Source organism: Microcaecilia unicolor, chromosome 5 (genome assembly GCF_901765095.1).
Source record: "Microcaecilia unicolor chromosome 5, aMicUni1.1, whole genome shotgun sequence".
Lineage (NCBI taxonomy): Eukaryota > Metazoa > Chordata > Amphibia > Gymnophiona > Siphonopidae > Microcaecilia > Microcaecilia unicolor.
The window spans coordinates 52,889,207-53,177,564 of NC_044035.1; the positions used below are offsets into that span (position 1 = coordinate 52,889,207).

At 42.9% G+C, this 288,358-nt stretch overlaps 1 protein-coding gene across 1 annotated transcript; it reads left to right on the top strand.

Annotated features, from left to right (window-relative positions):
• Positions 1-2,222: 2,222 nt before the first annotated feature.
• LOC115470035 (zinc finger matrin-type protein 4-like) lies at positions 2,223-242,043 on the top strand. The gene is made up of 7 exons (XM_030202900.1): positions 2,223-2,327; positions 15,829-15,921; positions 67,458-67,617; positions 85,505-85,738; positions 196,834-196,930; positions 232,256-232,371; positions 241,805-242,043. Exons 1-7 carry the CDS (start codon positions 2,223-2,225, stop codon positions 241,942-241,944), a joined length of 945 nt encoding a protein of 314 aa, XP_030058760.1. The 3' UTR covers positions 241,945-242,043.
• The last annotated feature ends 46,315 nt before the right edge of the window (positions 242,044-288,358 follow it).

Below are 288,358 nucleotides of genomic sequence, written 5' to 3' on the forward strand. Positions count from 1 at the left end.
GTAATTAGTTGCTTGGTATCTGGAACAGATGCTATTGTACCATTGTTAATCAGCTTCAGTGTGAATTTGTGCATAGTGAGCTCCTGCTTGAATAATGTCATAGCACCCCCTTCCCCAAACCAGGAATCTATGTCTTCAGCACATGTGTGGTATGCTTTTAAAAAGAGGTTAAGTTTGTGGGTCATGTGCATTTCTGCCTGGGGATAACTCCTGCAGCTGTCCCACTCCAGGGTCCCTCTGATGTTTTCCCTTTGCGGACTGTAGCGGCACTGCATCAATTAAATCAGCCTGCCTTGGGGCTTAGGGTCTTCCATGTGACAGGTCCCGCCCTCGCGGACGCAAGAAGTTGCATCAGTGAGGGCTAAATTTTCAACAGACAGTGAATTTGCAACATGAGAGAGTTTCTCTTCTCCTACACCCCTGCAGGGTACTCTTTAGATTCCTCCAGCTCTCAAATTTTCCTCAGGGCAACATTTCCAATGCGTCAGTTTTGGGCATGATGTAGGTTTTCCTAGCTGCTCTTGTAAGACTTTAGCCTGGCAGTGGGAGGCGAGGTTCTTATGTGCTACGAGGTGGACAGGGCTAATGTACTGATGCATTGAAGAAAAGTGGTGGAAGGCAGCACAGAAACTTTAAAAAGCAAGCAATTGCTGTGTTGTGCCTCCTGAAACTGAAAGGCTGGAGGATCTCAGAAAAACTTTGCTTAGGTACCTCTCATTTGAACCTATGGCACTGTTTTTGATCCATCCTCATACTTTATCTATCTATATATCTATCTATATATTAGCTGTAATTATGGTTTGTGGTCTTTTTAGGGGGTGGGGGAAGGGAATGGGACTTATATATCACCTTTCTGTGGGTTTTCCAACTACATTCAAAGTGGTTTACATATTATATACAGGTACTTATTTGTACCTGGGACAATGGAGGGTTAAGCACACCCACACAACCCCTGTGGGACACACCTAGCCGGTCAGGTTTTCAGGATACCCACAATGAATATGCATGAGATAATTTTGCATGCACTTCCTCCATTGTGTGCAAATTTATCTCATGCATATTCATTGTGGGTCTCCTGAAAACTTGACAGGCTAAGAGTGTCCCAAGGATTGGATTGAGAATCCTTGGTTTAAAGTATGATGTCAAGGATCCTTCTGCTGAGGCGGTACTAATATGGAGTTTTGGTCATATGATCAGATTTGATCCAATCACTGTTATAATACCTTTGCATCACTCCATGGTGTGACCGCATCTCAAATACTATGTGCAGTTCTGGTTAATGCATCTCAAAAAAGATATAGTGGAATTAGAAAAGGCGATGAAAATGATAATGGGGATGGAACGACTTCCCTATGAGGAAAGGCTAAAGTGGCTAGGGATCTTCAGCTTGGAGAAGAGACGGCTGAGGGGAGATATGATAGAGGTTTATAAAATACTGAGTGGAGTGGAACAGGTAGATGTGAATCGCTTGTTTACTCTTTCCAAAAATAGTAGGACTATGGGGCACACAAAGAAGCTAGTAAGTAGTAAACTTAAAACAAATTGAAGAAAATATTTCTTTACTCAACAAATAATTAAACTCTGGAATTTGTTGCCAGAGAACGTGGTAAAAGCAGTTAGCTTAGCAGGGTTTAAAAAAAAGTTTGGTTAGCTTCCTAAAAGTTCATAAGGCATTATTAAGATTGACTTTGGAAAATCCATTGCATATTCTAGGATAAGCAGCATAAAATCTGTTTTGCTATTCTGGGATCTTGCCAGGTACTTGTGACCTGGATTGGCCACTGTTGGAAACAGAATACTGGGCTCGATGGACCTTCAGTCTGTCCCAGTATGGCAGTGCTTATGCTTTTATGTTTCAGTGTTCAGCAGTGTAAAATCAGGGGTAAAAATGGAAAAAAAGCAAGTTATGTTAACCACTCCTATATTCAGTTTACTCTTGTTTCCTTCCCTACCCTTTCTATATTTCTCTTTTTCCTCCTCCTTTCCCTTGGGGCTTTGGTATTTGTAATCTTCATTGGAGCCTTTTAATTGATCTTTAAGCTTCCTCTAGGATGCAATTGCTATCAAAGTTTGCCTGGAGTTCATTTTGATTTTCTTCTTTCTTACCCTTCCTTTCTCTCTTTCTAATTCGGTGCTTTCACTTCATCTTTGCTAATCTCTCCTATCTTCTGCTCTGCTCCTATTGCATTTTCTGTCTGTCTGTCTTTCTCTTGTTACTGCAGATGAAATCAGCAGGACTGGAGGATGGAGCTTTATTTACTGACAGCTACTGTAACATCTGCAATGCACAGCTGATCTCCAAATCTCAGAGAATTGCACATTATGAGGTGAGCTACATTTTTATACAAGGATTATGCCCTGACTCGTGCAGTGCACTTTAACCCAAGGCTCACAATCATTGCTTAAAGAAGAGACCCCCATGTACTTGGTTACTACTACTTACTACTACTACTACTTAACATTTCTAGAGCGCTACTAGGGTTACGCAGCGCTGTACAAATTAACAAAGAAGGACGGTCCCTGCTCAAAGGAGCTTACAATCTAAAGGACGAAATGTCAAGTTGGGGCAGTCTAGATTTCCTGAGTAGAGGTGTAGTGGTTAGGTGCCAAAGGCAACATTGAAGAGGTGGGATTTGAGCAATGATTTGAAGATGGGCAGGGAGGGGGCCTGGCGTATGGGCTCAGGGAGTTTGTTCCAAGCATGGGGTGAGGCGAGGCAGAAAGGGCGGAGCCTGGAGTTGGCGGTGGTGGAGAAGGGTACTGAAAGGAGGGATTTGTCTTGAGAGTGGAGGTTATGGGTAGGAACATAAGGGGAGATGAGGGTAGAGAGGTAAGGAGGGGCTGCAGATCGAGTGCATTTGCCTGGTTCTCATGTTGAGATTATCTCTGAGATTATTCACCAGGCTAGTGCCTTTGAATGCACATCTCAGAGCTTGCAAACCATTTTCCAGAGGTTCCCTGTCCTTTATTTCTCTCCCTCTTCATATGGATGTGTTAATCATTTCATGTTAAATACCGAGAGGATATGAAGAGCTCAGTTTGCAACTGTCATGAAAGCATGTTCTCCTGATCTTGGAGGGAGATGATCAGAAGCCCCGCGCTGTTCCAAACAGCGCTCTAAAAATAGTACCGAAACAGTGCTGGACTATACCGCCCCTATGATCAGAGCTAATAGCATGCAAATATAGGCACGGTATCAGCTCTGAGCACAGGGGAAAAGTGCAGGAGGATTGTGCCTGAGCATGTGCTCAAGCACAATCTTCCCGCACTAGTTTGACAGGTCTGGGCTGTCAAAAGCCTGGATGTGTCAAACAAGGAGATGGAGGTCCGTGGGGCATCCAGACCTCCTCCTCCCATGGCCTAGTGCCACCCCAAGTCCCCCCCACCCCAGACAGCAACACGGGGCTGGAGGTTGTGGACCTCCAGTCCCCGACCCCTCCCGACACACAGTACCCACAGAGCTGGTTCCTAAGCCTTAAGCTCTGAACATCGACTTAAGTGGCCATGTGTTAGCCAGCACTGCATAAATGGGATGTTCAGAGCCAAAGCCTGGACATGGCCCAGTTTTGAAAATCCAGGAATAATGCAGGTGGCGGTCAGCAAAACACTCACTGCCACTGACTGAATATTTACCCCTTTATTCTTACAGAAACAGCAGTGTCATTAAGAGTGCACCCTCTTTGCATATAATTGTTGTTATGGGAACGGTCTCATAAGAGTGTGTCCTCTTTGCAGATAGTTGTTGTTACAGAAGTAATGTCATTAAGAGTGCACCCTCTTTGCATATAGTCGTTATGGGAATGGTGTCATTAAGAGTGTGTCCTCTTTGCATATAGTTGTTGTTACAGGAGTAATGTCATTAAGAGTGCACCCTCTTTGCATATAATTGTTGTTATGGGAACGGTGTCATAAGAGTGTGTCCTCTTTGCAGATAGTTGTTGTTACAGGAGTAATGTCATTAAGAGTGCACCCTCTTTGCATATAGTCGTTATGGGAACGGTGTCATTAAGAGTGTGTCCTCTTTGCATATAGTTGTTGTTACAGAAGTAATGTCATTAAGAGTGCACCCTCTTTGCATATAGTGCACACTATTTTCAATGAAGGCACATTCTTTTGGAAAGAGTGCACACTGCTGCTCCTTTCTTAGCTTTCCGGACATATCTCCAGAGCTCTATTGGGCAGATACCCTCCCGTCTCAATGCGTACTCCAATCTGCCGGCTGCCTCGGACCTGCTGCAATTAAATCGCATTTGATATTAGACGGAGTGCTGGATGACAGCTCAACCAGCCAGAGCCCTTTCACCACTTGATCTCTACATGGTTCCCAGTTCAGCAATTTTTCTTCCCCCCACAACATTGGTGCTCTCTGTGATTTGGTGGAGGAGTGGCCTAGTGGTTAGGGTGGTGGACTTTGGTCCTGAGGAACTGAGTTCAATTCCCAGCACAGGCAGCTCCTTGTGACTCTGGGCAAGTCACTTAACCCTCCATGGCTTACCGCATTGAGCCTGCCATGAGTTGGAAAGCACAGGGTACAAATGTAACTAAAATAAAAAAATGCCTAGTTTTAATGGAAGTATTGGCCTTGCAAAGAGAAGTGTGAATACTCCAGGAGAATTGCTAAGCATGCACAAAAATAGTTTTATTTTTTATTTAGTAAACATTTATCTTCTGCTAATCCAAGTAAAACTTTTCCTTAGCTAGTTACAATTTAAAAATAAAATTACCTGTTTCATTTAGAAGCTCTCTTTTGTCTGTAATAATACCAGTTTTATAGACCTCTATCTCTCATGGTCTGTATTTCAGCTGCATTCGGACCACATATTTGATACTGAACATCCATGCAAATAAAATAATCTTAAATAAGTTTTAAACACATTTTTGCAAATTTAGACAGAGTATACAGATTTGTCTCATCTGTTTAAGAATTCATTTGAGCTACCACAATTCATTGTAGTCCTAATTAAAAGGTACATATCAGAATCTGTTGACAGTTTTCTAATTTATTTCCCTGTATATGTGTGTAACATGCAGATTCAGAAACATTTTCCTTTTGAGTTTCTGAAATGTCACAATTCATTTCCTGTTACCTTCTCATTAAAATGCTCACCAAAGCTCTTATTTTGGTCGCAGGTTAGAATTGTATGAATTGTGGTTTTAAGCCATTTTGTTGATTTTTAATCACAAACAATGAATTTACTACTCAGTAGGATGACAGCGGTATAAATTAGACCTCAAGTGTATGTGGAAAAAAGTGCAAATTCTTCCTTAATGCTATGCCGGAAATATTGTACTTAAAGGTCTTGTAATTTCATTATACTTACATTGATTTTACAATGTTTACTAGATCTTTTAATCAGATAAACCTACTTTTAGATCTATAAGTCTGTTTCTATTAACAGACAGATATGAAAGCCTCCAGGATCCAGAGAATGACAGAATTTCAGCACATATTTGTGCTGGGTCAGATGTAATTCTTTAGATTTAGAGAACCTTGTAATAGCTTTAATGACCATGTTGCTTGATTCTGTGTTACCGCTTGTTAAGATAATGGGATTGATATTCAAAAGGGTTTAACGGGGCAGGAGAGGCTCCTGCACAAATAAACCCTGCTGAGTTAGTCATCCATCAATATTCAGCAGTACTTAAGAGGGTAGTGCTGCTGAATATTGTCTGTGACTGCCCAGACACTGGTTAGTACTAGGGCAATCTGGAGAAGGAGCTTTGGCAGAGCCTGCACTTTAATTGGCTAGTGGTGATATTTAGTTCACTAACCTGTTAAATAAATGGATAAAGTTAGGACAGCAAAAAGACTGTCCTAACTTTATCTGCCGGTCTGAATATTGGGTGGTACACAGCTTCTGATCCAGGCTGTGTCTGGCAGCCTACTGTTCTTTGTGCAAACAAACTCACTCAAATGCCCAGATCAGTTATAATTATATACTTAGCTTTTTATTATTCACAGGTGATAGGTCAAGCAAGGTAGATAATCACAGCAATCTGGTGCAGCTGTTCACAGAGAACACTCAGGGATACACAGGAACAGCTTGAGGGAATTACAAGAGCAGCAGCAGATCACAGATGCAGGAATCTGAAAACCCAAGACCCCCATCTCTGAACATAATCTTGATGCCAGTGTCTGTATGCAAATGTCCAAAACAGAAAGTGTATCCCCCCAAAAGAACATACAATAAGCATTATACTCTCAACATTCAGGAGGCTCTGGCTGCTGTAGCCAATCAATAATAGAGGCTGACTGGAATAACCAAAACCAATCCCAAATCATTTTTGTGTCTGGTTTTAGTTTCAGCTGAAAGGTTATTTTAAATTTTTGGCCATGTTTTCAATTTCAGCCAAAAATGACCATGTATTTTCAATGGAAGCTGGAACTCTGTGCTTTGCCCATTTGTATCCCTCCCTCCCCCTCCTCCTGGATCCCCCCCGAGGGCCTCCCCCTTCTACCCATAGGCCCTCTGGGACAATCCCTGGTGGTCTAGGGGTATAATAGGGGCAGGAGTGGTACCCAGTTACTTCTGTTTATTCTGGCTCTGCTCTCAAAATGGCTGCTGTGACTGGGGCATCACTCCTGCTCTGACTACACTACTAGACCACCAGGGATTGTAACGTAGGCAGGGGGGAGGAGGAACTCTGTATTCTTTTTTTTGTACTATAATTGCAAATAATGCAGCTATGATCTAGTACATGTGTTTATATGTTATATGTTTAATGGAGTGCTCCAAGTAAATTCATTTGATACATTTTTACAAAAATTTAAGTCTGTAAATTTGGGATGATAAACTTCTTAGAAATTAGCCTCACTGTGGAGTTATGACATCAGCTGTCACTCCAAGTGTGGCACAAAGTCATCCATTGTAAAAGAATCATGGTTTTTAGTTTCAGTTTTCATTAGCTGTGGTCCATGTGTGTGGAGGCTATATTGCTTAGAGGTAAAATATAGTCCTTCATTATTTAAATTATTATTTTCTGACTTAGATACTGTGGGTTTAGCAGCAGGATACAGACTGCAAGCAATCCCCACCAGCCCTCACTGGTTCACATTCACACAACCAAACGTGAGTTTTTGGTTTCAGTTTTGGCTTTGGCCAAAACCTGGTGATGAGTTTTGGATGCAGTTTTGGTTTCAGCTGAAACTGTAAAAAGCAGTTTTGGTTGGCCTCTAATCAAGAAGTGCAAAAAAATATGAAAAAACATGTTTACCACAGGTACGCAAGTTGGATATGTTCTCTCCTCTGTGTCTACCTGTGGCTGTTTGTTCTCTACTGATAAGAAAAATACGAAAGAAAAATATGTTTTTCTCATACCAGTCTGGGAAATTTCCTTCTAAAGCAGAACATATACAAAGAGAAGGAAAGGATAAACCCTCCCCAGTAAAGTCAGACTAAAAGTTAGTTTAGGCCCCAAGCCTAACTTTCACTAAAATAGCCATGACTTTTCCAGCCTGCATCAGCTTCTGGGTGATCACTGTAACCTGGATATGGTTCAGCATTGTACATCTGTGCTGGCTCTAAGCTTAAAAACTGCTGACCACCGCAGGCTGAATATAACCCCAATCTTTCTGGGATTTGCAGTGATCAGTGCTACTCTGCTCAGGTCTAGATTAGTAGCCCTTTCAGCTTCTGATCAGTATTATGCTGGCATTCAGCAGCATTAGGGCTTTGCATAGCAGCTATGTAAACTACTGGCTGCTTAGGGAAACCCTGGCCTGGGTTATGGGAAAAGGCTGCTACAAGGAAACGTAGGGGGCCTTTTACTGTAGTGCTATAAACATTTAATGCATGGTAACAGTTAATGATGGCTTAATCATGTGTTAAGGGAAAGGGAAATGGGGCTTATATACCACCTTTCTGAGGTTTTTGCAACTATATTCAAAGCAGTTTACATATATTCAGGTACTTATTTTGTACCAGGGGCAATGGAGGGTTAAGGGACTTGCCCAGAGTTACAAGGAGCTGCAGTGGGAATCGCACTCAGTTCCCCAGGATCAAAGTCCACTGCACTAACCACTAGGCTACTCCTCCACTAGCAACATTCCATGTAGAAGCCTGCCCTTGCAGATCAGCAATGCGGCCACACAGGCTTCTGTTTCTGTGAGTTCCATGTAGAATCTCAATAGTAGCAACCTTCCATCTCGAATCTCCAATAATAGCAACATTCCATGTAGAATCTCAAGTAGGGAAAGGGAAATGGGACTTGATATACTGCCTTTCTGTGATATTTTGCAACTACATTCAAAGCAATTTACATATATTTAGGTACTTATTTTGTACCAGGGGCAATGGAGGGTTAAGTGACTTGCCCAGAGTCACAAGGAGCTGCAGTGGGAATTGAACTCAGTTCCCCAGGATCAATGTCCACTGCACTAACCACTAGGCTACTCCTCCACTCCTGCCTGTCATGGATTAACTACATAGTGTGGAATGGGGAGGAGAATGGGCATGGACTGTGTTTTGCAGTTAAGCACAAGTTAGTTTAGTTTAAAGCAAACTAAACTAACTTGTGCTTAACTGCAAAACACAGTCCATGCCCATTTAAAAAAAAAAAACAAAAAACCCCAACACCTTGTTATACCACCTTTCACACTTTAGGTGGCATTAAGTTGGCATGAGTACTTATGACAGATGATGAAGAAAAAGTAGGCTATAGCTGGACATGTCATAAGTACATAAGTACATAAGTAGTGCCATACTGGGAAAGACCAAAGGTCCATCTAGCCCAGCATCCTGTCACCGACAGTGGCCAATCCAGGTCAAGGGCACCTGGCACGCTCCCCAAACGTAAAAACATTCCAGACAAGTTATACCTAAAAATGCGGAATTTTTCCAAGTCCATTTAATAGCGGTCTATGGACTTGTCCTTTAGGAATCTATCTAACCCCTTTTTAAACTCCGTCAAGCTAACCGCCCATACCACGTTCTCCGGCAACGAATTCCAGAGTCTAATTACACGTTGGGTGAAGAAAAATTTTCTCCGATTCGTTTTAAATTTACCACACTGTAGCTTCAACTCATGCCCTCTAGTCCTAGTATTTTTGGATAGCGTGAACAGTCGCTTCACATCCACCCGATCCATTCCACTCATTATTTTATACACTTCTATCATATCTCCCCTCAGCCGTCTCTTCTCCAAGCTGAAAAGCCCTAGCCTTCTCAGCCTCTCTTCATAGGAAAGTCGTCCCATCCCCACTATCATTTTCGTCGCCCTTCGCTGTACCTTTTCCAATTCTACTATATCTTTTTTGAGATACGGAGACCAGTACTGAACACAATACTCCAGGTGCGGTCGCACCATGGAGCGATACAACGGCATTATAACATCCGCACACCTGGACTCCATACCCTTCCTAATAACACCCAACATTCTATTCGCTTTCCTAGCCGCAGCAGCACACTGAGCAGAAGGTTTCAGCGTATCATCGACGACGACACCCAGATCCCTTTCTTGATCCGTAACTCCTAACGCGGAACCTTGCAAGACGTAGCTATAATTCGGGTTCCTCTTACCCACATGCATCACTTTGCACTTGTCAACATTGAACTTCATCTGCCACTTGCACGCCCAATCTCCCAGTCTCGCAAGGTCCTCCTGTAATCGTTCACATTCCTCCTGCGACTTGACGACCCTGAATAATTTTGTGTCATCGGCGAATTTAATTACCTCACTAGTTATTCCCATCTCTAGGTCATTTATAAATACATTAAAAAGCAACGGACCCAGCACAGACCCCTGCGGGACCCCACTAACTACCCTCCTCCACTGAGAATACTGGCCACGCAATCCTACTCTCTGCTTCCTATCTTTCAACCAGTTCTTAATCCATAATAATACCCTACCTCCGATTCCATGACTCTGCAATTTCTTCAGGAGTCTTTCGTGCGGCACTTTGTCAAACGCCTTCTGAAAATCCAGATATACAATATCAACCGGCTCCCCATTGTCCACATGTTTGCTTACCCCCTCAAAAAAATGCATTAGATTGGTGAGGCAAGACTTCCCTTCACTAAATCCGTGTCCTCTGAAATTTTCCACAAGCAGTATTGTCTTCATCAGTACCCTTGAAACATTAGAAAAAAAATGTCACGGCCTTGCAGTTTTGTATAGAATAGCTGTTTTTAGAAGACCTCGTGAAGTTCACTTTGTTCCTTTGTCAGCAGAAGTTAGCATGTACCTGGAACTTGAGCATTTCCAAGCATTATGTGCTGTATAGTGCAGAAAACCAAGCTGATGCCACACACAGGCCCAGGCAGATTATTTAGGCAGGAGTGACCTTATCTTGAAGACTTAGGTGATTAAAAATTTTATAGAATGAACTATGGGGGCAATTCAGTAAAGAGTGCCTAACGGGGAATCACAAAATTAGTTCCAAAAATCATGATGTGAATGTGAAGCGGTATTCTGTACAGGCACTTACGCAGGTAAGTGTCATTATAGAATACAGGAATAAGGTGCTATTCATGCACAAACATGTAGCTGCAATCACTTTATCATAATTGAGTACAGGATGTGGAAGTGCACAATCGTCAGATCTAAACTAAAAATTGCTTCCACGTGATGAAAATGCAACTATATACATTCTAATATAAATTAGTGCATCTAACAAAGGAAAAAAGGCCTCACAAAGCTCCTAGATCAACACAATCTAATAGAGCTAAAACGGATCTTAAATAATCCTCTGTTCATCATCGACCCAAAAAAACCTTTGATCTTGATGTCTAGTCGCTAGTTGCTGCTATAGCCTCTATTGCTACACAATTCTAATTTCAATGCTGCTGCATCAGATATTACTACTACTACTACTACTTAACATTTCTAAAGCGCTACTAGGATTACGCAGCGCTGTACAGTTTTACAAATAAGGATAGTCCCTGCTCAAAGGAGCTTACAATCTAAAGGACGAAATGTCAAGTTGGGGAAGTCTAGATTTCCTGAATAGAGGTATAATGGTTAGGTGCCAAATGCGACATTGAAGAGGTGGGTTTTGAGTAGGGATTTGAAGATGGGTAGGGAGGGGGCTTGGCGTATGGGCTCAGGGAGTTTATTCCAAGCATAGGGAGAGGCGAGGCAGAAAGGGCGGAGCCTGGAGTTGGCGGTGGTGGAGAAGGGTACCGAGAGGAGGGATTTGTCCTGTGAGCGGAGGTTTCGGGTAGGAACGTAAGGGGAGATGAGGGTAGAGAGGTAAGGAGGGGCTGCAGATCGAGTGCATTTGTAGGTTAGTAGGAGAAGCTTGAACTGTATGCGGTACCTGATCGGGAGCCAGTGAAGTGATTTGAGGAGATATTTCAACAACTATGACTAGAAAAAAAAATTGGTAATTCAAAACTGAATGGAAACTTATCTTTCAGTCGCTCTTGCTACCGGCATTAGTAACTTCTTTTGCTGGAGCTAGTTCCTTCTCCCCCTCGCCACTAGCCGACGATGGCCAGCGTTTCGTGCCACTGCTTCAGGGTCTAAGTGGCGGGGCTGTTTTTGAAACTGGCTCTAGTTGCTTCTTCCGTGCCTCTCTTAGATGCACTAATTTATATTAGAGTGTATATAGCTGGCACAAGGTTTCATGGCTATGTGGCACCACATTCATGTGTAACTTACAGTATCCTGTAAGGGGCCTTTTTACCATGTTGTGGTAAAAAGGGCCCTGCGCTAGCAGTAGGGGCCATTTTTACCGCAGTGAGTAAAAAGGCCGAAAAAGAAATGGCCACGCGGTAAGATTTCACTTACTGCGTGGCCATGCGGGAGGGAGCACTTGCCGACCTGAACATGTATACCTTGGCGGAAAGATGAAACAAGGGTGACAAGATACAGCCATTCAAATATTTGAAAGGTATTAATCCACAAACAAACCTGTGCCAGAGACGGGAAGGCGGTAGAACTAGAGGACACGGATTGAGGTTGAAGGGGGGCAGACTCAGGAGTAATGTCAGGAAGTGTGTTTTCACGGAGAGGGTGCTGGATACATGGAATGCCTTTCCGTAGGAGGTAGAGGAGATGAAAATGGTAATGGAATTCAAGCATGCGTGGGATAGACACAAAGGAATCCTGTTTAGAAGGAATGGATCCACGGAATCTTAGTGAAGACAAGCAACAAAGCCCGTTTTGTAAAAAATGAAATGGGCCCTAGGAAGGCTCTTGTCTAAGCAATTTCTCCTCTCTCCCCTGCCCTCCCCTCCATGTCCAGCGATTCTTCCCTCCCCTCCCATCCCCTCCGTGTCCCATGATTCTGACCTCCCCTCCTTGTCCAGCGATTCTCCTCTGCCCTGCCGCCCCTCCGTATCCTGCGATTCTGGCCTCCCCTCCATTTCCAGCAATTCTCCTCTGCCCTGCCGTTCCCTCCATGTCCCGCAATTCTGGCCCCCCCTCCATGTCCAGCGATTCTCCTCTGCCCTGCCCGCCCCTCTGTGTCCCATGATTCTGGACTCCCCTCCATGTCCAGCGATTCTCTTCTGCCCTGCCCTCCCATCCAGGTCCCGCGATTCTCCCCTCGCCTCCCATCCCCTCCATGTCCAGCGATTCTCCTCTGCCCTGCCCTCCCATCTCATCCATGTCCAGCGATTCTCCTCTTCCCTGCTCTCCCCTCCGTGTCCCGCGATTTTGGCCTCCCCTCCATGTCCAGCGATTCTCCTCTGCCCTGCCCTCCCCTCTCATCTGTGTCCCGCGATTTTCCCCTCGCTTCCCATCCCATTGATATCCAGCGATTCGCTTCTGCCCTGCACTTCCATCCCATCCATGTCCAGTGATTCTCCCATCCCATCTATGTCCAGCAATTCTCCTGTGCCCTGCCCTCCCCTCCATGTCCAGCGATTCTCCTGTGCCCTGCCCTCCCCTCCCCTCCCATCCATGTCCTGCGATTCTCCACTCGCCTCCCATCCCATCGATATCCAGCAATTCGCTTCTGCCCTGCCCTCCCATCCCATCCATGTCCAGCGATTCTCCCATCCATGTCCAGCGATTCTCCTGTGTCCTGCTCTCCCCTCCCCTCTGTGTCCCTTGATTTTGGCCTCCCCTCCAAGTCCAGCGATTCTCCTCTGCCCTGCCTTCCCCTTCCATCCGTTTCCCGCGATTCTCCCCTCGCCGCCGTTCATCTTACCTGAGGTCGCAGTGGTGGCAGGCTGGGCTCGCGTTGCCTGCAGCCTTCCCTTGCCTTCCCTCTCAGTGTCCCGCCCTCCTCTGATATCATTTCGTCTTTACGTGAGGGCGGGACACTGAGAGGAAAGGGAACGCTGGAGGCGAGCTGATGTCAGCATGCTGTTACGAACCCAGATAGCCAGCCATCCAGAGAAGCAGAGGTACAAATTATTATATAGATTGGGTGGGAACACCGGTAATTGGGAAGCAAAACCAGTGCTGGGCAGACTTCTAAGGTCTGTGCCCTGATTGTGACTGAATAGATATGGTTGGGCTGGAGTGTAAATTTTAAGGGGCTTTAATGTTAACTTAAAATTTTTTAGTACAAGAACAGTGCTGAGCAGACTTCTACGTCTGTGCCCTGAAAATGGCAAGGACAAATCAAACTCGAGTATACATATAGAGTATCACATCCCTGGTATGGGATTTGCGTTACAAGACATATGAGGAGAGACTTGCTGACCTGAACATGTATAACCTGGAGGAAAGGAGAAACAGGGGTGATATGATACAGACATTCAAATATTTGAAAGGTATTAATCCGCAAACAAACCTTTTCCGTAGATGGGAAGGCAGTAGAACTAGAGGACATGAAATGAGATTGAAGGGGGGCAGACTCAAGAAAAATGTCAGGAAGTATTTTTTCACAGAGAGAGTGGTAGATACTTGGAATGCCTTCCCGCGGGAGGTGGTGGAGATGAAAACGGTAACAGAATTCAAACATGTGTGGGATAAACATAAAGGAATCCTGTTCAGAAGGAATGGATCCTCAGAAGCTTAGCCGAGATTGGGTGGAGGGAGGCGGGGCTGGTTGGGAGGCGGGGCTAGTGCTGGGCAGACTTCTACGGTCTGTGCCCTGAAAATGACAGATACAAATCAAGGTAAGGTATGCACAAAAAGTAGCACATATGAGTTTATCTTGTTGGGCAGACTGGATTGACTGTGCAGGTCTTTTTCTGCCGTCATCTACTATGTTACTACCGTGTTTCCCCGAAAATAAGACACTGTCTTATATTAATTTTTGCCCCCAAAAATGCGCTAGGTCTTATTTTCAGGGGCTGTCTTATTTTTCGGGGAAACATCAGGGTTGGATCGGGGTTGGCCCACCCGCCCTCCATCACTTCTGGAACTAACCTTAAATGCCTCCTTTCACCTTTACAGCAAGCAGCAGCAGGGCAGGCCACTCCTTCCTTCCATCTCCCGCCCTCGCCTGATGTAACGTCCGCGAGGGCGGGGCATTGAAGGAAGGAGAGGTCTGCCCTGCTGCTGCTTGCTGCGAAGGTGAAAGGAGGCGTTTAAGGTTAGTTCCGGCGAGCTCGGGTGGGGGGGGGGGCGGCCCGGGGGCGGCCTTGTCCGGCTCTCGGCAGCCCTGCTTTCAAACAAAAATTTGGGTAGACTGAATGGACCATACAGGCATTTATCTGCCATCATTTACTGCATTACTATGTTACCGCCACCCATTGAGGTGTGGTAAGGGCTCCTATGCTAACCTGGCGGTAACTGGGTAGTTCATGGTGCTGCCTGATTACTACTGGGTTAGCGTCTGTGGAAATATTTTTTGAATATTTCTGCTAGTGCTGGAAATACCGCACGGTGGGACAGAACTACCACCGTCACCTTCATTGGGCTGGAGGTAGCTCCGGATTGGTGCATGGTAAGCCTGCAGTGGGCTTACCGCCACTTAGTAAAAGGGGCCCTAAATTACCTGTTTATCTGGTAGAGCTGCCCATTACCTGCCCATGTTCCACTCATGTGAACAAGAAAACAACAAGACAAACGATCTGCAAACTCCAAGATGGAAAAATAACAAAGCAGATCAGTAAAGAAAAATATTTATTAAATGGCAACCAAATATTCAAAACAGCCCGACACTGGCCGTGTTTCGCCCAACAGGGCTGCGTCAGGGGCTACACAATGTTCCTTTAAGATCAAGGTTAATATTCATATTGATGTAAAAAATGGACGTTGGTCTTAAATCTTCAAAAATGTGGTAAAAAAACAGCATAACCAAATAATCTTAAAAGGTAGTGACGTGAGTAACGTCCTGCACCCTCACAACTCAGCATTTCAGAGTTGTGAGAGTGCAGGATGTTATTCACGTCACTACCTTTTATGATTATTTGGTTATGCTGTTTTTAAGGCACAGGCGGGGGGGGGGGGGGGGGGGGGGGGGCTGGTCTGACAGAGTGTGCAACACATGCACCTTGAATAAATACACCACTGATCTCTGATCATTTCCCATCAACCCTTCTGTCTGCATTTTGTCACCATCAGCTACACTAGCAAGCTATGCTAGGCATATACCACCTTCTCAGTGAAGACACATTTCCTCTTGGCCTCCCCCTTTTTTATTTGATATGACTTCTTTCCCTTCAATATGATCTTTGTGCCATAATTGTATAGACAGGATGTGCTTATGGAATAAGCATTTCTGCACAGAAGAGGAAATCACATTTTGGATGTGTTCAAATGGAGTCCATCAGTCCCATGCCCATAAAGGCTACTGTAATCACGACACCACTGGAATTAGGGTCAGTGAGATCAGCAGAACAAGGTAAAATCAATAGTAGTAGTGAATAAGTGGCAGCGTCAGTGCTTGGAATCAGGTTAATTAGGTCTCTTGTCCACATGTAATGTGGTTGCTGCCCTGTCTGTAGGATTTTGCTTTGATATTTGTTGCCTTTCATCTTTCAGAGCAAGAAGCATGCCAACAAAGTCCGACTTTACTACATGCTGCACCCTGAAGATGGAGGTCCCCCCTCAAAAAAACTCCGACCTGATGACCCAGTAAGTGCTTGTTGACTTTTTTTTTTGTTACATTTGTACCCCGTGCTTTCCCACTCATGGCAGGCTCAATGCGGCTTACTACCTTCTCAACTTTCCTATGTTTCTTCATTTAATATTTTCTTACTTTCTCCTTCTTTTTCTCTTCTGCCCATTCTCTGTCACTTTAGTACTTTAATCTGCCAAAGAAATAAGACTAAAACATAGAAATACAGAGCATGATGGAAGATAAAGACCAAATGACTCACTGAGTTTTCTCATCTATACTTCTGTCACAGCTGGGTCAAACACGATGAAGAACACCATGAACCCTGGCCCTGTGTTATGTGTTTTCACCTATAACAGCACCCTTCCCCTTTAGGTTGAGACTCTACTAGTCAGGTGATGGTAGAATGTAGCGTACAAGTCCAAAATGTTCTTAGGGGACTAGTTTGTGCAAAGTGGATGTGAAGTTGAGGAGTGGCCTAGTGGTTAGAGCACCTCTTGCAATCCAGAGGTGGCCGGTTCAAATCCTGCTGCTGCTCCTTGTGATCTTGCGCAAGTCACTTAACCCTCGATTGCCTCAAGTACAAACTTAGGTTGTGAGCCCTCCTGGGACAGAGAAATATCCAGTGTACCTGAATGTAACTCACCTTGAGCTACTACTGAAAAAGGTACGAGCAAAATCTAAATAATAATTTTATCAAATACATGTGTACACACATGGGGTGAATTCTATATATGGTGCCAAAAAAAGCGTTATTCTATAAACACGCTTAAAGTTAGGTGCAGTTTATAGAAGAGCGCTTATGCCCAGGAATCATGCCTAACTGTAGGTGCGGCCATTTGCACCAACTGAAATGTGGTGCAAATGTACACTCCTAAATTAGGCGCATTTCCCCCTTATTCTATAACTACGTGTGTTAATTTGAGGAATGCCCCTATCCTGCCCATGACTCTCCTGTTTCCACGCCCCCTTTTTAAACTTACATGTAAAATTTAGGCACAGATCCCGCACCTAAGGTAATGTGCGTATTTTCCAATTACAAGTAATTAGTGCCAACATCTCTTGAACTATTAATAGTGTCAGATAGCGCAATCACAAACTTAATCTGCTCAAATTAACATCAAATGCTTACCTCATGACAATCATGGAGTAGAGAGATCCCAAGACCAACGATGGTCAGCGTTTTGCTTTGCTGCATCAGGGTCAAAAAATATTTTAATAGTGCCGAGAAACAAGCAGCCGTGTTTCTTGGTGCTATTAAAAGAATCCCAGATGTTTAGACCCTGAAGCAACAAAGCGAATGCTGGCCATCGTTGGTCCTGGGATCGCTCTACTTGGATGTGTTGATGGAGGCTCGAAGACACCATGACTGTCATGAGAAAGGTGCTTGATATTAAACTATATTTGAGCAGTCGCAAACAATCTGACAATCGTTAAAGAGATGTTGTTGGAAGGTTTTTTCTGCAAGTGATGAAAAGTACAGTTCTAGAGGTTATTATACCTGGAGCTTTTTGAGGCTTTTACCTTCCACCATTTCTTTCATCTCTTGGTGCTATTTTGTGATGATTATTTTGGAATTTGATGTTCATACCAGGGAGGTGACTTCTTTATGCATTTTGTGAGCGGACAGATTTATTTTTTGTAAGTGATCGTTTTTTCGTCCACATCCCACTTATAGATTAGTGCCAATAACTGCTTGTTAACAAGTCAATTATTGGCGCTGTTATTCAGTTAAATTGTGCACACAAACTGGACGTGCACCCAAATTTACTCACGCAGTTTTTAGCAACTTTTATAGAATTTGGGATATAGGAGTTAATTTTATAACAGGGAACATAGGATAAGAAGGTAAAAAGCCACCTAAACTATTTTATAAAGACAAAAATGTCCAAAAAGCGGCACAAAGTGGTATTTGCATGTTTTATTTGCCAAAATGTCCAAATCGCTATTTTCAAAAGCCATTTTAAGACATTTTTCTATGCAGTCTGTCGGCAGTACGTCCAAATCACGAGGGAACATGTTGGAGGTGGGATTAGGGCTTTCCTAACACTTGGACATTTTTCTACCTTAATGGAACAAAATAAAAATGTCCAGAGCTACAATTTAGACATTTTGGTCTAGACCTGTTGTTATCATGACTAAGTCACAAAAAGGTGCCCTAAATGACCAGATGACCACTGGATAGATTAAGGCATGACCCTCCCCATACTCCCCCAGTGGTCACTGACCCCCCTGTCACCCCCCACAGATGTGAAAGAAACAGTACATACCGGCCTCTATGACAGCTTCAGATCCTATGGCCAGTTCTATTTGAACAGCAAGCAGGTCCCTGGAGTAGCCTAGTGGTCAGTGCTGTGCATTGTAGAGAAGGGAACCCAAGCCCATAGCCCACTCTGTTACACTTGTGGTGGAAAGTGTGAGCCCTCCAAAACCTACTGTACCCACATATACCTGACACCTTCAGCCATAAGGTCTATTGTAGTGGTGTACAATTGGGTACAGTAAGTTTTGATAGGTTTTGGAGGACTCCCCATACAATTTAAGGGGGTAACAGTGAGATGTGTACCTGGGACCATTTATGTGAAGTCCACTGCGGTGCCCTCTAGGGTGCCCCCCTGTTCTGTTGGGATGTCTATGTGGCCAGTCTACTAAGAATGTTGGCTCCTCCTACATTCCCAAAACTTGATTTTGTGCATTTTTCACTTGGACTTTTTTTTTAAAATGGTCCAAAAAAATAGACGCATTAAGCACAGCAACAACTAGCAAGTGGCCATTAAAAAAAAAGATAGACATATTTCAGGTTCAAAAATGGCCGTGTTCGCTACTAGATTTTTGAACATTTTCTGCAAAACATCCAAAGCTGGATTTAGACATATCAAAAATGCCCCTCCAAGTGTCTTTATAAAATACTAGCGTAATGATACATTAGAGCAGGTGTAAATGCCCATGCCTAGATTATTTAAGTACATACCTAAATTAGCATATTTTATAATCTACACACATGCAAACTCTGCCCAATTTTCTTCCAGACGCCATCCCTGTTCATGCTTATCAGACAATAGCAGGGCATTTACATGCATATATGGCCACAAGATTACTCTCAGAGTATACCCACAAATTTGCATCTCTTTTTAGAGCAGATGTAAATTTCTGCATTGGCATTTGTTGGGGTTGAATCTGGGAGCCTATTTTCTCACCTAGGAGTACTATTACAAAATTACCTTCAATGTGTGCCAAATATAAGTACACCTTAGTTCTATCAAATACTAAAGTTACTTACACATTATGGACTAGATTCTATAAATGACAACTAAAAATTCAGCGCCAAAATGAAATTTGCTTAGGCGTATTCTGTACAGTATAATTTAATTTAGGCATACTTTAAAGAATAAGCCTAAATTTCTGCATGATTTATAGAATATGCCAAGTTCCAGTCCAAGTGACTAAATTTAGTTGCAGTCAATTACGCCAACTAAAACCTGGTGTAATTCCCAATGCCTAAATTAGGCGCAGAGCGAGTATATACTATAACCATGCACATAGATTTTAGAAACGCCCAGGATCCGACCATTCCTTGCCTATAACCACACCCACTTTTCAACTGTGACATATTTACACACACCATGTTACAGAATATACTTAGCAAGTAGTGCGTGTAAATTCTAATTAATGCCAATTAGTGCTGATAATTGGTTAACATCCAATTATCAACACTGATTAGCTTGTTAACTAATTAGGCCATGCACATCGTTATGGAATACGCTTTGATTTCCATGTGGAAAGCTCAGTGTGATAGATAGAATCCCGGGGTATGGACTAGATTCAGTAAATGGTGCTCAAAATTCAGCACCGATTCTCATTCCTAACTACAGGCACCAGACTTAGGCTTGCTGAAACCTGGTGTAAATGCTGGTGCCCAAGTTAGGTGCGCTGCAGGTCATATTCTATAATTCTGCATGCAATGTTTTGGAACGCCTCTGCCACAGACCCTTTTGAGTTACGTGCTAGTAGAGTTAGGTGCCATGCCTTATAGAAAAGCAAGCAGCTAGATGCATGTGCAAATGTTAATGAGTGCTGATTAACCTCGATAATTGGTTGTTAGCACCCAATATTAATTGGCTCATTACTCAATTACTTTGCATGCGCACAAATTTGGCGCGCAATTCTGGGCGCCATATATAGAATCTGGGGGTATGAGAATAAGTAAACTAGTGAGAAAAAGCAGTAGTAAAAAAAAGCATTTTGCACATGATGTCAGTGTCTTGCACTGAGTTTGATTGCTAATCCTCATTATATTGGGAAAATGATGGAACATGGGGGTTTGCTATTTCTTTCTCAAGGGTGAACCTTGAAGTTAGAGGCAGCCATCTTATGTTATGTAATGGATAATTCACAATATGAAATTGAATAGTCTCTCAGAGTGCATAATTTAACTACATTTATTAGGCTAATGAGCGTTGCGTAAGTTCATACCAGTGAAAGGAACATTTATAAAGTTCAGGCATCATAGTTGATAAATGGCTATGCCTTCAGGGGGTGAAATGCTCTGCTATGCCCACTCATCAATAAGATGCATGCCTACTGGGGCAGCTTTAACCTTTCTGTGTGGTTTGTATTCAGTGTTGTGCTATCAATTGCTCACAGAGGTACTCTGGCTAGCTCTGCTGCACTCCATGATACACCCTGTTTTATCCTATGCTAATTTAACAGGAAGTTTCTCAGAGTCCCCTCCATTGCCTACTTGCTAATCTTTTCTCCCTGACATCATGGTTTCCAGTCTTGCATGGAAAAATAACTTATTCTCCACAAGAACACTATTCATACTTATTTTTGTTTGATGTTAAACATATTTTGGATACAGCTGAAAGAAGCTTAGAAGGAGAAAGAGCAAGTAATTACATTGCTTATACAGGGGCTATGCACCTTCTTCAGAGCTTTCACAGAAATAGCAAGTTATTATTGATGTGCAATAATGGCCACTCCTTTTTTTCCTCTAATTTTCTTTAGCTCTATTTTCATTTCATTTAATGGATTTATTTAACTTTTCTTGAAGTCTGTCCCTCTGTCCCCGAGGACACCCAAAGCAATAAATAACAATAAAAAATGGAAATCATTATAAGATACACAAACTTTGAAAAAAGTTATAAAATCATTAAACCACATTAAAACAAAATTTACTTTTCCTTTTGAAGGAAGACCTCACTTAAGACCCCCATTCCCTGCAGCAGCTTGGAGTAGATTCAGCAACATGGTTTTCTTTCTTTTCCACTGATTTTGTGGTCTATTAGCATTAATTTGCATATCTTTGGAGACAACTGAAAATAGTTATTTAAAATATTCTAACTTTTAATTATATTTCTTTGTTTTAAAGAATAAATCATTTTCTACTGTTTGTTTACATGCCTCTGGGTATTTTCTTTTTTTCTACTTACTTTTATAATTTCAAAACTTTCCTTCTCCTTTTTCTTTTACTTTATATTCATTGACTTTCCTTTTGTTCTTCTCTTGTACTAATGTCTTATCTCCTCTCCCTTACCTGGTATCTCTTTCCCTCCTTTATTTGCTCCTTTTCTTATCCTTAAGTTACACACTTGAAACTCCCTTCTTCACTTGCACACTCTTTTGTCCTAAAGGGGTTGGACGGTTTCCTAAAGAACAAGTCCATAAACCGCTACTAAACGGACTTGGAAAAATCCAAAATCCCAGGAATAACATGTATAGAATGTTTGTACGTTTGGGAAGCTTGCCAGGTGCCCTTGGCCTGGATTGGCCGCTGTCGTGGACAAGATGCTGGGCTCGATGGACCCTTGGTCTTTTCCCAGTATGGCATTACTTATGTACTTATTATCCCAGCTCTCTCTCTCCCCCCCCCTCCAGTGCCTCATGAACAAACATTGGTGGGGAGAGTAAGAAAGGAGGGAAGGAAAGGGCTCTGGTTCCATGAGCGATGCCAGCATTAATGGCTTTCTATTCCAGTGATAAATTAATTCTTTCCATTAGTGATTGAGTTTGGAATCTGGGCATTATTTTTATCAGAAATTATCAGTAGACCCCCAAGTTCATTCAATTGATCTCTTATGATTTGCACAATTGCACCTAATTTGTTAGTTAGGTTTCTTTTTGACTCTGGACCAACGGATAAAGGTAAGTAAGGAGCTAATTTTGACAAGAGTAGATTACTGCAATAAACTGCTGGTGAGACAGCCCAAGAAATATTTGCTTTTAATGAAGTATATATAAAACATGGCTGCACGCGTGGATACAAATAATAATTACAGAGAAGGAATGAGACTTGTGATATATTGTCTTCATTACCTCCCAGTTGAGTTTATGATTTTATTTATGATGCTGTGTCTAAATGATGAAGGCTAATGTTATATGAATGAACATATTTGGCTCCGTTTTCTAAACTGCTCTCTCAGATCCCCACAGGGTTCTTTCCTGGCTCCCTTCTCACTAAAAGAAGCACAATTAACCTCATCTCAAATGTTCACCTTCACTTGTATTAACCCTAACTGCCATCAGAAAGTCAGGTATCTAAAAGTTATCTTAGATTCTGAAAACTAGTACATACTTGGTTATTTAATAAGGTCTTTAAAGAGAAGAATGAGCTTTTAATTGTTTTTGGAATGTTAGGGGCCCTTTTACAAAGGCGCGCTGAAAAATGCCCTGCGGTAGTGTAGACGCATGTTTTGGGTGCGCGCAGAATCATTTTTCAGTGCACCTGTAAAAAATGCCTTTTAAAATTTTTTTCCGAAAATGAACGTGCGGCAAAATGAAAATTGCCGTAGGTCCATTTTGGGTCTGAGACCTTACTGCCAGCCATTGACCTAGTGGTAAAATCTCGCGTGGTAACTGGGTGGTAATGACCTATGCGCATCAAATGCCACTTGGCGTGCACCCAATACGCACATCCGAAAATAAAAATTGCGGTAACTCCATTTTGGCGTGCTTTGGTTGCTCGTAGACGCTTACGCAGCTTAGTAAAAGGGTCCCTTAGGTAGTTGTTCATTCCTTTTAAGTCTTTCAGTAGAGAGTTCCAGGATTTGGTGTATATGTATGTGAAACTGGTTATGAATATAGATTTCTATCTTAGGCCTTGGCATTTGGGATAGTGAAGAGTTAGATAGGATCTTGCATTCTTGTTTGTGTTGTGTGATGGTGGTGTTGGTGCTATTTATGCTCTGGTCTAAGTGTATTGGAGTTGGCTATACATGTGTGCGAGATGAAATCCAAGAGGTTAGTTTGAGCTGTTTTCCAGTTTCCTGGAAGCCTGTAAAATAATATGCAGCATAGGTGGTTGTGTAGGGTACTGTTGGTGATTCTAATCAATGCTATTTCTAGTTGTGGTGTTGTGGATTCCGCAGTTGCTTCCACTGTTAAAAAAAGATCTGTAGATCAGAGCGATGCCACCACCTTTCTTTCCATTTCTGGTCCAATACAGGATTTTTTAACCGGGAGGACAGAGGACCAGGATTATGGAGTCTTCTTTGTCATGGATCCATAGTTTGTTGAAGAATACCAGGCCAACGTCTTCATCCAATATCCAGTCTTTTATTATTTCTGTTTTGTTTACAGACTGCTGTGGCACTACCCGGATAGTGTCACTGAATATCTTTACAGACTGTTGTGGCACTATCTGAATTCAATGTAACAATTGTTACAGGTTACTTCCTGTTCTGGGGCAGAGGGAGGGAGCTGCAGCGAACGAGAGAATTTAGCGAGCATAGCGAACTGGGAGTAGACAGGCGCGGGCTGCGGCACCCCCCAGTGGCGTGCACCCGGGGGGGGGGGGGCGCATCGGCGATCTGCCCTGGGTGCCGTCGAGGGTAGGAACGTCACTGCTTGGATTTGTTCGTTTTTGAAATGGACGCCTTCGGTTTCCATTATCGCTAAAAACCGATAGCGCCCAGCTCACAAACGCCCAAATCCTAGGCATTTGCCCCGCACAACCCGTATTATTGAAAAAAAGATGGGCAGCCATCTTTTTCTGAAAATGCGGTTTGTCCCGCCCTTTTGTATGGCCGCCCACGGAGATGGGCGTTCGCGTTTGATTATGCCCCTCCACGTCTTTCACCTTAAGACGTTCTCCAAATTTTCAATTTTCTTATGTAGCGGCTCATTCCCTTTAATTAACATACCACCCTTTTTACTAAGCCATGCTAGTGGCTGCTGTGGGGCAATGCCAACACAGCCCATTCAAAGTAAAAGGGTTGTGTCAGCATTGGCGCATGGCAGCCACTAGCACGGCTTTGTAAGCAGGGCAGTAAGTTTGAGTTTCTGTAGTTTCCTTAATCTCTTTATCCAGCATCATTAGCTTGTTTTCCATAGGACTAACTTTATGTTCCAAAGTGTTTAGTCTGCCCAAGTCATCATTAAGTATCAAGTTTTTGAATAAGAGAGTTTTCCATTTTTACCATTAACTCCCAAAGAGAGGATAAAGTAATCAGTTTTGGCTTCTGAATAATATCCAACATACAAGGCTCTGCAGGTACAGGGGGGGACACTCAACTGCTGCAGAACTGCTTGAAGAGAGCTTAATTATGTCATGATTAGAAACCAATAAATTAAAATTCAGCTGCAATAAAACACAAGAAAAAATTTTTTCTAGACAAGATGTTGTCTCTCTGTCTGGGCAAATTTAATGTCTAATGCATCAATATCTCTCTCAGGTCCGCTTAAAATATTGGGAGTAATATTAGATCCTAACCTTACATTTCACTTCAGCTATTATTAGTAAATGCTTCTTTAAGCTTAGATTGATTCGGTCAATCAGCAAACTATTGGATGCAAAAGCAATAAGAACGCTGGCCCATGCATTAGTTATCTCTCACCTTCACTATTGTAATAGCTTACTTCAAAGGATTTGTGCGACAGGCGTCAGGCGTATGCAATTAATCCATAATACCGCTGTTAAACTAATTACTGGCGCTTCAAAATTTGATCATGTCACTCCTCTTCTTCAGGCAGAACACTGGCTACCAATAGCCTATAGATTTCCATTTAAAATCGTGATGATGGTCTATAAAATATTATATTTTGGCGATCCATCATATCTATTCTGGTATGTGATCCCTTATATTCCCATCTCGTATGTTGAAATCATTACAGCAAAGGTTATTGATTATTCCTTCTTTCAGAGCTATTAGTCTGGATACCATTTAACGTTGTTGCTCCTATGTTCTGAAGTAATCTACCATTATACCTTAGATTGGAGCCCTCCCTTCAGAAATTTAAAGCAGGTCTAAAAACACTCCTTTTTGAGAAAGCTTTAGAAGTGTAGTTAATCATATAATACATAGGAGGAGAGCCTGTGAAATGACCAGGCCTTTGGAGATAAAGCAATGATATTTTAATAATATTAACAATTAGTAATGATTAATAATAGAATATGTTACCATTTATTTTATCCTTTTTCTTTCTGTTTTAATTCTCTCATACGTCTTTCTTTTTAATAATTGCAACTTCTTTTCACTTAAGTTATTTTATAGGTTTTGGTTGGTTTTTTACATTTTTTTTTACAATTTTATTCTTATTTATTAATGCTACTATCATAACCCTTAGATGGGCCTCTTTTACCAAGCTGTGCTAACATTTCCTGCCGGCAATGCCGACGGAGCCCATTCAAAGTGAATGGGCTTTGTTGGCATTACTGCACCGGGATAAAGGAGGCCCTATAGGTGGTATACCAAATAAAGTTGAAACTTTGAAAACTTATTTAAAATTTCATAAAGTTGTAGACATGACTTTCCTCTCACTTAAAATTAGGTGCAGTTTATAGAATAGCGCTTACGTCCAGGTGTCGTGTGTAAATTTATAGTTTATAGGGTGGTTGGTGGTATTTTATTTGATAGCTGCCAGATATTCATGATTTACATTGAAATGTTCAGAACAATACTTAGCCTGCAGTGGCCAGTGTGTTTTGAAATGCTGGCCACTGCATGCATTTTCTACCTGCGTATTCAGCTTTAGGCCATCCCTAGTACCAGCACTGAATATTTAGGGATTGGGCAGCCACCAGCACTTACCTAGGTACTGGCTATATTCAGACTGGTACCCAGATTCTTCAGGAGCAGCTACTTCTGTGCAATGCCTTTTTGCTGTCCCAACGTTATCCAGCAGTTACCCTGTTAGTGGACTGAAAATCACCTCTAAATGGATGACTCCCAGCTTCACCCAGACTCTGCCTTTGGACTACCTCAGCACTAACTGGATAGTGGCAAGATGGTCTGAGTAGATGTTCATCAGCTCTGGTCGGTTAAGCATGGGCGTAGTTTGACTGTTTCATTTGGGGGGGGGGGCAAAGGATGGGGTGGAGCATATTAGCATATTAATTTGCATATATATATATATATATATATATATATATATATATATATATATATATATATTCAATTGAATATGCTAATATGGAGGAAGGAAGGAAGGAAGGGAAAAAGAGCTGGCTTTTTTGTGGAATAACCATAATGAATATGTATGAGATATCAAGCCAGCTCTTTCTCCCTTCCTTCCTTCCTTCTTTCCTCCTTACCCAGCACTCCTTCTTCCTCTCCAGTAGTATTTCCCCACCCCCCTTTCCCATACCATGCCAGTGTTGACCTTAGAAACGCATAGGCTCTATATGTAGATCCTTCAAGAGGTAATGTGTCATGATTTAGGCTCTACACCCTTTCTAATGTTTTGGTGCCACCTCAGTAAGGCCAACACACAATCTCTCCACTGCAAAACGCAATACACAAACTTGTGCAAAAACACACTCATATCCTTACTAAACCATAACAGCACTAATTCCAAGGACAGGACGAGCTACAACCTTATGCGTGAAAAGGCAGAACTGTAATTACACCAGGCAGGCTCTAAAACACCAATACACTACCTCGTGAAAAAAAGCAAAACAAAAAGGACTGCAAATACTACACGCTAGCAGAATACTGCACCTTGATCACACATGAAAAACACAAGACACAAGGAACTAGAAATCAAAAAATATGAAGGCAAAATACTGGAAAGTTAACTGAAGAAGTCAGACTCAGCATGCAGCAATACTAGAAAAATTGAAACTTACATGCAAAATATCACAGATGCACATTTCAAAAAGCTGACATATTCCAATTAATAAATTCTGAATAAAATACTTTTTTCTACCTTTGTTGTCTGATCATTTAGTTTTTCTATTTGCAAATGATATGTATGCTTAATTTGCAGTTCCCTCTCTTTCAAGCATCCCCTCCTCTGCAGTTTGGCAGCTGGCCTCTCTCTCAACTGTCCTCCTATTGTCCAGCAGCTCACCCTTCTCCCTCTCACCTCCTGATTCTGCAGGCCTTCTCTCTCTCAACCCCCCCCCCCAGCCTTGTGATTCAGCTCATTCAACCTCCCTAGTCCAACAGCTTCTCCCCTTTCACCCCCCCCCCCCCACTGATCTGGCAGCTTCCCTCTCTCTGACCCGCTCCAATTCGACAGTTCTGCTCTCTCTCAACCCCCCAGGTGCCTGTAATCCAGCATCTCCCCCTATGTCAATCACTCCCAGCCTGTGCGATCCAGCAGTTCCCCCTCTCTTAACCCCTCCTGCCCCTGTGATTCAGTAGCTCCCTTTCTCAAACAACCCCCCATTCCAATAACTCTCCTCTCTCTCAAGTCTCCCCACCCCAGCACTTGCAATCCAGCATCTCTCTCTCTCTCTCAAATACTCCATCCATCCAGCAGCTTCCCTCTCTCTCATCCGCACCAATACGGCAGCTCTCCTCTCTCTGAACCACTCTCTCAGACACTGTAACCCAGCATCTTCTCCTCCTCTCTTAACCCCCTCCCCAGGGTCCCAGCAGATTTCCCCCCTCTCACCACCTACCAATCAGGCAACAGCCTCTCTCTCAAGCTCCCCCCATAGGGCAGGGCAGCCCCTCTCTCTCTGTTCCCCCCCATATCCTCCATGGTTCTGCAGCTCCACCCCCCCATCTACTTTTAAATAAATGCTTCTCTTCTCTAGCAGCGGTGAACGGGCTAGCGTAAAAGCAGCAAGCAAGCGCTGCCAGGCTCAAGTACTCCGTCCTTTGCTTTCTGAATCCTGTCCTCTCTGCGTCCCGCCTTCCTCTGATGTCATTTCCTTTCGGGCAGGACGCTGAGAGGGCAGGATTCAGAAAGCGAAGGACGGAGTACTTGAGCCTGGCTGCGTTTGCTTGCTGCTTTTACGCTTGCCCGTTCGCCGCTGCGGGAAAGAAGATTAAGTTGTTTTCGTCGTCTTTGTTGTTTGGGGGGGGCATTGCCCCCCCTCGCCCCCCCGGTCTATGCCCATGCGGTTAAGTACTGCTGAATGTTTGGCATGACTCAGTCAACTTGAGTCAACGTGAAGAGCTGCTCCTACCTGGTTACCATGCTGGATATCAACCTTTTTTTTATTTTTAGCTTGAATATCCTCAATTATTATCATTTTCCACTTTGTTATTTATTCAGTTTTATTAGTGGGGTGAGCTGGATTTTGATGGGTGATGCATAAAGGATGGTTCAATACTTGAAGGCTGATTTTAATTTGGTATAATAAGTTTAATTGTTTCATTTGCTTCCCATTACTAAGTTCCTCTTCTACCATGCTTTTTCTGGGTGAAAGTGTTGCATACATTTGGATGGGATTGTACAGTTTTGGTTGGTTTTCCAGTACCATGTTATTTTGGGCAGGGCAGTCATTGGGCAGAATGACACCAAGGATGAGGATTTCTTTTGGCACTGTGTCTCCATCTTAGCTTGCCTGCTCACAGATTCCAAGACTGACTGTAAAGGGAAGCAAGGAAGAACCTCACCAAGGTTCTTTTCGCACTCATCCCTTGTGACAGCTCTGACCGTAGCGGGCTGGGGGTGAAGGGAACAGAGGAAATTTTGTATTACCTAATCCAGTTTTTCTTGACTTCTGTATTTTTCTGGTTTGACTGTTTTGTCTGGGGTAAAAGAGGGGATTTAGTTTAGTTTTGTTACATTCTACATATTAAAAGGTAAAGTCATATTCTAATATGTAACTGTAATGGAGAAAGCTAATCAGCTAGCTGAAAGTCTTGGACTAACCGAATTCAAAGCCACTGTTGGATGGTTGGAAAGATGGAAAGAGAGGAACAACATAAAATTCAAGAAACAGCATGGTGAGGAACAAGACACTGATGACTTTGGTGCTGAAAATTGGGTTGTTTCAGTTCTTCCTACCATCTTGAACGAGTTTGCACCTCGTGACATTTTCAATGCTAACGAAAACTGTCTCTATTGGCGAGCGATTCCTGATGGAACACTTGCATTCAAACAAGCCGAAACTACAGGAGGTAAAACGTCGAAGGACCGACTGACGGTCCTCCTTTGCTGCAATATGGATGGGAGTGAGAAGTTGGAACCACTCGTCATTGGAAAGAGCAAACAGCCCCGTTGCTTCAAGAATGTTAAGTGACTTCCTGTGTCATATGAGGCTAATGCAAATTCATGGATGACTGGGGAAATTTGGAAGCAGTGGCTAAAGAAGTTAGACACTAGAATGCAGGCACAAAAGCGTCAGATTTTGTTGCTTTGTGCTAATTGTGCTGCACACAGTGATGATGTCAGGCTGTCTAACTTCAAGGTGGTCTTCCTGCCACCAAACACTACCTCTCTGATCCAATCTATGGATCAGGGCATAATAGCCAATTTCAAACAACATTATCGGGCTCTTGTGCTATGTCGTCTGATGAGCGTTATGGATGACCAGACTGGCAAGGATAAACATACTGTTGAACGGGCTCATAATCTATCACCGTTGGATTCCCTACATATGCAGAAAGAAGCTTGGAATCATGTTACACCGGCAACCATTGTGAACTGCTACAAGCGGGCAAGCTTTTGTTAGGGATGTGGAGAGGGACGAAACAGATGCAGCTGTTGCAAATGCTTCAGATGAACAGGTTATTGACATCCCAGCCGGTGTTACTGAAGAGGAGTTTCATCACTATGTAGCTGTTGATTACGATCTACAAACAACTGACAACAGCACTGATGTCCAGATATGCGCTTACACGCAGGCAATGGCTGGTGATGAAACAGATGATGAAATGAGCAGTGAGGCACATCCTGACAAAATTCAACAACCTCCTCCTGCCACTTTTACAAGAGCGCTGGAGAGTCTCAACACCGTGCGGGCCTATCTGGAGGCCACTGGATGTCAGTGCTATGACAGTTTTTACCGTCTGGCAGTCTATGAAACTCACAGACACAAAAGTGTACAGAGGACTTTGACTGATTACTTCAAGTAAGCCTAATGTCAATTAACGGAGACTGTATACTGTACGTATAATAAACAGTACTGTACATATATTTATCAGATGTCAAGCTTCTTTGGGTCACAATGGTTAAGTGCACGCTCTGGTTAACTGCATGTATTTCTTTGGTCCCAGACCCTTGCACTTAAGCGGATTAGAGAGAGAGAGAGAGAGAACAGCTGCCAACCAGCTTATGCCTAGGATACCTATTAAGTGTGAAGGTCCATAAGGAAACTAAGAGACTGTGTTATTACATTTTGCTACTTTGAATCTGCATGTAAATAGTTGCCTTGAGCTTTGTCTCAATTTTCCTAACACATTCAAGTTTACGTAAAGTCTTTTCATTCAGAGCTGCAACTTCTAGCCTGGTCTGACTTGTTGGATAAAAAGAGAGTGCTGAGTGAATTCATTATTTGCACCTTTTGCCTCCCAGATTTAGCTAGTCCCAGTCCTGACCTCTCTACAAACTAAAGAAGTTTCATAAAAATAACTTGCCTGATGCTCACAGCCTAAAATGGGGTTATCCCTATTTTTATTAATCTAGCCCCATTATATGGATTAATCTCTGTCTTGATATTTGTTCTGAATCCAAAACTTAAGTTTTCAGAAAAAAAAGGATACAGCTCTATTTTACTAAAGCTTTATAAGATACCCAGTTATGCGTGTTTCTGATTTATTTCAGTGCTTAATGAAGCATTAGAAAACTGTTGTCACACTTACTGCTATTTCATCTTTGATTTAATATCTGAGATGTCTGTTAATTGTAGTTGTAATTGTATATTTTATACTGTTTGTAATCTGCCATGAGCAAGTATTCAGGGTGGACAGGGCTGGGAATCTGGTATACAGACCTTGGGAATTCTGCAGTAGGGGTGTCTGCAGTAAATTCCACAAGGCCCTACCAGAAGCAATGAAATTTGGATTTTGCAGTGACATCACTAGTTGCTTGGATTGAATTTACCAGCACTAAACAGATTCTGAAAGGTAGGAATCGGGATGGGCATTCGTTTGCAACGATACAGGAAATGTCAATGACATATCCCGTGTTGTTGTATGACTTTATCAAACAAAATGGGCTGGAAAAAACCCCACAAAAATTCCTGTTTATTGTTTGCTGATAATAGTGTGCATTCTTTTGAGAGAGTGCGTATTTTTTCAATGAATGTTGCGTATGTGCGAAGTCTGTGCCCTGAAAATGACAGATACAAATCAAGGGGCTGGTGGTTGGGAGGCGGGGCTAGTGCTGGGCAGACTTATACGGTCTGTGCCCTGAAAAAGACAGATATAAATCAAGGTAAGGTGTAGACAAAAAGCAGCACATATGAGTTATCTTGTTGGGCAGACTGGATGGACTGTGAAGGTCTTTTTCTGCCGTCATCTACTATGTTACTACGTATCAAGCATGCGCAAACCACTCTTTCTGAAATAGTGCACGCTGTTTGCATATCGTGAGCACACTTAGGGCTAGATTCTGTATATCATGCCTAAAATATCAGCGCCAAAAACAAATATGTCTAGGAATATTCTATAAAATATGCCTAAGTTTATGCATACTCTTTAGACTATCTCCTAAGCTATAAATTTCAATATGCTGTTATAAAGGAGGAAAAAAGCCTCAACAGACTCCTGAAACTTAGCTCTATGGCTATCAATTCATAGGAGCTCTATCTGTCATCACTGGCTTAAAAAACCTCCTCCTCCCTGTAATTTATTGAAAGCCAAAACTCGCACTTATCTTAGCTTTGACTAGACGTTGCTCTCATTAACGCTCAGTCTTTCTATGCCATGGCCTTTATAGCTTAGGAGATATTTAGAGATATACTGAGTAACTGATGCTAGGCAATGCTATATTTTGAGTAAGTCGGTGTTTCTAATACTCTTTAGAATATGCTAAAATTTGCATGCGGTTTATAGAATTCGCTGAGCGCCCATCCATGCGTCTAAATGTAATTGTGGGCAGTTACGCCATGTACAGGGCCGTGCCTAGGGTCTCTGGTGCCCCCCTGCAGACTATCAGTTGGCGCCCCCCCCCCCCCCTCCATCTAGCAGAGCAGGAACAGAAGGAAGCAGGCAAGTAAGCCGGACCTCAGGAAAAAATAGCACTGTATGTATCCCTCATTGATAAGTCTCTGAGTCTAAAGTTTAGCAATTTCATTAAAGCAACATGTATTTTCATAACACTTCAAAGATTTCCAACTCAAAATCGGAATGCTAATTCAAAATGTGAGCAAAGTCCTCTTAGTTTCCAAAGATTATTTTTTTAATCTCCTTTGCACCAAAGGATATAATTCAGATCAAACATTTGTCTCTGATCAACTATCTCAGATCAAATATTTATTTCAGATCAAATATTAAGGTTTCCTTGCTTACAGTCACTTAAATCTACCTAGCCTTTATATAGCTTATAGGATTTAAACACTCTTAAACTGAAATTCACCCTTTTCTATTCTTCATAAACTTCAAGTAATCCTGAAATATTCAGATCCTTTTCTCACTAGAGAAACTTCAATCTCCACCAACCTCTTTTCATTCATATTTTCTCATTTACCACATAATCAGGCACTCTTTTATAATTTCAGTCAACACACACAGGAACTCACAGCTGCATGTCTCTCTTGGCCAAACCCACGGTCAGTTGCTGTCTCACTCTCTTCCCTTCCCGGCAGATTTCTAACAGAAGCTGATCATCCAATCAGAGAGCTCTATTTGAATGCAGATTAACATACAGACACTCATGGGAATTTTTAGTGAAAAACACTAGATAAACCCTTCGTTTTTGGATCAAACTCCACACTTTTGATCAGAGCTATGACCTAACATTAAGGCTGTAAACATTCCATCATTTTTTATCCATAAATATGCAAATGAGAACCTCCCCAAAACGGACTAATTTGCATATGATTTAAACAAATCTGAGCATATGACAACCAAGTACAGACTCCCAGCACCTGAATTCTGCAATTAGATTGAATGCAAATACTTTTAAAACTTATTTTTTGCACTTTTAAAATTTCAGGTTCTCTTTAATTTGAATTCTGTTCAAGTTCTGAAGTTCACCCTGAGTGAGGAGTTATCTCCAAACCAAAGCATATATAGCAATCTGGTTGCATTCTCTCAAATAACTTGAAGAGCCTGCCTGCCTCAGTGAATACTGCTGCGTTGTTTTCACTTCCATGAAAAGGTGGGCAGGGGAGATAGGAGAATTGCAACTTCAGGTAAAAGATTTTGCAAGTGAGCGGCGCCCCTCGAAGGAAGGTGCCCCCCTGCCTTGCTTACCACGCTCACTGCATTGGCACGGCCCTGGCCATGTAAAATGGTGTAAATGCCAACACCTAAATTAGGTGCGGACTGGATGTATTCTAAAACAACGCACATAGATTCTAGCCATGCCCCCTTTTCAACTATGCGACTTGGATTTTGCGCATATCACGTTACAAAATACGCTTAGAGAGTTGTACATGTATATTCTAATTAATGCCAGTTAGTGTCAATAATTGCTTGTTAAATGGCAGTTATCAGCGCTGATTGGCTTGTTAACTAATTAATTTGTGCACGCAAATCCAGAATATGACTGGATTTGTGCCTGCTATACAGAATCCGGGGGTTAATGATTTTGCTCCTATGAGGAAAAAATGGTCAAATGAAAACAAATAAATCAAACATTCCCAGAAACGATATGGGGAATGACAAACATTTTCTGTCCGCTCATCCCTAGGTAGGAGTGTCCCTTGTGTCTAGTATTCTAATCAGAGGAGGAGATCAGTACTGGAGGGAACTGCTCAGGAATATGCAACCCTGTGCAAATTTCAAATCCTTGTCTTGGGTCCACATCCCTGCCTCTGACCACTTTTGTGAAGGGATAGCCTTCCAGCCTACAGCACTAGTCAATTAAGTCCATATAGTTCTAGTAGTAGAGACATCTGATTACCCTTCTCAGAACAGTCTATAAAAGGAAGTCTAGGAGCAGATACAGTAATCAGAAACCGCTTAGGTTCTTTACTGTACTTGGGACAGAAAAATATCCAGTGTACCTGAATGTAACTCACCTTGAGCTACTACTGAAAAAGGTGTGAGCAAAATCTAAATAAATAAATAAAATAAATTTCATCTGGGCACCCAGGACTTTTCAATCCTATACTGAGGGTGCTGAAACATCCGGGGCTGAGGGAAATACAGGAGCCACTTACAGCAACCAGCTTCTTGGGGACACCACATCCATCCATCCAGGACTAACTCATCATTTAACTTGCTTCAGAGCTTCAAGAACCCTGAGACTCCTAGCCAGTGCATTTTTTTCTAGCAAAAAAGGTGCAGGAGCTCAAATGACAGGCCACCTTGCAGGGGTGGGGTGATCACTGAGAGACCAACCCCACAATACCCAGGCCCCCTGCATCCAGTCACAGAATCTATGACAAGGCAGAATTGGTGTGTAGAGCCTGAGCTTTTTCATTAAAACTTGGGGACCATGGGCCAATTTTAGCAGACAATGGAAAAGGTGCCGGTACTCAGTACCCCCAAGTACCCCCCTCAAAAAAAGCCCTGCTCCTAGCACAGCTAGTCTCAAAGAATATAAGTAACAATTCCCTTTGATACCTAATTGAAGCTGACTGACATAACACTTGAAAGACATTTAGTCGGGGGTAATTTCTCCAGGTGGGTTAGTTTTGTGCATTGAAGCTCTAAATATAATACATTTTGGGCTTTTTGTGAACTTTTTAGTTTTGTGCATACCATGAGAGGAATGAACCTCACTTCTAAGACAGAGAATGTGAAGTATGATCTCAGTCTCTTATATTTACTGCTAACACTCGCCGTAGTACTTGCATTGTGCCAAAGAGCTTCTTTCTGGAGTTCATAAGATGTAACATGTATAGGCGATTTATCCAGGTGCGCTTGGAAGATCTTTTTGATCAAGCCTGTGACACCCAAAATGATGAGAAATATTTCTGTATCTTTTCTCTTAGTCTTGGACTGCATTTTTTGGTACTTGAGGATCTTCCCTCTCTCCACGCAATTCACCACGTAATCGCTCGGGACTGACATCTCTAGAAACAATGCCGTTCTGGTGTTTTTCTCTTTAATATTTAACAGAAGGAGAAATAATACTTTGTCAATTGTTTTGTCTAATATCTCTGCCAAAGTATCCATGACCATGTATCCATGGATCCATGACCAAAAGGACCCTATAATCCTAGACCTGTGCCTTCCAGGATACAAAATCACACACTGGACCAGAAAAGAAAAGAGAGGCGGAGGCATAGCACAATCTATCGGTTCCACTTTACCACCGAAACCACTGCGGAGTCCATAACACCTCAACTTGAAATTGCCTCAATCAGAATCCACAACAAAACTCTACGCAATCGTGTGAATTGTGTCCTGTTTTACAGACCTCCAGGTAATTGGAACGAAGGCCAGACCAACTTCATGGACTTCATTTCAAACATATGTGTAACCAGCTCCAATACATTAGTACTAGGAGACGTCAACCTTCACTTAGAAGACCCGAACTCTATCAATGCACAAGAATGTAAGGAATTTCTCCGTTTATGCAATCTCAAATGGCCACAAATGCAAGCAACCCACGTCAAAGGGCACACACTTGATCTCATCTCACACAAACTCTCAACAGACCAGAACCTAACAATAACAGATACGAAATGGACAGAGACACCCTGGACTGACCACCACAAACTAAACTTAACCCTACATTGGCGGAAGAAGAGTATACAATGAATACTAGAACACACATCCTACAGCATAAGAGGTCAAGTAGACACAAAACATTCTGGCAACTAATATACAATAACGAATGGGCAACACAAACAGACTCCATATACTACCTCATAGAATGGGACAAAAGATGCAAAAGCATACTAGATGAAATTGCGCCCTTACGAACAAAAACCCCACGCAAACATAACTCGACACCATGGTTCAACGATGAACTGAAAAAGTTAAAAACACAAACCAGGAAACTCGGAGCATGGAATAAAACAAACGATAAGTACATATAAGTACATAAGTAATGCCACACTGGGAAAAGACCAAGGGTCCATCGAGCCCAGCATCCTGTCCATGACAGCGGCCAATCCAGGCCAAGTGCACCTGGCAAGCTTCCCAAATGTACAAACATTCTATACATGTTGTTCCTGGAATTGTGGATTTTTCCCAAGTCAATTTAGAAGTGATTTATGGACTTGTCCTTTAGGAAACCGTCTAACCCCTTTTTAAACTTTGCTAAGCTAACCGCCTTCACCATGTTCTCTGGCAATGAATTCCAGAGTTTAATTATGCATTGGGAGAAGAAAATGTTTCTCCGATTTGTTTTAAATTTACTACACTGTAGTTTCATCGCATGCCCCCTAGTCCCTAGTATTTTTGGAAAGCGTGAACAGACGCTTCACATCCATCTGTTCCACTCCACTCATTATTTTATATACCTCTATCATGTCTCCCCTCAGCTGTCTCTTCTCCAAGCTGAAAAGCCCTAGCCTCCTTAGTGTTTCTTCATAGGGAAGTCGTCCCATCCCCACTATCATTTTAGTCGCCCTTCGCTTTACATACACTCAACACATGGAAACAAATTCAAAGAAAATACAAATACGCAATAAGACAGGCCAAAAGATCACACTATAAAACCAAAATAGGGACAGATTACAAAGACATGAAGAAATTATACCAACTCGTGAACAAACTCCTAGACACCAACTTGGCCACTACCACGAATACAGACATCTCATCTGCAGATAAACTTGCGAAGTACTTCAATGAAAATATTGTAAACCTACGCAACACGCTACCTCAGAACAACACCGACATTGAAAACTTCCTTAATGAATTGGACCCGACCATTGGAGAATACCCGGCAGATCGGACCTGGTTAAACTTCGCCCTCCTTACCGTCGAAACAGTTACCCAGGCGATTAGTAGGTTTTCCAACACTCACTGTAAACTAGATACCTGTCCCAGCTACCTAATGAAATCCCCCCCCCTGACCGCTTCATAGCAACTCACATCCCACCTAAAGTACATGCTTCAGTAAGGCCTCTTCCCTAAGGAAAATGGCAATATCCTACTCACCCCAATACCAAAAGATACCGAGAAAAAAACAAACAAAATCACTAACTACCATCCAGTAGAATCTATCCCATTGGTGGTCAAATTGATGGAAAGCATGGTAACCAAACAACTTACAGATTACATAAACAAATTCTCAATATTACACGAATCACAGTCAGGCTTTCGCCCCCTCCACAGAACAGAAATAGTATTACTCACTCTTCTAGCCAAATTCAAGCAGGAAATAGCAACAGGCAAAAACATCCTTCTCCTCCAATTCGACATGTCTAGTGCATTCGACATGGTAAACCATAATATATTAATAAGATTACTAGATAAATTTTGGATTGGTGGAAACATACTTAACTGGATCAAGGGCTTCCTAACCACAAGAACATATCAAGTAAAATCAAACTCAAACATATCATCACAGTGGAAAGCAGACTGTGGAGTACCACAAGGATCACTGCTATCACTGATCCTATTCAACTTAATGATGACCCCACTTGCCAAGTCCTTATCCAACCATGGCCTTAACCCTTTCATATATGCAGACGATGTCACAATATACATTCCTTACAAAACCAAACTGACAGAAATCACCAATAAAATCAAGCTCGGCCTGAACATCATGGATTCATGGGCAAATGCATTTCAACTAAAACTCAATAAAGAAAAAAACTCATTGTCTCATCCTCTCATCCCAACACAGCGCAGACATCCCCACAAGTATCAACACCCTAGATCACACCCTTCCTATCTCAGACAGCTTGAAAATCTTCGGCATTACAATGGACCATAACTTAACACTAGAGAGCCAAGTGGCATCCACAACAAAGAAAATGTTCCACTCAATGTGGAAACTCAAACGCGTGAAGCAATTATTCCCAAGGGAAACATTTCGCAACCTGATACAATCAATGGTACTAAGCCACTTAGATTACTGCAATGGAATTTATGCGGGATGTAAAGAACAAACCTTAAAGAAACTTTAGATCGCTCAAAACATGGCAGTGAGGCTTATATTTGGTAAAACGCGATTTGAAAGCGCAAAACCCCTCCACGAAAAACTAAACTGGATCCCAATCAAAGAACGCATCGCCTTCAAAATCTGCACCCTGGTTCACAAAATCATCTACAGAGAAGGCACGAGTTACATGACAGATTTGATCGATTTAACAATTAGAAATACACCCGAATCAACATGATCTTATCTAAATCTGCCCTACCCAAGCTGCAAAGGACTTAACTACAAAACAACTTACGCATCTAGTTTTTCCTACATAAGCACACAACTGTGGAACGCATTACCAAAAGCCTTGAAAATGACGTAAGACCACCTAAACTTCCGGAAATCACTAAAAACCAACCTGTTTAAAAAGGCATACCCTACCGATCTAACTTAAATGCCTAATCTCTGCAACACAACCAAACTAAAGCACGTAATGGACATAACACAACTCTTCCGTTCTCCGATTCCCTAATGTGGCTGTGCCACATGAACTTGATCTTACCACAACATCATCCTGTATTTGTTCACACCGGAGCCTGCAAAGGCCTCTCTGGTAAGCCACATTGAGCCTACATATAGGTGGGAAAATGTGGGATACAAATGTAATAAATAAATAAATAAAAAGGTAACTATTACTGTTGTTTTTGTGTCACATTTACTATTGCCTAATAACTTCTATTAAGCAAGTTGGTTCAGAATCCAGCTACTACTGAAAAAGGTGTGAGCAAAATCCAAATCCAAATAAATAAAATTTACTATAGTGGTCTGACTTATTGAGAGAGAGAGAGAGAGAGAAGTGTGGTAATTACATCTGGCCTCCTGGTGCATGCCAGTCCCGGGCCATGATCCCAACAAGCAGAAATCATATTTATGGGGTTTGCACTGATCCCAGGCACATATTAGGCTGCTCCCTATGTGAACTCTAAATATCCCTTGTCACACTTGTAAAGAAAATCATATACCCACAATCCAGCGGGGTATCTCCAGAAGATGTACCAGTCTAATAAGGGAAGCCTTGCTTTCTTCATCCATGTTGCCGAGTTACTGAGTGTGCAGAACATACAGTCCCAAAAAGGATTAAGTAACTTTTAGAAAGAGAGAGGTCTGCAGCAGAGACATTAATAATGGAAGCGGACATTGGTTTCCTGTTTTGTTGGCTAAGCAGCTACTCCTGTGAAATGTGATCTCATTTTGGCAGCAGGAGAGAAAGGCCTTTTGCAGTTCTTGCTGCCTGAGAAAGCGTGATTCAGCACGTCTGAGGGAACAATTTGTGGTGGGCTGATGGCTGTATGAAGGAACTTGAAAGAAACACAACCCTTGCCTATTCAGCAAACTGGTAGGGTATGAGGGTCACTTTGTAGCATCAGATGGACAAGATGTGACCTGAGTGTTAACTGTTGTAGGAGTCAGAGAAGAGCGTGTATATACTACTACTACTAAACATTTCTAGAGCGCTACTAGGGTTACGCAGCGCTGTACAATTTAACAAAGAAGGACAGTTCCCTGCTCAAAGGAGCTTACAATCTAAAGGACGAAATGTCAAGTTGGGGCAGTCTAGATTTCCTGAATAGTGGTATAGTGGTTAGGTGCCAAAGGTGACATTGAAGAGGTGGGCTTTGAGCAAGGATTTGAAGATGGGCAGGGAGGGGGCCTGGCGTATGGGCTCAGGGAGTTTATTCCAAGCATGGGGTGAGGCGAGGCAGAAAGGGCGGAGCCTGGAGTTGGCGGTGGTGGAGAAGGGTACTGAAAGGAGGGATTTGTCTTGAGAGCGGAGGTTACGGGTGAGAACGTAAGGGGAGATGAGGGTAGAGAGGTAAGGAGGGGCTGCAGATTGGGTGCAGTTGTCCTTTCCCTTCTGATTCTCTACTCCTCCTAACTCCCAGTCCATTTGATCCTCTCCACTTTTTCATTACTCTAGCAGCAGCAATGGTAGCAGTGCAGGGACCAAAGACCTTCATCATAGGAGGCTTGGGGAGGCTAAGCCTTCCAAAAACCCAGGATAGGAGACAGGAACAGAAATCCTAGGGTTGTCAACTAGATCCAGATTCACCTGACAGGGTTGATCCAATCCTGGGCTTTACCCTAATGCATGCAGGGACTTCTAGCCTTGCTTTTCGTAGGGAATCTAATGGCGAAATCAGAACTACAAGTCCCTGCATGCAATGGGGTAAGCCCAGGACTGGATCAACCCTGTCAGGTGAATCTGGATCTAAGCAGGAGCTGGATCATACAGTGCTGATATAGTTTCGGCTGAGAACAGGGCAGACACTAGGATGGTGGCCAAGACAGGCTCTTTGCTTTTCAGTTACAAATTCCGCCCCTCCCCTTGCCTCTTATTGGTCCTAGACAGCAGAATGAAATCAATCAACAGCCAAAGGTGGGGAAACACTTTCTCCATCTCCTGCAGTGGCCAGGGAAGGGATCATAGGACATGGAAAGGAAAGTGGAGGGGAGGCAGTAGGAGGAGAAAGTGAGAGAACGAGGGTGGTAACAGAGAGAGGAGAAAGCTCCTATGAATCTGAGAATTTCAAAAGGAGGGATGTTGAAGGAAAAGAGAAAAATTATGCAGTCCTCTCTTTACTCCTCTGCTTTAGCCTCCCCAAACAAGCGAGTCACTGGCTGCCTATGGTGGGGCCACTAAAAAAACTGCACTCATGTCTTCTGTCTCCACGGTAAAGACTTCCTTTGTAACATAAAGTACGCACTGTGGGAAGTATAGAAAGGGGCTACTGCTGGCCTAGGACAGTGAGTGCAGCATTTTTACTGTCCCTCTGCTGCATCTGTGATTATGTCAGTGCTGCTTTCTCCTCTGACTCTTCATTTGGTCAACAGTGCAGGCTTTTGCTACAGCTGTTAATTTATTCTGATTTTACCAAATGGCTCATTATTATAATCTCACTGTTTTCCTACTTCCTGATTGCTGTCACCTCTAACCTTTAGTTGTACTACAGCATGGTTACCTTTAGTTTGTTAGAGCATGATTCCTGAGCACCAGCTACATTTAGTATATCTTTATTTCTAACTCTAAAACCTGGTGCCAGAAGTTTCTGAACCTGCACTGTTTTCCCAGCTATGACAGAGAGAGAGTCTGCAGAGTGTAATAGGTTGCAGAACAGTGAGTGCACAGCAAAGGAACAGAACAAGAGTCACCAGGATTTCAGAACTTTTCACTTTTCCTTCTCTAAAAAATATGAGAAGAGCTAGACTAATTGATATTCTTTTTTCATATCAGGCAGTTCGTTTAAGGATATCTTAATGTCTGAAATCTCTTATAACCAATTCCGCAAACAGATTTAAACTTACCTATTTAGAAAATTTGTGCTAAATAATGTTAAATAGAGTATGTAGCTCAGGGATGTTCTAGTTTTGTTAGGTTATGTTTTGTTATTCCTGGAAATGTTCAGTCTTCTTTGATGTGTGATCTGCATTGAACCGAAATGTATATGGCGGAATATAAATTTATTGTTAATGTTAAAAAGCGTGTAGCAATATCGATCAGCCCTAAGGTTTCACATGATGCAGAAGCATAAAAACATTACAGCATCATGCAGCTGCTAACAGCCGGAAGGTGTGAAGGTTAGTGGTGACTTAAGTGGCAAGTGGAAACCGCTTAAGTGGAAATTTTAGAGTAGAATTTGAAGACTACTGTCTTGCAATAGGAGGAGCGGCCTAATGTTTAGTGCAGTGGGCTGAGAACCTGGGAAACCGGGTTCTATTCCCACTGTGGTTCCTTGCAACCCTGGGCAAGTCACCTAACCCTTCATTGCCCCAGGTACAAAACATTGATTGTGAGCCCACTAGGGACAGAGAAAAGTACCTGCATATAAAGAAAATGTAAACTGCTTTAGTTGTACCACAGAATGGCAGTATATCAAATCCATGGCCCTTGAACCTTTACGCGAGAAGCTAGCTGAAGTGCAGGCAGCTATGCTGAGAAGGGTGATGGGTGTTGAATACTGCAATGTTCGTAAGCACAATTTGAGTATTGCAGAGGAAGGATGCTAAAGTTATCCTGGATGTATTAGAAGCCTATTTGAAACCCAGCAAGAATGCAATATATGAAAGGTATATGTTTGGTAGTTGCAAAACAAGGGAAGGGTGAATTCATTGACAACTTTGTCACATGTTTGAGAGAGAAGGCAGCAACATGGGAATATAGCCCACTGACAAATTTATTCAGGATAAAATAGCTCTTGGCAGTCAATGAGTACATGCATCACCATCTCTTAAGGGAATGTGATTTGAATCTAAATACAGCCATTGAAATATCATACGGCAGAACTCATTGACTTGCAACTGAGAACTACAGAACGGGATTGGCAGGCTGACTGTGTTAATGCAACAGGCAAGCATTTGCAAGGCATAAATAGCTACCACAACAAAATCTGCAGCGTGTAAAGTACAATGTCAATGCGTATACAAGAACGAAAGAACATTGTCCAGCACATGGGAAAAAATATTTGCTACATCATGTGCTGGCCCAAGTTATTTTGCAAGGGAATACCTATCAAGCAAGAAGCAAAACACAACATAAGTTGGAAGAGATATCAGATCAGATTATGCAGATTTGCTCTGCACTGATGCAATTTTCTCAAAAAAAGTGCCCTGGCACTATGCAAAGGAAAGGAAATATTTTTTGTGACTTTCAGATTGAATGACAACATGGCACAACCTTGTCAGCTGGATTCTAGGGCAACGACATATGTCTGAAAGACAAAATGAGGTTGGCACCGAGAGCACCAATGCAGCCAACTGGCACAAACTGAAGCAATATTCAGGGGAGCTCATGTCATCTGTGGGACTTATTCAAATCCAATGCAGCATATGTGGACATACTCATAAACTTGCATATGAGATAGGGAAAGCAAATCAGAAACCTTTGCCATCTGGTTCAACAGGTGAACGTCTTAGGCTGATGCAGTTCACCATTCCTGTAGACCTGAACCACATAGAACATCAGTGCAGTGCACCCAATCACTGTCAAGACATCAGCTGGTTAGTACCTATGATGACATCTTTCATTGCCCATGTTCCAGAAGTCCATATTGAACTCAGTCCCAGTGTTTTACCAGTACAGTGTGCTCACACAATGTACAAGTTGCCATTCAGCCAGAGGTTTGCAAGCCCATTTAGAAAAGCATATTGTACCTGTCAGTAAACCGACTGATAAGATCATCAATATGGTTATAGTAAAAAAGCTTGAGAAGCTGAGAATTTGTATCAATCTAAACATTGCACTGATCAGATCTCACTATATCATGCCAACTCTCAAAGATACAGCACCGTCCCGAGGGCTGTGCAGTGGTGCAGACACATGGGATACAAGGTCATGGTGCACAAAAATTGCTCCTCATCTACCATCTCCCCTGCAATAGCCATGATGCAGAGGACAGGGAGAGGAGCAGGGGGGGGGGGGAGTCACATAGGGTGTGATTCTGGTTCAGGACCCTCTTGTGAAGATATGTTATACAGCTGCCCAAAGTCCATAAGAACATTAGTATTGCCATACTGGGACAGACTAAAGGTCCATCAAGTCCTGTATCCTGTTTCCAATGGTGGCCAATCCAGGTTACAAGTACCTGGCAAGATCCCAGAAAAGTAAAACAGATTTTATTCTGTTTATCCTAGAAATAAGCAGTGGATTTTCCCAAGTCTATCTTAATAATGACTTATGGACTTTTCTTTTAGGAAATTAGCCACATCTTTTTTAAACCCTGCTGAGCTAACTGCTTTTACCACATTCTCTGGAAATGAATTCCAGGTTTTTTAAAAAATATTTCAATATTTTTATTGATGACAAAATGCAAAGGCAAGAGACCATACAATAACAAATTTAAACAACGCGGTAATAACCTCTCATGCATCAGGGTTAATGGAAATACAAATCAGCCATCAAATTTGTGGTTTAATAACTTTTCTCCCAACCCCCTTTACCCACCATCCCCCCCTTCTCAAATATGTTATGCTTCCACAGATACATAGTGATATTAGCATACATCATCCAGATACTTCCTTGTATCAGAAGATAACACCATGGGACATATTGAAAAATGGATAATATAGTCAATATGAAATCCTTATTAACAGAACCAGAACTTGTCCTTAAACTCCCTAACCCAAAGCTCTTCTTCCCTATCTCCCAGAACCTCCCCCCTCCCCTCCCCCAAGCATTGCTCAAATTCAGATTCCCTTCACTGATTCCAAGGAAGCCTATTCAAAATATGACTTTTCGCCTTTGGAGAGATAGTGTTTATGTATGCCCCCCATACTGCTAGGAACCTCCGCTGCCTTCCCGGTGACAGACCCACCCCTCTAGATTCCCACGTCAACAATTCATGGAGTCGATTCCTCCAATGCCAGAAGGAGGGCGGGCAATCACTAGTCCAATGAAGGAGAATGCATTTTTTCACCAATATACAGGTCTTTCCAAGGAACAATTTCTCCCCCTTTGTGGGCGCGCTAAATACAGCTCTTTCAAGAGTTAAAGTTATTGTGCGCCCCAGCACTTTGGTCAAGTATTTGCCAATCGCCGACCAGAATAGTGATATTGACCTACATTGCCAGATCCCATGAAAGAAATTTGCCTCCAACCTGTGGCCCTTCCTGCAATGCTGTATGGTCGACACTCCTGCCCTAAAAGCTTGTCTCTGAGAGAAATATGCTCGATGAATACTGCGAAAGTGACACTCCTGTAGTTCTGCACTGTGTAATTGTACATTGAGTGAAGAAATATTTTCTCTGATTTGTTTTAAAATTTACTACTTAGTAGCTTCATTGCATTCCCCCTAGTCCTAGTATTTTTGGAAAGAGTAATCAAGCGATTCACGTCCACCCATTCCATTCCACTCAGTATTTTATACACTTATTTCCCCTTAGCTGTCTTTTCTACAAGCTGAAGAGCTCTAGCCGCTTTAGCCTGTCCTCATAGGGAAGTTGTCCCATCCCTTTTATAATTTGTTGCCCTTCTCTGTACCTTTTCTAATTCTATATCTTTTTTGAGATGCGGTGACCAGAATTGCACGCAGTATTTACACTTGTTGATGTACGTGATCCCTTCCTGCCATGTAAGTTAGATGAGAAAAACAGCTTCACGCCTACTATGCTGGACCTCATGGAACAGAAAAAGCTGACAACCATTTGGAATTTCAGTAACACCACAGGTGAATCAATGGAACCAGCATGAACTTGTAGCTGGGCTTAGTGGCATCGAGTCAATAGAAGATGATTATCCTGATCATCGGCTGCGATGACTCTGATGAGGAGGCAGAGCATGACCATGAGAATAAGCTCTCGGCCCTAATGGATTGCTGCAGGCAAGTGAAGCTATGGCTCAGCGTGAAGAAATTACAATTCAAGGTGAAAAGAAATCCGCTTCCATAGACATATCCTGTCTTCACAGGGCCTTAAAGCAGACCCCAAGAAGGTTAAAACCATACAGGATATGCCACTGTCTGAAAATGTAAAATCAGTGCAGTGCTTCATTGGGTTTCTAATTTACTTAGCAAAATTCATGCCATGTCTGTTTGAGATATCTGAGCCCTTGAGAAGACTTCTGGATAAATATGCAGTTTGCCGCCAGCTTTCAAAGCATGACCAGGCAGTGTGGGAATGAAGTATTGCGATACAATGATGTCACCAAACCCTTTGAGATTCAGATTGATTCTAGCAAAAATGGGCCTGGCTGCTGTTTAATGCAAGAGGGTCGGCCAGTAGCTTTTGCATCCAAGGTGCTTACCCACCCAGCAAAACAAAATTATGCAAAGTTTAAAGCTTTCATCATTACCTCTATAGCCAAGATATAATTACAGCAAAATCTGGTCACAAGCCCCTGACAGTAATCTTCAGAAAGCCCCTATTATGTGTACCCAAGTGACTTCAGAGGACGTTGCTGACATTGCAACATTGCATCCTCAGTGTTTATAAGCTGGATCATGAGATGTTTATTAGTGATACACTTAGCAGAGCCACTGAAAATAACCATCAGCAGTTTAGCGCTGATACTGAACACTTCGGGTTTGTTGGGTGCAGCAAGGACAAACTGACATTGCACAAGTCAATCAGACAGATTATCTGAATGTCACAGACTAGAGGCTTCATCAGATCATACAGCACAGCACAAGAGAGGAGACCTTGCAAGTACAGAAGTCTATTGTCCTGGCTGAATGGTCTGACTTAAAGGAGAAAACACCAGCTGAAATTAGGGAATACTGGTCAGACAGGGATGAAATCAGCATGCAAAGTGACATTCTATACAGGGTTTCACCCAAATCACAGCCATCAGAAATGCTAACATGTATAAGTTTATGTTTATTAAGATTTAATATACTGCTTATACTAACTGGCAGACAATAATAGTATAAAATCAAAAAAGGATGGAAAGGAACTTCATTATAAAATAGGAAATATACTCAGCATTCATTCCATTTGAGCAAAGAGAACTCAACAATTATACTATACTAGTAAAACAGGCCCGTTTCTTACACAAATGAAACGGGCACTAGCAAGGTTTTCCTCGGAGTGTGTATGTTTGAGAGAGAGAGAGAGAGAGAGAGAGAGAGAGAGAGAGAGAGAGTGTGTGTGAGAGATGGAGTGTGTGTGTGAGTGAGAGAGAGAGAGAGAGAGAGAGAGAAACAGACAGACAGAGTGTGTGTGTGTTTGTGTCAGAGAGAGAGAGTGTGTGTGAGAGACAGAGTGTATGTGTGTGTGAGAGTGAGTGTGTGTGAGAGAGAGTGTATTTGAGAGACAGAGAGTGAGTGTGTGTGTGGGGGGCTCCAAGTTCCATGACCCCCTCCTTCCTCCCTCCCTCCCTCTCCCTCTCTCTCCTCTCCTCCCTCCCTCTCTCTCCTCCCCTCTGAGTTCTTGGCCCCCCTTCCCTCCGAGTTCCATGCCCCTCCCTCTCCTCCCCAGCGTGTTTCATGCCCCCCTTTCCTCGGAGTGTGTATGTTTGAGAGAGAGAGAGAGAGAGAGAGTGTGTGGGTGAGAGATGGAGTGTATATGTGAAAGAGAATGAGTGAGAGAGAGACACACACACAGACAGAGTGTGTGTGTGTGTGTGTGTTTGTCAGAGAGAGAGAGAGTGTGTGAGAGACAGAGCTTGTGTGTGAGAGTGTGTGAGCGAGAGTGTATGTGAGAGACAGAGAGTGAGTGTGTGTGTGTGTGAGAAAGTGAAGCCTTCAAGCCTTGAAGCATTCGTGCGCTCTGTAAGGCTCCATCTGCTCAATTGATGACATGTAGTTCCGGAACGTTGCAGGAATGCTTCAAGACTTGAAGGCTTCACTTTCTCGGCTTCAGAATGTTGGAGGTGCGTTTTATTATATAGGATAAGGGTAGCATAAAAGAGGTAAATAAATAGGGACAAAAAAGTAAGGGATACAAAGGGAAAAGGGGAAGGGAAGGATAGGAAAACAGTGATAACCCAATGAGTGCACCCAAACTCAGGACGTTGTATTGTAGGCCTGATGAAAAAGGCAGGTTTTTATTGCAGTCTTGAATTTTTTGAAAGATGATTCAGCCCTGACAGAAATAGGGAGGGAGTTCCAGGAGAAAGGAGCAGTGAAGAAAAAAAGCACAGTGATGAGTGGAGTCAAGTTGGGCAAGTTTTGGGCCTGGGAGGACCAGTTAAACATCATGTATAGAATGTTTGTACGTTTGGGAAGCTTGCCAGGTGCGCCTGGATTGGCCGCTGTCGTGGACAGGATGCTGGGCTTGATGGACCCTTGGTCTTTTCCCAGTATGGCATTACTTATGTACTTATGTACTTATCATTGATCGAGTGCAGTAAACGAACCAGGGAATAAGGAATAGTTAAAGAAGCTAAGTAATCAGGCAGACCAAATCTAAAAGCTCTGAAAGTAAGTATAACAAGTTTATAGACAATTCGCTGGTCTAAGGGAAGCCAATGGAATTTTTGTAAAAGGGGAGTGACATGATCAAACTTCTTTGAATGACAGATCAATTTAATATCGGTGTTCTGGATTGTTTGGAGTTTCTATAAATTAGCACGGATGCAGCCAAGGTAAATAATAATAATAATCTAGCCTTGAAACTAGAAGGGATAGGGCTAGAGAATGGAGATTGTTCTGGTCGAAATAATGGTGTATAGTGTGTAGCTGAAGTATAAAAAAACAGGTCTTAGATAGATAAGATATTCGAGGAGAGAAAGTCAAATGGGAGTCTAAAATAAGCCCTAAATAACAAAATGACTCAACTGGTGAAATAGGTGTACCAAACAGATTCAGGGTAGAAGTGGGAATAGTCAGGCCACCTGCAAACCAGAAGGCCACTGTTTTTGCTTTATTTAGTACCTATTTATGATCCAATATCCAATTAGAAACTAAATCAAGACAGTTTTGCAATGGTCCCAGTGAGGGATTGGAGGAATTTGTAGGGAAAAGTAGTAGAATGTTGTCTACATAGAAATGAAAGAAAATTCCTGTAGATTGGATGAGAGCAGCAAGTGAACTCAAAAATAAATTGAAGAGGAGGGGTGACAGTATTGATCCTTAGGGAACACCACAAGGAAGTGAATATGGTGAATCAGAAGACGTAGAAATTATGACCCTATAAGACTGGTTAGACAGAAGATTGGAACCAGGAGAAAACCACCCCAGGAATACCAAGAGAAGAGAGTTGTGAGAGTAATAGATTGTGATCAACCAGTCAAAAGAAGCAGCCAGATCTAGAGAAATAGCTCGGACAACCTTGTGCTTATCCAGATAAGAATATATTTCAGAATGATGCAATAACAGTTCTATGATGAGCCCGAAAACCGGACTATCTAGGGTGTAAAGAGAAAGTTTTATCAGAGAAAGAAGATAATTGCTGATAAAGAAAGAAAGCATAAATTGGAAACAGGTCGATAATTTGCAGGGATTAAGGGATCAAGAGTTGGTTTCTTTAAAAGAAGACACACTGTAGCTGATTTCCAAAAGTTGGTATCTGCCCGGATGATAAACTAGCATTTATTGTTAGGACCTTTAGTAGCAGTTGAAGTTCATGGAACTTTAATCAAGACAAAAGGAATGGGGTAAGTGAACAGAAGGTAGGTCTCATAGAAGAGGTGGTCTTGGTCAATGAAAGAAGAGAAAATAACTGAAAAGATGACCAAGAAGAGAATCAGATAGCAGGTAGCAGGTTTGGACCGGAGAGCATTGAGCTTACTGAGATTAAGTTCTGTGAAGCTGGCAAAGAGGAGGAGGAGGGTAAGACTACAGACAGTGATTTCCTGAGATCATGAACCTTAATGGAGAAATACTGAGAGAGAGATTGGGCAGGTGGAACTAGTGGACTCCTTACAGAGGAATTTCACGGCAAAGTCAATGATTGGAAAATAGAATAAAGTTCCTTGGAGGGATTGGGTGCCGTTTTAAGGCGACTTTTAAAATAAAGAGACTTGGCATTCCTTAGGTGACAATTATAGTTTTTAAACTTGGGTTTAAAAGTAAGGAGACTGACTTCAGATTTATGTTTTGACCATTTTTGTTCAGCCCTATGGAGAGCTCTTTTGAGTGTACGTAAATCATTATGATACCAGAGCTTTTTTGTAGACGAGGTAGACATCTTAGACTGTCTCAGGGGAGCAATCTGATCTAATGTAGATGAAAATGTTGAATGAAGACAAAGAGCTTGATCGTCAAGATCATGATTATCAAAGTCAGAGGGAAAAGAAAAGAGAGAGGAGGAAATGGAGCCAGGATCAATACCTGCTAGATGTCTAGACCAAACAGTCAAGTCACATCTGTGGTGAAACATGTTATCGGCTGACCTGTGATACCCTTTACAGGCCTAACATGCATGGTGAGATGAAAGAATTTGTGAATACTTGTTCCACCAGCAGCGAATATGCATATGAGAAGCAGAAGGAAACCACATCACCTCATCCAAGAGGTGCTGTGAGAGGACTTCCGGAGCAGGACAGAACTTCATAGGTAAGTTATTTGCTGGGAAATTGCTTTTAAACTTGGGGAAATGTAGACTTAAGAATTAAACAGGTAGCCCTAGTTTCTTTATTTTAAATTACTCTGCTTATTTGGCAAAGGAGTGTTTAAGGAATAGGTTTGTTTGTTTGTTTGTTTAGCATTTAAAGTCTCTATTACAGTTTCATGGGCTAGCAGTTAAGGGACTATTCTAGAGTTTACCATAGCATCACTATAGAGCAGAGCTGATAGTCACAGGAAGGAAACCTCAGTTTAGAGTTCAATTCCTTTCCACCCATCCCTGACTTGATCTAAGATTTATAGGCCCTTGAACCAATGAAAAGACTAGAAAGTTAAGTAGGGCATCTCTATCAGCCAGGAATTACCTCTTAGAAATAGTCTTCTTAGGTCTATATATCGATATATCAGCAGTGTTCGATGCGGATGACCACACATTGCTACTCGAATGCCTGGATTAGATAGGAATAACGGGGACAGTGTTTAAATGGTTCAGCAAATTCCTTTCAAATCAAAGCTATTCTGTGAAGCAAAACAACCAACTTTCCAATTTCCGGTGTCCTAACTGTGGGGTCCCACAGGGATCTCTCCTCTCACCTATTCTGTTCAATCTCTTTATGTCATCCCTTGCCTCAATACACCTGGGACTTAATGAACTATTATTATCCTATGTGGATGACATCCTGCTTCTCTTAGCAGTGACAGCATCAAACATAGATCCAACTCAGTCTGTAGCGAATGGTATGACTGCTGTTAGCACCTAGGCCCTGACCAATAAACTGAAATTGAATGTGCAAAAAACCAAGGTCCTGTGGTTCCAAAATCGGGGAGTTGAGGTCCCATCATCAATATCTTTGACTAATGGTCAAATCTTTACAGTTGAATCTGAAACCATAGTAGTAGGGGTCTTGCTTGATTCTTCACTCACCTTCTTTCCCATATTAACCAGCTATGAAGAAAACACTGTTTAAAATGAGAGAGCTACTTCTAGTCAGATCATTCTTCGACCAAAAAGCCTTTGTACTACTAGTCTAAATATTAGTTCTACCTCACTTGGATTACTGTAACGTTCTTTTTCTTGGTATTAAGTGTCAATATCAGAAAAAATTGCAAATCATACAGAACACAGCTGCTAGACATATACAGATTGAATAGATATACTAGTGTTTCAACTCATCTAAACAAACTGCACTGGCTTCCCATAGCAGGAAGACTCAGGTTCAAAGCTGCTTGTTTAGTTTTTCAAATCCTACAGGGCTTCACCTCTGAACTGCTAAGACCACTTCGCTATGTCTGTTCCAGTCTAACAGACTGAAACAACAACTGATGTTAGCATCACTGTTCCAAAAGACAATCCGAAATCTAAAGATTCAGCTCTCTATTCCCCGTTCTTGGCGTCAAAATATGGAACTCTCTACCTAATCCCATCAGAACAAAAAACAGCTACCACATCTTCAGGAAGAGGCTAAAAACCTTTCTCTTCCCAAAGACTGCTTCATAACAACCCATCATGACTTCTAACTCCTAGTATCATCCATTATCCTTTCCTTAATATTTTTAGTTTCATGCATTACATCAATGGTCTCTAATGTTTCTCATACCTCACACTAAATCTATTTGCTTTTGTCTCACCTAGAACGTAAACCACACTGAACCCTGGAAAGGGGATATTAGCGGTATACAAGAATTGATTTGAATTGAATTTAGAGGCGAACCTACAAATAACAATACAAATAACACAAGTAATAAAACCCCCTAAATATCAGCATAGCCTAGAATATAACTAACAATTGTAGGGGAATTCAGTCTACAAATTCCTACTCCATTAGCAACTTAATTAGCAACTTTATGAATTTATCTTGGGCAGACTGGATGGACCGTACAGGTCTTTATCTGCCATCATCTACAATGTTACTATGTAATTAAGAAATTTTCAATAATAAGATGCAGACAGCAGTCCAGCAGTGAGATAGGAGCTATCCAGTCTTTTGCACTGAGTCACATGTTTGATTATCTCCCAGTTGGTAAATTCAGTGCAACAAGCTCCTAGCATTCAGAGAATGGGTTCGATCCCTGGAGGCTAGAGCAGCAGACTTGGATTGCTGAGGCAGACAAAGAGGTATATAGAGGAGGCCTACAGGAACCTAGTAGAGAATTCCTACCTCCAGTCTTGCAACCTCTGTGCTGCCATGGAGGAGAAAGGTCACCAGAAGGGAGAGCATCATCTTGGAGAGGCAGGACGTGATCCTGTAGACAGGATCTTCCACTCAGGGGATGCAACATCCTGTGACTCTGAGGATGTGTCTCCAGGGGATTCTGCCCAGGAAGGAAGTGTTAGGATGGCTGAATTAGTTGGAGATTCAGTCATTAAGCATGTAGATAGCTGGGTGGCTGGTGGATGTGAGAATCGCTTGGTTATTTGCCTGCCTGATGGGAAGGTGGTGGACCTGATGCACCACCTAGATAAGATTTTTGACAGTGCTGGGAAGGAGTCAGCTGTCTTTGTACATGTGGGTACCAACAACATAGGAAAATGTGTGTGTGTGTGTGTGTGTGTGTGTGTGTGTGTGGGGGGGGGGGGGGGGTTCTGGTAGCCAAATTTTGGCGGTTAGGTAGAAAACTAAAATCCAGAACCTCCAGGGTAGCATCTTCAGAAGTTCTCTCCGTTCCACGTGCAGGACCCAAGAGGCAGGCAGAGCTCTGAAGTCTCAATGCATAGATGAAATGATGGTGCAGGAAGGAGGACTTTAGATTTGTTAAGAACTGGGCAACATTTTAGGGAAGGAGGAGCCTATTCCGAAAGGATGGACTCCACCTTAATTGGGTGAAACCAGGCTGCTGGCACTAACATTTAAAAAGGATATAGAACAGCTATTAAATTAGAATGGGAGTGGGTGGGGGGAGCCGACTGTTGCTCAGGAGTGCATGGTTTGGAGTGAGGTATACTTGAAGAATACCATTATAACAGGACATATAAGGAATCTCAATAGAGAGGTTTCAACAAAGGTAAAAGAGAGCCAGGCGTGTTTAAGGATAAAACAGAGCAAAGGATGCAAATTATCCCTGTCAACTGCTAAGCAGCTTGGTGATGCAAGGAAAATCACACTTGGAAGTGTTTGTATGCAAATGCTAGAAGCCTAAAAAAAAAAAAGAAAAAAAAGAAAAAGAGATTGGTAGAGTATGTAGCACTAAATGAAGAGGTAGATATAATAGGTATCTCAGAGACCTGGTGGAAGAAGGACAATCCATGGGACACTAATACTAGGGTATAAATTATATCACAGTGATGGGGTGGATCAAATTGGAGGGGGGGGGGAATGATTGTGCTGTTTGTTAAAGAGGGAATTGAGTCAAACAAAATAAAAATTCTGCATGAAACAGACAGCAAAGTAGAATCCTTATACATAGAAATTCCATGTGTGAAGGGAAAAGAATATACACGTAAGGTTATGCTACCGTCCGCCAGGTTAGACAGATGAAGATATGTTAACAGAAATTAGAAAACCTAGCAAATTTGGCAACAGTATAATAATTGGTGATTCAATTACCCCAATATTGCCTGGTTAAATATCACATTAGAAAGTGCTAGGGAGGTAAAATTCCTAGATGTAATAAATGACTGCTTCTTGGAGCAACTGGTCCAGGAACCAACAATAGGGGGAGCTATTTTAGAGCTAGTCCTTATTGGAATGTGGGACATAGTATAAGAGTTACCGGTGTTGGATCTGCTGGGAAACAGTGATTATAACATGATCAAATTTGACTTAGTTACTGGAGTTGCAATCACTAAGGAAATCTATTGTAGCAGCATTTCATTTTTGAAAGGGTAATATTGATAAAATGAGAAAAATGGTTAAAAAAAAAGCTGAAAGTCTCAGCTGCAAAGATTAGGGAGCTGATACTCAGACCCCGAGAGTTAGATCAGCTAACTCCCATGGTCGGCCCGGATATTCAATGCTGGGCTGTTTCCAGTGACTGGCATTGAATATCTAGTTAATTTCTGGCCAGTTTAAAGATAATCCGCTATGCTGATATTCAGCACTAGCTGGTTATCTTTAAACTGGCCAAAGATATCCCACATTTTCATGCAGCCAAATATGGCCACTAAACCGGCTTAAAAAAATTGGATAGCCGGTTATATTGGGTGATATAACCAGCTAATTGCTAGCCGCTAACTGGCAATATTCAGCGGGAGGTAGCTGGTTATCCCCGCTGAATATCACCAGATAGCCAGCTATGTACCATTTAACCGGCCAGGTGCCTGGACTGGGGAGAAGAAAGAGGAACAGGAAGAAGAGAATATCGGAATAGGAATACATAACAAGCACACGAGTCCTTGTTGGCTCCAGTTTCTGCTGCAAGAGCTGCAGCTTTCCTGCTGTTGATGCTGTGAAAAGAGCTGGTGCACTGTAAGTTGGCTGTTGAAATATGTCAGATACTGTTAGGTTGGCTGCATTGTGCCTTTCAGTTCATGAGTATGGCACTGTCTGTTTGAATAAAGAATGTTTCTCTGTGTTTTTTTAAATTCCCATAATTGGGGTTGCCTTGAGATTATGTTGCTGCGCTTGTGAATGTGCCTACATGCTTGGAATATAAACCACAAAAGGTCCTATTGTATATTACTGGTAGGTTGTATTAGAGAACCTTAGACTCTGGCAAACTAAGATGGAACCACAAGAGTAGAACATTGAGCTATATCTGTCTCTCAGAGCCAACTCAGCCTTTGGACCAGGTGAGGCACTGGCTCAAGACACCAGTGATAAAGGTTGTCAAAATCCCAGTCTAGTATCTCTCCCTCCCTCTTCCCTTCCCTCCATCCTTTTGCCTGCAGTTCGGTATCCACAGGATAGGGGGGAGGGAAGAGAGAAGGACAGCTGCCAAACTGAGATTATGGCACCCTTTGTCACCAGTGTGTGTGTGTGTGTGTTTGGGGGAGGGGGATGGGGTGGAGCTTGAGAGGAGAAGATGCTAGGTCTCTGGGGGGGGGGGGGGGAAGAGTAGAAGGAGAAACAGGGGTGATATGATACAGACATTCAAATATTTGAAAGGTATTTTTTACAAACAAATTTTTCTATGAAGTCTTTAAAGTGTTCTGAGATAATAAAAGTTATAGTGATGTGAGAAATATTTGAAGCCGATGATGAGATAAGTGAGTCGTTGGGCAGTGGTTCCGGCATGAAATTAGACACTGCCGAGGCTTCTTCTCACGCTAGTTAATTCATGTATCATTACTATAAAAATTTCTTTTGCATTGGGTTGATTATATATATATATATATATATATATATATATATATATATAGTCACCTCTTCTCCGTGGCTTGGCTGTGCTCTGCCTTGTCCAGTCCCGAAACACAACTCCACACCGGGTTTTCTATGGAACTTCCAATTACTCAGCAGCTCAAACAATAGTGAAACGAAACACAAAGTTTCCCCTTGTTTTATTGAGAACAGTTTCCACCAAGGCTATAATTGTGATGCTTTAGTTTCAAGGCCAATTATCTGGAGACTTAAAGCTTGTCCTATCTGTCTTCAGCTATCTACTTTAAAACAAGAGCTCTGTAAAGTAATGCAAGAATTAGATGCAATTAAAGCAACTTATAGGACTGTGCAGAATCATAACTTCTCACCACTGCCTCAAAGAATAAAACCACATAACAGATGGTTCACAGTAGGCTCGGGCAGACTTCATCATGTGACACAGAAGCATCCGCCCGCACAAGTGTTGCCACTACAAAATTCTTTTGCTCCACTACAGCACTCTGATGTTCCTGAAAATAAAACTAAAGTGGAAAAAGAAGAAAAAGCAAGGAAGAGGGAACAAAAATATGAGAAGGTACCCAAAGAGAAAACACCCTCACAAATCACTAAAACCAAAACACATACTAGGAAATGTACATGGAAAGCGATGACCACAAATGCTCACAGTCTAAGCAAGAAAATTCCTGACCTTCAAGCCCTGATTTTGGAGTCTAACTTGGACATAGTTGCAGTCACAGAGACATGGCTCAATGGTTCCCATGAATGGGATGTAAACATACCAGGCTATAATCTTTTTAGGAAGGATAGAGAGGGACGTATAGGTGGAGGAGTAGCTCTGTATGTCAGAAATGATATCGCAGCGACTGAAATGACAGGGAACTGGGGAAAGGAAGAAGCGATATGGATCACCTTAAAAAGAGAGGATAGAACCTTGGTCCACGTGGGTGTTGTCTATAGACCCCCGACACAATTGGAAGAACTAGATAAAGATCTGATTGCTGATATTCAAAAGTTGGGGAAGAAAAGAGAGGTGCTGTTGTTGGGAGATTTTAATCTGCCGGATGTAGATTGGAAGGTTCCGTCTGCAAAATCGGAAAGAAGTAGAGAGATTGTGGATGCTTTCCAAAGTGCTCTGCTCAGACAAATGGTGAACGAACCCACGAGGGAGGGAGCCACGTTGGATCTGGTGCTCACGAATGGGGATAGTGTGTCAAATGTCCGAGTGGCTGCACACCTGGGAAACAGTGACCATCAAACGGTTTGTTTTGATGTAACGGCTCATGTGGATGGCGGCCACTCTAAACTCAAAGTCCTCGATTTCAAGCGAGCTGACTTTAACAAAATGGGAGAATACCTGAGGAAGGAGCTAATGGGCTGGGAGGACATACGAGAAGTGGAAGGACAGTGGTCCACGCTAAAAGAAGTCATAAACAGGGCCACAGACCTTTATGTAAGGAGAGTAAATAAAAGCAAGAGAAAAAGGAAACCGATATGGTTCTCAAAGCAAGTGGCTGAGAAAATAAAGATTAAAGAGTTAGCGTTCCAGAAATATAGAAAATCTCAAGAGGAGGAACACGGGGAGGAATACCGGATGAAACTGAAAGAAGCCAAGAGAGAGGTACGTCTGGCGAAGGCGCAAGCGGAAGAACAAATGGCTAGAAATGTAAGGAGGGGAGACAAAAACTTCTTCAGGTATATTAGTGAAAGGAGAAAGACTATAAAGGGAATTGTGAGACTAAAAGAAACATCAAAACGCTATGTAGAAAATGATGAAGAAAAAGCCAATTTGCTAAATAGATACTTTTGTTCTGTTTTCACTGATGAAAACCCTGGGGAAGGACCGAGAGGGACTGGCAAAAGTACACCTGAGAAGGAGGTGGATAGAGCGCCATTCACGGAAGAGAGTGTGTATCAACAACTTGGAAAGCTGAAGGTGGACAAAGCCATGGGGCCGGACGGGATCCACCCCAGAGTACTGAGGGAGCTCAGAGAGGTTCTGGCGGGTCCTCTTAAAGACTTGTTTAATAGATCCTTGGAGACGGGAGAGGTTCCGAGGGATTGGAGAACGGCGGAGGTGGTCCCTCTTCACAAAAGTGGGGATAGGGAAGAAGCTGGAAACTACAGGCCGGTAAGCCTCACTTCGGTTATTGGAAAAGTAATGGAAGCCATGCTGAAGGAAAGGATAGTGAATTTCCTGGAAACCAATAAGTTGCAGGATCCGAGACAACATGGTTTCACCAAAGGGAAATCGTGCCAAACGAATCTCATTGAATTCTTTGACTGGGTGACGGGAGAATTAAATCAAGGACGTGCTATGGACGTCATCTACTTAGATTTCAGCAAGGCTTTTGACACGGTTCCCCACAGGAGGCTCTTAAATAAACTAGACGGCCTGAAGATAGGACCCGAAGTGGTGAACTGGATTAGGAACTGGTTGACGGACAGACGCCAGAGGGTGGTAGTAAATGGAGTTCGCTCGGAGGAAGGAAAGGTGAGTAGTGGAGTGCCTCAGGGATCGGTGCTGGGGCCCATTCTGTTCAATATATTTGTGAGTGACATTGCCGAGGGGTTACAAGGTAAGGTTTGCCTTTTTGCGGATGACACCAAGATTTCCAACAGAGTGGACACCCCGGAGGGTGTGGAAAACATGAAAAAAGATCTGAAGAAGCTAGAAGAATGGTCTAAGGTTTGGCAATTAAAATTCAATGCGAAGAAATGTAAAGTGATGCACTTGGGGAGGAGAAATCCAAGGGAGACGTATGTGTTAGGCGGGGAGAGTCTGATAGGCACGGAAGGGGAGAGGGATCTTGGGGTGATAGTATCTGAGGACCTGAAGGCGACGAAACAGTGCGACAAGGCGGTGGCAGTAGCTAGAAGATTGCTAGGCTGTATAGAGAGAGGAGTGACCAGCAGAAGAAAGGAGGTTTTAATGCCCCTGTATAAGACGTTGGTGAGGCCCCACCTGGAGTATTGTGTTCAGTTTTGGAGGCCGTATCTTGCGAAGGATGTTAAAAAAATGGAAGCGGTGCAAAGAAAAGCTACGAGGATGGTATGGGATTTACGTTCCAAGACGTATAAAGAAAGGCTTGCTGACCTGAACATGTACACCCTGGAGGAAAGGAGGAACAGGGGTGATATGATACAGACGTTCAAATATTTGAAAGGTATTAATCCGCAAACACACCTTTTCCGGAGATGGGAAGGCGGTAGAACGAGAGGACATGAAATGAGATTGAAGGGGGGCAGACTCAGGAAAGATGTCAGGAAGTATTTTTTCACGGAGAGGGTGGTGGACGCTTGGAATGCCCTCCCGCGGGAGGTGGTGGAGATGAAAACGGTAACGGAGTTCAAACATGCGTGGGATATGCATAGAGGAATCCTGTGCAGAGGGAATATATCCTCAGAAGCTTAGCTGAAATTGGGTGGCGGAGCAGTTGAGGGGAAGAGGGGGTGGTGGTTGGGAGGCGAGGATAGGGGTGGGTAGACTTATACGGTCTGTACCAGAGCCGGTGATGGGAGGCGGGACTGGTGGCTGGGAGGCGGGAAATACTGCTGGGCAGACTTATATGGTCTGTGCCCTGAAAAGGACAGGTACAAATTCAAGGTAAGGTATACACATATGAGTTTGTCATGGGCAGACTGGATGGACCATGCAGGTCTTTATCTGCCGTCATCTACTATGTTACTATGTTACTATATGCCTCCCATAGCATTAGCCCGCTTACAGTTTTATCTTACTAACAGGGATTCAGACAAGAAGGAGGAATCTTGTACTGACAGCAGCCCAGTCCTCAGTTCCTCTGCTCCTCCCTAAATTCAAGGTAATCATGGTGTACAGCGCTGCGAATGCCTTGTAGCGCTATAGAAGTGTTAAGTAGTAGTAATCTCAGAAGTTCATTCGGCAAAGTCCATTTCCCAAAAGTTCATGCAGCAAAGCTCTCCCCAACGCCTTCCCTAAATTCAAGGCAATCCCAAAAGTTCAGTTAGAATCCTGTCATACACTCAAGCTGATATATTGTTATCAATCTGAAACTCAAAACACACAGCTTCACACACGCTGTGTATTACTGTGGCTACAAGACACGCTCTAAACCCAGCAGTATCAATTATTATTCTTCTTTCTTTTTCAGAAAGAAGCGTGTCTTGTATCCATTGTAATACACAGCGTGTGTGAAGCTGTGTGTTTTGAGTTTCATATTTGACAATGTTACAAATAGAAGCCCACCAGAATTGGAAGCAAATAACTACTACTACTTAACATTTCTAGAGCGCTACTACAGTTTAACAAAGAAGGACAGTCCCTGCTCGAAGGAGCTTACAATCTAAAGGAAAAGAGTATATTTTTCCAATACATAGTAGATGACGGCAGAAAAAGACCTGCACGGTCTATCCAGTCTGCCCAACAAGACAAACATAAGTGTATACCTTACCTTGATTTGTACCTGCCTTATTCAGGGCACAGACCATATAAGTCTGCCCAGCAGTACTTCCCGCCTCCCAACCACCAGTCCCGCCTCCCATCACCGGCTCTGGCACAGACCTTATGGTACTTAAAGCAACAGCCATGAGGATATCAAATAAACTTTTAGTATTATCATGAACTGAATTAGGAAGACAGGCTGATCTCATAATAGCGTACTTATATGTTAGGGGCTAATGAACATTAGTTTTCAAGCAATTTCTGTTCAAAACATCTTTCCAGAAAGACAGTAGATTAAGACAACAATAACACATATGCTCTAATGTACCTAAATCTTTGTTACAGAACCACTATAGTTTAGACATTCCTGGGTTAGCCTTATGTTGTTTAATTGGGATCTATAAGGCTTTATGCGATATAAAATACAAAGATTGTAAAATAGGAGCAGAAGCCAAAGGTTTAACAGATTTACGCCTGTGTTTACAAAGGTGTGCTATAGGCACGTTAGCATTTTTAAGTGCATTAAACGCTAACACACGTCAACTGCTAATGCGCCTATAGGAATGTATTGGTGCGTTAGCGTTTAACGCGCCTTAACAAGTGCATTGAAAACGCTAACACACCTTAGTAAACATACCCCTTAATCTAGAATCAAGCCCATTTAAAACCAAATTCTATAAATGGCACTGAAAAAACACGCTAAGCGCTATTCTATAAACAGCACTAACAGTTAGGCACTGTTTATAGAATAATGCTTAGAGCTGGGATCCACACCTAACCTTAGGCATGAGGATTTAAACCAACTAAACCTTCGTGTAAATCCTCGTGCCTAAATAACCAGGGGCGTAGCCAGACTTCGGCGGGACGGGGGGTCCTGAGCCTGAGGTGAGGGGGGAACATTTTAGCATCCCCAGCACCGCTGACCCCCCCCCACCATTGCCGACCCCCCTGCCGCCGCCGCCACCACCACCACCACCAACTTTGACCCCTCCTGACGACCCTCTCGACCCCCTTCTGCCGCCGACCCTCCCCCGCCGCTGTTGCCTACGTTTGCTGACGGGGGTCCCCACCAGCCGAGGTCCTCTTCTTCCGGCGCAAGGCTTCATTCTGTTTCTGTGAGTCAGACTCACAGAAACAGAATGAAGCCTTGCAGATCAGCCAGCGGCCACATTGCTGGCTGATCTGCAAGGCTTCGTTCTGTTTCTGTGAGTCTGACGTCCTGCATGCACAACATGCAGGACGTCAGACTCAGAAACTGAATGAAGCCTTGCGCCGGAAGAAGAGGACCTTGGCTGGTGGGGGTTGGGGTCCCCCGCCAGCAAAGGTAGGTGACAGCGACAGCGGGTTGGCGGCGGGAGGGGGGGTCGACAGGGTCATTGGCAGGGGGGTCCAGGGCCAAATCTATGGGGGCCCAGGCCCTGGTGGCCCCACATAGCTATGCCACTGAATTAGACACAGATTCTCTTTATTCTGTAACAGCATGCATAAATTATTGGAATGCCCCTGATCTGACCCTCCATTGACCACACCCCATTTTTGGAAACTTGCATAAAATTTATGTGTGTATCCTGGTGCCTAAAATGTGTGTGAAATTTTTAATTAGTTTTGATAATTGATTATTACCCAATTATCGGTGCTAATTGGATTGTTCAGTTACCCTAGTAGCGCTCTAGAAATGTTAAGTAGTAGTAGTAGTAGTATATAGGCTATATGGAATATTAATGATGTCTGCAGGAGATGTAATTTTATGAGATCTTAAAACTTTTGAGATGGCTGAGTGAAGTTGTAAATATTTAAATAATTGTGAAGATGGTAAAACTATAAGTATCTTGAAGATGTTTAAATGAAGGACTATGTTTATCATTATAAATATCATTTAGGCTTAGTATATTCAAAGATATCCACTCATCCCATAAAAATGGTGAAGAGCCAATTTTAATATTAGGATACCCTCAGATCAAGGCGTCAAGCAAAGTTTTAAGTTGTTTCTTAGTTGATGCATAAAAATATAATAATGCTTGTAAGGTGGCTGAAATAACTAGCCATTTATTAACGACTGTAATAGGTGACAATTTTAAAAGATGTCCCTTGGAGAGAGGACGAATCATAAATTGATCCATATGTATCCAAACAGGTGAAGATTGTGTTACAGCTTTAAGCCATATAATGGCTGCTTTAACTAAAAATATGTCTAAATGTAATTATTGGTCCATTGTTGCCTTCTGTAGTATTGTATACTTGGGTTAGAAGATCATAAAAGAAATTTCCTAAATGTGACAATTTTTATTTTTCAGGGACAAATGTTAAGAAGTTGTAGCTGTATAAAACTCTTGCTGTAGCATCTGATTCTTCCTATATAAAATGAATGAGAACACTGAACATTCTGGCTATGTCTGGAACACCTTTAATACATGACCAACATATTTTCATTTCATTTATTCACTCATAAGTACATAAGTATCGCCATGCTGGGACAGACCAAGGGTCCATCGAGCCCAGCACCCTGTCACCGACAGCGGCCAAAAGAACAAGCAATTTGTCTCGCCCATCCTAGAAATACAGTATTCCCTCGTCCATTCAATAACATTCTATGGCTTTTTCCTCGAGGAAGCCGTCCAACCCTTTTTTGAAGTCCGCTAAGTTAACCGCCTTAACCACCTCTTCCGGCAGTGAATTCCAGAGTTTAACTATGCGTTGAGTGAAGAAAACTTTCCTTGTCCTAGTATTTTTGGAAAGCACAAACAGACGCTCCATATTGACCAGTTCCATTCCACTTATTATCTTATAAACCATTTTTACAGATTATTTATTTTTATCAAAGCAGTGCATACAATGCACTAGATTCTGTATATGGCGCCTTCTATATATGGCGCCTGAAAAATCCACGTGGAATAAATTTCTGCCTAAGCGTATTCTATTAGCGGCACCTAGATTTAGGCGTGGTATATAGAATACGCTTCGTTGATATCCCAGCACCTAGAACTACGTGCATCCGTTTACACCAAGGAAACGTGATGTAAATACCAGCACGTAGATTTAAGCGCAGAGGGGCATATGCTATAGCAGGGCGTATAAATTTTGAAATGCCCATGAAATGCCCATTACCCTGCCTATAACCTTGCCCCTTTTTGGCTGTGTGCATTAGAATTTAGGTGCTGTGCATTACAGCAAGTTGTGCGCATAAATTTTAATTATTGCCAATTAGTGCTCATTATTGCTCGTTAAGTGCTGTTAAAAATGCTTCTAAAGCCAATTAAGTTACGCGCATTGTTATAGAATACGCTTGGCTTTTGGCGCAGATCGCTGGGCATGATATAGAGAATCTGGCGGAATATGGTTTATAGTTTATTAAAATTTTCATATACTGCCTTTCCTGAAAACATCACAGGGCAGTTTACAATAAAAACATTTAAAAAGATAGGAACACCATAAATAAAATTAAAGAATCAATCCCACAACGAAAGACACCATTAGAAAAAAGGCCATTCATACAAGAACAAGATTTTCTCATCCAAACCATTCATTCCAGTCATACATAGCATAAATCCAATCATAACAAATCACAGATACAATATATATCACTAATCAGTAAATGGTATATATAATAAACATCTACCCAAACAATAAGTAGACATCTGCATAATATATATCGCGTTGTTCCGTTTCAAATTTAGCAACCACAAAGTATTTATACGAAAGGAATTTGCATTCTTTGCACCTGCTATTTGTATGGGTGGCCAAGCGAGGACAAAATAGCCGGCATACTATTGAAAATCATCTCTATGCAGGCTATTTTTCTCTCCCCCGCCCCTCCCAAACTCTAAACACATCCACATAAACACTTCTTTTTACTGTGACTAAAAGCCTGTGTGCAGTGCATTCCAGGAGGGCAGTTTGTGGTCAGGCCATTTTACCCAGGCAACTACTGTACCTTTTTAATTCCTGAAGAAAGCATACCATCTGGGTGACACTTGAAATTAAAAATCTTGGACATGTTCAATCCCTATGATTACCCATTCATCAAAAATCCTAGCTTTACATCCTGGTTCAAAGTCCTCATTATCCACTATTGGAGTGAAGAATGCATTTTCCTGAATAGCTTCCATGCCCAATGCAAGATTGCACAAGACCCAGTGCCATGTAAAATCCTTCAAACCTCTTGTATATTTTTCACATTCTTCTGTCTAAAAAATATAGTTCAAAATGTGTTAAAGTAGGAGTTTATATCATTGATCTATACAACATACTGTACACTTTCAACATGAAGGCACAAGCATAGAAATAATTAAGAATAAGAAACGAAAAAGCCTTGATCGCATGTCTTCACACCCTTTGTCATACCAAATCCACACTTGGCCTGTTTCCAAAATTTGCCTTAACAAGGCCAATAATAAGTTAAACAGAGCCCACCCATGTCCAATCACAGTGGCTGAACTGATCCAAATACTTCAGGATGAAAAATCAAGCTGTGTCTTTTGCGTAAAGTTAATGAAGCAAACGTCTAAACATGCTGAGCACAGAGCTGCTGCAAGAATTCTGGGATAAAGTTATTGAAAGGTATATAGATTGAGGGAGAGCTATAGGAAAATTTCAAAGTGTTTAAATATCCTTTGGGGCACTGTCAGGCCTATCTTTGTAAACTTGAAACAGTTTGATACACCCAAGACAATGCCTTGATCAGGTCATCTCTTCAAAGTCAGTTGTCTGATGTTAAGCAAACTGCTGAGAAGATCTCTGTGAGCCTTAGATTACTTTAAGAGAACTATAGAGGTCTCTGGCTCAGACTTAGGAAAATGTTGACTGTTCAACAATTTCAAGATTACCGTATTTTTCGGACTATAAGACGCACTTTTTTCCCCCAAAATTTGGGAGGAAAAAGGGGGGTGCGTCTTATAGTCCGAAGGTAGCGTTTTTGGACCGCCGTCCCGTACTTACACGATTCCATGTCTCGCCGAGACCGTCAGAAAAGCATTGAGGAGCACGGAGAGCAGCGCGATGGGCAGGAAAGAGGGGGCTCTTTCCTGCCCCGACGTCACTAGACCACCAGGGAACATGGAATCGTGTAAGTACGGGATGGCGGTCCAAAACTCAGACAAGACGCACCAGAGCACCTAGGTTTTAGAGGAGGGAAAAAGGAAAAATTTTTTTTCCTATTTCCCTCCTCTAAAACCTAGGTGCGTCTTATGGTCCGGTGCGTCTTAAAGTCTGAAAAATACGGTACTCCACAAACATGGCTAGTATGGGAGGGTGACTAGAAAGAAGACACTGCTGAAGAAAAGCCTTTGGGGGGGATTCAGTAAATGGCACCCAAAGTTAGGTACCGAGATGATCCGCGCTAAGTTAGTATTCTGCAAAGGGCGCTCAGTATGGAATGACCTTTACAGAATACTAGCTTGAGTGCGCATCTCGCACCCAACTTTGGGGTCCTTTTACAAAGCAGTGGTAAGCCCAACGCAGGCTGAATCCAGTAGAAAATCTGTGGCAAGACTTGAAGAGCCTGAACTATTTTGCCAAGGCAAATGGGCAAATATTTCACCATCCTGTTTTACAAGGTTGGTAGACACATAATCTAAACTACTGATGGCTTTTATTGCTGCACAAGGGGTTTTACCCAATCAAGGGGGTGTGAAACTAGAATCAAGGTGTGTGAAACTTGGTTTCTTATTCTTAATTACTTTTTGAATATTCCTGTAATTGTTCTTGCAAGTTTAAAAGTGTAGAGTATGTTGTGTAAATTAGTGAAGCAATCTCCTACTTTGATGCATTTTTAAATTACATTTTGTTAGACAACAGAATGTGAAAAGTGTACAAAGACGTGAAGATGTAGCTATTTCCAATGACCCCTGTGATGAAGAGGATGTGATTAGTTAAAATGGTGATATTCACCAGATGGCTCCATATGTTTCAGTTCCTCCTACTAGTGAGTCACAATAAAGACCTGAAGACATTGAATAAAACTATTTCCTCCTTTTTATGGGAAAGTAAAAAAAAAAATCCAGGCTTCTATTACATAAAAATTGTTTACCAATTCCAATTAACTGCCTTCACTCTCAGGCCGACGTAGAATGTCAGAGCACTTTAAATTTTAGGACTGTTCAGTTCAGAGCCACATCAGATTGTTTTGCTTACCTGCATGAAGGATGGAGGCCTAGCTTTACCTGATGTTAAAAATGATAATTAATCCTGTTTATTGTGACAAGCACATGACTGGCTTGGTAAGATCTCACTTTATTCAGTTTTGAAATAGTGAAACAGCTTGTGAAGCCATTAGCTCTCTCATTCCTCAGAGAAGGTTTCAAGTGTCCTTTCGATTTCATTTGTTTTTTTTTTTTTCAGGTTATCAATAGAAATCAGACAAAATAAAACATGGAAAAGAAAATAAGATGATACCTTTTTTATTGGACATAACTTAATACATTTCTTGATTAGCTTTCGAAGGTTGCCCTTCTTCCTCAGATCGGAAATAAGCAAATGTGCTAGCTGACAGTGTATATAAGTGAAAACATTCAAGCATTACTATGACAGTAAAATAGATACCATTGGAGATTCTACATGGAATGTTGCTACTATTGGAGATTCTACATGGAATGTTGCTATTCCACTAGCAACATTCCATGTAGAAGCCTGCGCGGCCACATTGGTGATCTGCAAGGGCCGACTTCTACATGGAATGTTGCTAGTGGAATAGCAACATTCCATGTAGAATCTATAGAAATCAAACAAAATAAAACATGGAAAAGAAATTAAGATGATACCTTTTTTATTGGACATAACTTAATACATTTCTTGATTAGCTTTCGAAGGTTGCCCTTCTTCCTCAGATCGGAAATAAGCAAATGTGCTAGCTGACAGTGTATATAAGTGAAAACATTCAAGCATTACTATGACAGTAAAATAGATACCATTGGAGATTCTACATGGAATGTTGCTACTATTGGAGATTCTACATGGAATGTTGCTATTCCACTAGCAACATTCCATGTAGAAGGCTGCGCAGGCTTCTGTTTCTGTGAGTCTGACGTCCTGCACGTACGTGCAGGACGTCAGACTCACAGAAGCAGAAGCCTGCGCGGCCACATTGGTGATCTGCAAGGGCCGACTTCTACATGGAATGTTGCTAGTGGAATAGCAACATTCCATGTAGAATCTATAGAAATCAAACAAAATAAAACATGGAAAAGAAAATAAGATGATACCTTTTTTATTGGACATAACTTAATACATTTCTTGATTAGCTTTCGAAGGTTGCCCTTCTTCGTCAGATCGGAAATAAGCAAATGTGTTGGCTGACAGTGTATATAAGTGAAAACATTCAAGCATTACTATGACAGTCTGACAGGGTGGGAGGATGGGGTGGGTCGGAGGTATGCATGGGGACATCAAAGCATATCATTGATATTCTAACAGGATGGGTATTGGTAGGTGAGAGGAGGGTAATAAACAGAGAAATACAACTTTATGGTTTATAATGGGTTAGAAAACCCAGATCCTTATTAAGTCCTGTTTGTTGGGTGTCAAAATATTTAATCATTCTTATTTCAAAGGTCTTACGTTCCTGTATTGTTTTAAAATTACCTTTCAGTATTCTTACTTTTTTTTTTCAGGAAAGTGATGAGACGGAAGTAGATAAGAACAAATGTTGCACCCTTTGCAACATGTTCTTCACATCTGCCATTGTCGCAGAGTCTCACTACCAGGGCAAGACTCACGCCAAGCGGGTGAAGCTGGTGCTGGGGGAGTCACCCAGCACATGCACATGCACAGGTGAGGTTTAACTCACAGCACTGAAAATCCAGCAGGAAAGTTGGTGGCTGGCTCAGACAGACCAGAATGCTACACTGCCTCTTGGCTCTGTGGGTTTCCAAGACCTCCCACTCCTATAATTCTGTGTAGCAGCTGGACTGTCTCAGATAGTCGAAAACCAGTTTAATTCATAATGGTTTACAGCATTATTGTGAGGAACTGGGAAATGTGGATCTTCATTATGAGACTTGTTAAAAATTCTTCCTTCATTTTTAAATTTCTGATCTTGGTCTCACTTTATTGGTTTGATACTGAATGCTTATTGACCTGTCACAAATTTAATAAAAGCTGTAAAACCCATACTGGGTCAATATTCAGTGGGAGCAGTGAGCATGTTTTTTCAAACGCTGGCCGTGGCATTAAAAAAATTGTGCATTTCAGTCCCAGTAAATGGATAGGCAGTTGCAGTGAATATGCATAGACAGTGCTTTCTGCCAGTAGCTACGGTCCTCATTTTATAAGCCCTTATGTGCATAAATGTCTAAGTCCCCATTAAAAAAAAAACCGAAGATATGCATGTATCAAACCCTGAGGACCAGGGGAACCAGGTTCGATTCTCACTGCAGCTCTTGGTGACTTTGGGCAACTCATTTAACCCTCCATTGCCCCAGGTACAAAATAAGTACCTGTATATTTTATTTTTATTATTTTATTTGTTGCATTTGTATCCCACATTTTCCCACCTACTTGCAGGCTCAATGTGGCTTACAATGTTCCGTCATGGCTTTCGCCGTTCCAGAGTAGAAGATACAATTGGTGTTACATAGAGAACATGGATGGTATAATTGAATTAAGCAAACAGATATAGTAAGAAAACATTCGGAAATAAGGTAGAGTGGTAATGTGTCACGTTTTCAGTTACTGATCATTGTGGTATGCCTTGTCGAAGAGATAGGTCTTCAGAGATTTACGAATAATATGTAAACCACCTTGATTGTAACCACACAAAGGCGGTATATCAAATCCCATCCCCTTTCCCTTTCCCTATATGCATCAGTTGAACCCAAGTGCATACAATTGAAAGGGAGATGGTCTGGCATGTTTTGGGTGGGGCAAAGGCATGCCACATTTATTCCCCATTTCAGAAGAGGACTAAACCCCAGATTCTATACAGGGCACTCAAATCTAGGTGTGGATCCCAGATCCGCTTGCAAACTGATTAGTTCATTAAGCAGTAACAATCAATAATTGGAGTTAACAAGCCCTTAACTGGCAAAAATTAGGAGTTGCATGCAATTCTACGTCAGCGTGAATGGAATTTATAGTGCGCAATGTAAAAGAAGGTGTGGCCATGGGAGGGTCAGGGGTGTTCCCAGGGTTTAGTCACCATGTTATAGAATAGGGTAATTTCCATGCCTAACTTCCAAAAGTCTCTTAAGGCTCTCAGATAGCACGACCCAACAATATTAGCATTCACAATATATAGCCTTGTGATACTTAATTTCAGAATGGTCTTAGAAGACCTCAGTCATCAGAGTCATGGGGCACTATATAGTTTTAGCCGCCACTCCTCCACATCCTCATTGGTCTCCGTGATATGTGTTATATTATATTGTATTTTGTTTGTTTTTAATTTTTTTTCTTTTCTTTTTTTAAACTATGAGGTATTCTCCATGCATTTGATTAGTGCTCTTACATTATTTATATAGAGTTTTATGCTATACAAGCACTTAACTTCAATAAGTCTGTTCTTTAAGGGAATTGTTGTCCGACACGATTTCGTGTTTCGCCATTCAAGCTGTTTCAAGGATATCTCCCCGTCTCGGTATCATGTAATTTTCTCACCGATGTAAGAAAATGACATGATACCGAGACGGGGAGATATAAATAATGTAAGAGCACTAATCAAATGCATGGAGAATACCTCATATTTAAAAAAAAGAAAAGAAAAAAAATTTAAAACAAACAAAATATAATATAACACATATCACGGAGACCAATGAGGATGTGGAGGAGTGGCGGCTAAAACTATATAGTGCCCCATGACTCTGATGACTGAGGTCTTCTAAGACCATTCTGAAATTAAGCATTACAAGTACTACTACTACTATTTAGCATTTCTATAGCGCTACAAGGCGTAAGCAGCGCTGCACAAACAGAAGAAAGACAGTCCCTGCTCAAAGAGCTTACAATCTAATAGGGTATATTAGGCTATATTAGGTTTCAGCAGGCATAGGTGCGGCATCCAAAGTTAGGCATGAGATCCGCACTAAGACACTATTTAGGGAGGGACTTTCTGTGCCAAGCACCCTTTTCTGAATATTGTATTAGCACAGATCTTTTCTGTGCCAAACTTTGAGCACCATTTACTGAATTAGCACCAAGAATTTATGTCCTAAAAAAAAAAAAAAAAAATCAATGTTGGGAGTTACACCTGCTTCCGAGCACATTTAGGATTTGGGCAACAGCTGCTATTGAGCAGCAATCCACTGGCGAGAATGGGAGGGCTGCCCTTTTTAATCCCCCAGTGGTTTTTGTCCCCCCCCCAATGCCAAACTGGTAAGGGAAACCAGTCATTGTGATAGCATCGGGATAATAATCGGTTATGTTCCCCAGTTCCCAAAGATTTTTCTAAAATCGATGTTTATGCAGTGCACACCCACTGCGTAAATGTCCATTTCTCTGCTATTTCAGAAACACTTTATGTCCACAGGTTCTGTTCTGAATTACTAGTGAAACTTGCAATGCACTGACCTGCACATCTCAAATACTTATCCAACCACCTGTCTAAAATGAATAGCAGCAATATTTGACCATCAAACAGACTTCTGTTAGGACAACTACATGGAGAGCAGCTGATCATCACCACTATCTTGTGCAGCTGGGTGAAAGACCCTCACTCTGTCCTCTCTTCACCCTACCATTATATAGATAAAGGGCAATTCTATAGGTACCCACATTTACACGCCCCTTGTGTATGTAAGTGTACAGAATACTAGTGCTTACATGCATAATTGTACATTTAGGGGGTAATTTTATTTTGTTACATTTGTACCCCACGCGTTCCCACTCATGGCAGGCTCAATGCGGCTTACATATTGTATACAGGTAATGATTTGTACCTGGGGCAATGGAGGGTTAAGTGACTTGCCCAGAGTCACAAGGAGCTGCCTGTGCCTGAGGTGGGAATCAAACTCAGTTCCTCAGTTCCCCAGGACCAAAGTCCACCACCCTAACCACTAGTAGGCCACTCCTCCACTATACAGTGCACCAAAATCAGGTGCAAATTAGGCACCAAGCTTTTGGCATGGCAACGGGAGTTAATGGATGTTAGGTGCCACAATGGGGCTACATCAGCAGTTAGACAGCACAGTGCACTTAGACACTATTCTATAACTCGGCACCTATGTGTTCTAGTGTGTAACTGCAAAGGGAGCATTTTCGGTTGAAACCAAACTGTGCTGTACAGCCCCCACTCCTTCCCTCTTCCTCCTCTGAACAGGAGTATTCCCCGGGCCCTCCCTCTGGGTCCTACCATATCGGATTGAGCAGAAATGATCAATTGCTCCTGCCCATGCCAGCTCCAGTCTCAAAATGGCTGCTGTGAGACTGTCTCTGGAAGTCCCGGCTGTGGGGCATACACAGATAACAACCTTTTGGTGTGTTATTGGGTAAATGACACAGATTGCAGAAGAACGTGACTCTGCCACATTCTGGCATTAGACAAATTAGTGTCTGGAAAGCAATTGTGTTTCCATTTATCTTTATACCCAAATTCACAACAATAACAGAACTAACTCCACACACAAGGGTATTAAAAATAGTCTGCTTATTTATTTACAGTAGTAGGAAAAACAATATGAAAAGGCAAGAATGAAGACAATGAAGTTCTTATCATAGAATTAGCTCAGAGTAAATGCACATTACCCTAGTCAGATTTATAATTCAGTCAGTTACTCAAAACTTTTAGGTGACAGTTTAATTGCCAGGATTCCCCTTCTGTAACACACCAGACTCATCATTTCAGCCTTCCCTCCCTAGTCTCACTCTTTCTCAACCCCCCAGATACCCCATCTCCATGTTTACAGACGTGCCAGGTCACACGCATTTTGCATGTGACACATGCATTTGCCCCTCTTCTCCAGCTCACATGCTAAAGCACCTTTTTCTCCAGCACTGGCTCTTCTTCTCTCCTCTCCTCCTCAGGCACAATCCTCCCACACTATGATCAGAGAGAATAGCGTGCTTAAATTTGCATGCTATTATCTCTGATCATAGGGGCGGTAAAGCCCTGTGCTGTTCCAGCGCTATTTTTAGAGCGCTGTATGGAACAGTGTGGGGCTTTCGATCATCTGCCCATTAAGTAGCAATATTGCCTCTTGTATGTGTAACTGGCACTGTTTACATGTGTAAAATCCCAAATGATGCTGTTGTTTTTTGAATGTTTTCCTTTGTAAAATGCCTTTTTGTGACATTCATGCCTCCAAATACATGTGCATTTTTGGCGGCATTGTACGCATTTTGGAAAAGGCACTTCGTTCAGCAAGGCTCATAAAATATTAGCTATTTTTTGAGCACATAATCCTATATGTCCGTTTTCTAACCTAGATGCCCTCTACAAATGTCTCCTCTATGTCATCTTCAGACTTCATTATATAAGATACCATCACAAAGGTATGCTGGGAATTGTAGGCTGACTTCTATTACAACTTCAAGGTTGCAAAAGCCAGAATATGTTTTTAGAAAAACAAAAAACAAACAAACCAATAAGCAGATCAGATGAAGCTGGTCTTCCTAATGGTGCAGTGACTAGGAGCACTAGAACTGCACAATGCAACTCTTCTCAGCTTTTATCCTGTCCCTGGGTGCTGTAGATTGCATTAGGTTGTCTTTTATTTATTAATTTGTAAGGTTCTTCAGTTAGGAAATGAAACATATAAATTGTGCAAAAACCACTTCAAAGGATGAGATCTCATATTCTCTTTCTAAAGCTTTTAAACCTGTGATTCACTAGAAAGACATCATTTAGTCATAAAATTGAACTGTTACAGTTCCCATGGACTAATTTGGATACAGGATGATGTCAATGAAAACTTTCAATTCAAGTACCATTAAAGTGAAGTGAGTTGGAAGATCATTCCCTTGGAAGGAGATGAGAAATACTTTAGGGAGCGTGAGAATAAGGGTGAAGAGAAAGCGTGAGGATGTGATGAGAGAAAGTGCAAGTGGGTGAGGAACTATGAGGGAGTGTTAGCAGGTGGCCATAATGTGCCTTCTTATGAAGTTGCAGGAAGAACATTCTGGGCTTCTGTTCCAGAAAGGTGTTGATCGGGGCGGACTGACAGAGGTAGGGGCCCTTGGACAGTAAAGTTCATTGGCCCCCCCTCAGCCACTGCCCGCCACCCTCCTTCAGCACATTACAGCCACCCCCCCTCCCACACACTACAGACCCCTGCAAGTGGGTCCTACCTTGAAGGGCACTGGTGGTCTAGTGGCTTCCTTGGGGACAGGAGAGAATCCCACTCTTTCCTGCCCGCTGTTGCTACCATGCCCGGGGCTGGTACAGCTGTTTTTTTCAAAATGGCTGCCAAGACTTCCTGCAGTAGTCTCGCAGGTCTCGGCAGCCATTTTTAAAACACAGCAGTACCAGGCACAGGCAAAGTGGCGGCAGTGGACAGAAAAGAGTGGGATTCTTTTCTGCCCCTGCAGAGGACACTAGTCCACCAGGGCCCTTCAATGTAGGACCACTGGGGTGGACTGTAGTGTGCGGTGGCAGCAGGTAATCTGGGCCCTCTAGAGCCTCTGGGCCCTCATGCATTGCCCAGTTGCCCAAATGGTCAGTCAGCCCCTGGTGTTGATCAAATCTGAACAGGGAATGGTCTATTCTGACAAAGTGGCCCAATAGAATTGAAGCTTTAAATTTTGGAGGAAAATACAAAACTCAGAGTTCAGGGAGGAGCCTCGTTGTCCTCCCCCAGAAGTGGTACTGTAAACAGGCATGTAGAACCACTTAGGGTGGGTACCCCACTCTTGGGCTCATCTGAGCCTTGCTTTCCTGCTCCAGGGGCAAAGGGAATGAAGAAGTAAGCACAGAGGAGCCAGTCTGATCCACAGCAGCCCCTTGAGGCACAGAGTACCAGAGAGATGAGGAGGGATAGATGATCAGGGAGATCTGATCATGATCCTCAGGAGAAGAGAGAGAGAGAGAGAGAGAGAGAGAGAGAGAGAGAGAGAGAGAGAGAGAGAGAGAATGAAGCTACTGTTACTATACAGCCCTTATTGGGTGATACTGGATAAGGCTTGGATGGGAAAGGACCCTGGGAAGTAATTGAGCTGGTGTGTGCTGAGAACCTGAAAAAGATGGGAGGTAGGGCCCATGTCTTTGATGTTGCCTTGACCTGTCTGAACTAAGAGAAAGGGACCACTGGGGAACACAGAATCGAGAGAGAGAGAGAGAGAGAGAGAGAGAGAGAGAGAGAGAGAGAGAGAGAGAGATGTCATTGGAGCACAGAAAATTTGCCTACCAAAGAGAATGCAAGGAATGGATTACATGTCTTGGATGGAGCAGTGGTCTTGAAAAATGAGGCAATGTATTCATTGTAAAACAAGGGAACTCAGGGAACCTCAGTACATCAGCACACCCAGAAGTCTCCTTTCTTTTTCTGAAATTTACTTTTATTGAATAAATGTAGATAGTTTACTCACAGTCAGATGTTCAGAAGTTCATGCCCCAACACAAGAGGCTTCATAGTTCGGAGAGCTGCAAAGGTGAATGAAGGTTGAAATCTGAAGAAAGGAAGCTTGTTGTAGAGATGGGAGGGTGATTAAATAGATGGAAGAAGTTCAGAGATGAGTTTCTGGCTTTGTGCAATATCTTAGGAGAGAGACTGAATAAGGTGAAAAGATGCGTTTCCTTTAGGGGATCAGAAAGACAAGTGCCCTGGTGGAAAAGATGGAGGAAGTGCCTCGTGGTGACAGGGAAGTCAGGAAAAGCCCCACACAAGCCCAGGGATAGGGAGGTAAAGAGGCTAATAGGGACAGAACCTGAGATCAGGTAGCAGGGGTGTTCCCAGAGGGCAGTCCTTGACTGGAGAGAAAGATCATACTCTGGCTGATCCATCGACAGAGATAGTAAGAGTAATCAGGAAATGATAGCAGGTAAACAAAGGAGCCAAGCTTGGCTGAGAAAGGGAGGCGGTCTTTGCAGGAGAATAGACCATTAGTAACAAACTTTATACAACAAGCAGGGGTGGTTGCGGTACATGTGAGACTACATTTCACACGATGAATTGCTCATATATCTTTGCAGTGAGGACTGCAGCAGCAAAAATCCTTAGATGTGAGAATAACAGTAAAGTCATTAAACACATTTTAGGGCCATACTATATAAACTAGTGTAAGACTGTCGGGGGGACAGAATACTTACGTATTTCAGTATTTCAGTGCTTCATTTGTCTAGTAGTGCTATAGAAATGATAAGTAGTAGTAGTATCTAGAAGACCTCAGCCATCAACCCCCCCCCAATTGCTCCAGATTACATATATCTTTAGATCCTCAATCATACTGCATAGTACTTATGAAACCACACAGCCCCATGACTGCTCACAGCTCTGTCTCATTTCTGATGGCATGAGATCGGCAGCAGGAAATGCTGTCTCACAAGTTTTGAAGTTGCTTGTGGAACCAGCACAGATGTTGCAGGTAGTCAGTAGCTGAGGGACAGGTTCTGCCTCTCAGCAGATGCAGCAAATGTTGGGGAAGGAGCGCAAAATGCAGGGGCAGGAGAACTGGAAATGGGTGTCAGGGAGGAAGTAAATAATAAATTAGAGGGCAGACACTGAGCAAAGAAGGAAGAGCCAAAGGGCCAGTGCATTTTTTCTAGTGAAAAAGGTGCCGGTACTCAAATGCTAGGCCATCCCTTTAGGGGTGGGGTGATCACTGAGGGACCCACCCCACAATAGCCAGGCCCCCCCGCAACCAGTCACAGAATCTAGGACAAGGCAGAATTGGTGTGAAGAGCCTGAGCTCTTTCATTAAAACTTGGGGACCATGGGTCAATTTTAGCAGACATTGGAAAAGGTGCCGGTACTCAGTACCCCCAAGTACCCCCTCAGAAAAAGCCCTGCAAAGGGCCAATGCTGGGCAAGAAGTGAGAAAAAAGTAAAGAATAAATTCTGGGGGAGAAACAGGAGCGAAGGGAAGGGGTCTATGAGGAAGTCTATGTTCCCTTCTAAGTAACTCAGCCAGGAACAAGCTCCCTGAAGCATATGACTAAGGCTGTCCTTGAAAAACCTGGCAGGCAGGTAAATTGTGTTGCTATCACACAGAGCAGCTGCAGTAAGCTCAGAGAGCCAGGTCAAACAGCTTTAGAGTAATAAAAAGAGCAGATAACACCAGGTTGGACTCTCACACTTTCTTTCTCTCTGGGGCAGCCTGAAGCTGTACTAGATCTTATATTTAATTATGGAGCAGCACACAGGCAGGTCTTTCTGCTCTTTTTGTAATAACCAAGCTATGATATCAGAAGGAGAGAGTTGTACTGAATTTTTAAAACTCTTATTGTTCTGGGTAGATTTTAAGCTTTGGTTGATTTGACAAGCCCAAATCCCTTACTTTATTTAAAGTTCTGAGAGTGTCTCTGGATATAGATTTGCCTATTAGGAACTCTACTACTACTACTACTACTACTTAACATTTCTATAGCGCTGCTAGGGTTACGCAGCGCTGTACAATTTAACATAAAAGGACAGGCCCTGCTCAAAGAGCTTACAATCTAAAGGACAAGTGACTAGACGATACGATGGGGGCAGTCAATTTGGGGCAGTCCAGATATCCTGAAGGTAAGAGTTAGGTGCCGAAGGCAGCATTGAAGAGGTGGGTTTTAAGCAGAGACTTGAAGATGGGCAGGGAGGGGGCTTGACGTAGGGGCTCAGGAAGGTTGTTCCAGGCATAGGGTGAGGCGAGGCAGAATGGGCGGAGCCTGGAGTTGGCAGTGGTGGAGAAGGGTACTGAGAGGAGGGATTTGTCCTGTGAACAGAGGTTACGGGTGGGAACATAAGGGGAGATGAGGGTAGAGAGGTAGTGAGGGGCAGCAGATTGAGTACATTTGTAGGTAAGAAGGAGGAGCTTGAACTGAATGCGGTAAAGTATTGGAAGCCAGTGAAGTGACCTGAGAAGAGGGGTGATATGAGTATATAGGTTCTGGCGGAATATAAGACGTGCAGCAGAGTTCTGAACAGATTGAAGGGGGGATAGATGGCTAAGTGGGAGTCCGGTGAGGAGTAAGTTGCAGTAGTCAAGTCGGGAGGTAATGAGAGCGTGGACGAGAGTTCGGGTGGTGTGTTCAGAGAGGAAAGGGCGAATTTTGCTGATGTTGAAGAGGAAGAAGCGACAGGTCTTGGCTATCTGCTGGATGTGTGCCGAGAAGGAGAGGGAGGAGTCAAAGATGACTCCGAGGTTGCAGGCAGATGAGACGGGGAGGATGAGGGTGTTATCCACTGAGATAGAAAGTGGAGGAAGAGGAGAAGTGGGTTTTGGTGGAAAGACGATGAGCTCAGTCTTGGACATGTTCAGTTTGTAAGCTCTTTGAGCAGGGACTGTCTTTCTTCTATGTTTGTGCAGCGCTGCGTATGCCTTGTAGCGCTATAGAAATGCTAAATAGTAGTAGTAGTAGTAGTTTCAGGTTGGACATCCATGTAGCAATGTCGGTTAAGCAGGCCGATACCTTTGCCTGGGTCTCCGCGGTGATGTCTGGTGTGGAGAGATACAGCTGGGTGTCGTCTGCATAGAGATGGTACTGGAAGCCATGAGATGAGATGAGGGAACCCAGGGAAGAGGTGTAGATTGAGAAGAGAAGGGGTCCAAGGACAGATCCCTGGGGAACACCAACAGATAGCGAGATGGGGGTGGAGGAGGATCCATGGGAGTGAACTCTGAAGGTGCGGTGGGAGAGCTAGGAGGAGAACCAGGAGAGGACAGAGCCCTGGAACCCGAATTAGGACAGTGTGGCAAGGAGTAGATCATGATTGACAGTGTCAAAAGCGGCGGATAGATCGAGGAGGATGAGGATGGAGTAGTGGCCTCTGGATTTGGCAAGAAACAGGTCATTACAGACTTTAGAGAGTGCTGTTTCTGTCGAGTGTAGAGGGTGAAAACCGGATTGAAGTGGATCAAGGATGGCATGAGAGGAGAGAAAATCAAGGCAGCGGCTGTGAACGGCACGCTCAAGTATTTTGGAGAGGAAGGGTAGGAGGGAAATGGGGCGGTAGTTGGAGGGACAGGTAGGGTCAAGTGATGGTTTTTTGAGGAGAGGTGTGACTACGGCTTGCTTGAAGGTGTCAGGGACAGTTGCAGTGGAAAGAGAGAGGTTGAGGATATGACAGATGGACGGGGTGACAGTATGAGAGATGGTGTTAAGTAAGTTGGTGGGGATGGGATCAGAGGAACAGGTGGTACTTTTCGAGCAGGAAAGAAGGCGAGCGGTTTCCTCCTCGGTGATGTCTGGAAAGGAGGAGAAAGAGAAAGAGGCCTGGCTTGGTTGTTCGAGGGTTAAAGGGTGAAAAGGAGGAGATGGTTTGGCAGTGAACTCAAGGTTGATCTTTTGCACCTTGTCGCGGAAGTAATCGGCCAGTGATTGAGGGGAGAGTGAGGGGGGGGGGGGGTAGGAGCGGAGGGCACTTTGAGGAGGGAGTTAAGGGTGGCGAAGAGACGACAGGGGTTGGAGCTGAGAGAATTGGTCAGTTGGGTGTAATAGTCCTGTTTGGCAAGGAATAGGGAAGAGTGGAGGGAGGATAGCATGAATTTGTAGTGAAGGAAATCTGAATGGGTGCGAGATTTCCTCCAGAGGCGTTCGGCAGATCGGGTGCAGGAACGAAGGTAGCGGATGCAAGGGGTCAGCCAAGGCTGGGGATTAGTACGCTTTGTGGGACGGGAGGTGGATGGAGCGAGGGTGTCCAGAGCAGAGGAGAGAGTGGCATTGTATGTGGAGACAGCCTTGTCGACAGACTCGGAGGACAAGATGGAGGGGAGGAGATTGGAGATACAAGAGGATAAGGTGGGAGGGTCAATAGCCTGGAGATTCCTGGAGGTAGTGGTTAGAGTTGGATGGGGCTGAGGTGGGGTGTGAAGAAGTGTGAAGGTGATCAGGTGATGATCCGAGATAGGAAAAGCTGAAGTGTGGAAATTGGAGGGGGAGCCGGAGGAGGAGAGGACGAGGTCAAGACAGTGGCCGTTTCGGTGAGTCGAGGCGGTGGAGCATAGCTGGAGGTTGAAGTAGGATGTTAGAGTGAGGAATTGAGACGTGTGAGGGTCGGATTGGTCATCAACGTGTATGTTAAAGTCTCCGAGAATGAGTGATGGAGATGAGGGTTCAAGAAACACGGAAAGCCAGGCATCGAAATCGGTGAGGAAGGAAGAGAGGGATTTATTAGGGGGGGCGGTAAATGACTGCCACTCTGAGTGGCAATGGGTAGAATAGCCGGATGGAGTGTGCTTCAAAGGATGAGAAGCAGTGAGACTGCGATAGGAGGAGGGGTTGGAAACTACAGGAGGGCGAAAGTAGTAGCCCGACGCCTCCACCGCGGCCAACTGGGCGGGGAGTGTGGGAGAAGAGATAGCCTCCATGGCAAAGGGCCGCGACTGAGGCCGAGTCGTCCGGGGAGAGCCAGGTTTCAGTTAGGGCTCAAAAAGATGATCACGCACATTCCTCAATCTCCACTATCCTAACTGTAAAGGGCTAAAATATAAATCCACATACGCGAGCAGTTTCTCATACATCTGCACGCAGCTATGGAATGCACTACCGAAGGCCATAAAAACAACGCAAGACCTAACCATCTTCCGAAGGTTTCTGAAAACAGATCTTTTCAAGAAGGCATACCACAAACATCCATCTTAAATACTAAATAATAACATTATACACGAGCTATATTAAACCGAACTCTTATCACATGACTGACTATCTTCTTTGCTATGAATGATCAAGCAGTATCACTAGATGACCAAATGTACGTTACAATCCAATTATTACACAGTAACCTTCATGCAATACCTTAATGAACTCTTCCTTATCATGTATGTATGCACATGGTATATATATATATATATATATATATATATACCATGAACTGTTCCATATATGTTATGTTCCATGTATGTTACCATGTATGTATGCACCTGAACGCAATACCATTTGTAATTCTGTTAACCGGAAATGGCAACCGCCATTACGTCAAATGTAAGCCACATTGAGCCTGCAAATTGGTGGGAAAATGTGGGATAAAAATGCTACAAACAAACAAACAAATAAATAAATAAATAAATAAATAAAATAACAGCCTCAAGGCCAAGATGCCATAGGGGAGACACTGATTTGGCCTTAGAGTAGTTTGTTCCACCCATTCTTGATTGAGATTCAGCATTGTGTTATTCTGAAACCTCTTTGGGGTAGATAAGAACATAAGAGTAGCCACACTGGGTCAGACCAATGGTCCATCTAGCCTAGTATCTTGTTTTCCAAACAGTGGTCAACCCAGGTCACAAGTACCTGGCAGAAACCCAAATCGTGGCAACACTCCATACTACAAATCTCAGGGCAAGCAGTTGCTTCCCATGTCTGTCTCAATAGCAGACTATGGACTTTTCCTCCAGGAATTTGTGCAAACTTTTTAAAAACCCAGATACACTAACCGCTCTTACCATATCCTCTGGCAAAGAGTTCCAGAGCTTAACTATTCATTGAGTGAAAAAATATTTCCTCCTATTTGTTTTAAAAGTATTTCCATATAACTTCCTTGATTGTCCCCTAGTCTTTGTACTTTTGGAACGAATAAAAAATCGATTTACTTCTACTTGTTCTACACCACTCAGGATTTTGTAGACCTCAATCATATCTCCCCTCATCTGTCTCTTTTCCAAGCTGAAGAGCCCTAATCTCTTTAGCCTTTCCTCATATGAGAGAAATTCCATCCTCTTTATCATTTTGGTTGCTTTTCTTTGAACCTTTTCTAATTCTGCTATATGTTTTTTGAGATACAGTGACCAGAATTGGACTCACCATGGAGCGATATAAAGGCATTATAGTATTTTTGGTCTTATTCACCATCCCTTTCCTAATAATTCCTAGCATCCTGTTTGCTTCTTTGGCCGCCGTGCCCACTAAGCAGAAGACTTCAGCGTATTATCTACAACGACACCCAAATCTTTTTCTTGAGTACTGACCCCCAAGGTGAATCCTAGCATCAGGTAACTATGATTCAGATTATTCTTTCCAATGTGCATCACCTTGCATTTGTCCACATTAAATTTCATCTACCATTTGTAAGCCCAGTCTTCCAATTTCATAAGGTCCTCCTGCAATATTTCACAGTCCGCCCGTGTTTCAACAACCTTGAATAGTTTTGTATCATCTGCAAATTTAATCACCTCACTCATTGTTCCGATTTCCATATCATTTATGAATACGTTAAATAGTAACAGTCCCAGTACAGATCCCTGCAGCACTCCACTGTTCATCTTCCTCCATTGAGAGAAATGACCATTTAACCCTACCCTCTGTTTTCTGTCCAATAACCAATTCCCAATCCACACCAGAACCTTGCCTCCTATCCCATGACTCTAATTTTCTCAGGACTCATGAGAAACTTTATCGAAAGCGTTTCTAAAATCTAGATAAACTACATCAACCAACTCATCTTTATCCACATGTTTATTCACACCTTCAAAGAAATGAAGCAAATTGGTGAGGCAAGACTTCCCTTGGCTGGACCCATGTTGACTCTGTCCCATTATGCATTTAGCCCCTGGAAGAAGGCTGACATAAGTGCTTGTTTCTCAGAGGCAATTCTATAAAGTGGCACCTAGAGGTAGGCACCACTTAGAGCATCAAAGGTGACATTAATTGACAGACGCCTATGTGCACGAGGCGTTATTCTATAATGTAATGCCTGACTGTAAGAGGGGCATACACATGGGCGCAACATGGGTGGAAAAAGGCGTGTCTCTCAGTTACATGTGTAGCTTATAGAATACTATCCGGCCGGTATTCATCCCACAGGAGGCAGACCGGCTAAGTTTTGGGATCAGCGCTGAGCCCAGATAGTCAATGCCGGGCTGTTTACGGGCACTGGCATTGAATGTCCATATTTGTTTGGCTGGTTTAAACTGTCTAAGTGTATTCTATAATGTGATGTGCATAAATTCTAAGTTTCATAGTTCAAAAGGGGGCATGGCCATGGGCATGGAATGGGTGGGTCATGGGCATTTCTAAAATCTATGCGTGCTGTTATAGAATGTGCCCGGTTCACGCGTAATTTAGGTGTTGGCATTTACTTGGCGCAACTGCCTGTGACTAAATTTAGTCATGCGGATGGGCACTTGGCATATTCTATAAACTGCGTGGAAATTTAGGCTTAATCTATAAAGTACGCCTAAATTTAGGCATACTTTATAGAATACGCCTAGGTGTATTTCATTTTGGCACCACATTTTTAGGTATCATATATAGAATCTAGTCATATGCACTAAGTGGTAATATTCAGCGAAGATAACCGGCTATTTCACACTGAATATTAGCGCTTAGCCAGTTAAGTGCTATTTAACCAGCCAGAAGTCATTCCTAGCCAGTTACATAGCACTGGATATCGGCCGGTCTAAAAGTATGTGCATTACTTGGTGCACCTAGGCATGTCAACTTATGGCTGCCATTGACATGGAGTAAGAGGGTCCCCTATATAGGAATGTACCAGTGCTGACCTTGCATTAGTATTGTATAATAATGGAATCTTCATGCCAAAATGGCATTATAGAGTCGGTGCTAAGTGCACCGCACAGCACTTGGGGCAGCTAGACTGAAGTACCAATTTTGGGGACTTTATACAAAGCTGTGGTAAGCACTATTTATTTAGATTTTGCTCACACCTTTTTCAGTAGTAGCTCAAGATGAGTTACATTCAGGTACACTGGATATTTCTCTGTCCCAGGAGGGCTCATAATCTAAGTTTATACCTGAGGCAATGGAGGATTAGGTGACTTGCCCATGATCACAAGGAGCAGCAGTGGGATTTGAACTGGTCACCTCTGGATTGCAAGACCAGTGCTCTAACTACGTGGCCACTCCTCCACTCCACACTAACATATCTCAGCAAAAGATGGCTTACCGCGGGACATGCTCAGGCATCCCATGGTCATTTCTGGATGTGCATGCGCTACCCACGAGCTAAAAAAAAAAATGGAAAAAATGGCCTTAAGTTGCTGGAATGACCCACATAAGGGCTCACTAAGGTCACTTTTTAGCACAGTTTGGTACAAGGTCCCCTTATAGACCATGATGACCCTACCATTAGTCCACCTGAGGTGGGGGTCTCAGGTGGCATGTTCCAGGAGCAGCACTCTCCCCTTGTTTCCTCAACCCTTTACTTTATTTGTTTCTTTTCTCCAAGAGGTGGCAGTGGTAGTGATTCCCATAGGCTGCCCTGCAGCTGGCACTGGCCTCTTCTCCCACTGCAGCCCACCTCTTGATGTAACTTCCTGTTTCCTCAGAGGCGGGAAGCAGTGGCGAAGAGGGGCAGCCTATGGAAATCGCTGCCTCTGCTGCCTTTTGGAAAAATAATAATGTAAACACGGGGAAGAGGGTTGAGGAGAAAGCAGGGGAGATGCTTGACTGGGTTTGGGGGCGTGGGTGGGGGCATGGGCATCATCTCATCCCTGCCTTAGGTGATACACACACACACCTGTAAAGTAATTGAGGCACTTACTTCCTTTTTAGAATAATTTCCTGACACTAAGGGGCAATTTTAGTCAAGGAAAAATCCCCCTCTTTTTATTACCGAGAAGCTGTCTTAGCTGGCTCTACAGAACTACCCTCTTGATAATGAAGTTGCATGACTCCCCCCCCCCCCCCCCCCCCCGGTCTGTTTATGCTGCCCCTGTGGCATCTCCAGTGTTGAAGAACAGCACCTGAGCCAGAAATGCAATACAGATTTGTACAGCTCTGTCACTGATCCACCAGGCTAATCACAATGTTCCCTTTCATTTAGACTCCTTACTGAGGACTGTTTACACTTACATTTGAGCATATCCAAGAAGTCCGATTCTGTTAGGGGTCATGTGGAAGGAGGTACTGCTCCTGCAGTCTGGTAGTGATAAGCAAAGTCTGTGAAAAGGCAAGGTAAAGTGACAAATTATCAGCAGGGTCCTGGGAGAGCCTTAATGTACAGCTGACTTACTTTAATGATAATCCTGGCACTAAAGCTGATGGGAGAAATGCTGAGATTTGAAATCCCCAAGGCTATTAGCATTTGACATTTAGGAAGGCAGATTATAGTTTCTTTAAAAGATAATAAATGACTCTGTGTCATGGGATTGTTTTCTAACTCCTCCTCCAAGTCTAAACTCATTTCCTTAATTGACACCGTCTATGTTTTCAATCCAGCAGTCAAAATACCGAAATGTTCCGTATTCTATACTACAGTACCTGAGGGTGTCCTTCTGGTGGGAGGAGTTCAGAATTAAACGATTTTATTATAGCATTTATTCAATAGATAACCATTCTTTTCAGACACCCTCCTTTAAAACGTGGCCGTGGGTGAATATAGCTTTTGAAAACAGGAGAAGACTGATTCAGTTCTACCTATTAACTGATCTGGATTTGGTTCTTCTCAGTCAAGCCTTGTAAAAGGGTGTATAGAAGAGATGCCCAGTCCATCTTAAGAGACCTAATAACTCCAACCTACCTTAACAGGAACTTAGCATAGGGATTCAGGCAGTGGCGTAGCCAGAAAGCAATTTTTGGGTGGGCCAGCAGGTTGGATGGGTGGGCACCCATACTCTGTCCCTACCCCACTCCATGCTGGACCTCTACCTTAGTCCCCACATGGTCCACATCTCTCTCCTTTCCCTTCAACCATCCCCAATCCCCTGCATATCCAGCACCTATCCCAGCCCCCCTTCTATATGTCCAGCACCTCACCTCCCCTTTCCCTCCAACCCCTGCCCGCCCGCCCGCGTATGCAGATCCTCTCCCCTTCCCCCCTGCAAATCCAGCACCTCTCTGTCTCCCCTTCCCTGCAACATCCCCCCTGCAAGTCCAGTGCCTTCTCACCTTACAGTCTCCGTTTCCTACCCCCTCTGCAGCGCTTGCAATTTGCTATCGTCGGTGCTGCCTGACACAGCTGAGAGACGCAGCACGACGTCCTGCTCCGGGGCCTTCCCTCTGCCGTGCTAATTCAACTTCCTGTTTACGCAAGGCAGAATGCACGCGGCAGAGGGAAGGTCCCGGAGTAGGAATTCACGCTGCGTCTGTCAGCTGTGTCAGGCAGCGCGCCAACGATAGCAAATTGCAAGTGCTGCCTTGGGGGTGGAAAACGGAGACTGTGAGGTGAGGAGGCAGCGCCGATAGCGTTAAAGGGAAGCGCTACGGTGGGGGTGGGAGAGGGTGTGAGGAGACACGTCGGTGACGGAGGTGTTGGGAGTCTTCTCTGGATGGGCCTGGGCCCATCCAGGCCCACCCGTAGCTATGCCCCTGGATTCAGGGCAGAGGTTCAGGGTTTTAACCTCTTTCTGCCAATTCCATATGTATAGTCTAGACCAGTTGTTCCCAAACCTGTCCTGGGGGCTCCTCATCCAATCAGGTTTTCAGGATATCCACAATGAATATACATGAGAGAGAGATTTGCATACATTGCCTCCATTGTATGCTAATTTCTCTCATACATTTTCAGTGCAGATATCCTAAATCCTGACTGGCTGGGGAGCTCCCAGAATAGGTTTGGGAACCACTGAGCCAGACATTCTGTCCCAGTACCATGCCTGCTAAGATGGTTTGCTGAAATGTACTTACACTTTTTCATATATCTAGTACAGGTTCCCCCCTTACATCTCATTTTTTGTTCATTTTCTGTCAACATGAAAGAGACAGCTCAGGAGCATCCTGAAGAGCCACAGATCAAACCCAAAGACTGTGATTTTCCCTGGGCTTTCACAAACGGCGGCGATTCTGGGAAATTCTGCAACCTTTGCAGCGCCTGGTTCAACAATCCCTCTATGGCCCAGCAACACTATGAAGGGAAGAAGCACACAAAGAACGCTGCGTGCGCCAAGCTTCTACAGAGACTTGGTGAGACGCTCGACTCCGAGGCTCTGGAAGGTTGGTGAGCTCCTTTATGGACTCTTTCTTTTATGGCTGAGGACTGAGAAGAGTTAAATTTAAAGACTCTCTACAGCCTTTTTATTATTTTCTTGGGCAATGAGAGCTCTGCACATAAGCTATAACCTTGATTGATGCCTACATATTACACCTTTATCAGGTCCATATATACCCTTGTAAGTCCTCTCTACCAGAGAGAGGCACCACTTGATACCAGAGCTATGTTCCACTGGGCGCTTGCAAACTCTGGTGTGGAGAGTGGGGGTGGGAGTGGGGAGGATTACTTGTGGGGCCTAAGGCATTTTATTGGAAACAGTTTCAAAGAGACACTGGTGTTCCAAGGTAAACGTAAATACTGCAAACATTTCTTGAAATTAAAACAGCTTATTTATTTATTGGGATTAATTAATTGCATTTAGGAAGAGATTTACCCAAGGCAGTGTGAAACAGGTACAGCTTGACATAAAACTTACAATTGTGTTAATAGCATAACAATAGTAAGATGACCATAATCAGTGCCGGTCCAAAAACTGCCAAGTTGTTTATTTCAAGTGATGTTATGGTGGCTACAAGCTGTCTGCAGGAATCAGAGTATATTCAGGGTGATCACCTCTTGCTTCTTCTCAACCTGTTAGATTTTCAGTGCTTCATGTATCTGGTAGAGGTGGCCCTTTATGGGGACCCTGCCACTTTTCACTTTTCCAGATTATACGCACCATCTAATTGAACTACCTTCAACTAAGGACTTCCTTGGAGCCGGAGATTTCCTCAGACTATGCCTGCTGAATTTTAAAAATTATTACTATTATTATTAGCATTTGTATAGCGCTACCAGACGCACGCAGCGCTGAACACCTGACACAGAGAGACAGTCCTTGCTCAATAGAGTTTACAATCTAAAAAATAGACAGACAGACAGACAATTAAGGGCGAGGGAAAATGTGTGCTACAAATCAATACTTTCCTCAGATTTCTCCAACATCGGAACTAAACGTTGGAACTCTCTCCCTAAATCTGTTAGATTCCATTCTAGTTATATGTAATTTCGAAAGAAGTTAAAAACTTCATTCATTAATCTAAGTTTTTTGATCTAATTAACTGGTCGATAACCTTATCTTCTGCTTGTATTATGTCTTTATCAAATTGTTATAACCCTTCTATTAATCTGTTATTCCTTGTTAATCAATCCAACATATTATGACCAATGTAATTTTTCATTCTCTACATTCAATCTATATTGTAAGCCACGTTGAACTCAAGACTTTTTGGGATAATGTGGGATATAAATGTCAGAAATAAATAAAAAAATTATATGAGCATAAATACAACCAAAGAGGGAAACTTAGAGACGGCAAATTGAATCCTAGTAATTGGACTAACATAATAATATATTAGAAAATATCACCCGTTCAGCTGGCAGTGCATTTACTGCCCACTGCTGGCGTTCAACCTGGATATTCAATGCTGAGCCGTTTCCGGTGACCAGCTTTGGAATATCCAGGTTTTTCAATGCTGGCTAGCGCATGACCAGTTGAATCGATATTCAGACTTAACTGGCCATGGCTTAGCAGGCAAAGATAGGCCTGCTTTTTATGCGGCCTTATTTGGCCACTAAACCTGGCCGGTTAAATTCCGAATATCAGGACTGAACTGGTCATGCCCCCGAACACCCCCAATATCGCCAGTTTTATTTTCGGTGCTAACTGGGTATTTTTAACTGTGATAACCGGTTCAATGCCACAAAATATGACCGGTTATCTGCCAAGACACTAATTAACCTGTTGGCGCCTGCTCCTGCCTGGTTTACTCGCACTGACTATTGGCCAGATAGACATTATCAATGCTGTAAAACAATCATGTAACAAATAAAATAAATGTTAGTAGAATACGATTGATACCATAATAGGCAGCATGAAAGTACATTCATATAATGGATATAATACTTACGATGTCAACACAATATACAAATGAAACAGCTTAATAGATACCCATTAGAGCATTCACATAACATAGATATGATGCTAACACTGTTCATACAATAAAATGAAACATTTTGATAAGTAGCCACAGGGGCAAGCCTGTGGTTGCTGGAGTGGGCTCTCACGGGCTCATGAGAGCCAGATGTTAAGTTTTTAAGAATTTCGGGAGCTGATTGTTAAAGTAGCCTCCCCATGGCCACTTTGACAACTGACTCCCAAAATGTGGGCTTGGGCCTCCTCCTGAATTCTCTTTTACTATGCTGGCGGGGATGCTGAGCCCTGCCAGCCAAGTAAATAGACTGCTGCTGCTCCCAGCTCCTTGTTTCCAGCTCTGAGCAGCAGGCTGGGACTTCTGCATGTGAGAGAAGTCTCAGCATGCTACTCAGAGCCAGAAACAAACAGCAGGGAGTGGTGGCAGTTCATTTATTGGCTGGTGGGGTTCAGCATCCCTTCCAGCAAAGGTATGCCTAGCATGCCCGCACGAAGAGGGGGAGAGCGAGGCATGCGTTGCCTCTGCTAGTCCACCCCTGGCCCTCCCCAAATTGCGGTGCTGGCTACACCTGGAGAGCCCACTGTTAAAATTTACCAGCACACCCCTGGGGCAAGATGTACAGAGTACAAATGTTTAGAGTTATTGGGATAAATAGATGGGTGGCTAAATTGAAGACAAATTATATGTACAGTTGAATAAGATATGAGGTTCTGGTCCTAGTTGCAGGGTGTGTAGTAAGCTAGTCCAGGTGTGGAGTGACTGGGCAGTCAGTCACCACATATATTACAGGCTTGGGAGAAGAGGCAGGGTTTCAACTGCTTCCTGAAGTAGATGTAGTCTTGAGTTCTGCATAGTCCCTCTGTTAGTGAGTTCCAGAATGTGGGGGCAACTTAAGAGAAGGCTCGCTGGCGGATATCACATTGTGCAAGTTGTGATTATAACAGTGTTTATTGCAGTTTTCAAAGTAGACAGTACCAGGCAGAGTAAGGATTTCTGATTCTTGCTTGCACAGTCTCCTGGGACAACTTTAGTTTCCTATTTTGGACTTTATTCTTCCTTTGGACTGGAACCAGGGTCGTGCCTAGGGTCTCTGGCGCCCCCCTGCAGACCATCAGTTGGCGCCCCCCCCCCCACCCTGGCCCACCCCGGACTTTTAAATTTACCTCCCTCCGACATCTGCGCAGCGTCAGTGAAAGCGCTGCCTGACTGACGTCTTTCCACCAGCCCAGCCTTCCCTTCGCTCGTTCGTTCCCTCTGTGTCCCGCCCTCAAGGAAATGACATCAGAAGAAGGCAGGACACATAAGGAACCAACGAGCAAAGGGAACGCTGGGCTGGTGGAGAGACGTCAGACAGGCAGCGCTTTTACTGATGCTGCGCAGATGTCGGAGGGAGGTAAATTTAAAGCGCCGAATCGGGGATGGAGGGGAGCGGAGGAGTAAGGTTGTTTTTTTTTAAATACAACGCGATGGTGCGGCGGCGCCCTTGAAGGCAGGCGCCCCCCTGCAGCGCTTACAGCGCTTACCGTGTTGGCACAGCCCTGCATACTGGGTCAGACCAGTGGTTCATTTAGCCCAGTATCTTGCTTGAAATACTGGCCAATCCAGTTCACGAGTACCTGGCAGAAACCCAATTAGCAGCAACATTCCATGTAACCAATCCCGGGGCAAGCAGTGGCTTTCTCCATGTCCATCACAATAACAGACTATGGACTCTCCCTCTAGGAAATTGTCCAAACCTTTTTTAAACCCAGATACACTAACGCTGTTACCACATCCTCAGGCAGTGAGTTCCAGAGCTTAATTATTCATTGATTGAAAAAATATTTCCTCCTATTTGTTTTAAATGTATTTCTATGTAATTTCATTGAGTGTTCCCGGTCTTTGCACTTTTTAAAAAAGAGTGAAAATTCGATTCACTTCTACCTGTTCTACACCACTCAGGATTTTATAGACTTCAATCATATCCCCCCTCAGCCGACTCTTTACAAGCTGAAGAGCCCTAACCTCTTTAGCCTTTCCTCATTTTGGTTGCTCTTCTTTGAACCTTTGCTAATTCCGCTATATATTTTTTGATATACGGCGACTAGAATTGAATGCAATACTCAAGGTGAGGTCACACCATGGAATGATACAGAGACGTTATAATATTCTTGGTCTTATTTTTCTTCCCTTTCCTAATAATTACTAGTATCCTGTTTGCTTTTTGGGCCACTGCCGCACACTGGGCAGAAGATTTCAGTGTATTGTCTACACTGATACCTAGATCTTGAGTGCTGACTCCTAAGGTGGACCCTAGCATCAATTAACTATGATTTGGATTATTCTTCCCAATGTGCATCACTTTGCATTTGCCCACATTAAATTTCATCTGCCATTTGGATGCCCAGGCTTTCAGTTTTCTAAGGTCTTGCTGCAATTTTTCACAATCCTCATGTGTTTTGACAACTCTGAATAGCTTTGTATAATATACAAGTTTATTCACTTCATTTGTCATTCCATTTTCCAGATCATTTATAAATATGTTAAATAGCACTGGTCCGAGTATAGATCCCTGCGGCATTCCACTATTCACTCTCCTCCATTGAGAAAAATGGCCACTTAACCCTACCCTCTGCTTTCTGTCCAATAACTAATTCCTAATCCACAGAAAGACATTGCCTCTTATCCCATGACTTTTTAATTTTCTCAGGAGTCTCTCATGAGGAACTTTGTCAAACGCTTTCTGAACATCCAGATACACTACATCAACCGGCTCACCTTTATCTACATGTTTATTTACGCCTTCAAAGAAATGAAACAAATTGGTGAGGCAAGACTTCCCTTGGCTGAACTCATGCTGACTCTATCCCATTAAACCAAGTTTGTCTTTGTGTTTTTCAACTCCCCTGTGACACTTCTAGTATCTATTTCTCTAAATGCTTGAATCTCTCCTGAGTCTGCCCCCCTTCAACATCAATTCATGTCCTCTAGTTCTATCATCTTCTCCTCTCTGGAAAAGGTTTGTTTGTGGATTAATACCTTTCAAATATTTGAACATCTGTATCATGTCACCCCTTTCTCTCCTTTCCTCCAGGGTATACTAATGTTCCCATTATCACACAGTACCTGCTAAGAGTCAACATAACCACCTACTGCCTCCTAGGTTGTCCTGCTTTAACTGCGTTAGCTAGTTAGTGAGTGGTAAGTGTAGCTGGCTAACACTTCCATACCTACTCTCTGCCCATGCCACAGCGAATTGAAACAGGAAAACTACTGCGAAACGCCTAATGCGATTGCTGGTAGATTGTTTCTGCCCATTAACCCTCTTAATTTTATAAAAGTCAACAAAAATTACATGCACAAATTTGAGCGCACAATTTGATTGAATAATAAGCCAATTAGTGCCAATAATAGCGCATACTAAATCCATTAGCACACCCCATAGAAATTTGAACCTGAACATCTGCAATCCGTGTAGGTGCAGCTGTCCAGAATATTCAGAGACTCCATCTGGATAGCGCCTCTGAATATCCTTACAGGCTCATATTTTTATTATGATTTTATTGTAAATCCTTGTCTTTATGTATTATGTGTTATCCACTATGTACTATCAGTGATTAAAAGAGCAGATTATATGATGTTAAACATGTAAAACAAATTGAAAAAATTCCTGAAAAAAAGAAAAAGCCAAACAAGAAAAAAAATGTTTGGCGTATGCACATCTATACCAGATCCCTACCTCTGTACTGGCCACTCGGACAAAGGCCAAGCGGATGACCATTTTGTAGAAAAATAGCAGGTGCACTGCTGTTCCTCCAGTCATGCACTGGCAAAAGTATTTGCTAGCCTACAGATCTGAAGGGACAGAACTGCTGTTTGACAGATATGTAGATAACTGATGGTTTTAGTTTGTCTGGTAGTTTGATTCCCTACACAAAGTCATGCTGCTTGCAATGTATGTGTCAGGGGTGTGCATCTTAGCATGTACCTGCTCAGCACATTGTTGAAGTTTTCCAGGAAATCAGAGAGGCCCGTCGAGTGCTGAAACCAGGTGAAAAAGCCAGAAATTTGAAAAAATAATGTTGAGCTGTGCACTTTTGGAATTGTTGCAACATCTGCTCTGGAGACTTTTTTTTCTTCTCAAGAAGCTTCTGTCATTCCGATGATTTATGTTGTGCCCTGATCAGCCTGCAATACCTATCAGACCTATCCTATGAGTCCCATGGCTTCCTGGCCTGCTGATGCTGTTTTGTATTTCAGTCCATCTGCACAGGATTTTTCTGAATTTGATAATAGCTAGAAATGCAAACTTATATGACTGAAAATGTGATAGTCTCCCAGGCTGATTCCTGCCACAGATAATCTGCAGACCCAACCAGGTCTCTGCAAGAGTTTGATAGTTCTCAATTTTCATAGAACTTTTTACAGTGGAATGAAATACTCTAATACAGGCTCCTGACAGCTAGTGTGAGAAACTCTTCCAGTGTGGTATAACAATATTGAAAGCAGCAAACCCACTACTACATTGAGGCTCTTGTTTCTATCTTCTACATTGGTGGCCTGCTGTTTGTTTTGAAACATTAGTATCGTTTATTTGTTTACCAGACCATCACTTATTGCATAGCAAGCCAGAATGGTTTACACGTCAAAAATGTACAATAACATACAATGTAGTTATATGATAGAACAGCACAGACAAGAGTTCCATACTGAATAACATAGACAATCATTACATCAGTCATACATAATTTCTAATGATTTATGTCTCCTTGTATAGTGTAAAGCATTTTTCATACCTGTGTGGTCTTCCTACTCAAATAATGTTATATTTCTAAAGCTGTTCGATAAAAGTACGTTTTCAGAGCTTTACGGAAAAGAGGGTACGATTGTTCTAACCTAATTGATTGTGGAAGGGAATTCCACAGTGCTGGGGACAAAATGAAAATGGCTGAAGCATGGGTGGATTCCCATCTAGCTCTTGAGGGTGGTGGGATCACTAATCTATTGTTTGTGAGTGAACGGAGCGTTCGCGACGGTGTGTATGGAATAGTTAAAGTCGCAAGGTAAGATGGGGTAGCTGAATGAAATACTTTGTCGAAATGAGAACCTTAAATTTTACTCTATCGGGATCCAGTGAAGATGATGTAAAAGAGGCATGGCCCTATCGTATTTTGAGGCTTGACAGATAATACGGGTAGCTGTGTTTTGAATAGTTTGTAAACGTTTTAAGTTAAGCTTAGTAATGCCTGTATAAATAATATTACAGTAATCAAAACATGTTGTAATGTAGGCATAGGCTAAGATATGTAAGGAGTTTTATCTATAGATTTTCTGATAGAGCATAATTGCCGCAGTTGATAGAAAGATTTTTTTTAACTTCATCAGATATCTGATCATTGAAAGAGAGAGAGCAGAATCTATGATCGCACCTAGATATTTAAAAGACATGTAGGAATTAAGGATGGCACAGGACTATGACCCGTTATCCAGTAAGCTATTGTCTTATCAGGGTTTAATATCAGATGAGTAGACTCAATCCAGCCAATATTAATTGCTATTTAACCAGCCAGGAATGGCTCCTGGACGGTTAAATAGCACTTAACTGGTGTCACCCCTAGGGGGCACCTTAGGGTGCAAATTGCGGTCTTGACGACTGGTTAAGGTGAGTGAGCACGGGATGCCCAGATCCTGAAATTTGGTCGTCCTTAGAGATGGTCGTCTCTAGACTTGGTTGTTTCTGATTTTCAGCGATAATCGAAACCAAGGACGTCCATCTCAGAAACGACCAAATGCAAGCCACTTGTCGTCTTTGTACAGAAGCTAGAGTCCAGTTTTTCATGCAAAACATTGTTCCAAATATCTGCTTGATTATTTAAAGTATTAGAAAGTGGGGTAGAGTTGCCAAAGATTACAGAGAGTCAACGGGGACGATTAAACAAGCCTATAGATATAGAGGAAGTCATTAGAGAAATTAAGAGAAGTGCACTGAATAAGGCACCAGGACCGGATGGGTATCGGGCCGAATTTTACAAGCTGTTAGTCACAGATATAGCACAGCCACTGACAGAACTGTTTAATGCGGCAGTGGGAAAGGGAGAACTTCCTGCAACGCTAAAAGTAGCAGATATAACAGTCTTTTTAAAACCAAATAAAGATCAGAATAAACCTGAATCATATCGTCCTATATCCTTAATAAATTATGAAGCAAAGATATTTGCGGGTATCTTAGCCCACCGCCTAGCAGGGGTGTTAACAGAGATAATTGCTGACCCACAGGTGGGATTTATTCAGGGGAGACAGCCGGTTAAAAATATTAGGAAAATATTGGCATCGATGCAATATATGCAGTATACGCAGCAGGACTCCCTACTTATAAGTTTCGACGCTGAAAAAGCGTTTGATAGGGTGAAGTGGGACTTCTTATTTCAGACATTGCAGGCCTATGGGATGGAGGGGTTTTTTGAACAAGCTATTCGTACCTTATATAATGGACCAGAGGCACGGATTTGGGTTAATAACAACTACACGCAAGCAATTCCGATATGCAGGGGCACCCGTCAGGGATGCCCTTTATCCCCGTTGCTGTTTGCATTAACGTTAGATCCATTAATACGGGAGATTTTAAGGAACCCCGAAATAGAGGGGATAAGGATAGGGACGAGGGAATTTAAGGTGTCAGCATTTGCTGACGATCTACTAGTATATCTGTCTAACCCAATGCGATCTTTGTCAGTGTTAATGGAGTGCATTACTGAATATGGTTCATTCTCTGGCTTTAAATTAAATACCCATAAATCGGAAGGCCTAGCAATCAACAAACGACTAAGAGATAATTGGAGAGGAGATTTCCCTCTAAAATGGGCAGATAAAGAAATATTATATTTAGGGGTATGGTTAACAGCAGATGTCAGAAATCTATATAATAAAAACGTCACAACTCTAATACAAGACACAGGACAAACTCTTAGACAATGGCAAAACCTACCACTCTCGTTGAGTGGACGGATAGCATTATATGGCATGATAGTATTCCCTAAGTGGCTATATGTGATGCGACAATTGCCAATATGTCTCACTCAGAAGGATTTGGGTAAGCTCCGATCCTTGCTGACCAGGTATTGCTGGGGAGGTAAAAAGCCCAAGATTAAACTGGAGCGACTCTACGGAGGGGGGAAAAAGGGAGGACTTGGACTACCCAATATGAGTTGGTACAATTGGGCATGTTTACTAAGACATCTGGCAGACTGGATACTAGGTACAGAGGAATATACACCTTGGGACTTGGAAAGGGAGTTATTTCATCCGCTGCACCCACACTATTTGATACACCTTACACAGACGAACACACCAAAGCAGTGGAAAAATCATATATTACTGCAACCAATGAGACGTGCTTGGCACTTTTTGATGAGGCATCTAGGGAACAATCCTGTGAATACAGACATGATGCCCTTAATAGGGAATCAGCAATTTGGCTTGGGATTAATACAGGGGAAAGTTAAAGAATGGGCAAAACATGGCATAGTATATGTTGCAGACATGTTGATGGACACAGGGGACATAAGAACTAGAGAGAATTTAGAGGACTTAGTAGGTAAAGAGCAGGTAGATTGGTTCACATATGGCCAGGCCCAGGCGTTTATGCGTCAGGCTATGGGGAGCAATTGTTCGAGGGGAGTATATCAGATGGTGGAGGAATTTTTTCAACCATCGGAGGTAGAGCAGGTCACCGTCTCGGGGATTCATAGAGCATTGGGGAATTTCCACATGCATCAGATGTATGAAGGCATAGAGAAGAAATGGGCTGAGGAACTGCAAATGCCGGTTCGGGAGGGAACGGTAGCACGCAGACTCAAGGAGATACACAATATGGTATATAGTGCACGACACAGAGAAATACAATTTAGAACTATCACTCGGGCATATTTTTCCCCAAAGCAGGCATATTATGCGGGGCGTCTAGACACCCCAGCGTGTATCAAGTGTTCAGATCAGGGAGGATCGCTACTTCATATGCTATACACATGCCCTCGAGTGGTGACCTTTTGGAACAGGATCCAGGGATACTGTGGGATGCTGCTTAACAAAGAGATTCGACTTAGACCGCAGGATGTAAGTTTGGGAGTGGAGAGAGGTAGGCTAATGTTGCGGCGGGTAGCATATATTTTGATAGTTAAAGCTCTGATTGTGGGAAAACAGTGTATTTTACAGCATTGGACAAAGGAGGATGCTCCAACGTATTGGGAATGGAGGAATGCATTCCATAGCTTGTTGGTGTTGGAAGCCAGAGGAGCTAAGAAAACACCTAAACGTAAAAAAGAGTTTTTGGAGGTGTGGGAACCATATCTCCAGTCACTGTCAGGAAGAGCTCGCAGCTTAATTCTGAACTCCATGTCATTATAAGGGGATGGGGAGGGAGGGGGGCTTCTAGGGGGGGAACAAGGTGAGGGGGAGGGATGTTGAAGGAATTTGTTCTAATTATAATACATAAGAGACTGCTATGTAAATGGAAGTATACTATCTAACTAGGAATACATGGAAATAATTGAAATCGGTGCTATTGCTTCATGTAACAAAACAGAGTGTACTTAAAAATGGTAGGACCATTGAACAATAGATGTTTAGGTTGTACTAATGTATACCGGTTAATGTGTTCAATAAAAATTATTTATGTAAAAAAGAGAGGATAGGGGTGGGTGGATAAAAGTGTTAAAAGTTTGATGACTGCATTAATATTATGTCTTTATTGTGTACATTTTGACATTTGAAATTCGGTATCTTTATAGTGTTGGATGTGTTTATTTTGCAATGTCATCAATAAAAAAATGTTGAAACATGAAACATAAAGTATTAGAAAGAAAATCCACCAGAAACCCTTGAAATAATGGAGGAAGACACTCTGGGTCTATAGTTCCTAGTCTCCGTGTAGTATATTCTGATTTAATTTTATGTTGTACAGAATCCGTATGCAAAGATATTTTACATAATATTGCTAAATGATCAGTCCAAGAAAATGTAAATTTCTTAAAATCAAATAACAAAAAATATGAACTTTGATTAGTAATTACCACATCTAAAGTGTGCCCTCTTTTATGTGTGGAGCCAGTCACCCATTGTTTAAAACCTACAGGCCCGACATTCATCACTATTTAACTGGCCAGAAACGCCTCCTGGCTGGTTAAATAGCACTTAACCGGCTATATCCACTCATATTCAGCGGGGGATAATCGGCTATCTCCCGCTGAATATTCGCAGTCAGTGCATAGCGGCTAACTGGCTATATCATGCAATATAGCCGCAAATATTCAAACGCTGGCCGACTAAGTTTTGCGGCCAAATCAGGCCATGTATTAGCAGGCCTATCTTTGGCCACTATGAACTTAGCTGGCCAGCGCTGAAGGTTGACTCAGGCAGTTACATTTATAGCAGACAAAAATAAACCAGATATTAAATACTGGTCACTGGAAACGGCCCGGCATTGAATATCTGGACTCGCTGCCCACCGCAGGAGTTAGCCAGGCTGCCTCCCACAGTATGAATATCAGCCCCAAGGTGAATAAAGGTTGAATAATGAGAAGTGAAAGGAGGAATGTGTGGAGGAGGAAAAGAAAAAGGCAGAAATACTGAAAACAAGACCTACCATACTGGATGAGAACAAAGATCTCTTAAGTCTAATAGTTTCCAACCCAGGTAATAACTGCCTGGCAGAATCTTGTGTTTCATGTTCACCAAAATGAGAATGAAGAAAGGCCTGTGATACTTGGCCTCTGGAGTGGCGTCTATTGCCTCCCTTAATTCCTCCAACACATAACAAACTTTGTTTTCCTGGGCTAGATGGTTTGGGCTGTAGTACATACAGTTTTTGACATTTTTGAAAAAAAAAAAAAAACTTTGTTGTTGATTTCCCTCATTAGTTTTGGTCCCCAGGAGGTATTATCACTGGATAACAGATTTCCTGGCTATGTTGTGTTGTAAAAGAGGACATTCAACTGTACTTGTTGGGTTCAGATTCTCCAAAGAATATTTGCAAGAGGCGAAATAAAGACAATCACAGCAAGCAGCATGTGGAACCTTCCTGTACAGTCTATGGTTGGGTTGTTCTCTACTTTCTATACCACCCACAACTATAGCGATCCAGCCCCTACATTCGTATGCTTCATTTGCCTTCTATAGGCCTCTTTTAACTATCTATATTCCAGCTCGGAGTAGGTAGAACTCACATTATTTCCTGTTGGTGGAAAAGTGCATTTTTAATTTTCCTCTCATGGAAACTCCTGGGCGCCAGCCTGTGCCAAGCTGTTTTCTGTTCCTTCATTTGATTCCACTGGAATGGGGAGAAAAGGACAGTTTTATGGGGCAGTATTTAAACTGTGTATGTTTTTAGGAGGCTTGCAGGGAGAAGCACCATTTCAAAGCAAAACTCTCCATGGAGAATTAAATCCCGTTCTGACTATAGGCATCTCCCCCCCGCCCCTTTATGGTACCTTTCTATGCAGAGAACGCAGTTTTTGATAGATAATTTTACACAGGGTGTAATCATTTGAAAAATTGTCCTCTTTAAAGAGACCTGTTTGCAGCTGTTTCTGGCCGTCTTTAAATAGATGATCCTATGATCTTTGCAGCACATTGTGGCACTTGTCTATTGACAGGCAGCACTGACAGATTTAAAGGAGCTGAGAGAGAATGTGCCTGATTGGATTCAAGCTAATCAGAATGCTCATCTCCAAGTTCTTTGATGAATTACGTGGACATCTGGCCTACCATATCACACTCTCACAGTTCGCCTGATGAGGGGAAAGTGATCATATGTTTTCATCATCTGGATACTGGCTGCTTTCAGGGGGTGGCTTGAGACAACCAGTGTTGTACAGTCTACATATATTTTTATTTATTTGTTACATTTATATCCCACATTTTCCCACCTATTTGCAGGCTCAATGTGGCTTACATAGTACCGGAGAGGCGTTCGCCGACTCCGGTATGAACAAATACAAAGTGATGTTGTGGTAAAATAAGGAACAAACAGAACAGCGAAGAGGACCAACAAAAGAAAAAAGCAAAATTAAAAAAATAGAATAAAAAAATTAATAAATAAAAAAATAATAATGAAAGAACACAAAAAAAATCCAAGTATATATAAAAAATGTAAGGCGTCAACACTTGGTTGTTGAAATTAAAAAAATAAACTTTATTTATCAATGGATAGCAGGGAGAAAGGGACTCGACACAGCTGTGTTTCAGCCATACAGGCCTGCGTCAGGAGTCTTCTCACTGTATGCTGATCTTACAGTGGTGGAAATAAGTATTTGATCCCTTGCTGATTTTGTAAGTTTGCCCACTGACAAAGACATGAGCAGCCCATAATTGAAGGGTAGGTTATTGGTAACAGTGAGAGATAGCACATCACAAATTAAATCCGGAAAATCACATTGTGGAAAGTATATGAATTTATTTGCATTCTGCAGAGGGAAATAAGTATTTGATCCCCCACCAACCAGTAAGAGATCTGGCCCCTACAGACCAGGTAGATGCTCCAAATCAACTCGTTACCTGCATGACAGACAGCTGTCGGCAATGGTCACCTGTATGAAAGACACCTGTCCACAGACTCAGTGAATCAGTCAGACTCTAACCTCTACAAAATGGCCAAGAGCAAGGAGCTGTCTAAGGATGTCAGGGACAAGATCATACACCTGCACAAGGCTGGAATGGGCTACAAAACCATCAGTAAGACGCTGGGCGAGAAGGAGACAAGTGTTGGTGCCATAGTAAGAAAATGGAAGAAGTACAAAATGACTGTCAATCGACAAAGATCTGGGGCTCCACGCAAAATCTCACCTCGTGGGGTATCCTTGATCATGAGGAAGGTTAGAAATCAGCCTACAACTACAAGGGGGGAACTTGTCAATGATCTCAAGGCAGCTGGGACCACTGTCACCACGAAAACCATTGGTAACACATTACGACATAACGGATTGCAATCCTGCAGTGCCCGCAAGGTCCCCCTGCTCCGGAAGGCACATGTGACGGCCCGTCTGAAGTTTGCCAGTGAACACCTGGATGATGCCGAGAGTGATTGGGAGAAGGTGCTGTGGTCAGATGAGACAAAAATTGAGATCTTTGGCATTAACTCAACTCGCCGTGTTTGGAGGAAGAGAAATGCTGCCTATGACCCAAAGAACACCGTCCCCACTGTCAAGCATGGAGGTGGAAATGTTATGTTTTGGGGGTGTTTCTCTGCTAAGGGCACAGGACTACTTCACCGCATCAATGGGAGAATGGATGGGGCCATGTACCGTACAATTCTGAGTGACAACCTCCTTCCCTCCGCCAGGGCCTTAAAAATGGGTCGTGGCTGGGTCTTCCAGCACGACAATGACCCAAAACATACAGCCAAGGCAACAAAGGAGTGGCTCAGGAAGAAGCACATTAGGGTCATGGAGTGGCCTAGCCAGTCACCAGACCTTAATCCCATTGAAAACTTATGGAGGGAGCTGAAGCTGCGAGTTGCCAGGCGACAGCCCAGAACTCTTAATGATTTAGAGATGATCTGCAAAGAGGAGTGGACCAAAATTCCTCCTGACATGTGTGCAAACCTCATCATCAACTACAGAAGACGTCTGACCGCTGTGCTTGCCAACAAGGGTTTTGCCACCAAGTATTAGGTCTTGTTTGCCAGAGGGATTAAATACTTATTTCCCTCTGCAGAATGCAAATAAATTCATATACTTTCCACAATGTGATTTTCCGGATTTAATTTGTGATGTGCTATCTCTCACTGTTACCAATAACCTACCCTTCAATTATGGGCTGCTCATGTCTTTGTCAGTGGGCAAACTTACAAAATCAGCAAGGGATCAAATACTTATTTCCACCACTGTATATACTATCCAAATGGGGAGGAAATGTGTATATCTCTTTCTAATATGATACCGTTGTACAGTATTAAAAACGAAATCAAACGGGGATCAGAGCAGCGTCTTGTCTCTCTAAGATGGTAAAATAAGGTTCATGTGGAACAGACATCAGGGAATCGTAGAGCGGAAGAATTATGTTATGTCCATTACGTGCTTTGGTTTCGTTGTGTTGCAGAGTTCAGACATTTAAGTTGGATTGGTGGGGTATGCCTTTTTAAACAGGGTAGTTTTTAGAGATTTCCGTCTTAAGTAGAGGAGTGTGGTAGCCGTGTTAGTCCACTCTTAAGGTTATCAATAGAAATCAAACAAAATAAAACATGGAAAAGAAAATAAGATGATACCTTTTTTATTGGACATAACTTAATACATTTCTTGATTAGCTTTCGAAGGTTGCCCTTCTTCCTCAGATCGGAAATAAGCAAATGTGCTAGCTGACAGTGTATATAAGTGAAAACATTCAAGCATTACTATGACAGTCTGACAGGGTGGGAGGAGGGGGGTGGGTAGGAAGTATGCATGGGGACATCAAAGCATATCATTGATATTCTAACAGGGTGGGTGTGGATAGGTGAGGGGAGGGTGATCAACAGAGACATACAGCTTTATGGTTTATAATGGGCTAGGAACCCCAGATCCTTGTTAAAGCCTTTCTGTTGGGTGTTAAAATATTCAATCATTCTGACTTCAAAGGTCTTACATTCTTGTATGGTTTTAAAGTTACCTTTGAGGATTCTCACTGTGAAATCACTGGTACAGTGTCCTGGTCCTGTAAAATGTAAATGTAGCCCTTCAAACAGAAGGGCTACAACCCCAAAATAATCTCCAAGAATATTGCCTCCTCCCTCAAAACACCCAGGGAGAATCTGCTACAGTACAAAAAGAAAAAATCCACAGACAGAATCCCCCTTGTAGTGACATACAATCCAGAGCTGGAAAAACTGAGGAAAATCATAAGAGATCTACAACCTATACTCCAGGAGGATGAATTACTGAAAGAGATATTCCCATCCCCACCAGTACTGGCCTTCTGACAGCCACCCAATTTAAAACACAAGCTAATCAGAAGTAAACTTCCTTCACAGACTGAAAAGGAACAGAAGGGCACACTTCCCTGTAATTTATCCAGTTGCAAACTATGCCAAAATATTTCACAGGACCCCAAAGTCATCCACAAAGGAAAGATATTCAACATAAAGGGATCTTTCACTTGCTCATCTTCCAATGTGGTATATATCATTCAGTGTAAAAAATGTAACGAAGGATGCTATATTGGAGAAACAGGCCAGATGCTTAAGACAAGATTCAATTTACATAGACATCATATGAACAATACTGGTGCCAGCAGGGTTCCCACGCCTGTTGGTCAACATTTTACAGGACCAGGACACTGTACCAGTGATTTCACAGTGAGAATCCTCAAAGGTAACTTTAAAACCATACAAGAACGTAAGACCTTTGAAGTCAGAATGATTGAATATTTTAACACCCAACAGAAAGGACTTAACAAGGATCTGGGGTTCCTAGCCCATTATAAACCATAAAGCTGTATGTCTCTGTTGATCACCCTCCCCTCACCTATCCACACCCACCCTGTTAGAATATCAATGATATGCTTTGATGTCCCCATGCATACTTCCTACCCACCCCCCTCCTCCCACCCTGTCAGACTGTCATAGTAATGCTTGAATGTTTTCACTTATATACACTGTCAGCTAGCACATTTGCTTATTTCCGATCTGAGGAAGAAGGGCAACCTTCGAAAGCTAATCAAGAAATGTATTAAGTTATGTCCAATGAAAAAGGTATCATCTTATTTTCTTTTCCATGTTTTATTTTGTTTGATTTCTAGAGATTTCCGGAAATTTAGGTGGTCATACGTTGTTTTCACGGCTTTTGGTAGTGCGTTCCACAGTTGTGTGCTTATGTAGGAAAAACTGGATGCATATGTTGATTTATATTCAGTGCTTTGTTTTGTACTGGTATGCGCCGGTACAGCGTACCGGCACCTTTTTTCGTAGGCTCACCTACCCGCCCTTAGCTCCCCATAGATTAGAATAGTTTTGCTGGTCACAGACCTAGAACTTGAAAAACAGAATAAATATAGGGGCCCTTTTACTAAGCCACATAAGGCTCTATGCGTGCCCAACGCGCGTCAAAATTGAATTACCGTATAGCTACCACGTGGCTCTTGCGGTAATTTCATTTTTATCGTGCATCCGATACGTGCGGCTGAAAAATAATTTTTCTTTTCGTCCACTCGCCAAGTGGCATTTGGTGTGCGTAGGTCATTACTACCGGTTACTGAATGAGACTTTACCATTAGGTCAATGGATGGCGGTAAGGTCGCAGGCCCAAAATGGATGCGCGGCAATTTTGATTTTGCCGTATGTCCATTTTCAGCAAAAATTTTAAAAAAGACATTTTTTACAGGTGCGCTGAGAAATGATTCTGCATGCACCCAAAACCCGCGCCTACACTACTGCAAGCCATTTTTCAGCGCACCTTAGTAAAAGGACCCTATAGGCTTTTCATCAACGTCATTATTATAACCTGAAGCCTTTTCAAGAGGCTTCAAATATCTTATTTGCTTAGATTTAGAATAGACAGCAGTGATAGATTTTTTCAGAGGCCCTGGGGGGAGGGGGCCCATGCCAGTGGGCTTAAGAGAAAGTTCAGGAGGCCTGCCGAAGAGAGGGACTGGCAGAGAAGTTGCTGAGGTAATGTGGTTCCCTGTAGTGAGTCCAAATGTCTAAATTAGGCTCTCCTTCCATGCCATCTCTCCTCTCCCTTCACCACAGATCTCCTTCAAACCTCCATTCCTCAAAGTCTTGAGGAATGCAGGCTTCCCCTCCTCACAGGTGGCAGGGATTTTATATTGATTCTTTATCCAAGGGAACTGGTCCTCCTGGCTCACGCTCCCCCTGCTGGCCAATGGCGAGATTGACTTTCCCTTTCTGCCCCTGCTGAGACCTGCTCCCGGATAAAGAGTCCCTGGCTGCAGTGGGGGGGGGGGGGGGGGGGGGGGGGGGCAATGGGGGCGGTCCGCCCGAGTGCACGCCGCTGGGGGGGAGGGGTGCTGCGCGCTGGTCAGCTTCCTTCGTTTCCATGCTCCCTCTGCCCCGGAACAGGAAGTAACCTGTTCCAGGGTAGAGGGAGCATGGAAACGAAGGAAGCTGACCGGCGCGCAGCACCCCTCCCAGCGGCGTGTACCCGGGGGGGAGGGGTTCTTTCGCCGGGGTGGGGGGCGCTGCACCCGGGGGGCGGGGCGCATCGGCGATCCGCCTCGGGTGTCAGTCCCCCTAGGAACGCCACTGCCTGGCTAGTTTTGACTCCTGCCCTCCTCCCTGATGGATTCTGGGTAGGGTAGTTCTGGCTCCTGAAGCTTCTCAGGCAGCACACCCGGTCTTATTACAATATGCACAAAGATTGCTGTTACTACAGAATCATCGTAAACAGGAAGAAAATAGACTAGTCTGTATATTTCCATATTCTGAAATATCTAATCAATTGACTCAATCTCTTCATACATTTTGGCACATTTTACAATTGCAATCCTGTTTTCAGGATCACCCTACAGTGGCACATAAGCGAGGCCACAATATAGGAGAATTGTTAATATACAAGAATAAGAGAACTGTACAGCCTACAGTGGCAAAACATGGTCCTGATAATTCTTGCCAATGTTGTACTAGTACCATAGAAGGAAGCGAATGTACCGATCCATGAATTAATATTAAGATTCAGTCCAGAATAAATACCATATGCCAGTCTAAGAACATTCTTTATATTATAGTGTCTCCATGTGATAAAGTATATGTAGGATGAAGTATGAGACAAGTCAAGATTAGGTTGACAGAACATAAATCAAAAATCAGTACAAAAAATGAAGCTCTATTGGTACAGCATTGATGGGCAAATAGTCATAAAGTATCAGATATATACAAGAACCCTATGGTCTAAATAAAGAAATTGAGTGGATGATGTTGGTTTAACCATGAATTTGGACTGGTTGAAAGTAGAGGTCATGTGACAGAGGTTGAGTATTAAGAACGAAGAGAACACCGTGGCCATTTTGACAAATGGAAGCAGGATGATAACTCATCGCAGTACAAATTAAGGGCCCTGTATACTAAGATGTGCTAGCATTTGTAGTGCACTAGCGCTAGAGACACCTATATATTCCTATGGGTGTCTCTAGCATTAGCATGTGCTCAAAACGCTAGCTTGCCTATAGTGTGGCTTAGTAAACAGGGCCCTAAGGTATTTGGGACTGAGAGGTTGAATAATACATATAAGTTATATTTAGGAGATAGCTTTAGTTGTTTTATTGCAGGGGCTTCCTTGAAACAGAATAGGTGAAACATGTCGGCACATATCCCCTTGGAAGATATTTTGAGGACAAGTACTTAAAAATTGAGATCAGTACTTGAATCTTTAGGAATAATAACATGAAATGAATAAGTGTGTAAATGAAAAGTGAAATGTGAAAAATGAATGATAATTTAATAACGGAGGAGTAACGGAGTAAAATGGCAAAAATAATGGAGTAAAATGACAAAAGATTTTCGAAAAAATATATGGCAGAGATTAGATCTATGGACTGATGACAATTTAGGTATTTTTACCTACTTTCAAAAAGTGTAAGATTTTTATCTCAAAGGAAGTTCACCTCTGATGGTCCGTTATCGTAAATAAATAATTTAGACATTTGGATTTGCAGATCTATTTATATGTGTGATTAGATCGCTTGGTCTGCATTCAGTAGATTCATTTTATAATAAGGTCTTTTTGATCCCTGTAGTGAGTGACAGCAGGGGTGGAGTTTAGAAATTAATAAAAAGGATTGTAGTGGGGAACACAAGATCTTTGGTTGCCTGAACCCCCTTTAGGACCCTTGGGGACATTGGGGGATCCTGGAGTGAGGTGTAAACTCAGGCTGAGTAAAGGAGTCAGTTGCTACCTCTATAAGTGGCAACTGAGAAGGAGTCAGAGCTTCAAGTGGGCAAGGGGAGTCCAGTCTGAATTCAGAGGAGGGGAAGCATGTTCAAGGCCAGGGTGAAGCCCTGCGAGGTGCATCGCTGGAAGGAAGACAGCCAAGAGGGTCTGTACCTGAGGGAGTTCAGATTGATATCAGGAGTAATGGGAAAAGCCTTGAGCTTATTGCTGGCCCAACAGAATTGGTGATGGACAGGAAGCAGTGTATATATGCATATAAGTGAAACATGCAAAGAGTGAAGTGGAGTGGATGAGGCTGTTAATTACAGTCTGAGATGATTATTATCTTCAATGTCGCTTTCGGCACCTAACCATTGTAGCTGTATCCAGGAAATCTAGACTACCTCAATCTTGATTGACTGCACTTTTTGTCCTTTAGATTGTAAGCTCCTTTGAGCAGGGACTGTCCTTCTTTGTTAATTGTACAGCGCTGCGCAACCCTGGTAGCGCTTTAGAAATATTAAATAGTAGTAGTAGTAGTAGTATAAAGAGATCTGAAGAGTTAACTGCCAGTTGCAGAAGTTCCAGTAAAGTTATCTTGCATTAAATAAAAATTCTTGAAGTGAAGAGTGGTTTTTGATGTGAGAGCAAGAGCTCTTCCTCTTGGGCTGATAAGGAACCACTGGAAAACCTGAACTACCTTTCCCAATACCCTGGATCTCTATTCCAGACCCACTCCCAAGCTCGTTTGGTGGAGATAGTGACTGTGTGAGTTGTGACGCGAGTGGAGATAAATAAATTACACTGAGAGATAAATTTGTCCCTGACACCTGGGTAGAGGAGTGGAAAACTGAACTGAGCTGGCGGTGGTGAGCTTGACCCAGGTGTTAATAATGGAGCATTACATATATGCAAGGTTTACTCTCTCAAAGACACTACTTTAGAACCTGGCTATTAGTACTCAAGAAGTGAAAGTCTGTTTGTGCCTTCAACTACCCCGGGGAGACAGTTGTCACCCAGGATAACATATCTGAGTAAATACAAATTGATCAGTTGTTATCCTCCTTATGATTTTGAACAAAATAAAAATCCACGTCAATGACTGACTAAGCTGTGATCCTATTTATTTGTCAAAATTGACCCTATAACGGTATTCTGGGAATTTCTCTTGTTCCAGTTAGAATAAAAACTGAGGGCCCCTTTTACAAGGCGGCGGTAGGCCCAATGAAGGCTTACTGTTTGTTAAAAAGGAAGTACCGCCAGGCTACTGCTGCAGCCCGGTGGTACTTCCTACCCCCAGTGTGCCGTCATATCCGGTGCTACAAAAATATATTTATTTTTGTAGCACCAGTGTGTATCCGGCAGTAATCAGGCAGTGCTTGATGCTGCCCAGTAACCGCCGGGTTACCATGGGAGCCCTAACCGCCACCTCAGTGGGTGGCGGTAAGGGCTCCCCCTTGAAAATGGCTGCATGGCAAGTGCTTTACTTGCCGCACGGCCATTTCCTGCAGAAAAGAAAGACGTACCTTTTACCCACTGCGGTAAAATGGGGCCTGGAGTTAGGGGCTGAATCTCACCCCCTCCCTGTCCTGGAAAAGCTTCCAAGGCTGCCCATGTTTTCAATGTCTAAATTTAGCCACTGTGAAGGGGGGGGGGGGGTGAATTGTATAAATGGCATCTAAAAAACTGGCGCAGAAAAACCTGCTTAAACGGTGTTCTATAAGCCGTGCCTAAAGTTCGGCATGGTTTATATAATAACACTTAAGTAGAGAGATCGCATGTAAATTTAGACGCTGCCATTTGTACCAATGAAAATGTGGTGCAACTGCCCACACCTAAATTTACTTGCAGAGCACCGATATGCTATAATCACGAATGTAACTCTAAACCACGCCCCTGATCTGCCCCAAAACGTCCATGATCCTCCTATTTCTACACCCCCTTTTTCGGGCCACTCATAAGTTTTAGGTGCGGATCCTGTGCTTAAATTCACTCATGTAAGTCCCAATTAAATCTAATTAGTGCCACTAATTGCTTGTTAAAAAGATTATTATTGGCACTAATTGGTTCATTATTCTATTAAATTGCAAGAACGTAATTATTGGCGACTTTCATAGAAAAAGGTGAGGAACGATCATGGCCCAGATTTACTGAAAGGCACTATCGCATCAGCACATGCTAATATGCATTAACATGTATTATTTACTGTGGATCATGTTTTATGCAATGCACACTAATGCACTTTTAGTAAATCTAGCCAATGGTTTGGAAAAGTCATTTTTGCTAGAGATGAACTCTTTGCCTAAAGATCAAGAACCGCAATGGAATTATTGGAAAAGCCAAGCGTATCAAAAACAGGAACTTTATATATACATCTAGGTGTTAGGGGTAGAAACAATTAATGACCTTAGAGGAAAGGCTGTGGGTGATTCTATTAATGAGAGAATCATCAGCTGGGTTCCACTTTTGAAATGGCGCCTTATGCATTTATTATTCAGTGAATCCTTTGAAGCTGGCATAGCAAATGGTAACTGTGTTAAAATAGCCCTGATGGTATCACTGACGGGTTTTTTTTCCATGCTCTTTGTCTATGGGAAAAGACCTTGGTGAATCAGATCCACAATGTCATTCTTTGGAGATAAAAATAGTTCAGTTTTCTTTTCTTTTTTTTCCACATAATGGTCCATTTTAAGAAGTAAACAAAATAAGTCCACTACCTGAGCAACTGACCAAACAGCTCCCTCATCTTGGCCTTTTCTACAATAGGTGTGTGTGTGTGGGGGGGGGGGGGGTGTCTTTATTTATTGAGATTTATCAACCGTCTTTATGAAGACATTCCACCAATACAGCAGGTACAGTTTAACATAAAGCTTACCATATAGCTAAGGGGCCAAGTACAGATATATAGATGGGGACAAGATGCATGGTACAGAGTCAGTTGAGATACATAGATGGGTGGCTAAACTCATGGCAAGTTCTTTGTACAGTTAAACAAGATTTAAGGAACTGGTCTAAGCTACAGTGTGCGTTGCAAGTTAGTCCAGGTGCAGAGATAGTGTATAATCAGTCACACTCATATTAAAAGCTTGGGAGAAGAGCCAGGCTTTCACCTACTTCCTGAAGTAGATGTAGTCTCGAGTTAGACGTAACCCCTCCGGGAGTAAATTCCAGAGCGTAGGGGCTACTCCTGAGAAGGCTCGCTGGTGGGTATCACATTGTACAATTTTCTTTTGATGAGGATACAAATAGTGATGCTCCTTGAGAGGACCTTAGAGATGTCAAAGATGTGTAAAGGGCTAACTTATTATTTAAGTTATCTAACATAGTAAATGGCAGCAGATAAAGACCTGTACGGTCCATCCAGTCTGCCAAAATAAACTCATTATACATGGTATGCAACACTTTATATGGATACCCGAGTTTGATTTGTCCTTGCCATTTTTAGGACACTGTTCTTGTACTAAAATTTCAGACGTTAACGTCAAAGCCCCTTAAAATTTACACTCCAGCCTATCAATACGATCAGGGCACAGACTGTAGAAGTCTGTCCAGCAGTGGTTTTGCTTCCCAATTACCGGTGTTGCCACCCAATCTCCGCTAAGTTTCCGTGGATCCATTCTTTCTAAACAGGATTCTTTTGTGTTTATCCCACGCCTGTTCTGGCCCATTTTGTCTAAGAATCTTGAAAATCAAACAGAGTTTTAAATTTAGGTACTGGTACTGGTAGCCAGTGTAGGGTTTGCAGGAAGGGTGTGATATGGTCACACCGCTTGCAGCCTTCTATCAGTCGGGCTGCAGCATTCTGAACTCTTTTTGGTTCTTTCACTGGCCACCTCCATTTAGGCCCCCCTGAGGCAGTGCAGTAGGAGCCAGGCCTATAACACCTAAGTTCTGTTATAGAATACAAATGTGACCCATATCAGTGCACCTAACATCTTGGCTCCTACACTTCTGCCAGCCATAGAAATAGTTGTAAGTGTAAGCGCTGAAACGTTTTGTATGTAGGTGGGAGTCCTATGTATGTCCCACCAATGCCCTGCTCATGTGTACTGCACCCTTGCAGATGTGCACTATGCAAGGTAGGTGGGTAGTTACAAACTGGCACTTAAACGGTATATTGGCATATACGCATGTATGTGTGCACATGTGTGCAAATATGCCAGTATTCTAAACATTTGCACATGTAACACGTGTATAAGTATGAGCACCTAGTATATAGAAATGCCCTTCAGGTTTCCAAAATGTAAATTTTTACTGTAATATGCAATAGAATTTTGTAAATACTATGCATCTATATTTGACCTCTATTTTTGTTAAATGAATGCACAATTTGTAATCTCAAGCACTAATGCACAGTGTGTGGAAAAAACGGGGACCCCAACATTTTTCCAAATAACACAAAAACTATCATTATTTAAAAAAAATGATTACTATTATTGACAAGTTTTACTGTAAGATGCTGTAAAAACTGATGATCCCTTGTTTTCAAAATGGCATCATTCAGGAAGTGACCATTTAGATCTGTTTTGGCAAAATGTTGTTTAGTTGTCAGTGGTGTCGAAACCTTCATGAATGTGTCAAGGTTGATGGAGGATACTTTGAACACAAATTATGAATTAAGAACTCTCTCCCCCCTCCCCATTATACTAATGTATTTTCAAAGGTCATATTAAATGTTTAAACAATTGCAAAGTATTTTGAAATTATGTAAGGGGTCCCATTTTTTCCAGACAGCATGTCGAGGTTTATGAATGTAAATGTGTACCGTGTTGAGATAAAGGCACAGTGTGGTGAGGGGTTTCATTGTTTGTTTTGCAGTGAAAAACAAAGGGAGAGAGAATAAGCAGGAATATAAATTTATCATGCTAATGATAACTAAGGAAAAAATACAACAAAAGAGCAGACCGTTTGTACTGAAAAATCAAATTCCTTTCAGCTTCTGTAACCCATGAAATCTGAGCCAGTAACTTAACCCTCCATTGCTTCAGATACAAAACTTAAATTGTAAGCCCTCCAGGGGCATGAAAATACCTGTTGTACCTGAGAAAGATGTAGTCTAAATCCCAAATCTAATACCAGGCATAGTGTGAAGTTATACAAAACACTACAAATGTCACTCAGGACCTACAGAGCAATTCCAACATACATAATAGCAGTAACTTCCACAACACACCAGCACCTACCTAGGAAAACACAGTACCACAAGCACTGTAGTGAGCACTAGGGCATTAGTAAACCTACTGGAAAACTAAACAAACTAGATTAGAACAGATCGATCATGCAATGCTAACAGAAAACCACATCTCTTTCACACACACACAGGACACAGACCCTCACCAACTATAGAATAAGTAACCAAAAAATAAAAATTAAACTGAACTCCCAAGAAACCAGACTCTTCATACCGTGCAACATCAGAGCAATAGAAAGCAATCAATGCATGTCCTCAAGTACCGTGCAAAATATAAAGATAGCAGACCTAAATTTCAAAAGCTGATATATTTCAACCACTACATTGCAAATTACCAAATGCAAATAAAACAAAAAATGGAAAACATGATACCATTTTATTGGACTAAATATATTTTTCAATTAGCTTACAGAGGCCAAAATCATCTTGCTCAGGTCACGACAGTATATTTCTGTTATGGTATCCTGTCCTAACCTGAGGAAGGAGGTTTTAGTCTCTGAAAGTTAGTCAAACGTCTATTATAATTAATCCAATAAAAAGATAACTCCTTATTTCCACTTTCTATTGTTATTTATTAATACAGCTACCACATTACTTTATCTTAGAATAAAATTCTTTTTTCTACCTTTGTTGCCTGACCATTTACTTTTTTCAATTGTGTTAGTCCCAGTCTCTGGTTTCTGCTTCTCATCAAGATTTCCTGTCCATTTGTCAATTTCTCTCCTTTTCCTTTCAGCTTTCTTCAATTATTTTCTGCCTCTGTCCGGATTTAATTCTCTCTTACTATCTAGTCCTCAATTTTCTTCTTTTTCCTGTATTTACCCACAGCTTGCCACCTCTTACAGTCACCCTGGCTCTCCTATTTCACTTCCTCTTGTTCACCAGTCTCTCCCCCACTCCCCAATCCAGCACCTTCCCTCTCTTTTCCCTCTTCTATCCAGCGCCTGCCCCCTCTCTCTGTCCTCTTCCATCCAGCGCCTGGCCCCTCTGCCTTCCCCACTTCCTTCCAACATGTGCCTCTCTCTCTCCTCCCCACTTCCTCCCAGCATTTGTTCCTCTCTCCTCCCCACTTCCTTCCAGCATTTGTCCTCCTTCTTTTCCCCACTTCCTTCCAGCATGTGCCTCTCTGCCCTCCACACTTCTTTCCAAGGTCTGCCTCCTTCCCCAACACCCCTGCCACCGCTGTTGTTTCCCTAAACCAGCAGCAGCGGTGTCAGCAAAACAAGGTAGCGGCCCAGCATTGAATATCCGAGCTCAGCGCCGACCGCGAGAGTTAGTCGGGTTAACTCCCCCAGTCTGAATATCAGGCCCATAGTGCTTTGATAGCGGACAGAGGGGATATTCAGTGGTCTGTGCGGTTAAGTGCTACTGATTATCTTGGGATGACCCACTGAGTGGTGTTTAAGCAGGTAGGAGCCTCTCTTGCCCACTTAAACCCTGTTGAATATTAAGGAGAAGAGCATGCTGTGCTTGAAGTCAAAGGAACCTGCTGTTTGTGTGTGCAGTCTGTGTAGCACACCCTCAGACAAGGACTCAACAAAGACCTGGGGAGATTGTCTTTGAAAATTAGCTACTCAATGCACACATATCTTGCAGCTATGTGGCCTACTGAAAAGGTCAAGTACAATGTAGAAAAGAAGGTAGGCTCTTTCCAAACAGAGAGGAAGATGTATGATAAAAAGTTTTATTGATAGATTAAAAAAAATGACTCAACACAGCCATGTTTCGGCGCCGGTGCACCTTCTTCAGGAGCCTACAAATTAAATATAAAAATCAACATAAACAAAAGCACAAAATAACACACGTATTAATAAGGAAACTAAAATCAATAAAAAACAACTAATTTTTTATTGATTTTAGTTTCCTTATTAATACTTGTGTTATTTTCTGTGCTTACGTCTTCCTCTCTGTTTGGAAAGAGCCTACCTTCCCCACTTCTTTTCTACATTGTACTTGACTTTTTCCGTGGGGATCTAGTGCACCTCCACACTTGGTGTGGTCTCTCTCCTACTGAAAAAGGTCCCCACAGTGGAGAAAGCCCATTAGAAGATCTGACCCTCTAAGAACCATTCTTACACCTCACTAAACTGTAGTGAAATGTGGCCAACTAAAAAAACTACAAATTTGCTCCAGACTGTTGAAATACAAAACTCTTTATTGAACACATGCGCTTCAAAGCCTGCTCATGTGCATTTTAAAATCTGTAAATACACACACAACTCTCTTCTGTCTTTCATACCCATTCACTCCTGTAGCGTGTCTGCTTAGTGACTCTATAAGCGTTTAAAGTTTTATACAACTTGCTGTTTTGAATATTATTGCACTGCACATTATATTTCACATTTTACATTCCTCAAATAAATATCACAGTGTTACACAAAATTAAAGGCAAACATTCTTTGTAATTCTGCTGTCTTTGATCTTCCAGTTTCCCTTTCTTACAATGTCTATTTTGAGGGTTTGCAAAAAGTCTCCAGTGCTTTCCTCAATAAGTAAATGAGTCTGCTTTCAATACTCTTCAGGCACTACGTTGGAGGAATGAGTTACTCATGGTAAAATTTGCTGTGGTCCTTAACCAAACGTCAGTTCCTCTATGCAGGACCGCATTTCGTTTTCTTCCTCAGGAGGAACCACCATATCTACAATAATACAATTGCATTATCACTCTCTCAATTCTAGTTTCCAAATCTACTTATTATGCTTTAACTATTATATACTATACATAAATCTTCACTTACTTAAGCTGATCTGCTTGGCAGCCTGCCAGCATGAACCCTTCTCAGGTCAGAAATCAACTGCCGTGGCTCTGAATGTGTTGTGAGAAGTAAAAACGCCCTGACTTATATTCTCCCAGAATGCCTAGCCTCACCTCCTTAGCTTAAAGAGACAGGCCCTTATATCCACTCTACTTCCTGATTTAACCCCTTAGGAGTCACTGTTTGCCATATGTAAATATATCTCTGTTCTATAGTTAACAATCGGGAACTGATATTTCCTTCCCCCCTGAATTGATCAGGGGGAATGTGTATCAGTATCACACATCTTAGTTGTTCAATAGTGTGATTATGATCATACCAATGGGCAACTAAAGGACACATTATTTTTTTCAATCGGATATTACTTATGTGCTCTGCTAACCTATGTTTTAAAGGGCGTTTGGTGTGACCTATATAATATAATCCACAAGGGCACATGATACAGTATACAACTTGGGAGCTATTACAGTTAGTGTTGTGTTTTAATATGAAATCCTTATTACAGTGAGGTATAGCTATCTTTCCAGTATTTAAAGAATACCGGCAATACACACATCTTCCACACGGGGAATGTTTGCCTTGCTCCTCTCTCTTTCTTGATCTTTTTAATAATTCTCCCACATTAGCTTGTCGCCTATAAGCTATTTTCGGGCGCTCCCTAAACTCTGGGTGTATTGACAGAACATGCCAATGTTTGTATATAATACTGCTGATTGTGGGTGCTTTCTGAGAAAACGGAATGACACATGCCAGCACTTTTGAAGGAGATTTTGATTTTAATTTTGGTAACATTAACCAGGGGCGGTGAGCATAAAGTGCTCTCTTATAAGCATTTTTAAGAATCTTCATAGGATAACCTCGAGTACTAAATCTTTCTATCATTTCTCCCGCTTGTATTTTGAATTCTGAGGTGGTAGAACATAACCGTCTTAAACGCAATAGTTGGCCCACCGGTATCCCTTTTTTTAAACCCTGATGATGAAAGCTCTGATAATGTAACAGAGCATTACAATCCGTGGGTTTGCGAAAGATAGTAGTCGCAAACCCTCCTTCCAGGGTTCTGCTTATTTTAATATCAAGAAATTCTATTTCATTCTGGGCTATGCGAGAAGTAAATTTTATATTGGGATCCACATTATTTAAGTATTCCAGAAATAGTTTCAAATCTGCCATGGGGCCATGCCAAAGCATTATGACGTCGTCTATATATCGTTTCCAAGAAGCAATATTTCTAAACCATCTAGACTCATACACATATTTTTTCTCGAATTGAGTCATATAAAGACATGCCAATGAGGGAGCCACACTTGCCCCCATAGCGACCCCCTTCACTTGTTTATAAAATTGTCCTTCAAATCTGAAATAATTGCAAAACACCACCCATTTTAATAGTTGTGTCAATACTTCAATTTTAGAACTCGGGATATGAAGAGCTTCAAAGTGCTCACGGCAGTTGATTTCTGACCTGAGAAGGGTTCATGCTGGCAGGCTGCCAAGCAGATCAGCTTAAGTAAGTGAAGATTTATGTATAGTATATAATAGTTAAAGCATAATAAGTAGATTTGGAAACTAGAATTGAGAGAGTGATAATGCAATTGTATTATTGTAGATGATATGGTGGTTCCTCCTGAGAAAGAAAACGAAATGCGGTCCTGCATAGAGGAACCGACGTTTGGTTAAGGACCACAGCAAATTTTACCATGAGTAACTCATTCCTCCAACGTAGTGCCTGAAGAGTATTGAAAGCAGACTCATTTACTTATTGAGGAAAGCACTGGAGACTTTTTGCAAACCCTCAAAATAGACATTGTAAGAAAGGGAAACTGGAAGATCAAAGACAGCAGAATTACAAAGAATGTTTGCCTTTAATTTTGTGTAACACTGTGATATTTATTTGAGGAATGTAAAATGTGAAATATAATGTGCAGTGCAATAATATTCAAAACAGCAAGTTGTATAAAACTTTAAACGCTTATAGAGTCACTAAGCAGACACGCTACAGGAGTGAATGGGTATGAAAGACAGAAGAGAGTTGTGTGTGTATTTACAGATTTTAAAATGCACATGAGCAGGCTTTGAAGCGCATGTGTTCAATAAAGAGTTTTGTATTTCAACAGTCTGGAGCAAATTTGTAATTTATAACACGAGGCTCCGGTAGTATATTTGAGTCCCTGATTGTACAATATAATAGATATACATATATACAGGGAAATGGCAGCCGCCGGATGGGATTCGAAGGCAGGGTTAACAGAAGACCGTGTAGCTGAATTGTTGGGAGGAGTACGCCTATTCTCTGGTGGTGTTCAAGAGCAGGCAAGCAATTGGGATGAAGTTCTCAGGGTTCATAAAACGCTGATTAGAGCGGAATTACATTCGGCGGCATTAATAGAATATTGTCACGCACAACGAGTCCCTCGTGGACTTAGAATTACAAAAGAGCCTAGATTTTTAGGCAATGATAAATATGTTGCCAGATGGAATACCGTAATTACGCAGTGTTCCCTTGATCTCATGCTACTTACAATAGATGCGCTACAGGAAGAAATACAGGGACATAGAGATGAATTATTTCAAAAACAAAATGTTATCAGAGGTGCTCAAGACAAGGGGACATTTGAGAAAAATTTGAAAGAACATAACTTAAAAATAGAAGAATACACCGATAACCAAAGAGCTATGAAGATTGCGAAATTTCGAAGAGATGAGCATGACTACACAAAGGGTTATGTCTATAGTTGGATGGATAAAAAACGTCATACTCGGAAAAATAAATTCGGTGGTAGAAAAGTACAATTTAAATTATCTTCTAGTGAATCATCAGGTGATGATGAAAGAGGTTATACACGTAGAAAAATAGAAGATATAAATGTATGTAAAAATTTAGAACAATCTGATAACTTACCAGAATCTTTTTTAAGAATAGGAGATCAGGGGATCAATACAACAGGCGAATTAAAGGGAGGTATCAAAGGACCCAAAATCAAAAAGGCACCCAAGAAATAAATACAGTTATTAATATCTCGAATGACACATTGTCTCCAACACAGAAGGAGGTTTTGACTAAAGGATTATCTTTTGTTCCATCTAATAGATATGATGCTTTTGATACCAGGCGGGGCTTATATCGATTTTTCAGAGAATTAAGATTACGATTACATTTTGGCAACACAGAAAATGCTAACCAAGACCCCATACTTCCACGCACGGGTCATATTTCCAGATGGGTCCCCCCGGGAACAATAGATCCTATGATCCAAGCTTTTCAGAAATTGGTTTTATATGATCTAGCAAAAATAGAGGAAAGTAGAGGTAAAGATTGGAGTAATATATCAGGCTTACAACGCCGAAGCATTCAAGAGTTAGCTAATAATGATAATATAGTAATTCAAAGGGCAGATAAAGGGGGATCCGTGGTGATTATGGACAGGGACAAGTACAAACAGGAAGCAAATGGACAGTTGGGTCAGAACCAGTATTACACATTACTGGATAATGATCCCACGAAACAATTACAATCTGAGATAGAAATATATATAAATGAAGCGGTTATGAAGGATATTCTTACAAAAAAAGAAAAACAATTTTTGTGTCATCCTAGTCCTAACATTCCGTATATTTATTTTGTCCCTAAAGTCCATAAGTCCACCACCGATCCCCCAGGTCGTCCAATAGTATCTACTAAGAACTCAGTATTAGAACCATTATCTAAATACATTGATATGATATTAAACCCCATGGTTTCTAAAACAGATTCATATGTAAAAGATTCTATGCATTACATCCAAATACTTGAACAGCTGGAACCTGCATTGAGAGAACAAGATTTGTATATGGTAGGTTTAGATGTAATTGCACTTTATACAAATATTCCCCAAAACAGGGCTATACAGATAGCTTGTGAGCACTTTGAAGCTCTTCATATCCCGAGTTCTAAAATTGAAGTATTGACACAACTATTAAAATGGGTGGTGTGTTGCAATTATTTCAGATTTGAAGGACAATTTTATAAACAAGTGAAGGGGGTCGCTATGGGGGCAAGTGTGGCTCCCTCATTGGCATGTCTTTATATGACTCAATTCGAGAAAAAATATGTGTATGAGTCTAGATGGTTTAGAAATATTGCTTCTTGGAAACGATATATAGACGACGTCATAATGCTTTGGCATGGCCCCATGGCAGATTTGAAACTATTTCTGGAATACTTAAATAATGTGGATCCCAATATAAAATTTACTTCTCGCATAGCCCAGAATGAAATAGAATTTCTTGATATTAAAATAAGCAGAACCCTGGAAGGAGGGTTTGCGACTACTATCTTTCGCAAACCCACGGATTGTAATGCTCTGTTACATTATCAGAGCTTTCATCATCAGGGTTTAAAAAAAGGGATACCGGTGGGCCAACTATTGCGTTTAAGACGGTTATGTTCTACCACCTCAGAATTCAAAATACAAGCGGGAGAAATGATAGAAAGATTTAGTACTCGAGGTTATCCTATGAAGATTCTTAAAAATGCTTATAAGAGAGCACTTTATGCTCACCGCCCCTGGTTAATGTTACCAAAATTAAAATCAAAATCTCCTTCAAAAGTGCTGGCATGTGTCATTCCGTTTTCTCAGAAAGCACCCACAATCAGCAGTATTATATACAAACATTGGCATGTTCTGTCAATACACCCAGAGTTTAGGGAGCGCCCGAAAATAGCTTATAGGCGACAAGCTAATGTGGGAGAATTATTAAAAAGATCAAGAAAGAGAGAGGAGCAAGGCAAACATTCCCCGTGTGGAAGATGTGTGTATTGCCGGTATTCTTTAAATACTGGAAAGATAGCTATACCTCACTGTAATAAGGATTTCATATTAAAACACAACACTAACTGTAATAGCTCCCAAGTTGTATACTGTATCATGTGCCCTTGTGGATTATATTATATAGGTCACACCAAACGCCCTTTAAAACATAGGTTAGCAGAGCACATAAGTAATATCCGATTGAAAAAAATAATGTGTCCTTTAGTTGCCCATTGGTATGATCATAATCACACTATTGAACAACTAAGATGTGTGATACTGATACACATTCCCCCTGATCAATTCAGGGGGGAAGGAAATATCAGTTCCCGATTGTTAACTATAGAACAGAGATATATTTACATATGGCAAACAGTGACTCCTAAGGGGTTAAATCAGGAAGTAGAGTGGATATAAGGGCCTGTCTCTTTAAGCTAAGGAGGTGAGGCTAGGCATTCTGGGAGAATATAAGTCAGGGCGTTTTTACTTCTCACAACACATTCAGAGCCACGGCAGTTGATTTCTGACCTGAGAAGGGTTCATGCTGGCAGGCTGCCAAGCAGATCAGCTTAAGTAAGTGAAGATTTATGTATAGTATATAATAGTTAAAGCATAATAAGTAGATTTGGAAACTAGAATTGAGAGAGTGATAATGCAATTGTATTATTGTAGATATGGTGGTTCCTCCTGAGGAAGAAAACGAAATGCGGTCCTGCATAGAGGAACCGACGTTTGGTTAAGGACCACAGCAAATTTTACCATGAGTAACTCATTCCTCCAACGTAGTGCCTGAAGAGTATTGAAAGCAGACTCATTTACTTATTGAGGAAAGCACTGGAGACTTTTTGCAAACCCTCAAAATAGACATTGTAAGAAAGGGAAACTGGAAGATCAAAGACAGCAGAATTACAAAGAATGTTTGCCTTTAATTTTGTGTAACACTGTGATATTTATTTGAGGAATGTAAAATGTGAAATATAATGTGCAGTGCAATAATATTCAAAACAGCAAGTTGTATAAAACTTTAAACGCTTATAGAGTCACTAAGCAGACACGCTACAGGAGTGAATGGGTATGAAAGACAGAAGAGAGTTGTGTGTGTATTTACAGATTTTAAAATGCACATGAGCAGGCTTTGAAGCGCATGTGTTCAATAAAGAGTTTTGTATTTCAACAGTCTGGAGCAAATTTGTAATTTATAACACGAGGCTCCGGTAGTATATTTGAGTCCCTGATTGTACAATATAATAGATATACATATATACAGGGAAATGGCAGCCGCCGGATGGGATTCGAAGGCAGGGTTAACAGAAGACCGTGTAGCTGAATTGTTGGGAGGAGTACGCCTATTCTCTGGTGGTGTTCAAGAGCAGGCAAGCAATTGGGATGAAGTTCTCAGGGTTCATAAAACGCTGATTAGAGCGGAATTACATTCGGCGGCATTAATAGAATATTGTCACGCACAACGAGTCCCTCGTGGACTTAGAATTACAAAAGAGCCTAGATTTTTAGGCAATGATAAATATGTTGCCAGATGGAATACCGTAATTACGCAGTGTTCCCTTGATCTCATGCTACTTACAATAGATGCGCTACAGGAAGAAATACAGGGACATAGAGTTGAATTATTTCAAAAACAAAATGTTATCAGAGGTGCTCAAGACAAGGGGACATTTGAGAAAAATTTGAAAGAACATAACTTAAAAATAGAAGAATACACCGATAACCAAAGAGCTATGAAGATTGCGAAATTTCGAAGAGATGAGCATGACTACACAAAGGGTTATGTCTATAGTTGGATGGATAAAAAACGTCATACTCGGAAAAATAAATTCGGTGGTAGAAAAGTACAATTTAAATTATCTTCTAGTGAATCATCAGGTGATGATGAAAGAGGTTATACACGTAGAAAAATAGAAGATATAAATGTATGTAAAAATTTAGAACAATCTGATAACTTACCAGAATCTTTTTTAAGAATAGGAGATCAGGGGATCAATACAACAGGCGAATTAAAGGGAGGTATCAAAGGACCCAAAATCAAAAAGGCACCCAAGAAATAAATACAGTTACTAATATCTCGAATGACACATTGTCTCCAACACAGAAGGAGGTTTTGACTAAGGGATTATCTTTTGTTCCATCTAATAGATATGATGCTTTTGATACCAGGCGGGGCTTATATCGATTTTTCAGAGAATTAAGATTACGATTACATTTTGGCAACACAGAAAATGCTAACCAAGACCCCATACTTCCACGCACGGGTCATATTTCCAGATGGGTCCCCCCGGGAACAATAGATCCTATGATCCAAGCTTTTCAGAAATTGGTTTTATATGATCTAGCAAAAATAGAGGAAAGTAGAGGTAAAGATTGGAGTAATATATCAGGCTTACAACGCCGAAGCATTCAAGAGTTAGCTAATAATGATAATATAGTAATTCAAAGGGCAGATAAAGGGGGATCCGTGGTGATTATGGACAGGGACAAGTACAAACAGGAAGCAAATGGACAGTTGGGTCAGAACCAGTATTACACATTACTGGATAATGATCCCACGAAACAATTACAATCTGAGATAGAAATATATATAAATGAAGCGGTTATGAAGGATATTCTTACAAAAAAAGAAAAACAATTTTTGTGTCATCCTAGTCCTAACATTCCGTATATTTATTTTGTCCCTAAAGTCCATAAGTCCACCACCGATCCCCCAGGTCGTCCAATAGTATCTACTAAGAACTCAGTATTAGAACCATTATCTAAATACATTGATATGATATTAAACCCCATGGTTTCTAAAACAGATTCATATGTAAAAGATTCTATGCATTACATCCAAATACTTGAACAGCTGGAACCTGCATTGAGAGAACAAGATTTGTATATGGTAGGTTTAGATGTAATTGCACTTTATACAAATATTCCCCAAAACAGGGCTATACAGATAGCTTGTGAGCACTTTGAAGCTCTTCATATCCCGAGTTCTAAAATTGAAGTATTGACACAACTATTAAAATGGGTGGTGTGTTGCAATTATTTCAGATTTGAAGGACAATTTTATAAACAAGTGAAGGGGGTCGCTATGGGGGCAAGTGTGGCTCCCTCATTGGCATGTCTTTATATGACTCAATTCGAGAAAAAATATGTGTATGAGTCTAGATGGTTTAGAAATATTGCTTCTTGGAAACGATATATAGACGACGTCATAATGCTTTGGCATGGCCCCATGGCAGATTTGAAACTATTTCTGGAATACTTAAATAATGTGGATCCCAATATAAAATTTACTTCTCGCATAGCCCAGAATGAAATAGAATTTCTTGATATTAAAATAAGCAGAACCCTGGAAGGAGGGTTTGCGACTACTATCTTTCGCAAACCCACGGATTGTAATGCTCTGTTACATTATCAGAGCTTTCATCATCAGGGTTTAAAAAAAGGGATACCGGTGGGCCAACTATTGCGTTTAAGACGGTTATGTTCTACCACCTCAGAATTCAAAATACAAGCGGGAGAAATGATAGAAAGATTTAGTACTCGAGGTTATCCTATGAAGATTCTTAAAAATGCTTATAAGAGAGCACTTTATGCTCACCGCCCCTGGTTAATGTTACCAAAATTAAAATCAAAATCTCCTTCAAAAGTGCTGGCATGTGTCATTCCGTTTTCTCAGAAAGCACCCACAATCAGCAGTATTATATACAAACATTGGCATGTTCTGTCAATACACCCAGAGTTTAGGGAGCGCCCGAAAATAGCTTATAGGCGACAAGCTAATGTGGGAGAATTATTAAAAGATCAAGAAAGAGAGAGGAGCAAGGCAAACATTCCCCGTGTGGAAGATGTGTGTATTGCCGGTATTCTTTAAATACTGGAAAGATAGCTATACCTCACTGTAATAAGGATTTCATATTAAAACACAACACTAACTGTAATAGCTCCCAAGTTGTATACTGTATCATGTGCCCTTGTGGATTATATTATATAGGTCACACCAAACGCCCTTTAAAACATAGGTTAGCAGAGCACATAAGTAATATCCGATTGAAAAAAATAATGTGTCCTTTAGTTGCCCATTGGTATGATCATAATCACACTATTGAACAACTAAGATGTGTGATACTGATACACATTCCCCCTGATCAATTCAGGGGGGAAGGAAATATCAGTTCCCGATTGTTAACTATAGAACAGAGATATATTTACATATGGCAAACAGTGACTCCTAAGGGGTTAAATCAGGAAGTAGAGTGGATATAAGGGCCTGTCTCTTTAAGCTAAGGAGGTGAGGCTAGGCATTCTGGGAGAATATAAGTCAGGGCGTTTTTACTTCTCACAACACATTCAGAGCCACGGCAGTTGATTTCTGACCTGAGAAGGGTTCATGCTGGCAGGCTGCCAAGCAGATCAGCTTAAGTAAGTGAAGATTTATGTATAGTATATAATAGTTAAAGCATAATAAGTAGATTTGGAAACTAGAATTGAGAGAGTGATAATGCAATTGTATTATTGTAGATATGGTGGTTCCTCCTGAGGAAGAAAACGAAATGCGGTCCTGCATAGAGGAACTGACGTTTGGTTAAGGACCACAGCAAATTTTACCATGAGTAACTCATTCCTCCAACGTAGTGCCTGAAGAGTATTGAAAGCAGACTCATTTACTTATTGAGGAAAGCACTGGAGACTTTTTGCAAACCCTCAAAATAGACATTGTAAGAAAGGGAAACTGGAAGATCAAAGACAGCAGAATTACAAAGAATGTTTGCCTTTAATTTTGTGTAACACTGTGATATTTATTTGAGGAATGTAAAATGTGAAATATAATGTGCAGTGCAATAATATTCAAAACAGCAAGTTGTATAAAACTTTAAACGCTTATAGAGTCACTAAGCAGACACGCTACAGGAGTGAATGGGTATGAAAGACAGAAGAGAGTTGTGTGTGTATTTACAGATTTTAAAATGCACATGAGCAGGCTTTGAAGCGCATGTGTTCAATAAAGAGTTTTGTATTTCAACAGTCTGGAGCAAATTTGTAATTTATAACACGAGGCTCCGGTAGTATATTTGAGTCCCTGATTGTACAATACAACTAAAAAAACGCCATGGAGTAGAGTGACCCCGGCCCATTACAACTTACACTCCAGGAGTGGAGGAGTAGCTTAATGGTTAAAGCAGCAGACTAGTGAACCCCCTTCTCCCATTTGGAAAAAATAATAATAATTTTGTTGGAGAACATTGTTGAGGAAAAATGAAGCTGGGATACTGTAAATTGCCAACACAGAAAAGCAAGTGATATCAGCTGTAAACTGATACATCAGTGGGCAACTCATTAATTGTTATATCCAGGTCAGAGTGAGACTGCAGGGGAGGACATGCAAATTGCTAGTTTTACTGTTGAAGAAAAGAATCACAAACCATGATTATTTCCACAAATAAATAAGGGGAGCTTCCAAGGTTGAAGGGTAGAACTGTATGCATTGATAAAGTATACATGATGTCCCGAGGAAGGAGGAATATATTTGGTGAGGAGGGTGTACTTTTCACCATCACCAAAAAGTACAGAGAAAATCAGGAGGTGAGACCTTGTATGAGGGTCTGTAGGGTTTCTTGGTGGTTTGGCTAAAAGGAGAGAATTCTTCTATACTCTGCAAGCTATATTGCAGACCTTAGGCCCTAGGAGCTGGGATCATAAAGAGCTAGACTCACAAAAAAGCTTATTTCAGAAAGAGCTATAGACCTAGCAAGGAAGTGAATAGTTGGAACAGAAGCTTTTTTTCAAAGAGAGAGGATCTGCCCTTTTAGAAAAGGGAAGGCAGCAGCAAAGGCATAGCTGGGTTGGAGTCCAGCGGTAGCCAATACAATCTCATCAATAATGGAGTAACTTCTTAACTCTAAAAATCAATCTAGTTGTAGTATTCTGCGGTATCTGAAGTTGATGCATCACTCTTACAGAGGCTCCCAAGTACAAAGCATTGCAGTAATCGATGCGAGGTAAAATCAGTAATTGAAATCAGTCTGAAGTGAACCTCAAAAAAAAAAAGGATCTAATAAAGCATAAATGCCTCAGTTTTAGAAATAATTTTTTTCACTCGTGGCTCCATTATAATTCCAAGAGTCTAAAATGACCCCCTAAAACCCTTTCATTCCTGAGGGAAAAGCGAACTCTGCAGGTATTGGCGTTCGAAATAATACTGAACCAAAGAATCTTAGGTGTCATTTTACTAAGCTGTGGTAACGCGTGCTTACTTCATGCACTATCGGGGGGGGGGGGGGGGGGGGGGGGGGGCATGCTCAGTCATCCCACGGTATTTTTTGCATGTGTGTGCGTTACCCTGGGCTAAAAAATGTTTTTATATTTTTTAGCACTGGGGGTGGGTCTGGGGTGGAGAGTAGGTGTGCTCTGCACTAATTGGTTAGTGCAGCTATATTGCCATGTGCCAACTGATTCGCACGTGAGCCCTTGCTGCCTACAGAATAGGTGTTGATAAGTGCTTGCACGCTAATGAAAAAATTAGCACGTGACCATTATTGTCGAAATAGAAAAATCATGCTGGGGATAGCGCAGGCCACTTTTTAGCACAGCTTAGCAAAAGGACCCAATAGTTTGTTTGTGTATTCTAATTGGTAATTCGTGCATTGATAAGTTCCACTGGACATGCTTCAAAGAGCCACATAATAAAGATTACAAAAAAGGGAGCACGTCAAACATTTTTATAATTTGAAGAAACCACCTTCATAGTTAAAGAATTGCTACTATTTTATCCAATAACACAGTGTTCCCTACCTAACAAAGTTTTCACATCATAATTGAATAATACTTACTGTACAGCTTCTAGAATTGCTCTGCACAAAATATTCCACTTCTTTATTCAGTCTCCTAACATTTTTAAAGAATGAGACAAAGCTTTTCTCTGCATAGCCAGAAAAATCTTGAAAAATATGCACTCTGACGTTCAGAAAGCAGGCTGATCTGCATTCATTTGTTGTCCATCCAAAGAAAGCTTTTTAGTTGCTAAATAATCAGCCGTATTGGTGGAATACCTTCCTTCGAGATCTTTACAATATCAATCATATGTTTCTTCAATAATTCAATAGGTGACAAAAAAATCTCAAATTGAACTTTCTCAACTTATTTTCAGCTGTTTATATTTTCGATGTAAAAAAGTACAGTCGTTAATGATTTTACTTTGGACATCTTGGATATCTTTCAAAATTTTTTTCCAAACTATCTAATCTCTGTGTCCCAGATTCAGAGTTATTCTCAACTGTGGTTACTCGCACAGTTAATGATGATAAATCTGCCTTCACTTGCCTTACGTTTTTGCTGACATTTGTGTCCAGCCAAATTATCGCCTGCCATATCAATTCCGGTGTCACTGGGGCCACTGGTAAGGCTTGTGCCACGCCCATGCCGAGGAAGACGGCGGCTCCATTTCCTCCCACAGCCAGCTGGCTCTCACATATTTTCAAACAGGACACCATGACACATTTCCTGTTCGAAAATGGTTGTGAGGTGGATTTTTTTGTTGTTGTTTGGATGTTATGAGCAGGATGTTGCCAATTCTGATTTGGACATCCTTTTGAAAATGCCCCTCCATGTGTGTGATCCCCTGGGCCTTACAGTCTTTCAGTTTCCCCCTCCTGTTAGAATTATTTCCTTCGTTCTTTAGTTCTGAAGGTGGACACTTGCCCTTTCAGTTAGTGCCATGTCAAAACAGGGTTACAACTGTACAACCCACAAAACAAGTTACAGAACTGTGAATCATACCAACTCCCTATACAATTTTCTTTCAAATGAGCATCTTTCTTCCTGTTCAGCCTCTTTCTAACTTCGTCTTCTTTCTAACTGAAGATCAACTGAACTGTTACATCTTACAGGGCTAGATTTTCAGTTTACTTTTTAGTTTTGGGGGTAAATGGTCCTCCGGGACTCATACAATTGCACACTTCATTAAACGTTGTATCTTGATCTACTGTATATATTAGGGAAAGCCTAATTAGAACCCTTAAAGATTATATTACACAGTAAATTCATATGCATTTAATAGCATGCTAAAGGCTGTCATCTCTCTCTTCTGCAGAAATATGCAATTACTATATATATATACAACATCTTGATAATTCTGAATATGATCATATTAACTCCTAAAAGCTCCTTTTCCATAATGCAAAGAGCTGTTGACTACTCACTAAATACAGCACATGACATCAAGCAGGCAGAGAGGATAATTCTGAGAAAGGTTTTTGGAGTCTCCCTATGAAGTACCCATAGATACCAGTGCTCTGTGGATAGTTTTAATTATTTATTATTTGTCCAATATTTTGACCAGCTACCTAATGCACCTCAGGGTTTGCATAGAACAAGTGCAAATTATGTTGGTTAAAGAACATGCTGATATTTCAAAATTAAATCCTCATATAAAGTATCACACACCATGTAAAATGAGTTTATCTTGTTGGGCAGACTGGATGGACCGTACAGGTCTTTATCTGCCGTCATTTACTATGTTACATGTAAATCAGGGAGTCCAGTTACACAGTGTATGCTGCTTGCAGTGCTGCATGAGTGAGAGACTACAAGAGTTTTGTGGATTATCGGACATTTCTTATCGGTATTCTGTAATAAGGCACAGAGAGTTGATAAAGAGCCCACTGTGAGGTCTTCAGACTCCTGATGCAGGCCAAAGCATGATTGATGTCAAGTCTAGTGAAGATCAATAAAAGCATGTGAGGGGGTCTACAGTACACTGCCCCTCTCCCTTAAGACAAGTCCCTCTGATAGTCTGGGCCACCTTAAGAACAGTCCCTCCAATAGCCTGTCCAGACTTCAACCTCTGAGGAAAAACAAGAACTATAGGCTATATTTGGGGCATAGCAACCCAGGTAGTCACAACTTGTGTTAGGCCTGCTGCTAGAGACCTGCTTAATAACTGTGTTTCCTAAACTGCAGAGGTTTACCCACATTATGTCTCGGCCCTGTGAAGAAACAGATTCGGGGAGTTCTCTAAAATAAATACTTATGTCGTGTTCATCCCTTTTTTCTGGCTATGTTATTTCTCCGGCCCACTCCCTATCCTTGCTTGGTGTCACCTCCACCATGTTGCTACTCCGAGTCGGGTAACATTTATAGAATAGCGCATGGGATACATGTCTAACTTTTGGGCGCGAGAATTTACACCAACTGAAAAGCACAGATCCCCCGAATTTTATAATACTCCACGCATCATTAGTGAATGCCCCTGACTCACCCATGACCCCCTTTTCAGTTGCATGCTAAAAAATTTGCACATGCATCTTTATAGAATAGCGCTTAGCAAGATGCACGCGCAAATCCAAATTGTTGCCAATTAATGCCACTAATTGATTCTTAGTACCCAATTATTAGTGCTGATTGGCTCGTTACTCAAATTATGTGTACAAACTGGATGTATGCCCAAATTTGCATTTGCAATTTTGGGCGCCATTTATAGAATCTGAGGGGAAATGTGCTTGTTAAGAGAGCCTGCACAATTTCCCCAGATTCTATAGAGCGCGCCAAGAGATCTGCGCCAAAATCTAGGCATATTCTATAACAATGCATGTAACTTAATTATCTTAACAAGCTAATCAGCATTGATAATAGCACTTAACAAGCAATAATGAGCACTAATTGGCACTAATTAGAATTTACACACACAACTTGCTGAGCGTATTCTATAATGAACTGTGCCTAAATTCTAATGTGCGCAGTTCAAAAGGGGCAGGGCTATAGGCAGGGAAATGGGCATTTTGTGGGTGTTCCATAATTGATATGGCCCAGTGTGCGTAAATCTATGCACAGGGATTTAGGCATGTTTTCCTTGGCCTAAATGGATGCACGTAGTTTTAGGCACTAGGATTACCACCTAAGCCTATTGTATATATTGTGCCTAAATCTAGGCGTTGTTTACGCTTAAGTGGAAATCTTTACCATGTGGATTTTTTAGGAGCCATGTAGAATCTGGCCCTTTGTAATTATGAGGGCTATTTGAAATATATACCAGAGGCAGGCTGAATCACGGGTGCTCAAAGACATGAAAAAAGCACTCAGATGTAAACAGACAAGCTTTACATTTATGAACATGACTGTATAGAGGGATATTTTCAATCTCTCTTTTGTGGCATGTACCCACAGGATTTCAGCCTTTCAAAGGGAAACTCCTTGCACAGTTTCCCTGTGAAAATTTGTGGCTCTCGGCTGGAATGTGGGTACAAAATTATCCACAGAGTCTTCAGGTGCAAATGTGCTGCCAGAAAATAGGCACAGAGATTTAAATTTCAACTTCCATATATGTTTTTCCAAAATGGTCCAAGCTCCACTCTTGTCCCAGTGCCGCCCCCTTTCCCCATACTGGAGGGAAAGAGGGTGCAGTATCAAAGAGCTTTCTCTCCGAGTTAATAACCTATTCACTTGCAGATTATCCTACTGAAAACTGCATCCATAAGATGCAATCAAACCATAAGAAGAACACACATGTCTTGTGAAAGGGACAGTTAATGCCCAGTGAGCTAGCTTGCCAGCAGAGGTAATTAATAAGCTGCTGCATCTAAGAGCTGTCACAAGGGGTGATCGAGACACCAAATTGGGGGAGAGGGGATATCATGCCACTCTTTTGAGACAGTCTGTGAGCATCCAAGCACGAAAAGTTTGTTTTGTCCAGAGACTTCTCTAAGTTTTATTTTGTTCTGTCATTGCCTGTATTTTGCCATTAGGATCCTCCTTCCCTAAACGTTCTCTTGATCTCTCTAACTAGGAATACCTCTCTAAATGCCCCAATTTAAATGTTTATATATATTTGTGATTTTGATAGACAGTCTTCTATAATAAAATAACAAAGCAATTTGCAATCAATAAAAATAGAGGAAGAGAAAGGAATTAAATTAACTTATAGGAAACCAATTAATGTAAAGAGGGAAGGGAGAATTTTAGATTGTTTAGGCCCGCTGGGCTCCATTGTGAACCTACAGAGAGAGGAGATGTCCCAAGACAGAGCACTGAAGAATACTAACTGATAGTGGGATAACAGTGGAGGAAGATCCACCATGTATATACTAAAAATGCAATAGAAGAGATGAGAAGAAAATCAAGATAGAACAGAGCCCCAAAATCCCAGTGAGGACAGGGTATTAAAGAGTAGGTTATGATCAAAAGTGTCAAAAGCAGTAGACAGGTCAAGAAGGATGAGGATTGAATAAAGGCCGTTGGATCTGGTCAAGAACAGATCACCGGAGACTTTGGCAACGGCTGTTTCTGTAGAACGTAGAAGGCGAAAGCCATACTGTAGTGGATCAAGAATAGCTTGAGATGAACAAAAGTCAAGACAGCGGTGATCAACAGCACGTTCAAGTAGCTTGAATAAGAAAGAGAGGAGAGGGATCAGATAATTGGAAGGCCAGTTAGGGTCCAGTGAAGGCTTTTTGAGGAATGATGTAACCACAGCATGTTTGAAGGCATCAAGAACAGTTGCAGTGGAAAGTTATAGATTGAGGCTATGACGGTCTTTCCTGTTTTTCCAGTCCACAGCACTAAGGATATATCTCAGTGCCAGACTGGTTCTCTACCATCCTGGGTAAATGGATACTTAATCCAACAGCTAGTATTCCTCTTCTTCCCATTCTCCACCCAAACCACCCCATGTCTTACTCCAGTGACATTGCCTTGGGTGGGCCCAGGTTGGCAGATGCCTGCCCAAAAATGAGTCTGTCAGGTGGGGGGAGGGGGGCCAGGGCCAGTAGCACTGACTGACTGGCTGCCAAGGCTGGAAAACATTTTGGCTGCTAGGAGATCTTCAGCAACCAGCCACAGGAAGGGTGATTCAATTTTGGATGGGCCTGAGCCCAATGTAAGTGGGCCACTGGAATAAAACATAGGGGTGGATTGGGTGGAGAATAGGGAGAAGGAAGAAATTGGCTATTGGATTAAGTATCCATCTACCCAGGATGGTAGAGAACGAATCTGGAGCCGAGATATATCCTTAGTGGTGTGGACTGGAATAACAGGAAAGACTGGATTGACTCTGAGCAAGGCTGTCTCACAATATTTACAAGTTTTATTAACTTATTCAACTCCAGCTCAGGTATTTATATTTTCCATTTGTTGGGGGTGCAGGGGGATGGGGTGCGGAGAACAGGTGAAGGGTGAGGGCAATGAGAATTTCATGCCCACCTAGTTTGGGCTCACCTAAAATTAGCCATCTGGCTATGCTACTGCTTACCACAAACTTTGTATGTAGATATTATTAATTGCAAAAACAAGTGGTAGATCTTTAGTGCAATTTCATATTGGAGTAGTGGGACAAAATGATATTAGAATTCAAGAAAAAGTGAGATGGGAGTAGAAGATAGTAGGGTTTCTTGTACTGCAGTAGGCAAGGATTATGGGCAGGTTAGATGGATCTGGAAATCTGATCTTCTATCAATTCTGAAGCACCAGCATTCATGTACTACATTAATTCAACGTTTAAATGTTAGTAATGTTTATGACTCAATTTGAATTACAACCCTAAGAAGAAGAATTAAGAAGGGCTCCATATACTAATTTCATGTCATTGCAGTGATTAATCTTGGAGCCCTATTACAACATTCCTCCTGCTGACTTTTTATTTGCACTGAACATACTGAGCAATGTTGGGTATAGCTAAGTTTGAAGCTTAATATAAATTACAAAAGAGACTTCCTCCTCCTTTGCTGATTCAATGACAGTACTCAGAGAATGAGCAATTTTATAATTTTAATTTCACGTCATTTGGGATCGATGTGATTTATTCTGGAATGCAGAAAGTATTCATGGAACAGTTTCAAGCCTCAAGTCATGTTGTGGGCTTTAATTCCAGGTAAGGTGCTAATTGACAATGGATGTCCTCTACAAAGGGATTATTGCTATTCTTATATACATAAGTTGGCTCATCTGAGCTGGTCTTGGGGCTCAGGTGACAACACTTTGCAGTGCCGCATGGAAGATTCAAGTTTGGATCCCCTATCTCTTGAGACCACAGCGGTAATATATTCAGGTTTTGGGGGGGAAGGGTGAATGGGGGTGGGAGGTGGGGAGGAGCTTTTGTTTTAGAGGCAGACTCTGGGGCAAGATGTCTGCAATGAAAATACATTTGTGAATCAGCTCTTGAGCTGTGGAACTGTTTTAGGGTAGGTGTTTTTCTGTTGTAATTTAAATGTAGAAAACAGCACCACGGGCCTTTAAAAATGGAACACAGGTCTTTAATGAATGAGCCTTGACAAAAAGACCCGACACGGGCCGTGTTTCGGTGACTAGCACCTGCGTCAGGGGTCACAGTGATGACGTGGAAACTTGGGGAATAACTCGAATATATTCCTCTACAATATATTATTCCTTACCCCACGTCTCATATAGTAAAAGCTACAAAGCAACAAGGCACTTGTTTGGATACAGAAAGTGAACGTGCCTTGTTGGTTTGTAGCTTTTACTATATGAGACGTGGGGTAAGGAATAATATATTGTAGAGGAATATATTCGAGTTATTCCCCAAGTTTTCCACGTCATCGCTGTGACCCCTGACGCAGGTGCTAGTCACCGAAACACGGCCCGTGTCGGGTCTTTTTGTCAAAGCTCATTCATTAAAGAACTGTGTTCCATTTTTACAGGCCCGTGGTGCTGTTTTTTTTGTTTAGACCTTAGTTTGTACTTCGTTCCCTCTCTTTTGTTATACGTAATTTAAATGCAGGACATTTTCTCTCTTGGTTTTGTTGATGAACATTTCTGAAAACTATGAGATTACTTTCTTTTTGAATCTTCTTTAACATTTTTGCCAGTTAAATGCAACATGTTGGGCGGGATAAAGCTACAGGGCCAACTTCAGCAAATCTGCTTCACTGGATTTAGAGTTGGAGTTGGATTTGAAATTTAATTACTTGCCTTTTCCAAATCCGAGCTTAAGGCAATTTACAAGCAAGAATACAAGTTACGATATTTCTCTATCCAAGTGGATTAATAATCTAAGTTGGACCTGAGGCAATGGATACTAACATCACTGTCTTCTTCAATGTCTGAGCCAGCTATGCAGTTGAGAGCTAGGTTTCTTGTACAGTCTGCAATGATGCCTGCACTAGTTAAAGGGATATCACAGAGACTCCTCTTTTAATGGAAGAAATGAGCCTGCATTTGTCAGTGAGCTCTGTAGGTACACAAGGAAAACAGCAATAACCTAATTCTACTGGGGTGACCTGTGTTACACTCAAGGTATCCACGGGGAAATATGAAGATTGAATTTGGAAGCAACTTAAATGAAGAGGTTACAAAGTAAAAGATTTAAGCAGGTTGCCACCCTTGAAATATCTAGGTGTCCTGGCTTAAATGATGTATGGTGAATGTGCTATTTGATGGGAAAAGAAAGGAGGGGCACATATCAGTTGTTAGACTGTGGGGGTGTATAATGTATAGCCATGGTGTTATGGTAAAGAACATCTGAATAAGTGCTTAAAGTAAGGTAAGTAGCCTAGTAGCCTAGTGGTTAGTGCAGTGGACTTTGATCCTGGGGAACTGAGTTCGAATCCCACTGCAGCTCCTTGTGACTCTGGGCAAGTCACTTAACCCTCCATTGCCCCTGGTACAAAATAGTACCCGAATATATGTAAACTGCTTTGAATGTAGTTGCAAAAACCTCAGAAAGGCAATATATCAAGTACCATTTCCCTAATGGTTAGTGCAGCAGGCGATCCTAGCAACCTGGGTTCAATTCCCACTACAGCTCCTTGCTCCCTTGAGGAAGTTGCTTAACCCTCTATTGCCCCAGGTACAACCCCCCCCCCCCAAACAAAAAACAAACTTAGATTGTGAGCCCTGTAGGGACAGATAAAGTACCTGCATATAATGTGTAAAGGGAATGGGACTTGATATACCACCTTTCTGAGGTTTTTGCGGTGCTGCCTGATTATGTCTGGGTAACTGCTACGCTAAGAAATAGGGACCTATTTTCCCTAGCGTGGGAAATGGTGCACACTGGGGCTGGAACTACTGCCGGTGCCCACATTGGGCCGGCGGTAGCTCCAGATTGGCATGCGATAAGTCTGCGTTGGGCTTACTGCCGCTTTGTAAAAGGGCCCTTTAGGGGGCTAATGTGCATAAGTGCTACTTTTTGTGAATATCTGCTCACATGCACCTAGTTATAGTGGAGGAGTAGCCTAATGGTTAGTGCCATTGCTTGGGGGACTGTGTTCAATTCCTGCTGCAGCTCCTTGTGACTGGGGGCAAATCACTTAACCCTTCATTGTCTGATATAGAAAATAAGCACCTGTATATAATTTGTAAATTGCTTTGATTGTATCCACAGAAAGGCAGTATATCAAATCCCATCCCCCTTTCCCTTATAGAATTGCTCTTCCCACCCTTTTCTACAACAGTTCCAAAACTGTGAAATACTTTGCTCCCGGACACGGGGCCAGAACCTAATTAATTGACTTTAAAGAAGAAAGCCAAAATGTATGTGTGTGTGGGGGGGGGGGGGGGGGGGGGGGGGGGGTCTCAGGGACAGTGTCTCCAAATGGTTTAGTTTTGCTGTTCTAGAAGATCATAGTTGAATAGGATAATGAATAGAAGGTTATACTGAGACACCCGCTGTCTTGATTAATTTGATTGAATTGTTTGTATATTTACTTTAATTTTATGTTTGTATTTTTAATAGTAGGTTGTGTACCTCTTTGGACAGCCTTTTTGGTCATGATAGCAGTATAGAAAAATAACTCTCCATGGGAATGCAGGCACCACTCATTTTTTTGTCCAGTTAAATTTGTATAACTGTGCATTTAGCAGGACAAATTTAACCTATCAAAGAGGGAATAATTTTAGCCAATTAGGTCTAGCAGGCTAACTACTGAATTTAGGGGTCCTTTTACTAAAGAGTTGCTATTTCATGGGTAGCACACGGCAAATCAGCAGTACTGCCGGGTGTGCCCAGGTGCCCTGTGGTAGCTCTGATTTTGGCATTTACTGCACCAGGGGTGGGGAGTAGGTGCTTGCAATGGTCATCAGGGAACGGCGCGTGCTGTCTGATTACCACTGGGTTAGCATGTGAGTCCATACCGCCTACTAAATAGGAGGCGATTAGGGCTCAGGCAGGGGGCATGCGATGAAACTACAGTGTAGTAAATTTAAAACAAATCAGAGAAAACTTTTCTTCACCCAACGCATAATTAAACTCTGGAATTCGTTGCCGGAGAACGTGGTGAAGGCGGTTAGCTTGGCAGAGTTTTAAAAGGGGTTAGACGGTTTCCTAAAGGACAAGTCCATAAACCACTACTAAATGGACTTGGGAAAAATCCACAATTCCAGGAATAACATGTATAGAAAGTTTGTACGTTTGGGAAGCTAGCCAGGTGCCCTTGGCCTGGATTGGCCGCTGTCGTGGACAGGATGCTGGGCTCGATGGACCCTTGGTCTTTTCCCAGTGTGGCATTACTTATGTATTTATGTACTTAAAGGCCACACCAATTTTTATATTAGCAAATAGCCATTAATGACCTTCATTTTACAAAGTCTTTCTACTGCCGCAAGTGGTAAGTGGCCTCAGCGAGTGGCAATTCCACGCGCCCACACTACCTCGGGCCACTTACTAACACCACTTAGTAAAAGGGCTCCTTCAGTAGTTAAATCTTATGACAATTCAGCCCTTAGCATATAATTTTCCATGTAGAGGAAGCCAATCAGCCTGTGAAGTTTAGTATGATAAGATTATCGTTTTCGTCCCCTGTATTCAGTATCTTTTCTACCTTTCATGCATTTTTTTCTTTCTTGTCATTCGGAATTTTTGAAAGTCCAGCTCTGTGTGGATTGCCACAGCCCTTCTCTCCTGAGGTTTTGTGTGTTTTCTCACACTTTTTTTTGAAGAAATGATGCCTAACAAGGAGTCAGCTGACCCCATTATCCTTCTTTGACCCTTCTTCCCAGGGCTATGCAGAAAATTGCTATTTTATTAGTGCACAATGAAGAAATACTGATGCAGCGTTTATTTAGCTGGAATATCCTTTGCAGTTAGCATCTGTGCTGGGAACATAGTCTCCCCAAAAGGGGACCAAATTTGACTCACAGGAATTGTTTGGATAAGCAAGATGCCAGAAGCCTAAATTGAAATCCCATTCGAAAATACCGTATGGTTCATTAGTGTTAAAAACACACTTAAAACAGTTAGTGAAGTGGAAATTTTTCTCCAAAGATGGATAGCGCTAAACGATAGCACAACATATACATCCAAGGGCAACATGACTTTGAAAATGAATGTTACAGCATATTTTTTGCATAAATTGGGAATCAGTGCTGCTGGCTGCTTGATGACCACATGTCGGTTTACTAAATATACATCCCTAATTTTATTATTAAATTATTGATTTTGAGAATTCAAGACTTTAAACAGAAAGGAGCTTTAGTAATTTTGTATTAAGGCAAGCCCTTCACAGGTTTAGCAAATTTACTTTTTTCAATTCTGTTTTGTTTTTGTTGGTTTTCTTTTTTTTTTTTGTTTCCTTTTTAGTATGGTTTTATATGTTCTCATATTCTATAAATAAGTAACAAAACAGAAAAGAAAAACATGTTAGGACTGCCCTATTTTTGGCCAGTTTTTATTTTTAAAGGGCCCGTGGATAACATGTCAGTCCCATTCTGCCTCTTACTCCATCCATGGTCCTGGGAAAGTAAAGAGACCTAGGGGCCCTTTAACCAAGTAAAAGGTGGCCCGCAGTGGCATTGGCACATGGGATTGACATGCGCCAAGGCCAACTTTTACCACAATGGGTAAAAGGTTTAAAAAAAAAAAAAAAACTGCCACGCATGCATTTACTGCCGGAGCCCTTAAGCCTCTTATTTAGGAGGCAGTGAGGATTCTGGGGGTAACCAGGCCAGTGACGATCCTAGGTCGGCTGCCACCCGGGGCGGATCACCGATGCGCACCCCCCCCCCGGGTGCAGCATGACACCCCCCCGGTGCAATGACATCCCCCCGAGCGCATCAACCCCCCCACCCCCGGGTGCATTCTTGGCTGCTGGGAGCAGCTGCATGGCTCTCGGATCTGCTGGCTCCCTGCTCCCTCTGCCTCAGAACAGGAAGTAACCTGTTCCGGGGCAGAGGGAGCAGGGAACCAGCGGAGCCGACAGGCGCGCGGCTGCTCTCTGCACCCCTCCAGCGGCGTGCACCCGTGGCGGACAGCCCCCACCGCCCCGCCCTTGGTGCGCTGCTGAACCAGGCGGTAATTGAACAGCCCAAGACACTGCCTGATTACTGCTGGGCATACCCACTCTGCCCACTAGAGCTAGAAAATAAAAAATATTTTCTAGTGCTGGAAATGGCAGGCAGCATACCTGGAACTACCGCCGGGCTCCTGGGCGAAGGTCGATTCACTATGCGCAAACCCAGCAGTATCCCTACCGTCGCTTCATAAAGGGGCCCCTTGGGTGCCTGACAATTACCTGGTGTAATTTTGTTTTCAGTGGGGGATGCCTCAGGGTTGATGGCACCTGCTTTTCTTTCTTTCTTTCTTGAATTGAAACAAACAAAAAATGAAAAATGATATTGAAACGAGTGAGGCCTTATCTCCCACTCAACACTTTCCGGAACCTGATACAGTCTACTGTTATTATCCACGCTGACTACTGGAACAGTGTCTTTTTAGGATGCAAAACCCAAATACTGAAAAGACTCCAAACTGCCCAAAACACGGCTGCCAGACTTATTTTTGGCAAATCAAAATTCAAAAGTGCATCACCTCTTCAAGCAAAGCTTCACTGGCTCCCCATCAAAGAAAGAATAAATTTTAAGATCAACACAATGACCCACAAGATCATCCACGGCGAATCCCCTGGCTACATGAATGAATTGATCGACCTCCCTGCTAGAAACAGATCTATTTCTTCATGAACTTATCTTAACCTACACCTTCCCAATTGTAGAGGAATTAAGTACAAGACCTACTACGCATCCAGTTTCTCCTTTTTGGGCAGCCAACTTTGGAACGCTCTACCCAGACCAATCCGATTAATAAACGACTTCTTGCCCTTTAGAAAAATGCTGAAAGCTCATCTCTTTAAGCAAGCCTACCCAAATGCCCCAACCTAATGTCGCCAACTTCCACCCCCAATTCTGTTCTGACTTAAATACCAACCTCCCATCCTTCTCTTTCCATCTCTCCTTAATTTTATCCTTCCTTACCCTTTCTCCCAAATTACACTATCCTATCCTGTCTACCCTCTTTTATCCTAGTCATATATTATCTAGCTCAACTTATCATACACTACAAAGCCCAACTTTACATTGTTTTACTACTGTTTTATTAAAATTCTATTAACTTTGTATTTCAAATTACTATGTAAGCTGCATTGAGCCTGCATTGTGTGGGAAAGCGCGGGGTACAAATGTAATAATAATAATAATAATAATAATAATAACAGTACATTACTGAAATGAAAGAGGAAATTTTGTTAAAATCTCTTAAACTTTGACTGGGGAGAAAAGAACCCTAATGGGGAAGTGAGTTGATTTGTGTTACTGATGAACTGCTATCTTCAGATATTAGATATTAGAGCTAAGCAGTGTCAATTTCTCTGAAGATAAGCTGTTCATCGTGTCACAGAACTCACAATGTCCCTTCCTAACAGTTGTTTTCAGTAAAAAAAAATAAAAAAAATGAGACCATCAGTGGGTAGAAATACTCAGGTCAATATTTAAACCGCACAGTCAGTGTTTTGTAAAAATGCTGGCTGTGGCGTTTAAATATTTTATGGATGTTATTCCATGGGGCACACAGATTCAAAGGAGACGCATTCTGGGTGTGGTGTGGGTGGTCCAAAAATGACATGTTTATTTCTGATTGTGCATGAAAATATTTAAGAACATTTAAGTATTTAGCTCAAATCTCCCCATTAGTTTTAGCACCTCCTCCACACAAATGTTAGGTAATTAAGTGATACAAACAGGACCTTAGAGGCATAATTGAGGGGGCAATTGTTCTTAACTCTAAGTCAACTCTACAGGTAGAAGAAGTTTCAAACCTACAAAAGTTTTCACAGGTTAGTAACCATTTTAGTGAAAAATGTGTATGTACAGGAGTTTGCAAAACTGTATGTCCACAGGGAGTCAATTAAAATGACAAGCTCCAAAACATGAATTTTTGGCATTTGAGGTGGTTTTGAACACTACAGAGCTGAACACAATTCCCCCGGTTATTGCTCCTCCAAATCTTAGATGCAAATGAACAATCAGTCAACAGTTATCTGTGCCTTAGAGTAGCTATAAATGCAAAAGGGAACATTTTTTGAGCTATATATGTATTATTGTTAAAAGGGAAAGGAAACTGGAATGGGACCTGATATACCGCCTTTCTGTGGTTTTTGCAACTAAATTCAAAGCGGTTTACATAGTATATATAGGTACTTATTTGTACCTGGGCAATGGAGGGTTGTGACTTGCCCAGAGTTACAAGGAGCTGCAGTGGGAATCAAACCCAGTTCCCCAGGATCAAAGTCCACTGCACTAACCACTAGGCTAAAATAGGGAGTTCGCATATACTTCAAAGATCCATCTAAGCCACACCTAGAAAATGCACCTTCAAATTTTACAGGATTTCACAGGTATACATGTATTTATTTATTTATTTGGCTTTTGCTCACACCTTTTTCAGTAGTAGCTCAAGATGAGTTACATTCAGGTACACTGGATATTTCCCTGTCCCTAAAGGGCTCACAGTCTAATTTTTGTGCCCGATTCAATGAAGGATATAAGTACATAAGTATTGCCATACTGGGAAAGACCAAAGGTCCATCAAGTCCAACATCCTGTTTCCAACAGTGGCCAATCCAGGTCACAAATACCCGGCAAGATCCCAAAAATGTACAAAACATTCTATACTTCTTATCCCAGAAATAGTGGATTTTCCACAAGTCCATTTAATAATGGTCTATGGACTTTTATTTTTAGGAAGCCATCCAACCTTTTTAAAACTCCTGTAAACTAACCACCTTTTCCACATTCTCTGGCAATGAATTTCAGAGTTTAATTACACATTGAGTGAAGAAAAGTTTTCTCCAATTCGTTTTAAATTTACTACATTGTAGCTTCATCGCATGCCCCCTAGTCCTAGTATTTCTGGAAAGCGTAAACAGATGCTTCACATCTACCCGTTCAACTCCACACATTATTTTATAGACCTCTATCATATCTCCCTTCAGCCGCCTTTTCTCCAAGCTGAAGAGCCCTAGCCACTTTAGCCTTTCCTCATAGGGAAGTCATCCCATCCCCTTTATCATTTTCGTTGCTCTTCTCTGCCCCTTTTCTAATTGCACTATATCCTTTTTGAGATGCGGCGACCAGAATTGAACACAATATTCGAGGTGCTGTCGCACCATGGAGCGATACAAAGGCATTATAACATCCTCATTTTTGTTTTCCATTCCTTTCCTAATAATACCTAACATTCTATTTGCTTTCTTAGCCGCAGCAGCACACTGAGCAGAAGGTTTCAACGTATCATCAACGACGACACCTAGATCCCTTTCTTGGTCCGTGACTCCTAACGTGGAACCTTGCATGACATAGCTATAATTCGGGTTCCTCTTTCCCATATGCATCACTTTACACTTGTTCACATTAAACGTCATCTGCCATTTAGACGCCCACTCTCCCAGTCTCTGTCCTCTTGTAATTTTTCACAATCCTCCTGCGATTTAATGATTTTGAATACCTTTGTGTCATCAGCAAATTTAACTACCTCACTAGTTACTCCCATCTCTAGGTCATTTATAAATATGTTAAAAAGCAGCGGTCCCAGCATAGACCCCTGAGGAACCCCATTTAACCCTACTCTCTGTTTTCTATCTTTTAACCAGTTTTTAATCCACAATAGAACACTACCTCCTATCCCATGACTCTCCAATTAACTCTGGAGTCTTTTACTAAAGGGTTGCCACGTGGCAACCCGGAACTACCACTGGCCTAACGATAGTTCTGGCTTGAGTGAGCACCATTTCCGCCACTATGGAGATTTTTTACATAATTAGCATGATGCTAACTCGCCAGGTTACCACGAGACCCCTTACTGCCACCTTAATGGGTTACGGTAAGTGCTTCCCCCCCACCGCATGGCCACATGGTAAATGCCATTTTACCACATGGAAATGTTGATTTTAGGCCTTTTTTTACCCACTGCAGTAAAGAGGGCCCTGGCGAGCAGCAAAAGCAGCCACCACCGCTACCACAGGGCCCTTTTTACCACAGTTTGATAAAAAGGACCCCTAAGTGACATGCTCAAGATGTATGGATGTAAAAACAGCTTTTTAAAAATCACTACTTAACACACAAATGATCATTTACACATGTAAAGAATTAGATGCCATTTATACATCTTAAAAATGGATGTAAATCCATTTTTAAGATGTATAAATGGCATCTAATTCTTTACATGTGTAAATGATCATTTGTGTGTTAAGTAGTGTAATTCTTGTAAAATGGACTCCATACAGCAGTGGTTCCCAAATCTGGTTCTGGAGGCATCCTAGCCAGTCAGGTTTTCAGGATACCCACAGTACATATTCATGAGAGAGATTTGCATGCGGCCATGCGGTGGAATTCCAGGTTTGGGAATCACTCCTAGAGTGCCACGTGCTTCTATGTCTTCCTTCCTTTGCTAGGTTGCTCACTATTTTGCTATATACAGCTATCAGTGAGACCTGGGGGTAAATATTCAGCCACCGGCGGTCAGCAGTTTTAGGGCCGCTGTCAGGGTCATGTCCTGATATTCAATCCTGAGACATATCTGAGCACCGGCACTGAATATCCAAGTTTGTGTGGCCGGCTTTCCTTATCCGGTTAAGCGTAATATTTGCCACTAAGTGAAATCAGACAAAGATAGTACTGAGCTTTTTGGGGTCCGTTTTGTCCTTAACATAGGGCTGTTAAGTGATAATTATCAGCACTTCACTGCATAAGTGCTAGCTACCCCCCCCCCCCCCGGACCACCCACAAAATCGCAGGCTATGGCTTTAGCAGTTAGTGCCCAGTTAAATCACTGAATTTTTACCTCCTAGTTACTAATAAGTGGGTTAATAATAAAATAGTCAAATGAATTGTCATTGTGTTACACCACTATATTTCCTTCACTATTTGTACAATGGGAGAAAAGACCTCAGTGGCTTCATACGTAGCTGAATATTGGGCATAATAAAGCCTCACAATATACCCACCATCATCAGTGTAAACCCCCACCCCAGTCATTTAACTTTTAAAATCTCATGCGTTTATAATCTCTTTTTTATAATGTTCAATTTTTATATTATTTTAGACACTTAGGGCTTATCACGCCTAAAAATCAGCACCGAAAAAATATGCCTAGGTGTATTCTATAAACTATGCCTGTATTTAGGTGTGGTTTATAGAATACGCTTAAGGCCCGTTTCCTGCGACAAAATTTAATCATGGCCATTTACGCCAAGTAAAACTGGTGGAAATACGGATGTAAATTCTAGGAATGCCCATGACCCACCGATGCCCCTCCCATGGGCATGTCCCCTTTTCAAATCTGCGACTTAGAAATTTTGTGAATCACTATATAGAATATGCCTAGGAAGTTGTGCGTGTAATTTCTAATTAAAGCCAATTAGTGACAATAATCAGCACTGATTGGCTTGTTAAGATAATTAACAGAATAACACCAGATTTGCACACGCAACTCTAGTCGCCATATATAGAATCCTAAGGTTAACCTCTTCATATCTGAATATCTTGCAAAGGCAAATTTCATTTATTAGGGCTCACTAGACTATATAGAGCTATCCATTTTACCGATATCAGCTTCTTCAGGAGCAGTGGTGTTCCTTGGTTGGCGGCCACACGGGGCTGATTGCTGCTGCGCACCCCACGGGTTCAGCATCATCCCCCCATAGCGCCATCCCCACCCCCCAGGACAGCATCGTTCCCATCACCTGGTGCATCACCTCCAGCCCCCCCCTGCATTGCTCTTACCTCCTGGGGCGCTGGGAGCAGCCTTGCAGCTGTTGGCTCCGCCAGTTCCCTGCTTCCTCTGCCCCAGAACAGGAAGTAACATCAGAGGGAGCAGGGAACTGGTGGAGATGACAGCCACGTGGCTGCTCCCTGCACCCCCCAAGCAGCATGCACCCTGGGCAGACCGCCTCCACCACCCCACCCTCGATACGACACTGTTCAGGAGCCTGTCTGCCAAAGTATTGTGCTAAAGCAAAAAATGACCTTAGGCACCATTCAAAGACCTTAGTTATTAAAGTCCATGCTTCTACCTTGCTGTTAGCCCTGTACAGCCTAATGAGGCCTGGTAAGTTAACTTTGCCATTGCAAGATGTTAAGAGGTTAAGGGCTAGATTCTATACATCACACTTAAAAAATTGGCACTGAAAAAAAATATGCCTAGGTGTATTCTATAAACTACATCTAAATTTAGGTGTGGTTTATAGAATATGCCCACCATCCATTTCCTGTGACTATATTTAGTCACGGGAATTTATGCCAACTAAAACCTGATGTAAATACCAATGCCTAAGTTACGTGTGGAATGGGCATATTCTATAACAGTGATTGTAAACCGCCCATGCCCCTCCCATGGCCACACCCCCTTTTCAGATCTGGGTCTTAGAATTTACACACATCACTTTATAGAATATGCCTAAAATGTTGTGTGCGTAATTTCTAATTTATGCCAATTAATGGCAATAATTGCTTGTTAAGTGGCACTTATCGGTGCTGATTGGCTTGTTAAGCCAATTAGGTTGCATGTGCAATACAGAATATGGCCAGATTTACACATGCAAATTTAGTTGTCATATATAGAGTCCGGGGTAAGTGTCTAAAATTGAAAATGATAAAAAAGAGATTATTAGTTTGATTAAATGCATGGGATTTTAATAGTTAAATGATTGGGGATTTTTTTAGACCGATCATGGGGGAATCTATTGTGAGGTTTTATTATGCCTATTATTCAGCTATGAAGCCACTGAGGTCTTCTCCCCAATTGTAAAAATAGTGAAGAAAATATAATGGTGTAACACGGTGACTTAGTTTATTTGACTAGTGAGGAGCACAGGGTATTCTAAGTCTTTAGTACATCATTACTATTAACAGTAGAATAACATGTCTTAATTGTAGGTCTTGTTGATAACTGCCCCCCTTAGAAGGGCCTTTTCCACAGAATTCCAGATAAGTACATAACATAAGAATATCAATATCAATAAAAACGTTTATATTGCAAAATCCCCTTTTGGGTTCAATGCATTTTATAACATATCTAAAAAATAATAACAAGTAAAACACATCAAAGTAATACATTGTACTATCCCCTCCCCCCCATAGAGATAAGAATATTAATACAGCAAATCATATTATCCTACCAAATCCAAATCAACATCCTTTATCAAATAGGAAATTTTTTAACTTTTTCCGAAAAGTCAAACAAGAAGACTCCAATCATATCCAAGATGGTAAACTATTGCATGAAGCAATTATAGAAGAGGAATAGAGGTTATTAAATATATGCAGAAACCGAATACCCCTAGCACACGGAGGTTGAAAGATTAACAAGTGACACAATTGAGATGAATAATCAGAGACGTTTGCAGTAAACCACCTAATAATTCAGAAGCCATACACCAGTTGGATTAATAAACAAAATGATTTAAACAAAATTTGTTGGCTTTTCAGGAGCCAATGTAATGCTTTCAAGTAAGAGGAAACCTTGTCAAATTGTTAAATTAACCTTACTGAGTTATTCTGAATAATCTGCAACTTATTCATCATTTTCAAAGAGAGCCCTAATTCATTATAATAGTCTATATGGGATATTATGAACATCTGTCCAGCACAGCAAAAGGCATTTTATCAAAATAGGATCTTATATAAGCATTGCCATATTGGACAGACTGAAGGTTCAACAAGCCCAGTATCCTGTTTCCTACAGCGGCCAAGCCAGGTCAAAAGTACCTGGCAAGATTCGAAAAGAGTAAAACAGATTTTATGCTGCTTCTCCCAGAAATAAACAGTGGATTTTTCCAAGTCTATCTTAATAATGGGTTATGGAATTTATTCAGCTTTATTCAGTTTTCCTGATATACACAGGGGTTCTGAGCTGCATTTTTAAAACATGGTTTGGGATTATTTTTATTCACTTAAGTCAACAAATAACTTTCCTCTGCATATTTTCACAAGTCCTGCAGATGGCTGGATTGAGCTCTTAGTCAGCAGAGCTGTCACTTTTATGAAGTGAGTGACATTTGTGCATGCGTGAGCACAGTAGTAATTTATAGCTAATATTCCATACGGCACCCTAGGGTACTTATTGCATTGAGTAAAATGAACCTTATTTTTCTCTTCGTGAAATTAAAAATATTTATTTATTTTTGTATCCCACTATTTCCAAAAAGGGAAAGGGAAATGAGACTTGATATACTGCCTTTCTGAGGTTTTTTGCAACTACATTCAAAGCGGTTTACATATATTCAGGTACTTATTTTGTACCAGGGGCAATGGAGGGTTAAGTGACGTGCCCAGAGTCACAAGGAGCTGCAGTGGGAATTGAACTCCGAGTCCCAGGATCAAAGTCCACTGCACTAACCACTAAGCTACTCCTCCACTAGCAACATTCCATGTAGAAGCCTGCCCTTGCAGATCAGCAATGCGGCCGCGCAGGCTTCTTTGAGTCTGACGTCCTGCATGTACGTGCAGGATGTCAGACTCACAGAAACAGAAGCCTGCGCAGCCGCGTTGCTGATCTGCAAGGGCAGGCTTCTACATGGAATGTTGCTAGTGGAATAGCAACATTCCATGTAGAATCTCAAATAGTAGCAACAGAATCTCAATAGTAGAAACATTCCATCTAGAATCTCCAATTGTAGCAACATTCCATGTAGAATCTCAAATAGGGAAAGGGAAATTTGACTTGATATACTGCTTTTCTGAGGTTTTTGCAACTTATTTTGTACCAGGGGCAATGGAGGGTTAAGTGACTTGCCCACAGTCACAAGGAGCTGCAGTAGGAATCAAACTCAGTTCCCCAGGATCAAAGTCCACTGCACTAACCACTAGGCTACTCCTCCACTCCAAGTTTTGGTTCAAAGTGGCTTACATGTAGCTGTTATGTGGCTATTACAGTGGTGTACAGAGGTTAAATATCTCATAGTGGTGAGCTTAATTATTTCATTAGTTAAGAACTGACAGTGCGGACACTTCCCACATCCCTACAAAGTGAAGATGCTGGCTCCTCCTAGATCCCAATAGCTTGATTTTGTGCATTTTTCACTTGGACGTTTTTTTTTTTGGGGGGGGGGGGGGTTCCCAATAAAATAAAAGACCAAAAAGATAAACACATAGAGCACAAAAATATCTATGAAATAGCCATTTTTGGAAAATGGCTATATTCCCCTGTTGAATTTTGGACGTGTTTAGCAAAACATTCAAAGCTGGATTTAGATGTCTTATCGAAAATGCCCCTCTAAGTGGCAGCAAATTGACTAACCAGCTTATAATCGAAAAAGACAAAAATGCCTATATTGCGACCTAAATCGGGAGATAGGCGTTTATCTCACAAAAACGAATAACGCGGTATAATCGAAAGCCGAACTTGGACGTTTTCAACTGCACTCCATCGCAGAAGCGTACAAAGTTGATGGGGGTGTGTCGGAGGCATGGTGAAGGCGGGACTGTGGCGTGGTTATCACCCAAACAGAGATGGGCGCCTTTCGCCGATAATGGAAAAAAAGTATGCTTTTGTAGCTAGAATTTAGGGCACTTTTCCTGGACCCTGTTTTTTCACAAATAAGGCCCCAAAAAGTGCCCTAAATGACCAGATTACCACCAGATGGAATCGGGGATGACCTCCCCTGACTCCCCCAGTGGTCACTAACCCCCTCCCACCACAAAAAATGATGTTTCACAACTTTTTATTTTCACCCTCAAATGTCATACCCACCTCCCTGGCAGCAGTATGCAGGTCCCTGGAGCAGTTGTTAGGGGGTGCAGTGGACTTCAGGCAGGTGGACCCAGGCCCACCCCCCCCTACCTGTTACAATTGTGCTGCTTAATGCTTAGTCGTCCAACCCCCCCAAACCCACTGTACCCACATGTAGGTGCCCCCTTCACCCATTAGGGTTATAGCAATGGTGTAGACTTGTGGGCAGTGGGTTTTGAGGGGGATTTGGGGGGCTCAACACACAAGGGAAGGGTGCTATGCACCTGGGAGCTCTTTTACCTTTTTTTTTGTTTTTGTAAAAGTGCCCCCTAGGGTGCCCGGTTGGTGTCGTGGCATGTGAGGGGGACCAGTGCACTACGAATCCTGGCCCCTCCCATGAACAAATGCCTTGGATTTATTCGTTTTTGAGCTGGGTGCTTTCATTTTCCATTATCACTGAAAAACAAAAATGCCCAGCTCACAAATTGTCGAATAAAACATGGACGTCTATTTTTTTCGAAAATACGGTTCGGTCCGCCCCTTCACGGACCCGTTCTCGGAGATAAACGCCCATGGAGATAGACATTTTCATTCAATTATGCCCCTCTATGTGGCACAGCGTGTAAATGCAAAGGAAGAATGCACAAGGGCAGAACATGGGAGGGGGATGGGTAGAGCTACCAGAAATACTGTAAGTTAAATGTGCCCTTGCTACACTTAACTGACTGCAGTTATGCCGGATAATACAGCTTTCCAGTACTCGCAACCTTCCGTATCAGGAACTAGAAATCGGCAGGGGACCCCTGAGATTAAGCAATGATCAGGTACCCCCATCTCTCCCTCTACTCCCAGAGATTCCTCTGTAACTCTGCACATTCACTCTATCGCCTACTCAGAGCTGTTCGTAGGTTTTAGTCGTTAGGGCGGGGGGGGGGGGGGGGGGGGGTTAGCACACTGTTTCTCTGAGCATTGGAGAGAATTGCTAATGACCTTATTTGCAGAGCATTTTAATACTAATGAGCTTGTTTCCATAGAATCTTTGGCCTCTGCTTCTGTGAATAGTAAAAGCAGCGCCAAAACCTTTTGTGCATTAGCCCTCGGATTCTATATATCACGTCTAGAGTTATTCATGGTTCTGTGCATAAATCTAGGCGTATTCTATAACTATATGCATAGATTAATTGGTTTAACAAGCTGTTAAGCATTGTTAACAGCTCTTAACAAGCACGAATTTACGCACATACATTGCTAAGCATATTCTGTAATATACTGCGCCTAAACTCTAACGTGTGCAGGTAAAAAGGGGTGTGAGAATGGGCATTTCGTGGGTGTTCCAAAATCTACGTTATAAAATATGAGCCAGTGCGTGTACATCTACGCACAGGGATTTATGCCAGCTTTTCGTTGGCGTAGATGGATGTGCATAGATTTAGTCGCACGAACTACGCCCAAGTGTATTCCAAATACCGCATATCACAGTATTTAGAATACACTTAGGCGTGATTGCCTAACATGCGTTAATTTTAGGCGTCATATATAGAATCATGACCTAGGCGCACAATAACGTGCATGCTGAACTGGCTAAAACCAGTCTAAATGAAACATTGCGAGCCTGGTTAGCTTTGAGCATCGGGGCTACTGTGTTCAGTTTTTGATTCTGTATCTTGCCCAAGACATAAAAAGACTCAAAGCAGTTCAGAGGAAAGAGACCAAAATGGTATAGGGTCTGCACTAGAGGACACATGAGAAGAGACTTGAAGACTTGAATATGCATACTCTGAAGGAGGGGAGGGATAGGGCAGATACTTAAAAGATATAAATGAACAAAAAGACACTTCTTCCAAAATGGGGAGGCTATACAGCTAGAGGACATGAAATGAAACTGCAAAGGGGGATGGGGGGAGGGACTGAAAAGCAACATTAGGAAATACTTTGAATGCTGTTCCCCGAGAGGTGGTGAGAATGAAAAAGGCGACATTTCAAAAAGGCATGAAATAAATACAAAACATCCCTGTATGGTAAGAAGATAGTATAAAAGTATTGAGTAATTCCACTCAAAGCAAAACATAAATGACTCCCTCAAATCCATATCTATATCTTTATATATTTATCTTCCATCATTTACTATGTTACTTTGTTACTATGGGCCCCTTTTACAAAGCAGCGGCAAAAGGGGGCCGGCGTTGGTAAAAGGGAAGTCTCACTTTCCTACAGGAAATGGCCGGGCGACAAGTAAAGCATTTGCCGTGTGGCCATTTTGGAAGGAGCCCTTACCACCACTCAATGAGGTGGCGGTAAGGGCTCCTGCGTTAACCCAGTGGTAACCGCTCGTGGACCCAGCGTCCTCAAATTCGTGCTTTGCTAGCACTCAAAGTTGCTTTGATGTTCAGCAGAGGACTCATCTATCGACCCCTGAAGAAGGCTTTTCTGCCGAAACAAGGACTGTGTAGGGTCCCAGTAAACTTTGTTTGGAGCTCTTACTTCTGTGTTTGGGCTGGTCACTTGGACTTGGCTTTCTTCCACCCTGTGTTTGTTTTGCTTGCGTTATTGTGGAAGCAGTGGACCCCCCCTTTTTTTCTCCTTTGTTTCCACTGCCCGATTACTGCCAGGTACACTCCGGCACTGCAAAAATAAATACATTTTTGTAGCGCCAGAAATAATGGCATGCTAGGGGTGGGAAGTACCACCAGGCTGCTGCGGTAGCCCAGCGGTACTTCTCATATAAGAAGCGGAAAGCCCACGTTGGGCGTACTGCCGCTTAGTAAAAGCAGCCTTATGTTTTCAATAAGTGCACCAGTCCTAAGACCGATCACCACACTGACAGTGACTTTTAAGTGCTGTTGTCTTGGTGGCCATGCTCCACCTCTCAAACTCTGCAGCCCTAGGCGGTTAACAAGTCCATCAAGTCCCCCCGGGTGGTGGCGTCCGTCCCCCCAAGGTGCAGCACGACACCCCCCCTCCCTGGCGCAATGACACCCCCCTCACCGGCGCATCAAGCCCCCCCCGGCGCAATGACACCCCCTCCCCGGTGCATCAAGCCCCCCCCCCGGGTGCATTATTGGCTGCTGGAGGGTGCAGAGAGCAGCCGCGCGGCTCTCCGCTCCACTTCCTCCCTGCTCCCTCTGCCCTGGAACAGGAAGTAACCTGTTCCGGGGCAGAGGGAGCAGGGAATCAGCGGAGCCGACAGGTACGCGGCTGCTCTCTGCACCCTCCAGCAGCATGCACCCGGGGCGGACCGCCCCCACCGCCCCGCCCTTGCTACACCACTGACTGTTTTTGGGCGGTGGGGCTGGGATCAGTAGGAGCTGGGAGGCTGATTAGCACAGTAATCCACTTACTTAGCACTTTTCTTTCATCCAATAAATCAGTCCAGGTCAGAAAGTGCTGTTGTGAACCAAATGATTAACTTAAACTTGATGATGCTGGAAAAAAATGGGACAACTTCAGCATAAGCAGGCAGAAGTAATAGAAAAACAGTTTAAATCCCTTACAGGTTCTGTTAGGTTTCTTAGGAATTCTTAGGAAGTGCGTCCCGCCCCCCCAGACACGCCCCCTGTTCCAAAAAAATACATGTTATTTTTTTGTGCACGGGTAGCACGTAAACATGGCAAAATTACTGCGGGATGCCTCAGCACGCCCCACAGCACACCATTTTTTGCTGTTATAAGCATGCGTTAGTGCTTACCGCAGCATTGTAAAGGGCCCCTAAAATTTGTTTACATTTCTTTAATTAATTTATTTCTCTTGTGATGAGTTTGTTTGTTACTACTACTACTTAACATTTCTAGAGCGCTACTAGGGTTACGCAGCGCTGTACAGTTTAACAAAGAAGGACAGTCCCTGCTCGAAGGAGCTTACAATCTAAAGGATGAAATGTCAAGTTGGGGCAGTCAAGATTTCCTGAATAGAGGTGTAGTGGTTAGGTGCCGAAGGCGACATTGAAGAGGTGGGCTTTGAGCAAGGATTTGAAGATGGGCAGGGAGGGGGCCTGGCGTATGGGCTCAGTCGTTTACCTTTCCCTCAAGAAGAAAGTTGTTGCTACCCCTTTAACTTGTTGATACTGGATGCTGGCCCTGAACATCTAGGTATAAAGCAGCCACTGAAATGCATCCAACTACCATCGATATTCTGCACCGGTACCCAGATAACAATCCCAACAAGTTAGGGCAGCTTGTTGTCAGGAAAAAAATAGTTAACCCCTAAAACTAGTCAAGGCACACATTTAGTTTCATCACAAGGTATTATTTTATATTTTCAATGCATTGACCTTTATTTTCACTCATCAAGTGGTCTAACATGACAACACTACTACCTTATCCAAGAATTAAAAGCTTGGCATAGAGCTGAGCGGGGGAAAAAAAGACATATAAAGGATCACTTCTTCTTCTGTGAGATAATTTTTCTCAACTCATGAAAAATGCTAGCACACCGAGTACAAAGAGCCCCCTGAGGCGAAGAAATAACTCGTTATTGATATCAGCCTAATTAAACAGAGAAATCTAATTACCCATTTTTCATAAAAAGGCAATAAGCATCTCAAAAGCATAAACAGTGGCTGTTACAGTTAAATAGAGCTCACATTCTCTGAAAGCAGGCACAAGACACGATTAGGAATGTGTGTCAACCACCTACGTCTGGATTCACCTTTCATAAGCTTCATGCCTAGTTGTGGGATCTAATGGGAACAATTCATTAAATAGGCTTTAATTCCTTTGGGTGTCAGACACTAAGGGGACCGAAGATACATTGGGGCATTTGTTTTAATGCAGTGAAGTTATAACAGAATTTAGAAAAGAAAAGAAAGTCGTAAAAGGCAATTCTATATATACACCGTAATTCTACAAAAGTTGCTAAAAATTGTTTGCGCAATGCAATTGAATAATGAGCTAGTTAGTGCCAATTGGCTTGTTAACAAGCAATTATTGGCACTAATTACATTTCATTAGAATATATGTGTGCAAATTTAGGTTTGGGATCTGCGCCTAAATTTAAGCGTGAGTTCAAAAATGGGAGGGTCATGGGTGAAAATTAATGCACATAGTTATAGAATAAGGGGGAAGCAGGCCTAATTTAGGTGCATCCATTTGCACCACATTTCAGTTGGTGCAAATGGCTACACTTAAAGTTAGGCGCAATTCCTGGGCATTAGCGCTGTTCTATAAACTGTACCTAATTTTAAGCGTGCTTATAGAATAGTGCTTTTTTGTCACTGATTTTTTTTTCCGCCAAAGTATTCACTGCATAGTGCCTAAAATGGCTGCGCTTAAAGTTAGGCGCAGTTCCTGGGCATAAGCGCTGTTCTATAAACCGCACCTAATATTAAGCATGCTTATAGAATAGCGCTTTTTTTCAGCACTGATTTTTTTTTTGCACCATATGTAGTAGTCTTTGCATGGTGCTTAAAGTTAGGTGCCGATTGTGTGCCACTGTTTTTAGAATACAAATGAAAAAGAAGTAGGGCAAGACCAATTTAAAAAAAATGAATCATAAAAAGGAAACTAGGAGTCAAGAACTGACATACACAAAGTTTATTATAGTGAAAACTAGGAGTCACAACAATCCGAGTAGTTCTAACCACAAGTATCTGCTATTGGCGGTTAAATAATCCTCAAAGAGGAAAGTATCTATGAATGCTTTCTCTGCTAAATGCTCTGAGGAGAGTTAGGGGTCGATATTTAGACTGCGGGAGATAGCCGGGTTGCCTTCCGTGGTCAGCACTGAGCCCAGATTGTCCATGCCGGGCCATTTCTGGTGACCAGCTTGGAATATCCGGTTTAAATTTGGCTGGTTTAAACTTAACCAGCCAAGCCGATTATCAGCAGTGGCCAGTTAAGTTGGAGCCTGCCAAAGTTATTCCACCTATTTTGGCAACGTGCAGGATGTCAGACTCACAGAAACAGAAGCCTGCCCTTGCAGATCAGCAACGTGGCCGCGCCGGAGAAGAGGACTTCAGCTGGCAGGGGTCGGGGACCCCCGCCAGCAAAGGTACCTGACGGCGGCGGCGGCAGCAGGGGAGGGTTGGCGGCGGGAGGGGGGATCGAAGGAGTTGGTGGCGGGGGGGGCAGGGCCAAATCTACAGGGGCCCATGCCCCCATGGCCCCACGTAGCTACGCCCCTGCTTCAAAGCAGGCCAATGTTATTCCTATAAATAGAGAACTCAACTATTAAAGCTAAGTGACTACTTTCTTTACTCAAAGTGTGCACACTTTGAGTCAGTGGCATAGCCAAGGGTGGGCTTGGGTAGGCCCAGGCCCATCCACTTTGGGTTCAGGCCCATCCAGTAGCAACACATCTATAATGTGGCTAGCAGGGATTCTCAAGCCCCACCAGCCGAAAACTCCCAACTGTCCCTCCTGCATACCTTTTAAATAGCAGATCTTTGCCTGCAGCAAGCAGCAACTGATACATACTGTTTGCACCGGCCCCACAGCCTTCCCTCTGATGTATTCCCGCCTATGCGAAAACAGGAAGCTGTATCAGAGGAAAGGCTGTGGGGCCAGCATGAGCAGTGTGTATTAGTTGCTGCTTGCTGTTGGTGAAACTCTGCTATTTAAAAGGTATTCAGGGAAGGACGGATGTTTGAGAGACCATATGGATGCAGGCAAGAGAGGGAGAGACCAAATCATTTGTGGGACAAGGCGGAGTTCTGCCCACCTATCTTGGGCCCAGGCCCACCCAAATTTGGGTGTCTGGCTACGCCCCTGCTTTGAGTAGGGTGTCAATGTTTAACTGAAATAGAGCTGTACTTATCTGAAAATTGTATTCGACGTCAGAATGTTAAAATCCTGGAAAAGGAATGCATACATTGATATTTCTTTGGCTGAATTAGTATTATATTTTAACTTGTAATTATTAGTGTGATAATAAATAAAGTTCCCTGCATGGTGTTGAGTTTACTGGGAACTCATTACCACTGGCCTTGACTTCTTAACACCCATTTTCTTAAATTGTAATACCATCACTCCACCAGCAAGGGGTTTACATGTTTATTAATTTTAACATTGTACAAAGTACCCTAATAAAACACAAAATTCTTACATCTTAGCACTTTAACATATTCCGCTATAATCTTCAACTATAGTGGAATGTGAACCATAATCTATCATACGCTGCATGAGCAAAATAGCATTATAAACTGTTACAGCTGTTCTTGGATTTTCCAGCATTTCTAATATGAGACTTTTCCAAGCTGCTAAGAATGCTATCGATTGTACCTGACAGACTCAGTGGGGCTAACATTTATGACACAGGACCATATGAACCAATGGGTTAGTAGTTAAACTGAAAATCAAAAACACAAGCTGCTCAATACTGTTGTGTAGCACAGCCCATTACCCCTAAGGACCAAATAGAAAAGAGCCAATAATGGTCATAAAAACAGCAACAATGGAGAAAAAAAAAACCTCAGTAAAAAACAATACCACATCCTCTGACCAACACAGGTTCTAGGCAGGCTTAGTATAATTGTAGGTCTAAAGAAAACTCCATTGTAAAAAAATAAACATCAAAACAATTACATACAAAGAGGTGTGCCCTGCAACACAAGTTGAAGTATTTCTGGATCCTACAAAAATTATCTCAATCAGTCACTATAATATATTGAAAATGAAATGTAACCAATGCATACTTTTTACAAAAAACGTATCTGAAATATTCTCATCTTCATAATCCAGATCTTCACATATCTTCCAATAGGAATCCCTGTTTCACTTTCAAGCTGCCTCAGGGGAACTTTATCTTCACTGGAACTTTATCTTCAATGGAAGCGGTGCAAAGAAAAGCTACAAGGATGGTATGGGATTTACGTTCCAAGACGTATGAAGAGAGGCTTGCCGACCTGAACATGTACACCCTGGAGGAAAGGAGGAACAGGGGTGATATGATACAGACGTTCAAATATTTGAAAGGTATTAATCCGCAAACAAATCTTTTTCCGGAGATGGGAAGGCGGTAGAACGAGAGGACATGAAATGAGATTGAAGGGGGGCAGACTCAGGAAAGATATCAGGAAGTATTTTTTCACGGAGAGGGTGGTGGACGCTTGGAATGCCCTCCCGCGGGAGGTGGTGGAGATGAAAACGGTAACGGAGTTCAAACATGCGTGGGATATGCATAGAGGAATCTTGTGCAGAAGGAATGGATCCTCAGAAGCTTAGCTGAAATTGAGTGGCGGAGCAGGTGGGGGGAAGAGGGGGTGGTGATTGGGAGGAGAGGATAGGGGAGGGCAGACTTGTACGGTCTGTACCAGAGCCGGTGATGGGAGGCGGGACTGGTGGTTGGGAGGCGGGAAATACTGCTGGGCAGACTTATATGGTCTGTGCCCTGAAAAGGACAGGTACAAATTCAAGGTAAGGTATACACATATGAGTTTGTCTTGGGCAGACTGGATGGACCATGCAGGTCTTTTTCTGCCGTCATCTACTATGTTACTATGTCCCAAGATGGCTGTGGAAACAAACTGTAAATAGATGCTGTCCCATTCAAATCCACCAATTGAAGTATGTTATATCATGATGCCTTTCAACATATTGGAAATTCAATAAAAGGCATGCTATTCTATGCTTCTGTCAGGCCCTGTGGCTCATCTGTGTTCAGATTAAAAGCTATATTTCTGTTTTATTTGATGTAACTTCTTACATGATTTACACCTCCGTGTGGAAGTCTTTCATCGCATTCCCTTTAACGATATAGGGGCCCTTTTACTACAGGGCATTAAGCCCTTAATATGTGCTTACCCCTGGATTCTATATAAGACGCAGTGAATTGCAAATGCCCAATTTACACATGCATCTTAATTGAGTAACAAGCCAATCAGTGCTGATAATTGGCCGATAACAACCACCTATCAGCACTAATTGGCACTAATTGGAATTTATGCATGCATCTTTTTAGGTGTATTCTAAAAAGAGGCGTGCGTAAATTCTAACGTACATACCTGAAAAGGGGGTTCTGCAATGGGAGGAGTGTGGGTGTGGTTATAAAATTCAGGGACATTTACACCAGGTTTTCTGCTGCACGACTAATATTCCGCCAGTGTCGTTATGCTCATATTAGCCCTCTCCTCAAGTCACTTCACTGGCTTCCTATCCGTTTCCGCATACAGTTCAAACTCCTCTTATTGACCTATAAGTGCATTCACTCTGCAGCTCCTCAGTACCTCTCCATTCTCATCTCTCCCTACATTCCTCCCCGGGAACTCCTTCACTGGGTAAATCTCTCTTATCTGCACCCTTCTCCTCCACTGCTAATGCCAGTCTTGCTGCACCATATGCCTGGAATGGACTTCCTGAGCCGGTACGTCAAGCTCCATCTCTGGCCGTCTTCAAATCTAAGCTAAAAGCCCACCTTTTTGATGCTGCTTTTAACTCCTAACCCTTATTCACTTGTTCAGAACCCTTATTTTATCATCCTCACTTTAATATTCCCTTATCTCTTGTTTGTCCTGTTTGTCTGCCCTAATTAGATTGTAAGCTCTGTCGAGCAGGGACTGTCTCTTCATGTTCAAGTGTACAGCGCTGCGTACGTCTAGTAGCGCTTTAGAAATGATAAGTAGTAGTAGTTTTCAGAGGCTTAAATGGTTACGCCTAAATGTAGGTGCGTTCCCCGGCCCTATGCGCTATTCTTGCCTAAGTGCTATTTTTGGATACGCCTGTTTTATAGATGCCATTTACAGAATCTGGCTGTTAGTGCATGCAAACAGGCTCCCATTTTGTGGTATTTTGCCTGTCTAAGCACGCTAATCTGCTTATTCGACATTGCTGCATGGATGTCCAATCGCCACCTGAAACTGAACATGGCCAAGACCGAACTTCTTGTCTTCCCACCCAAACCCACCTCTCCTCTCCCTCCACTCTCTATTTCAGTTGATAACACCCTCATCGTCCCCGTCTCATCTGCCCGCAACCTCGGTGTCATCTTCGACTCCTCCCTCTCCTTCTCTGCACATATCCAGCAGATAGCCAAGACCTGTCGCTTCTTCCTCTATAACATTAGCAAAATTCGCCCTTTCCTCTCTGAGCACACCACCCGTACTCTCATCCACTCTCTCATTACCTCTCGCCTTGACTACTGCAACCTACTCCTCACTGGCCTCCCACTTAGCCATCTATCCCCCCTTCAGTCCATTCAGAACTCGGCTGCACGTCTTATCTTCCGCCTGGACCGATATACTCATATCACCCCTCTCCTCAAGTCACTTCACTGGCTTCCAATCAGGTACCGCATACAGTTCAAGCTTCTCCTACTAACCTACAAATGCACTCGATCCGCAGCCCCTCCTTACCTCTCTACCCTCATCTCCCCTTACGTTCCTACCCGTAACCTCCGCTCTCTAGAGAAATCCCTCCTTTCAGTACCTTTCTCCACCACCGCCAACTCCAGGCTCTGCCCTTTCTGCCTCGCCTCACCTCAAGCGTGGAACAAACTCCCTGAGCACATACGCCAAGCCCCCTCCCTGCCCATCTTCAAATCACTGCTCAAAGCCCACCTCTTCAATGTCGCCTTCGGCACCTAACCACCACACCTATACTCAGAAATCTAGACTACACCAACTTGACATTTTGTCCTTTAGATTGTAAGCTCACCTGAGCAGGGACCGTCCTTCTTTGTTAAATTGTACAGCGCTGCGTAACCCTAGTAGCACTCTAGAAATGTTAGGTAGTAGTAGTAGTAGTAGTAGTGATTTAGCGATTTTTCACAAATACTTTTCAAAGGAGGAGAGTCATGGGCAATCCTGCGTTATCTGCATAATTATCTGGCGTATGCTAACAGGATAATGCAGAGTTAATGTGGGAATACATAGCACCTCCTAAACAGGAGGCAGTAAGTGCTGCCATATTAATTTTTTTCAGGTACCGCTCAACCTGCAAATAAAAAAAGAGAACAGAAAAGAAAAAGCTCTAAAAAACGTGCCAAGAGAAATTTCCATATTAAAGCGCGTTAAGCCCAGATTTTAAAAAAATGCAAATTATTAAATGCCTAACCAATGATTCTTCCTTCTTCTTTGTTTTTATGCAATGTCTGTGCTCAGTCAATCTTGTTTTAATGCCTTGAAAGTTTGTCCCATAAATTATAAGGACAATACAATAAATAAATCAAATTGTTTGATAAACATGTCAAATTGAATATTGAATTTCAGTTCATATCTGTGTCCAGGTGTCTTATCCATAAAAAAGCAATGCTTCTTCCATAATGGAACACTGAACATTTGCTGCACTTTTGATGACCCCGTTCTGAAATACAGATATCAGTTGTAACTAATCACACATCTGCAAAACATAGTTTAGTTTATTTAGCACTTGATATACCCCCTTCACTAACTTAGGGGGACTGTTACTAAGCTGCGGGAAAAAGGTAGAGGCGGGGGCTGTTTTTCCCACATGCCAGGGCTCTTTTAACCACAGCCGGTAAAATGCCAAAAAAATGGCCATGCGGTAAGATAACTCTTACCACAGGGCCATGCAGTGGGGAGCCCTTACCTCCACCCACTGAGGTAGTGGTAAAGGCTCCTGTGGCAACCCAGTGGTAACCGGACAGCGTGCGACGATGCCAGATTATCACACTAGAAAAAATAAGAGCACCGGATATGGCATGTGCTCGACCCAGAACTACTGCCAGATCAAAGTGGTTTACATAAAAAATTGGAAGAGACAGAAAGGAACTACAATATGCATATATGAAAGATAAAAGCCATCCAAACAAGTTAAGAGTCAGAGAGGGTGAAGGGACCTGAGCAGGAGGAAAGGGAAAGGGAAAAGACAGAAACAAAAATGGGGGTAGGGAACTCCTGTAACGAGATGCTCCAAAGAAGCCCAGCTAGGTGGTACCAAAAGGTAAAGTAAAAAGCCAGGTCTTTCAGGCTAGTTTATCATTTCATTTTCAGTTCCTGCTGTAAGCAACAATGTGATGTAGATCCCTAAAGCATGTATGAACAGAGGATGCATGCTGTCCAACTGTAACAAAGTATTACAGTCAGTGGATTCACTGTGTACAGTCATAAAAAATTTAGTGGGGCATTGGGAAGGGGGCAAAGGAGATTTCCAGCATATCTTTACCCAGATGCCAATTTTCAAGCCTTTTTAATAGCACGTGGAAACCAATAAAATGCATGATGATACACCAACTCGGTGTTAACCAACCTAGGATCGTCACTGTGTGGCATTTAAGTAAGAAAGGATGATTTCCCATCACCAAAGTGTTGAAGGACTGGACCGGGGAAGGGCTTAGATCCAGAATCCCCTGATGGGCTCAGTCTTGGCTATAGGGTTGCTTGACCTACTGTGTTCTACAGATACACAAGACCCAACATCTGTTTTGTTTGCTTGTTTAGTTGCTTGTGGGGGTGGGAGGAAAAGGGCTGAGTCAACAAAACAACAGAGGTGACAGAAAGCACAAAGATGTGCTATTGGTGCTAAAAAGTTTTTTCTCCACCCAGAATCTGCCTGTGAGTATGCTACCTTAAAAATGCTCACTATAGAGCCTTTTTACCAAGCTACCGTAAAAAGGGCCCTGTGCTAGCGGCGGGGGCCGTTTTTGCCTCGCTTTGCAGCCCTTATTGCAGCTGGTAAAAAAGGCTGAAAATAGCCAAGGCCATGTGGTAAGATTGCTCTTACCATGTGGCCATGTGAGGGGGAGCACTGAGGTGGCAGGAAGGGCTTCCGCACTAACCCGGCAGTAACTGGGTAGCATGTGGCGCTGTCCGATTACCGCCGGGTTAGCACCGTGCTAAAAATGACAGCCCTATTTTCCTCAGTGCAAGAAATGGCACGCACTGGGGCTGGAACTAGCACCGCGGTAGCTCCAGATTAGCGTGCGGTAAGCTCACGTTGGGCTAACCACCACTTTGTAAAAGGGTCCTATGTAGGATATCTATGCATTTACAGAAGTGGGCTTAGCCAGAATTTTGGCTTTTATGAGCATATGTGTGCACACATGCACGTAAATTATTTATTTATTTGTTACATTTGTATCCCGCACTTTCCCACTCATAGCAGGTTCAGTGCGGCTTACATAGTAGTAGAATTACAAAGTATGAAAAACAGGCTAAGCTTAGCAGAGTAATGGGGATGTGTGGATAGGTAATATTATAAGGGAGAGGGGTGGAGGAGGTAGGAGGTGCTAGTATTAGGCTAGATTGAGATAATCAGGGATAGGGTTAGGATAAGCATAGGGAAAATTGGAGGAGGCGTGGTCTGAGTCATTGTCGTTGTCACAGGAACAGGTGATGAATAGGTGGGTTCATAGGGTTAGGTGGTGGCATTGGGGTAAGCTTCCTTGAATAGATGGGTTTTCAGCGATTTTCTGAAGGGTAGGTAGTCTTTAATAATGAATGGATCTAGGTAGGGCGTTCCAGAGTTGACTGTCTTTGAAGGAGAAGTTGGAATCATACGAGGATTTATACTTGAGTCCTTTGCAGTTAGGGTAGTGCAGGTAAATGCAATTATTCTAATGATTATTCTAATGATTTATACAGAATTACTTTCTTTGTGCTAATTTTTTGCATGAAGTACACTTTCCTGCTTATAATCGAATGAGAAAAACGCCCAAGTTCCGACCTAAATCGGGAGATGGACGTTTATCTCACAAAAACGAATAAAGCGGTATAATCGAAAGCCGATTTTTGGACGTTTTCAACTGCAATCCGTCGCGGATGCGGACAAAGTTGATGGGGGCGTGTCAGAGGTGTGGCGAAGGCGGAACTGGGGCGTGGTTATCTGCCGAACAGAGATGGGCGCATTTCACCGATAATGGGAAAAAAGTATGCGTTTTTAGCTAGAATTTAGGACACTTTTCCTGGACCCTGTTTTTTCACGAATAAGGCCCCAAAAAGTGCCCTAAATGACCAGATGACCACTGGAGAGAATCGGGGATGACCTCCCCTGACTCCCCCAGTGGTCACTAACCCCCTCCCACCACAAAAAATGAAGTTTCTCAACTTTTTATTTTGACCCTCAAATGTCATACCCAGCTCCCTGACAGCAGTATGCAGGTCACTGGAGGAGTTGTTAGGGGGTGCAGTGGACTTCAGGCAGGTGGACCCAGGCCCATCCCCCCTACCTGTTACAATTGTGCTGCTTAATGCTTATTAGTCGTCCAACCCCCCCAAACCCACTGTACCCACATGTAGGTGCCCCCCTTCACCCCTTAGGGCTATAGTAATGGTGTAGACTTGTGGGCAGTGGGTTTTGAGGGGGATTTGGGGGGCTCAACACACAAGGGAAGGGTGCTATGCACTTGGGAGCTCTTTTACCTTTTTTTTTGTTTTTGTAAAAGTGCCCCCTAGGGTGCCCGGTTGGTGTCCTGGCATGTGAGGGGGACCAGTGCACTACGAATCCTGGCCCCTCCCACGAACAAATGCCTTGGATTTATTCGTTTTTGAGCTGGGCGCTTTCATTTTCCATTATCGCTGAAAAACAAAAACGCCCAGCTCACAAATTGTCGAATAAAACATGGGCGTCTATTTTTTCCCAAAATACGGTTCGGTCCGCCCCTTCACGGACCCGTTCTTGGAGATAAACGCCCATGGAGATAGGCGTTTTCGTTCAATTATGCCCCTCTTTGTGATATCCCTTTGTACACATTGCTATAATAAATTTACTATTGATGTCTTGATTATTCTATATCTATATTATTCTATATCTAAACCAACCACTTCTGATCCCTCTGAATTGTTAATATTAGTCATGTTATCATTATTGGCCATTATATTTTACTGCTTTTTAAAAAAAATTTTTATTATGTGTTATGTAAATCATTCTACCGACCTATCTTCCTTATTTCTTACATAGTAATATGTTAAATTGAACAAACCTTTTACTCTGTTCATAATTATACCTTTGCAATATAATGTAAGCCACACTGAGCCTGCAAATAGGTGGGAAAATGTGGGGTACAAATGCAGCAAATAAATATCCCGCACTGTTTGTATCCCGCACTTTCCTACTAAAAGCAGGCTCAATGCGGCTTACATAGTAATAGGTAACACAGAATTTTGTTATGTAAAGTAGGAAAAAATGTTCCTGGCTGTGGTAATGTCTGTGAAATTTCATGCGCAGTATGGTTACAAGATGCAAATGAGTCAAGAGCTCATTTGCATCTTATAGCTACACTTTGCGGAAATGGGTACTGCAGGCTTGAATTCTACTTTTGCACTTTTTGCTGGCCAAATTATTTAGATTTTTCAACACCAAGCTATAGTTGGAAGCCAGACCAAGATTAGACAGGAACACCTGGACAGGAAACAGTAAAAATAATAGGTATTATTTCATGCTGGCAGCATAATGAAGATGCAAAGCCCCAAAAGAGGAGAGGAAGGATAGTTATTTGTGAGTGCTGTATCATGAAAGCGTTGGAGTCAGGGCACCTGCTAAGCCTTCCATTAGCAAACATCTGCATCTGATAAGTGACATGCACCAAGAAGAGGGGCGGAGGGTGCAGCAGGATGCAGGCAATCATGAATTTTGGTTGATTTTTGTTGAACTGCACAGCTGTCTGGAAAGTGAAGGTACCAATGCCATAAAGCATTTCTGGGATCAACTGTGCCCTCAACCTCCTCTGATATAGCAGGACCTAGTGCTTGTGACTGGCACTTTGAGGAGTTGGGGATGGTGGCTCAGCACATTAATATTCTTCTATTTGCTATATCTTGTGCAGCTCTGCTGAGACTCCTCTCAGGTATCTGCTGTAATTGTACTTTGTCTGCATAAATGCCTGTTGTGTTCTCTCATTTTTATTTTTATTTTGGACTAAGCTGCCATCGCAATTACAAATCCCAGCATGCTAAAAGACTGACAGGGATATTAATTATGGTACAAGAAAGACAAACGTATGTGCTGTTTTGATACGCACTGTCATTTTTTCATAGATAATTAAGACATTTAAGAACATTGCTTTTTCAGCAATAATTAGAGACCAGAAATAGCAGTTAGAAACGCTGGCGACAGAGCCCATGCATCTTGTCATCTTCTTTACCCTTTTAACTACACTGGGTTTTAATACCACGAGCAGAAACTACACAATAATTATAGATTCCTGCAAAATACTTGGTAATTGCTTTACAATTATAAGTTATAGTCAATATATACTGTGGCTACATAGCAGTAGAGCATATAGCTAAAGATGTTGAGTGAAAATCTTCCCGTAATACTATAGGAAGCCCTACTTTTCCTGTCACAAGATGACACAGATTTGCCTGTATCATTGCATGCTTTTTGGTGGTCTTACGTCTCAAAGTGATTAATTAAGCACCAAGCCTTGGGGTAATAGGCTGTACAGACAGATACAGTAGTTGCTGTAACCTTAGTAAGATAAAAGTAGAAACCCACAAAAAAAAATCACAGAAGTGAATTTTTTTGCTCTAAATGCTGCTCCTACAGCTGAAAGAATGACTTCTCAAGTCCCATAAGAATATAAGAATAGCCATTCTGGGTCAAACCAAAGGGCCATCTAGCCCAGTATCCTGCTTCCAACAGTGGCCAATCCAGGTCAGAAGTACCTGGCAGAATTCCAAAGAGTGGCAAGATTCCATGCTATTGATCCCAGGGCTTCCCCATGCCTACCTTAATAGCAATTTATGGATTTTTCTTCTAGTATCTTTTCCATAACTTTTTAAAACCCAGATATGCTAACTGCTTTTATCATATCCTCTGGCTATGAGTTCCAGAGCCTAACTATTTGTTGAAAAAAAAATGTCTCCCATTTTGTTTTAAAGGTATTACCATGAAACTTCATGAAGTGTCCCCTCCATGATTCATGTTTATCTGTTCTACTCCACTTAGGATTTTGTAGACCTCTGTCATATCTACCTCAGTCATCTCTTCTCCAAGCTGAAGAATCCTAACCTCTTAAGACTTTCCTCATATGAGAGGAGTTCCATCCTCTTAATTGTTTTGGTTGTTCGTCTTTGAACCTTTTCTAATTTCGCTACATCTTTTTTGAGATGACCAGAATTGCACACAATACTCAAGCTGAGGTTGCACCATGGAGCAATACAAAGCAATTATGTCACGTTTGTGGCAGTGCCCTTATGTCCAGACCTACTGTTTTTCTGTATCTAGCTCTGTGACCTCTCCAGTCTATCTTTTTTCCTGTTGTTGTTCTTCCTGTTAGCCAAGCCTTGCTTTGGTGTCCCTAAAGCCAAGCCTCACTTTGGTCTCCCTGCTTCTGCTTCATTTCCTACTTGTGACATCATCAGCCTACTCGTTTTATAAGGACCCAGGGAACTTTCCTGCGTGGCCTTTGCAACAGGTCTATTTTTCCCTTTTCTTGTTGTACTGTTGTTTGATTCTGAGGGAACTGGTGGTCTTGTTAGCTATGACCCTGGGCACAGCCTTGAGCCCTGTGTGTGTGGTTTTGGTTTGAACCTGTATGGATTATTTGCCTATTATTTTTGCTTCCAAGCAAAGCCCTGTTCTGTTTCTCTGTGTTGTTCTGGTTTGACTCTGTATGGATTACTTGCCTGTTAGATTTGCTTCCAAGCAACCCTGTTCTGTTTTTCTCTGTGTGTGGTTCTGGTTTGAACCTGAATGGATTACTTCCTTGTTATCTAGGCTCTCCAGCATAAGCCTATTCTGTTTCCTTGTGTGGTTTCCCTTGTTACCTTTCACTGTTCAGAGAGCCTGTTGTTGCCAGCCCAGCTGCTTTCCTTGATTACTTTACTTCCATGCAGCTGTGTGTGCTCTGTCTCTGCCTGCCTTTCCTTTCCCTACCCAGCTGTGTGCTGGCTGAGTTCTGGTAAGAACATTTTGTTTTTCCCTTTGTTTGCTTTAAACCTTTGACTGCAGTGTAAGCCCTGCTTCTTTCTGACTTGTGTATTAGAAGCAGCCCTTCCCTTTACCCTGCTTTAACTCTTTGTCTGCTGTGTTTGTCTCCTGATTCTTGTGAGCATTGGTCCTTATCTGATTTTTGTATGTAAAGGCAGCTTTCCCTGTTTGCTTGCTTTTCCCTTTTTCTCTAGTGTCTATTATTTGACTCTGTGGCACAGCCTTGTGTATTCCTATAAGTGGCTTCCCTTTATCCTTGAGTGCTGTGTGGCACAGCCTTGTGTATTCTTATAAGTGGCTTCCCTTTATCCTAGAGTACTGTGTGGCATGTTTGTCTATGTATTCAGTAATGTTATTCTTTATCATAGTTTCTATCATTTTGCCCAGCACTGACGTCAGACTTAGTGGTCTGTAATTTCCTGGATTACACTTGAACCTTTTTTAAAAATTGGTGTTACATTGGCCACCTTCCAATCTTCAGGTGTCATGGACAATTTTAATGGCAGGTTATAAATCACTAATAGTAGATCAGTAATTTCAGTTTTGAGTTATTTCAGTACCCTGGGGTGTTTATCATCTGGTGCAGGTGATTTACTGTCTTTAACTTGTCAATCTGGTTTAGTATGTCTTTTAGGTTCTCCGAGATTTGTTTAAGTTTATTCCCTATTGTCACCCTTCAATACTATTTCTGGCACAGGTAAATCTCTTACATCCGTCTCAATAAAGACCAAAGCAAATAATTCATGTGAAGGCGTATTTTTAAAGGACTTAGACTTACAAAGTTACAGAACCTGTGGAACTTTGTAAGTCTAAGTGCTTTGAAAATGAGCACCTTATTCTCTCTGCTCTGGCCTTGTTCTCCTTGCGTGCCTTTTACTTCTTGTTGATCTAACAGTTCCACTGACTCCCTCACAGGCCTTCTGCTTCTAATTTACCTTAAGTTTTGCTATGAGTTTTTGCTTCTATGGCAATTGTTTTCAAATTCTCTTCTAGCCTTCTTTATTAGTGCTTTGCATCTAACTTAACATACTTATGCTGCTTCCTGTTGTCTTCATTCAGATCTTGCCTTCACCATCTTGTCAGATCTTGTCTTCACCGTCTTGCCGATTGCTTCTTCTTAGATTGAGAGGGCGTGCTTATTTCCAGTGTTGTTCCTAAAGACTTTTTAACATCTTCCAGATCGGCAGTGCAGTGCTAATCCCCACCCACCTGTGATATCATCAGCATCTTGACCTACACCCTCGGAGAGAGTATTTCAGTGTGCTCAATCTGAGGCACTTCACCCCCTTGCTGATTGCTCCTTCTTGGATTGAGAGGGCATGCTGATTTTCAGTGTTGCTCCTAGAGACTTATTAACATCTTCCAGTTAAGCAGTGAGAAGCTAAACCCCGCCTACTTGTGACATCATCAGAGTCTCAACCTGTACCCTCAGAGGGAGTATTTCAGTGTGCTCAGTCTGAGGTGTGCTGCCGAAGGGTCATGCACCTTATACTGTGCACCTTTGTGGGAAACTTTGGTTTGGTTTAAGACTTTAAGAATTTGATTTTATTTTTAAAAGGGTATCGGCAGATTGGCAAAATGCACTGGCTATTTTATTTATTTTTAGTCTTTTTAGGGCTTTTCTCAGTACAGTCTGAACACAGTTTTACTTATGACACTTTGATTCCTGTTCGAGCGTCCACGTCACGCAAGTACAGATTCAGACACTCGTTTCAATCTTCATACAAATGGTTGATTGACTGTAACAACTTATTTTCACAGAAAATTGATGTAATAGTTGGAAATAGACCTTATTATTCATGATGTGGGGTGGCTGTCCTTTAAAATGTCATCAAATTAGAAGGAAGCAAAGACGTAAATAATTTCTATTCTCAACTTGTTCCTATAAAATGTACAGTACTATTATCTGATAGTTTAGATCTTACTCCTGTTCCCTCATTTTATATTAATGTGAGATCTATTAATGACAAGGTTTTATTGCTAAATTATTTGATATTATTCTCTGATGCAGGACTGCTATTTATTTCAGAAATCTTGGTAACTGAAAATTATAATACTGTTTTTTCTCATTTATGACCCCTGGATATCATTTTATTAATCCACCAAGGTTAGGTAAGCATGGTGGTGAATTAGCTATGATTTTTAAATCTTTTAAAAATCTATCTGTGATGTCTACTTTTGTGTCTGATGATCTAGAATATGTAATTTGCTCATTACAAGATGATTCATCTTCTATGCCTATAGGTATTCTATTTATATATCGACCTCCAGGTTATTGTCCAAAGGTAGGCTCTTTACTAATGGAGATAAATTCACAAGTTCTTGGTCAGTTCTCCAAGGTCATTATAATGGGTGATATAAATTTTACACCTAGATGATGACCAAGATGTCAGTGTCAAGGATTTTAAAGGTTTTTTTTACAGGATTGTGATTTATGTTTGATGAATAAGGGACCAACTCACGAGAAGGGTCATTCATTTAATCTACTCGCAAAATGGTAGAGACTATTATTAAGAACAAAATAACAGAGCACATTCTAATGAGACAAAGTCAGCATGGATATAGTGAAGGGAAGTCTTGCCTCACCAATCTACTGCATTTCTTTGAAGGGGTAAGCAAACATGTCGACAAAGGTGAGCCGGTGGATATTGTGTATCTGGATTTTCAAAAAGCGTTTGACAAAGTTCCTCATGAAAGGCTCCAGAGGAAATTAGAGAGTCATAGGATCGTAGGTAGTGTATTGTTATGGATTAAAAACTGGTTGAAAGATAGGAAACAGAGAGTAGGGTTAAATGGTCACTATTTGCAATGGAGAAGGGTAGTTAGTGGGGTCCCTCAGGGATCTATGCTGGGACCATTGCTTTCTAACATTTTCATAAATGACCTAGAGGTGGGAGTAACTAGTGAGGTTATCAAATTTGCTGATGACACAAAGTTGTTTAAGGTCGTCAAATCGCGGGAAGATTGTGAAAAGTTGCAAGAAGATATTGCGAGACTGGGCGTCTAAATGGCAGATGACGTTCAATGTGAGCAAGTGCAAAGTGATGCATGTGGGAAAGAGGAACCCAAACTATAGCTACGTCATGCAAGGTTCAGCGTTAGGAGTCACGGAACGAGAAAGGGACCTGGGAGTCATCATTGATGATACGTTGAAATCTTCTGCTCAGTGTGCTGCTGCGGCTAAGAAAGCAAATAGAATGTTAGGTATTATTAGGAAAGGGATGGAAAACAAAAATGAGGATATTATAATGCCACTGTATCAGTCCATGGTGCGACTGCACCTAGAGTATTGTGTTCAATTCTGGTCGCCTCACCTCAAAAAAGATATAGTGGAATTAGAAAAGTTGCAGAGAAGGGCGACGATGATCAAACATTACTGTTTAAATTTTTGGAATACTATCTTTTTTTATTGATTTTGTGTATTTCCTGTTTATGGTTTTGTTTTTGGATTTATCGTTCTACGCAGTGCCCAAGTTATGGCAGTTGGGTGCACATTTTATAGTATTCTAAAACATTGCACCTAACTTGTAGGGATGTCCCCTGATCCACTCGTGCTCCTCCCATAGCCACACCCCTTTGGAATAGTATGCTATAAAATTTAGGCGCAGATGTTATAGAAAAGCACCTGGGGCAGATGCGCGCATAACTCCAAATATTGCCAATTAACATCAGTTATTGATTGTGGACACCTCATTAATTACTTTGCACACACATCTGCCCTAACTGCCCAAACCTGGGTGCCTCACTTTGAGTGTCCTTTTTAGAATCCGAGGAGTGTATGTCCTGGCTACAGAGCAGCACTCTATCATGATTTACACATATGGGAAGCCTGCATATTCTCTGTCCTGGTGAGTTGTGGGATGTCTACAAGATTGATGTGTCTCACGTTGTTATTAAAACAGATTGTAATGGGTTCAGATGCCTGTGAATGTAATATGATTTATACTATCAAACTGCCAGAATGGAACAATCTCTTACATTGCTGATGACATCTTTGTTAGCTTTCTCCATTGATTTTCAGTTCCTTTCATGCAAGCAGTGATGTCATCAATCAGCATGAAGCACTTTATTCCTTTCAAACACCAACCTACTGTATGATTTTAAATGTAATTGTGTGGATGTGGGAGGGAGGAAGCAGTTAACTGTATAAGTAGAGAAAAATATACCGTAAGGTAGGTTTCCTTAAGAACAGAGGAGAGATTAGAAATATGCATACGATTACAAATGTGTGGAGGGAGTCAAAAAATTTCCTGAGCTGGCCTTCTGGATAACTAATCTCGCAACCTCCCCTCTAGCAGTCCCCTCAATTCATAATACTCTCCTTCCTTTAGTAGTCTTTTAAGTACCTTGGGGTACTTTTAGTTCCTCAACTCTCACTTTCACCACAGATTGCAGCTGTTGTACACTCCTGTTTCATGTCCCTACGCACCATATGCTCTATCCATTCTTTTCTAGATGCATATGTCTGTGCAACACTCCTCCATGCCTTGGTCACATCCAAGCTGGACTGCTGCAACATTTCCTACGCTAGTCTTCCTGTCCTCCTTCTCAAAAAAACTTCAGTGTAAAATACTGCTTCCTGTGTTCTTTCATGTGCTCGTCATTTTGACCATATCGTTCCTCTATTAAAACAGCACCACTGTCTCCCTGTTTCTGAATACAATACAAAATTTCTACAATGTTCTCTCCTATCAACACTGATCGTTCCTTACAGACCTGCCAGGGGCATAGCCAGACAGACAATTTTGGGTGGGCCTGAGTCCAAGGTGGGTGGGCATGGAATTCATGCCCCCTTCTGCTCTGCTTTGCTTCGCTCACTGCTCCATCTGCAAGTCCAAAATATTAAATACCTGAGCAGGAGGGGATCTACAAACCCCACCAGCTGAAGATTTCCTCTTGCTCAGGCAGTCAACAAGCTTCCAAACAGCAGCCAGGAGCACTTTCCTCGAGCTGATGCCACAGCCAGCAGGCTGTGCATGCATGAAAACTAAGCATGCGCAGAGGGGCTGGTGTTGGTTTCAGCTCGAGGCAAGTGCTGCCAGCTGCCATTTAGAAGAGCACTGGCCGCCGGTAGAGGAGGAAATCTTCAGCTGGTGGGGTTTGAGGATCTCTGCCAGCCGTAGCAAGAGTACCACAATTTTGGGTGGGCATGAGTCCAAATAAGCTACGCCACTGAGACCTGCACGTTCCTTTTGCTTATCTACTGGAAATCATTTAACCACCCCTCCCGTCTCATGTTCGAGACTCGAGTCTACTCACCACTCTGCTTTCTTCGTCATTTGTCCTTCTATCTGGAATTCTCTTCTACCTGACCTCCGAGCTGAATTCTCACATGCTTGATTTAAGGTTTCTCTTAAAATCCACCTTTTTTCCAAGGCTTTTGATGGTGTTCCATAGATTGGGTGGTGGGCTGGCAGTTCAGCAGGCATCCTGGCTCTCTCATCCCTTTACTTTACCTTCCCTCTCTCTTTAACTTTACTATAAGTTATTGCAGTTCTTTTCTGTTTCTTGTTTTAGCTGTAAACCACTTTGATTCCTGCTATTACCGAATGCAAATAAACTAAAAAAAAAACCCCTAAAAATATGTAGGAAGAATATTTTGAGGAATGTGGCTTAGGAATGTTGCAGAACAGAGGACAGAGCAGGCCTATAACATGAGTGTAAAATGATATACCTGTTATTAAAAGGTTGAGGGAGCCAAGTGCCTGGTAATAATAGGTAGGGTAAGTGTCAAGTTGGGTACCTGGTAAGGAGAATATGGAGGACTAGTAAAAAAGCCCCGTTTCTGATGCAAATGAAACGGGGGGCTAGCAAGGTTTTCTTCTGTGTGCATGTGGGAGTGTGTGTGTCCCTGCCCTCTGGCCTCTCTCCCCTCCCCCCTATGAGTCCTTCACTGTTACAGAGCCAGCGATTTGATTTCGTGCTCTGCTGTTTTCCTTCACTGACTGTTTGTGTTACAGAGAGGGCGGGGCAGACACTAAAAGGGAAACCGGATATCTCGCCCCCTTCACACTTCTGGCTGGAGGCTTCATAGAACGTTGGTGTTGCCTTTTATATAGAGAGATGTGGAAAGTATCCGCTATCACAGATTATGGGGAAATTCCAAGTAGAGACCCACTATTGTACAAAAAAGTATTAAGGCAAGAGCCAATTTAGAAGTTTCTGCAATCAGGATCTATGGAGCTCTGCCAGTGAAATCACAGTAGTAAGACTTAGAATCCAATTAAGTTATACAAGGCTTGACCAGTAGTTCATTATACCGTGACTTCTAATGTACTCTGCCTTCACTGTAGGCAGAGTACATATATTCTAAATGTGTTCTATTTCTATTATATCTAAAGCTTCTTATACTGTTACAGTTATCAGTTCTAGTCTTCCAACTCCTACTATTGGGTCATATGCGGAGTAGATTATTTCCTATTCTTATTGAAATTACCTAGCAATTTTTTCCCTGAAACTTTATTGCAAACAAGAATAAACAGATACAATCAATTATCTATATAACATAGGTTGGTGCAGAGTGTAATCGACCATCAGGAAGTATTCAGTGAAAGTACCAAAGGGGTAAATAAGAAATAAAAAGATGAGATACACTCTGAATAGAAAAGCAACAATCAAAATTGTTCAGAGGTCCGGGGAAGAGGAATAGAAAGGGTCAGGAAGTTCATTAACAATTGTCAATATTGAGTATTGAGGCAACAACAATTTCATCAACACTGGCTCATTACTATTAAGTGTAAGTTAGTATAATTATGAGTTAGATTTAATAGACTTTAAATAGTTATCCAATGAGGACCACGTTACGTGTTTCTTCTTGAGTGCTCCTGTAATTGTTGCTGCTGCTAATTCAAGTTTATGGTACAGTAAAACTGATTGCCACCAAAATTGTGTGTTTAACAAACTCACATCTTTCCAGTTAGTTAAGATTAGAATATCAAATAGTTGCTCTTGATGGTCAAGTAATTGATTCTGAATTGCAATTGATTAAAAAATTGCTATAGATACTGAAATAGGAGTGTTAAGATGAAAAATCATTTTCATTGTGTTCCATGTTGATTGCCAAAAAGTTTGAATTAGATCACAATCATATAGCGTATGAAGCAAAGTTCCAGAATGTGATTTGCAATGCCAACACTGATGTGAAGGAGCCAAATTAGCAGTATGCAGCTTCCTAGCAATAACATCTCTCCTTTCATTGCAATTTCGTGAACATCTTCCTTTAAATCTGTATCTGTTTCTTCTGGTGATGTATACCTAAAAAATGCTTGAATCGGTTAGTAAGATCTTTGTACGCTGAAACATTCCATTTCTTAACATTCGTATGTCATAATATCTCACATAAGTACTATCCCTTGTAAATCCGGTTGTATTTTGGATTTGCACACGCAATTTAATTACTTAACAAGCCGATCAGTGCTGATAATTGCCACTTAACAAGCAATTATTGATACTAATTGGCATTAGTTAGGATTTATGCAAACAACTTGCTAGGCATATTCTGTAAAATGGTGCATGTAAATTCTAATGCAATATGATTTATACTATCAAACTGGGCATGGAATGAGCAGATTGTGGGTGTTCCAAAAATCTACCACTTAGGCATTAGTATTTATACCACATTTTACTTGGCGTAAATAGACGCGCCTAGAGTTAGGCACAGGCATGGCTGCTAGGCGTATTCTATGAACAGAATATGCCTAGGCGGAAATATTTTTAGCAACAAATTTTCAGGCACCATATCTAGAACCTAGTCCTATATGGCTTATAATCTACATACCAAGGAGCTTTTTTTACAGCGCTATGGTAAGCACTAATGTGTGTTTACTGCAGGCTACGAAGACACTACCGCAGGACATGGGGGTGTGTTTTGGGGCGATGAGTAGGCGTGTCCTGCGCTAATCAGCAAATCACTGCGTGCTGCCGATTAGTGTGGGATTAGCACATGAGCCCTTACTGCCTACAAAATAAGTGGCAGTAAGAGCTCACCTGGTAATGGCCATGTGCTACAAATTACGGCCTTTTTTACTGCTCTACTAAAAATGGCCTCAGCGCATGGGAAACCTATGCGTTAAAAAGAAGTGCAGGCCACTTTTTAGCACAGCAAAGTAAAAGGGCCCCTTAATTAAAAAACAAACACAACATGTGAAAACATATAATACCTTTCCAATGTTAAACCATAAAAGGCTAGATTCAATAAATAGCGCTCAAAAATCGGCGCAAACAAATTGCCGTTCAATGCGCTTCTATAATGGGAAATCATCATTAAGTGCCCATTAGAGAAGAGCATTGACTGACGGATTCTATATAGCGCGCTTAGCGTTCTGCACTGAAATACAGGCATATTCTGTAACAATGCACGTTACTTCATTGGGTTAACAAGCCAAGCAGCATTGTTAACAACACTTAAGCAATAATGAGCACTAATTGTCAATAATTAGAATCTATGTGCATAAGTTACTAAGGGCCCTGTTTACTAAGCCGCGCTGTAGGTGCGCAAACGTTTTAGCGTGTGCTAATGCTAGAGATAGTCAAAGAAATATAATGGGTGTCTCGATCCTTAGCACATGCTAAAAAGTTAGCATGCCTACAGTGCAGCTTACTAAACAGGGCCCTAAGTGTATTCTGTAATGCACTGCGCCTAAATTGTAATGCGCGTAGGTAAAAGGGGGCGTGGTAATAGGCAGGGAAATCGGCGTTTCATGGGAATTCTGAAATTTACACGCATTGTTATAGAATATTGCTCTCTGCACCTAAATCTATGCACTGAGATTTAAGCCACATTTTCATTGGTGTAAATGGTTGTGTAGTTTTAAGCGCTTGGATATCAACTAAGCATATTCTATATATTGTACCTAAATCTTGGCGCTACTTATAGAATATGCTTAGGCGGAAATCATTTCTGTGCAGATTTTTCAGGTGCCATGTATAGAATCTGGCCTCGAGTGCTGATTTCAGTGCCCAACTTTGGGTGCACATCCGTAGTATTGTATAACACTGCGTACAAATTTTAGAAATGCCTCTGACTCGCTCATGCACCTCCCATGGCCACGCCCCCTTTTGGGTTGTGCACTATGGGATTTGGGTGCACATTGATGTAAAATAGCATGTAGCAAGATCTGTGCCCAAATCCTAATAGGTGCCAATTAGTGCAAATTAGCACCCGATTATTGGTGTTAATTGGCTCGTTATCCAATTTAGTTGGGTGCACATCCTGGATCGGTGCCCAAATATCAGTGTCCAAAATTGGGTGCCATATATAGTATCTGGGGGGAATCCCTTTATCATAAAATAAGCATTTTAATACTACATATACATTAGATACCAATCTCACTATCAACACACACCAGTGGCACCAGCAAACAAAAACTCCTTTAAACACTTATGAAAATGTACATAGTTTTTCACACCTTAAATCAGCAGGCAGTTTGTTCCAAAACATAGGTCCAACTACAGAAAAAACTGTCACGCTGACTTTATTTGATCTCACCTCGAACATCAAAGGGCCTACTAACTGCTTGTTTTTCACGGAGCATACAGCAACTAAAGTCATATGTAGTCTTAAAACATTCCCCCAGGATACCGGTTCCTTGCCTGAAAGAAATTTAAGAATTAAGGGGCTTTTTCAGTAAAATGCCTTAAAATCTAGGCTTAACATATTTTTAAACATGAGTTTCCTGCACACTAAGCCCAGATTTAACATGCCAGTATTTAGGGCTTTTTAAATATTTGTTTTTTTACAAGTCCTGTGCTAATTTTTCCATTAGTGCTCCCACATTAAGTCTATGTTATCCAGTTACCACACGCTAATGCAAACACATTAGCTGGATAACTCTTCCACTCCAATTCCACACCCATGGACAGTGCTACAGGTTTATAGAATACCTGTTGCACTGTCCATGCAACTAAAATTTAGGGTCAGCCATTTACACCAATGAAAAGCTGGTGGAAATGCCCACACCAAACTTTATATGTGGAAGGGGTTATTTTATAATACTGCTCATAAAGTTTAGGAATGTCCGTGACCTGCCCATAATCCTCTCATGGCCATGTCCACTTTTGATATCTGCGTGGCAGAATTTACGCAGACTATTTTATAGAATACACTTAGTGACTAGTGCACGTAAATTCTAATTAGTGCCAATTAGTGCTAATAATTGCTTGTTAACATCCAATTATTGGCACTGATTGGCTTGTTAAACCAATTGAGCTGCATGTGCAAATCCGAACAAGTCCAGATTTGCAAGCACTACTCTAGTTGCATTATATAGAATTTGCATGTAAATGTGCATTAGGGCTTAACACCCTTTAGTAAAAGGGTCCCTAAAACACCTAACTTAGTGGGCCTGTTACAAAGGCTAGAGACAGCCATATATTCATATAGGCATCTCTAGCATTTACTGAGCATTAAAAACGCTACCGCGCTTTTGTAAAAAGATCCCCTTAATATGTTGTATCGCCGGTAGCCAATATGCTCCTTCAAAGGATATCTAGTCACAGGTCTTGTTACTGCATTTTGAATCAATTGGGGAGAGTAAATATCTATTGTGGAAGACCTCAGAACAGACTATTGAAATAGTCCAACTTGCAAAATATTAAACAATTGCACCACAGTCTGACACATCTCTGCTTACAGCACACTGCATAGTTTATGTAACAGCCAAAGCCTAAAAAAACTGACAGCAACAATTGACTTTATGCCCAGATGATAGAAAGTCCTGCGCTGTTCCAAACAGCGCTCTAAAAATAGCACTGGAACAGCGCAGGGCTTTACCGCCCCTATGATCAGAGATAATAGCATGCAAATTTATGCACATTATGATCTACCTCTGATCATAGAGTAAAGTGCAGGAGGATTGTGCCTGAGCGCTATCTTCCCACACTTGTTTGACAGGTCCGGGCTGTCAAAAGCCAAAACCTGTCAAACACAGGGGCTGGAGGTCTGTGAGACCACCAGACCCCCTGAATCAGGAAGGCCCTGATGGCCTAGTGCCCCTACTGAACCCCCACCCCAAGCCAGTCCCACCAACCCCCCCGACACAAGTTCACCCCACAGTCCCCCCAACCCCCCCTTGCACCACCTAAAAAAAGCTCTGGTGGCCCAGTAGGCCACAAACCAAGCCCCCCCTCCAACCTGGTGGTCTAGTAGCCCTCTGCCCCGCACCACCTCCTTCCTATCCATATTGTAGTCTGTAAACCACTTTAATATGCATGTCAGCAAAGGTGGTATATCAAGACTTAATAAACATAAACATAAGTTAGAGTATTCTAAAAGTTACAAGCGTAAGTGAGAGCCCTGCTCACTGCCCACCCATATGTCCACTCCCTTTGCATTATATACTGTCAGTGGCATAGGCAGAAAACTTTTAACAGGAGGGGCACCTCCTTGCCCCTAGCCTCTTGTGCCCCCGGTACCCTCCACCCCCACCTTAAAATCGCCTCTCCAGTCATTGCCTGGGCAGCAGTAGCATCACTTATAGCCTGCTTGTGGACTGCCCTGCTTGTGGACTGCACCAGGGCTTTCTCTGTGAACCGTCTCACCCTTCACAAAACAGGAAGTTACATCAGAAGGGGCGGGACGGTTCACAGAGAAAGCCCTGGTGCAGGCTGCAGGCAGCCTATGAGTGCTGCTGCTCAGGCAAAGACTGGCAGGAGATGATTTTAAGGTACGGGTGAGGGGTGGGGGCTGTCTGACAGGGGGCGGGTATGCAACACATGCACTTGGAATAAATAAGCCACTGCACACTGTGCCACTTAAATGCACTCTTAAAGATTAGCCCTTAGGCTTACCCACAAGTGCTAGTGTTCTGTCGATTTATACACACAAGTGGTACATAAAATGCAGGTGTCCAGTTCTATGATTGCCTTTCATCTGCCTTTGAAATTAACCCCTTAATACTATTGTGCAGGGTAGGAAACAAAATTCAGCAACTGTGTAGGTATTACTGTGTTCCCTTTTAATTTGATAGAAATTACTAATTAAGATAGTATAAACACTCTTCATTCTTTTGAGTAGTTAATTAGCAGTGCTTTATTCACAGCCCTCTATGTTCTGTAATTTCATTTCTAGGTTTGCAAAATAATTAAACGAAAATGTTGGCATTTCCATGATTTTCCTCTTGCACACACTCTAACCAAATTCTATGGCTGAATAAGTATATGTGCATGAGGTGTAAAAGATTTCGCTGTGTTTGCATTTAGCAGAGTCATTAGAAAGCATGGACGAATGAACAGGCTTAATACTGTAATCAAAGCCTGCAGTAAAAAGAAAAAAGAAAAAGCTATAAAAAGATCAGAATTATTAATGCACCTAATAAAGTTACAAGTACTGAATCTGTATCAAAGTTCTCCAATGACAAATTACATCTTCCTGTCTACTGGACAGATATCATCTTCTGAAGAAACGTACCATTGGTAAAAAGCACCTGCACACTTTATCTCTGAATGAGCTTGGCTAGATTTTCAAAGCTAAAGTATATGCATACTTCTCCTTTGAAAATCCCCACAAAGGAAGTTATGTTTGAAGGATACAGTTAAAACTTAAGTTTAGGATACATATAAAGAAAAAGAAAAATACCCAGTTACAGGAAACCTGTGTATGGTCTGGTGGATCCTTCTCCACTGCTATCTCTCCATCATTTGTTGTACCTCAGGGCTCTGCCTTGGGACCTCTTCTCTCTCTAGATGTATTCCCTTGGTACTCTGATCTCCTCCCATGGTTTTCTGTATCATCTTTATACTGATGACTCCCAGATCTACCTCTCCACACCAGAAATTTCAGCAGGAATCCAGGCCCAAGGCTTAGCCTGCTTGTCTGATTTTGCTGCCTGGATGTCCCACTGCTATCTGAAACTGAACATGGCCAAGATTATAACTTCCGAATCTCAGAAGGCTCTAGGAGCTCTACCATTACCCGTAGCCGTATACCTCAAGCTCGCAGTTCACCTCTGAGCTCAGAGACAATTAAACTGACCGTGTCTCCAAAGTTGTAAACCTTGGAGAGGAAAGGAAACTAAAAGGATTTTAAGACCCAGTAAACAGACATATAGAGGGGCATAATCGAACAGAAACGCCTATCTCCATGGGCGTTTATCTCCGAGAACGGGTCCGTGAAGGGGCGGAGTGAACCTTATGTTCAAAAAAAAATAGACGCCCATGGTTTATTCGCCAAGGTGTGAGCTGGGCGTTTTTGCTTTTCACCGATAATGGAAAATGAAATCGCCCAGCTCAAAAACGAATACATCCAAGACATTTGTTCGTGGGAGGGGCCAGGATTCATAGTGCACTGGTCCCCCTCACATGCCAGGACACCAACCGGGCACCCTAGGGGGCACTTTTACAAAAACAAAAAAAAAGGTAAAAGAGCTCCCAGGTGCATAGCACCCTTCCCTTGGGTGTTGAGCCCCCCAAATCCCCCTCAAAACCCACTGCCCACAAGTCTACACCATTACTATAGCCCTAAGAGGTGAAGGGGGGCACCTACATGTGGGTACAGTGGGTTTGGGGGGGTTGGACGACTAAGCATTAAGCAGCACAATTGTAACAGGTAGGGGGGGGATGGGCCTGGGTCCACCTGCCTGACGTCCACTGCACCCCCTAACAACTGCTCCAGGGACCTGCATACTGCTGCTTGGGAGGAGGGTATGACATTTGAGGGTGAAAGTAAAAAGTTGTGAAACATCATTTGTTGTGGTGGGAGGGGGTTAGTGACCACTGGGGGAGTCAGGGGAGGTCATCCCCGACTCCCTCTGGGGGTCATCTGGTCATTTAGGGCACTTTTTGGGGCCTTATTCGTCAAAAAACAGGGTCCAGGAAAAGTGCCCTAAATTCTAGCTACAAACGCATCCATTATCGGCGAAGGGCGCCCATCTCTGTTCGGGTGATAACCACGCCCCAGTTCCGCCTTCACCACACCTCCGACACTCCCCCGTCAACTTTGTCCGCATCCGCGACGGAGTGCAGTTGAAAGCGTCCAAAGGTCGGCTTTCGATTATGCCGCTTTATTTGTTTTTGTGAGAAGAACGCCCATCTCCCGATTTAGGTCGGAACTTGGGCGTTATTCTCGTTCGATTATAAGCTGGATAGTAAGTACAAGTTACCAGTTTTTATTTTAAACCCAATTTGGGGTATAGAAAATGTGATGGTGTTAACATTATTTGCATAAACGAAAGTGGCCCAAAACAGCCCAACCAAACGGTAACACACAGCCACACATTGCCTAACCCAAGGAAAACATACTGAGAAATAGTGCAGGCAGACAAGATCTCAAACAGTCATACACAAACAAAAACCAAGTCATGCACTAACCTCATGCACACACACATATATAACCCCACGATATTAACCAAAGACTAAGCCTGAAATAACACACAAGACCAGAACACCAGACCCCACACCAAAGAAAAAAAGTCTTATCACGCATCCAGTCATCAGAACTCAGTCTTATTAGTAGCCCACAGTGAAAAGAAACCAAAATGAATACCTTCAAACTACTCCTAATAATCTACTCCTCAACACTGATCCACTTAACACTAGCCACCCCTCTTGCAGAAAGTAACATTATACGCATACTATACAATCATCAAAGATTGATCAGATACACCACACCTCATCAAACTGACAACAACTTAAACAATGGAAGAACACCAACATGCGGACAACCACTACAGAATGCAAAGAAGGGTCCAAACAAACTCACCTCAACAAAGAAACAACAACTAATAAAAGTCCACCATTGGACCCCAAGGAGCAGGAAAAGATGACTCCCACTATCATTTAGAGTCTCTGTAACACCAGAGGTGAATCAGCGGAAGAAGCATGAACTTTTGGTGGACTCAGTAACAATGAATCAATAGTAGATGACATCCTTATTATTGGTTGTGATGACCCTGATGAAAAGCAGAGTATGACCATGATAACAAGCTCTTAGCCATAATGGACTGTTGCAGACCGGTGAAACTATGGCTCAGTTTTAAGATAAACCAAAGTGAAGGAAGTCCATGTTCATGGACATATCCTTTCTTCACAGGGCCTGAAAGCAGACCTGGCGAAAATTAAAGCCATACAGGATATGCCACTTTCTGCAGATAAGTGTAGCATTTCACTGGGCTTGTAAGTTACCTAGCAAAATTCATGCCACATTTGTCTAAGAAATGTAAGCCCTTAAGAAGACTTCTGGATGTGAAACTGGGATTACCTTAATCAGTGGGAATTGGATTAGAGATTCAAGTGTTTGTATTGTTAAATAATTTTTGGTTTTAAAAGAGAAAAAAATGAAATCAGGTGTATTATTTCCACTAATATTGGACAATAAGTATGTTTCCAATGAAATTAATTGACTATACACCGTCTTGGGTTTGAAGAAGCCAACCAGATGATCAATGTGGAATAATGATTCAGATAAATAATAACTGGGGATAATCAGGTTAGTACCACGTTTTCTTTGTTTACTGTTGTTTAATTGATCTCCTTGTCTTGTTTCACTCTCCCTATTTATTTTGTGGTCTAATAGAAATCAAACAAAATAAAACATGGAAAAGAAAATAAGATGATACCTTTTTTATTGGACATAACTTAATACATTTCTTGATTAGCTTTTGAAGGTTGCCCTTCTTCGTGGTCTAAGAAAGAGAAAGATTGTATATAATCCATTTATCTAGTTGAGATTGTTTTCCTCTAATATTGTATTAATGTAATCTCTGTATTACTGTTTGCAAGTGACCCTTGTAAAATGAAAAATTATAAATAAATGATAAAAAAAACAAGACTTCTGGACTAAAATGCAGTCTGACATTGACTTCCAAAGCATGACCAGGCAGTGGGCTTGGTCACAGATGCCCCTTGTGTTGAGGTACTATGACCTCACTAGTCCATCATGATACAAAGTCATTCTAGTGTGAATAGTTTGAAAATTTTACAGCTTGTTATTTATCTAGAGGTAAATTGGCATTATACTTGAACTGCGAGATAGATGTAAAGCTGAGTATCCGGACATAATAGAGAAGCAACTTGGAAGATTTGTGTGTGTGACTGGCAAGTTGTGAGACTGCCCTCTAAAGCAATTTGAGCTTATTTAAAACAAATATAAAGGAAGAAGGAACTTACTACAATCAGGAGCAGGCATATAAAATAATTGATAGAAACAATGCAGATTTGCATTGGAAATTGACCTAGAGTTCTAAAACCATAAATTACTTAACCTAAAGTGGCTGTTAATATTCAGTGAACGACATTTGGTGCAGCTTTAATCACCACTGCTGCTCTGTCATTTTTTACCTGTATATAGAGAAATAAGGCATACAATCACACATAAATATAACAACAGTGAGGAGGCCTGAGTGAAAAAGATGTTGAATTAAGGAAGTGTAACAGAGGAATAAAAGAAGAGAGATTAGCTGGGGTACCTCAATTATCTTTTTGTTTGTTGGGTTGTTTAGGAACACAAAGTTTAGGTTTCAGAAGATAAAAACACTAGCATAAATCAGGGGCGTAGCCAGACACCCAATTTTGGGTGGGCCTGGGCCCAAGATGGGTGGGCAGAAGAACCCCACCCAGTCCTATAGGTGATTTGGTCTCTCTTTCTCTCGCCTGCATGCCATATGGTCTCAAACATCCCCCTCTCCCGCATACCTTTTAAATAGCATCTTTTCACTGGCAGTGAGAAGCAACTAAGACACACTGGTCATGTTGGCCCTACAGCCTTCCCACTGCTGCAACTTCCTGTTTCCACATAGGCAGGAAATACGTCAGAGGGGAGGCTATGGGTCCGGTGTGAGCAGTATGTATCAGTCACTGCTTGCTGCAGGTGAAGATCTGCTATTTGCAAGGTATAGGGACAGTTGTTGGGAGTTTTCAGCTAGTGGGGCTTCGGAATCCCTGCGAACTACATCATAGATGTGCTGCTACTGGGTGGGCCCGAGTCCAAAGTGGGTGGGCCCGAGTCCAAAGTGGGTGGGCCTAGGCCTACCCAGGCCCACCCTTGGCTACGCCACTGGCATAAATAAATGCACATATAAAACAGGAAGATAGGGTTTAGCAACAGAGAATAGTAGGAAGAAGAAAGAAGAGGAGGACATATCCATCAGAGTCCAGGATCTGGAATCTAGTCCTGCAAGTCAGCCAACCCAAGAATGCACCTGGAAGAAATATAAGTGACTGACTTGCACTTAAACACATAAGCTTGGTGTGTGCTCTGAGTAGAAAGTAAATAATCTTTATTAATAATCTTTGTTTTAATACTCAAACACAAGAATCAACTCTGTTTACCTGAATTAGTTCAATCCAGAGGTTACAGAAAAAGAACCGCTATAAAATAGAAAAATACATTTTTAAGGAGGAGTTTCAGTAAAAGAATTGGGAAAATAAAGTGGTTTCCCCCTTATACGGGAGTTTATATGGAAGATGTCCCTTTGCTGAAATGTTATCTCTAAGAGTTTTTGTTGGAAACATGGAACTGAAACCTTTGGTTAATGTGATTTTAGGTGTAGCTTGACAATTAATATTCCAAGTGGTACTGCAAACATTTACTGTTTTGTTGCCCATATTCTATCTTACTATACAATAACATCAATAGCAATACTGAACAGAAATTGTAAATTTTTCATACTTACCATAAAAAGTGTGTTTATATATCTGATAACATCTGCTATAATAGTTGTTCCTTGTATTCCCCTGGCTTAGCAGGGTAGGGTTAAATGGCCATTTTTCTCAATGGAGGAGAGTAAATAGTGGAGAACCACAGGGATCTATCTGTACTGGGACCTGTGCTATATAACATATTTATAAATGATATGGAAATCAGAATGACAAGTGAAGTGATTACATTTGCAGATGACACAAAGTTGTTAAAACTGAAAATTTGCAGGACGCCCTTAGGAAATTGGAAGATTGGGCATCCAGATGGCAGAAGTAATTTAGTGTGGACAAAAGCAAAGTGATGCACATTGGGAAGCATAATCTGAATCATAGTTACCTGATGCTAGGGTCCACCTTGGGGGTCAGCACTCAAGAAAAAAGATCTAGGTGTCACTGTAATCAATAGGATGAAGTCTTCTGCCCAGTGTGCGGTGGCTGTCAAAAAAGCAAATGGGATGCTAGGAATTATTAGGAAAGGGATGGTAATTTATTTATTTGTGACATTTATATCCCACATTATCCCAAACAAGTTTGAGTTAAACGTGGCTTACAATAAACAGTATAGGATACATAACAAAGAATAATGCATACGAAAGTAATTTGTTGTAAGAATCCAATTTTACAATACAATATCATAAACATACTGGGATAGCTATGGATGTTTGACATTTAGAAAATCTATTATGAATGAAAAATTGTACATGAAGCAAAGAGAAAATTAATGGTAAATAGAGTACTAACCAATTCAGTTAACAATTGTTTAAGATATTAAAATAATAAAGACCAAGAATAATATAATGCCTCTGTATCACGCCATGGTGCAACTTCACCTGAAGTATTGCATTCAATTCTGGTCGCCATATCTCAAAAAAGATATCGCGGAATTAGAAAAGTTCAAATAAGAGAGACTAAAATATTTTTTCACTCAGTGAATAGTTAAGCTCTGGAACTCATTGCAGGAGGATGTGGTAACAGCAGTTAGCATATCTGGGTTTAAAAAAAGGATTGGACAAGTTACTGGAGGAAAAGTCCATAGTCTGCTATTGAGACAGACATGAGAAAGCCACTGCATACCCTGGGAGTGGTAGCATGGAATGTTGCTACTAGTTGGGTTTCTGCCAGGTACTTGTGACCTGGATTGGCCACTGTTGAAAACAGGATACTGGGCTAGACGGACCATTAGTCTGACCCGGTATGGCTATTCTTATGTACATTCAGGGAACCACCATTTGGCTAACCTGACATATTTAGCATCATTTGTACAAAAATGGATATGATACTGCCAATGTCAGGGGGCGCTACAGTAGCAATGCTGGGCTTGGCTACCATTTAATGCAAGACAGTCATCCAGTGGATTTTGCGTTTAGGACACTTTCCCCTGATCAGCATAATTATGCACAAATTGAAGAAATATCTCAGCATAGGGATTGCCTGCTAGCGCTTTTATCATTACCTCTATGACTGAGACATAATTACAGCAGAAGCACAACACAAGCCTCTGATAGCAATCTTCAAACATCTGTATTGTGTGCAGCCAAGTGACTTCAGAGCATGTTACTGATGCTGCAACATTACAACCTTAATGTTATTTATAAGCCAGGCTCTGAGATGTTTCTTAGTGACACACTCAGCACAACCACTGTAGACAACCATCAGCAGTCCGGCACTGGTATTGAACACCTCAGGTTTTGTTGAGTGCACCAAGAACTAACTGACATTGTCCAAATCAACCAGGCAGATTATCGGAATGTCACAGACTGGAGGCTGCATCCGATAAAACAGTACACTGCTAGAGATGAGACCTTTCAAGCAATGAAGTCTGTAGTTCTGGCTTGATGACCCAGCTCGATTGAGGAAACACCAGCTGAAATTAGGGAATACTGGTCATTCAGGGATGAAATCAGCATACAAAATGGCATTCTGTACAAAGGGTCATGGTTAATATAGCAAATGATTGCAGTCAGAGATGCTAACATGTCACGACCGTGGTCGTGACTGCACTTTTCACTCTCACCTTGTCTTCGGGTGGTCAGCTTCAGAGGTAGCTTCAGTCTGTTTCCTTTGCATTGTTGCCTCTGCTGCCATTTCCTGAGTGTTCCAAGCCTCACTTTGGTGTTCAGTGTGTTTCAATCCTCTTTCCTGTAGTGCTTCCACTTCCTGTGTGTTCCAAGCCTCTCTCTGGTGTTCAGTGTGTTTCCTGCCTCTGTCCTATAGTTGTGACATCATCAGTGAGGGCCTTTTTAAGGAAGTGGAGGACATCCATTCAGGGCTTTTGCAAAGCCAAAAGTCTTCAGGTTTGTTGGTGTGCTTATTAGCACTTCTGCCCTGTTTCCCCCAGTTGGTGTGCTTGTTTAGCACTTCTGTCCTGTTCCTTAGTTAGTGTGCCTGTGTGGCACTTCTGCTTTAGTTCTTCTGTTTGTTTGTGTGCTAGGGTTAGCACTTCTGCCTGAGTTCTTCTGTTTGTTTGTGTGCTAGGGTTAGCATTTTTGCCTGAGTTCTTCTGTTTGTTTGTGTGCCAGGCTTAGAACTTCTGCCTTAGTTCCTCAGCTTGTCTGTGTGCTGGTGTTAGCACTTCTATCTTGGGCTCCTGTTTGTTCAGTTGTGTGTTTGTGTGGCCATGTGGCCCAGCCTTGAGCTCTGCCTAGTCTGCCTTGCCTAGAGCTCTGCCTAGTCTGTCTTGCCTTGAGCTCAGCCTAGCCTGCCTTGCCTAGAGCTCAGCCTAACCTGCCTCGCCTAGTGCTCTGCCTAGTTCTCTCTTCCTTCTGCTGTTGTGTTTGGGTTCCCGATTGGCCTTGTGGCCCACATGAGAGGGCTCTGTGTGCATTGGTTCCAGGTCAGCCTCACGGCCCGATTGAGTGCTTTCTCTTCTGGCTTTATTTAGTTCTGTCTCTGTGTTCCCTGCCTAGTCAAGTCCTGGTTTGTGTCTTATTGCAGCCTGTGTGTCTGTGCACTTCTGGTCTGTTCCTGTCTATGTGCTTATTGCACTTCTAGTCTGCTCCAGTCCTGCTTGGTTAGTCCAGTCCTGGTTGGAGGGATTGGCCTGCTGCTGCTTCTCGTCGACAGCAGCCCAAGGGCTCACATTGTTCCTGAGTCTATGATAATTTGCTTAGAGCCTGAGACCATGACACTAACACATATACATTCAGGCCACATCTGTGTGAAACATGTTACTGACTGGCCCATTGAACCCTTCACAGGCCTAACATGCAAGATAAGATTAAAGGGCTCAATATTCAAAGCAATTTAAGTGGACGGGAGAGGCTCCTACCTATTAAAATTGCCTGTGGCTGCCTAACCCCCAATATCGGGCAGGACTAAAGTGGGCAGTGCCGGTGAGTATCAACTGTGATTGCTCATAAAAAAATGAGCAGGTCAGGGGCGATACAGGGGATGGCATTGGGGAGGAGCCGGCAGTTGCGCAGGTGTTGGTAATATTCAGTGCCGGCACCAGCATAGCTAAGCGGGTGAATTTAGGACAGTTCAAAAGCTGAATATTGGCTGGGGCCCAGATACTACAGGACAATGTAGCCCTGGATATTCAGTGCCAGTGCCTGCAGATCGCTTGGCACTGAATATCCAGGGCTAAATTTGCCAGTGACGGTCAGCATTTAAAAAGTCGCTGACCGCCGCTGGCTGAATATCGGTCAGAAAGACTTTGTGGACATGTGTTCTATCTGCAACTATTTATTTAAAATATTTATAAACTTAGAAAAATGAAGGCAGATGAAGACCATGGGGTCAATATTCAGCCGTCGTCGGTGAGCATTTTTACTCACCGCCAATGGTGTTATTCCTGGATATTTAAAGCTGGGACCTACAGTGGGGGAAATAAGTATTTGATCCCTTGCTGATTTTGTAAGTTTGCCCACTGACAAAGACATGAGCAGCCCATAATTGAAGGGTAGGTTATTGGTAACAGTGAGAGATAGCACATCACAAATTAAATCCGGAAAATCACATTGTGGAAAGTATATGAATTTATTTGCATTCTGCAGAGGGAAATAAGTATTTGATCCCCCACCAACCAGTAAGAGATCTGGCCCCTACAGACCAGGTAGATGCTCCAAATCAACTCGTTACCTGCATGACAGACAGCTGTCGGCAATGGTCACCTGTATGAAAGACACCTGTCCACAGACTCAGTGAATCAGTCAGACTCTAACCTCTACAAAATGGCCAAGAGCAAGGAGCTGTCTAAGGATGTCAGGGACAAGATCATACACCTGCACAAGGCTGGAATGGGCTACAAAACCATCAGTAAGACGCTGGGCGAGAAGGAGACAACTGTTGGTGCCATAGTAAGAAAATGGAAGAAGTACAAAATGACTGTCAATCGACAAAGATCTGGGGCTCCACGCAAAATCTCACCTCGTGGGGTATCCTTGATCATGAGGAAGGTTAGAAATCAGCCTACAACTACAAGGGGGGAACTTGTCAATGATCTCAAGGCAGCTGGGACCACTGTCACCACGAAAACCATTGGTAACACATTACGACATAACGGATTGCAATCCTGCAGTGCCCGCAAGGTCCCCCTGCTCCGGAAGGCACATGTGACGGCCCGTCTGAAGTTTGCCAGTGAACACCTGGATGATGCCGAGAGTGATTGGGAGAAGGTGCTGTGGTCAGATGAGACAAAAATTGAGCTCTTTGGCATGAACTCAACTCGCCGTGTTTGGAGGAAGAGAAATGCTGCCTATGACCCAAAGAACACCGTCCCCACTGTCAAGCATGGAGGTGGAAATGTTATGTTTTGGGGGTGTTTCTCTGCTAAGGGCACAGGACTACTTCACCGCATCAATGGGAGAATGGATGGGGCCATGTACCATACAATTCTGAGTGACAACCTCCTTCCCTCCGCCAGGGCCTTAAAAATGGGTCGTGGCTGGGTCTTCCAGCACGACAATGACCCAAAACATACAGCCAAGGCAACAAAGGAGTGGCTCAGGAAGAAGCACATTAGGGTCATGGAGTGGCCTAGCCAGTCACCAGACCTTAATCCCATTGAAAACTTATGGAGGGAGCTGAAGCTGCGAGTTGCCAAGCGACAGCCCAGAACTCTTAATGATTTAGAGATGATCTGCAAAGAGGAGTGGACCAAAATTCCTCCTGACATGTGTGCAAACCTCATCATCAACTACAGAAGACGTCTGACCGCTGTGCTTGCCAACAAGGGTTTTGCCACCAAGTATTAGGTCTTGTTTGCCAGAGGGATCAAATACTTATTTCCCTCTGCAGAATGCAAATAAATTCATATACTTTCCAAAATGTGATTTTCCGGATTTAATTTGTGATGTGCTATCTCTCACTGTTACCAATAACCTACCCTTCAATTATGGGCTGCTCATGTCTTTGTCAGTGGGCAAACTTACAAAATCAGCAAGGGATCAAATACTTATTTCCCCCACTGTATGTGGGCTCTGGCTTTGAATATCTGGTTATTTTTAAGCTGGTTAAAACATAACAGCCTGAATATCAGCACTTAAGCGGCCAAGTGCTGATTCCACACCCAGAAAACCCCAACATAGCCGGCTTTCAGTTCAGTGCTAACAGTGATATTCGGTAGCGGTTAACTGGTTAAGTGCCACTGAATATTAGCAGCTAGCCCTAATCAAACAACTTAACAGGTCAGAGACCAGCTAAATCGCTTTGAATATCAGGCCCCATATGGCCTATCCAGTCTTCCCATCCATGCTATCTACTATCCCTTTCTTAGAGATCCTATGTACCTGTGCCAAGCTTCCTTGAACTGAGATACAGTTTCATCTCCACCACCTGCACTGGGAGGCCATTCCATGAATTGACCACTTTTTCTGTGAAGAAGTATTTCCTCAGGTTACTCCTCAGTCTGTCCTTTTTCACCGTTATCCTACCCCTCATTCCAGAGCTTCCTTTCAATTGAAGGAGACACAACTCCTGTGCATTTACGCCATGGAGGTATTTAAATATCTCTATCATATATATCTTCTGCTTTTCTTCCGAGTCTGTTCCCATATGCTTTATGAAGACCACTGACCATTGAAGTAGGCGTCCTATGGACTGACTCCATCCTGTTTATATCTTTTTGAAGGTGCAGTCTTCAGCATCAATCCAAAATCACAGCTGATGTGCAGTTGAGGAATAAAAGGAAACAAGGATGTCATGTGACATGCCAAGGCAACCTTGCCAGTTTGTCAGTATGGAGTTATTTAATTTTACTGGAAGGAGTTCATCTTGATAGTGGATCACTATTCAGACTTCTAAGAAACTGAACTGCTCCCAACCTGCTGAAGTCACAATCAAATGTTGCAAGGTATAGTTTGTATGTTATGGTCAACCTGATTGAGTGAGTGATCTTGAATAATAGCTCTCAATTGATCTGCATGCAGTTTAAAAGGTTTTCTGCTGAGTAGAAGTTTGAAAATGTTACCACATTACCAAGAGATTGACAAGCTAATGGCAAAGCTGAATCTGCTTTGAAGATAGTGAAGAACCTATGCAGAAAACCAAAAATTGAAAGTAAGGGACCCATTGAAAGCTATATTATATTGGAGAAATTCACCATTAGAGGGCATGCATAGCTTTATGTCAAGGAAACTGATGATTATCTGTACCAATAGCTAGCTATGTGAACCTTGTATGATACATGTATGTGAGGAAAACTTCAACACAAGAGGAGAACTTTTAAGTCAAGACATAACATATCTGCAAGAGATATGCCTGAGCTGAAAATTGGGGACTCAGTCTGCATGAAACCATTAATAGGAGATTATACGAACTGTTGGCGGTTAGGTACCTGTGTGCAAAACTTCGTAACATGCTCATATCAAGTGGACATTGAAGGAACTCTCTATTGCCACAATTGTATGGACCTATTAGTGGCTGAGTAGCCAACATCACAAGAATAATTCACATACACAAATGCATACTGAAGCTCTGCCACAATTTAGTTGTATGGACCTGTGAGTGGACACACACACACACACACACACACACACACACACACACACACAGAAGCGATGAGAATCCTGAGCCAGTGGGCATTTATCAGTAGTATGGTGCCAAGTATGCCAGCCAGGTTGGATAACAGCCCACCGAAGCCAGACAGGGGTCAGCAACTGCATGCACAGAAAAGCCCTGTCTGCAGTGGTCGGCAATCAAAGTCACCTCAGCGATTTAATCTGTAGGACATTTACAGTAACATATTAACATGTACATAGCTCAAAGAAAAGAATTATAGGGGGCGGTGCAGATGTTACTTTAGTCTGATGCCACCTAGTGGCACCTTATTATATCTCGCTGTTTTCCTATTTCCTCTGCTATTGTCACCTTTAACCTTTAGTTATAGTATGATTCCTGTGCACCAGCTGCATCCATTGTGTCCTTATTTCTAACTCTGAACCAGTATACCCAGGGTAGATTTTGGGCAGCGCATGGGTGGCATTGCAATATACATACCTATTTTATAAATGATGCACTAAAATTTACACCTGCTGTCGAGCAAGCATGATGTCTATGCCTTGGATGTAGGCACTGTCGCTGTTGGATTTACAATACTATTTTATAAAGTCACATAGGAGCCTATGGTGCTCATTTTCAAAGCAAATGGATGCCTCAAAATGCCTACCCCCCCCCCCCCCCCCCCCAATCCATCTGTTAAAACATCCAAATCCCGATTTTGGAAAGTCTGAATTTGGAAGTTTTGTACTTCAGTTCGTTCAAATAGCAAAGGAGTGTGTTGTGAGTATGTTTTAGGTGGGTCTATGGAGGGCCCAAAAGTAGGACATTCACCAATGATTTTCAAAAGAAGGACATTTTTATCTAGACCTGTTTCAGTCATATCCAAGTTATAAAAAAGTGCTCCAGTTGAGCAGCTGACCACTGGAGCGATTAAGGCACGACCCCTCCTTAATTCCCCAGTGGTTGCTGACCCCCTCCCTCTCCTCTGAAAGTGAAACCGAAAAGAAAAAACAGGCTCTATGTCAGCTTCAGGTATTATGGCCATTCTAAATACAGCTGCAAGCAGGTCAGAGGAGTAACCTAGTAGTTAGGGCAGTGGATCGTAAACCAGTGGGGTAACAATGAGGGGGCTTTGGGGGCCTTGGCCCCCTAAATTGGATTTGGGCCCCTAAGGTCTGCTGGTTTGGCTGGCGGGGGTCCCCAAGCCCTGCCAGCAGAGGCCTTCCTTCAGTGCTGTTCACCGCCATTGCTCCCCCACCCCCGGGCTCATGATCGGTTTTAGTGGCATTGGCTGTCTTTTTGGATGTTGTGACGGAGGAACATAGCCCTCTGAGAGGCTTTGCCGTCCTTGTGGAACAAGGAGGAATGATTGTGGGCAAAGAAGATTGAAAACCACAAGGAAACATTGAAGAGGTGTAGTACGCCAATTGGAACAGAATTAAACCAGGGATCTTACAAAGTTAAATGACCACCTTTTTTGAATTATGCTAGCATGGACTACATTAAAATATTTAAACATTTTTTAATATATAGAAAATTTTTAAAATAAGATTGGAAGGGTTTTTTTTTTGGAATTGGGGAAAATTTGTTGGCAGTTTGCTAAGGGCTCTTTTATCAAGCTGCGCTAGCAGCCCCTGGTGTGGTAGTTGTGCAGGAACTGCTAGCGCGGCTTGACAAAAGAGGCCCTAGGTTTGGAATGAAAATAAAGGTTTTTTTTAGAAACAGTCATTTTTCTCCTGGTAGGGAGCTTTTTTTCACTGTATTTTTTTCCCTTTTTAAAAGAGGAAACCAATGATGAGAATGGGTCTCCTAAGAATATAACATGCTATGCAAGTACTGTAGACGCTATAAGGAGCATTGCAGTTTTGTTTATTTAACAAATATATATTTTTTGGCCAATATTGAGTTGTTTCTCCAATTCCAAAGAATTAAAATAAATAAATTAACAAAATTAGTTTCAGTAGGTTGTTTCAGCAAATAATTGTTTAGTGTTCCCCCTTTAATTTTTTGGAGACGAGCGGATGTGGTCTCTCTTCACAAAAGCGGAGACAGGGAAGAAATGGGAAACTACAGGCCAGTAAGTCTCACATCGGTGGTAGGAAAAATAATGGAGTCGCTGCTGAAAGAAAGGTAACTTTCTAGAAGCCAACAGGTTACAGGATCCGAGGCAACATGGCTTTACCAAAAGAAAATCCTGCCAAACAAATCTTATTGACTTTGACTAGGTGACCAAAGAACTGAATGAAGGACATGGGCTAGATGTAACATACTTAGATTTCAGCAAAGCATTTGATACGGTTCCTCACAGAAGACTCATGAATAAGCTGAGAGGGCTGAACTTAGGACCCAAAGTGGTGAACTGGATAGGAAACTGGTTGACTGAGAGGTGACAGAGTGGCGGTAAACGGAATCCAGTTGGAGGAAAAGAAGGTGAGTAGTGGAGTGCTTCGGGGTGGGTGCAATTCTGTAATATATTTGTGAGAGATATTGCTGAAGGGTTAGAAGAAAAGGTTTGCCTTTTTGTGGATTACACGAAGATAGCCAATAGAGTGGATACTCTGGAGGGAATAGAAACCATGAGAAGGGATCTCCAAATGTTTGACGAATGGTCAAGGGTCTGGCAGTTAAAATTTAGTGCATTCAATTTATCTGGGCTCTTTACTATAATAGTGGTATTGAATTCTAAATACTACTATCTTTATACCAGTGTAAACCTAATCACATATTCATATTAATACTATAAAATATATTTTTAAACATTTTTGTTTGATGCTTAGCATGAATAAATTGCATATCACTGGAGGTACAATTTAACACCTATCGCAGCACTATATGCTGTCCCATCATTGCACCATTCCCCTGCCTTCTGCCCTATCAAATAATCTTTAAATTAGTTGTTAATATTATTGGAGTACCAACCATTATATTCACTGTATATATAACATTTCTCAACTGTTCATTTATCCACATCAATGTCCTCCAAAAGTTTGAAAAATCACTTAGCTTGGAAGTCCTTTGGGGTTGGTGTTTTGATTCACGGACTCATAAGAGGTTGTGTTTATTAGTGATAATTGCAAGCACACACCAACCCCAAAGGACTTTCAGTCTAAGTGATTAGAAGGAATGGATCCATAGAAGCTTATTGGAGATTGAGTGGCAACACTGGTAATTGGGAAGCAAATCTGGGCAGACTTCTACAGTCTGTACCCTGAAAATGGCAAGGATAAATAAAGGTCAGGCATGCATATGAAATATCACATAGTAAGTGTAATGAGTTTATCTTGTTGGGCAGACTGGATGGGCCGTACAGGTCTTCATCTGCCATCATCTACTATGTTACTATCAGGCTCATTTTCGAAAGAGATGGACGTCCAAAAAGTGACATAAATCGGCACTTGGACGTCCATCTCACAGAAACGTCCAAATCGGTATAATCAAAACCGCATTTTGGACGTCTTTCTCGGAAGTCCGTCACAAGGATGTCCAAATCTCAAGGGGCGTATTGGAGGCGTGTTCAAGGTGGGACTTGGGCGTTCCTAGGACTTGGATGTCTTTGAGCCATAATGGAACAAAGCAAAAACGTCCAGCACTAAAACTTGGACATTTTCAGCTGGACCTGTTTTTATTACAAATAAGTCACAAAAGGTGCCCCAAATGACCAGATGACCACTGGAGAGAATCAGGGATGACCTCCTCTTACTCCCCCAGTGGTCACTAACCCCCCCACCCCCAAAACATGTGGTGAAGAACATTACTTGCCAGCCTCTATGCCAGCCTCAGATGTCATATTCAGGTCCATGACAGCAGTATGCAGGTCCCTGGAGTATTTTAGTGCACTTCAGACAGGTGGACCCAGGCCCATCCCCACACAACCTGTTATACTTGTGCAGGAAACTGTGAGCCCTCCAAAATCCACCAGAAACCCACTGTACCCACATATAGGTGCCCTCTTCACCCGTAAGGGCTTTGGCAGTGGTGTACAGTTGGCGGCAGTGGGTTTTGGGTTTTTTTTTAGGGGCTTAGCACACAAGGTAAGGGAGCTGTGTACCTGGGAGCATTTTATGAAGTCCACTGCAGTGCTCTCTAGGGTGCCCGATTGCTGTCCTGGCATGTCAGGGGGACTAGTCTACTAAAAATGCTGGCTCTTCCCACGTCCAAATGGCTTGACTTTGGACGTTTTAAACTTGGACGTCTTTGTTTCGAAAATGGCCGAAAATCAAAGACGTCCAAATTGCAAAGCGTCTAAATCCAAGGACGTCCATCTTTTTTGAAAATGACCTTCTCCACGCCTCGGAATTTGGACATCTTTGTAAAACGTCCAAATGCCGACTTAGACGTTTCTTTCAAAAATGCCCCTCTATGTAATAGAGGTATTACATTTGTTGCTCCATATATAATAATTAAGTAGCATTAATACATGGCCATTAATGCAAAAAATACAAAAAAGGCATTTTTACAGCTGCGGTAAAAATGGTCTTAGCACATGGGAAAGATCCACATAGGGATGCACTAAGGCCTATTTTTGCCGTACCTTAGAAAAAGGACCCCTTAGTGTTTTGTGAATGTTGGTATATTTGTGAGTTTGGATGGTTGCCTTCTTGGCATGTGTCTTTAAGACTTCACCACTTCATCAATTTTTTGATTTCTGTAGTGATAGATAGTACTTCCCAAGATGTGTGAATGCTTCATTGTCTTCCTCTTGAACTTTCTCTTTACCTGCCTCTATGGGTTTCATTTTCCTACCATCTTTTCCTCTTTATACGTTCTCTTCTTCAGCAAACTGCGTTACAAAATACTGCCACTAAATTAATATTTAAGACTTATAAATATGAGAGATCGATACCATTATTAATTAAATTACACTACCTCCAAGTTCATGCCCAAATTATTTTTAAAATCGTAACACTTGGTCCACGTGTACATTCTTCATTATTGAATACTATATACTTTTAACTCCTTGTTGATGTATAAGCTCCTTCCCTCATTGTGGGATTGGGGTCGGCTTCTTGGTTCTTTCCATACTTTAGCGGTTGGGGTTTTGGGGGGGGGGGGGGTTGGGGTGGATGGGTGATGTATTTCTAGAAAACTGTTAATTGTCCTGTTTGTTTACCCATACATTTCATTTGTTATTTCTTGTGTGGATAATTAAAATAAAAATATTTAAATATAAAATTGTAATCCTAGTCTGTAAAATCTTTATAGACTCTACATCAGCTTCCAATCCTTTAGCTAATTTCTTTCATACCCGAGACTAAGATGATCATCAGGTCTTAAAGATGAGTTACAGCATTATTATCCTTCGGTCAAAGGTTTACACTATAAAAGAGTTTTGAACAGTTCATTTAGTTTTTATGTTGCACAGTTATGTAACAGTCTACCAAGGGATTTACGACAGCTAACTAGCTATGCCATTTTTCATAACTATTTAAAGACTTTTCTGTTTCATAAATTCATAGGGCACTAATGTGATATTTAGTTTATTTAAAATACTAGCTTGTATACATATCTTCCCAGCTACTTTAGTTGCTTTTCTTATTGTTGTGTGCTTTGAACCTAATTAGGAGATTGCAAAATACAAATCATTGGAATAGATTCCTTCTCGTACTACGAAATTGTTATTTGCTCTTCTCAATCTCTCATCAACTCTCTATCATTTCTCTTAACTCTTTTTCGTATGTATAACACTTGGATGGTCCCTCACTCATATTCTCTATAGTAGAATTGGAAAAGGTGCAGCGAAGGGCAACTAAACTGATAGCGGGGAGAGGGATCATTTAAGTATTTGGGGATCCGGATGACTATGGATTTAGAGAAGCTATACGCCTTGAATGTCCATGCCTTGCTAGTAGGGACAAAAAATCAGCTGAGACACTGGGACAGCCTTCCCATATCCTTGAGAGGCAGAGTGAACTTAATTAAAATGGTGATATTCCCTAGATGGCTGTATCTGCTACAGACAATCCCTCTCCGCTTGCTGCGGAAAGACCTAGCACAGATCACAGGGACTTTCAGTAAGTTCTGCTGGGCAAATAAGAAACCTAAAATTCAGTCTAAACTGATGTTGGGAAGCTGGGGAGAGGGTGGACTAGGACTTCCGGACATAGCCTTATACAACCAGGCCTGCTTACTGAGACGTGGGAGATTGGGTGGGCCAGACTAGTGTATTCACGCCTTTGGAGATGGAGCGTGCTTATTTTGCTCCCTATGATGTCCTCACTCTGCTGCATGTAGAGAACAATCAAATCCCAATCCAACTCAAACACTGTACATTACTGTAGCCGATGCGCGCGGTATGGCAGGTGCTGGTTAAAAGCATGGGGGGGGGGGGGGGGGGGGGGAAGCCGACAGTATCAGAGTTACTAGCCCTTAGAGGCAATCCCAATTTCGAACCTGGGCAGAGTAATACCACATTCATGCGATGGGAGAAGTGTGGCATCACTAAGGTGGAACACTTGCTTCGACGAGAAGGGGGTCTTCAAACCTATGAAGAGCTGCAAGGGAAATTAGGGAGTACATGGGGAAGCCGATTCGCCTATGCTCAGGTCAAACATTATATTTTACATTTGGATCAACCTAGTCTACAACAGAAAATAGGTCATAAAATAGAGACCTTTTTCCAAACCTTGGAGCTGGTAGGAATGACCGTATCCTCCCTATACAAAGCCTTGGTGCCGCATAGCCCCCCAAAAATTTTAGCTGCATCAAACATAAATGGGAAAGAGAGTCGGGGAGGGCTCTAGATAGATGGGACATACAGGCCACCTTGAAATCATTACCAACAATTACTACAGATGAGAGACTCAGAGAATGTGGATATCGGGTGATCATGCGGGCGTATATGTCGGGACAGCAGGGGGGCCATATTAACACCATACAGGAAGCGAAATGTGTTAAATGCGAGTATACACCTCACACCTTATATCACGCCTTCTGGGATTGCCCAGGGGAACGAACCTTTTGGAACCAGGTTCAGGGATTTATGTCCAAGATTATAGGGGCACCAGTGAGTGGAACTTGGGACCACTTCGTGCTAGACACGCAGTCTGCATTTAAAAACAAGACTAAAAGTGCTAGGACGTGGTGTCGCAAGGTATGCTTGGTGGCCCGTAAGAGTGTGCTACAGCGGTGGATATCTCCAGAGCCACCGGAGTATTGGCAATGGCGGAACCAAATACATGAACTAGCTACCTGGGAAGCTAGGGAGGCAAAAGGGAATCTAAAAAAGAAAAAACACTTCTTACTGATCTGGAATCCATATATACAGGGGTTAAGCCCACGAGGACGCAGCTTATTGTTAAATATGTTGTAGACCTGCATGGGGACCACTGGTTAAGTGATGATATATCTCCACGGAGTAGGTTGACAAGAGGGGGGGAGTAGGGACCCACCTGGGTTATCAGAACACAAACCCAGGGGGGATATCGGGGATAGGGGCTCGAGGGGGGGAGGGGAGGAAAGGTGGATGACTTGCAAACATTGATGGGAAGGGAGTTTGAATTTGCTCTTGCAAGAAGCTTGGAAGATAATAACAAGAGGTGGGTTGGGGATAAAACCTAAAAGATTGGTGCCGGTAAATAATGACACATAATTGTGCAGTGTACTTTAATATGGAAATTTTTTTGTGTATTCTCAGAATGTGGACTTTGTAATCTCAGTATGACACCAATAAAAAATGTTGAAACATAAACTGATAGCGGGGATGGGATGACTTCCCTATGAAGAAAGACTAAGGAGGCTAGGGCTTTTCAGCTTGGAGAAGAGACGGCTGAGGGGAGACATGATAGAGGTATATAAAATAATGAGTGGAGTGGAACAGGTGGATGGGAAGCGTCTGTTCACGCTTTCCAAAAATACTAGGACTAGGGGGCATGCGATGAAACTACAGTGTAGTAAATTTAAAACAAATCAGAGAAAATTTTTCTTCACCCAACGCATAATTAAACTCTGGAATTTGTTGCCGGAGAACGTGGTGAAGGCGGTTAGCTTGGCAGAGTTTAAAAAGGGGTTAGACGTTTTCCTGAAGTACAAGTCCTTAAACCACTACTAAATAGACTTGAGAAAAATCCACAATTCCAGGAATAACATGTATAGAATGTTTGTACATTTGGGAAGCTTGCCAGGTGCCCTTGGCCTGGATTGGCCGCTGTCGTGGACAGGATGCTGAGCTCGATGGACCCTTGTGGTCTTTTCCCAGTGTGGCATTACTTATGTACTTGTGTACTTATGATTCCCCATGATCATTTCCCCCACATATTCATTAACCCATCTTTTTCTTCTCTTTCAGCTTTGAAAAGCAGTTATACCTGCAATACATGCAACGTGGTACTAAACTCAATTGTGCAATATCATGCTCATCTTCTAGGAGCCCGACATCAGAACAAGTAGGTAGAACCGATGACCTCATTCTTTCAAACTGCACTCTTCTGATGAGCAGTGTCACTGGACAATTCCTCATAGCTTGAGTGGTTAAAAGAATTCCGGGGGGGGGGGGGGGGGGTCAATATTCAAACAATTTAACCAGCCAGAAATGGCTCCTGGCTGGTTAAATTACTTGTTCGGGGCTAGCGGGTGATATTATTATTATTATTAGCATTTGTATAGCGCTACCAGACGCACGCAGTGCTGAACACCTGACACAGAGAGACAGTCCCTGCTCAATAGAGCTTACAATCTAAAAATATACAGACAGACAAGACAATTAAGGGTGAGGGAAGTACTGGGTGAGAAAGGAACAAGGGGAGGGCAATTAAGTAGTGGCTAGGAGCCAAAAGCAGTGGTGAAAAGGTGGGTTTTCAGCATAGATTTGAAAACAGGTAGAGATGGAGCTAGATGTACAGGCTCAGGAAGTCTATTCCAGGCATAAGGTGCCGCGAGGGAAAAGGAACGAAGTCTGGAGTTAGCAGTGGAGGAGAAGGGGGACGACAAGAGAGATTTGTCCAGTGAGCGGAGTTCACGGGGAGGAATGTAGGGAGAGATGAGAGTGGAGAGGTAATGGGGGCCTGCAGAATGGATGCATTTAAAGGGTCAGTAAGAGAAATTTGAACTGTATGCAGAAGCAGACAGGGAGCCAGTAAAGTGACTTGAGGAGTGGGCTAGAAAGTCCCACTGAAAATGTCCAGTTAGCTCCCAACGTGAAACTGGCTATTTTTGGGGCCTTCCAGGAGAGGAGCTAGCACTTGGCTGGTTAAGTGTCGATATTTAGCACTTAACAGACTAAGGTAACTGCATAAAAGACGGTCCTATGGTTATGCAGTTCACCACGGCTGATTAAGTGCTGAATATCGCACTTAAGGTCCCTTTTACCAAGCTGTAGTAAAAGGGGCCCTGAGGTAGCGTCGGTGCATGGATTCACTTCACGTCAAGGCCCACTTTTAATGCAGCAGGCAAAAGGCTTTTTTTAAAAATGGGAAATGGCATTTTCTAGCACCAGAGTTGGCATGTAGCAGAGGCCAGGACTTAGGGATCCAGAGTAAATCCTGGTGTGTCTCCTGGTTGAGGACTGTCACTGAGCTAAGGGTATAAAAAAAGTATGTTGAAAATACTCCTAGGTTGTTGTAAATAAGTTATTTTTTTTTGTTCATAAATTTTATTAAAGTTTTTCAATAACAACAAGAAATGCAACCAATAAAATATTAAGTCATATAATTAAATTTAAACATAGGCCCACAAATGAGGGACAATAAAAAAAAATTAAACATGAGTGGGTGAGTGTCTTCAAGCAGGTTATGAGATATCCTGCGCCCCCCCGGGAGGGGGTGCATCGGCGATCCACCCCGGGTGTCATCCAGGCTAGGAACGCCACTGCAAACAGTTCAGAACACTGCTGCGAGACTCATCCTGAGAGAACGACGCTTTGCACATGCCGAACCCTTACGTTTCAAATTACACTGGCTGCCTGTACAGGAGTGCATTGCCTTTAAACTCTGCTCCTTGACCCATAAAATTATCTATGGGTTTGCCCCGGAGTATATGCACCCGTTGATCGACCTCCCGCCCAGGAATGCCAACCCTGCTGCTCGTTCCTACCTCCACCTTCACTTCCCAAACTGTAAGGGTGTCAAGTGCAAGAAGATCTTCGCCTCATCCTTCTGCTATTGGAGTCCTAAGCACTGGAATGCTCTCCCGCAACACCTTAAAACTCAAGCGTACCACGCCCTCTTCAAAAAGTTGTTGAAGACCTACTTCTTTGCCAAGACCTACTCTTCACTTTATACCGTGGCTTGATGCACCTTCCCTGGCTCCTACCCTGCTAGTTCACCCTGTTAGATGCTTCTCCCCCTGCATACTCCTTGTATACTCTTCTAAGTTTTCCTATTTTGTAATTTTATTTAATGTTTGTAAGCCACATTGTGCCTGCATGAGTGGGAAAATGTGGGATATAAGTGAACAATAAATAAATAAATATTTTCTCCGATTTATTTTAAATTTACTACACTGTAGTTTCATCGCATGCCCCCTAGTCCTAGTATTTTTGGAAAGCGTGAACAGACGGTTCACATCCATCTGTTCCACTCCACTCATTATTTTATATACCTCTATCATGTCTCCCCTCAGCCGTCTCTTCTCCAAGCTGAAAAGCCCTAGCCTCCTTAGTCTTTCTTCATAGGGAAGTCGTCCCATCCCCGCTATCATTTTAGTCGCCCTTCGCTTCACCTTTTCCAATTCTACTATATCTTTCTTGAGATGTGGCGACCAGAATTGAGACAGACATGAGGAAGCTACTGCTTGCCCTGGGATTGGTAGCATGGAATGTTGCTACTATTTGGATTTCTGCCAGGTACTTGTGACCAGAATTGGCCACTGTGGAAGCAGGGTAGTTGGCTAGATGGACCACTGTTCTGACCTAGTATGGTTATTCTTGTGCCCACCCACTTTGGGCTCAGGCCCGCCCAAGATTGGGTGTATGGCTACACCTAAACTATGATTACATTCCAAATGACTTTATAAATAATTTTTTCTGGCAATAACATTCCACAGTGTATTTAGGTCCATGTCACTGAGCGGGGGCAATTCTATAACAGAATGCTTCCACTGAGGTGCTCCAGTGCAGCATGGGGAGCACCTTCTAGCATAAACCCGCATTGGTGTGCCTAAATTTAGGCATCCCATTTATACCACATCTATATCTGGCATAAATTGGTGCATCTAAGAGCACAATGCTTAACAGTAATTTATAATTTACGCACATAACTTAAAGACATGCCCATGCCCTCCCCTGCTTGTTGGTTTGTTTATTCCACACTTGATATACCACCTTTTTGTAGATACAGTCAAAGTGGTTTCCATAAGTATTATTTTTGCAGGTGCTGGGCCCGTGGCAGCTGCTCCCTTTGCCCATAGGTAAAAACAGCCCTGGAGAGACTATGCCCAAATATGGAGAAGAAGAGGTAGTGAAGAGGTTAGAGCATTGAGATGTGGCTCACGCGGAGCCCCAAGAAGGAGTTCAGGGCATAAGATTCTGGATTCATGTTCTGTATGTTAGTGCAGGTCTTCCCAAAAGCTGTTCTGATGAGAGGAATTAGCATATTCTGGAGACCAATTCATACAACTTCACCTCATACGTTTTCATTGTGGATATCCTGAAAACCCATCAGTAGGGCAGGCTTGAGAGACCTTGGTATAGCATACAGCATTTTCCACTAATATTTGTTTAATCTCAATGCCTAATGATCATATTGTAATTGTATTCCACATTCTGGGCAAAACCATGCCTTGTGAATAAGAACCTCATCAGAGTACAGGTCACCCTGGGAGGTTCATTCCGCTTGGTCTGTTATCTAATAATTGCAGGATTCCATTCTGACAGTGTCAGAATAAGAAAGCCTTCTCCATTGTTTTTCTACACTTTTTTTTTTGCCTTTATCTAACAAAGACAGATGGGGCTGCTGTTTTCTGCTCTTCCTCTCTCTGCCGCACTTTGCCCAGCGACCATGTACCAAGGGAACCAAGAGTATGGATTTCACTCTGACAGCCCCCATACATCGTACAGATAAGGGTTTTATCTACTTGGCATAAAGGGGACCCATGGTGATCTATTAGGCACAGTGTCTCTGTGAAGGCCAGCAATATAATATTTACTTGAAGTTTGCATAGAATAAGAATTAATGATGGCAAAGCCTTGGCTACCTAAGTGGCATGAATTCAGATATAAAAAACTAGAAGAGACAGGTCACTCGGCCTGTACACTAGGGGTAAGCAAAAGGGGTGGCTGCGTTGGGCACAAAGCCCCTTCAGAGCAAAACAATTACCAGTTCCACCCCTCAAAAACAGGAAGTGACTTCAGGGGGGTAGGACTGGCACCTGCACTGGCAGAGTGTGTAGCAGTGCAGGAAATGATGAAAGGCTCCATGGATCACTCTCTGCTTTATTGCCGCTACTGCACATCACAGAAAGCAGCAGTGGCAGAGGAAACAGAGGGGAGAAGTCAGGTGCAAAGCAGCAGAGGTGCCACATCCACAAGAGCTGGGGTGGCAAAGCCCCAAACTGTGAAATGTAGCATTTTGAACTCCAAAAAACTTCCCAGGAGCTTGGGCACAATTACCCTCTCTATCAGTTGTTGCCTCTTTTGATGAAACCTATGCATGCCTCAGAGCTGGTGCTGAAGCCGACAAGGACATTTAAAAAATATATCTGTGTTCCCATTGTTAAATCAATGGTAAATATACACATACTTCTTTTGCACTCTCAAACCTCTGGGTTAATGCTGCTAGTTCCATGTGTAAATGCTTCTAAAATGACCTCCTTAACCATCTAACTTCAGGAGTTAATTGGGAAAACCTGACAAATGTTTTGATGCACCAGGTGAACAAATTTGGCTGGGTGAAAAATGGGTGGCAGTGGAGGCAGTCCTGGATCATGTTTATAATTTAACTGGTTAAATACTGATGTTCAGCCGCAATCAGAGAAGTTTGAAGAGCTAACCACAGTCACACAAATAGGTCCAGATACAAGCAGCCTCATTTTGGCCAACTAGATCAAGGCAAATTTTCAGCCTGAAAATTAGCTGGTTAGGCTTGGCTGAAATTTTTCTGAAAGCAATAACTGGTTAAAATTAGCTAATTATTCTTTACTATGTGAAGGGCAATTCTATAACAGGTTGTCCACACTTATGTGCCATTTGAGTGCCTAAATTAAATGGCACTCCGTGGGACAAACCAGCCTACCACAGGAGATGCTGCAGCACACGGAGGCACTGAACCGTAGAAAGAACTGAGACAGATCACTCCTGTTAGTTTATAGTTTATTAAAACTCGGTATACCATTTAAGCTTGCAGATCTAGGTGGTTTACAGACTAAAATAATTTAAAAGTAGGAAAAGAACTACAATAAAAACAGGAAAGACTAATCACGTGTTCCAGAAAGATCAGACTCAACCAGACTAGTATAATAAGCAGAAAAGGACCAAGGGAAAGGGAAGAGGTAGGGAATAGATTAGAGCAGTGCTTCCCAAGTCCAGTCCTGGAGTACCCCCCCCCCCCCTTGCCAGTCAGGTTTTCAGGATATCCACAATGAATATGCATGAAAGAGATGTGCATATAATGGAGGCCGTATATACCAGTGGCGTAGCCAGAAGTCAATTTTTGGGTGGGCCAACAGGTTGGATGGGTGGGCACTAGACAGTGGTGTGCTGGTAAATGTTTAACAACAGGCTCTCTCCCCGGTCCGCCCCCCCCCCCCCCCCGTCCACCTCCCCTCAAAATTGCAGAGCTGGCTATAGCCGGGGAGAGAGCCTGGGGGGTGGGGGAGGCAATGCATTACTCTCTCCAGAAAAAAAACATTAAATGATCCCAGGTTCCAATCTAATTCATGTTTAATGTGGGATAAAATGCCATAAATAAGTAAATAAATATAATCTTTTAATGTTGAGCACCTGATTCTCAAAGTGGACATGTTCCAATCATTATAATGAAAATAAAATGATCTTTTTCTACCTTTGCTGTCTGGTGACTTTGTTTTTCTGATCATACTGGCCCAGTATCTGATTCTGCTGCTATCTGTCCTATTTACTCCGTTTCCAGGGCTTCCTTTCCATTTATTTCTTTACTTTCCGCCTTTCTTCTTCATTTCTTGCTCTGGGTCCTCCGCAGACTTGACTGTCCAGTGGATCCAGCTTCTGCCTATTTTCTTCATCCATGTGCAATTTTCTCCTCTCTTCCTTTTTCCCTCATCTCATCTCCTTCCTCACTCTTCCCTCCCCTCCATCCATGTCCAGCATTTCTTCTCTCTCCCTTCCCTCTCCTCCATCCATATCCAGCAGCCTCCTCTCTCCTGCCCTTCCCTCCATCCATCCATGTCCAGCAACCCTCCTCTGCCCCCTGCCCTCCCCTCCATCCACCCATGTCCAGCAACCTTCCTCTCTCCTCTTCCCTCCCCTCCATCCACCCATGTCCAGCAACTCTCCTCTCCCCTCCATCCATCCCCAGCAATTCTCTTCTCTCCCCTGCTCCCATCCATCCATCCCCAACAATTCTGTTCTTGCCCCTGTCCCCTCCATCCATCCATTCCCAGCAATTCTCCTCTCTCCCCTACCCCCCCACCTCCATCATCCATCCCCAGCAATTCTCCTCTCTCCTCTGCCCCCCACCTCCATCCATCCATCCATCCATCCCCAGCAATTCTCCTCTCTCCCCTTGACCCCACCTCCATCCATCCATCCATCATCCCAAGCAATTCTCCTCTCTCCCCTGCCCCCCTCCTCCATCCATCCATCCCCAGCAATTCTCTCTCCCCTGATCCCCACCACCATCCATCCATAACGTGACTCTCCTCTCTCCCCTCCCGCTCCCATCCATGTGTCCAGCGATTCTCCTTCAGCCCCATGCATCCTTCCCTCCCATTCCACCTGCCCGCCCTCTCTCTGACGGCAGCGCTTCCCAGACGCTGCCTACCGCCGCTACGATCTACCTCCTCCCTCTGTCTCACTCTCAACAGCAGCGGTAGCAATTCAAACACGCTACCTCCTGCTTCTAACCCGGAAGCGTCTCCTCTGCAGAGGAGACGCTTCCGGGTTAGAAGCAGGAGGCAGCGTGTTTGAATCGCAACGCTACCGCTGCTGTTGAGTGAGACAGAGGGAGGAGGTAGATCGTGGCGGCGGAGGCAGCGTCTGGGAAGCGCTGCCGTCAGAGAGAAGGAGGCAGATGCAGGATCAGCGCTGCCTGCTCCCTCCACTCCGCTGCTGGGTGGGCCTGAACCCAAACTGGGTGGGCCTAGGCCCATCCAGGCCCACCCGTGGATACGCCCCTGGTATATACAAATCATTTTCATGCATATTCATTGTGGATATCCTGAAAACCTGACTGGCAAGGGGGTACTCCAGGACTGGACTTGGGAAACACTGGATAAGAGGAACAACAATGAGAATGAGTACCACACTCCTTGCCACAATTCAAGTGATGTTGAAAGCCTACGGAATATATAGGTTTTAATAGGGGTTTTAACGTTTTTAAAAGATAGTTCAGCACAGATGGTAAGAAGAGAGCAGCGAAGAAAAAAGTGTGATGTCAAGTGAATTCAAGCTGGGCAACTTTGGGGCTCGGGAGAATGAGTCAGTGATCATTTATAGAATGAAGACGGACAGGGGAGTATAGGATCCAAAGCGTTTGGAAATTAGAAAAAAAAATAAGATGCAAGGAAAAAGAGAGATACGTTGCTGATCCTGTATCAGTATAGTATGTTCCAGCACTAGAGTGGGGCTATCAGTACACAGACAGATGCCTCCTGGCTCTTTCTGATAAGCTCATCATAAGAGACTGCGATTGTTGGACGCTGAATTATGATATGAATAATACATTTTTTCCTGCTGTTATAATCCTTCCCAGAAAGCAAGACAAGGTACAGCAGGCGATTTTGCTGGCCTCTGACCTGCTGTAGTTGTATGTTCCATCCGCTGGGTAATGCAATGCATTCAAACGGGGTTGGAAATATCCCAGGAGCAAGGCCACCCGAGCACATAAAATGTATCTAACATTTTTTTTTTAATGTAAAAAAATAATAAAGAAAAAGAAGCAAAAATACAGTAAAACTAAACTGGGCAAAAGACAAGTAGGAGCAAAACCAGAAAATAAAATCAAAAGAAATAAAAAGATCCCTGCGGGTCTGCAAACTCATTTTGAAAAGGAAAGTCCCCACAGAGTTGCCCTTTGAAAATGCAGTCAGTCACAGTGTATGTATTATTTAGATTTTGCTCATCCCTTTTTCAGTATTAGCTCAAGGTGAGTTACATTCAGATACACTGGATATTTCCCTGTCCCTAGAGGACTCACAATCTAAGGCAGGGGCGTAGCCAGACTTCAGAGGTAGGGGGGTCCAGAGCCAAGGTGAGGGGGCACATTTTAGACCCCCACCCCACCGCCGCCATTGCCGACACCTCAAAAAACTTTGATCCCCCTGCCGATGACTCTCTCGACCCCCTGCCCGCTGTCGCTGTCGCCTACCTTTTCTGGTGGGGGATCCCAACCCCTGCCAGCCAAAGTCTTCTTCCTTTGTTTGGTTTCTCAGTCTGACGTCCTGCACGTACAACGTGCAGGACGTCAGACTGAGAAACCAAATGAAGGAAGACTTTGGCTTGCGGGGGTTGGGGTCCCCCGCCAGCAAAGGTAGCAGGTGGCAGGTTGGCAGCAGGAATGGGGGTTGAAAGGGTCGCTGGCAGGGGGGTCCAGGGCCAAATCTATGGGGGCTCAGGCCCCCGTGGCCCCATAGCAGCTACTCCCCTTTTACTAAGTGGCAGTAAGCCTAACACGGGCTTACCGCTCGCTAAACAGGAAGTACTGCCGGACTACCGCATCAGCCCAGCGGTACTTCTCACCCCTAGCATGCTGTCATATCCAGCGCTACAAAAATATATTTCTTTATGTAGCGCCAGAGTGTACCCAATGGCAATCGGGTACCCACCTCAATGGGTGGCGGTGAGGGCTCCCCCTGAAATGGCCGTGTGGCAAGTGCTTTACTTGCCGCACGGCCATTTCCTGCAGGCAAGAGAGACTTCCCTTTTACCCGCTGCGGTAAAAGTGGGCCTCGGCACACGTGAAAAACACGCGCTGATGCTACTGCAGGCCCCCTTTTGCTGCAGCTTGGTAAAAGGGGCCCTAAGTTTGTACCTGGGGCAATGGAGGGTTAAGTAACTTGCCCGAGATCACAAGAAGCAGCAGCAGTGGGATTTGAACTGGGCATCTCTGGCTGTCAAGACCAGTGTTCTAACCATTAGGTCACTCCTCCACTCCAACTTGTGTGTACAGCTTGAGCACTTCTGCACCTATGGACTTTGCAAGCGCAAAGTGCAGGTCTGAAAATACAGCAGTGATGAGAAAAAGAAACCACTCTCTACTCTCCCTCTGACTTCGGGGTCCTTTTACTATGCTGTCTCCCCCCCCCCCCCCCCCCCTCAGTGCAGGCATGCTACATATACTTTGCTGGCAGGGATGCCGAGCATCGCCAGCCAAATAAATGGACTGCAGTTGCTCTCCAATGCTTGTTTCTGGCTCTGAGCAGCATGCCGGAAACAAAGAGTGGAAGTGGCGGCAGTCTAGTTATTTGGCTGGCGGGGCTTGGCATCCCTGTCAGCAAAGTAAAAGGGAATTTAGAAGGGGGCCCTGAGCCCAAACTTTGGGAGCCGGTTGTTAAAGTTAGCCACAGGGTGCCTACCTTAACAACCGGCTCCCAAAATTCTTAAAAACTTAACAAACGGCTCTCGCAAGTCGGTGCAAGCCAGCTCCAGCGCACCACTGGCTATTAGTTTCTTTCAACAAGGGATGTGTCAGTCTGAGTCCTGTCCTGTACCTTTCAGGGTGCTGGAGGAGGGCAGTCACACAGTGGCTGGAAATTCATTCAGAATTCAATTACTGAGGCTCTTTGAAGTGGACAAAATGAAAGACAAGCAAATGATGGATTTCCAGATATCTCTTTCTACATTTGGAACAGTATTCCTGAGGCTGTAATGTACTCTGTGAATGATTCTGAGTGAATACACAGCTGTCCTTTTCATTCCTAGCGCTTTCTTATCATACAGTACTCCCTAGCGTGAAAAGCACACTATCAGCTCCTGTGCTCCTACACCTTTATCCACCAATTCCTTGTGGAGGCTACAATGCTGTCTTTGTTGACACAAGCCATAGCTATAATGATAAACAGCAGAGATCAGTGTTAATCCACAATTAAGAACTGTCCCAATACACTGCCAAAGAGAAGTATGGGAAGAAGCCCTTGAGCAGATTATTATTATATCTGTATAGCGCTATCAGGTATACACAGTACTTCATAGATACATCTAATTGATAGACTGTACTCATTGGCGCTTACAATCTAGACGAAAGAAACAGGTAAAACACACAACAGGAAGCAAACAAGGAAACTGCTGACAATATTACAAACTGTGAGGGAGTGGATAATACAAAGCAGGGTTCCCCGAAGGACACTCCCTTACTGAGGCTGGAGCTGAGCTACCTTCACACAGGGAAGAGCTTAGGGGTCCTTTTATTAAGGTGCGCCGAAAAATGCCCGGCGATGTTGTAGGCGTGTGCATTGGATGCGAGCAGGTCCATTTTTCAGCACACCTGCAAAAAAGGCCTTATTTGGGGGGGGGGGGGGGGCACAAAATTGACGCGCAGCAAAATAAAAATTGGTGCGCATCCATTTTGGGCCTGAGACCTTACCACCACCCATTGACTTAGCAGTAAGGTCTCACGTGTTAACCGGGCGGTAATCATCAGCATACATACACTGCCGATTACTGCCCGGTTAGCGCCACGCAGTAGAAAATTAAAAAAATATTTTCTGCCGCGCGTATCGGATGCGTGTAAATAATTGAATTAAAGCCTGAGGCAGGCGGGGTACTTCCAAATTGACACACTGACGTGCGTAGGCGCCTACGCACCTTAGTAAAAGAGCCCCTAGTAAGCCTGCTGAGTCAGGACAGGGGCGTAGCCAGACAACAGATTTTGGGTGGGCCTAGACAAGAAGTGGGTGAGCATCAAGTGTTCTCCCCTTCACCCACCACCAAAATCAAATCTCAGCTGGCGGGAAAACGCTTCTTTCCACCTTAGCAGTCTGCAGCAGGTATGCGCTGAAAACTAAGCATGCGCAGGTGCTGGTATCGTGGAGAATAGCGTTTTCATTACCATCAGGGGGAAGTCTTCAGCTGGCAGAGCTTGGGATCCCCACCTGCTACCGCTAATACGTGTGCTACTGTTGGGTGTGCCTGATCCCTAATTGGGTGGGCCCCGGCCCACCCAGGCCCACCTGTGGCTACGACACTGAGTCAGGAGGCAGAAAGGAAGTAAAAAGCCATAGGATGGAACAGAACAGGGAGGCCTCAAAGGAGGCTCTTACCAGGGTGTTCTGAATCTGGCTTGACTGCAATAATTGAGGGGAGTTCCAAGAAGAGGAATTACTCTAGCTCAGATGCTTGCACCCTGTGTTGTGTAGAAACCTGTACATCTATACTTCCAAGGATTATGTGTGAGGTAACTGAAACCAGCCAAGGTAGACCAATTATCCCTTGGCTGTTAGAACTGTGAAGCTATGTCAGGGATAGGCTGTTGGGACCAGGGCCGGTCTTAGGCCGAGGCGACCGAGGCGGCCGCATAGGGCCCCGCGCTTAGGGGGGCCCCGTGCGGCGTGCCTCAGTCAGCCTTGACCTAGTTCCGCCCGGGGATCGCCGCCGCTCGTCCGAACTGCCCGCCCTCTTCTCTCCCCCACGATCGATCATCAATCCCTTTCCTTTTTTGCTTTTAAATTTACCTCCAGTCCGGCAGCGTCAGTGAAAGCGCTCCCAGCCAGTAAAAGCGCTTCTCTTCGCTGTGTCCCGCCTTCTTCTGACGTCATGACATCAGAAGAAGGCGGGACACAGCGAAGAGAAGCGCTTTTACTGGCTGGGAGCGCTTTCACTGATGCTGACGGACTGGAGGTAAATTTAAAAGCAAAAAAGGAAAGGGATCGATGATCGATCGTGGGGGAGAGAAGAGGGTGGGCAGGGGAAAGAGGAACATGGATGGGATGGCAGGGCTCAGGGAGAGAGGGGAATTGCTGGATACATGGGTGAATGGAGGGGGGCAGGGGAGAGAGGAACAGATGGGAGGGCAGGGCCCAGGGAGAGGAGAAATTGCTGGAAATGGAGGGGAAGGGAGAGGGGACAATTACTGGATGTGGATGGAGGAGGGAAGGGCAGAGAGGGCCAAGGATGGACTTGGATGGGATGGCAGGGCCCAGGGAGAGAGGGGACTTGCTGGATACATGGGTGAATGGAGGGGGGCAGGGGAGAGAGGAACAGATGGGAGGGCAGGGCCCAGGGAGAGGAGAAATTGCTGGAAATGGAGGGGAGGGGAGAGAGAAGAATTGCTGGATGTGGATGGAGGAGGGAAGGGCAGAGAGGGCCAAGGATGGACTTGGATGGGATGGCAGTGCTCAGGGAGAGGAGAAATTGCTGGAAATGGAGGAGAGGGGATAATTGCTGGATGTGGATGGAGGAGGGAAGGGCAGAGAGGGCCAAGGATGGACTTGGATGGGATGGCAGGGCCCAGGGAGAGGAGAAATTGCTGGAAATGGAGTGGAGGGGCGAGAGGAGAAATGCTGGATGTGAATGGAGGGCAAATTGTTGAATTTAAGGGCTGGATCGGAACACTTTGAAGGCAGATGCTGAAACTGGAGAAAGGATAGGGACAGGGGGCTACAGATGGTAGACAGAACACATAAGGACACAGGAGGATGGTGGACACGGTGAGAGAAAAAATATCAAACGGAAAGAAGACACTGCATAAAACAGAAGACACTGGGACCAAAGCGAATAGAAAAACTAAATGATCAGACAACAAAGGTAGAAAAAAAGTATTTTATTCAGAATTTATTAATTGGAATATGTCAGCTTTTAGAAATGTGCATCTGTGATATTTTGCATGTAAGTTTCAATTTTTCTAGTATTGCTGCATGCTGAGTCTGACTTCTTGAGGTAACTTTCCATTCAGTATTTTGCCTTCATATTTGTTGTGTCATGTGTTTTTCATGTGTGATCAAGGTACAGTATCCTGCTAGCGTGTAGTATTTGCAGTCCTTTTTTTTTTTCACAAGGTAGTGTATTGGTGTTATAGAGCCTGGTGTAATTACAGTTCTGCCTTTCCATGCATAAGGTTGTAGCTCGTCCTGTCCTTGGAATTAGTGCTGTTATGGTTTGGTAAGGTTCTGACTGTGTTTTTGCACAAGTTTGTGTATAGTGTTTTGCAGTGGAGAGATTGTGTGTCCGCACCTCTGACCCCCCGGGGTTATGAGAATTTGAACTACTAATTGTGGACTTGAACTGAATAATTTCTTGGGAGGGGGGGTTTCATGATAGCATTGTGCTTATTATTTCAATCAGTTTTTCTGTACAAGTTTAGCTTCATTTGTCTTTATTTGAAATTTCATAAATAAACAATTTTCTAAAAATTGAATAATCTTATCAATGGGCGGGGCGGGGCTAGGATAGGGGCGGGGCTAGGATGGGGCCCCACCAAATTGGTCTGCATAGGGCCCCGCACTTGCTAAGACCGGCCCTGGTTGGGACTGTGCTTATGCTTGACCAAGCTTATTGCATATTGAAATGTGGGACCATGTCAGGGATAGGCTGCTGAAACCGTGACTGTGCTTGAAGTGACTTTATTAGAAGTACCAAGCCTGTGAGGAAATAGGGCTAGCTATTTGTGTACATAAAGTGGTTTGACTTTTACCTGCAACCTGTGTGTTGTAGTTCCTCAGGCCCTGCAGCCATAGCTGCCAAGAGGGGGGGGGCAAGGGGGACAAAATTCCCTGGGCCCGGGCCTCCAAGGGGGGCCCAGCGCCGCAGTCCCACCCGTCCTCCACCGTCGACCGTCTGCCACCGGGCCGTGCCCCTTGCATTGAAATCACAGCGCCTCTCATCTCCGTGTGAAAGCGCTGCAGGCAGCAGGGCAGCAGATCACCTCCCTTCGGGCCTCCTTCCCTCCCTGTGTCCCGACCTCGTCTGACGTAACTTCTGCAAGGGTGGGACACAAGGAGGGAAGGAGATCCGAAGGGAGGCGATCTGCTGTCCTGCTGCCTGCACTGCTTTCACACGGAGGTGAGAGGCGCTGTGATTTCAATGCAGGGGGCCCGGCCCGGTGGTGGACGGAGGGGGCGGGGGGAGGGGGAGCAGCAGTGACGGCGGGGCCCCGAGGGCGGCCTTGCCCCGGGCCCGGCCCAGTCTCTCAGCGGCCCTGCCTGCAGCTAGCCACTAATCCGCACTGTTGCACATATGCAGCTCACTCCTTGCAAAAAATTTTAAAAAATTCTTCTGCGTACAATGTGAACTGTTCTTCATTTTTTTTTTTATGGGGGGGGGGGGGGTGGGTAGGGAAGAGGGAGCTAAGAAAAAGAAAAGATAATTGGGCTTCTTATTTTGGAATATCATTGCAAGTTTTTAATTTACCAGTTAGCAGTAGGGATGTGCATGGCAAAAATTATTTGAATCATTCCGATCATTGAGGCAACATCATTCCAAGACATTAAGGGCCCTGTTTACTAAGCAGCGTTATAGGCACGTTAATGTTTTTAATGCGCATAAACCATGTACGTGCCTACAATATCCCTATAGGCACCTATATGATTAGCGTGCGCACTAAGTGTAGGCGTGCTAAAAACACTAACGCACCTTAGTAAACAGAGCCCTAAAGATGGCATAAAATCCCCACAGCACCCAAATAGGGGCAAAGGGCACTAACATGGAGACCCCAGTGCTTTGACCCCCACAGCACTGCAAGAGAATAAAGCAGCACCAGCATTTGGCACAGAGACCACAAGACACTGGGAGAGAGCTAATATGGCACCAACATTGGCAGGAACACCTCAAGGCACCTGGAGAGGGGTAAAGTGGTACCAGCATTGGCATGAAGACCCCAGATCCTCTGAGCATAGGCCAAAGAAGCACCAATAAGTTTAGTTCATGGTTTTTAGCCCACTTGAGGAATGCAGGAAGGAGTATCTGAGGTTCTCCATAGAGATATGCCAGGGAGAATTTGATGGCAAGTGCCTACTTTCTGTCCCACTGCCAGTAAAGGAGTGTGGTAGCTGTGTTAGTCCACTCTTAAGGTTATCAATAGAAATCAAACAAAATAAAACATGGAAAAGAAAATACGATGATACCTTTTTTATTGGACATAACTTAATACATTTCTTGATTAGCTTTCAAAGGTTTCCGATCTGACGAAGAAGGGCAACCTTCGAAAGCTAATCAAGAAATGTATTAAGTTATGTCCAATAAAAAAGGTATCATCTTATTTTCTTTTCCATGTTTTATTTTGTTTGATTTCTATTGTCCCACTGCCAGAAAGATTTCAAGAAAGGGCTTAGAGCGCCTTCTTTGAAAGTAAGAAATGTTCATCATTATTGCATTCCTAGTCAACCACAAATATTGGACTGGATGGAAAGGCCACCACCTTTGGTTTCTCCCCTGCTGATCCCTGTTGCACACTTGGTTTTGGTTAAGCTGCAGCTGGATTTATTCCCCTAACTCCTCACTCCTTCCTCTTGTAGAGTGGAAAGCCTCACTAGGAGGTATTTTGCTTTCTTCTCTGAACTCCTGTAGAGGAGGGCCATGAGCCCCTTCCAACATTTCCTCTTATACTTCCCTCCAAATTTAGGGGACACCGATCCCACCCCTAGGCTCCCCTCATTACATTTGAGTGGAATTTTCTGGAGCAGGGACTCAGAGGTTCCTCTTGCAAATCCAAGGTAGCAACATTTTGGCTTTCTGCTACAAGCAAGTAGAAACAGGCAATAAAACATCATTAATAACGTGCAGAATTACTCTTCTTTCCCTATTGTTTCACTTATGCCTACTTATTATTGTCTTGTTTTCTTGTCCAGGCATTTTGCATTCTTCGCTCATTTTTAGATTATAAACTGCTTTGATGTTTGGTCATATGATGGTCTAACAAATGTGCAAATAAATAAAATAACTAAATCATAATGAAATAAAATATTGGATGAGTAGCAAAAGCAGCAGGTGTACATATCTAGTACACTGTCCTGCTTATAATCGAAAGAGAAAAATGCCTATATTGCGACCCAAATCGGGAGATAGGCGTTTTTCTCCCATGGGCGCCCAAATCGGTATAATCGAAAGCCGATTTTGGGCGTTTCCAACTGCAATCTGTCGCGGAAACGGGTAAAGTTGACGGGGGCGTGTCAGAGGTGTGGTGAAGGCGGAACTGGGGCATGGTTATCGGCCGAGGAGAGACGGGCATCTTTAGCTGATAATTGATTTTGGGTCACTTTTTTTGGACCCTTTTTTTTCACGAACAGGTCCCAAAAAAGTGCCCCAACTGACCAGATGACCACAGGAGGGAATCGGGGATGACCTCCCTGGACTCCCCCAGTGGTCACTAACCCCCTCCCACCAAAAAAACCCCACTTTAAAAACTTTTTTTCCAACCTGTATGCCAGCCTCAAATGCTGTACACACCTCCATGACAGCAGAATGTGTTCTATCCTCTGACAGCCTTTCCCTGGTTCTGATGTGGCTCTCGGGTGAGTGTGACACCTTTTCTGTTATGCGCACTGCAGAGTCACATCAGCAATGCATTGTGGTAGGTGTAGGGTATTGGGCTCCATGATTCCACTAGCTTGTGGCAGATGCTCACGATGTTGGTAGTTGGTAGGCTCTACTCCCATGGTGCTTTTCCCCCTGCTTACTGGGTCAGAGTGTGCCCTGTTTTGTTTCCGGTAGTCCATGAGGTAATGGCCATTTTTGTAAGCCAGTTTTAGATCCCTTTCACATGTTAGCCACGTTACAGAACTTAGTTCTTACCTTGAATGTGGCTGAAAGAGGGCATTGTACACCATTCTGCCAGCTCTGACCTACTGCTAATCTCAGTACCGGTGAGACTCGTTGCCAGTGGGGCACAACCTCTGATCTGCAGTTAACTGTGAGTAAGCGTGCTTATTCCAATAAAGGACGTTTTCGTAGAGATTAGTCTTCAGGTGTCAACTGGTGTGCCAATTTTATATAGCAGCAACAAGTCCTAGAGGCCTGCGTGTATGCAGGTCCCTGGAGCACTTTTATTGGGTACCGCAGTGCACTTCAGCCAGATGGATCCAGGCCCATCCCCCCTAGCTGTAACACTTGTGCTGGTAAATGAGAGGTCTCCAAAACCCACTGTACCCACATGTAGGTACCCCCTTCACCCCTATGAGCTTTGGTAGTGTTGTACATTTGTGGGTAGTGGGTTTTGGGGGAGGGGGGTTGGGTGCTCAGCACCCATGGTAAGGGAGCTATGCATGTGGGAGCATTGTCTGAAGTCCACCGCACTGACCTCTAGAGTGCCCAGTTGGTGTCCTGGCATGTCAGGGGGGCGAGTGTACTACGAATCATGGTCCCTCCCACGACCAAATGGCTCGGATTAGGACGTTTTTGAGCTGGGCGTTTTTAGTTTCCATTATCGCTAAAAAAAACCAAACGCCCAGCTGAAAAACGTCCATTTTTTTTCGAAAATACAGTCTGTCCCGCCTCTTCACGTACCCGTTTTCGGACATAGACGCCCATGGAGATAGGCATTCGTGTTCGATTATGCCCCTCCACAGTGACTGTCTTCTATCTCTCTTTCTTTCTCTTCTTTTTATTAAGATTTTTTCTGGTCTGGTTTCTCCCACCTTTTACTGTAATTAGGGGAATTTACCGGAATTTGTTGCCAGAGAATGTGGTAAAAGCAGTTAGCTTAGCAAGGTTTAAAAGAAGATTTGGATAATTTCCTAAAAGTAAAGTCCATAAGTTGTTATTAAGATGGACTTGGGAAAATTCATTGCTTATTTCTAGCATAAACAGTTTTACTCTTTTGGAATCTTTCCAGGTACTTGTGACCTGACTTGGCCTCTGTTGAAAACGGGATGCTGGGCTTGATAGACCTTCGGTCTCTCCCAGTATAGCAATGCTTATGTTGTGACTTTTCTTCCCCCCTTTCACAGTACCTGTATACAGGATGGACAGTTTCCAAAAAAAGCCCTTTTGCCCGAGTAAATAGCCTCTTACACTGGCAAATGACTTTTGAAAATTATGGTTCCTCTCAATTGCCACTCTCATGGATATGATCAGTTGTATGTAATGCAGTGTTGAGGGAGGTCAGCGGGTTCTGAATAGATTGAGATCCACTAGGGCTGAAGCCCTTTCAGCCTCCTTTAATGGTAGGATGCTCTGTCAGTCTTTCATTTGCTCTTAATGAAGTATTCATAGCTGTTTTTGATAAGCATCTGCTCCAGCAGCAGGGGATAAATGAATCTCAGGCACTTTATCTCTTCCTGATATAGTTCTTTCAACTCCTGCCTGGCTTCTTCCCCCAGATCTGTTGTTTATTGTATTTATTTATCTATTTATTGCATTTGTATCCCACATTTTCCCACCTCTTTGCAGGCTCAATGTGGCTTACAATACATCATAGATAGTGGAAATATAATAGAAAAATAGGCATTTAGTGTTACAGAGAATTTTTGGCAACATGATAATGGTAAGACATGATAGTAGTATGACAAGCAGATATTAGAAGACATTTCTAACTACGTGTGGAGGATTTACGTATATTCACGTTGGTTGATCTTTGTGATAAGCCTTGCTGAAGAGATAGGTCTTCAGTAGTTTGCGGAAGTTCGTTAGTTCGTAGGTCATTTTTAAGTTGCCATCCTTTTTTTTTTTAACATTTTTATTGTTCCTAAACTTTTTACAAATAACTTTGATTCCAGTTTCCTTAAAAACAAAACAAAAAGAAAAACAAACCATACACACAATTCCTTCAGGCATGTGAAGGGCAATTCTATAAGCTTACACATAGAGACGTGCCAAAAATGGCTTTTATGAATATATATATTTTTTGGATTTAGCTGTTTGCCATCCTTCTGAAGGAGGAAGTGTAGGAGCTATTAAAAAGGAAATCCTTTTTCTTGCTTTTTGCTCTTACCTCTTGTTTCAACTTAATATATGAAAAAAATGACATTTATGAAAATGTGGTGTGGGAGGATTTTTAAAAAATAAGGTTAGCTTTAGTCACTTGATATACCTACCGCCTTTAGAATAAACAAGCTGGTTTTCATTATTAAAAAGAATATAAACTAGTAAAATGACATATGCACATCATAAATGTATACAACAAAGACATTCTAATGACAAGACAGTTGACATGTATTGGCACTCAAGTTCTGCTTTCTGAAACTGTCCGGTAGTGACCTCTAGTGGCTCAACCAGGATAAGATTTGTGACCTTTTGAATTAGAATGCTATCACAGCTCCAGGAACAGGGGGCCAGCCATCCTACCAGTGATGGACAGTGGTAGGAAAAGACACCTTTGTTAATCGTATATAATAATTTGCACCTCCAATGTTCCATCGCTGTCTGGCTGCCTGGGTTCGTAACATCTCATGACGTCAGCCAGCCTCCAGCATTCCATTCCCCTCACTACCCCGCCCTTGCGTCAAAATGTAATAACATCAGAGGGCGGAACAGTGAGAGGGAAGGGAATGCTGGAGGCGAGCTGACGTCAGGATGTTACCAATGGAAGGGAAGCCAGCCAGGCCAGCCAGAAAACAATGAGGTACAAAGGAAGAGAGAATCGCGGCACATCGAGGGGAGAGCAGAGCAGAGCAGAGCAGAATTGATGGACATGGATGGGATGGGATGGGAGGAGAGGACAAGAAAGAAGAGAATCACGGGACATGGATGGGAGGGCAGGGAAGAGGCGAATCGCTGGACATGGAGGGGAGGGGATAGGAGGGGAGAGAAGAGAAGGGAAGAATCGCTGGACATGGAGAGGAGGGGAGGGCAGGGGAGAGACAAAAAAATTGCTTGCAAGACAGTCTTTCTAGGGCCCGTTTCATTGTTGAGGAAACGGGCTGGGTTCCACTAGTATACAATAATAGAGGTTTGACTTCCATTTTCTTTCAAATCTCTGGTCCTATCTCTCTCTTCGCATCACCTGTGCCCAAATCAAATAAAATTTATAGTAACTCTCCCTGTCAAGAAAGGGAGAGTTTCTTGTCTTTGACTCCTGCTCCCTGGCCACCGCACTATTGATGCGAACGGCAGTGGCGTAGGAAGGGAGGGGCGGTCCACCTCGGGTGCACGCTGGTCATGCCTCTCTTAATGCACCCAAGCATTCTTCTGGCTTTGTCCGTCGCTTTTTCTACCTGTTAGAAAGCTTTAAGGTCGTCAGACACAATCACCGCTAAGTCCCGCTCTTCCTTCGCACACTGAAGCACTACACCCCCTATACTGTATCGTTCCCTCGGATTTTTGTGACCCAAGTGCATGACCTTGCATTTTTTGGGATTAAACCTTAGTTGCCAAATATCGGTCCATTCCTCCAGCTTCGCTAGGTCCTTCCTCATGTCTTTCACACCCTCCAGGGTGTCCACCCTGTTGCAGAGTTTAGTATCATCCGCAAAGAGACAAACCTTACCAGACAGCCCTTCCGCAATATCGCTCACAAAGACGTTAAAACGAGCTGGCCCCAGGACCTATCCCTGCGGTACTCCACTGACGACATCCTTTTCTTCAGAGCAAGCTCCATTTATCACCACCCTCTGTCTCCTACCATTCAATCAATTTCTTAACCAATCAGTTACTCTAGGTCCCACACCGAGGGCACTCAATTTATTTATCAGTCGCCTGTGCAGAACCATGTCAAAAGCTTTGCTGAAATCCAAGTATACCACATCAAGCGCCCTTCCCACATCCAATTATTTGGTCACCCAGTCGAAGAAGACAGTCAGATTCGTCTGACACGACCTGCCACTAGTAAAGCCATGCTGCCTCAGGTCCCGCATTCCATGTAGTTCAAGAAATGTCACAATCCTCTTCTTTAGAAGCGTTTCCATTAGCTTACTCACCACTGAGGTCAGACTGACAGGTCTGTAATTCCCTACCTCCTCCTTACTTCCATTCTTGTGCAAAGGAACCACATCCGTCCTTCTCCAGTCCACCGGGACCACTCCAGTTTCTAAGGAAGCATTGAAGAGGTCCTTCAGCCCTCTGTTTCTAGAGGGCTCATAATAACATATAACAGAATTAAGGTGGGTTTTGTACCTGGGTCCCGTTGTTGAAAGTCCACTGCACTGACCACAATGCTGCCCCTCTGCTCTGCAGGGTCATTTGTGTGGCTATTTTTGTAGAAATGACGCCAAACAGACAATTTGTGCCTGCTCTTTTGGAGTTCATATTTTGGATGTTTCATTTTGGAAAGTGGCTGTTCATTTTGGACATTTTCAGTGCTAGAATGTCCTCACGTATTTTCGAACAGGAAATCCCAAAGATTTTCCTGTTCAAAAATGGCTGTGAGGTGGACGTTTTTTTGGATGTTATGAACGAGACACCCAATTCTGACTTAACATAGTAACATAGTAGATGATGGCAGAAAAAGACCTGCATGGTCCATCTAGTCTGCCCAAGATAAACTGATATCTTGAATTTGTACCTGTCTTTTTCAGGGCACAGACCGTATAAGTCTGCCCAGCAGTATTTCCCGCCTCCCAACCACCAGTCCCATCTCCCATCACCGGCTCTGGTACAGACCGTATAAGTCTGCCCTCCCCTATCCTAGCCTCCCAACCACCAACCCCTCTTCCCCCCACCTGCTCCGCCACCCAATTTCAGCTAAGCTTCTGAGGATCCATTCCTGCTGCACAGGATTCCTTTATGCATATCCCACGCATGTTTGAATTCCGTTACTGTTTTCATCTCCACCACCTCCCGCGGGAGGGCATTCCAAGCATCCACCACCCTCTCCGTGAAAAAATACTTCCTGACATCTTTTTTGAGTCTGCCCCCCTTCAATCTCATTTCATGTCCTCTCGTTCTACCGCCTTCCCATCTCCGGAAAAGATTTTTTTGCGGATTAATACCTTTCAAGTATTTGAACGTCTGTATCATATCACCCCTGTTCCTCCTTTCCTCCAGGGTATACATGTTCAGGTCAGCAAGTCAGGGGGAGGAATGCTGGCTTCGGCCTAACCCCTGGTAAGCCTTTCCTCAGCTGAGAGGTGCCCACCTCTACCACCGGCTGCCTTTCAGGTGCTGTGGAGGACTTGCAGCTCATCTGCATATCCTTACAGCCTTCTCCGGGGTGACACCCAGGTCCACCCCGATCCACTCAGGGCCTCCGCTCTAGGTGCCGGGCATTTTTCTCTTTGTATCTAATCTTTTTCCAGTTGCTAAAGTACCTTAATCGTTTATGGCCCCTATTCACATTCTCTTCCTAGCTCTGTCCCTTCCTAATCTTTTCCCTCACCCCTACCTCTCTCCGCTACAGGAACTCACTTCCCATCCATTGACTTCATCACCTCACCTTCTCTCCTACCCTCTTCCTCCCTCTTGGCTTTTAATCTCCGTCTCTTTCTTCCCTCCATTTTGCCTTCCCCATTCCACCTAAATACCTCTCGCCTTCGACGCCTTCATGGCCACACCTCTCCTACTCTCCTCCGCTCTCTTTTACTCCTTCTCTTACTCTCAGCTGGTGACATCAATCCCAATCCTGGCCCTCCTCACCAACTATTATCCAAACTCTACAGATCTCACCGTGACCTCTCTAACCTCATCTCTATTCCTCTACTCCCCTCCTCTTCTCTGCCCTTCTCTTGCGCCCTATGGAATGCCCGCTCTATCTGTAACAAACTCCCCTATATCCAGGACCTCTTTATCTCGCGTCACCTCCATCTGCTCGCCATAACAGAAACCTGGCTCTGCCCTGATGACTCTGCTTCAGTCACAGCCCTGTGCCATGGCGGTTATCTATTTTCACATACTCCTCGCCCTGCTGGCCGTGGGGGTGGTGTTGGACTACTTCTCTCTCCCTCCTCCAGATTTCAACCCCTTCTTCCACCTCAATCTCACTGTTTTTCCTCCTTTGAAGTCCACTCTATCCGCCTTTTCTCTCTTCTGCCTCTTCGAATAGCGGTCATTTATCGTCCCCCTAATAAGTCCCTTTCATCCTTTCTCAGTGACTTTGACGCCTGGCTTGCCTTCTTCCATGATCCTTCCTCCCCCTCTCTCATCCTTGGTGACTTTAATATTCCTGCTAATGATCCTTCCAACTCTTATATTTCCAAGTTACTCGCTTTAACGTCGTCCTTTAATCTCCAACTATGCTCCACCTCCCCCACTCATCAAAATGGTCACTGTCTTGATCTCATCTTCTCCTCCAACTGTTCACCTTCTAGTTTCCTTGCCTCTGATCATCCCTCCTCTGATCACCATCTTATAACTTTCACACTTAAATCTCCTCCCTCCCAGTCCCGTCCTATCCTATCTAATTTATTTAGGAATCTTCACGATATTGACCCTTCATCTCTATCCTCCCATGTTTCAAACCTCCTCTCTACTGTGGCACCATCCATGTCTGTCAACGAGGCTGTTTCTTCTTACAACAATACTCTAGCCTCTGCCTTAGACACTCTTGCACCTTTGATGACCCGCCCTGTAAGGCGTACAAAACCCCAACCTTGGCTGACTTCTAATATCCGCTACCTACGTTCCTGTACCCGCTCCGCCGAACGCCTCTGGCGGAAATCTCGGGCCCTTGCTGATTTCTTACACTTTAAGTTCATGCTGACCTCCTTCCAATCTGCTGATTATTATATCCAACTGACCAACTCTCTTGGCTCTAATCCTCGACTTCTCTTCACCACATTGAACTCTCTCCTCAAGATGCCCCCTCCCCCAACTCCCCCTTCATTATCTCCTCAGACCCTTGCTGAATTCTTTCACAACAAGGTTCAAAAGATAAACCTTGCTTTCTCTACCTCACCAGCTCTCCCTCCACTAGTCCGTTCCCCTCTCTCTCCTTCCCCTCATTCCCTTTCCTCCTTTCCTGAAGTTACTATTGAGGAAACTACACTTCTCCTTTCTTCCTCAAAATGTACCACCTGTTCCTCTGATCCCATTCCCACCCACCTTCTTAATGCCATCTCTCCTACTCTTATTCCTTTTATCTGTCACATTCTCAACCTCTCACTTTCCACTGCGACTGTCCCTGCTGCCTTTAAACATGCTGTGGTCACACCTCTCCTTAAGAAGCCTTCACTTGACCCTACTTGTCCCTCTAATTACCGACCCATCTCCCTCCTTCCTTTTCTCTCCAAATTACTTGAGCGTGCTGTTCACCGCCGCTGCCTTGATTTTCTCTCCTCACATGCTATTCTTGACCCATTACAATCTGGTTTTCGCCCTCTCCACTCAACCGAAACTGCGCTTACTAAAGTCTCCAATGACCTATTACTGGCTAAATCCAGAGGTCAATATTCCATCCTCATTCTTCTTGATCTTTCCGCTGCTTTTGACACTGTCGATCACAGCATACTTCTCGATACCCTGTCCTCACTTGGATTCCAGGGCTCTGTCCTTTCCTGGTTCTCTTCCTACCTCTCCCTCCGCACCTTTAGTGTTCACTCTGGTGGATCCTCTTCTACTTCTATCCCTCTGCCTGTCGGCGTACCCCAGGGTTCTGTTCTTGGTCCCCTCCTCTTTTCTATCTACACTTCTTCCCTTGGTTCATTAATCTCATCCCTTGGCTTTTCCTACCATCTCTATGCTGATGACTCCCAAATCTACCTTTCTACCCCTGATATCTCACCTTGCATCCAAACCAAAGTTTCAGCGTGCTTGTCTGACATTGCTGCCTGGATGTCTCAACGCCACCTGAAATTAAATATGACCAAAACCGAGCTTCTCATTTTCCCCCCCAAACCCACCTCCCCGCTCCCCCCGTTTTCTATTTCTGTTGATGGCTCTCTCATTCTCCCTGTCTCCTCAGCTCGAAACCTTGGGGTCATCTTTGACTCTTCTCTCTCCTTCTCTGCTCATATCCAGCAGACCGCCAAAACCTGTCGTTTCTTTCTTTACAACATCCATAAAATCCGCCCCTTTCTTTCCGAGCACTCTACCAAAACCCTCATCCACACCCTTGTCACCTCTCGTTTAGACTACTGCAATCTGCTTCTTGCTGGCCTCCCACTTAGTCACCTCTCCCCTCTCTAGTCGGTTCAAAACTCTGCTGCCCGTCTCATCTTCCGCCAGGGTCACTTTACTCATACTACCCCTCTCCTCAAGACCCTTCACTGGCTCCCTATCCGTTTTCGCATCCTGTTCAAACTTCTTCTACTAACCTATAAATGTATTCACTCTGCTGCTCCCCAGTATCTCTCCACACTCGTCCTTCCCTACACCCCTTCCCGTGCACTCCGCTCCATGGATAAATCCTTCTTATCTGTTCCCTTCTCCACTACTGCCAACTCCAGACTTCGCGCCTTCTGTCTCGCTGCACCCTACGCCTGGAATAAACTTCCTGAGCCCCTACGTCTTGCCCCATCCTTGGCCACCTTTAAATCTAGACTGAAAGCCCACCTCTTTAACATTGCTTTTGACTCGTAACCACTTGTAACCACTCGCCTCCACCTACCCTCCTCTCTTCCTTCCCGTTCACATTAATTGATTTGATTTGCTTACTTTATTTATTTTTTGTCTATTAGATTGTAAGCTCTTTGAGCAGGGACTGTCTTTCTTCTATGTTTGTGCAGCGCTGCGTATGCCTTGTAGCGCTATAGAAATGCTAAATAGTAGTAGTATTAGTAGTAGGAACGCAAATCCCATACCATTCTCGTAGCTTTTCTTTGCACCGCTTCCATTTTTTTAACATCCTTCGCAAGGTACGGCCTCCAAAACTGAACACAATACTCCAGGTGGGGCCTCACCAACGACTTGTACAGGGGCATCAACACTTCCTTTCTTCTGCTGATCACACCTCTCTCTATACAGCCTAGCAACCTTCTCGCTACGGCCACCGCCCTGTCACACTGTTTCGTCGCCTTCAGATCCTCGGATACTATCACCCCAAGATCCCTCTCCCCCTCAGTACCTATCAGACTCTCCCCACCTAACACATACGTCTCTCGTGGGTTTCTACTCCCTAAATGCATCACTTTGCATTTCTTTGCATTGAATTTTAATTGCCAAACCTCAGACCTTGGACATTACTTTGAAAATTCTCCTTCACAAGAATCAAAACTAATTTTCTTACTTTGCTTTTGCCTGCATATAGTTGCTGTGGAGCATTTGTTTCAGTTACCCGCATCATCCACGTTTAAATAAACCTTATGGTTAAAATTGCAACTTCTGGCCTGGACTGACTTACTGGATAACAGCAGAGTGTTGATTGAGTGGATTGTGCCTTTAGCCTTCCAGCTCAGGCTGTTCCTGGCTCTGACCTCACAAACAGTCCTAAAAATCATTAAAGTAAGCCATTCTGATGCTCACCAGGACAAACAGGATTGCATACATAATTTAAAAGAATAACAACATTAACTGAATGGCACGTGTACAAACATGGATATAGACATGAGAAATTCAGATTATAGAATATATTAATGGTACATTTCAGAGATTTTCTCCCCCTCCCCCTACACAAAATACCAGAACATATAAACCAGTTTTAAAATTTTGGTCAGAGGTTTCCTGCACAGATGTCTCTGCAATGTACTAGTTGCTAGGGGTGGTGATACCGTTTGAGGCATAAAAGACCTTTCACTGTGATATCTTAGAGCTTGATGGGGGCATTCCTGGGGAGAGACATGAGATGGCTATATAGTTGTACAAATAAGTAACCAGAACTAGAAGCCACCTTCTCTTCATGACAAGGACTGCAACTTAGAAGTAATTTATATGCATCTTGTTCAAATAATAAGAACATAAGCGTTGGCATACTAGGACAGACGGAAGGTCCATCAAGCCCAGCATCCTGTTTTCAGCAGTGGCCAATCCAGGTTACAAGTAGAAACATAGAAACATGACAGCAGATAAAGGCCATATGACCCATCCAGTCTGCCCATCCTCTGTAACCCCTAACTCTTCCTTTTCCTAAGCGATCCCACATGCTTATCCCATGCCTTTTCAAATTCTGGAACAGTCCTCGAGTCCACAACTTCCACCGGGAGGCCATTCCATGTCTCCACCATCCTTTCTGTGAAATAGTACTTCCTTAGATTACTCCTAAGCCTATTCCCTCTTAACTTCGTCATATGCCCCCTCATTCCAGAGCTTTCCTTCATTTGAAAAAGGCTCTCTTCCTGCACATAAATGCCCTTGAGATATTTAAACGTCTCTATCATGTCTCTTCTCTCTCTCCTCTCTTCCAGCATATACATGTTGAGGTTCATAAGCCTGTCCCTATCATTTTTGCTTTCAAGGCTGCTTACTAATTTTGTAGCCGTCCTCTGAACCGATTCCATCCTGTTCATATCTTTCCATAAGTCTCCAGAACTGCACGCAGTACTCCAAACCTGCACACAGTACTCCAAATGGGGCCTCACTAGAGACTTATACAATGGCACTATCACCTCCTTTTCCTGCTGCTCATACAGTACCTGGCAAGATCCCAAAACAGTACAATACATTTTATGCTGCTTATCCTAGTAATACTGCCCAACAATCTTAGGCCTCACTCGGTCCACTTTAAAGATATAACACAACCACTGACTGAGTGTGTTTGAACGAGTTAACTACATAGAGAAGCTATATATATATATATATATATATATATTTATTTATTTATTTGTTTGTTACTTATATCCCACATTTTCCCACTCATGCAGGCGCAATGTGGCTTACAGAGAATTAAATAAGAGTACAAACTTAAAAGCTTAGGCAAGCATAAAAGAAGCAAGTAGGAGGGGAGAAACTAACAGCGTGAACTAGGCAGGGTAAGGGACAAAGGATGCATCAATCAACATGGTAAGTTGAGGGGTAAGTCTTAGCAAAGAGGAATGTCTTTAACAACTTCTTAAAAAGGGCATGGTCCACTTGAGCTTTAAGGTGACGAGGTAACGTGTTCCAGTGTTTGGGACTCCAATAACGGAAGGACGAGGCGAAGATTTTCTTGTACTTGACACCCTTACAATTCGGAAAATGGAGGTGGAGATAGGACCGAGCAGCAGGGTTGGCATTTCTAGGCGGAAGGTCGATCAAGGGGAGCATGTAATCCGGGGCAGCCCCATAGATGATTGTATGTGTTAGGGAGCAGATCTTAAAAGCAATGCGCTCCTGTACAGGCAGCCAATGAAGTTTAAAGCGCAGGGGTTCGGCGTGTGCAAAACGCCTTTCTCTAAGGATGAGCCTCGCCGCAGTGTTCTGAGCCGTTTGGAACGTTTTCAATAAGGAGGCCTGGCAACCCACATAAATACCACTACAATAATCCAGATGGGATAGGACAAGCCAGTGGACAAGGGTACAAAACAAGTCTCTGGGAAGGAGGTATCTGATGCGCCGAAGCCTCCACATGGCCTGGAACATTTTTTTGGAGACCAAGTGTACATGATCAACCAGCTGGAGATGTGAGTCCAGATGCACTCCTAAAAGTCGCAGGCTGTTGGCAATCGGGAGGGCAGAGCCCAGAACTGGAAGTATTGTGTCAGATACATGAGCGTGCGTGGACGAGAGGATGAGACAATGAGTTTTTTCCCTGTTTAGCCTGAAGCGGAACACCCTGGCCCAATGTTCTAAAGTGGAGAAACAGGCATCTATGAGGTTGGCAACTTCTGATACTGTGGAATGAAAAGGGATGTAGACTGTAATATCATCCGCATAGATGAAAGGGTTGAGGTCCAGGTTTGCAAGTGCTGTGGCTAAAGGCATCATCATATTAAATAGGGTAGGTGAAAGGGGAGAGCCCTGAGGGACCCCACAGGAAGCATTCCACGGTTCAGAAGTGTAGGAGTTCACCATGACCTGGTAGGACCTTGAAGTCAAGAAACCCTTGAACCAATGCAAGACTGGCCCTCCTATACCAAAAGAGTCCAGTAGATGGAACAGGAGTTCATGATCCACCATGTCAAAAGCGCTAGACATGTCAAATTGCAGCAGAAGAATCTTCCGTCCAACAGATAGTTCTCGTTGAAAGTTAGATAAGAGGGTGACCAGGACAGTCTCCGTGCTGTAAGGAACTCGAAAACCTGATTGCGAATGGTGGAGGATATCAAAATTAGTCAAAAATTCGTTGAGCTGAACATTGACCAGACTCTCCATCAGCTTGATAACTAGAGGTATCGAAACCACTGGGCGATAGTTAGAGATGACATCTGGCTTGATCTTTAAATTCTTTGGGATTAATTATGTGAGGTAGAGTCTCATATTTCTGACACGGCTGTTCTCATTTCACTCTATGGTGAATCATTTGCCCTTGTACATTGACTAATCATAGACTCTTCCCCCACCTCCTTATAGCCCAATTTTAATTTTCGTTTCCACTGTGAATTCTTTTATATACACAAAACACTTATCTTATGCAGGTTGGTGAGCTCTAAACCCCGACAGGTTCCCGTTTCATTTAACTTTATCAAGGGGGAGTATCACCAAATCGGATTACTGCTTATAGCGTCTGTGTATGCTCACTCTACATTTCTCCTTCTTCTGTCACCCATTCAACATAGGAGGGGGCAGGGAAAGGATGCAGAGGTGTGATCCAGGAAGAAGGGGGAGCTGGAGAATGTGGGGGGTTTAATTGGAGGGAGGAAGAGATGTGAACGAGAAGCTAGAAGATGAGCTGTGGAAGAGTTGCTTGAGGAAGATAAGGTTGTCCTCTCAGCTGGAGTATAAATGAGAAGCTGGAGTCTGGTGGACGTCTTTATTTGGGGTGGGGGGGGAGATGATGTTTTAGTTGCAGGGGCTACATAAGAGGACCTGACGGAAGGGAAAGCGCTTGTGTTGGGGGGGCTGTGAAAAAGGCCCTGGGGGACAAAGATTTGGAGTGGCAGTTTTGAAAAGAGAGTTGGGGGTCAGAGTATGGGATTTTTTTTAAGACATATGAGGGAATGGGGGAGGAAGTAAATGAAAAAGTGGGCTGAATGTTATGTGACTAGGTATGAGACGGGAAGAACATTTCCTTCTTTGCTTTCCAACTTTCAGGACCTCCATCTCCCCCTTCTGAATGCTCGCAAGATTTCAGAACCCCTCCCCCCCTTCTCATCATGCCAATGCTCAGTGTTCACAGTACTGTTTGAGCAGCATTGGCACCTGATTAAGTCTATATTGCCCCTGTTTTCCCTAAGGCAGTTTTAGAAAATGCTGGCCATTGTCAGAAGCGAGGCATTTTCAGATAAGTCTTCTACTGAAGTTTAATTAAGGGGCCCTTTTGCAAAAGGGTTGGCGTGTGGCAATGAGCTTGCCGCATGCCAATCAAGAACTACTGCCAGCCCAACGTGGGTGCCAGTGGTACTTCTGCCCATCGCAGATCTCTGAAGACATATCTCTTCAACAAGGCATACAATGAGAACTAACAGTCACACTAATCCACCCGACAACCCACTCAGTCAAGATAGCTCACCAATTATAACTACCTTAATCAACCTTTTCCTTCGTCCTTCTTTACTTAACCTCGGCACAATATTAAATGTATCTGTCACCCTGCAATGACTTTTTAAACAAAACTATGTAAGCCACATTGAGCCTGCAAATAGGTGGGATAATGTGGGATACAAATGCAATAAATAAAATAAAAATAAATTTCCAATGCTAGTGGTAATTAGGGAAAAATATTACCACAAAGGGTTACCCGGCAGTAATTGGGTAGTGCCACACGCTGACCAGTTACCGCTGGGTTAGCACAGGAGCCCTTACCGCCAACTCAATGGGTGGCGATAAGTGCTTCCTCCAAAATGGCCACACAGCAAGTGCAAACTTACCACTCAGCCATTTCATTTTTTCCAGTTTTCACCCGCTGCAGTAAAAGGGGCCCTAGTGCATGGTAAAAATGGCTGCTGCCGCTAGTACAGGCCCCTTTTACCGCAGCTTGGTAAAAGAGCCCCTAAGAAATTAAATTAAAGGACAAGAAAGTTTTTTATGCCCATGATTGAAATGCTGGAGCACTTCAGGTCTTTTCTATATGTGCTAACCAGACTTTCCTGAGGCTTTTTCCTTCCACTTTAAAAATGAAATGAAAATCAACAATTATTTTGTAGAAATGTTGACACTTTTATTTGGCAGTGAACATTGTGGTTCTCACATGATTTAAGTGGCTGGCATTGTTCTATGTTTTTATCTAGCCCTTTTCATTTGTGTTTAATTATTGTCCATTTTAAACAGCCACTAGGGACAGTTTGTGTTTCCTGTTATTCCAAACTGTTAGTAGTTGTGTTTTGGGAATATCGCAAGACTGTTCCCAGTCTTACAGTCGTGAAAAATTCATCTCAATATTATTAAACAGCAGTTTAGCAATAATGAATCCCAAGAACAGCCCATCTTTAGTAGCCCAAAAGTGCCATAGGTTTTATTCCACAGATAATCATAGGGTCTTTTGGGCTCTATGTTATAAGATGAGCTGTCCTTGGGATTCATTATTGCTTAATTGATGTATAACAATATTGAATTGAGTACTTCTTGACTGGGAAATGACTAGCTATTAACAGTTTGGAAGTACCACTGAATTATTGTTCTGTTTCTTTTCCCATTCTTCCTCTTCTTTTTTTTTTTGTTACATTTGTACCCCGCGCTTTCCCACTCATGGCAGGCTCAATGCGGCTTACATATTGTATACAGGTACTTATTTGTACCTGGGGCAATGGAGGGTTAAGTGACTTGCCCAGAGGCACAAGGAGCTGCCTGTGCCTGAAGTGGGAATCTAGAACTCAGTTCCTCAGTTCCCCAGGACCAAAGTCCACACCCTAACCACTAGGCCACTCCTCCACTCCACTCCACATTTTTCTTTTGTTTAGGGTTTAGAATTACACATTTTGGTAATTTTTAACAGTTCCAGATTTTATGAATGCCCTATGTGGTAAACTTAAATTTAAATTATCCAAGAACCAGAGTACAAAAAGGAGGAGTCAATTTATAGATAGAATCTTGACCAGACACTACCAATCTCATTAAATAAATATATATTTTATATGATGATGGATAGTTCTCAGAGTATAAACTCACCGAAGCAAGACTACACCAAAATGATTTATGTCTCTAAGGGTGGACAAGCTTCTCAATCATAGAACTTCTCCGTAATTTATACTTAATATTGTGAGCAAAACAACACACCCGTGCTCTTTTCACCAATTAGTTAATAACCTAATATGAAAATGGTAAAAAAAGTGTCTGAATCAAACAATTCTATCTATTGCTCCATCCTACCACATACATTTTAAAAGCCTCAATGAGGTCTCCAACACTTATAACAGCAATTAGGCACTTATCGTTATATAGCTGATTTCTTCCCTCCTGGATGTAAAGTGTATCATTCGGGTAAAATATACCCCTTCTGAATGTTCAATGTTGCTTTCCAGTCGGGAAAAATATCTCAACTGCTTAGTCTTTATCTTTTCCAAAGTTCTTTTCTTCTACCTGGGGACAAATCAAATGTTCTTTTTGTCCTCATACAAAAGCGCCACTGCGCCCTCAATACATCATAAAGTTGTAAACTGTCATTTCTATTGCATTGGCTTTCTTCTGTTGTGCTTTATCCCTCTCTCCTTTTTTTGTAGATCTTTTTCGGTATACCGGTCACTTTTTCTAATTTGCTTTTTGGTCATATACCCCCCCAGATTCTATATATGGCAACATATGCAAATCAGCATGAATAGCCAATTAGCACATGCAACTTATTTATTTATTATTATTATTTTTTTAATTTATAGACCACCTAAAACTAGGTGGTTTCCAAGAATACATTCACAATCCAATACACATCATAGCACAAAAACAGTACATATCAGAATACATTATGACAAATTCTTCAGAACGTCAATAAAGTGTTTAGAAAAACGCGGTTACAAGCAGCCTAGTCTTTAATAATTTTTTTAACTGCACTGCACTATCGCAAAGGCAGAGCTGTCAAGGGAGAGCATTCCATAATGAAATTCCTGCCGAGGCAAAAGCAGTAGCTCGTGTATCATCATAATGTAAACGCACTATCTCATTTGTTGGCAATCGCATGGCAGCCTCTGATCTTAATACCTACCTTGGCTTAATTAACAAGCTAATCAGTGCTGATAATTGGCCACTAACAAGCTATTATTGGTACTAATTAGAATTTACGCACACAACTGTCTAAGTGTATTCTGTAAGGTGGTGCGTGTAAATTCTAATGTGTGGATCGCAAAAAAGGGGCAGGAGCATGGCCATGGGAAGGGCATTGGGGGGGGGGAGGGGTCATGGGAATTCCTGAAGATAACACACACTCGCATCTAAATAAGACTTGGGCATTTATACCAGGTTTTAATTGGTGTGAATAGCTGCCCCTAAATTTTAGTCATGGGAAACGGCAGCTATCCGTATTCTATAGACCACGCCTAACATTAGGTGAGTTTTATAGAACAGTGCTAAATGTGTGTGGGGGGGGGGGGGGGGGGGTCAGCACCATATATAGAATTCCCCCCATAGGGGTCAATTCTGTAACACTTACCAAGTACAAAAACAATAGTTTCTCATGAGAGATCAAAACAATTACATAACAAGATGTTTTCTATCTGCATCTCCAAAATATTATTCTAATTCAGCTGCTTATATCGTTTGTTTCAGACAATGATTTACAAGACGTTTTCTGCAAAATGTCCTTCTCACAGATTATTATCTGATTTCCAGCATCTGGTTTCCTTAAGCTGTTAGACAACATTCTTCCTGTTTGTTTACCTTAGTTTCTTTCCCAGGCCTGCTTGCCCCCTAAGGGTATCATAATAGGTCTTAAATTCCAGAGATCATAAATTCCAGAGTCATGCAGGCTCGTCAATCTCTGATAGATTCCAGAGTCATACAGACTTATCAATCTCTGGCCTTTTGACCTATTCCATAGTGCATGACTGTGCTTATATTTCTACAACATATATCCAGATAGACTGGTATTCTATAAAGGAAAATAGATGTTGTAGAATTTCCCTAATAGTGACTGGGATGCCTCTTTTGTAGCCCATGGTATAGCCTACGGCATAAAAAGCAACTGCTTTTATTCTCGGGGCACAGAAAGTATGGGAGGCTTTTTTTTTCAGTTTTTGAATTATATTTCTCTGTATAGCTAGCTTGTCTTTCTTATAGCTTCAAATCACCCTATAAACAAACACCTCGATATTCAGCTCTATTTGACTGGTCAGAACGACTGCTAACTGGTTACATAGCGCTTAACTGGCTATCTGCCGATATTCAGCAAGGGATAACCAGCTATCCCCCACTGAATATTCCTGCTTAGCATGATATAACTGGCTATCCACCAATTTTTAGACCAGGTTTAGCGGCCATATTTGGCTGTGTCAAATAGTGGAATAGTTTGAAGATAACCAGCTAAATCTGAATATCGACTTAGCCGGTTATCTTCAAACCAACCAAAAAAGAAACCAGATCTTCAATGCGGGACACTGGAAATGGCCCGGCATTGAATATCCGTGCTCAGCACCAACCATGGGAGCTAGCTGGTCCACTGTCTGAATATCGGCCTCAAATTGTGTAGTAATGATAAAACCAACTTAGGGAGCTTTCCTATCTAAACGGGAGCTCAAAATTCTTTTCAGTTACAATACTAAAGACCCTAATGCAGCCAGCTCTGGGATAGAATGTATCTACATTTTGTGTAGCTCCTGACATTGTGATGAAGATGAATAGTATTAGTATGGCGAATATATTGCCATTGAATTATAATTGGGTAGGATAAGTCAAGGCTTCCCAAACCTGATCTTGGGATCCAACCGCCAGTCAAGATAGCGACAATGTTGTCTGGGCAGGTAGCAGCGTTGCTGGTATCTCTGAAGGCTTCTATAACATGTTTCCTCAGAGCCACAATGGATAAGAATCAGGAGCAATACTGGAGACTGTGCATGGTGGGTCCTTAATGAGATTAGGTTGGAAAGGAGTATGAAAAGTGGCTTTGCAGGAGAAGAAAAGAAAAAGTGAGCTGAGATACAGGACACCAAGGTATCACCACAGTTAGCAGATACTCAGGAATTGGAGCAGAGGAGTCCTCCTGAGTCACAGCCCTCTACTGCAGTGCTCCTCAGCCCTCTCCTGAAAGCACACCTAGCCAGTCAGATTTTCAGGATTACCATAGTGCATATGCATGAGAGAGATTTGTATACGAGTCTCAGATATATGCAGATTTCTCATATGTATTCATTGTGGTAATCCTGAAAACCTGACTAGCTAGGTGTGCCTCCTGGAAAGGGTTAAGAAGCACTGTTCCACTCTATTACTTTATTCCATAAGGCCCACATTGTGTTCTTGGTTTCTGCATGATCTCTAAAAATAACAAATTTGTCATCCAACAAAAAATGTTTCCAGTAAGTTAAGGCTCTCAAAAGACAACCTTACCAGAAATCATCCACAACCAGCCTGATATTGACTAGTGGCAAAAGTGCTGGATATCTAGAGATGTGGGCATGCACTTGAGAAATAGCCTAGCAGTTAGAGCAATGGGCTGCAAGCTAGGGTTCAAATCCTTTTGACCTTGGGCAAGTCAGTTAATCCTCTACTGCTTCAGGTATAAACCTAGACTGTAAAACCTGAAGAGACAGGGAAATACCTACTGTATCTGAATATAATTCACTGGGAAAGGCGTGAGCTAATTCTAAATTCATTTTAATAGAGGTGGGGTACGTAGGTAAGTAAACAGGACAATAAAATGTTTCTAAAAGTTAATGAAGACCTTCTATTGCAGTTTCTTTGATAATTTTTTTCCATGGAAGTGTTGATAAATGAGTAAAAGGTATCACAGCTCGTCTCTTTCTCTATTCAAAAGCACTCAGGGGAACACTAACGATGAGACTAAGCAACGGCAACCAAAGGTTCCTCAAGCTACGTCTACTTTCTGCATGGCGTCACAAACTGAGGAGTCCAATCAAAAGCGGTGGGACAGTGAGTAAGAAACCTCTTGTTCTTTTTTGGAATGCCAGTAGTAGCCATAATTCATAGAGATGACATCAGTAAATCAACCCCTTGAGTTCCTTATGAAACTTGCATTATTACCAGAAGATGACAAGAAATCAGTACTTTGGTGGGGAGGTAGGGTTGTTGATACATAATTAACATGCATTAGAATACTTTTTTTTTAAATTTATCTTTTTAATATAGTTATTTTCCCTTTTATGGCCCTCCTTCCTGCAGTTCTAGCCAGGACCTGCTCTATGCTGTCTTAAGGCAGAGAAAGCAGGCTAGCAACAAGTGAGTGAGGCACCACAGGACTATCATATACAACCCTCAAGAAGCGCAATTCTGTAACTCAGTGCTCACATTTACATGCCGCATAAGTGTGTAAATGTACAGAATAGTAGCACTTTTACAAGTAAGTGTACAGCAGGAAGACCAAGCACTGTTTGATTTGATTTACTTAATATACTGCTACATACAAAGATGTGTTCTAACGGTTTACTTTACTTGATATGACCTTGTGGTTAGGAACCCCTTGATCCTTTAGAGCATATTCCCTCCGATTCCTATCCTGTCGAGTATACTTAGTAGTATATTGTGGTCTACCATATCGAATGCACTAGACATGTCATATTGAAGTAGGAGTGCACTGCACTGCCACTATTCCCCCGCCTGCCGGCACCATCGTGCTTTCAAAATGGCGGCCAAAACTTCCCTCAGTAGTCTTGCAGTTCTTGACAGTCTCGCGAGACTTCCACAGGGTGTCTCGGTCATCTTTTTCAAAATACGGCGGTGCTGGGCAGGGGGAATAGTGGCAGGCCAACGGGCAGGAAAGAATATGCCCCCCCCCCCGCAAAGGCAACTAGATCACCAGCGGCGCGCCTTTAAAGGTAGGACTGGGGAGGGTCGTAGTATGCGGCAGACATCTGTGCAGAGGCTCTGGGCCCTCGGGCACTGCCCGGTTGCCCAAATGGTCAGTACACCCCTACTCCCAGTCTATCTGCCGTCCACGCTGCCACAACCACCCTTCCCATAAAGAAGTATTTCCTTAGATTACTCCTCAGTCTATCGTCTTTCTTTTAGGATACAATACCATTTCAGCATCCTGGAACAGACTGATATAATTAATGTGTAGAAACAACTTTTCCTTAGGGAAAACTCTGAGCATAATTGTGTTAATGAGCTGGATTTGTCCAACTATCTTTCCCTGACTGGCTGGGCTTCCAGCTAAGATCTCTCGCAGTGCACCTCTTAGTAGGCAGGAAATGGATTCATTTTTGCCTATTCAGTGGTCACTATTGAAGTATTTTTTCATATCTTATTCCTGACTCAAGTGAGATGAGAAGTTTAATAATTCAGTGCAGAGGGGTTCTACCTGTACTGTAACAAATCACCTTTTGAGAACCAAACAAAATGGCATGAACATTAGTGAAAGGAATGTCTTTAAACTGTAAATATGAAAGTAAAGAAAAGGATCAAATTAGGAACACTCATGAAATATCTCTGTCCAAAATGCGTAGAACAGTTTTCAAATGATTTTGTCTTGCTAACTAAGCCACTCTCTTGGTAAAATTGACTGCTGAAAATTATCCTCCATCTATCTCCACAGGACAGCTGATTTATGATGCAGCTATTTTAATGAGTGTCACAGAGGGGGAGGGCTGGCAAACAACATGTGGGATTTGATTTTGAAATCACTGCATGTGCTTTTGGACCACAGACTTTGCACCTGCTATAAAACAAGTGCAAAGGATCCTACAGTACTGGTTGACTCCTAAATTTTCAGAGGGAAACTCCATGAAGAACTTACAGCTGAAAGTTCATGTGCAGACCTTCGGATTCAAACTACCCATCGGCCTGCAAGCAATGTAGGACTTTCAACATTTTGCATACTTAGGGGCATAGGAACCAACTTTTCAAATTACGAAGTCCATATAAAGGAAATTAAAGCATGGTGGGCTGTGAGCACAGCTGACCAGGCTGTCTTTAAATGAAGAGCACAGCAGATGTTGCACACACAGGGAGGACTTGTGGGTAAAAGAAATGCTAGGGGTAGCAATGCAAGACCCACTAGTCTCTCTTCCTCCCTAACCCCAACTCATCGCCACAGTTTACCCTCGCCCCCCCAAAATACGCCCATGCCGGCTCACCCTGCCAGAACAACCGGCTCGCAAAATGCTAAAAATTTAACAACTGGCTCTTGCGAGCCGGCTCCAGTACACCACTGCCCCTTTCCCTCATTCACTCTTGACCCAGTCCCACACAGCTACTCACCATCTCTTTCAGCTCTTCTGTCTGCAGCTTGTGTCCCCTCTGCCTGTTCTTCTTGCTCTCTCCCAAATCATGTCTTCTTCTGCAAGCAACATTCCTCCACACAGCTAATGTCCCCTCTGAGTTCCTCTGACTCACAGCCTGTGTCTACTTCTCTCCTACAGCTCCACTATCAGTCCCTGTCCTCATCATCCAGCCTCTCTTCCTTTTACAGCTGCCTTCTGCCTCTTCCACCATTTCAGAGCAGCATTCTCTTTCCCAGCCAATTTCAATCCCTCCATCCCTTGCCCCCTTTATTCCTCTCCCAGTATATTCTGTCTTTAAAATTGTCATGCCAATAAAGTTATCTAAATCTGTTTGTTCCTTTTGTCAGTGTCTGCCTGCTGTACTTGCCTTCCCCATTGCCAGCTGTTAGGCTACAACAACTCCCTCCTCCCCTGCAGTCTATTGGACAGACTGCAGGGGGATTCGGAGAGCCAGCCAATAGGCTGCACGGGGAGGTGGGAGCAGTAACTAGGATACAGAAGCATTTCCTTCCTGTGTTTTCCTGTAGTTCTGCATCATGGAGCTTAACAAGAAGGTTTAATGACAGGAAATGGCATGATATCAAAAAGTTGCAACCAGCCCCCCCCCCCCCCCCCCCCCCCCCCCCCCACACACACACGGAGTCACCATATTATTGGACGCAAAACAAACTATCTGCTGCCACATCCTGTGGTAGCATGTATATTTAATCTCAGTTATAGAAACATGCCAGCTTTTGCAGCATACGGATGTACACAGAGGAACTGTCAGAACGGAATCACCTTTGTTATAAATAGCCCCCAGATAACCTGAGAACTTATACAAAAAGAACTTATGAAAGCAGATTTGGTGAGCAAGTCTTAATTATTTCAAAATACACCTTTGCAAAGATGGGTGCCTCTAGAAGCAAAAGGCACACCCCTCCTTAATGTTTACAGGTTTTATACCCTTTCTTTTTAGTTACATTAAGTATCTGCCCCTACGTTTCTCATTGGATATTGATCACATTTACCAACCCCTAATACATCATTGTTAATTATCATATGACAGTCCTCTAAACATTTCCATCACCCTAGCAAATGAGCCCCTATCTATTGTTAGTTCTGCTTGGTCTGCATTTTTGTATCTTTAAACCTTTATGTGAGAACTTTGCATAGTTCAGCACATGGCATATTCCACCTTCCATAGTCTTACAGCTTCATGATCTCATGCTTAGATACATTGTTGTTTCAGTTCTTTGGGTTTCTTAACCCTCCTTTCTTCTCTCTCTCCCTGTCTCAACATTTTTATCACTTTGCACACATTACTTTAAACTAACAGAGTTTCTTTTGTTAATGATTTTAAAAACAAACTATCTGCTGCCGCATCCTGCAGGATGTCAGACGCACGCACAGAAACTTGATCAGATCATTCAGCAAGCAACGCCGCATGGCCGAGGAGAGAACTTCGGCTGGCAAAGGTGCGTGGTGGGAGAGGGTTGGCGGCGGGAAGGGGGGGTCAGAGAGGGTTGCGGCGGCGGGGGGGTCAGCAATGCCACACGGCCGAGAACAGGACTTCGGCTGGCAGGGGTTGGGGTCCCCTGCCAGCAAAGGTACGCAGCGGGAGAGGGCTGGCGGCGGGAAGGGGGGGTTGAGAGGGTTGCGGCGGGAGGTGAAAGTTGGCGGCGGTGGCAGGCGGGGGGAGGGGGCTAAAATGTGCCCTCTCACCTTGGGCTCTGGACCCCCTCTCTTCGAAGTCTGGCTACGTACCTGCTTCTAAATCGTAATTAGTGTGTCATTTTGAGGGGTTGGTTATAGGGACACTCTAATATATGTTATATTGGTGCAGATAGGGTTACCATGTTTGTATAGACAAAAAAGAGGATAGAAAATATAAAAACGGTTGCTACCTTTGCTAAAGAAATATTTAATCGTAGCCTCTAGTTAATGAATATACACCAAAAAGTGACTTACTTACAGTACAGCAGTAATCTACTTTTCAAGAACTTCTGGATTTGATTTTGACTGGGCCTGAGCCCAAACGTACTTATCAGAAGAGCAGATATCTCTCAACAACTTTGGCTGGCTTCTGAGATTTGTGTGAAAGTCTATGCATGACATATGCTTAAAGTTGTGCTGTACGAACAAAATTCGTTTGACAGATTCAATCAGCAGGGAAAAAGAAGAAATCAGCAATGCCTTTCTCTCTCTTTAGCACCCCCATGTGTCCAGATTTATTAATAGGACAGAGATGGTTTCTCTCATTATATGGGTAGGTGTGGATCATCAAACATATAAATGGTGAGTGACCGTACTCACTCGCAAATGCGCAGTAGAGACTTCCGTCTCTGCCCCCCCCCCGCGTCAATACGTGATGACGGGGGTGGGACAGAGAGGGAAGTCTCTACAGGCATGCTGCAGACGTTGGAACCGCTCCCCCTCCCCTCTCCCCCGGAGTCACCGCCGCCCCTCCATCTGGCCCGAGCACTGTGAACTTACATCAGCACGCAGCAGCAGGCACATCAGCAAAGCTGCCGTCGGGCTTCCTTCTCTGCCTTTGTCCCGCCCTCGCCGACGTTACGTCACACGAGGGCGGGACACAGGCAGAGAAGGAAGCCTGCCCCGATGGCAGCTTTGCTGATGTGCCTGCTGCTGCATGCTGATGTAAGTTCACAGTGCTGCTTGGGCCGGGTGGAGGGGCGGCGGCAGCGACTCCGGGGGGGGGGGGGGCTCAGAACCCCCCTATTCCAAAAGTAGCCCGTTTTCACGGGCTCACGGCTAGTAAGTACATAAAAGAAAAAGAGGACATTTCCCGAAAAATTAAAAATCCTAGAGGACATATCTGAAGACGTCCAAAAAGAGGACATGTCCTCTTAAAAGAGGACATATGGAGGGGCATAAAAATTAAGTTTGGGACGTACTCTGTAGAAGTTCTTGTTTATGTTTGCAATGTGTGTGTGGATGTCTGTTCTGGAGTGTGCATGTGATAATGTTTGAATAATTGTCTATATTTATGGCTATGATTTCTAAACATGTGATATTATTAAAGGACAGACTTTTAAATGTCCAATTGGGTATATATGCTAATCTCAACTTTGTTAAATGTTTTAGATATATCCATCTACTTGCTCCCATGATGTTACTGAATTCTATTATTTTGGTTCACTGTATTTTCAAATGTAAGCCACATGCTTGGGATAATGTGGGATATAAATATTAAAAAAAACAAACAAAGGCACTGCCTATCCAACTGAATGGTGATGGCACAAGGAAAGCAAGTTTGGCCCAGTGAAGACTAACTCAAAATAACCTGTTCCTTAGTTAGGCTCCTCTAGTATTATCATATGAAAATGTAACCATACCATGCCTCTGTGGTTATGTTCCCCCAAGTTAAATGATTAACTGACTTTCTTGAAAGGATTACATAACCTTTGGATGCATGACTAGGAACATAAACACACGCTTATTTATGCAATATCACAATTCTTCATGTACAGCCACAAAACAATCTTTTAGGGTGGATAGTGTTCACAATGAGCTCCTTTTATTATCCACCAGAAAGAAGAAATAAGAGTTTTCAGTTTTGCAATAATATAAGTCATCACAAGAACAAATATAAGAAAACCAATGTACTGCATTAGAGACATTTAGCCCATTTAGTTTAGTTTAGTTTAGTTTATTGGTACTTGATTTAACACCTTTGCTTAACTGAGCAGATCAACGTAGTTTACACAAAATTAAAATCATAGAAAGGGAAATGAACTACAGTAAAAAAATACAGGAAAGAAATAGAAGATATCATTCATACAAATGAAACAGAAGAACAGAAAGATGGGAACAGGGAGGGGTAGTGGAGGACAAGGGAAGGAAAAGAATAGGGTACTCCTGAGAATAAGTGTGGGCACTGGACAATAGATTAATTACAGTTGGAGGTCAATTGTTATGTTATGTTCAAATAAATGAGAGATCTGAATGAAACAAAATATTTATTTTTATTATTTTGACTTATAAAACCACTTGTCCCTGAAACATGCTCAAAACAGAATAATCCATTTTAGTATCTAAAATGTAAACTTCTACAAATGAGATTGTGAAGATGTGATTCTATGTGCTCCAATGAGTTTTATTTTACTTCCATGTACTTTCAATATATTCCATCTTTATAACACAAGGCTTTCCAAGGAAGCTTACATCACCAGTTAAGATGAACCTATCAGGTAACAGGGTATCCTCACTGAAATTTGGTCATGTATATTACTGTATTGTATAGAACAGTGTAGAAAAATGAGCACAAAATACTGAAGGGCCCTTTTGCAAAGGTGTGTAAGGGCCTATGCGCACCCCAGCATGCGCCAAATTGACATTTCTGCCTGGCTACCATGTGCCTCAGGCGGTAATTCCAAATTTGCTGCGCTCCAAAAACAGGCGGTAAAAAATATTTTCTATTTTCTACCAGGGGGTACCTACCCAACAGTAAACGGCAGTTGGTGGGTAGTACGTGATATCTTACCACTAGGTCAGTGGGAGGCGGTAAGGTCTCGGGCTGAAAATGGACGTGTGTTGGTTTCAGTTTTAGCGCATGTCCATTTTCCGGCCCCTTAAAAAAGGCCCTTTTTCCTAGACGTGGTAAAAAATGGCCCAACGTGCGCCCAAAAGACACGCTCAAACTACTGCAGGCCACTTTTTTATCGTGGCTTAGTAAAAGGACCCCTGAGAGTTTATTACTGCTGTTTCTACCAGCTACAATATTTTTTTATGCTATTTTAATGATTTCCAATTTTTAAGTCAAAATATCTTCTTTCGTGATATACTTACAAATAAATTCTAATAAATAAATAAAATACATATGGGAAGCTTTCAAATAAATAAAAAAAAAGCTGTCAAAAATCTACATAAAAATCATAAATTTGCTAATGCTTTTAAATAGAAATAGCTTTATTGTCAGCATAAGCAAAAATATAGGCATATGGGGGAGTCTATATATGGCGCCTAAAAAATCAGCATGGAAATCAATGCCGACTAAGCGTATTCTATAAGTCGCACCTAGATTTGGATGCATTATATAGAATACGCTTAGTTGATATCTCAGTCTAAAACTGTGCGCCCCCATTTACACCAACAAAAATGTGGCATAAATCCTGGTGTGTAGAGTTAGGCACATTGGGTAATATTCTATAACTATACGCATAAATTTTGGAACTCCCATTTTCACGCCTATAATCACACCCCTTTTTGCCTGTGCACATTAGAATTTAGGTGCACTGCACTACAGAATACACTTAGCAAGTTGTGTGTGTAAATTCTAATTATTGCCAATTAGTGCTTATTATTGCTTGTTAAGAGCTGTTATCAATTAAGCCAATTAACTTACGTGCACTGTTATAGATTATGCTTGGATTTCGGCGAGGATCTCTAGTCAAGCTATATAGAATCCAGGGAATAACGTAGCAATGAAAACCACAATACAGCATTGTAAATAACAAAGCAAGTGCTGGAGCACTGACATATACATTTTGAAATATAACCCTTCCCCCTTCACAGATCCCTTCAAAGCTCCCCAAACCCTTCCCTTAACTCCCCCTACATCCCTCCCGATCTCCTCCTAATATAAAGAATGCAAAACCAAGGAGATTTAATAAAACAATATAAACCGCACAAGTTTGCTATTGTTTTCAATTATGTAACGTGGTAACATAGTAAGTGACGGCAGAAAAAGACCTGTACGGTCCATCCAGTCTGCCCAACAAGATAAACTCATATGTGCTACTTTATATGTATACCTGACTGTGAATGTTTTTTGGTCCCTTAGTATGGCGGCAAGCACCGCTCACTGATTTCAGCCCACACAATGATCCAGGTAGGCTGATGCCATCTCCTGTCATTAAACCTCCTTGAAGCTTAATGCCCCAGATCTACAGACTTACAGGGAAGAATATTGGGGGCGCTCAGGCACCCACAGAGTTGATGCCTATGCTTAGGGGTCCTTTTACTAAGCTGTGGTAAGCACTAACTCATGCTTGTCACAGCTTAAAAAGGCTTACTCAGGGTGCACTGAGACATCTCACAGTAAGTTCCATACACACTAAAAAATTGTATTTATTTGGCCAAGGGGACGTATCTGGTGGTGGTGGTGGTGGTGGTGGGGGGGGAGCGGAGAGTGTGCGTTTCGGTGCTAATCAGTTGATGTGTCGGCCTTGTAGTGCACCAACTCAGTAGTGCAGCATTTGCTCATGAGCCCTTACTGCCTACAGAACAGGTGGTGGTAAGGGCTCACACGCTACTGTTTGTTAATGGCCACATGCTAATAGCTCCTCCTGACGCAGCTCCGCAAACCAAGGGGGCCCTTGTTGAGGTTTGGGATAAGAGCGGATGGCAGCCTGTAGTTTGCAGCACTTCAACATAGGATTTTGTAAAGCGAATGCGATATGGACACTGTGAAATAAAGATAAGTGGTACCATTTTGTGGCATGCTACGCTCTATCCCTTGGAACTGTTTTTTTCAAAACCACTATTAGGAAGTTGAGTAAAGGTAACATTGTGAGTTTATAGTTTTTGTTGGGTATGAAGAGTGACTGTTTTTTTTCTGAGGTGGCTTTTTCTCTGTTTTTAGAATTGTTTTCCACTGCAGTTTTTGCAGTCCTCTTTTAAGCCGATGAGAGAGAGCCCAGTCGGGTTGGACACTGTAAAAGTCTGTGGCTTCTCCCTGGGGCAGTTGAGGCTTATTTATTTAAGTATAATTCTTAACAGTCAGTGTTACCTTTCTCAGTCTTTCAGTGCAATACGTTTTTTGATATTACTTTGTTTATATATTTTTGCTCTTCCAATTAATACTGTTGTTTGAAAACATTAACGCCTGGACACTAATTCAGAAAATGGAACTTTGGCCATTTTCTGGCTGCAGTAGAAATGGCCTCAGCGCACACGAAAGACCTGCATAAGAATGCGTTAAGGCACTTTCTACCACCGCTTTGTAAAAGGACCCCTTACAAAATGCTGGACTGTTGGAAGGATCAACAAATAAATTGACTAGGCAGGAGTTTTATAGAAATAGCTATAATAGAGGACAAGATCTTGTCTAAATAGCAGCGAGACCTCTGTATTTCATACAGTTTTCCTTCAATCTCTTTTTCTTTACCTTTTCATTCCAGTGTTAAACAGAGACAAGGATAGTGGGACGAGTTCTCCAGCTCCAGCGGAAACACAGACAGCAGCAGATAATGCAGCTTGCTTCCAGGACACTGTTTTGTTTTACAGTAGGACGGACATGGGAAGTAGCATTTTGTCTTGACCTAGAAGGAAATCACTGATGCTCCTTGACTAGAAAATTCAACATCTTTTTTTAAACTAAAATTCAGCTTCCTTGGGGCTCTGAAATGTGGGATGGTCAATAGTATCAGCGAAAATATAAAACTAAGGATTGCATCTCCAAAATTATTAAATATAAGCAAAACCTTAAGATGTCAAAAAGTGTTCTTAACATTCTTAAGGATTTGTTTATTTATTAATTTTGTTTAAAATAATTTTTAAACATAAAATATCTTGAGGCGAGATCATACATGCAATGACATTTAAATCATGTAAGACCTCACAACTCTGAAAATCAGAATAAGCCGGGTGTTTTTGCAAATTTTGATGTGGACTGCATTTCATCATCATTCTGGGTTGGGAAGATCATCTACACAGAAGATACAAAAAATTGTAAAGAAAGCAATAAGCCCAACCCTTAAACTGGATGGACAGATCCCCACAGAGGTTTCATAGGAGGGCAATTTCAGAAATCAGCCACTGCCATTGCTCACATGGATCTTTGCACCAGTCATGAGGCTCCCTCTTTCTTTACAGTGATTGCATAAACACCACGGCCAATGTGCTGCCAGTTCTTCCATCTCAGCAGCAGGAATTGAAATGGACCTCCTCCAACAAACAAATGAAATAGTTTCAGAATATTCAACTCTTAGTCAAATGATAGTTTACAACCATGCTCTATGGGTGTTTACATCATGGGTTATTTACTAATGCTTAGCATGTGCCTAACACCATTAGCATGCACTCTGTTAGTAAATAACTTTCTAAGTGTAAAAATCCAACACAGTTCTAAATAGACTAAACAGAACTCATCATAGTCATCTCTTCAATGCCAACAAATACTAGAAATCACACAGTTTGACATCACTTCAGTGACCAACTATGGAGGATCTAACTTATACCTCCAGATACAATTCTAACATTCAATAATCCAGGTCTTCCCTAAATACTGTAGGTCACATGGGCAACTGATAACTTTTCTTGAGTGTTCTAGCAATTTTTACATGTTTTTATACCGTAAAGGTTTGCATTTATTAGGCAGTACAAAGAATCTTCTGCATTTACGAAAAAAGAGATAGCAGGAATTTCCTGCCATTATTTATTTATGCAATGAGGTTTACAGAAATGTATGAAGGAGTCTGATAACTAGGGAAACCCATCTGGAATTTTTAGGTGGAAGAGAAAGCAATGCTGTTACATGTAACAGGTGTTTTGCATAAATAGTAAGATTGATAAGGCATACAAATGGATGATGTCATAAAACAGCACTGGGAAGGATCTGCTCTCCCAGAGTTCAAAAGATTGGTGTAAAGTTCTGAGCATGCACAGTTCTTCCCACATGTAGCAGCAGTCTCCTCAGTTCTTCAGTTCTAAAGTGCAAAACATTGAGACAGCTCTTGGGGAGGTGGGAAGATACCCTAGGAGCCGATGAGGAACCAGAAGTGAGGATGAACTGGAACTGGGTAAACTGAAGGTAAGCTTGGGTTTCTCCTTGTAATGAAGATGTAATAGCATTCTTGTACCTATAGCTGTTAGATTACGAGCACATCTGCATTCCCATTCACCGGACAGAAGAAGAAGAATAGAGGGGATAGTGGTTATTCTGAATTTTCCCATGAGAAGAAACAGTTAAGATATCCAAGAACTACAGTAAGGCATAAACCATCTGTCTCTTCTTTTTCTTTTCTGTTTTCTTTTTCTTTCTTTTTATTTTTTTAATATGAGGAGCAGAAGTTTTGGTATCTGTCCTGTAGTGGGCAAAGGTCACATAGTAATGACCTGGAGAAAAGGCTGGATTCCTTCATCTAAGAAGCTGAGTTGGTTGGAGGGAGGTTGGGATGTACCTGAAGAATAGCTAATGTAATTAATAGTGTAGTTAATGGAGATTATGAGGAGACCATAGTTCACTTTCCACTAACTGGAAGGAAAATCTTATGTATTTTTTTTTTACCCAGGATCTCCACAGACAGAGTAGGTCAGGAATTCTGCCAGGACCAGAGACTTGGAACATAATGAAAGAGAAACCTGTTGATTAGAAAAAAAGAGGACCCTTTTGCATTTATTTCTGGATTTCCCTTCCTTGCAGACATTGTGGTCTCATGCACTTGAAGCTGTAGAACACACTCCATTTTGAGTGGTCTTATATTATGCTCTTAATGGGCAATGGAGGTTCCCTTCGAAATGAGGGGCTTTCAGATACTCAGTGTAAATTTGTGCAACTGGGTACTTTACTAGTAAGAAAGTGTGTATTACAGTCATGAGTGGACTCTTCTGCCCATTCATTGGTTACATAGCAAAATTTGATGCTTGCTATGACTAAGTGGGTGAATACAATGCCACAGCAGTCAGAGGCTAAATGGCAGTGCCAGTATTGATACCTATAGCAAAGATGTGTTGCTCTCAACTCTGGGTCGAGTTTTGCGGTTCATATTACCAACAGATTGTTAACAGGGTAGGCCAGGGTAGACAGAAAGGGGGAAGGGGGTTGGTGTGAGTGGGTGATATGTTTAGAAAGTATCCAATGGTTGGAACCAAGCATTGTTGTACGGGTTGTATTATTGTTGTTCTGTATCTTGACGAAAGTTCGTTTAATGGTTTTGAATATAGCTGCTTAGAAGAGTTTTATATCTAAAAGATGTAATATATAGGGGTATCCTCTACAGAAGAATTATAGAAAAATGCCTGCAAATTTTTTTTCAAAGTGTGATCAATGGACTTCATTAATTCAGGAGGGTTAATAAGTGAAAGCCAACTGCTTGGAACCAGCGAGCAATCTGCCATTTAGGGTATTGCTGCCCATTGAGCAGGCCATGAACAGGGAGTAAGACAGTTGCTCTGATGGGCACCTCTACAGATGAGAAGAAAAATATTAGATCTTGATCTCCTGTCCTGGTCCTAGGCACCTCCTGAATGGCAAAATGCTCATCCACACAAGGGAAGTTGGATGTGAAGCCCTATAATATGACTGGAAGCCGACTTCTTAAAGAGAAAAACAAAGAAAGACTTGAACAGAGGTTCTTAATTCATTTAAAGATAGTAGTTTTATTAGTAGAAAAAAATTGCAGGAGCAGTTATTGAGTAGATATATCACTATACTAAAAAAAAATCATAGGACGAGGGAAAGGTGGGTCACTGGGACTATTGGTTCCACCAATATTTTATCCAGCTCAGAATCCAGAAACTATAGTGTTTGCCACAGGGTCAGATATGGTATTGCTTGGATCCTCCAACGAGAAGAGTTCAGGCTGCAACTCTAGAAGGTGTTAGAAAACATCCTATGCAAAAAGGTTTGTTGTCAATGCTGAAACCAAGAAATAGGGTTGAAGAACACTGGAAAGAAGTGTAGAAAATTCTAAAGAATAAGTTTATAGCTTACTAGTAAAAAAGGCCCGTTTCGAAACGCTATGAAACGGGCGCTAGCAAGGTAAATTCCCACCCATCCTCCCTCCCTTCCCTCCCTCCCGAGTTCCATACCCCTCTCCCTCCCTTCCTTCCTTCCTTGCTGAGTTGCAGAACTCCCTCCCTCCCGAGTTGCAGACCCCCCTCCCTCCCAGTTCAAGGGCCCCACACGAAGCACATCCACACACCCACCCACACATATGTCCCTCCCTCCCTCCCAGTTCAAGGGCCGTCAAGCCCCTCCCACCGTGTTCCAGACTACCCCCTCCCTCACATTCAAAACCCCCCCTCCGCTTTAATGTCCCCTGCACCCCCCTACCGTGACCTTTTGTACACCACCCTTTCCTCCAAAATACCTCCCCTGAAGCTGTCACGTACCTCTGCTGAGCTGACGGATCAAGTTCTGTTCTTTCTCGGCTGCGGGGTGTGGCTTCATGATTGAGCATCTGTTGAAGTCTATGTGCGTGCGTCTGACATCAGACGCACGCACAGAAACTTCCACTGATGCTTGGAATCAGCTGAGAATGTGGGCGGAGCTATTATGATGCCTACGAACACCTCAGGCTCCAGGCTTCACTGCAAGGCTGCTGGCTTCAGAATGTTGGAGGTGCTTTTTATTATATAGGATTAGGATGCACACATGAAGTGCATGGCCTGTTGGAGGAAAGCAGAATTGGCCAATGAATGCCAACTGTGAGGAAGAGGAGAAAGGGAACAATTGTTGGCCCTGTGGGTAACATCTTTGTTTTGTTATGATTTTTAGGTTCAGTATTGAATATTTGTTGCAAGTCAATAAAGTGCTGGGAAATAAACCATACCGGCAGATATTTATCCAGCAGCGGACAGTGTTGTTTGTCCGCCACTGACTCTATAACCGGAAATTCAGTGTAAGGCCCTGTGCGGCCTTCGGCATTGAATTTCTGCTTTTAATTAAAGCCGGCTAGCACATGACCAATTAAGTTTATATTCAGACTTAACTAGCCATGGGTTAGCGCATAAAGATAGGACACCTATGGTCCTATTTATGCCCTACACCTGGCCGGTTAGGTGAATATCGGGTCCTAACTGGACTCCACCCCTGGAACACCCCTGACTTAGCTGGCTTTAAGTTTGGCGCTAACCAGTCATTATCAGTGAGGATGACCAGTTAAGTGCTGCTGAAAGTGACCGGATAGCAGTGACCAAGCAAGTTAGCCAATCAGTGGCCATTTCTGGATGGTTAACTCGCTTTGAATATCAACCTCATACATTGTCCAGTCCCCTTTGTCCAATCCAGTGGCATGCATTGCTTGAACTAATGTTTGTGTTTATTGAGCACTTTCTATACCACCTTTTCATTTGTTTATTTAGTTAATTATTTATTAAAGTATGTATATATAAACCTGGGTTGTGATGTGTATATAATCACACCAGTAAGGCACATATGACAAGGACAGTATGTAAGCACCCAGAATAACTGAAAATGCAGTGAAAACTGAAATACATAGCTGTGGATTTTATTTATTTATTGGTAAGAGTTTTCTGTGTGGAATGGGTGGAGTAAAAGAAAAAGAATTTAGTCAAGTACTGATAAAGGTAGATGCACAACTTTATTCTGTCCATACATTTTAGTTTCTTAATATAAATGCAAGGTAAGTAATAATGAGATGCAAAATATGGAAATACATGTAAAGCATCTCATTACTATTTAAATTCAACAATGAGGCTTGCGGTGAATACCGGATACACACTGCAAGCCACGTTATAGCTGGTAAAGTAACTCCAGCTAAAAGCTAGGTTTATTTTACTGCCTGGCCTGATGCTCCCAGGCTGCATCTTAAACAGCCATCGGAGCCCCCCTCCTGATTAGGATCCCCACTCCTCAATTACCATCCCCAATCCCCTGATCTAGACCTCCACCACTCCAGTGAGAAGGCTCACACCCTCAAAAGACCCCCCTGACACTCTTGGACCTACTGACATGTTCCTGGTGGTCTAGTGAGCACCTGGGCAGGGGTGATCCTCAGTTTCTCCTGACCTGGCCAGCACCATCTGCTAATATGGCATCCTTAGCAGTAGTCTCACAGCACTACCACTAGAGGGCCTGTTTTCTTGTACAGAAACGTTTGGGGATGAACCTTCTGATTGGGGGTGGGGGTCTTGATCAGTGGGGGGAAGCTCCAACAGACCTGTTAAGATGTGGCCCAGGAGTATCAGGCCACAGTTTGAGGCTCAATGCTCCCAGGCTACTGGAATAACGCTGATTGTGAGGTGGCTTGCAAAAAGCATTATTCATGTACCATGGGAGTCAGCAACCTGCATTGTTTTGTCTATAGCAACCCGTTTTTATAGATAGGGAGTAGCTACAGGGGCTCCATTGCAAGCAGGTTTGGGCCAGTACACAGTAGTGTAAATGCACCATGCTTTGCCTTTCACACACTGCTGTATTGCAGAAACTGCTGTTTCAAGTCTATGGTGCTTTGTAACAGGAGCAAAAAACAAGAAGTGGAAAATACAATCATTCATGATACTATGAAACAAAATATAATCTGCTAAAAAAGTTTTATATTGTATAGTCAGAAGACATCAGAAAAATCGTTTTAAGGGTCATAGGACCTTTTATAGGTCTTGAACCTATTTCAAGTCTACTCCAGACCTCTGTATGGCGGTTAATCATTTGCCCTCTAACCAGCTTAGTGGATAACCATCACCCAGTGAATTATATATACAACAACAAATCACTTTCGTACACATATGATTGATAAAAATTATATTGTGGAAATGTTCTTTTCAAACTGATTTAACACTTTTTCAAAAATGTAAGATTGCAAAAAGGCAATAAACTTATCTGAATCCCAGTGCTGGATCAAGTTGTGGTGAATATCACCGGAGTTTTGGGAAATGTCACCCAACGCTCACAACCATCAGATCTCATGTTGAAAACAATAAGTAAGGCAATCATGGTGTTTTGGCAAAAAATGAATGCCTGCTTTCAAGGGTTATTGAGTCTTAAATAGAAATCACCATCATCTATTAAAGCGTATGCCCGATAAGGAGCCAATGGGACTCATGCATCCACAAATAGTTGGCTGGGTGATACCCTACAGGTGGGGACTTACAGCTCTGTAAAAACCCACCTTTTACCACACCTTCATAACTTCACCCGTTAATATGAAAGAACCCATGGATATCACAGGGCAGCACTCAAGGGAACTTTAGAGTCATGCAACCCGAGTAAAGCTCTTGAGGGAGGGTCTACTGAGGGCCATTGAATTACTTGTTTATTTTCCTGGGTAGCTAGAGTAAACTCCAACTGTGTCCTAAAGTGAAAGACCAAATCATAGAGGTTGTTGTGAGCTTCATACACCAGCATTGCATCAAAGATAGGGAGTTAGTGTTCTCTAAAAACCAAATGTAGAGTTTCCTTTCTAACAGCAAGTGGTAAAGTATCATGTGTGCAAGGACTCTGGTCAATCTGGTATGTGTTGTTAATCCTACAAGTGCGCCTTGAACCATCCAGCCCAATGGTCATTTCAACCCCCTCATAGTAGGTAATTAGAAGCCAGCTACACTCACCTATCAGCAACTCTCCTAACATAACATAACATCTGGTCTTATATCCCACTTATGCCTTGCAGTTCAAAGCGGGTAACGGTAACATCAAGAGCCAGAACAATTCTCTGGGAAGACAGTTAAAAAAGAGCAAGAATTAAAATTATGGTTAAAAATCTTTTTGTAGTACAAATTTCTGAATATTCTTCCTAAATGACAAATAAGTATGAGATAACCCAAATGTCCTGGTAAACTCTTTCCAATGACTGGTGGCTTGGAATGCCAGTGTCGTTTCAAACAGAAAAGCAAGATACAGAAGGAACAGTAGGGGATGGCACAATGACTTCCAGTGGGCAAACTGATGCAGTCACAGACTTTATTGGAAAAACACCAAACAGGGACCCACCACGGTATTGTGTTTCGGTGGATAGAGCCACCTTTTCAAGTCACATCTTGTAGGCAGCAGTGTTTGGTTGTTCCCCGGCTACCCGCTGGACATGCATCTATTAGCAGTGCAGCACAGCTGGCACCATTGACAGAGCTCACACAGTGACACCTGTGACCCCGAAGCAGGCGGCTCTATCCGCCGAAACACGGTCCCGTGTCAGGTACCTGCTTGGTTCTTTTGAGATGCATATGAGTAGTACTTAGCTTTGGCAGCGATTTTTCACCCATAGGCGGAGGTTTGACATGGGTGAAAAATCGCTGCCAAAGCTAAGTACTACTCATATGCATCTCAGAAGTTTAAAGGACACATTTTTTATAATATGATTGATGAAGATTGCAAAAAAAAAAAAAAAAGGGTTTAAAAAATTGGGTAGATCAATGAAGATGTGTACAGCGCCATAAAAATATGGGACGCTGTTCCCAAATGGGATATGCTGTTAATTGCTCTGATGATCCCCGTTTAAAAAAAGTTATGTTAATCTAAAGAAAAGGATTGTGTGAATTTGGACTGTGTAATACATATGATTTGAAAGTGTTTGGGACAAATTGATTTGAAATTTGAAATAAGTCCCCACACCTATACTGTGAGGTCTTCTTAATTTGATTAACTTTGGACATAAGCATTTACGCTTGCCAAAGGCTGGTGTAAATGCTTGTGCCCAACTCCAGATTTTCTATAACATTTTGCCTAATTTCTGGGAATGCCCCTGACCCACTCATGCCCCTCCCATGGCCATGTCCCCTTTGGAGTTACGCGCTATGAAATTTAAGTGTGCATTCTATAGAACAGGGCGTAGGGCAGATCCACGTGTAACTCCTAATTACTGCTAATTAATGCCAATAATTGATTGTTAATACCTGATTAGCTAATTAGTTTATGTGCAGATATGGGATCCATGCTCAAATTTGTGCACCTATACAGAATATGGCAATATATAAGTGCAGTTGAATAAAAATCATATAGGGAATCATTTGAAATGAATAATATTAAAATGTCCATAAATTTATGTTGTGTTGGAAAGTTTTAATAAATAGCACATGTAAACCAAAGTTCTGCCTTTTTAAAATTAAAAGTTCCAAATCTCAGAGTGCCTCTTGAGAAACTAATTCTCCTAGCATCTACAGAGCACGTACAGGTTTTTTTTTTTTTTAAACAGTGATGGAGAATTTGTACTTATTTTTGCTGACTAAAGTGCTGAGTAGATTTTAATAGAATGATGTCGATTTAATTAGGCCTTTGAACCAGAGGGTTTAGCTGTAATCATGTGCAGTGACCCGCACTGCCCCCATAATGAAGAATCGGCACATATGAACAAACTGCATGCATGCATGCTGAATTATGAGGTACGCAGATAGCAACAGCTACAGAAGGAGAGCAGTGACATGCAGAAGATGATGTGGTTTTGGAAATTAGATGGCAGGTCCCCACCAGCAACCCCAGGGAAAATAAAGTATGCTACAAGGACTCAGATTACCAGCCACACTAGATAGATAGGCCGTGCACATTAGGCTGTTCCAGCAGGTGTATGGAGGCTCTGTTACATTTTTATTTCACATACATTTTGTTTGAGTGAGGAAGGACAAGCAGGAAGAGGCTGTCTGGAGTGGAGGTGTAGCCTAGTGGTTAAAAAAAAAATAGGCTGAGAACCAGGGAAGAGTACAAAGAAGGTGGAAGAAGAATGTTCTAGGATAAATCAGGCAGGGAAGAAGTCTCTGGCACTGCAGCCTTGAAGACTTCGGGAACAGAGCTGGCTTTAATATACTTTGGATTTCATTATTAACATCCTGATGTTTTTTTAGACATATCTGTCTGGTGTTGCGCTGAAACACGCGTAGGGTCTAGTGTGTTGACATCTTTGGCGGACCCAGATCTTTTTCAATAGATACAGTTAGGTGCATATATTTACTCACACAAGGTTCAGTTTTCAAATATGGGCACATAAATATTAGGTTAAGCTCATTTTCATCTCGACCTAGCTGGCTAGCTTTTCAGCTGGAAACCCTCTAAGGGATTTAGGGCCTCTATTACTAAGCTCTGGTAAAAGGGGCCTTGCGCTAGCAGCAGTGCGAGTTTTCACCATGCGCAGAGAGAAAAAAGGTGGGAAAAGAACTGGCCAAGCGGTAAATTCACACTTACCATGTGGCTATTTTGGGGGGAGCACTAACTGCCATCCATTGAGGTGGTGGTAAGAGCCCCTGTGTTAATCCGGCAGTAACCGCGCAGCGCACAACACTGCCCGATTAGTGCCGGATAATCCCCTGTGGAAATGTTTTCACTAGCGCCGGAAATGGCGTGCGCTGGGGGAGGAACTACCACCGGCACCCACGTTGGGACGGCAGTAGTTCCAGGTTGCCGCACAGCAACCCTTTAGTAAAACGGCCCCTACACTAGGTTTAGGACAATCTAGTATAGCTGCTTATACTTAGCCAGTAGTGCTAGGTCTTTTCTATCTGCACCAAATAAATGTAAAGCATTGCTTCCCCCTCCCTGATACTCTTCCAGTAGCTTAACCTAACCCTACTCCCAGGCTTGGATGGGGAAGAAAGGAAACTAGACCAGGCTTCTTTCTCCTTAGACTGATTTTTAGCTCCCATTAGGTCAGGAACTCCTTTTCCGAGTTCTGTTGCTTTTGGCAAGAGTGGCTGAAAAAAAAAGAAAAACATTACATTACATTACATGATAGTCTTATATCTCACATAAACCACCAAGTTCAATGCGGGTAACAATAACTAAATTGAAGCATACAATAAGTTCCCCAATCAAACAACAGACCCATAAAATAGTTTTTTTTAAATAAAGGAACTACTTTAACAACCTTCTAAACTGACAATTAAACTCTGGAATTCGTTGCCAGAGAATGTGGTAAAGGCGGTTAGCTTAGCAGAGTTTAAAAAAGGTTTGGATGGCTTCCTAAAGGAAAAGTCCATAGACCATTATTAAATGGACTTGGGGAAAATCCACTATTTCTGGGGTAAGCAGTATAAAATGTTTTGTACTTTTTTGGGATCTTGCCAGGTATTTGTGACCTGGATTGGCCACTGTTGGAAACAGGATGCTGGGCTTGATGGACCTTTGGTCTTTCCCAGTATGGCAATACTTATGTACTTATGACAACAATTATTTGTTTGTCTAAGAGAAAGAGGGAGAGAATTCTAACAATCCATCCCATTCATTGGGTCATATAGTATTACATGATAGCATCACATTTTACTTTCAGCAGGAATGCATAGTCAGTTATTACAATTGGAGAGAATGATGCTTACGTACCCCTGGGTACTGTGGACAAAGCTCTCTCTTTTTCCAGCCTCTGCTTGATTTACTATGAACAAGGTTCTCTTTCTCTCCAGCCTCTGCATGATTTATCTATTTCTCTGTCTGGTCTGTAGCAGTTCTGTCTCTTCTTAGTGTGTCTAGTTTTTAAGCTCTCCATCAGTTTGCTTTCACTAGAGTCTGCCTATGACCTGAGAAAGGTCAGGTAAATAAATGAGTTGTCAGTGCATGCAGCTGTGCATCATGCCCCCTCCTTCCTTCCTTCCTTCCGTTAATGACAGAGCTTTCTCTCTTAGAAGATTATAAGGACGTAGAATTGAAAATGAAACCTGTGCACCAGCTGAAGTCATCCCAATGTCGTTAGACAGTGGTACCTGTGGAGAATGGCACAGTGCCATCACCAAAGTGTTTTCTGGTGTGAACTGCATATGAATCTTTCAGCAGGACTACTGGCAGATGGGAGATTACAGTGAACTCTAAAATGTACCTATGTACCTCTTTTGTACCACCCTAGTCCCCTCCTATGGCATCTGATATAGCTCTCCCTCTCTCTGTTCCTCGCAACCTCCCCCCCCCCCCAATAGCGTCAAGCATTTCTCTCCTTCCCTACTCCTTTCCCCCTTATACAGCATCTCTCTCCTTTCCTTCTTCTCATCCAGCATCTCTCTCCTTCCCTATCTCTCTTTCCTTTCTCCTGCCCCCTCCCTGTAGTGTCCAGCATTCTACCCCTCCCGAGTCTCTTGCATCTTTCTCCTTCCCTCCCTCTCAACCCCCCTCCTCAATGTTCTACAGAATTTCTACTCACCCTCCAAGAAAAGAAAACTTAAGAAAAAAGTAAAAATAACAAGGACGCATGCTCTTGATCACATTCATTATATGCACTAAGGATTTCAGTAGATTATTGTATGAGATTTAATTATCCTTTAGTTTGCTCATATATTGAGACTTGAGAATAATGGCTCAGGTATGACAGAGCATTAAAATAACTAGATGATGAAACTTGTTTCCAAAATCAGAGGCTGAGACAGGGAATTAGAATAACATCAGGTACAACTGAGAGACAAGAGATAGAGAGTTGAAAGAAGCTACAGTAGCAGGTGCAATGTCTCTCATAGAAACAATACAAACTACCAACATGGTACTGCAAACTACTGCTTTGTACAAGGGGTGGATTGAGGATGGTTATGGGGAAATCTCTTGCTGAGAGATTTGCATCGGTTGTCCACTTTGATGAGAATTAAATTTAAAGTGTTAGTGCTACCATATTAAGGCAATTAGGGAAGGGGTACTCAAGTATTTGATGTCAAGGTTGGAGAAATGCACCCCTGGTATGGGAGGAAGCGGGTTTTAATAGCACAGTAAAAGATCTCTGATATTTGCAGAGACAGGGGCAGTGCAATGCTTTTTTGTTTGGGGGTGATCAAGGTACCCAAGCTCCATCCCCAGCTCTTTCGTACCACCCTAGTTCCCTCCTATGACATCCGATATAGCTCTCCTTCTCTCTATTCCTCGCAACCTCCCCCCCCCAATAGTGTCAAGCATTTCTCTCCTTCCCTACTCCTTTCCCCCTACCTTATACAGCATCTCTCTCCTTCCCTCCTCATCCAACACCTCTCTCCTTCCCTTCCATTTCAGCATCTCTCTTTCCCTTCTCCTGTCCCCTCCTTGTAGTATCCAGCATTCTACCCCTCTCGAGTCTCCTGCATCTATCTCCTTCCCTCCCTCTCAACCCCCTCCCCAATGTTCTACAGAATCTCTACTCACCCTCCATAGTCTCTAGCATCTTTATTCTTCCTTTCCCTCCTCTCTTCAGTACCTCTCTCCTCTCCTCCTTCAGCATCTATCTCCTTTCCTTCTACTCCCCCTGTCTGTGATGTCCAACATCCCACCCACTTCATGGTCTCCAGCATCTCTCTCCTTCTCTCACCCTCAATCTGCATGATCTCTAGCCTAATCTCTCTCCATCCCTCACCCTCAACACCCCATAGTCTCCAGCATCTCTCATAAGTACATAAGTATTGCCATACTGGGAAAGACCAAAGGTCCATCAAGCCCAGCATCCTGTTTCCAACAGTGGCCAATCCAGGTCACAAATACCTGGCAAGATCCCAAAAAATTACAAAACATTTTATACTGCTTATCCCAGAAATAGTGGATTTTCCACAAGTCCATTTAATAATGGTCTATGGACTTTTCCTTTAGGAAGCCGTCCAAACCTTTTTTAAACTCCGCTAAGCTAACGACCTTTACCACATTCTCTGGCAACGAATTCCAGAGTTTAATTACACGTTGAGTGAAGAAACATTTTCTCAGATTCGTTTTAAATTTACTACATTGTAGCTTCATCGCATGCCCCCTAGTCCTAGTATTTTTGGAAAGCGTAAACAGACGATCCACATATACCCATTCAACTCCACTCATTATTTTATAGACCTCTATCATATCTCCTCTCAGCCGCCTTTTCTCCAAGCTGAAGAGCCCTAGCCACTTTAGCCTTTCCTCATAGGGAAGTTGTCCCATCCCCTTTATTATTTTCGTCGCCCTTCTCTGCACCTTTTCTAATTCCACTATATCTTTTTTGAGATGCGGTGGCCAGGATTGAACACAATATTCAAGGTGCGGTCGCACCATGGAGCAATACAAAGGCATTATAACATCCTCATTTTTGTTTTCTATTCCTTTCCTAATAATAACTAACTACCAGGAGGAGTAGCCTAGTGGTTAGTGCAGTTGACTTTGATCCTGGGGAACTGAGTTTGATTCCCACTGCAGCTCCTTGTGACTCTGGGCAAGTTACTTAACCCTCCATTGCCCCTGGTACAAAATAAGTACCTGAATATATGTAAACCGCTTTGAATGCATTTGCAAAAACCTCAGAAAGATGGTATATCAAGTCCCATTTCCATTTCCCTTTCCCTTTCTTAGCTGCAGCAGCACACTGAGCAGAAGGTTTCAACGAGAACTCCTAGATCCCTTTCTTGGTCTGTGACTCCCAACGTGGAACCTTGCATGATGTAGCTATAATTCAGGTTCCTCTTTCCCACATGCATCACTTTGCACTTGCTTGCATTAAACGTCATCTGCCATTTAGATGCTCAGTCTCCCAGTCTCTGTTCTCTTGTAATTTTTCACAATCTTCCTGCGATTTAACGACTTTGAATACCTTTGTGTCATCAGCAAATTTAATTACCTCACTAGTTACTCCCATCTCTAGGTCATTTATAAATATGTTAAAAAGCAGCGGTCCCAGCACAGACCCCTGGGGAACCCCACTAACTACCCTTCTCCATTGAGACAATTTAACCCTACTCTCTGTTTTCTTTTAACCAGTTTTTAATCCACAATAGAACACTACCTCCTATCCCATGACTCTCCAATTTCCTCTGGAGTCTTTCATGAGGTACTTTGTCAAACACCTTCTGGAAATCCAGTTACACAATATCAACCGGCTCACCTTTATCCACATGTTTGTTCATCCCTTCAAAGAAATGTAGTAGATTGGTGAGGCAAGATTTCTGTTCACTAAATCCATGTTGACTATCAGGCTCATTTTCAAAGCACTTAGCCTCCCAAAGTTCCATAGAAACCTATGGAACTTAGCCTCCCAAAGTGCTTTGAAAATATGCCTCTTTGTCTCATTAATCCATGCTTTTGAATATGCTCTGTAATTTTGTTCTTAATAATAGTCTCTACCATTTTGCCTGGCACCGACGTCAGAATCACCGGTCTATAATTTCCCGGATCTCCTCTGGAACCTTTTTTAAAAATTGCCGTTACTTTGGCCACCCTTCATTCTTCTGGTACCACGCTTGATTTTAAGGATAAATTACATATTACTAACAATAGCTCCGCAAGCTCATTTTTCAGTTCTATCAGTACGCTGGGATGAATACCATCCGGTCCAGGAGATTTGCTACTCTGCAGTTTGTAGAACTGCCCCATTATATCCTCCAAGTGTACATAGAATTCATTAAGTTTCTCCAACTCGTCAGCTTCGAATACCATTTCTGGCACCGGTATCCCACTCAAATCTTCCTCGGTGAAGACCGAAGCAAAGAATTCATTTAATCTCTCCGCTATGGCTTTGTCTTCCCTGATCACCCCTTTTACTGCCCAGTCATCTAGCGGTCCAACCAATTCTTTTGCCGGCTTCCTGCTTTTAATATACCTAAAAATTTTTTTACTATCAGGCTTATTTTCGAAAGAGAAGGGTGCCCATCTTCCAACACAAATCGGGAGATGGGCATCCTTCTCTCAGAGTTGCCCAAATTGGCATAATTGAAAGCCGATTTTGGGCATCCTCAACTGCTTCCCGTCGCAGGGACGAACAAAGTTCATGGGGACGTGTCAGCAGCGTAGCGAAGGCGGGACTGGGACGTGATTAAGAGATAGGCATCCTCGGCTGATAATGGAAAAAAGAAGGGCGCCCTTGACAAGCACTTGGCCGACTTTACTTGGTCCATTTTTTCTTGCGACCAAGCTGTGAAAAGGTGCCCGAACTGACCAGATGACCACCGGAGGGAATCGGGGATGACCTCCCCTTACTCCCCCAGTGGTCACCAACCCCCTCCCACCCCCCAAAAAAACTTAAAATGTTTTTTTGCCAGCCTCTATGCCAGCCTCAAATGTCATACCCAGCTCAATGACAGCAGTATGCAGGCCCCTGGAGCAGTTTTAGTGGGTGCAGTGCACTTCAGGCAGGCGGACCCAGGCCCATCCCCCCCGCACCTGTTACACTTGTGGTGGTAAATGTGAGCCCTCCAAAACCCACCCGAAACCCACTGTACCCATATGTAGGTGCCCCCCCTTCACCCCTTAGGGCTATGGTAGTGGTGTACAGTTGTGGGGAGTGGGTTTGGGGGGGGGGGGGTTGGGGGGCTTAGCACCCAAGGTAAGGGAGCTATGTACCTGGGAGCAATTTGTGAAGTCCACTGCAGTGCCCCCTAGGGTGCCCGGTTGGTGTCCTGTCATGTGAGGGGGACCAGTGCACTATGAATTCTGGCTCCTCCCATGACCAAAGGGCTTGCATTTGGTCATTTTTGAGATGGACTTCCTTGGTTTCCATTATGGCCGAAAACCGGGGACGACCATCTCTAAGGTCGACCATCTCAACATTTAGGTTGACCATATCTAAGTTTGACTTAAATGTTGAGATTTGGGCGTCCCCGACTGTATTATCGAAACGAAAGATGGACGCCCATCTTGTTTCGATAATATGGGTTTCCCCGCCCCTTCACGGGGCCGTCCTGCGAGGATGCCCTCATGAAAACTAGGGTGCCCCGTTCAATTATGCCCCTCTATGTGTGTTTGCCTCCAACGTAATCTTTTTTTCGAATTCCCTCTTAGCCTTCCTTATCAGCGCTTTGCATTTGACTTGATATTCCTTGCTGTTTCTTATTATTTTCAGTCGGTTCCTTCTTCCATTTTCTGAAGGATTTTCTTTTAGCTCTAATAGCTTCCTTCACCTCACTTTTTAAGCACGCTGGCTGTCGTTTGGTCTTCTGTCCTCCTTTTTTAATAAGCGGAATATATTTGGCCTGGGCTTCCAGGATGGTGCTTTTGAACAGCATCCATGCCTGATGTAAATTTTTGATCCTCACAGCCACTCCTCTAAGTTTTTTTTTCACCGTTCTTCTCATTTTATCATAGTCTCCTTTTTTAAAGTTAAATACTAACGTATTTGATTTCCTATGTATACTTACTTCAAAGCTAATATCAAATCTGTTTATATTATGATCACTGTTATCAAGCGGCCCCAGCACCATTACCTCACGCACCAGATCATGTGCTCCACTAAGGATGGTCTAGAATTTTTCCTTCTCTCGTCGGTTCCTGTACCAGCTGCTCCATAAAGCTGTCCTTGATTTCATCAAGGAATTTTACCTTCCTAGCGTGCCCGATGTTACATTTACCCAGTCAATATCGAGGGTAATTGAAATCACCCATTATTATTGTGTTGCCAAGTTTGTTTGCGTCCCTAATTTCCTTTAACATTTCTGCATCCGTCTGTTCATCCTGGCCAGGCGGACTATCCACAGTGATTCCAAGAAGTGTTTTGTTTCCTGCAGAATTTTCAGTCTATTTGATTCAAGGCTCTCATTAATATACAATGCTACCCCTCCATCAATTCGATCCACCCTGTGATATAATTTGTACCCCGGTATGACAGTGTCCCACTAGTTATCCTCCTTCCACCAGGTCTCAGAGATGCCTATTATATCTAATTTTTCATTTAGTGCAATATATTCAAACTCTCCCATCTTATTTCTTAGGCTCCTGGCATTCACATATAGACATTTCAAACTATGTTTGATGTTCCTATTTACATCTTGCTTAGTACTTGACAGTATTAATTTGCAATCTTTTGTCTGATTTTTATTTAAGGACATCTGATCTACTACCCCTCCTTTCTTCAAACTCTTTCTCCTTCCCTCCCTCTTCAGAATCTGTGTCCTTCATGTCTCCCCCCTTTCACCGTGAGGTCCAAATTCTTTACCACCATAGTCTCCAGCATCCCTCTTTCCTTCCCCCCCCCCCCCCGGCCTGTGATGTCCAACATTCCACATACCCCCATGGTATCCAACATCTCTCTACTTTTCTCCCTCTCAACCCCCCATGGTCTTCAGCATCTCTCCCTTCCCTTCCCGTCATCCTCTTCGCTTCAGCATCTCTCTCATTTTGTTCTCCCCCCTCTGCCTGTGGTGTCCATCATTCAATCCCCCCCATCTTCAGCTTTTCTCTTCTTCCCTATTGTGTCCACGAGTTATTTATTCTCTTACCACACTGGGGTGGCAATTCTATAAGCTACGTTGGAGACTTTGCATAGCCGGGCCAATGCAGGGCCTTCAGATGCTCAAGGCCTGCCAGCTCCTGCCCCCTCCGAAATTCCAATTTCAGAGGGGATGGATGTATGTGCAGATGCAAGGTAAGAGAAGAAAGCGGAGAGAGGAAGGGAAGCAAAGGCTCCCCTGTTCCGAGGCCTATGAGAGACATCTGAAAATTTTGAAACTGACATTGCAGTGGGGCACCACCCGTGTGGATGGTGCTCTGTGTGTGAGTATTCAATGTATACAACTATGGTACTACATTTTTAATGATTTATTGAATGCTACCTTAGCCAGTGTACCACCTGCACTACTCGTCAAGTGATTTATATTATTGAATGCCTGTGTTGGCTGTTGTACATTGGACACACCAGTGCATATGAGGATTCTGGAGCATCTAAGCTGTATTTGATGTAAAGCCATGGAAACTCTGCTTGTGGAGCACTGGGTTCAAAAGCATCATACTCTGCGTGATTTGAAGTTTGCGGTATTGGAGACTGTGACTTTAAAATGAGGGAGTGATGTCTCTCAAGTATTGTGGCAGAGTGAACAAAAGGGGATATATCAGTGGAAAAATGACTACTCCGGGAGGTTTAAATCAGGACATTGAATGACAAGTTTATAAAATGATAGGTCAAATAAAATGAATGACAGTCATTTTTCCACTTTGAGAGGTCATATGGTGTAACACCTAACCCCTATTCATTTGTACATTACCCATGTCTGTTTTATCATTCCCACCTTAGTAATTCCCTTATCCCTTATTTGTCTTGTTTGTCTGATCGGATTAGATTGTAAGCACTTTCAAGCAGGGACTGTCTCTTCATGTTCAAGTGTACAGCGCTGCATACATCTAGTAGCGCTATAGAAATGATAAGTAGTAGTAGTAGAAATAATCATGATAAAAGAGCCTCCTTACTCAAACAATGGCATTTTTTTGCTCATTAGGTATGTTCAGATTTTAGGTTATCCATCCTTATGTCCTTTTAAGAGCACTGCTGAATATATCTTTTGCATATTTTGCTACTTATAAATTAAACATTTTTTTTCAGTGCTCATCTTTGGAGAAACTTGTTTTGAAGAGATATTGAATTGTTGAATCTCATTTTTGGGTCTCCTGAGGAAGCCACTCGCAAAACATGGTCCATGTCTACTTACATTATTGAGAAGATTACTATATTGAGCTTTAAATATTTTGCATTATATTTATGCAGTGCAGTGATTACATTACATTATCAGGAATTCCTATTCTGCTTTTTCCAAAAAATATTAGTTCAAAGCGGATTCCATTAAAAAAAAAAAATCAATACAGTAAATGGAGAGCTTACAAAGCTACAATAGAAAATATAACAAAAACATCAAGACAATTAAAACTAGTCTAAAGCTAACCAGGAAGCATATATTTCTTGAATAAAGCTGCCTTAAGCATTTTGTGGTCCCTTTACTAAAGGGCGGTAGGGCTACTGTAGGGGTAGCGTGCGGGAAAACAGCACTGCCGCTGGGTGCCTGTAGTCCTGTGTTCAGCGCACGCCCTTTCCCATGCCCAGAAGATACATTTTATTTTCTAACGCAGTGTAGAGGGCGTGCCCAGCAGTAATGGGCAGTGCGTGGCCATTGAGGCATGATGCCCGATTACCACATGAGTAGCGCGTGAGTCCTTACTGCCTACTAAATAAGAGGTGGTAAGGGCTCAGGCAGTAAATGGCCACACACCAATGTTTTTATTAGCGCATGGCCATTTTCTGCCTCCATTGAAAACAAGGGCTTTTTACGGCTGCGGTAAAAGTGGCTGGAGCATGCGGGAAATCCACACACTAAAACACACGCACCAGCCACTTTTTAGTGTGTCTTAGTAAAAGGACCCCTTTATGAAAGGAGACATATTGAGGGAGAGAAATCAAACAGACTGGCAAAGAGTTCCAAGTTTTAGCAGCCTGATAGGGAAACAGGCTGGAAAAAATTCTTTTAGACCATAGTCCTTTATATGAAGGAAATGATAATCACAAATAGTGTTGAGTGTTATATTTTGAAGACAATATATTAACTAATGAGCTACACTTAACTAGTGATTACCAGGGCCGCCGAGAGGGGGGGACAGGCCTCCAGGGGGGCCCGGTGCCGAGTCCGTGGATGCTCGCCCCTCCGTCCGACTCCTAGGTCCCTCCCTCCCTCCCTCCGTCCGACTCCCAGGGCCCGCCTTCCGTCCCTCCCTCCGAATTGCAAAAACGATCTTGTTCTTACTTCTTCGGCGGGGGTTACGGCGAGAGCAGCACGCAGACGCAGTGAAAAGCGTGCAGGCTCCCGCTTCAGCCTTCCCTCGTTGTCTGTCTCTCAGATCTGGTCCCGCCTTTGAGGGCGGGACCAGAGCTGAGAGACAGACAACGAGGAAAGGCTGAAGCGGGAGCCTGCACGCTTTTCCCTGCGTTCTCTTCTGCATGCTGCTCTCGCCAACCTCTGACGAAGTAAGAACAAGATCGCTTTTGCAATTCGGAGGGAGGGATGGAGGGGGGCCTTGGAATTCGGTCGGATGGACGGAAGGAGAGGGGGGGCCTTGGATCTCGGAGGGAGGGAGGGAGTTTAGTAGCGCTATAGAAATGATAAGCAGTAGTATAGGGGCCTTGGATCTCGGAGGGGGGGGGGAAGAAGAGATTGCTGGACAAGAGGGCAGGGCAGGGGGAGAGAGAAGAGATTGCTGGACAAGAGGGCAGGGGGGAGAGAGAAGAGATAGCTGGACAAGAGGGCAGGCGGGAGAGAGAAGAGATCGCTGGACAAGAGGGCAGGGGGGAGAGAGAAGAGATCGCTGGACAAGAGGGCAGGGGGGAAAGAGAAGAGATCGCTGGACAAGAGGGCAGGGGGGAGAGAGAAGAGATCGCTGGACAAGAGGGCAGGGGGAGAGAGAAGAGATCGCTGGACAAGAGGGCATTGGGGAGAGAAGAGATCGCTGGACAAGAGGGCATGGGGGAGAGAGAAGAGATCGCTGGTCAGGAGGGCAGGCCAGAGGGGAGAAGAGAACTGCTGAACATGGATGGATGATTGGAGGGGGCAGGGGAGAGAGGAAATTTACTGGATATGGTTGGATGGAGGAGAGGCCAGGGGAGAATGAGGAGTTGCTGGACATGGAGGGGGGGGGGAAGTCAGGAAGGAGATGCACATGGATGGAGGGAAGGGAAGAGAGGAGAAATGCTGAACATGGATGGAGTGGAGGGCAGGGAAGACAAGAAATGTTGGACAAGGATGAAGGAAAGGAAAGACAAAGGAAGGAGATGCACACGGATGGAGGGAAAAGGAAGAGAGGAGAAATGCTGGATATGGATGGAGAGGAGGGAAGACAGGAAGTACATGCACATGGATGGAGGGGAGGGGAGTGAGGAGAAATGCTCAATTTAAGGGCTGGATCGGAACACTTTCAGGACAGATGCCGAAACTTGAGGAAGGATAGGGACAGGGCTACAGATGGTAGACAGGACGCATAAGGACACAGGAGGATGGTGAGAGAAAAAATATCAAATGGAAAGAAAACACTGCATAAAACAGAAGATGGGACCAAAGCGAATAGAAAAACTATGATCAGACAACAAAGGTAGAAAAAAGTATTTTATTCAGAATTTATTAATTGGAATATGTCAGCTTTTGGAAATGTGTATCTGTGATATTTTTCATGCAAGTTTCAATTTTTCTAGTATTGCTGCATGCTGAGTCTGACTTCTTGAGGTAACTTTCTAGTTCAGTATTTTGCCTTCATATTTTTTTATTTCTAGTTCCTTGTGTCATATCTGATGCCATGTGTTTTTCATGTGTGATCAAGGTACAGTATTCTGCTAGTGTGTAGTATTTGCAGCCCTTTTTGTTTTGTTTTTCATTAGGTTGTGTACTGGTGTTTTAGAGCCCGGTGTAATTATAGTGCTGCCTTTCCACGCATAAGGTTGTAGTTCGTCCTGTCCTTGGAATTAGTGCTGTTATGCTGTTATAGTTTGGTAAGGTTATGAGTGGGTTTTTGCACAAGTTTGTGTATAGTGTTTTTCAGTGGAGAGATTGTGTTTTGGCTTTACTGAGGTGGCACCAAAACATCAGAAAAGGTGTAGAGCCTAAATCATGACACACTACCTCTTGAAGGATCTACATATAGTGCAAGGGCCTGGCAGGGGGGGGGGGGGGGGGGCCCAGGGGCGGCCTTGTCCCGGGCCCGGCCCAGTCTCTCAGCGGCCGCCCTGGTGATTACACTTTGCTGAGCACCATGTCGTTGATTCATTTGCATTTTGGCAGTCTTTCAACTCATTATGAGCACCTATAAATGCAAGTATAATTTTTTAAATGGTTAGTTTATGAATATGTAAGTTGCTTGTCAACTGTGAGGCTCTTATTTTTGTTTGTTGATATATACCTGCCTTCCAGCATCAATATTTTCCCCCTGTAATATTATATGGATTAACCCCGTCCTGAAGCTTATGGGACCTGTAGTAGTGATATCAATGGGTAGAATCAAGGATTACAAATATCACTCTGATTTGGGAAGTAAGAGAAACCCTTCTTATATTTGGACAAATTCTTTGTGTACATTGTATGGGGTGGCAAGCCGAAACCCAGCTCCAGCAGTGAGGATGCAAGTTCCAGAAGGTGCCAGGTTGGCAAGTTGGTATGACCTGGCAGAGAACTGCACACACCTCCCTTCACCTGCGTTACCTCGCTCCACACTGACAAAACTCCTGCCCTTCACTCAGATCTGGGTTTCAGGGAGCCCAATCAGCCACAGACTTGCCTGAAGTTTTAGGATCTAGAGACCAAAAAAAAAAGGAGAACACATCTCAAAAGATTGTCTTCAAGGAAATAAAATATTCAGTTGCAGTTCTGGGTGACAGATATTTAATTGAAGCCCAGGGACCATGCCAGAGTGGGATAATTCAGTGCCTCTCTCCTTTCCTTTTCATCAACCTTTGATTTTTTCTCTCTAGCTCATTGGTTTTAGCCCGAGCGTTGAGCTACGCTTTTCCCATTCTTGTGGCAACTATGAAAAAAGCTGTAGCTTGTAGGACTGGTCAGTTTGCAGAGAAGGAGATAAGAAAAGAATGTGAGCAGGTGCTTTCACGGATGGGTTCTTTCACCTGCACAGGCAACCCTCATTCACACCAGCTAATTGACAGCTTTCTATACTGCTTGCTATGCTGTCATCACACAGTATTTCATCAATAAGTTTGCAGCTGCTTCTTTAGCTGCTGTGCATAACAACAGCACGACATCAGATTGGCAGAGTGACAGGGAGAGAAGGGCAAGTGGCAGGCTTGCTGTCATTCTCTGCATGCGTCAGTACACTTTTCTATATTCAATAACCATATATTTCAGAGTCCATAAATAAACATGTCAAAATGCGGTGCACATGGAGAGATGGTGAGCAACAGCCAGGGAGGGATCATTGCTCTTTGAGGGCTAATACATGATTTATTAGCAGGGTTTTGAGGCCCATTTCACACACAAACAGGGCAGAGCAGGGCCACCAGTGAGTGAAGCTGTTATTCTGAGCCAAGCAAATAACTCTCATTCCTATTTAATCTAAGGCTATAAGCTCCAAGGTTGAATTTTGTTATTAGCTTCTACTGTTATTTTTTTTTTAACGTTTGTACTCTTTTGTTGTATTCTTTATATTTTATGTATCCATAGTTTTACTTCAGTTTTGATTTGTTATTATTATTATCAGTGTATTTCGCATTTCTTGTGCACCGTGTTGAGTGGGTTTGCTGAGCAAGGAAAGGCAGCTGTTAACTGAAATTAAAAACTGAGGAAAAAGTTGCATTATACATTGCCTACTGTGATTTAATTTTACGGTTCTCAGAAACAGGAGGGGGTGGTGGTGGTGCTGGGTAGGGTTTTTTCTGATATCATTTGGAAGTGTGTTTCAGAACTATTTGAGACAAAGGTACTAGACAATTTTTCATAGACACGATGGGAGACATTTTAGAAACCCAGGGTGGTAGATAATTCTCATGGGGGTAGGCCTCCTGATTTTCCGACATGTAAAGTATGTTTTACACATGAATAAAGGGTTCTTATAAAACTGTGGGGGGAGGGGGTAACACACGCACATAAAATATAAGTGCAACAAAGACAAAGCCTACTTTTGCACAATCTGCCATAGGTGACCCTGGGAGGTGGGGCCATAGTTTGGGCAAAACCAGGGTGCAGTTGTGATGTTGATATGTATTTTATTAAATATACATGTAGAACAACTAAGGTTCTGCCCTGCATAGAAGGGCAGAGACTTCTAGTGCATTTAATGCAACACCCAAAAGCCAATGGTGACCCCCTGTGGACAAATAGGACAGCCCTTTCCAACCTCCCCCCAGACAGTCCCCTATCCCCCAGATACTCCTCTGGCTGCCCCATACATCACTTGATACTCCTCCTATTTCCCCCTGAACATCCCCTTAAACACTCCCATCCCCCCCCCCCCCCAGACATTATACTGACTTCTACTTCTAATGCCATCCACTTCTAATGGCAGGAGCGATACCCCATTGCCCCTCCTCCAGTGCCACAACTTTTCAAAATGGTGGTGCCTGACCTATAGCCACGTGTTCCAATGCACAGCTAGGGGGTCAGGTGCCAACATTTTCAAAGATGGCTCAGGAGGCAGGATCAAATTGGACAGCTATCTTTAGAAGTGGGTCAGGGTTGGAGTTGGGGGGGGGGGGGTGTCTGGTTGGGGGAGCAGGAGAAGGAAAATGAAAGATACTAGACCTGATAGGTCAGAAAGAGAAGGAAAGGGAGAGTGAGAGATACTGGACCTGGTGGTTCCTGGAGTGTTGGTATTGACTAAGGCCTTTATGAGAATGAGTTTATTAGAAGTGTCTATCATTTGTGGCATGGTTTGGAAAATCATAGTTTATACAGTTTTCTTTACCTTGGGATCGCTGAAGATGAGTTCTTTAGCAAGTCTCTTTGTGCTTCCTTCAGTCTTTATGTTTTGAAGTAGATTTTTACTCTGATTTTAGAGGAGTTAGTCTGTAGTTTCAGGCCTGAAAGTCCTGGGTCTCCCCTATTCCTCTTGTCTGAAGTCAACTCTTACTGAAACCTTCTTGCTGTATTAGAAACGCCTGTGATTCAAAATTACCAATTGGAACAAGCTGAAGAAGGGTTTGCATTAGTTCTGAGTTTTCCCACTATATTTTCTGGTACACAGCATTTTCTCTTTTTAAAGCCTCACTGACCAGGAAGAGAAAACTCCAGCAGTCTGGTAGAATTGATATTCAGTTACTTAGATGCTCGAAAAGGATAGAAACATCTTTTAGGACTTGTTTTACAAAGCTGTGCTAATGATTCCCTTGCAGCAAATGAGAGCAAGCGCATAGGAATTGAATGAGCTTTCTCTCATTTGCCGCACAGAAGCTGTTAATGAGGCACCCTCACCAGTGGCGTACCAAGGGGGGGGGCGGTGGGGGTGGTTACTTCCTGTTCCGGGGCAGAGGGAACATGAAAACGAAGAGCCGGCAGGCGCGCGGCACCCCCCCCAGCGGCGTGCACCCGGGGGGGGTTCTTTCGCCGGGGGATCGGGGGTTCTTTCGCCGGTGGGGGGCGTCGCGCTGTTCCAGGGGGGGGCGCTGCACCCGGGGGGGGGCGGGGTGCATCGGCGATCCGCCCCGGGTGTCAGCCCCCCTAGGAACGCCACTGACCCTCACACATATTTTTACCTGCAGGAAGGGCAGGTAATTTTCAAATAGCTAGGGGTCCTTTTACTAAGGTGCGGTAAAAATAGGCCTTAGTGCACTCTTTGGTCAAGGTTGAACTCCATTTCATCGGAGTGGAGTGGACTGGGTAGACGTGAATCGCTTATTTACTCTTTCCAAAAATACTAGGACTAGGGGCCACGCGATGAAGCTACAAAGTAGTAAATTTAAAATGAATAGGAGAACATTTTTCTTCACTCAGTGTTAAACTCTGGAATTCATTGCCAGAGAATGTAGTAAAAGCAGTTAGCTTAGAGGGGTTTAAATAGGTTTAGATGGCTTCCTAAAGGAAAAGTCCATAGACCATTTGTCACGGTTGTGGCCGTGCCCTTATGTTTCTCTGTATCTAGCTCTGTGACCTCTCCAGTTTGCCTTTTTTCCTGTTGTTGTTCTTCCTGTTAGCCAAGCCTCGCTTTGATGTCCCTGAAGCCAAGCCTCGCTTTGGTCTCCCTGCTTCTGCTTCATTTCCTACTTGTGACAGTTTCTCTGTGTGTGTTGTGCTGGATTGAATCTGTATGGATTACTTGCCTGTTAACTTTGCTCCCAAGCAAAGCCCTGTTCCGTTTTTCTGTGTGTGTAGTTCTGGTTTGAACCTGAATGATTACTTCCTTGTTACCTTTCACTGTTCAGAGAGCCAGTTGTTGCCAGCTGCTTTCCTTGATTACTTTGCTTCCATGCAGCTGTGTGTGCTCTGTCTGCTCTGTCTCTGCCTGCCTTCACTTTCCCTACTTGGCTGTGGGTGCTGGCTGAGTTCTGTTAAGAACATTGTTTGTTTTTCCCTTTGTTTGCTTTAAACCTTTGACTGCAGTGTAAGCCCTGCTTCTTTCTGACTTGTGTATTAGAAGCAGCCCTTCCCTTTAGCATGCTTTAACTCTTTGTCTGCTGTGTTTGTCTCCTGATTCTTGTGAGCATTGCTCCTTATCTGATTTGTGTATGTAAAGGCAGCTTTCCCTGTTTGCTTGCTTTTCCCTTTGTCTCTAATGTCTGTTATTTGACTCTATGGCACAGCCTTGTGTATTCCTATAAGTAGCTTCTCTTTACCTTTGAGTGCTGTGTGGCACAGCCTTGTGTATTCTTATGAGTGGCTTCCCTTTACCCTTGAGTGCTGTGTGGCCAGCCTTGTGTATTCTTATGAGTGGCATCCCTTTACCCTTGAGGGCTGTGTGGTCAGCCTTGTGTATTTCTATGAGTGGCTTCCCTTTACCCTTGAGTGTTGTGTGGCACACTCTTGAGTATTCCTTTGAGTGGCTTCCCATTCCCTGAGTGCTGTATGGTACAGCTTAGAGTGTTTCTATGAATGGCTTCCTTTTTCTCTTGAGTGCTGTGTGGCACAGCCATGAGTATTCCTTTACTATGGCCGTGTGGCCTTGTTTTGAGTTTTCCCTGTGTGATTTCTGTTTGAGTCCTCTCTGTGAGGTTTCTGTTTTGAGTTTGAGTAGGTTGCTCTTCTGTTTAGCTGTGACTACTAGCGCCGACCTGAGCAGCCTCTCTGTGTGGCACAAGTGGGCTGTTCTTCCATTTACCTGTGTCTACTAGCACAGCCCTGAGCATCCTTTCTGTTTGGTTCTGAGTTGGTGGTTCTTCTATTAGGTGTGACTACTAGCTCAGCCTTGAGCTGCTTCTGTGTGTGGCATGAGTGGACAGCTCGTCCATTTAGCTGGGACTACTAGCTCAGCCCTGAGCTACCTCTCTGTGTGATTTCTTTTTGACTTGGTTAGGACTATTCGTTTATAGCTGTGGTTCTAGCACAGCCCTGAGCGTCCTCTGTTTGATTCTGTTTGTGTTTGAGTGGGTGGTTCTTTTGTTAGCTGTGACTACTAGCTCAGCCTTGAGCTGCCTCTCTGTGTGGCACGAGTGGACAGCTCTTTCTTTTAGCTGGGACTACTAGCTCAGCCCTGAGCTACCTCTCTGTGTGATTTCTGTTTGACTTGGTTCGGACTATTCGTGTATAGCTGTGGTTCTAAGCACAGCCCTGTGCTGCCTCCCTGTGTGGTTTTATCTTTTACTTGTGGTTTCTACCATGTGATTCTAAGTGGGGTTGTCGTTTCCCCTTCAGTTTCTTTGTGCCTGTGTGTAGGGTCTTTTGACCCCTTGTTTGTGGCTCTGTTTAGTGCAGTGTGTGTGCACTGCTTGAGTAGTACTTGTTCAAGAGATTCCATTCTGTTTCTTTTCCCTTCCCTCTGGTATGAGTAGGTTCCAGTTCAGCCTTGCGGCCCGTATGCTTGGACTCCGTTACGGGTGGGTTCCAGTTCGGCCTTGCGGCCCGTATGAATGTCCTTCCTTTGTTCCTGGTTCCTGCTTTTGTTAAGTTTCGTTCCTGGTTTTCGCTTTAGCCAGGCTCTGGTTTCACCTTGTCTTGAGTGTGCTCTGTCTATTTGCCATGTCTGATATCTTGTTTGTATTCAGTGCTTGGTTCGCCTCTGCTCTGTGCCTCCCCAGAGGACTTGTCTGCTGCAGCCTGGCTGCAGCCCAAGGGCTCACCACCCCGGGTTCCATGACACCATTATTAAAATGGACTTGGAGAAAATGTATTGTACTTTTTTGGGATCCTGCCAGGTACTTGTGATCTGGATTGGCCACTGTTGGAAACAGGATGCTGGGCTTGATGGACTTTCGGTCTGTCCCAGTGTGGTAATACTTATGTACTTGTGTAACTTTTATTTATTAATTCAAGGGCAAAGTTACAGACTTTTTAGTGTGACCACATGACCACTCAGCAGTTTTTGTGCATTCAAAAATGTTTGCAGTGTAAAACTACCATTACTTGAAATAAAACTCCAGTACCAGTTTACTGTTAATGATGTCATAGTAAGCAATAATGTATTTGATAATATGATACAGATGATTTTTTTAAAGCATTTCAGAATGGAACGGCAATCGTGGATTAAAGTGTCGGTAGCGGGCAAAATGAGAATCCAGACACTGCGTGAACAAGGTTTCAGAGCAAAGGCTGTTCAGAACTTCCCAAAGCGACTGAAGGCTTGTGTTAAAGCTGAGGGTGAACACTTCGAGCTTTCATAGTGGCTGCAAAATTCTGACATATTGTTCATTGTATTGTTTGAATGATGTTATTTTACTGTGTTTTAGCTCACACATTTTTAACATGTAAAAATCGCCAGGAAGTAACGCTAATATGTCAGTAACATCAACACAGCTTAAGATAATTAAATGTTGTTTAATAATATGTAAGTATGATGTCTAAACAAGTATGTAAAATTTCTCATTACGGTGGCTGAGAAAACTGCAAAAAAAACTGTAGGGGGTTACCTTTTTTGCCTCACCCTATATAGCGTTTGAAGAAACTGTAACTATCTCAAGCATTTGTTATTACTCGGGGCGTAGCCAGACTTCCGTGGGAGGGGGTCCAAGGCCCGAGGGGAGGGGGCACATTTTAGCCCTCCCCGGCGCCGCCCCCGCCGGCATTGCCACCCCCCCACGTCTTTTCCGACCCCCCTCCCGCCGCGAACCCTCCCCCGCCGCCGCCTACCTTCACTTTTGCTGGCGGGGGACCCCACTCCCCGCCAGCCGACGTCCTCTCTGTCCTACTCCTGCTGTTGCATGCATTGCTGACGTCCTGCATGTTGTATGTGCAGGAGGTCAGATTCAGAGAACAGAGTTGATGGATCTTTGGTCTGACACAGTATGGTAATTCCTATAGTCTTATGTTCTTATGTAATCACTTAGGGGCCCTTTTAGTAAACCGTATTAAGCATTGACACACATTTAACATGAGACAAAAGGTTTACCGTAAATCACGTTAAAGCATTTTGTGGTAATTTTGCCTTTTGCATCTGCTAACTGCGCAATGTTTATTTTTTTTACATTTCTTTTTGGAGGAGGTGTGTCGGGGTGGAGAATGGACACATTACTGCACGCTAACTGAATAACGCAGGGTTAGCGTGGGAGGCAGTGAGTGCTTTTGCGCTAATTATTTGCAGTTTGCCATGTGCTAATAACAACATTAGCGCACAACCTGCAAATTAAAAAAAAATGAAAATGCCCTATTTTATTGATGTGCTTAGCATGCAGGAAAGTCCCACATAAGGACACACTAAGCCTATGTCATAGCTCATCTTAGTAAAAGGGCTCCTTAGATTGGGGAAGAGACTCTTGCCATTGTGCAACACTGTGCACGTCCAGTGGTGCTATAAATATTATAGAGCGAAACTGTATTATGTGATGACACCCCTTCACTTGGCAACATTTTTACATATACTCGGCAAGGCACATGTTATCCTTCCTTTTTCCATTATTGGTGTCTTGTCACAACTATTGTCAGGTGGCTTTTGTCATTTTCTGGGGGAAAAGTAAATGATTTAATATGACGGATTCATTGTATAGCCTTTGAAATGCAATTAAAAAAAAAAAACAGCCAGATGTGTTAAAATATATTTCCCAGTTTGTATCTGCTTACTGCATCTGATCCAGTGTTTCCAGTGTATCATTCTTTACAGTGACTTGTGCTGTGAATCCTACCTCACAAATTAAACGTCTGGAAATGAAAAAGAGGGAAGATTTACCACAAAGACAGTCCAAAAAAAAGGGGGGGGGGGGGCAATGGCAAGGAAAACTAGTATGTGGATCAGCAAAAAAGCAGAGGAAGGATAGAGTTTTTGATTGAATTTCAGTACAAGTGGCAGTCAAGCCTTTTGTGATAATATAAATCAAAGCCAAAGAGAAAAAGTGGAATGGTCAGGGTGGGGGTGGGAGTGGGAGTGGGCAGGGCTGAAGAGCTGGTAGCAAACAGTTGTTAGATACCTAAAGAATTTCCATCTCCCTTGACGTATGCCTATGTCACAGGGATTTAAAATAGGCTATAAATTCCTGGATATTTCCAAATGAAAGCTCACGATGCCAAGGCACCAGCACTGGATATGAGCTACATTTAGGTACTACTACTACTACTACTTAACATTTCTAAAGCGCTACTAGGGTTACGCAGCGCTGTACAATTTAACATGGAAGGACAGTCCCTGCTCAAGGAGCTTACAATCTAAAAGACAGGTGTACAATCTAGAGACAAGTGCACAATCTAAAAGACAAGTGTAGAGTCAATCTGATAGGGCATACTAAATTTCTCGAAAGGTTAGGTGCCGAAGGCAGCACTGAAGAGGTGAGTTTTAAGCAGAGATTTGAAGATGGGTAGGGAGGGGGCTTGGCGTAGGGGTTGAGGAAGATTGTTCCAAGCATAGGGTGAGGCAAGGCAGAATGAGCGGAGCCTGGAGTTGGCAGTGGTGGAGAAGGGTACTGAAAGGAGGGATTTGTCCTGTGAGCGGAGGTTATGGGCGGGAACATAGGGGGAGATGAAGGTACAGGAAGTGTTTCCCTGTCCCTAGAGGACTTAGTTTATTTATTTATTTATTTAAAATATTTATATTCTGCTTTAAACCCAAAACAGATTACAAAATAAAATCTTAAGTTTGATCCTGAAGGAGTGGAAGGTTAAGTGACCTGTCCAAGATCACAAGGAGCAACTGTGGGATTTGTCTCCTGACTTCAACCATTAAGCTATTATTCCCACTCACTACTTTTCCTCTTTTTCTCCTCACAAACACACTTTTGCATCCCTAGCTAAGACTGATCCTTCCTTCCTCTACGCAGGTCTTGCTGACAGAGTTATACTAGAGCAGCTACAGTTTTTGCGACAGCCAATCGTAATATGAACACTTTTGCAGGATGGGAACTTGTAAATATTTATTATGTAAGTCTTGCAATTAATAATAGCCTGACTTCATGTGGAATGTAGGGGCCATGAATAGTTTTAGCTGAGAGGTAGCTCATCTGGTGAGAATATAAATGGCATTATTCTCACCTTATGAATAGAGATGACTAGTGTTATACAAGCACGTGTCATCACTGGTAGCTCCCTTTAGGCCAAAATGTTCTTTGCAGCACATGCAAGACAGATAGGGAAGCAGTACCTTGGAAGGCTGGCTGATATGGGCTGCAAACATTTATTAAGTTGCTGCTGAAATATGAAACGTGAAAATGCCACTGTCCTGAGACTAAAACCCTGAGGGGCCCTTTTACTAAGCCGTGTAGGCACCTATGCGCATCCTAACCGCATCAATTTTGAACTACCACCCGGCTACCACATGGCCCGGGTGGTAATCTCATTTTTCACGTGCGTCCACTAGGCACGCTGGAAGTTTTCTGGTGCGCAGCGCTAACCGGGCAGTATTCGGCATTGTACACGTGTAGACCATTACCACCCGGTTAACGTGCGAGGCCTTACCGCTAGGTCAATGGGTGGCGGTAAGGTCTCAGGCCCAAATGAACGTGCACCAATTTTTATTTTGCCCCATATCCATTTTTGGCCAAAAAAGGCCTTTTTTGCAGGTGCACTGAAAAATGGACCTGCACATATGTAGTACACGCGTCTACACCAGTGCAGGCCATTTTTTGGCATACCTTAGTAAAAGGACCCCTGAGATGGTAAGAATTCCTGAGTCAAACACTAATGTAAGTGTTGTAAGGTGAGTAGGAGAGGAGTAGGAAGGTGAAAGGGAGCTATTACCTAAAATAACTTACTATTATTTTTCTCTGTATACCTCACTATCCCCTAAACTTTTCCCAAAACCTACATTTGTGTTGTAATAGTGAGTGATATTCATCTGAACAGAAGGCTATTTTCTACATAAGAACATAATTTGCTAAGGATTGTTTTTTGTCATATGGCATATCTATGGGGGAAAAATAGATTGATAACTGCTCAAAATACAATAGGAACACATAAATAGCACCATGGAATACTGGCCATGAAGTAGCTTTTGTTAGCCTACAGTGACCACTATATCAGTATTTTCTCAGGGTGACATCCTAATGGTTAGAACATCAGGCTACATACCAGGGAAGCCAGGGTTCAAATTCAACCACTCCCAGGGGCCCTTTTAGTAAGATGCGTAGGTGCCTACGCATGCCCAACATGCACCAGTTCGGAACTACCGGCCAGCTACTGCGTGACCCAGGTGGTAATTTCATTTTTTACGTGCCACGGAAAATTCCCGGAACATGACGCTAACCAGGCGGTAATTGGCATTGTACACATGCTGACGATTTCTGCCCAGTTAACGGGTAAGACCTTACTGCTAAGTCAACGAGTGGTGGTAAAATCTCAAGCCCAAAATGGACACGTGCCAATTTTCATTTTGCCGCATGTCCATTTTTGGCCATAAAAAAAGGCCTTTTTTGCAGGCGCGCAGAAAAATGGACCTGCGCGTGTCTAATACATGCGTCTACAAACACACAGGCCATTTTTTTGCGCACCTTAGTAAAAGGACCCGCCCAGTGATGTTTGGCAAGTAATTGAACTCTCCATTGCCTCTGGTACAAAACTTAGATTATCTAATTTACTTAACTGTAACATTTTTTGAACTTTGATTAATTTTTTTAAAATATTCTCTATCTATCTATAGTTTAAACAATTCCTAGAAATTAAGACATTGTTTACTGTATGAACAGTACCTCCATAGAGCAATTGTTCTCAACTTATTCCGGATGAGCCCTCTTGAGTCCTGAAGAAGTGCTGAGAGAGGACCTGCTGAGTGCACAGCGACTGAAAACAGAACAGGGTGCCAAGTAAGGTCAGACCAGTGTGGGACAAATGCTTTAGATGGTGGGGGTTGGGGACCCACGCCAGCCAAGGCACCTTTGCAGTGGCAATGGGGGGGGGGGGGGTGGCGGTGGGGGAGGTGGAAATGGCGGTAGGAGGGCGGCGGCGGGGAGGCAGTAGCGGCCATGGGGGGGGGGGGCAGAGGTGGCGGTGGGAGAAAAGCGGCGGGGAGGTGGCCCAAAATGTGCCCCCCCCACCTTGGATTCTGCCCCCCTCCCTTCAAGATCTGGCTATGCCCCTGGTATGATGATGCCTCCACAGACATTCATGATGTCGTAATTGCATTTTCATCATATATAGATTTTGATTGTACCAAGGTTCTTTAAATGCGGTATGACGTATTCCTGTCTGGAGTGGTGCTATAGTATTATAGGTAGTTCATAGCGAAGTGCTCCGTAATGAAGCTTTTCAAAAAATCTACTGAGAGAGTACTGAAGGTGGTTATAGGCAATGGAAGACTCAATGTAAGAGAGTCACTTGTAATAGCATAAAGATCTCTGTAAACATATGTCTTATCAAGGGACTGATTAGAAGTTAAGGAATATTTACATAAAAATGTGATGAAATAATGATCGGTCCAAGGCAAAGAAGTTAATAAAAGTGAATCCACAGAGCTAGTAAAATAAGCTGGGAAAAAAACAGTACATCCAAAATATGTCCTGCAGAACATGTGGGAACTTTTATACATTATGTTAATTGAAGATCCTGGGTAAATGGTGAAAAGTCTTTACAATATGGAGCAGTGTAATCTTCCAAGTGGATGTAGAAATCACCAAGGATAATTGGATTTTTAGAGTCAGTAGAATAACCCTGCAACATCTGAATAGAGTTAGCAGAAATAGGAGGTGGATGATATATCAAAAGAAAATCAAATTGCGGAAAGGCTGCTATTCGAGAGCGATATGCCACACTAGTAAGAGTCTGAACCTTTAAGTAATTAGAAAAATGATTGCTAGACCACCACCTCTTCGAGTCTGACGATTGGCAGCAACATTAAAATATCCCTGTAAGGTTGCTTGCATTTATTAATCAAATTCAGCATCAGTTAACCAGGTTTCTACTAAGCAAAGTAAGTCTAATGTATGAATAGTTATCACATTTTTAACCAAGAATTGTTTACCACGTTAAGAGTGGCAGTTTAGCAGTCCTATTTTTAATAATGAAAGATACTCAGATGCAGATGAGACTAAAGGGGAAACAGGTGATATAGAAGGATTAACCTGCAGAAGGATTAACTTGGTTTCAAAAGGTAGGCAACGGCCCCAAACCACCAGGAATGGCAGGGAGTTCATCACAGTAAAACAATAAAAACATTTTTAAAATGGATGAAATTTAATTTCTGGAGAAGAGCAAGATGGCCGACGAGAGCAGACGTGTCTGAAAGCGCTCCGCACTTACCAGATCGTTCAGCAGTGTTGCAGATTCCGACCCCTGAGTGATTATGGGGAAACGGAAAGGAAAAACCAGTGTGCCGGCCTCCTCGGCCCCTGGGAATGTTCCTGCTACTCGGCAGACGGTTCTGGAGCAGTTCGGGCTTCAGCCACTGGCCATGCGGTTACCAGCTTTGGATTGTTCCGCTATTTCATCGGCGGGACACAGCGTAGAGGCGATCTCTTTGAGCCCGCCGGCGACCACAGCGCCTCCACAACCCGGAAATAGTATGCAGTTGGTGAGGGGTGTTGAGGGAACGCCCGAAGTGGAAAGAATCCCCCAACCCCAAGGAGGCCACGCCACAGCGTTCTCCACAGCAATGAGTGAAACAGAACAACAGAGGGGTATGAGTACATCCACCCCCACTCCAATGGGCTCTATCCCGGTGATGTTGGATGTGAGAAGACCGACTGTGGTAACTTTAGAGAATCTTTGGGATGTTATTCAGGGAATGAATTCTCTACTCTCAAAGGTAACCAATTCCTTTACTGAAGATTTGTTTAAATTGAAACAGTCTCAAAAACAACTGACTCAAGAAGTTCAAATGGAGTCTTTAAGGACTGAACTTTCTAATCTTCAGAATTTTGCTGGGGTTGTCGTTAAGGATAGAGAAATTCTGGCAAGAAGGCTAGAGTTCCTCGATAATCAGGGGAGAAAGAATAATCTACGACTTATTAACCTTCCTAAATCACCATTGATCCCAGCTTTGGATATGCTTTGTAAATATTTCAAAGAAATTTTAGGAGTTCCAATAGAGGGGTTCCCCCCTATTGTACGAACCCTGTATATAACTGGGAGAAAATTAAACCCTCTGAGCCCTCAACAACAACCTGAGATGAATTTGACAGAATTTCTGGAAAATTCTATGGACTTAGTGTCGGAAAGGACTACCCTTATAGTTTCCTTTGCACTTGAAATGGATAAGATGAATATTTTCAAACTGTATTTTAAGCATTTGAATGCTACATTTCTTGGGGGTACCGTTAGAATTTATCCTGATTTGAACAAGGACACTCAAATCTAACTAAGATCAAATGGAACCTCTGATTTATTCAGCAAGATCAATATCTAATGCTTCTTTCAATGAGTGCCATTCGAGGGTTCTGACCTACATACTTGCACCAAACTTGCAAAATTGCTCTCCCCTTTCCTTTCAAATCCTAACTCCATCTACATTTCTGACTCCTGATTGCAACTACCCTTAATTATTTGTTTGTCCTTGAGATAGTCTAAATCCCTGGTTACTTACTGCACATGTATTAATCTGCTTCTTGGAGTTATTGTAATTTGTGTTATATTCTGTACATTATTATGTTTTATTCACTTTATTGTTTGTAAGCCACATTGAATTTGAGTCTGTTTGGGGCTAATGTGGGGTATAAATGTCATGAATAAATAAATAAATAAATAAATAAACTAACCTCTGTGTCTACTTCTTGCATTCCATTGCAGTCTAGCCCCAAAACCTTCCCTGGGTCTTGATTTATACCATCCAAACAAAATGTTATACAACCTGCCTGTCAAGGAGCATGTTACTTAGACACACTTCAATGATATGCTGCCTCATCTGTTCTGGCACTTATTCTGTCCCCACAGGTGACATCAGGGATAGGGCCAAATTGACCAGCACAGGGGAATCAGCTCTGAATATTTCATATCTACCATGATGCAACAGGACAAGTTGCAGCAAGAAAAAGTGATGACTGCAAGGTTGGTATCTGAGCAAAGTTCCATGTTTGACTTAACAGCATTGTAATGAAAGTCTTTCATGAATGCAGTGGCATGCTGATCTAGAAATGCAGAATTTAGGAAGAAACATGTTGTAGAAAGTGAATGAAGCACCAGACTATCGGTTTTGACATGGTGAAAAGGATTTCAAGGAGAACATGTCTGGTCTAATTACCTCACTGTAGAATTAATGCTGCTGCACTGGGATCGGCCTTAGACAATAAAAATTTCTCCCTCTTTTCTACAGGAGCTTTTCACAAAGAAACAATCCTGAATCGGCTGGATGCAGGATGCACTCTCAAGGAACAGAGAAAATCAGTGTTTATAAAGCTGAAGGCAAGAGGAATATCTCATCAAGGGAAATCATTTGTCTTAGGCCAGGGGTGTAGGCAGACCTGCCATTTTGGGTGGGCCCAGAGTTAACCTGGGTGGGCCCTTCCCACCCCCACCCCTGCCCCGTACATACATTCAATATACTGTTTTTTGTTAATGACCCGAAGTCTGCCCGTTTCTGTCTGAAACCCCTCCCCCAGTCCTACCTCAGAGAGCCAATGCCTGTTGCAATTCCTATAGGCAATCTGCGTGGGCTCTGCAGGCTTCTCTACCACATTCCCGCCAAAGAAACAAGAAGTGACATCATTGAGAGCAGGACATGCTGACTGGGTGGGCCTGTGCCCACCCAGGCCCACCCTCAGCTACGCCACTGTCTTAGGCTGGTTATGGACCCGAGGGTTTCACTTCTTAAATTCAAGTTTGGGTTTGGGGAGTAACTTGGTTTCAACCCCCCCCCCCCCTCCCCTCCCCTCCTCTCTCTCTCTCACACACACACACACACACAGAGTCCTTAACTCTTATGCTGGGCCTAAGCCAGCACCTGGGACCCCACTCACTAGGGAAGCTCTGCCCTTCCTCCGGTCAGCTTGGCAGAAAGAAGGTGAGAGAAAGATAAGATTCCCTACAAAACACTCCCTCTTAATCTCCATGATATCACAACTTCTCACCTGGCTTTCTATGTAGGAATCCATCCATAAAAATCTTTAAAACTGATACTGTTACTCAGGAACTGAGTAAGTAGTACCCCGAATTGATGAATTAATATACACAATCTATTTCAGAAAGAATATTTCAATAGCACAAACTACAATGGAGAAACAAAAAATAGCACCAAGGGTCATTCAAGCATAGGATAGTCAAGAATCTTTTATTAGGCCCAAAGCACCTGTGTCAGGGGTCAATGCAATCAATGTATGTAAATTACTGAGCTAAAAGCTCATAAAATCAGCAAACCAAAGCAGAGAAAGAGTGTGGTATCCACAATGTAGCAAAGTGCGTCATTGCACTCCGGCATCTTGAAATTGCTGCTAAAAAGCGTATTTCACCAAGTACTCCAGAATGTTAGAGCATATTTATTATGACGTTTGTAGCCTGCACTATCCCCAAACAGAGTTCAGGTTTAGTGTGGCTTACAATCCCATTATAAGCAGGTACTATCTCTGTCCCTAGAGGGCTCATGATCTTGGCTTTTGTACCTGAGGCAATGGAGGGTTAAGTAACATAGTAGATGACGGCAGAAAAAGACCTGCACGGTCCATCCAGTGACTTGCCCAGGGTCACAGGGGAGCCAGTGGCGTACCAAGGGGGGGGGGGGGGCGGCGATGGGGGCGGTCCGCCCCTGGTGCATGCCGCTGGGGGGGTGTCACGCGCCTGTCAGCGAGTCCGCTCGTTCCCTCCCTGCTGCTCCCTCTGCGCGGAACAGGTTACTTCCTGTTCCGGGGCAGAGGGAGCAGCAGGGAACGAGTGGACTTGGAGCCAACAGACGCGCGGCACCCCCCCAGCAGGTAAAAATGCACCCGGGGGGGGGGGTAATTTCGCTGGGGGGGGGTCGCACTGCACCCGGGGGGGGGGGCGCATCGGCGATCTGCCCCGGGTGTCAGCCAGCCTAGGAACGCCACTGCAGGGAGCTGCAGTGGGAATTGAGCCCAGGATGCTGGGATCAAGGTCTGTTGCACTAACCGTTAGGCCACTCCTCCCTGAGGGGAGGGGGGAATTCTATAAATGGCACCTACAGTTTGGTGCTACTACTACTACTTATCATTTCTATAGCGCTACTAGACGTACGCAGCGCTGTACACTTGAACATGAAGAGACAGTCCCTGCTCGACAGAGCTTACAATCTAATTAGGCCAGACAAACAGTGCTTGGAAGACCTGCGCTAAACTAGTATCAGAGTGTCCTTTGCTGAACACTAGCTTAGAGCAGATCTTGAACCTAACTTTGGATGTGGCACTTTTGCCTGCTGAGATCTGGTGTAAATGCTGGCATGCAACTAATGGCAATTAGGTATGTAAATGATCCTATTCTATAACATCACACCTAATTTCCATGCCCCTCCCATGGCTCTTTTGAGTTGCACACTATAAAATTATAGTGTTGCTGCATATATGTGAATGTTTTAAATACCCAGTTAGTGTTTTAAAAAAATGCTGGCCACAGGGTTTTAAACATTTAACTGTTCTTCATCTTTTACCACAGTGAAGAGGATAAGGATGTGCATTTGCCAGTGTGCACTTGGTTCACTAGTGCACCTTTAAAAAATTTAGTAAATGCACCTTTAAAAAATTTAGTAATTGCTACATTAACGTAACACACATTAAGCTAAAAATTAACATGTTAAGTTAGTTAGCACATGTTAAAAATATTTTTTTATAAAAATGAATGTATGAAACAAACAGAAAAAAGTCCAAAAACTAGGGGAAAAAAACAATCAGACTGAAAATGAACGAAAACTTTTTGACCCATGTAGGTCCCTTAACTCTCCATTGCCTCAGGTACAAACTTAGGAGTTGATATTGAGCTGGCGGCAGTGAACATTTTTTTTAGCCATCACTGGCTTTATTCATGGATATTCAATGCCGGGCCATGTCCAGGCACCAGTACTGAACATCTGAGTTTATGCAGCTGGCTATCTCTTATGCAGTTAAGTGCGATATTCTTTACTTAACCGTATAAGCGGCACTACTTAAAGATAGGACTGACTTTTATGCAGTTTGATTTGATCACTTAATTTAGGTGGTTAATTGCTCAATATTGGCATTTAACCACATAAGTGCCATCTTTGTCCCTGGACAGCCCACAAAATAGATGGCTTTGAGTTTAGCAGTCTGTGGTGATATTCAGTGGCACTTATGGGTTAAGTTGCTTTGAATATTGACCCCTTAGATTGTAAGCCATCCAGGGATAGGAAAATACCTAGTGTACCTGAAAGCAACTCACCTTGACTTCCTACTGAGAAAAGGTGTAAGCTAAATCCAAATAAATAAATTCATAAACATTAGCCAAAGAAAACAAAAGGAAAATATGACCTAATGGAAGGTTAATTACAAAAAAAGAGGAAGCAATCTGAAACTCTAAATCTGTGGTTATCAAAAAGCTATTGTGAAGAGTCCAGTAAATCTATATGGCAATATATACTTCTTTCTTGTACACTATTTTTCTTGTAAAAAATGAGGAAAAGACCTCAAAATGCCCTACCGCTTACTTTTGATTTTCGGCGGCTTCAACTGGAGGCGTGGTGTTCATCACTGGTCATAAAAACCTCATCATTTGTTTTTTTACTTTATTTTTGTAACATTTTAAATATTTCTTCAACCTTTATTCTTTATTTATTTAAAAATCTTCAATGCTGTGTTTGCATTATGAACAATTTTTCAAAGCAATTATCTTTGTGCTGTAAGCAATTTTTGAAGCTAAAAAAAGTCGAGCACTTATCTGTTGCCCGACGGCAGCCACATCCGTTTCGCTTGATTGGCTTCTTCAAGGGCTGTGCATCGACATAGATTGCATTGATCGATTTGTGATTACCTGAAAAATATATATCATGTTGTTCATTTTTAGGGAAAGCAAACTAACAATTTTATAGCATACCTCATCTGTTTTTTCAAATGGAATCAACATATTAACACAATAAACCAAAAACAACCTTCCTTCCAACTCACATTGTGTCCTGTTGGCAGTTGGCTCAACAAAGCTTCAAACATTGAGCATCTGAATTCTTGCGATATTTAAATCATGAGAATGATATAATGGACCAATCAAAGTTTCCATGTGGTACTTTGAATTCAATTGTTCTAATTACATTAACGTCCGTTAACTTGTTAGTCAATTATTTATCTATCTGAATGAACACAATGTTTTCTTTGTGTTAACTTGTTCTTCTGTATTTAATTTGAAAATAACAGTTTTTATTTTTAATTTGACACAATATTCAGAATACTGAGACCATATATATCTGCCTATTATAGAATTAAAAAACAAACATCAATTTGCCTGTTGTTAAATTGTCAATCTAATTATATGATTGAACTTCACTTTTGAAACTTGTCTTTGTTTAATTGGTTCTGACAAGACTATATTCCCAGTAACTTACGTTGATGTACTAATTTCTATGCAATCATATCATTCATTTATTTTCTTCACAAGTGCTTCTATTTACCTCTTCTTTGCTCAAATGATGTCAATATCCTGCTGTCCATGGAACCAACTCTCATTTTTAATCCTTTCTATGTTGTTAAAAATGTCAAAAGTGAAGTTCTCAGTATTCTGAATATTGTGTCAATATTCAGACATTAATGTAATTAGAACAATTGAATTCAAAGTACCACATGGAAACTTTGATTGGTCCATTATATCATTCTCATGATTTAAATATCACAAGCATTCAGATGCTCAATGTTTGAAGCTTTGTTGAGTCAACTGCCAACAGGACACAATGAGGGGCAAAATGGAAAGATCGTCCAAGTACGAATTAGGGCGTTCTTACGATAACGTCCAAAAATAGACCTGTATAATGGAAAAATAGTGTGGGCATTTTTCGACAATCGATTATCCCTGTAAGAAAACAATCAAATGACGAGCGCATAAGCGTGACTAAATTGGGCGCCCTAACACGGTCGACTATTGCAGGTGCAAACGACCAAATCACGTGGTGTGTAAAATAATGTACATAGGTGTATCGCAAGTACAGTACATGTTGTTCAGGCCATCCAGGTACGGAAATATATGACGAACGCATATATGTGTCAACTACAGACATATCATGCTGCTCCACCCATACATTCATCATATGTGCCCATCTAAATGTGCGGATCTGCATGCACTGTACACCTACTGAACATGCAGTAAATGTATATTGTGTATATGTGAAAAGGGTCGGGTGGGGTGCGTCATACTCATCTATAGAAGGCACGTTTCACACTCCTGCAGGCATGTGCACGTCAAAGACGTCTATGCTTACGAGGGCGTCCACGTGCTGATAGGGGCCATATATGGAATGGTCATCCATATATGGAGCTGTGCATGAAACGACGTCCCTCACGCAAGGTCGTCTATATAAGGCACTTCTTTTCCAACACGTGGAAAAATGGCACAACGCAGGGAGCCAAATTTTGGAGAAGAGGAGAGCCTGCTGCTTGTCCGGCTCTGCCTAAGGCACCGCCATCGCCTTTTCATCCAGCACCACCACCTGCCCCCCAGGCTGCAGGCCATGCGAGCCTGGTCCCGCATCCGGGAAAGATTAGAGAGGTAAGGTTATGGCCCAACCCCCCTCCCCTCCTGTACCTACACATATAACAGCTCCGTCATCAATGTTACCAGCAGTAACTGGAGTGTCCATGCAAGGATCATGAGTAATATAGGAACATGCACAATCACCAATAATTTGTATGTTATTGAAACGACCACCATTCCCACATCCCTACAAGAATGTATTTCGTTAGGTTAGGTATGTGACTATTCTATTAGTGTTATGTGACAATTTCGTTAGTTATGTGAAGGCCACATTTTCCAACCCCTCTTTGGAGCCTCCGAATAGTGGAAGCATGAGACCAATGAAACCTATACCATACTTTATAACATGGTCATGATAACACATATAAAGTAGTTTAACAAGCATACATTATAATGTATACAAACGGTACTGTCTGGCCTCATGGCCACCTCTCTGGCATCATCTGCATAGGAACCAACTCGGTGGCTGCTGTGGGTGCTTCACCACCCCACCCCCCAATATCAAATATGTATGGAGGGAGGGGTCATCTCCACTGGGGGTTCCACCCCCCAAAATGGAAAAAAGGTGGCTCCTATGATTCACTACCAATGGAGGTGCCCCCCCCCCCAACACTGTAGACCCTCTCTCTCTGGTATGTGAATAGCAAATGAATGTGTGCAGAGGACAAAAAGGACCAACACCCCTGACCCCTGCTCTCCAAACTTATATCTTACAGACGCTTTGGAGTCCACCGGGACCTCGAGTCCCTGCGGAGGCGGTTCCGCAGGGTGAGGCGGGAGAGGCCCGACGTCATTCGGGCGGTGCGAAGGCACCTCAGGGCTCGCCGTAAGTATTCAAAAACAGGACACCTGTACAGATTACTACATACATTTCATGAATAAAGCAAATGTGTTGTACAATATCACTTCCCATGTGCCTAATAGCCACCTAGTAATACCATATCTGTCCCAGATCAAGGATGCAGGTTGCAGGGGTTCTCCCATGAGCGTGCTTGCAACGTCCGACCATCCCCCCCGAGATGAATGAGATGATATGCCACACTTTACTATTCCCCTTACTGTGGTGGCTGATTAGTGTGTCCTGGTACAGTTGCCTGAGGCCCTACTTTTACTGCATGTTATGGCCTAACTCACATAAAAGAATTGTGCTCAACACCCTTCCCACTGCCCCCCCCCAATAACTCCTACAACAACTGCCCATCAACCCCTCGTTGCATCTCACAATGCAAACATGCTGGTCAGCAATGAATTTGGTATGGCAACATGTCCTGCGTGGTGTGTATCAGAGGAGGGTCCAGGGTTCTGTGTCATGTCATCTGATGCAGCTCATTCCCCATGGGCATAGGCTACGCCTTACCACACCCTGCCCCATCCCCTGCCTCACGCCACCCAGCTACTGCACTATGCAAGCCATGTTGTATGCACTGATCTCAATCACACTCCTTTTACATACACAGGGCTCCACCAGCAGGAAGCCGAGCGGGAAGATGAGGAGGGCCACCACCTCCAGGAGGAGGAGGAGGAGGAGGAGCAGGAGGAGGAGGAGGAGCAGGAAGAGCAGGAGGAGGGGCACATGGAGGAAGAGGAGGAGCAGGAGCCAGGCCAGGAGGCGGGCCACCAGCAAGAAGAGGAGGAGGAGGACTCGGAGGAGGGAGTCCTCATTATAGACCTGCATGAGGACCCCTCCCCACCTGCAGTACCATCGCCTGGCCCACCTCCATCCCCTGGGCCAGCTTCTGTGTCCCCTGGCCCACCTCCATCCCCTGGGCCAGCTTCTGTGTCCCCTGGCCCACCTCCATCCCCTGGGCCAGCTTCTGTGTCCCCTGGCCCACCTCCATCCCCTGGGCCATCATCCATGTCCCCTGGCCCACCTCCAGCCTTTGGGCCAGCGACTGTAGTGCGCCTCCTGCAGCAGCTGGTAGATGGCCAGCAGCAGATTATAGTTGGCCAGCACCAGCTGCTGCAGGAGGTGACAGCCCTACGGCAGGGCAATGAGCAGCTCCAGGGCCCACTAAGGGTACTGCTGGGGCTGCTCATTGCCCTGCTACAGAGGGCCTTACTAAGAGGGCGTGGCCGCCCTTAATTTAAATAGGGGGGCCTGTTGGTGTTGTGTGGGGGGGGGGAGGGAGGGAGGGAATTGTTGGGGTTGTGTGTGTGGGGGGAGGGAAATGTTGGGGTTGTGTGTGTGGGGGGAGGGAAATGTTGGGGGTTCTGTGGGGGGTGGGGGAGGGAATTGTTGGGGTGTGTGGGGAGTTGTGGGGGGGAGGAGGGCATTGTTGGGGTTATTTTGTAGGGGTGGGGTGGGGATGGGGGGCAAATAAATTTTTGTTATAATATAACTATCAGGGTGTGTGTGTGTGTGTGTTTGTCTCCCTTGTGCATTACATATCACCAAATGGTGCTGTTGAGTTGAGAGGAAGGAGGCAGCAATATGCATAGCATTAAATGTGCTGTGTGAATGAGAAGGTGATGTATGTCTGAGAATGTTGGCCAGACAGAACGCCACCTGTTCATTCCAACCTGCATGGCCCATATGTGCAGGGGGGTTGGGCCGGGGAGGCTGGATGGATATTTGTGTTCATTAATAAAAATGGCCAGCCAGCATCTCTCTCTCCCTTCCTCCCTCCCTCCCCTCCACCATACTGACCCACAATACAGAGTGCCATCAATAAGAGATGAATAGTGTACCACGTGTGATCTGCCAGGTACACACTTCCACATAACTCCAGGTACCACATACACAGTGTTTGCTGTCTGATGGACACATATCTTTACCCACAAGCCACATTGGTGGGGTGGGGGGGGGGGGGGGGCCCAAGAAGGACCTACAAACAGCTGGCTCATATTTTCACATTGAATACATCAGCTATGGTATATAATGCTGAGGAGCAAAAGGGAAACAATGGGAAACCCAATAGATGGATGGTTACTTCATCACAGTTGCAATGTAATACTTGTGTTAGGGAAGGGCACAAATAACAATGGTGCTCATTATTTGCAGGTGTGATCACACTTTCTCCAGTAGTGAACCAAGGTGTGTTACATTCAAGTATTCTGGGTTTGTGTCCAACTTTGTCTCTGAAGTGACTTGCCTTAGGTGGGATTTGAACCAGCAACCTTATGATTATAAGGCTGGTGCTCTAACCACTAGGCCACAGCAGCCACCAGGCTTTATCCACCACCAGTTACTTTGGGTTGGTACCTGTACACACACCCCTTTCCCTCACCACCACGTCATAGGCCTCAGTGGCACTACCTGTAGCCACCTCGATCATTTTGTCCAGGCTACCGATTAAAAACAATGTAATGTGCATGTTCCCTACCCTACTACCTATGGAGCAATTTAGGAAGGTGTTGCATAAAGTGCTATACACATCCATTGCATTAATCATTCTCCCCTCCCCCGCCTATGGACCTTGAGAATGGGTGGCCACTTCATAAATGGGGACTGGGGTACACCACATAAACAAGGAAGATGGAAGCTACCGGGAACCAATACAGCACCTCCAACAGCTGGCCCACACCACTGAGGACCTGCCAACCCCACAGTACAGTGCACAGGAACCTGGTGAAAAGAGAGCTACCTAACATCTGACTCCAGACTACATACATACAGTGAATGCACACTCCTTGACTATGAGCACAAAGAGAAGAGGTGGCAGACAAATGACAGCTTACCATGAACGTCTGTTTCAAGACTGTGTAGTGCGCCTTTTATCTTCTGGAACATTAGCTGCACATCTCCCTGATTGAAATGACCCTTACCGAGGGGTGCTTGATTTGGGGTGAGTGTAGCAAATTCGTGGCCCCCACACACTGCCTGCTACAACCAGGCAGAGAGAATGGGAGAAAGGAAGGGAGCATCAGGCGATGTGGAAGACAGGAAACGGAAGGCGTGGTGGCTGAGGGCCAACAATTATTTCCCCCCCCCCCTAAATACACAGGTGTACCCAAGCATGCTAAGTGAGGGTAAAACCCTGTAAATGATTATTACGAACAACCGGCAAGGTCTCAGTGCAGGAAAGGCAGGTAAAATGGCAATGAAGAAAGGGAAGGCAGGTGGAGACGCCCATACTTATCTACTCATAATCGAAAGCATGTGTTCCTAATCGCTATCTGAGCTGAGCACGCTTAGGAATTATGTGTATAATTGAAAAAGTAGCGCCCAAATCAGAAACGCCTATTCCCCCGTCTCAATGGGCGTTCTTGGCGCCTATATAAACGCCCACTCCGTATTTTCGAAAACACCATTGGTACAATGCCACCACGCATGCCGCCGACCCGGAAGGGTAATTTTCTCGAGGCAGAGGTGGAGCTCCTGGTACAAGAAATTGTACAGCGGCACCGGAGTCTGTTTGCTCCCACAGGGCACAGGCTGGCAGCAACAGTAAAGCAGCGGGAATGGGAGGCAGTACGGGACAGCCTGAATGCTGTCTTCCATGCTGGGAGAGACGTGGAGGACTGCAAGAGGAAGTGGCGGAAGCTGAGGAGGGATGTTCGGAGGAAGGCAGGGGCCAATCCCCCAGGCAATGACACTGCCAACCTTACACCAATGGAGCTGATGGTGTACTCCCTCCTACCCCAGGAGGGCATCCACGGGATTGGCTCCATGGACACCTCGGGCCAGGCTGAGGACTCAGGTAGGTGTTTCATTATGCAGTTGGGGTATCTGTTGTGCTGCAGTACACTTGTGTTATAGAAGTTGGGGTCAGGGGGAGGGAGGTGAGGAGTGGGGGGCAGGAGGAGGGAGGTGGGTGTGGGTGTGGGTGGGGGTGGGGGGGGAGTATCTCTGGCTGTCTTTCTGTATATTAACAGGCCACCTTTATGATGCTGTTGTGACCTGGTAACCCCTACTCACTAGCTCTCTACCCTTA

Excerpts from the sequence above, each read along its gene's own strand:
- LOC115470035 (XM_030202900.1), top strand. The coding sequence starts at position 2,223 with ATGAAATCAGCAGGACTGGAGGATGGAGCTTTATTTACTGACAGCTAC. Across the intron at positions 196,931-232,255 it reads GGAGCCCGACATCAGAACAA|CACTCAGGGGAACACTAACG; the intron begins GTAGGTAGAACC and ends TCTATTCAAAAG. Across the intron at positions 232,372-241,804 it reads CAATCAAAAGCGGTGGGACA|TGTTAAACAGAGACAAGGAT; the intron begins GTGAGTAAGAAA and ends TTTTCATTCCAG.